Here is a 205,688-nt window from a genome sequence, read left to right on the forward strand (position 1 = left end):
CCATGTCAGTCTTTCTTTGCTGATTTTTTTTTTTTTGACAGAGTAATTCAACAGGTGTATTTTGAGTCTCTATGATGAGTTCCATACTGTACTAGGTCCTAGGGATACAACCACTCTGTGCTCAAAGAGCTCACAATCTTGTGGACTAGAGATGTGCAATACATATATTAAAAAATTACAAAATAATGAGTATCCTGTAGAAAGCATTGTCAGAGCAGGCAGGCCTATCTTGTGAGGAGGTGACATTTAAGCTGAGAGCTGAGGGAGGGAGAAGGAGCCAGGAAGGTACACCATAGACCCAGGGAATAGGAGGAGAACCCATGCTGGCAGCCAGACAACACAGGGTGAGTAGCCCAACATGAGGTGGAGAGGAAGGCTGGACACAGGTGGACTGTGTCCAGTTCCCTGCAGTATCCCCCTGCACCTGACAAACAGCCCAGGAGTGACCTGACAAATTTGTGAATGAGCGGGAGTGAAAGACTGGTTGGGAATCCCAGTTGCCTGGGAGGCTGCCGCCGTCAGCTTCCTGGAGCTGCACACCCTGCCCATACCTGGCTCCATTCCCTGAGCCAGTCCTGGTGTGGGGCTCTCAGCTCTCTCCATACTCTGCCCATCAGAAGGAGCCAATGTGCCATCAGGGTATTCGCTGCTTCTCTTCCTCTGCATGTCAGCAGCCATCCTTTGGGCTCTCCTGTGGGATAAACAAAGGCATCATCAAGGGTAAGGGGAAAGGTGCTGGTGGCAGGGGTCACCGGCATAATTAACAGTGGTAAGTACAGGAAAGCATCCTTCATCAGGACCCAACTAGCTCAAACTCCTTGGGGAATGGGTTCTGAGTAGTCCCCTCTAAAAAACGAAGTATGGGGGCGCCTGGGTGGCTCAGTTGGTTAAGTGTCTGCCTTTGGCTCGGATCATGATTCCAGGGTCCTGGGATCAAGCCCCACGTTGGGCTCCTTGCTCAGTGGGAGGTCTGCTTCTCTCTCCCTCTGCTGCTCCCCCTTGTGCACAAGCACTCTTTTTCTCTGTTGTTCTGTCAAATAAATGAATAAAATCTTAAAAAAAAAAAAAAGTTGCTCTTTTTCTAAATAGAAAAGGAAGAATTGGGACACCTGGGTGGCGCAGCGGTTTAGCGCCTGCCTTCCGCCCAGGGTGTGATCTTGGAGTCTCGGGATCGAGTCCCGCGTCGGGCTCCCTGGATGGAGCCTGCTTCTCCCTCTGCCTATGTCTTCTGCCTATGTCTTCTGCCTATGTCTCTGCCTCTCTCTCTCTGTCATGAATAAAAAAAAAAAAAAGAAAGAAAGAAAAGGAAGAATTCATCTACCTATTCATTACAGAAAACTTGGAAAATACAACAAAGTCTAAAGAAAGAAATGTCAATGGGGCACCTGAGAGGCTCAGCGGTTGAGCATCTGCCTTTGGCTCAGGGCATGATCCCAGAGTCCTGGGATCTAGTCCCACATCAGCCTTCCTGCATGGAGCCTGCTTCTCCCTCTGCTTATGTCTCTACCTCTCTCTCTCCGTGTTGTTCATCAATCAATAAATAAAATCTTAAAAAAAAAAAAAAAAAAGGAAAGAAATGTCGCCATTCTCCTGCCATTCAGGATCTTTCACTCTTTACATTTTGGTGTATTTCCTTCCATTTATTAAAAAACGTACATAGAAGATAAATAGTTTTATTTTTTTTACAAACTGTTAACAGCAGCTAACACTAATTGAGCACCAAGGAAGTGTGAGCTAAGAGGTTCAATGGACAGTATCAAAGCCTAATCACTCTACTCTGGCAGGTGTCCTGTCTCAGGTTAGCTTTATAGATAAAAGGACTGAGGCTGAGAGTTTTTTTTTTTAAATTTTCATTTATTTATGATAGTCACAGAGAGAGAGAGAGAGAGAGAGAGAGAGGCAGAGACACAGGCAGAGGGAGAAGCAGGCTCCATGCAACGGGAGCCCGACGTGGGATTTGATACCGGGTCTCCAGGATTGCGCCCTGGGCCAAAGGCAGGCGCTAAACCGCTGCGCCACCCAGGGATCCCGAGGCTGAGAGTTTTAAATGTCTTGCCCAATGTCACAACAGGGAGGGAGTACTGGAGCTGGGACTTGAAACAATTCTGTATCCTGGTGTCTTTCACTGCACAGCCTACCATGAACATTTCCCCATTAATTTTTTTTAAAGACTTAATTTATTCATTCATGAGAGACACAGAGAGAGAGAGAGAGAGAGAGAGGCAGAGACACAGGCAGAGGGAGAAGCAGGCTCCATGCACCGGGAGCCCGAAGTGGGATTTGATCCCGGGTCTCCAGGATCGCGCCCTGGGCCAAAGGCAGGCGCTAAACGACTGCGCCACCCAGGGATCCCTATTTATTTATTCATGAGAAACACACAGATAGAGGCAGAGACACAAGCAGAGAGAGATAAGCAGGCTCCATTCAGGGAGCCCAATGCAGGACTTGATCCTGGTCTCCAGGATCACGCCCTGAACTGAAGGCAGGTGACAAACTGCCAAGCCACCCAGGCGTCTTAGGCTTGCTTTTTTCTGAATACACTTTTGTACTTTCTGAATTTGGCACCAAGGCTTGCCTTACAAGTTACAAACAACTTTGGACATAACAGTTCTCAGGGCCCATCTGATGCCCAGGACAGACAGCTTGATCTCCCAGTTCTGTAGCCTCAGGGCCTGGTGAAGGTGGCTATGAGTGGGTGGCAGGGATAACGAAATATGGCTGTTGGCTTGTATGGCTTACTTGGAGTCACCCCTAGGGCCCCTGAATGGCAAGCTGAAGGATCCTCATTTGGTAGGCAATATACATTCCTAGGGAAGGAGTTCCATCTGATGCATTGACCCTTTCGTGAAGAGAAATCTGGATGGATAGGCTAGAAGGGCAGCAAAGACCAGTCAGACTCATGAAGAGGTCATGCAGCAGGCCAGGGGCCTGGGAGGGACTGGTGTCAGTGACCCTGCCCCTGTCTCCTCTAGGGCAGAGTCATAGGGAATAACTGAGGCCTTGTTTCCTACATACTGCAACCTTGAGCAAATGACTCCTCCCTGAGCCTGGCATGAAATAGGTACTCAAAAACATTCATGAAGAATGTGATCTCAAAGAGACAGTGACCGCAGGTTGTTGTCTCAGATTGTCTGTATCCACGAACACTCTCTCAGACCTCCCACTCCATCACACCAGAGTTCCCATCAGGGAGCTCCTGTATGTATCCAAAGACCTGACTTTCAAGCTCTTTTTTTCCCTTCTTCTTCTTTTTGTCATCTTTGTTGTAAGCTATGGAATCCTTTCTTCAAATGAGTCTTTTGCAGAAGCTCAATGTGCAAAACAGACAGGGAGGCCTGGTGGCCATTCCTGCACTGAACCTTGAGCATCACAGAACAAGTGAAGGCTGGGCACCACTGGCCGACAGCACCATCCTACACAGAGCAGGACCAAAGGAAGGTCATTTGGGAGAACAGCCACCTTTGGGGATTTTCTAGGCCACTTATCCCACCCATCAGGACAATCAAGAGTGATGGTTCCTGGCATGAGTTAGAGCCCAGAGGACCACCTTGGGCTACTTTGTCTGACAATGGGCCAGAGTAACTATGAGGCTACTTGCCCTCAACAGCAACCTGTTCAAGAAAGGTCTGCTCAGAGACAGAGATGGAGACCAAAGAGGCCAAAACAACCATTATAACACCACAGAGGCCAGGGCAGTGGGTGCCACAATAAGTATGGCATGCCTAGGTCTTCAGCAAGAAGATACAGGCCACATGAGAACCTTGTAGACCATTATTTCACAAGCTAACCTGAAAGCCAGATTGGGGCCTGCACTGCTATGGGAAGAGAGTGTGACTCCAGAGAGACCATGACCAGACAGAGGGCAAGCTGCTACTGACAGTCCAGTGTTGTTTGTGGCCAGGGCTTCTGGATCTGGCTCCCTTGATGGAAACCTGGATTGCAGGATGCCTGGGTGGCTCAGCGGTTGAGCCCCTGCCTTCGGACCAGGGCATGATCCTGGGGTTCCAGGATCGAGTCCCACATTAGGCTCTCTGCGTGGAACCTGCTTCTTTCTCTGCCTATGTCTCTGCCTCTCTCTCTTTGTCTCTCATGAATAAGTAAATAAAAGCTTTAACTAAAAAAAAAAAAAAAAAAAAAAAAAAAAAAAGGAAACCTGGATTGCTACGTGCTTACTTCCAGGAAGAAGGTCCAGAACCATTGCTTTAAATTACCACATTTCTGTGTCGACTCACTTTCCCACTTTCTAGTCAGTAAGTTCTCACCTTCTCTCTTCTCAAACTTCCTTCATCTGCTTCTCCCCCACTCACTCAGCACTATCCGTGATACCACTGAGGATACAGAAGTCAGCAAAAGAGAATTTCCAAGTTTCCTACCATGACCTCACCTCACCTGCCAGACTCTGCCTTCCTTCTCACTGAAGATGAGCTGTCGATGCTCCATTGGGGCAAACTCTTCCACTCCTGTCCCTCTTGCCCATGCAAGCACAAGTGCATGGCTTCCACAGCTGTCCCTTTTTCCCAGATCATTGTCCCCCCCCCCATCATATCACCAATATGCTGATGCTTCATCCATTTTCAAAACACCTTCCTTTAGGTGTGTTTGCTCCATTATAATTCACTGAGCTGTACTTATGATTTGTGAACACTATGTCTTATTTCTTTTTTTTTTAATTTTATTTATTCATTCATGAAAGACACACACAGAGAAAGGCAGAGACACAGGCAGAGGGAGAAGCAGGCTCCATGCAGGGAGCCCGGTGTGGGACTCGATCCCGAGTCCCCAGGATCATGCCCTGGGCTGAAGGCAGACGCTCAACCATTGAGCCACCCAGGCTGCCCAGTCTGTCTTATTTCAATTAAAAAGGTAAAACAAAGGGCACCTGGGTGGCTCAGTTGGTTGAGTGTCTGCCTTCGGCTTGGGTCATGATCCTAGGGTCCTGGGATCGAGCCCCGCATCAAACTCCCTGCTCCCCGGGGAGCCTGCTTCTCCTTCTCCCTCTGCCTGCTGCTCCCCCTGCTTGTGCTGGCTCTCCTCTGCCAAATAAACAAAAATCTTAAAAAAAAAAAAAAAGTTAAAACAAACCTCCCCTTAACTCTACATTCCCCTCTAGGTTCCACCTCATTTTTTGTTGTTGCCTTTTATAAAACCAACCAATCAACCTCGAAAGAGTAAATAATACTTGAAGTTTAATTATATAGGCTAAGTTATGCTGTATAAAAATGAATGCCAAAGTGGTAGAGGCTTTACACATGAAGGCTTATTTTTTGCTCACACAAAATCTAGCATGGGTCTGGTCATAATTTAGCTCCCTTCCAAGCTGTGGTTCAGGAATCCAAGTTACTTGCATCTCCTAGCTCTGCCACTGGAATACGTGGAAGACGGGGCTGGAAGGTCATGTATCAGCTGTTGAATACTTCAAAGCCCAAATTGGCCAGGACTAGTCCCATAGCTAGAGGAACTGAGAAACATGGGGAGCCATGGATATTTGGTAATCAAGAAGTACATCTGCCACAGCCTCTCCATGTCTCCTGCTCACTCTTGAAGCCATTCCAACTAGACTTATGTCTCCATTACTGTAGTAACACCACTCCCATCAAGGCTGTCAGTTAACCTCAGGATCCTCTCGCTTCACTCGGCGACAATGGATACAGTTGATTGTTTCCTCTCTTTTGAAATATTTTTTTCTTCTTGGCTCCTGGTACACCAACCACTCTCCTTCCATGATTCCCCTCCTACCTCATGGACCATTTCTTCTAAGTCCTTTTTGCAGTTATTCTCACAGTTAGGAGACCCAGGTTTCAGTCCTTAGATCCCTTTTCTGTGTTCATTCAATCACTGGTAGCCTTATTCAGTCTCATGATTTGAAATCCCATTGATACATTAATGATTCCAATTTTTATTTCCAATGCTGATCCCTCTTCTGACTTCTAGAGGCACACACATTTAACCATCTACTTGATGTATGCCCTTGAATGTCTTACAGTATTTCAAAGTTATATGTCCAAAACTGAGTTCCTGATCCTTTTCTTAGAAACTTATTCCTCCCAGAGTTTTCTTCATCTCAGTGAAAGACAATGTCATCCTTTCAGTTATTCAGCAAAAAAAATTTTGGAGTCATCTCTTTTCTTTATACCTCATATACCAAACCATTAGCAAATCCTGTCACCTGTACTTCAGAATACAGGTGCACCCAGTAAAATGTCTCTCTTGTTAATATTTTCCCCACAGAATTCCTTTTAGTATTTAATATCCAACTGTGGTAGCCAGCCTTCAAGATGGTCCCCAGTGATCCTCAACTCCTGGAATTCATGCCTTTGTGTACTCCCCTCCCACACTGAGCAGGGCTCATCTACGTAACTAACAGGATAATGTGAAAATGACAATGTGTGATTTCTGGGGCTAGGTAATCACAATATCACATAAAAGATATTGTGGCTGCTGCATTTCTCTCTTGGATCACTCTCTCCCTGTGGAACCATTAGCCATGTTGTGAGGACACTTGAGCAGCCCTACAAAGAGAACCTCATGACAAGAAACTGCGACCTGCAAAGAGCCAGTATCAAATGTGCCAGTCATGTGAATGAGCAATCCTGGAAGCAAATCATCTAGCCCCAGTCAAGCCTTCAGGTGACTGGAACGTCATGAGAGAACCTGAGCCTGAATCATCCAGCTAAGCTGCTCCCCAAATCTTCCCAAATTCTCCTAAGAATTGCATGAGATAATAAATATTTATTGTTGTGTTAAGCTGCTAAGTTTTGGGGTAATTTGTTACACAGCAATAGCTAATACAACAAACTTGTATTTGATTCAGCTTATGTTTAAGGAGAAAAAAATGCATATTTACAACATCAAACCATTTTAAACAAAGCAATGTGCATGTAAAGCCTCAAATTACATTCCAAATCAGATAGAACATCACTGAGTGGCAACAAAAGGGGCTTACTTGCATTGTGGCTGTTGCAGGTACTGAAAGAAGCCATGATACTGCAGCAAAGCAGCAAATACTATTTGGTGATTAGGAAGAAATTTTTTAAGCATTTTATATCCTAACCCTATACCTTACTAGGCATATATTAGGTATATATTTTTCCTGTGATTTAGTACTATTTTAGAAAATTTGAGATTTGGGTTACTGAGGGAAGCATTATACTTTTCCCCATTTAAAAGGGGAAACAGATACTAAGTTAGTGATGCTAGACATAATGCCCAACTTTTGTAGATGACTGATGTTAAATGGGAAATGCCCATGTCCAGAATCTGACCACTGCTCATCACGGCCACCACTACCACATTGGTCCAGGCTACCCGTTCTCTCTCTAGGAGTATCGTACCTGTCTTTTAACCAGTCTCCCCACTTCTGCCTTTGTCCCTGCACAGTCTATCCCTCGCATAGCACTCAAAGTGATCCTCTTGAAAAAGAAGTCAGGTCATGTAACTCCCCTGCTCACAACTTTATAATGGTTCCCACTCATTCAATGAGAAGCCAATTTCCTCACAGCAGTGTACAAGGCGCCACTCTATCTACCCCCCCATTACTTCGACCTCATCTCCTATCCCTTCCCCCACTAGCTTTACTTTAGCCCAGCCACACTGATCTCATGGCTTTCCTTTGAGATAATATAAATGTAAATCCTGAGCACTTCTTCACTTGCCCTTGCTGAGCTTTCTGCTTGGACCATGTCTTCCTGCCTTTCCCTCTGCCCCTCACCTTCCCTATTCCACTGCTTGGGCTAGATATTGACATGACCCACTCTCTCACCTCCTTCAGGTTGTTGCTCAAGTGTTACCTATCAGAGAGGCCTTCCTGCAATATCCCTGATTCTCATCCCTTTTGCCCTGCTGCATTTTTCTACATTGAAGGTCACCCTGTGATCTGCCACAAATTTCAATATGTCAACTCCACACACAGGAAGACTTTAATTAACACTTGCCCGATAAATAACTTTGTAAGGGAAAAGGTGAAAGATCCTCAAAGAACATCCAATTATAATGTAGCCTCTAGAGACACTGGTCTGTGGAGAAGACTTGTGTTTGGGAGTAGTCAAGTGCTCAAGAACAATGGCCCTGGAGTCAGAGGGACCTGGATGAACCTGGTTTGGTTTTATTAGTCTTTTTCTTTTTTTTAAGATTTTTATGTATTTATTTATTCATGAGAGACACACAGAGAGAGGCAGAAACATTGGCAAAGGGAGAAGCAGGCTCCCTGTGGGGAACCTGATGCGGAACTTGATTCCAGGACCCCAGGATCATGACCTGAGCCGAAGCCAGACACTCAACCACTGAGCCACCCAGGTGTCCCTGGTTTTATAAGTCTTTAGTTTTCTTATCTATAAATAGGGATAATGATAGTACTGATTCACTGGGTTGTGGGAGGATTAAATGAGATAACCTATAAGATAACCTGGCTCAGAGTAGGCACTTGTACATGCAGCGGCTGCCATTAGCACACCATGAGTATTTTTACTTAGCATTCAGACCATATGCAGCTGCACTTTCACACAGATCCAACGGTTTCTGCCACATAAATCAGTCCTTTGAGAGTTGGCTCACCCTGAGTGAAATGACCTGGGAAAACATGATTCTGACCTCATGAAGCCAGTAGGCTGTGATGTCCAATCAAAGAGATGTCTGTGGGCCTAGGACTGGGAGTTCCTCTAGGCTTACTGGCTCTTCATTTGGCCTGACGTTGCAGGAACAGACCATTGTTTTTCTGCTGCAGCTGCTGGGAGTCTCTCCCAACTCTTTGGTCTACCACATGCCCCTGCTCTATGCCTTGCACCTTTGGTTTAAAGACCCAAACAAGGGCAGCCCAGGTGGCTCAGCGGTTTAGCGCTGCCTTCAGCCCAGGGCCAGATCCTGGAGATTCGGGATCAAGTCCCACATCGGGCTCCCTGTGTGGAGCCTGCTTCTCCCTCAGCCTGTGTCTCTGCCTCTCTCCCTCCCTCTCTGTGTATCAGTCATGAATAAATAAATAAAACCTTTAAAAAAAATAAAAAATAAAGACCCAAACAAGGTCTACAGCAACTTACTCAATATACCGGGCCCCACTACCCACTGATCCATTGTGGGCTTTAGGTGACAGCCCAGTATGGCTAAGTGGTACCCAGCATGGTACATGCATGGAGTGAGGATAGGGTCAGCTGGCTGGGGCTAGTGATGGCTTCCTTTACATTTGTTCCCCTGCTATCTGAAATCATGTAGCACCTCAGCATCTCCAGGACTAATTTGGGGATCCAGCCAGAAGTCCTGATGAAGCAAACAGTTCTCTGGACACTTATCTGGAAACTAGGCAGAGAGGGTGAGTGACTCACAGCAAACCCTACCCCAATCCCTATTGGAGCTATAACCTGCATGACTGAAGCTCCTGGGAGGCGAGGCCTGAAGCAGTTAAGTAAGAGAGGTCTCTTGGACCCAGTCCCGTAAGTGCCCTTGGGGCCTCTTCTCAGGCAGCCTCTCTAGAAGCCCCCAGGGCTTGCTACTTTCCCTAGAAGTACCCCGCTGGGCCTACATGCAACCTCATCAAACAGACTGGCCTCAATCATCCTTGTGTGCCCCACTCTGGAGCAGGTAGAGCTTTCAAGAGCCCCTCCCTACTGGCTCCCTACCACTGTTGCTCCCTCTTCCTGCTGAGATAGTGTTCTTTCTCCTTGACCCTTTTGGGAGTGGTCTCCAAATGGGATGGTAGTGACAGGATGCATGTATTCGTGGCAGACAGGGCCCCAGTGAGGCTCTGCTGTAGCTGTTTCAGCAGGATGCCTACTCCGTGCTGAGAGCATGGCCTGGTACTTGTCACTGTTGGTGGCCACTCCCCTCTCTGACAAAGACTGCTCACCCTCCCCCAGCAAACTGGAACCCAGAAACGGTGGCTCACCCAGTACAAGGGTCAGATGCGTTATCTGAGCCAGGGCACCCTGAGAGCAAAGTCCAAAGCCCCAGGACACTTCCCGGAGCTCCCTGGTTTACCCCACAGTCACCTCTGTTGATCTTAGAGAGGACTTTACCGGGGGAAATGTGGGTGCCTTGGGGGCCGGTCCTATCTGGCTACTGATGCCTGCAGGGCTTTGCCCTCCCAGCCAAAGAAAGGGTTCCGGTCCTCGCCTTTTGTATTCTCTACTTGGGGGCCAACTGGCTAAGGCACCCCAAAGAGACTGAGACCTCCTACCGCAAATAGCAGCGTGGGCAGCAGGGGAGCCCTGTCTTCGAGCCCCTCGCCCAGAGATGACAGCTCTCCGTCTCTCGGTACCTCCAGGCCACGTGGATTGGCAATCGTACTCACCTGTTTCTCTGGGGGGCCCTGGACGCACAGAGATTGGCGGTCACTGCACTCTGCCGGACCCCCGGGAAAGCACCGGTGCCCGGCCGGACCTGGACGGAGAACGCAGGTTCGCGGGGCCACGGCCCCCTGCGGACTCAGACATGGCCACCGCCCCCTCCCACCGCCCCTCGCCGGGTCGGCCGGCCCAGGAAGACAGCCCTCGCCGGCCTCTCGTGGCGGAGGCCTGGCTCCAGCCTCTCGGCCCAGCCCTGCCCGCCCCGAGGTGCATTGTGGGAAATGTAGTCCGGCGCTCGCGGCGGCCTGCGGCACTCTGGGGCGGGGCGGGGCGGGGCGCGCGATCCTGGCAAAGTCGGGGGCGGGGCCTGACCAGGGTCAGGATTTGCCTCTGGCTGCACCGCCTTTACGTGGGGTCCTGCACCAAGGGCGTCCCGGGAACCGGGGCCAGGGTGGGCGGCAGGCCCAGACTTCCAAGCCCCTCCGGCCCCGCCAACTAAAGGTTTATTTCACGGGAGAGAAGGAGACGTTGGGGTTGTTTCCTCTATTGACCATGTAGGGCATTACAAGTTTAGAGGCTGGATAAATGTCCTTAGTGGATCCAGCTACACTGGATGTAAAGCAGGTAAACACATCAATTGTTGCTAAAATCATCCTTTTAGCCATGTTTTAATATATCAGGATGAGGTTCTAAAACAGTTCTCGGGAAGCCCGGGTGGCTCAGTGGTTCAGCGCCGCCCTCAGCCCAGGGCCTGATCCTGGAGACTTGGGATCGAGTCCCACGTCAGGCTCCCGGCATGGAGCCTGCTTCTCCCTCTGCTTCTCTCTCTCTCTCTGTATCTCTCATGGACAAATAAATAAAATATTAAAAAAATAAATAACATGAAACAGTTCTCAACTTTGCACGTGAAATGACCCGGGGAAATTTAAAAAATCACTATGCCTAGAGATTTTGATCATTTCTAGACATTTCGATTTAATTGAACGGGGATGGGACCCAGGCATCAGTATCTATTTAAAAGCTTCCCAGGACGGGCATCCCTGGGTGGCTCAGTGGTTTGGCGCTGCCTTGGGCCCAGGGTGTGGTCCTGGAGTCTCAGGATCAAGTCCCGGGATCGAGTTCCGCGTCGGGCTCCCTGCATGGAGCCTGCTTCTTCCTCTGCCTGTGTCTCTGCCTCTCTCATGAATAAATAAATAAAATCTTAAAAAAAAAAAAAAAGCTTCCCAGGTGACGTGCCAGGGCAAGGAACCATTGCTTTGGGCATTTGTAATTTCCTAGAAACAAAGCAATTCCAACAACAGGAAAACATAAGACTTTCCCAATTCTATTTTTGAAGAACAATTTAAAAAAGTAAAATTTGGGATGCCTGGATGGCTCAGCCGTTGACCATCTGCTGTGGGCTGGGGTCCTGATCCCAGTATCCCAGATCCACTCCCGCATGGAGCTCCTTGCGGGTAGCCTGCTTCTCCCTCTGCCTATGTCTCTACCTTTCTCTGTGTGTGTCTCTCATGAGTAAATAAATAAAATCTTAAAAAAAAAATAAGTAAAATTAGAGGGACGTCGGGGTGGCTCAGCGGTTGAGCATCTGACTTCAGCTCAGTGCATGATCCTGGAGTCCCAGGATTGAGTCCCACATTGGGCTCCCTGGATGGAGCCTGCTGTTCCCTCTGCCTATGTCTCTGCCTCTCTCTGTGTCTCTCAATCTTTAAAAAAAAAAAAAAAAAGTAAAATTAGAGGAAAATGAAAACTGCTCATGTTTTCTCTGAAGAAATGAAATCTTGGGCAGCCCCAGTGGCTCAGCGGTTTAGTACTGCCTTCGGCCCAGGGTGTGATCCTGGAGACTGGGAATTGAGTCCCACGTCAGGCTCCCTGCATGGAGCCTGCTTCTCCCTCTGCCTGTGTCTCTGCCTCTCTCTCTGTGTCTCTCATGAATAAATAAAATCTTAAGAAAGAAAGAAGAAGGAAAGAAAGAAAAAAGAAAGAAAGAAAGAAAGAAAGAAAGAAAGAAAGAAAGAAAGAAAGAAAGAAAGGGAAATGAAATCTCTGAAGACTCTATAGTCTTCTGGTTAATTCCCCCAAACAGTTCTAGGATGAAGGAAAAAGGCTGAAATCACTTCTTTGATTGTCCCTGCTGCTTCAAGCACCCATGTAGTGTCCTGTCTCCATCTCAGCCCTACACTAGAATTGGGAAAGTTCTGCCCCTGAGCTTCTCTCATGATCTCAGTTTGCCATTTGGAACCTATCTCCATACCACTGAAATGACTGAAATGGTGACAAAGCTGTGGCCTTTTACTGGAGATGACTTTGCATAGGGCTGAAAGCCTTGCACAAAATTTTTTTTATAAGATCTATTTTTTTAAAGATTTTATTTATTCATGAGAGACACAGAGAGAGGCAGAGACACAGGCAGAGGGAGAAGCAGGCAGAGGGAGAAGCAGGCTCCATGCAGGGAGCCCGACATGGGATTCCATCCCGGGTCTTCAGGACCACACCCTGGGCTGAAGGTGGTGCTAAACCTCTGAGCCACCCGGGCTGCCCAAGATCTATTTATTTGCAGAAGGTAGGGGCAGAGGGAGTGGGAGTCTTAGCTGGAACCTGATATGGGGCTCAATCTCACAAACCTAAGATCAGGACCTGAGTTGAAACCAAGAGTCAGATGCCCAACCGACCATGCCACCCAGGTGCTCCCCTTGCACATAATGTAAAGGAAGCTTTTTCCTCCCTTTTAGGTAAGAACCTGTGAGAAAAAGTTCAATTCCCTCACTATCTATTCCCCTGGAAAGGAGAGTGGGGGAGGAAAGAGGAATCTATCCAGGTTTTCACAGGTCACTGAGTATTTTATCTCCTTACTAGCTCAGGAGTCCAGGCTCCCTTGCTTATGGTAAATATCATTTATAATGTTTAGCATACATCCCATCGCATTGTAAGAGTTTAAACCAAGGGGTGCCTGGCTGGCTCAGTAAGTAGAGCATGGGACTCTTGATTTTGGAATTGTGAGTCTGAGACCCATGGTGGGTGAGGAGATTACTTAAAAATAAAATCTTTTAGGGATCCCTGGGTGGCGCAGCGGTTTGGCGCCTGCCTTTGGCCCAGGGCGCGATCCTGGAGACCCGGGATCGAATCCCACATCAGGCTCCCGGTGCATGGAGCCTGCTTCTCCCTCCGCCTGTGTCTCTGCCTCTCTCTCTCTCTCTCTGTGACTATCATAAATAAATAAAAAATAAAAATAAATAAAATCTTTTAAAAAATAAAGTTTGGGGCAGCCCCGGTGGCTCAGTGGTTTAGTGCCGCCCTCGGTCCAGGGTGGGATCCTGGAGACCCAGGATCAAGTCCCGCATCAGGCTCCCTGCATGGAGCCTGCTTCCCCCTCTGCCTATGTCTCTGCCTCTCTCTCTCTGTGTGTGTCTCTCATGAATAAATAAATAAAGTCTTTAAAAAAAAAAAGAAATATCCTGGCTATATTCAATTAACCAGAAGTTGCACCCCATAGAATTAATCTCCATAGAAAACAAATTTAAAGTTTCAAAAAAAAAAATAAAGTTTCTTAACATACCTAACTAGTCTCCTCAACAGTCTTTATGTTGACCTCAGGGTTTCTTCTAGAGTCTCACTCTTGCTTTCAAGCATATCTCCACCAGAGCACCACTGTCATTTGGAAGTACAGTTGACCCTTGGACAACAGGTGTTTTGTTATATGCAGATTCACTTATATGCACACTGTTTTCAATAAGTATATTGGAAAATGTTGAGGGAATTTGAGACAATTTATAATACATTTTTTAAAAGATTTTTTTTATTTATTCATGAGAGACACACGGAGAGAGAGAAGCAGAGACACAGGCAGAGGGAGAAGCAGGCTCCATGCAGGGAGCCTGATGTGGGACTTGATCCTGGGTCTCCAGGATCATGCCCTGGGCTTAAGGCGGCACCAAACCACTGCGCCACCAGGACTGCCCTGTAATACATTTTTAAAAAGATTTTTTTTTTTATTTTATTGGAGACAGAGAGACAGATAGAGAGAGAAAGCACGAGTAGGGGGGAGAGGCAGAAGGAGAAGAAGAAGCAGACTCCTGCTGAGGGTGGAGCTAGATGCTGGGTTCCATACTGGACTCAATCCTAGGACCCTGAGATCATGACCTGAGCTGAAGACAGATGCTTACCTGACTGAGCCACCCAGTCAGGCACTCTGGATTTGGGATAATTTGAAAAAATTTGCAGATGAACTACATAGCCTAGAAATATTTTAAAAAATAAGAAAAAGTTAGGTATGTCATGAATGAATAAAATATATATACATACCAGTCCATCTTATCATTTACTACCATAAAATATATACAAATCTATTACAAAAAGTCAAAATTTATTAACCACTCCCTACAAATACTTGTAGACTGTACATGGTGCCATTTATAGTTGAAATGTAAACAAATGTAAAGATGCAGTGTTAAATCATAACTGCATAAAATTAACTACAGAACATATTATACTACTGTAACAATTATTACTATTATTATTTAAAGGATATTTTATTTTATTATTATTTTTTAGAGATTTCTATTTATTTATTCGTGAGAGACAGAGAGAGAAGCAGAGACACAGACAGAGGAGAAGCATTACTACTTAAAGGATATTTTATTTTATTATTATTTTCTTAGAGATTTCTACTTAGAAATTCATGAGAAACACACAGAGAGAGAAGCAGAGACACAGACAGAGGAGAAGCAGGCTCCACGCAGGGAACCTGATGTGGGACTCGATCCTGGGACTCCAGGATCACATCCCGGGCTGAAGGTGGATGCTCAACCACTGAGCCACCCAGGCGTCCCCTACTGTAACAATTAAATACCCACCTACTGTTGCTTTTGTGGTGAGCTCAAGTTTGCTAGTATCCACTAATTATGTAATTATCTCCTTGTAAGCAGCTAATCTCTCTGGTAAATTGCTTATCAGAGTAAAAAGTGACCTTTCACGGTTCTCACTATTATTAAGTAGTTAAGTTTTAAGGGAGTCAAAGTTTTTTTTTTTTAATTTTTTTATTTATTTATGATAGTCACACACACAGAGAGAGAGAGAGAGAGAGAGAGAGAGAGGCAGAGACATAGGCAGAGGGAGAAGCAGGCTCCATGCACCGGGAGCCCGACATGGGATTCGATCCCTGGTCTCCAGGATCGCGCCCTGGGCCAAAGGCAGGCGCCAAACCGCTGAGCCACCCAGGGATCCCGGGAGTCAAAGTTTTAGGTGGATTTTCAACTCCACAGCGTGGGGCAGCTTGTGCCCCTAACCCCTAGGTTGTTCAGGGTTCAATGGTACTGTATCTACTTAGCCAAGCAAGTGGCTACATGCCCCATGTGCTTCTGGCTAAAACTTGTGCCTAGGGTACTCTCACAGGGCAAACCACTGTGGCTATTTAATAAAACATTTTTTTAAAGATTTTATTTATTTATTCATGAGAGACAGAGACAGAGAGAGAGAGAGAGGCAGAGACACAGGCAGAGGGAGAAGCAGGCTTCATGCAGGGAGGCACTAAATTGCTGAGCCACCCAGGTATCCCTATTGATCTACATTTGAATATTGGGACTGAGGATCCCTGGGTGGCTCAGCGGTTTAGTGCCTGCCTTAGGCCCAGGGTGCGATCCTGGAGTCCCCGTGTTGGGCTCCCAGCATGGAGCCTGCTTCTCCCTCTGCCTGCGTCTCTGCCTCTCTCTCTCTTTGTCTATCATGAATAAATAAATAAAAATATTTTTAAAAAATGAATATTGGGACAACCCTTTCCTGTATGTCACTTTTTAAAAAATTATTTTATTTGACAGAGAGAGAGAGAGAGCGAGAGAACACAAGCAGGGGGAGTAGCAGACAGAGGGAGAAGCAGACTCCCCACTGAGCAGGGAGCATGATGGGGGCTCGATCCTAGGGGCCTGAGATCATGACCTGAGCTGAAGGCAGATGCTTAACCAACTGAGCCATCCAGGCACTCCTCTATATGTCACTTTTTGCTGATAGAAATTACCAAGAAACAGGGGTGCCTGGGTGGCTTGGTCAGTTGGGCGACAAATGACTCTTGATATCAGCTCAGGTCTTGATCTCAGGCTTGCAAGTTCCAGCTCCACATTAGGCTCCAGGCTGGGTGTGGATCCTGCTTAGTAAATAAATAAGAAATTACCAAGAAATAAATCCTAGTCTTTTGGAATAATAATAAATGCCAGTCCCAATGGCTCTGCTGCCCTGCACTATGCTGCTTCAAATTTGGGGCATTGTCACAAATAATACATTACCTGCACTTTCTGTTACCCTCCAGGTCAGGGGCCCCTCTAAATCTCTGCTTTCTGTTTGTGTGGGCCCATGATTTTCATGGACCCAGCTGTCATCTCCACAACATAGTAGTGTGGACTAGTGGGGACTAGAACAATGATAAAATAAGACCTCTTGTTCTTCTCCAGATTTATTTTCTTTTTATAGCTTTAGTGGACATTTCAGAACCCAAGGGACCGTGAGGAAGTCATGGTGAACATGAAAATGCCTGATTGTGCCCTGAGGCTGGGATCTGTTCTCAGCCCTCTTGCTATGTTATGGGTGTGACTAGGGGGAAATCCTCTCATGTCCCTTTCAGCACCTTTAGCTGTTTCCCTTGCCTACAAATACAAGACATCTAGCACAAAGTATATTGAGCTAAAAATAGGAACACTCAGTCTTTCCCTGGAAAATCTCAAGTTTTCCTTTCTGCCTTTATTACTTCACAACTCCTGGGAAGGCAGCTGGGTTTTCAGCTTTGCTGAAAAATTTTATCCATGGTTTTGCATCCTCTGTATCTCTCCTGGTTCCTGTCTCTCTTTCTTTTTTTCCTGTCTCTTATTTTAACATTTGAGCAAATCCTACTTTTGATACTGGAGAGCCATACTTGGCCCCGAATGAGACCAAGGCAACAAGGAACAACAGACAGGACATGGTCTTTCTCTTTTCTGGGTCCTCCTCTGTGAGGATTTAGGGGCTGAAAGCAGACACATCTCACTGACTAGATCTTGTACACCCTGTTCCAGGTGAAGGTGCTGCTTGGATCAGCTCTTCTAAATAGCTCAGATTTCCTGCTCTCATGTAGTAAAAATGAACTTCAGGTACTATGAGCCCTTGTATGTTAAAAAAAAAAAAAATTCTGGAGTGCCTGACTGGCTCAGAGGTTGAGTGTCTGCCTTTGGCTCAGGTAGGATCCTGGGATGGAGTCCCACAAAGGGCTCCCTGCAGGGAGCCTTCTTCTCTCTCTGCCTATGTCTCTGTCTCTTTCTCTCATAAATAAATAAATAAAATCTTTTTTAAAAATGAAAAAAAGAAAATTCTGGATGCTTCCTCTGAAAACCCTCAATAATCACCTTAAGGAAAAGGGGAAAGTAGTCAAGAGGCATAAATCTTGGAGGACAGGACTGACCTGGGTTGGAATCTCCATGCCTACTTCCCACACCCAACCAGCTGTGGCAATTATTTAATTTTTCTGGTGTTTGGGTTCTTTAACTATAAAAGGGATTTCCTCATATGATTATTATGAAAATTTAAATGAAAGATAATGAAAAAACAAAAGAAAGATAATGAAGTGGCAGCACAATGCCAGCCATATAGTTTGATAGAGAGTAGCGATTATTACCCAAGGAGTTTGGTGTACGGTAAGAATAATTGGTGTCTTAATAAGGTTTACCTCTTTAGAGGACAAAGCACTATCTGATAAGGGAGAGAGATCCACCACCAACAATGAATTGTCCAGTTGGGGAAACAAAGTCAAAGTAGCCACAGTTCTGTGTAGCTGTTCCTCCTCTTCCCTGTAATTTCTTAGTGCTAGTGTGCTCAGGGCTGGAATTCTGCTCTCCTGCCTACACTCCCTCCCTCATTCCCTTGGTCATCTCATAAAAGCCTGTGGCTTCAGATACTGGCATCAGCAATACGCTGATACCTCCCAGATTTGCATCTCTAACGCTGACCTATTATCCTGAATTCCAGGCTGATTTATCCAATGACCAATTCCATGTCTCATTTTAATACTAGGCATCAAAAAATTCAATCTACCCCAAACAGCTCCTGCTCTTCCTACCAAAACTGCTTACCCATATTCTTCCCTTTCTGTCCTTATCCCAGTTCATGTCTTCTGTTGCTAGACAGGTACAGGTATCATCCTTCTGTGGTTGTATTATTACAACAGACTCCTAAATGGCTGCACTGCTTCTGCCCTTCCTACCTTTAGCCTATTTCCACACAGCAGCCAGAGGGATCCTATTAACATGGATATCAAGGTATGATATTATTCTATTTGGAGCCCTCCAATGACTTCCCATGTCCCTCCTTACAGAAACCAAACTCATTTCAGTAGAGATTGTATATCTTGTTTAGTTCTTTGTCCGTCTCCAGTAACTACCCCACCCCCATCTCCAGTAGAGCAGCAAATTTTATCAGCTTTGTTTGTTCCTAGATCCCCAGCACCTGATACAGTGCCTGGCACACACAGGCCCCTCACAGTTTCTGAATGAAGGAAAGGCTTCTGGACAAGATGCCTGAAAAGTAGGAATTTTAAAGACTACTTAACCCAACAACCTCTTCTCTATAGATAAGCATTGCTTTGTTTTAGAATGCTTTACAGGCTTTTCTTGCGGCAGATTCCTTTGATCCCATGATGTTGAATTTAGGCTACAAAATCAGGTTACCTTTTGTAAGGGTCCACCCATAACAGACACCAGGTGGCCGGAACCAGCAAGCATATCAACAGTGTAGATAACCCACCTGGAAGCTTGCAGCTTGCCATTTGAAGATTAGCTGTAAGGAGATTCTGGAAATGAGCTGCAAACTGAAAGCGTTTCTGCTAGATTGGGAGATTTGCAGATAACCTTCCAGTTCTGAGACCTCCCACAAGTCGCTCTTGGCCAGATTTATTTCCTGAGATCCAGCAAGGTCCTGTGGAAGCTGGGTGGATTTTCCCTCATTGGCAGGACTACTGAACCTTTAACATAGGTGGTATTTGCTTGATATTCTTGAGCAGGGGATTGCCTAACTTGGAAACCCATCAGAAGGAAAGGGGGAGGAGCCTCTGATTACTGCTTCTCTAATTCAAACGCTTCTCTTGCACCTATCCTCGGGTCTTGGGCCAAAGGGTTAAGCTGGACAGAGGGGGTCAGGATCAGGCGCTTGTGTGGGCCTTCCTTCCTTGGAAGACTTAGGCGGGAGAAGTCTCCCTTCCATTGCCTTTACAAAGACAGGAAAGAAGGTGGCCTCAAACTAGGCAGACCAAAGCCTGATCCGTGCTCCCGGTGGGGAGCAAACCTAGGGCAGGCCAATCCAAAGGCCGACCTCACTTCTCGCTCAACTCTAAAGAGAACACCGGAAGACAAGCCAGGGTCTAAACCACAACCCCCAGCAGGCCCCGCGAACGTGGAGAGGCACGTCCTCTCATTGGACGCCGGCGTGCAGCGTGCCTTCACGCCTGGCTCCCGTACACAGCCCCGCCCCCCCACGCGCGGGGCACGGCGGGAGTGGAGTCGGAGCGACCTGCCGCTGTACTCTATCTCCCGGCGGGCAGAGCGCTGAAGGCGGCGGCGCGGCGCCTTTGTGGAGGCAGCGGCCCGGCGCGGAGGAAGTTCCGGTCTCCGCGACGCTGGGTCGGTGGCGGCGGCTGAGGATTAGGAGGAGCGGGCCGTGGAGGCCGCGCTGCCTCGGTAAGGGCCTAGGGCAGTGGAGAGGGCGTGCCGGGGCCTGCGGGGAGGGAGGCGGCCTGCCAGGCCGCTACTGAAGTCGCGGGTCCGCGAGGCCTGGCAGCTGCGGCTTCGGTGTCGCGGGGCGGCCGCGGCCTCGCTCGGGAAGAAGAGAGCCAAGTGGCGGTGTGGTGAGGGAGGTGCCGCCCTCGGGAGGAACGCCCCGGAACGGTCGCGGGCCCGGGGCGGGGCCCGGCGCGGCGGTAGAATTACCGGTGCAGCCTCGGGGCTGTCGGCTGCGGGTAGGGGCCTGGCGCGTGGTTACGGTTTGGTGCTTCTGGTCTGTGGAGCCGCAGGCGGGCCCTTCTTCCTTTTTTCCTGCTTTTGCAGGAATCTGATCCAGTTCTGAGGCATTGCTTGAGAAAGAGGCCTTCCTGTGCCTGGCACGTAGTTTCGTCCTTAGATCTGGCTAGGCACGAGTGGGCTCGGCCGTGTCACCGGGTGTGCGAGCTCGGAGCCCGGCACGCGGGGCTGTAGAACCTGGAGGCAGGGGAGTGGTCTGGTGGGTTCTGCGCCCGTTGGGAGAATGTGGGAGGAGGGATTTTTTTTTTTTTTTTTTTTGTATTTTCTTTTCAGATTCCTTTTGGCATTGTAAATCTGTGTTTTCCTCCTAACTTTAGTAGTGATTCAACTCTAGGAGTGCCTTTTTTTTTTTTTAAAGGACCATGTTTTGTAAGGTACATACACTTTTAAGGGTAATGGTATTTTTTGCATATTCCAGCTTTGCAGGTGAAGGTCAGAGTTGCTGGATCTAAGTGAAGGAGTTCAGTAGACATTTATTTGTTTGTTTGTTTATTTATTTATATTTTATTCATGAAAGAGAGAGAGAGAGAGAGGCAGAGACACAGGCAGAGGGAGAAGCAGGCTCCATGCAGGGAGCCCGACATGGGACTCGATCCCGGGTCTCCAGGATCGTGCCCTGGGCTGAAGGCGGCCCTAAACCGCTGAGCCACCCGGGCTGCCCAGTTCAGTAGACTCTGATGAGCCTGGTCGCTTGGTTCATTTTCTGAACTCTGGATTGTGCCCTAGGTTTGTTTTCGACTTTCTGTTGAGTAATGCCACCAGTGTGAATAGTTTATAATGTCAACATCAGCAAACTTGTGAGGACTATAGGCAGAGGTATCAAGAACTGATGGGTGACAATGAAACTAGCAACGTGTAAAGCACATTGCTTAACTAATGGCCTGTTACTATTTTGGTGAAACACAGACAAGTTGGACCTGAACCTTGTCTCATTAATTAGCACCTAACTGGGTACTTAACCTATAGGATAGGTACTAGGTCTCTTTTCTGGGCATCTTCACTCTTCTTTCTTCTTTCTTTTCTTTTTCTTTTTCTTTTTCTTTTCTTTTCTTTTCTTTTCTTTTCTTTTCTTTTCTTTTCTTTCTTTCTTTCTTTCTTTCTTTCTTTCTTTCTTTCTTTCTTTCTTTCTTTCTTTCTTTCTTTCTTCTTTCTTCTTCTTTCTTCTTCTTCCTGACTTTTATTATTTATTCGTGAGAAACACAGAGAGAGAGGCAGAGACATAGAGGGAGAAGCAGGCTCCATGCAGGAAGCCTGATGTGGGACTCCATCCCAAGACTATGAGATCACTCCCTGAGCCAAAGGCAGATGCTCAACCACTGAGCCACTCAGGTGTTCCTGCAGCACCCTTCTTTATAGAATTCTGTTACCAGACTTGAGTTTTTGCTGCCTTTAGGATCCTAGGTTGTTGTAGCCTTTCAGAGGAGACTTGTCAAAGCCTGGGTTGGGGAGGTGAGTGCATGTTACTAAATGAGCTCTCTTATTGCAAATACTTGAGCAAGGTTATACTCTTCTGCCAAAGTTTAAATGTATAAACTACTGTTAAAAATCAGATTCAGGGTTGTAATAAAATTAAAACTATTAGAAATTTATGAAATTTTAAAGATCATAACTCATTCCTGGATGGTCTTTTTTTAGCCATATACCAAGTGCTTAGAATTAATTTTTCTGCCATACTTCCACAGTACCTTCTTCATCTCATTTACTTAGTTAATGGGGCATCTGTTGAATGCCTTTTATAACCCTCCTGTCAATGCTGTGGGACTCAGAATAGCAGAGTAGGTAACTGGTGGAGCTCTAGAATCTGATAGGTTTTGAATCCTTGACTCCTCCACTAATTCAGTTACATTGGATAAATTACCCTTAGTTTCCTTACATGTGAAATGAGGTTCTTGTGAGGTTTTATGTAATGCTTAGAACAGTGCTTGGAGGGGATCCCTGGGTGGCTCAGCGGTTTAGTGCCTGCCTTTGGCCCAGGGCGTGATCCTGGAGTCCCGGGATCGAGTCCCACATCAGGCTCCCCGCATGAGGCCTGCTTCTCCCTCTGCCTGTGTCTCTGCCTCTCTCTCTCTGTGTCTCTCATGAATAAATAAATCTTTTTTTTTTTTTTTTAAAAGAACAGTGCTTGGTGTGTAGAAAGTGTCCACTAAATGTTAACCACCTCTGTTGTCTTTTCGCTTTATTGAGATGTAGTTTGTAATTCATGTGCCATACAATTAACCATTTAGAGTGTGTAATTCAATACTTTTTATATATTACATTGCTAATTTCTTTCCAAAGGTGTGGTAAATATATTTTGTTACATAAATGTAACAAAATTTGCTATTTAAACCACTTCTTTTTATTTTTTTTTTTTATTTTTTATTTATTTATGATAGTCACAGAGAGAGAGAGGCAGAGACACAGGCAGAGGGAGAAGCGGGCTCCATGCACCGGGAGCCCGACGTGGGATTCGATCCCGGGTCTCCAGGATCGCGCCCTGGGCCAAAGGCAGGCGCCAAACCGCTGCGCCACCCAGGGATCCCTGATTTTTTTTTTAAAGTTTATTTATTTAAGGAATCTCTGTACCTAGCATGGGCTCCAACTTATTACCTGGAAATCAAGAGCCACACAATCTTCTGATTGAGCCAGCCAGACACCCCTAAGCCATTTTTAAGTGTAAAATTCAGTGCATTAATTACATACATAGTGTAGTGCAACCATCCCCACTATTTCCAAAACCTTTTTGTCATCCCAAACAAACTCTTATCCATTAGCAAATAACTTATTGTTCCCTTCCTTCAGCCCCTGGTGGCCCCTAATTTATAGTCTGTCAATGTGAATTTCTCTGTTTTAGGTATCCCATGCAAGTGAAATCATTCAATATTTATCCTTTCATGTCTGACATATTTCACTTACCATAATGTTTTCATGGTCTATTCACATCATAGCATGTATGCAAACTTCATTCCTTTTTTTAAAAGTTTATTTATTTATTTATCTCTACATCCAACATGGGGCCCAAACTTACAACCCCAAGAGTTGCTCACTCTTCTGACTAAGCCAGCCCGGCACCCCAAACTTCATTCCTTATTTATTTTTTAATTAAAAAAAATCTTTTAACAGAGAGAGGGGGAGAGAGCACAAGCAGGGGGAATAGCAAGGAGAGTGAGAAGCAGACTCCCTGCTAAGCAGGGAGCTGAAGTGGGGCTTGATCCCAGGACCCTCAGATCATGACCTGAGCTGAAAGGCCGATGCTTATCCAACTGAGCCATCCAGGTGCCTGTGTCTCTCATGAATAAATAAATAAAATCTTAAAAAAAAAATCATTCTGTTATGAACATAGACATATGCATTTTCTGGATATTAATCTTTTTTAAAATTTTTTAATTTATTTTTTATTTATGATAGGCACACAGTGAGAGAGAGAGGCAGAGACATAGGCAGAGGGAGAAGCAGGCTCCATGCACTGGGAGCCCGACATGGGATTCGAACCCGGGTCCCCAGGATCGCGCCCTGGGCCAAAGGCAGGCGCCAAACCACTGCGCCACCCAGGGATCCCTGGATATTAATCTTTTATTGGATATGTGATTTGCAGATATTTTCTCCCAATCTCTGTGGTGTCCTTTTACTCTATTGATAGTGTTCTTTGATGCAGAAGTTTTTCATTTTGATGAAGTCCAGTTTTGTCTGTTTTTCTTTTGTTGACTGTGCCTTTGGTGTCATAGCCAAGAGATCGTTGCCAAATCCAATGCATGAAGCTTTTCTCTTTTTTTTTTTTTATTTTTTTATTTTTATTTTTATTTTTTGCTTTTCTCTTTTTATTGTAAGGGTTTTATAGTTCTAGCTCTTACATTTAGGTCTTTGATCCATTTTGAGATAATTTTATATGTGGTGGTAGGAAAAGGTCCCACTTCATTCTTTTGCATTTGGATATCCAAGTTTTCCTGTGAGCATCTTATGAAAGAAGAAAAGACTGTCTTTTCTTCTTTTTTTTTTTTTTTTTTGATTTTTTTTTTTTTAATTTTTATTTATTTATGATAGTCACACAGAGAGAGAGAGAGAGAGAGGCAGAGACACAGGCAGAGGGAGAAGCAGGCTTCATGCACCGGGAGCCTGACGTGGGATTCGATCCCGGGTCTCCAGGATCGCGCCCTGGGCCAAAGGCAGGCGCCAAACCGCTGCGCCACCCAGGGATCCCGACTGTCTTTTCTTCTTGATAGTCTTGGCAGCCTTGTTGAAAATATCCTGACCCCCCCCCCAAAAAAAAAAATCCTGACCATATATGTAAGAATTTATTTCTGGGTTCTCTATTTCACTGATCTGTATGTTTGTCCTTATACCAATACCACATTGTTTTGATAACTGTAGCTTTGTAGTAAGTTTTGAAATCAGGAAGTGTAAGTCCTCTAATTCTTTTTTTTTTTTTTTAAGGTTTTATTTATTTATTCATGAGAGATGGGGGGCAGAGGGGCAGAAGCAGAGGCAGAGGGAGAAGCAGGCTCCATGCAGGGAGCCTGACGTGGGACTTGATCCCGGGTCTCCAGGATCACACCCTGGGCCGAAGGCTGCGCTAAACTGCTGAGCCACCTGGGCTGCTCTCTAATTCTTTTTCAAGACTGTTTTTGGCTCTTCAGAGTCCTTTGAAAAAAATTTTTTAAAAGATTTTATTTATTTATTGATGAGAGACACAGAGAGAGAGAGAGCACCAGAGAGAGGCAGAGACAGGCAGAGGGAGAAGCAGGCTCTATGCAGGGAGCCTGATGTGGGACTCGATCCCAGGTCTCTAGAATCACTCCCCAGTTTAGCGCTGAAGGTGGTGCTAAACCGCTGAGCCACCGGGGCTGCCCAGCTTTTGAAATTCTATATGAATTTCAGGATGGGTTTTTTTTTTTTTCTGAGCATTGGCTTTAGAACCAGATGGTCTTGAGTTTGCATATTAGCTTTTACTCATACTATTTTGGGGCAAGTCTTAACCTATTTGAGCTTCAGTTGCATGGTCTCTAAAGTGGGAATAGTAACTTGAGTTTATCCTACAGAGGACTTGTGATAATTAAATGAGAAAACCCATGTAAAGTCCTTAACTGGGGCAGACTCAGCACTCAGTTGTACTTGTCTTTATCACTTTTCATTTTGGAGAGTTGGATGAAACCTACTAAGGAAGATCCTTTCCAGCTTAATGTTATTATGATTCTAAAAACCTGAGCATGGTAGCAGTAGTAATAATATTTATTACCTTGTTTTAAAATTCTTCAAAACTTTTTTTTGAGGGATCCCTGGGTGGCGCAGCGGTTTGGCGCCTGCCTTTGGCCCAGGGCGCGATCCTGGAGACCCGGGATCGAATCCCACATCGGGCTCCCGGTGCATGGAGCCTGTTTCTCCCTCCGCCTGTGTCTCTGCCTCTCTCTCTCTCTGTGACTATCATAAATAAAAAAAATTAAAAAAAAAAAAAAAAAAAAAAAAAAAAAAAAAAACTTTTTTTTGAGACATAGTTTCCATATTGAAAAATTCCTCCATTGTAAGGGCTCAACTTGGTGTAATTATCACTACTCTTCAGATTTAGAATATTTCAAAAAAAAAAAAAAAAAAAAAAAAAAGAATATTTCCCACACCTCAGAACATTGCTTAGTTCCTGTTTGTTGTTTATTCCCACTTCTCCAACTGCAAGTCCTACTACTTGCAAATCTACTGATTTGCTTCCTGTCTTTGTAGTTTTATGTTTTCTAGAAATTTCATATAATTAGAACTATATAATTCTCAATCTTCTGTGTCTGGCTTCTTTCACTTGTAATGTTTTTTGAGGTTCATCCATCCATGTTGTTGAATTCTTTTTTATGGTGTCTCTCTTTGGTTCATCCATTCATCTATTGATAGACATTTGGACTGTTTCCAGTTTGGGACTATTATAAACAATGAGGCTATGAATATGATTGCTTCTTATGCATGATCTGGTTTACTCCTGATAGTAATCGTATGAGTTAGGTACCATTATTCCTATAGTATAGGTGAGCTTTGAGGCATATAGAAGTTAAATAATTTATCTAGGGTGCAATATAAAAAGGTAGGTTCTTCAGACTACGATTTTTAACCTAGGTATACACAAAAACATTCCAGAGAGAGTGTATGTATGTGTCTATGTGAATATATATATATATATATATATATATATATATATATATATATATAAAAGATTTATTTTTTAAAGATTTTATTTATTCATGAGAGAAGCAGAGACCTAGGCAGAGGGAGAAGCAGGCTCCCCGTGGAGAGCCCGATGAGACTCGATCCCAAGACCCTGGGATCAAGATATGAGCCAAAGGCAGACACTTAACCACTAGGCCACCCAGGTGCCCCAAGATTTATTTATTTTATAGAGAGAAAGAGAGAGAATACATGAGCAGGGAGAAGGGTAGAGGGAGGTGGAGGGAGAGAAGCAGACTCTGTGCTAAATGTGGAGCCTAATAGGGCTCAACCTCATGACCCTGATATCATGACCTGATCCAAAATCAGGAGTCTAGTTGCTCTACTGACTTGAGCCATCCAGGTACCCTTGCATATGTATAGTTTTAAATGAATCAGTGTGCAAAACTTCATCTTCCATAAATATTTTTCTAAGAATGAATCTTGTTTCTAAATGTAAGAACTAAAGCCATAAAACTCTTTTTTTTTTTTTTAAAGATTTATTTATTTATTTATTTTTGATAGAGAGGCAGAGACACAGGAGGAGGGAGAAGCAGGCTCCATACTGGGAGCCCGATGCGGGACTTGATCCCGACACTCCAGGATCACGCCCTGGGCCAAAGGCCAAACCTCTGAGCCACCCATAAAACTCTTAGAAGAAACCAGGGAAAGCATCATGCATTGGATTTGGAAATGATCTGGGCACGACACTAAAGGCATAGTCAACAAAAGAAAAAAATAGATAAATTGGACTTCATCAAAATGAAAAACTTTTCTTCACTAAAGAACACTGTCAACAGGGGATCCCTGGGTGGCTCAGCGGTTTGGTGCCTGCCTTTGGCCCAGGGCGCGATCCTGGAGTCCCGGGATCGAGGCCTGCGTCAGGCTCCCGGCATGGAGCCTGCTTCTCCCTCCTCCTGTCTGTCTGTCTGTCTATCTCTCTCTCTCTCTCTCATAAATAAAATAAATCTTTAAAAAAAGTAAAGTATTTAAAAAAAAAAAAAAGAACGCTGTCAACAGAGTAAAAATGGGCAAAGGACTTGAATAGACATTTCTCTAAAGAAGGTTATACAGATGGCCAATAAGCCCATGGAAAAATACTCAACATTGTGAATGATTATGGAAATGCAAATCAAAAAGACAGTGAGATGTCACTTCACACCCATTAGGATGATGACTATTAAAGCAATAACAACATGCTTCCAAAACAGAAAATAACAAGTGTTAGTGATGGTGTGGAGAAATTGGAACTTGTATTATCCTCTTATGGCTACTGTCACACACTACCACAGATGAGGTAGCTTAAATTTTTTTTTTTTAATTTTATTTATTTATGATAGTCATACAGAGAGAAAGAGAGAGAGGCAGAGACACAGGCAGAGGGAGAAGCAGGCTCCATGCGCCGGGAGCCTGATGTGGAATTCGATCCCGGGTCTCCAGGATCGCGCCCTGGGCCAAAGGCAGGCGCCAAACCGCTGCGCCACCCAGGGATCCCCTTTTTTTTTAATTTTTTTTTTTTTTTTTTTAATAGATGAGGTAGCTTAAATAACAAATGTATTTTCTCTCACTCTGGAGGCTAAAGTCCAAGATCAAGGTGTCAGCAGGGTTGGGTTTTTGTGAGGCCTTTCTCCTTGGCTTGTAGAAAGCTGCCCTCTTGCAATGCCCTCTCACAAACTTTCCTCTGTACATCATGCATTTGTAGTATGTAGTATCTCTTCCTCTAACACCAAACCTATTGGATTAGGGTGCCACTCTTTTTTTTATGATTTTATTTATTTATTCATTCGTCCATCCATCCATTCATTCATTCATAAGAGACATAGAGAGAGAGGCAAAGACACAGGCAGAGAGAGAAGCAGGCTCCATGCAGGGAGCCCGATGTGGGACTTGATCCTGTAACTCCAGGATCCTGGGCTGAAAGCAGGCACTCAACTGCTGAACCACCCAGGCGTCCCATGGGTACCACTTTTAAGACCTTAAAAAAAATTTTTTTTTAAAGATTTTGTTTCTTTATTCATGAGACAGAGAGAGAAGCAGAGACATAGGCAGGAGAAGCAGACTCCCTATAGGGAGCCTGATGTGGGACTTTTTTTTTTTTTTTTTTTTTAAGATTTTTATTTATTCATGAGAGACACACACAGAGAGAGGCACAGACACAGGCAGAGGGAGAAGCAGGCTCCATGCAGGGAGCCCGACATGGGACTCGATCCCGGGTGTCCAGGATCACACCCTGGGCGGAAGGCAGGCACTAAACCTCTGAGCCACCCAGGGATTCCCCCTGATGTGGGACTTAATCCCAGAACCCTGGGATTACGCCCTGAGCCAAAGCCAGACGCTCAACCACTGAGCCACTCAGGCGTCCCCGATTCATTCCATTTTTAAAGCTATTATGAATAAAGCTGTTGTGAACATTTTTGTACAAGTTTTCATTTATCTTGGGTAAAAACTTAGAAGCGAAATTGCTAAGTCGTAGGGTAGTGTTTGTCAGGCCAGTTTCTAAAGTGGTTGTACCATCTTGCATTCTTTCCAGCAGTGTATAAGAGTTCTGATTGCTGAAAATCCTTGTGTATTTGCTTTTGTAAGGCTTTTTAATTTTAGTAGTTCTAATGGGTGGGTATTAGGATCTCATTGTGGTTTTAATTTGTTTTCCTTATGACTAATAGTAAGCATTTGTCAGCTGTGTTACAAATATTTGCTTCTGTTCCATAGTTTGCCTATTCATTTTTAAATAGTGTCTTTTGAAGTACAAGTTTTAATTTTAATCTTTTTCTTTTATGGTTAATGCTTTCTGCATCCTTTATCAAATCTTTGCTAACACCAAGCTGAAAAGATTTTCTCCCATGTTTTTTAGAAGATTTATAGTTTTAGCTTCTACATTTATGTCTGATCCATTTTTAATCAGCTTTTAAGTGTGGTGTGATGGTAGGGAAGCAGGTGCCAAGAAAGGGGAATCAGGATATGGTTCTGGAGAGGGAGCCTGAGAAACAGATGCCACATCTAGGAATGGCATCAGGCATGTAAATTCCCCATTTCATATCTGAGGACTCTTGAGGGGCCCTGTAATTAGGATCAATACACTTAAAATCTTTTATTGGAAATTTTGCAAGGGACAAAGGTGCCACCAGCAGCCACAAACTCCAGTTCCCACAGTGCATATTAAAGTTGCTACTGTTTAAAAACTTCTAAGTGGATCTTATTTGGTAGGTGCTCAAACCAACCTTTGCCTGTTGATGCCCCCTTGATGTTTTTAGCTGAGTGTGCTATGGGGCCAAAGCATTTACTTTGGAAAAAATTAGAGTGTTTGGTGCAGAAGCAAGCTACTGCATACTGCAGATAAACTATAGAATCGGACCCCTGGTTCTGCTTTGTTGGCTCTTGGAACTGAAATCATGATTATGATTTTTTTTTTAAAAGATTTATTTATTTATGATAGAGAGAGAGAGAGAAAGAGAGAGTCAGGCAGAGACACAGGAGGAGGGAGAGGCAGGCTCCATGCCGGGAGCCCAACATGGGACTCGATCCCGGGACTCCAGGATCGCGCCCTAGGCCAAAGGCAGGCGCTAAACCGCTGAGCCACCCAGGGATCCCCCCATGATTATGATTAAAAAGGATGGCTCTGGGTATTAGAATTTTGCTGCTAGAAAAATTATAAAATTTTTGGACCTTTGCAAGATGGACCAGAGTGGAAACACTTGCCAAGAAGGTATTTATTTATTTATTTATTTATTTATTTATTTATTTATTTATAAAGGTTTTGTTTATTTATTCATGAGAGACATGCAGAGAGAGAGGCACAGACACAGGCAGAGGGAGAAGCAGGCTCCATGCAGGAAGCTTTATGTGGGATTCAGTGCCAGGACTCCAGGATCACACCCCGGGCCAAAGGTGGTGCTAAACTGCTGAGCCACCCAGGCTGCCCTATTTTTCTTTTTTTAAACAAGATTTATTTATTTTAGACAGAAAGAGAGTACACATGTGAATGGGAGGAGGGGCAGAGGAGAGAATCGCAAGCAGACTCTCCACTGAGCATGAAGCCCAACATAGAGCTCCATCTCACAATCCTGAGATCATGACCTGAACTGAATTCAAGAGTCAACTGAGCCACTCAGGCACCTCCCAAGAATGCTTTTATAGGCAGAGGAGGCTCGAAAACAATCAGTTGCCATCATTGTTCCAACCATAGAGTGCCGACCTACAATGGAGAGTGTTTTTTGCCAAACCCACTGGTCACCTTCCAGGAAACCAGTCTTTAGGTTCTAAAGGAGTGTGACTGCAAAGTTCAGTGGAAGGACGTGGCTAGGAGTGTAGCCTATAGTTTTTTATAATGCTCGCCACCTCCAGAACCACCTGATCCGTGTTCAACTGCTGTTCATTTGGAACCATTTTTCACTTCAATTTCCAAATTCTCATTTGACTATTTACTACTCATCCAGATCTGTACCTGTAATAGTTTCTTTTTTATAAAATATTTTATTTATCCGTTTGACAGAAAGAGCACGAGCACACAAACGGGAGCAACAGAGGGAAAGGGAGAAGCAGGCTCTCTGCTGATCAGGGAGCCCAATGCAGGGCTTGATCCCAGCACGCTGGGATCAGGACCTGAGCCAAAGGCAGATGCTCAACCAACTGAACACACCCCCCCACCCTCCACCGACCCCACAGTAGTTTCATATGCCAGTCTTTAGAACTCAGCAGGGGGTTCTTTTACTGATTGGTGGGTAGCATGTGTTGGTGGGATCTGGTTAGTTGTGGTGGCAGGCCCTTGTCAGTCCCACTTAATGGTTCATTGCCGGCCACAGTTGTGTATGGAATTGATGTTTTAGTACCATTTAATTTCAGAGTTCAGTGATATGGTAGATGACTTGTTCTATACTTCCTAATAGATTCCCACTTTCTTGGCTCCTGTCTTATGTGTATATCAACCAGTGTTTTTTGCTAGGATCTGATGAGCTTCAGTATTTATTTATTTGTTTATTTTAAAAGATTTTATTTATTTATTCATGAGACACAGAGAGAGGCAGAGACATAGGCAGAGGAAGAAGCAGGCTCCCTGCAGGGAGCCTGATGTAGGACTCGATCCCAGGATCATGCCCTGAGTCAAAGGCAGATGCTCAGTCACTGAGCTACCCAGGTCCCCATGAGCTTCAGCATTTAAATCTTTAACCTGACATTGAGGTCGTCCTCCGAAATGCCAGTTCTGCTTACCAAAAGTGGCCATGGCTTCATGCCAGCAATTCAGCAGTTTTTGCCCAAAGTTTGAGAATAGTTTTGAGATCATTACAGCCCAAGACCCATAATCATTTGCTTTGCTTGCTGAATTAAACTACATGTCTGTGAGAACTCTAGTCATCTCGAAGAAAACTTTTAAGTAAGCTCCACGCCCATTGTGGAGCTTGAACTCCCAACCTTGAGATCAGTAGTCACAAGCTCTACCAACTGAGCCAGGCACATCTCAGGATGTGCCCCCTGAGAAAAACTTGGGAGGGAACTATTAATAGATGGTTTGACAAATCTTTTGCTTACCAGCAGTGTATGAGCATTCTTACTTGTCCATATCCTCACCAACTTATCTTTTTTATCATAACCATTCCAGTAGATGTGAAGTGGTATCTTTGTGGTTTTGGTGTGCATTTCCCTTATGGGGAGCATTTTTCCTGTGCTCATTGACCATTTGTCATCTTTGGAGAAATGTCTACTCTTGCCTTTTGCCTGCTTGTAAATTGGGTTTTGTTGTTGTTGTTAAGTTATAAAATTATATAAAATTATGTGTTCTGGATACAAATCCCTTATCAAGTATATGATGTGTACACATTTTTTTTTCCATTTTGTGAGCTGCCTTTTCACTTTCTTGATGGTATCCTTTTAAGCACAACGGTTTTATTTTATTTATTTATTTATTATTTTAAAATATTTTTATTTGAGAGAGAGAAAAAGAGAGAGAGAGAGAGCACAAAGAAGGGGGAAAAACAGAGGGAGAAACAGGCTTCCTGCTAAGCAGGGAGCCGACATGGGCCTCGATCCCAGGACCTTGGGAGCATGACCCAAGCCAAAGGCAGATCGCTTAACCACTAGCCACCCAGGCACCCCTAAAGCACAAAAGTTTTAAATTTGGATGATATCCAGTTTATTTTTCATTTTGTTGCTTTTGGTATCTGTCTTGTCTTAGAAACCATTGCCTGATCCAAGGTCATGAAGATTTATGCCTCTTTTTTTTTTTTTTTTTTAAGAATTTTACAGTTTTACACTTAGGTCTTTGATCCATTTTGAGTTAATTTTTATAAACAGCATGAGCTGTAGAGATCCAACTTCATTCTTTTCCACAGGGACATGTTGTCTCAGTACCATACTGTCCTTTCTTCATTCGATTATCTTTGGCGTTCTTGTCTAAAACACTTGACCCTAAATGAGGGTTTAATTTTGAACTTTGACTCCTGTTCCATTGATCTTTATGTTCATTGTTATGCCACTGCCACACTGTCTTGATTACTTAAACTTTGTATTAAGTTTTAAAATCAGGAAGTGTGAGTCCTCTAACTTTGTTATATATACAGGCATACTTTGTTTTGTTACATTTTGCAGATAATTGCATTTTTAAAAAAGATTTTATTAAAAAATAAAAGATTTTATTTATTTATTCAGGAGAGGCAGAGACACAGGCAGAGGGAGAAGCAGGCTCCACGCAAGGAGCCCGATGTGGGACTCGATCCCAGGACTCCAGGATCACACCCTGAGCCACCCAGGCGTCTCGATAATTGCATTTTTTATAGACTAAAGAAGGTTTGTGGCTACCCTGAGTTGAGCAAGTTTATCAGCGCCATTTTCCACCAGCGTTTGCTTACTTTATATCTCTCTCTTTTTTTTTAATCTTTTTTTTTTAATTTTTTTGTTAACTTTTATTTATTTATGATAGTCACAGAGAGAGAGAGAGAGAGAGGCAGAGACATAGGCAGAGGGAGAAGCAGGCTTCATGCACTGGGAGCCCGACGTGGGATTCGATCCCGGGTCTCCAGGATCGCGCCCTGGGCCAAAGGCAGGCGCTAAACCGCTGCGCCACCCAGGGATCCCCTTACTTTATATCTCTGTATTACATTTTCACAATATTTCAAACTTTAAGTTATTATTATATTTGTTATAGTGATCTGTGATCAGTGATTACAATTTGCTAAAAGCTCAGATGATAGCATTTTTTGCCAGTAAAGTATTTTTTATTAAGGTATGTGCATTGTATTTTTAGACAGAATGCTATTGCATACTTAATAGACTACCATATAGTGTAAACATTTATATGTACTAGGAAACCAAAAAATTCATTTCACTTGCTTTACTGCAATACTCACTTTATTGCAGTAGTATGGAACCAAACCTGCAATATCTTCAAGGTATGCCTTTATTCTTTTCTCTTTTGCACAGATGGTATAGTATTACAAATAGTATTTTGTACGTTTTTTTGTACATATTTTTAAACTTAATATATAATTGCTGATCCTAGATCAGTTAACATAATTACCTCATTTTTTAGAGAATTGTGTGGCATTTCAGTACTGCAGTACACTCTATTGATGTACATTTAGATTTTGTAATCTTTTGCTGTTATAAACAGTGCTGTTTGTACTGTTTGTACAACAGTGCGCGTTTGTAACGCGCGTTTGTAAACATATCACCTGTGCGCGTTTGTAAACATATCACCTCACACTCTAAGTTCCTAGAGAATGAATTCCTAGAAGAGGAACTAGAAAGTCAGGGGTAATATGCACTTAAAATTTTGTGAATTTTAGTTTTCCTTATATTATTGACTTTCAGCTTCTTCATCTCTGTTGGTCAGAGAGGATACTTATGTGGTATCTATTTTTTTTTTTATATCTATTGAGACCTGTTTGTGGTTTAACAAATGGTCCATTCTGGAGACTATCCCAGGTTCACTTGAGAAGATGGGATTCTTTTTTTATTTTTTATTAATATTTTAAAAAATATTTTATTTATTTATTTGAGAGAAAGTGAGTGAGTGATAGAGAGCACACGAGCCGGGGCAGAGGGAGAAGCAGACCCCCCTGAGCAGTGACCCTGATGCCGGACTCGATCCTAGGACCCTGGAATTATGAAGGTGGTGCTAAACCGCTGAGCCACCCGGGCTGCCCCCCCCCCCCTTTTTTATAAAAGATTTATTTATTTATTTATTTATTTATTTATTTATTCATTCATTCATTCATTCATTCATTCATTCATGAGAGACACAGAGAGTCAGAGACATAGGCAGAGGGAGAAGCAGGCTCCCTGCAGGGAGCCTGATGCAGGACTCAATCCAGGACCCCAGGATCATGCCCTGAGCCAAAGGCAGATGCTCAAACACTGAGCCACCCAGGTGTCGCTGGAATATCTTTTCCTTCTTTTCTTTTCTTTTCTTTTTTCTTTTCTTTTCTCTTCTCTTCTCTTCTCTTCTCTTCTCTTCTCTTCTTTTCTTTCTTTTTTTCTTTTCTTAATTTTTATTTATTTATGATAGTCACAGAGAGAGAGAGAGAGGCAGAGACACAGGCAGAGGGAGAAGCAGGCTCCATGCACTGGGAGCCCGACGTGGGATTCGATCCCGGGACTCCAGGATCGTGCCCTGGGCCAAAGGCAGGCGCTAAACCGCTGCGCCACCCAGGGATCCCTTCTTTTCTTTTCTTTTCTAAGATTTTATTTGGGAGAGAGATAGCAGGAGAGCAGGGGCAGGAAAGAGGGAGAAGCAGGATCCTTGATGAGAAAGGGGACGACCAATGTGGGGCTTGATCCCAGGCCCTGAGATCATTACCTGAGCTGAAGGAAGATGCCCAAACAACTGAGCCACCCAGGTGCCTCTCTTTTCCATCTTTTCACTTTCAACCTGTTTGTGTCTTTGGATCTAAAGTGAGTCTCTTGAAGCATATTCAGCTTATACAGTCATATAATATAGCATATACAGTTGATCCTTGAACAACATTGTGGGTTGGGGTGCTGACTCCAGGCATTGTCAAAAGTCTGTGTATAATTTGACTCCCCTAAACTTAACTACTAATAGTTTACTGTTGACCAGATGATAAGATAGTCAGTATATATTTTGTATGTTATATGTATTACATGCTATATTGTTAAAATAGAGAAAAGAAAATATTAAAATTTTAAGGAAGAGAAAATACACTTACAGTACTGTAATTTTTTAAATCAATACCATACATCTACATTGTTCACAAAATGAATTGTTAGTACCTGTATCAATATTGGGCAGCCCTGGTGGCGCAGCGGTTTAGTGCTACCTGCAGCCCAGGGTGTGATCCTGGAGACCTGGGATCGAGTTCCGCGTTGGTCTCCCTGTGTGGAGCCTGCTTCTCCCTCTGCCTGTGTCTCTGCCTCTCTCTTTCTCTCTGTCTCTATGAATAAATAAATAAATAAAAATCTAAAAAAAATATTGTCTTATAAAAACACTATAGATATTTATACATATTACTGAAACTAGACATCAAAAGTAAAAAAGATTGGGGTGCCTGAGTGGCTCAGTCAGTCAGCATCTGACTCTTGATTTCAGCTCAGATGAAGCCTCTGCACCTGCCTCCTTAGCAGGGAGTCTTCTCTTTTCTCTCTCCCTCTCCCCCTCGCTCATGTGTGTATGTTCACTCTCACACTCTCTCACTCTCTCACTCTCTAAAATAAATCTTTTTAAAAATGAAAAGATTTCTATGCAAAAGAAATACATATTTATTTACAAGTATAATGATTTCATGCATTGGTACCAAAGAAACAGCAGTATGATTGCTTTGTGGTAGCCTAGCCTATACATTAATGAATTAATCATTGTAAAATGTTTATGGCATACAGTATTACAATTATGTTTATAATACAGTATTGGAAACACAGATTTTAAAAACACTTGTTTTTTTTTTTTTTTAAAGATTTTATTTTTTTATTTTTTATTTATTTTTTTTTTAATTTTTTTTTTTTTTTTTTTTTTAATGATAGTCATCAGAGAGAGAGAGAGAGAGAGGCAGAGACATAGGCAGAGGGAGAAGCAGGCTCCATGCCCGGGGAGCCCGATGTGGGATTCGATCCCGGGTCTCTAGGATCGCGCCCTGGGCCAAAGACAGGCGCCAAACCGCTGCTCCACCCAGGGATCCCCTATTTTTTTATTTTTCATTTGACAGAGAGGGAGAGGGAGCATGCACAAGCAAGCAGAGCAGCAGGCAGAGGGAGAGGAAGAAGCAGGCTCCCCACTGAACAGAGAGCCCAATGTGGGGCTCGATCCCAGAATCCTGGAACCATGACCCGAGCTGAAGGCAGACACTTAACTGACTGAGCCACCCAGGTGCCCCAAAACACTTGTAATGATAGATTGATATGCAGTTTCTCAATTATAGGAGAGAGAGGCATACTGTATGGTCATGTAACTCTTTGAATGCAATGTTATAAAATGGTAACAAAACTAGTACATTATTATTATTTTTTTTTTAAGATTATATTTATTTCATGAGAGACACAGAGAGAGGCAGAGACTTAGGAAGAGAGAGAAGCAGGCTCTATGCAGTGGGACTCGATCCTGAGACTCCAGGATCATGGCCTGTGTGGAAGGTAGGCACTCAACTGCTGAGCCACCCAGGCATCCCCACATTATTAATTTTCTATTAAATATCACTTATCTGTCTACTTCCATACAAGCCTTGCATGTTCTACATGAGGAGTAATTGTGTGATGATGACAACAGAACATCTCATATGGTTCTTGCCATACAGTTATATTTCCACCCAAAGACACACACATATACAACAGACGAATACATTAACTGTTCAACATGATGATTATTTACTGTTCCTGAAATGGAAGTGGACCATCATAAAGGTTTTCATCCTTGTTGTCTTCATGTTGAATGGGCTGAGGAGGAGAAGTGGAGGTTGGTCTTGCCCTCTCAAGTGGCAGAGGTAGAAAAGGTGGAGGAGATGGAAGTAGAAGCAGGAAAGGCCTGCCACACTCTAACTTTATGGAAATACATTCTAATTTCTGACTTCTTTTGGTTTCCAGTTTCTCTAAAATTGTTTCTATGATGGTACCAATCCTTCCACTGTTTGCTTTAGTTTAAGTGCTTGTACCTTAGAAGGGTCGTATCATAAAAGAAGTCAAAAGCATTTCAAATATTCAGAATGCTTCTGCCAGATGTCTGATGTCAATTTGTTTTCTGGGACTGCTTCTTCTCCATCTTTTTTTCTTTTTAAAAGATTTTATATATTTATTTGAGAGTGTGTGAATGAACAGGGGGAGAGTCAGAAGGAAAGGGGCAAGTAAACTCCCAGCTGAGCAGGGGCTGATTCCAGGACCCTGAGATCATGACCTGAGCTAAAAGTCTTAACTGATTGAGCCCCAGGTGCCTCATGCTTCTACATCTTCTTCCTCTTCATTGGGCATGGTTTGGAAATACTCATCTCCATCAAGTCATCTTCTTTTCATTACTCTGGTGTGGGGTGTGAATTTCTCCAAGATCTATATTTTGAAGCCCTTCACCCTCCATCTTTTTTTATCCACTCTTTCATAATTTCCTAGATTGGCTCTGTTGTAAATCCTGTGAAATCTTCACAACATATGGACACGGTTTTCTCCAGCAGGAACTTACTGTTTCGGGCATAATGGCTTTCATGGCTTTTCCTATAACACTGGCATCTTTTTTTTTTTTTTTTTTTTTTTAAGATTTATTTATTCATGAGATACACAGAGAGAGGGAGAGAGAGGCAGAGACACAGGCAGAGGGAGAAGCAGGCTCCATGCAGGAAGCCCGACGCAGGACTCGATCCCGGGTCTCCAGGATCAGGCCCTGTGCCAAAGGCAGGCACTAAACCGCTGAGCCACTCAGGGATTCTCCAACACTGGCATCTTTGATGGTGTAATCCTTCCAGACTTTTGGGGTGCCTGGGTGGCTCCTGAGCGTCCAACTTTTTTTTTTTTTTTTTAGGATTTTATTTATTCATGAGAGACACAGAGAGACAGAGGCAGTCTCCCTACGGGGAGCCTGATATGGGACTCAATCCCAGGATTCTGGGATCACGACCTGAGCCAGAGGCAGACTCTCAACCAGAGCCACCCTGGTGCCCCAAGCATCTGACTTGTGGTTTCAGCTCAGGTTGTGATCTCATAGTTGGTCATTGAGATTGAGCCCCATTTGGGGCTCTGCACTCAACACAGTCTGCTTCAGTTTCTTTCTCTCTCTCCCTCCCCCTTTGCTTCTTTCCTCACTCACATATTTTCTCTCTAAAATAAATTAGTATAGTCTTTAAAAGAAATCCTTCCAGGGTTTCATGATGTTCTATCAGAGTTCTGTTTCATGTCATTGACAGTCTTTTCCATAGAGTACTGTTGTATAATAAACCTTTAAAGGTCCTTATGATTCCCTGATCTAGAAGCTGGATTAGAGATGTGTTTGGGGCAAGTAGACCACTTTGACATTTTTGGTGTTGAAGGGCATTGTCCATTATGGAAAGAACTTTAAAAAGACAATGCTTACCAGCAAGGTACTTCCTGACTTCAGAGACATAGCTTCAGTGGAACCAGTCTGGAAAGAAGGTTCTTGTTCAGGCCTTCTTGTACTGCAAAAAGACTGGCAGCTGTTGCTTATCTTTTCCTTTCAAGACTTGGAGATTAGCAGCTTTATGGATGGATCATGAACCTGACTCAAAATAGTAGAGTTAACCTCTACCTTATTGCCTTATATCTTGTATTCTCTTCCTTACTAATAGATGTCCTTTTTCCCCCAGAGTAGGGCACATTCATCTATATTATAAACCAGATAAACTTTTTCCTCAGTGATTTTATTAGTGGCCCTGAGAACTCAGCTGCTGCTTCTTGTGGCAGAAGCTGCCTCTCCCGTTATCTGACATTGTTTTTTGAGCCAAACATCTTTCTAAAATTTTTTTTTAAGATTTTATTTATTTATTCATGAGAGACACAGAGAGAGGCAGAGACATAGGCAGAGGGAGAAGCAGGCTCCATGCAGGGAGCCCGATGTGGGACTTGATCCCGGGACTCCAGGATCATGCCCTGGGCCGAAGGCAGGCACTAAACCGCTGAGCCACCCAGGGATCCCTATAACTTTCTAAAATTATCAAACCATCCTTTGCTGACATTGAATAGTTTTAGATCCTTCACCTTTCTTTGCTTTAAGTTGTCATATAATGATTTTACTTTTTCTCAAATCATATTAGAATCTGTAAGTATACCTTTCTTATAGCAATCCTTCACCCATGTAAAAGCTGCATTTTCAATATGAGATAAAAAGATAGTTTGCAAAAATTAACGTTTTCATGCCTACTGGTATAGCTCCAGTGACAACATCATGAATTTTTCCTTCCTTCGTTCCTTCCTTCGTTCCTTCCTTCCTGTCTTTTATTTTTATTTTTTTTTAAGATTTTATCTATTCATGAGAGAGAGAGAGAGAGAGACAGAGGCAGAGGGAGAAGCAGGCCCCATGCAGGGAGCCCTATGTGGGACTCGATCCCGGGACCCCAGGATCACACCCTGAGCCGAAGGCAGACACTTTAACTGCTGAGCCACCCAGCGCGTCCCTTTTTGTTTGTTTAAGATTTTATTTATTCATGAGAGACACAGAGGCAGAGACACAGGCAGAGGGAGGAGAAGCAGGCTTCCATGAAGGAGCCTGATTCGGGACTTGATCCCGGAGTTCCAGAGGCAAAGGCAGACGCTCAACTGCTGAGCCACCCAGGCGTCCCTTTCCTAATGGTCCTAACACTGGATTCATTTGTCTTGAAACAAATGTGGTTGCAGCTGCAACCACAGACCTCTATTCAACTTTTTCTTGTAATGTTACGACTTTGCTTCTTGGGAAGACTTTGAGCATCACTAATGGCACTTCCTATGGGTCCCATGGTATTATTCAAGGTTTATGATCTTGCATTAAACATGATGAGAAATAAAGGAGAACCGGAAGAGATCACTTTTTACTGTGATACGCAATCTGCCAGAAAGGCCAGTTGCCTCTCTAGGGATGATTAGTGTCACATGATATTTTTTTTTTCCACATGATTTTTTTTTTTAAGAGGATACTTGCAACATTTGAGCTCACTGCAATAGCAGCAGGAAATGACTGAAATTATTACAGTAGTACAATATGTACTATAGTTAATTTTATGCAATTATAATTTATTTTTATTTTTATTTTTTAATTTTTATTTATTTATGATAGTCACAGAGAGAGAAAGAGAGGCAGAGACGCAGGCGGAGGAAGAAGCAGGCTCCATGCACCGGGAGCCCGATGTGGGATTCGATCCCGGGTCTCTAGGATCGCGCCCCGGGCCAAAGGCGGGCGCCAAACCGCTGCGCCACCCAGGGATCCCTGCAATTATAATTTAAACAGCATCTTTATATTTGTTTACAATTTACTCAGCCACAAATGATATCAGTTACGGTCTGTGAGTTTGTAAGTTTTGATAAATTTTAACTTTTTTTAAAAAGATTATTTACTTTAGAGAGAGAGAGCAGCATGAGCACAAGTGGAGCAGGGAGGCGCAGAGGGAGACAAGCACGCTCCCTGCTGAGTGGAGAGCCCGACACAGAGCTCAATTGCAGGATCCTGAGGTCATGACCGGAGCTGAAATCAAGAGCCGGACACTTAGCCAACTGAGCCACCCAGGCTCCCAAATTTTAACTTTTTATAATAGATTTGTGTGTATTTTATGGTAGTAAATGATCAAATAGGCTAATATCCACATATATTTTATGCCTTCATGATATACCTAATTTTTCTTATTTTATTTAGTATTTTTAGGTTACATGGTTTATCTTCAAGTTTTCAACTTTGTCATTTCCAAAAATTTTTCCAATATATTTATTGAAAAAAATCCATGAAAAGTGGACTCGCCACATTTCAAACTTGTGTGTTAGATCATGTTTTTACATTTATTCTGCCCATCTCCTCTTTTTTTTTTTTTTTTTAAAGATTTTATTTATTGATTTGATAGCACAAGCAGGGGAAATGGGAGAGGGAGAAACATACTTTCTGCTGAGCAGATCGCCTAACATAGGGCTTGATCCCAGGGTGGGATCATGACGTGAGCTGAAAGCAGATACTTAACTGATTGAGCCCCCCCATCTCCTTTTTTGATTAGAAAAGTTTAAGCTTTTTACATTGAAAGTAAATACTGAAAAGGAAGAACTTCTGCCATTTTGCTTTTTGTTTTCTGTGTGCCCTGTAGCTTTTTTGTGTGTGCTTCTTTCTTCCATTGTTGCCTTCTTTATGTTCAGTTTTTTGTTTTGGATTTTTTTGGCAGTAATATGTTTTGATTTTCTTATTTTCTTTTTTTTTTTTTTTTTAAAGATTTTATTTATTCATAGAGATACACACAGAGAGAGAGAGGCAGAGACACAGGCAGAGGGAGAAGCAGGCTCCATGCAGGGAGCCTGATGTGGGACTCGATCCAGGGTCTCCATGATCACGCCCTGGGCTGCAGGCGGCGCTAAACCGCTGCGCCACTGGGGCTGCCCCATGATTTTCTTATTTTCTTATGTGTGTATTCTATAGATATTTTCTTTGTGGTTATCATGGTTTTCTTTGTGGTTATACATTTAACACCCAACAGTTAGAACAACTTAATTTGAATTTATATCAACTGAAGTTCAGTAGTGTACAAAAACTGTACAGCTTCTTGTCTTTCTGTTATTTATGTCACAGATATCACAATATATAAATTGTGTCCCCCATAACCTAGATTAGAAATTTTTTTAATGGATCTATCTTTTATTATTTATTTTTGGTGTAAATTATTTATTTTTATTAAAGCACAGGAATAGGACCCATGGGCAGAGAGAGCTGCCTGTGCATCTATGTTTTAAATCATGTGGAAAAGGGATCCCTGGGTGGCGCAGCAGTTTGGCGCCTGCCTTTGGCCCAGGGCGCGATCCTGGAGACCCGGGATCGAATCCCACGTCGGGCTCCCGGTGCATGGAGCCTGCTCCTCCCTCTGCCTGTGTCTCTGCCTCTCTCTCTCTCTCTGTATGACTATCATAAAAAAAAAAAAAAAAAAAAAAATTATAAAAAAAAATAAATCATGTGGAAAATAAAAAGTGGAATTACAAACCAGTTACAATAATACTGGCTTTTATAATTGCCCCTGTGTTTATCTTTACCAGAGATCTTTATTTATTCATATGGTTTGGTTACTGTTTATCTTCTTTGTCATTTCAACTTGAAGAACTCCTTTAGCATTTCTTGCAGGGTTCATGTAGTGGTAATGAACTCCCTCAGCTTTTGTTTATCTGGAAATGTCTTAATTTCTTCCTCATTTTTTTAGAGGACAATTTTGTTGGATATAGAATTCTTTTTTTTTTTTAAATTTTTATTTATTTATGTATGATAGTCACACAGAGAGAGAGAGGCAGAGACACAGGCAGAGGGAGAAGCAGGCTCCCTGCAGGGAGCCCGATAACAGGACTCAGTCCCCTGGATCATTACCTGAGCTGAAGGCAGGTGTTCAACCATTGAACCACCCAGGTGCCCGATCATAATGTGTCTTGATGTGAGTTTATCCTATTTGTACCTCATTTATTTATTTTTTATAAAGATTTATTTAGGGGCACCTGGGTGGCTCAGTCAGTTAAACATCTGCCGTCAGCTCAGGTCTTGCTTCTGGGGTCCCGGGATTAAGCCCCACATCAGTCTTTCTTCTTAGTGGTGAGCCTGCTTCTCTTTTTCCCTCTGCCTGCTGCTCTCCCTGCTTGTGCTCTCTCTCCCTCTCTCTTTCTTTGTCAAATAAATAAATATCTCAAATATTTGAGAGAGAAAGCTTGAGCATTCTTATTGTGCATAGCAGTGGGGAGAGAGGAGAGGAAGAATCCTCAGACTCCCCCCTGAGCATGGAATGGGCCACAGGGCTCAGTCCCACCACTCAAGAGATCATGACCTGAGCTGAAACCAAGAGTTGGTTGCTCAACCAACTGAGCCACCAAAGCAGCCTTTTTGTATGTCATTTAGCTTCCTAGATTTATAGATTCATAGCTTTCATAAAATTGGAGGAATTTTTTTTTTTTTTTTTTTTTTTTTACCATTATTTGTTCAAGTAATTCTTCTGCCCTTTCTCTCTTTTCCTTCTGGGATTCCCTTCTCATTTCTTACATAATCATTTTCCGTTTGACAGCATCTCCAGGCCCTGTAGGTTTTGTTCTTCTTTGTTCATTTTTTTTAAAGATTTATTTATTTACTTATTTATATAGACATAGAGAAAGAGAGAGGCAGAGACACAGGAGGAGGGAGAAGCAGGCTCCATGTCGGGAGCCCGATGCAGGCCTCGATCCCGGGACTCCAGGATCGCGCCCTGGGCCAAAGGCAGGCGCTAAACCGCTGAGCCACCCAGGGATCCCCTTGTTCATTTTTTTATTCTGCTCTTCAGACTTTATAATTTCAACCATCTTCTCTTCAAGTTTGTAGATTCCTCTGCCTGCTCAAATCTGTTGAACTCCTCTAGTGAACTTTTCAATTATTGTACTGTTCAGCTCCAGGTTTTTTATTCCACTGTATAAATTTCTGTCTCTATAAATATTCTCATTTTGCTCATATGTTGTTTTCTTGATTTCTATTAGTTCTTTAAGGATAATTAAGATAGTTGTTATAAAGTCTTTTCTAGTAAATCTGATGTCTGAGTTTATTAAGACATTTATTATTTATTAAGTTTATTATTTATTAAGTTTATTATAGTTTATTATTTATTTATTAAGTTTATTATAGTTTTGTAGTGTGTTTCCTTGAATGAGCCACATTTTCTCATTTCTTTGTATGTCTTAAGATTTTTTTCTTGTTATTGAAAATTGGGTATTTGCTTATCATAATATGGTAATTCTGGAAATCACATTCTCCCCTTTTGTTGAGGTTTGCTTTTTTTTTTTTTTTTTTTTTGAGGAGGGGGATTGTTGAAGGCTATAGTAGTCTTTTTTGAGTTTTTTTGTAAACTATTTTGCAAAGACTATTCCTTGTCATTATTGTGTGATCACTGATGTCTATTCCTTTAGCTGATGTTCAGTATTCTGTGACCTCACCAATTAAAGAGAAAAGCCGAAAGATGAATAACCACCTCTGTCTGTTTTTGCATATTGGTTTTGTGCTGGGACATTCCTTCAACATTTAGCTAGGCTTGCTGTGGGTCTTGGGATCAACCTGAGGTGAAAGCTTAAAGGCTTTTCAGGTCTTGTCTCATCATGTGTCTTGCCCTGGTATGCATGTAGTTTTCTAAATTTTCCCCTATACTTGTTGCTTTGGAATGTCCTAATTTCCCAAAGTGTTTTCACCCCAGCTTTCCCATATGAGTCTGCTTTGCAGGTTTTATTAGCAGTGCTTGCCCCATCCACCACTAAAGTTCTGAGTTAGTGAAACAGAAACAGACACCAACACCTTGCACCCATCCTTCAGATTAGAAGAGATGTACACAGTAATTTGCAAATCAGGTTTCCCTCTGATTTGAAGGAGGGAACTGGGAAGTGGGCTGCCGCTTCAAGATCAAAACTGCTACTTACAGGGGCAAGTGGGACAGGGATGAGTGAAAATGCCATGAAACTTTACTATTATTTTGAAGATAGCCTTTTCTTGATTGAGTATTCTCTTGGTTGTTGTACACCTTTAGCTGTTTTCTAAGCTCCACAGAGCTGCCTCAGACATCTGTTTTTTGATGTTTTTGTGGTGGAACGAGACTTTGGAACTTCATCTGCCATTTTGCTGAAACTTGGTTTGTCTTTTCACTCTCTTGGTAGTGTACTTCACTCAAAAGTTTTTTATTTTGATGAAGCCCACTTAATTTTTTCCTTGTGCTCTTGGTGTTATATTTAAGAAACTGTTGCCAAATCCAAGGTGATGAAAGTTTGCACCTTTTTTAGTAGCTGCAGCAAAGGTCCTAGAGATGACTTTTCAGCTTGATTTGGGTTACATGCCCATTTTTAGTTTTTAAATTTAATTAAATTTTTTTTTAGCAGGAGAAAAGTAAATTTAGTGTCATATCTATGAGGAATCCACAGAGACATGAAATTCCTAAGGCAGTCTGGCAACATGAGGTTTTTGTGACATACTGAATAAGGAGAGGGATAGGGATCTGAGGGTATAAAGGAAAGGAAGAACCTTAGCAGAAAGGTGAGAAGAGATGTTTAGGAAACAAAGTTTGCCCTCGAATGCATATGTTTTTGGTAAAGAGGAATTTCTGTTAATAGCTCTCTTCCTGATACAATTGGATAAGAAAGCGATAAAGAGCTTTTCCTGCTAGGTTTTGATTTTAATTCCAAATAATGTTTATCTCATAATGGTGCCTCTTGGTACTTGCCCATTTTTAGAGCAATTACTGTGATGAGGGTGGGAGACTATTCTGATTGGTCAGGCTGGATTGTGTATGGACTGATGATGGTGTTAGTGTTAAAGATGCCGTTTCCAAAAAGGGAGGTGAATTGATGAATTAGTAAATATTTAGTAAATGTAAAACATTCTTAGTACATTTAGAAATTTTTGATGCTCCAGAGTACACAATTTTTTTTTATTTTTTTAAAGATTTTATTTATTTATTCATGAGAGACAGAGACAGAGAGAGAGAGAGAGAGACAGAGACACAGGCAGAGGGAGAAGCAGGCTTCACACAGGGAGCCCGACATGGGACTCGATCTCGGGTCTCCAGGATCAGGCCCTGGGCTGAAGGCAGCGCTAAACCGCTGAGCTACGTGGGCTGCCCCCAGAGTACACATTTAAAAAACAATATTTATTTGAGAGAGAGACACAACAAGAGAGCACAAGCAGGGGGGGCTGCAGAGGGAGAGGGAGAAGCAGGCTCCCTCTGCAGGGAGCCAAATGTGGGGCTTGTTCCGAGGACCCTGGGATCATGACCTGAGCCAAAGGCAGACACTTAACTGATTGAGCCATCCAGGGGCCCCCAGAGTACACATTTTTAATTAAAAATGTATTTCTCTTGGGGCCTCTGGGTGGCTCAGTTGAGCATTCAGCACAGGTTGTTATTTCAGGGTGGTGAGATTGAGCCCCACATTGGGCTCCACTGCTGGGCGTGGAGCCTGCTTGGGATTCTCTCTCTCCCTCTCCCACTGCCCCTTCACCCTTGCTTGCTGTCTCAAAAAAAAAAAAATGTGTTTCTCTTGTTATAAATTAATAAGTAAATATAAGTGACTTCCAGGGATGCCTGGGTGGCACAGTTGGTTAAGCATCCGACTCTTGGTTTCTCAGGTCATGATCTCAGGGTCATGAGACTAAGTCCCAGATTAGGCTCTGTGCTCAGTGTGGAGTCTGCTTGAGACACACTCTCCCTCTCCCCCGCCCCCTACTCCTGCATGCATGTTCCCTCCCTCTCTTTCTAAATAAATTAATGAATGAATTAAAAAAAAATAAAAAGTGACTTCCAGAAATATCCCTATTATTGCTCCTAAGAAGCCAAGGTGGGAGAAATTAGTCTAACCTTTTCTTCATGTTCTAATGTGTTCATATTTTATGGTTTGTTTTATATAGGTACTACTATAACCAGAGTTTGGTAGCAAAAAGATCTGCTTACTGTGCCCTCTTGACATAGAAAGAGATGTGGGGGGATTCTCGATCTGCTAACAGAACAGGACCTTTTCGGTAAGTCTTGAAATTTGAATATTGAAATTGTAACATTTTAATGATAAGGACATATAATATATTTTGGTCTCATAAAGAGGGATATTTTCTTTGTATAGAAATAGCTCTGGTTTTTTAAAAATAGGAACTATTTAAAAAATTTCTAGTCATTTCCAAAGTGCTTGTGAGATTGAGTACTGAGCATGCCAAGTATTTTGTGTTTCAGCACTTTTTTTTTTTTTTTCAGATTTTATTTATTTGAGACAGAGCACGTGTGCGTGCATACAAGTGGGGAGGAGGGTCAGAGGAAGAGGGAGAAGCAGACTCCCTGCTGAACTGGGAGCCCACTGTGAGGCTTGATCCCAGGACCTTGAGTCCATGACCTGAGCTGAAGACAGTCATTTATCCGACTGAGCCACCCAGGCACCCCTGTGTTTCAGCAGTTTTTAAACGTTAAAAAATAATTCCCCAGCTATTTTTTTAAAGTCTCTTTTAACAAAGTAATGCATACTTGGCAAATAAGGAGAGCTAACAGAAACATACATGAACATTTATATTGGTACATAAAAGTTGTGTTAAGTTCACTAATTTATGTCTGGAATCCAGAACTGTGTTTGGTCCATGGCATATTATGTTTCAGTTACTAAAAGTAGTTCTGAGAAAAAAAATTACTTAATGTAATTTTCTAAGGTATAATATTAAGGGTTACTGGGTAAAAAGATGAGTTGAGAAAGTAATACCATTCAGTTATTAGATATTTTAGATTTGTAGGGAGTTAGTTTTTTTATAGCCAGTATAATAAAGGATGATAGCTATATTTTTAAAGCTTTTGCATTACACTTACAATTTTAAAAATGCCAAAGGAATGTGGTTTTTCTGGTTTTACTTGTATGGCAAAAAAAATCTGACCTTTAAAGTTATTTCTGAAGCATCAACATTAAAAATGTTGATCCTCCAGTTGAAACTTCTGTTATTGGTGAATTTTCTTTTGGTTCGGCAGTCTGCAAGATTTTATCAAGAGGTATTCTCATTATTCTGAAGCTGGGGGTTCCAGGGAAAAATTAGGTAGTCAACTGAATTTTTAAAACCCACGTAATAATTTAGTAAAGCTAGTGTTTCATAAATACAAACAATAGGAGTCTTTACTTTTGGCTCAGCAATCTTTAAAGCAATGGTGATGATGCTGGATATGTTTTTCCTTTCAAAATTTAAGGTCTGCATCAGTGGTCAGCAAACCATAGCTGCAACTCACTTTTGTTCTATTGGAACACAGCCATGATCATTTGTTTACAAATTGTCTATGATTGCTTCCATGCCACAATGGCAGAGTTGAATAGTTTTGACAGACCGCAAAGCTTAATAATAGCAATATTGTGTGGCTTTTTGTGGACAGTTTGCTGATCCCTAGTCTAGATCAATGGGCTTATACTTCAACATTTTTAAATATTTAGATTGTAATCTGCCCCTTTTTACTTAATACTTATGGATAACTATTTTGTAAGTAAGGCTGTTTTTCATAAAATTAACCTTATTTAGATTGTTTGGTAAGCCTTCAGAAATATTGGGTAATCTTTGCTCTGTTTCATAACTGTAAAAAAATTTTCAAAACATTTTTTTCTTTGACCAATTTATTATTTAAAATGATATTCTCCCACCTTATTTTTAGTTTAAACATAAGTTGTTATATATTCTTTTTAAGATCTTTGACGAGAAGGGGAACATAGTTTATATAGCATAACTTTTTGGAAGACTAATTTGGATTTTTAAAAAGGCATCATGCGGGAAAATGATTTTGTATTTTATTTTAACAACTTCTTACATTTTATTTTATTTGATTAAAAATGATTTTCATAGTCACTGCTATTTTATGTTAATAGAACTGTTTTTTGAATTGTCTGCATAAAATATGGTTCGAAGAACCTTAGTACAGTAGGTTGCTCTATTTGATCTTCCCGGGATAAGAGGGCAGTATTCTTAGACAGTGTTAGAAGCATTCTTGTCAGAAAACATGTAGATTTAGATGCCTCGGTAACCATGAGCGTTGGCTGAAGCTTAAGTCTTCCTGCAAGCTAACTATTGAGATTTAATGATTTTAAATAGGGGAGACACTAGAGTTAGTGGTAATGTCTTAATTTTAGTGCAAAACTGTATTGTATTCTGAGGATCATTTAGACATACTTCTCTTATGATGAACCACATAGACATAACTTATGTTTAATGGCAGCTAATGGAAGTCATCATGGTCTGAAACTCCATTAAATATGCACCATTCTAATATTCAGGTTACTGTTGTTAAAGTCCTGTTACTTAAGAAAGGGTTTGGCCTTGTAACTCTCTTGAACTGAGTCACCTGGAATCAGTTGTCCTTTGAGTCTTTCTCTGGTGGTGTAGTCTGCACTCAGATGGGTCATATAATAGAACCTGTATATTCTGGGAGGAGAGAACTGAGTTGGACTTGATTTCCTAATACTTTTGTTTTACTGCTGACTAGCAGGTAACCCTTCAGATCATTTCATGTTTTCCTTTTTCTTGCCCTCCCCTCACTCTCAAGCTCAGAATCCTAGGTATCTAATTGCCTATTTAATTTCCCTTCTACCAAAGCCTGAGCATGTAAATGGTCTGAAGGTTAGGGAAGAATTGGGTAGAATGAAAGACTAGGTCAGTCCTCATTTATCTCTTGAGTTTTGTAAACCGAGAATGTGAATTTAATACTTTGCTTATTTTTAAATATATTTTACTATTACTATGAAAAACTAGCGTGAGGAATTAGAATCTTGAATATCAGCTGCTTCTTTTGGGACCTGGAGATAATATTGAAGGTCCTTTTCAGCATTAAGCTCCTAGATGCTGTTGGCTTGGTTAGGTTGATGTACATATGCTTTGTGACATAATTTATGCTGCCTTTTGTGTTACTCTTGGGTAGTTACAATAATAGGACCCAGGTGAGAGCGCTTCTTGGTGGAGCCACTGTAGAACTGGATTTTAGATGCAGCCAGGGCTGATGCTCAGCTGGTGTACACTTGTGTGCTCCTACTGGTGATTTACAGCCAGTGTTCCTTCATCTTGGGCGTGCATCCATTCTGATCTGGGTGGTGTCCATGCTGTAGTTTAATCAAAATATTTGGAATGTTACCACTGAATGCAGAAATGAGAATGACACCTCCTAAAATTTACTGTAATACATTTATAGTGCATTGATTTATTTGCTGTATAGGATTCATCATGTTGATCTTGGAATTCTAAGTTCCCTGGCTGTAGGAAATGGAAACTTTTGTAGTGTGTCACCATTGCTAGCTTATCTGGTGTTGCGGATTTTCCCTGTTGCAGGACTGGGTGAAAGCTTTTTCTGCAGCAGTCATGTTGAAAACCTTGTGTTGACTTTCCTCGTGTTCTGAAATGGGAACATAAAAGTTTACTCCGCCACTTCGTCTTAAAATAGCAAAACATTGCTGTTTTCTGCAGATCTAGGACCTTGTTACAGAACTCTGCCAAAAAAAAAAAAAATGTTTACAGAAGAATGTGCTGTGATTAGAGAAGAATATGCTGGTGTGTAGATTTCAAACTCTCTGGACAATATGAATAACACTGTCTTTGTTTCTACAGTGGGAGCCAAGAAGAAAGGTTTGCTCCCGGGTGGAACAGGGATTATCCTCCTCCTCCCCTTAAGAGTCATGCTCAAGAGAGACACTCTGGCAACTTTCCTGGCAGAGATTCACTTCCCTTTGATTTCCAGGGGCATTCGGGGCCTCCCTTTGCAAATGTAGAGGAGCATTCTTTCAGCTATGGAGCTAGAGATGGACCGCATGGCGACTATCGAGGAGGGGAGGGACCTGGACATGATTTCAGGGGGGGAGATTTTTCATCTTCTGATTTCCAGAGCAGAGATTCATCACAGTTGGACTTCAGGGGTAGGGACATACATTCTGGGGATTTTCGGGATAGAGAAGGACCACCAATGGACTACAGGAGTGGAGATGGTACTTCTATGGATTATAGAGGTAGAGAGACATCTCACATGAATTACAGAGACAGAGATGCTCACACTGTTGATTTCAGGGGTAGGGATACTCCTTCATCTGACTTCAGGGGCCGGGGCACTTATGATTTAGATTTTAGAGGCCGGGATGGATCCCATGCAGATTTTAGAGGAAGAGATTTATCAGATTTGGATTTCAGGGCCAGAGAACAGTCCCGTTCTGATTTTAGGAATAGAGATGTGTCTGATTTGGACTTCAGGGACAAAGACGGAACACAGATGGACTTTAGAGGCCGAGGTTCAGGTGCTAGTGATCTAGACTTTAGGGACAGGGATACACCACATTCAGATTTCAGAGGTAGACATCGGTCCAGGACTGATCAGGATTTTAGGAGCAGAGAGGTGGGACCTTGTATGGAGTTTAAAGATAGGGAGATGCCCTCTGTGGATCCAGATATTTTGGATTACATACAACCTTCTACACAAGATAGAGAACATTCTGGTATGAACATGAACAAGAGAGAAGAGTCCACACATGATCATACAACAGAAAGGCCTGGTTTTGGCATTCAGAAGGGAGAATTTGAACATTCAGAAACAAGAGAAGGAGAAAAACAAGATGTAGCCTTTGAACATGAGTCTGCATCGGACTTTCAGAACAGCCAAAGTCCACTTCAAGACCAAGACAAGTCACAGCTTTCTGGAGGTGAACAACAGAGTTCAGATGCTGGTGTATTTAAAGAAGAAGGTAGTCTGGACTTTCTTGGCCGCGAAGACACTGATTACAGAAACATGGAGTACCGTGATGTGGATCACAGGCTGCCGGGAAGCCAGATATTTGGCTATGGCCAGAGCAAGTCTTTCCCAGAGGGCAAAACTTCCCGAGATGCCCAGCGGGACCTTCAGGTATGTTAATGGAGTAGATTTTTTTTTTTTTTTCTGCTTGTTGTTGTATCATAAGGCTTTTCTGAAGGATGAAGTGTGTAGAGTCCAAGATCCTCGGGTCTCTCCTTGTATAACCATTAAAAAATAAAATGTGGGGGCACCTAGCTGGCTCAAGTAGGGCATGCGGCTCTTGATCTTGGGGTTATAAGTTTGAGCTCCATGTTGGGTTGAGATTACTTTTAAAAATAAAATCTTTTTTAAAAAACAAAAATAAAATGTATATTCAAGAGTAGAATGTACATCTCTAGAGTAGTGGCTCTCAGCTCAGATTGTACTTTTGGTGTCTATCTCTTCATTTTCTCCTTTAATGCTGATTTAAATACCTTGGGATAATTTAGTTAGAAAGTATGTCTTTGGGAGTTAGTTCTCTTAATTCTTTTTTTTTTTTTTAGTTCTCTTAATTCTTGCTAGTCAGGCCTTGTGGCTATTCAGGGTACATTTTTTTCTTTTTAAGTTTTTATTTATTTAAGTAATCTCTACAGCCACCATGGGGCTTGAACTCACGACCCTGAAATTAAGAGTTGCATGCTTTTCTGACTGAGCCAGCCAGTAAGGTACATTTTCTGAAACTAATTTAGGATATACAGAATACCTAGGAGTCTTTCCCTGACGATGAAGAGGTGATGTTAATGTTGCAAATATCTTCTTACAGGTAATTTAGTTTACTTAAATGTTGGATTTCTTTTTTTTTTTTTTTTTTAATTTTTATTTATTTATGATAGTCACAGAGAGAGAGAGAGAGACGCAGAGACACAGGCAGAGGGAGAAGCAGGCTCCATGTACCGGGAGCCTGATGTGGGATTCGATCCCGGGTCTCCAGGATCGCGCCCTGGGCCAAAGGCAGGCGCCAAACCGCTGCGCCACCCAGGGATCCCTAAATGTTGGATTTCAATATATATAATATATAATCTAATGTTCATAATCTAAGTGAGGAGAATTAAGTTTGCAGTTGGTTAATGCAAATATTATCTCCTGAAATAGATTTTTCTCATCTCTACTCAGGTTTCTATTACTTGGACAGTGATCTTAAGACATGCTAACCAAATAATGAATTTTGAGAATGTTAGAGCTGGTTGACTGTATAGTTTATCGTTCAGATCAGGATACCTTCAAGAGTAAAAGAGGATATTGGAGTTGAGGCTTTTGTGAAAAATATGAAAAATGCTAATTTCTCTGAATTGTACTGTTAAGTTGTATGGTCAGATGACACCTTTTGATTTTGTTCTGAAATTTATTTGTAGTTGACATCTTTGACAAATGGCACCTGATTTAATTTTTTTTCTATTTTCTCATTCAGGAAAAGAAAATTGTAATTTTGAGAATATGTTAGTTATTTGGTTTATTTTTTTTCATGATTATAAGTCCTATTCAATGTGGTTTCTCTTAATGTTCTGCTTTACTATTTCAAGATCCCTCAGTGAACCTTGGTTTTAGCACACTTACATACTAATGATTTGAAATCAAATTTGGAACTCTGAAAAATAAAAAATTATAATTTTTCATATCTTAACATGATGCAGGTCATTTTGATTTTTTTTTTTTATTTTGATTTTTGATCCTGAGAACCTGCATTTCACTTTGACTTTCATTTATACGCTAACATATTTTTATTTCTAAAATAATCTTTTATTCTGGATTTAAGGATCAAGATTATAGGACTGGCCCAAACGAGGAAAAAGCAAGCAAGGTTATTCGATTAAGTGGGGTGCCTGAAAATGCTACAAAAGAAGAGGTAAGGCTCTTTTTTTTTCTTTTTCCTTTTTTTTGTCAATTAAAAAAAATTTTTTTTACCTTTTATTTTGAAAAATTAATAGATTCATAAGAAGGTACAAAGAAATGAACAGAGATATTTTGGGTGTCTTTCCTGCAATGTTAACATTTTGTATTACTATAGTACAATAGCTAAACCAGCAAATTGGCTTTGGTACAATCCATAGAACTTATTTAAATTTCGGCAGTTACACATTCACTCACTGAGGTGAGGTTTGTTAAAAAAAAAAAAAAAAAAGATATATATGATGAATGATTGCTATCCTCAGGCCTGACAATTATCCTGTAGGGCATAATCCAAGAGGGAGGATTCAATTGCAAACATAAAGATTCATTTTATTTACAGTAGTAAAAACTGGGAGCTGTGTAACTCTTGAGTGTTAGAGGACTGGCTGACTAAATTATGGCTGAGCTTACAGGAAAATCTGGTCATACCATTATAATAAGAACAAACTGTATTTACTCTGTGCCAGGCATTATGTGATGTTTACAAGCATTAGTTCTTTAATTATCACAGTATCCTATGAATAGATGCTTTTAATTCATTCCCTCCAAATACAAATCACAGACCATATGCTAGGCACTGGGTGATATAGCAGTGAATATGGAATATTGTAAAGTCACTGCATCCATGGAAAATAAAAAAATAAACAAAAAAACAATTTCAATTAGTGATAAACTGAAGGAAACTAAAAGGTGTTAAGCACATAATTGGGGTAGGAGCTATTTTCAGTTGGGGGAAGGCATCACTAAGGAAATGACATTTGAACCCAAGCCTGAATGCCATGAGAGAACAGTCCCATCTGAAGATGGGGGAAGAGAGCTCCAGGCTGAGGGATTTAAGTGCCATGGCCCTGTACTGGCATGAGCCCAAGGCATCATCATTTTACAATTAACAGATGAGAAACTGGGCACTGAAAACTTACACAGCAAGAGAGTCTTGGAATGTAGGCAGTCTGATTTCAGAGCTCAGGTTCTTTTTTTAAAAATTTTTATTTAAAAATTTTTTTAAAAAATTTATTCATTCATGAGAGACACAGAGAGAGCCAGAGACACAAGTAGAGGGAGAAGCAGGCTCCCTGCAGAAAGCCTAATGTGGGACTCGATCCCAGGACCATGGGACCATGACCTGAGCCAAAGGCAGATGCTCAACCACTGAGCCACCCAGGCACTCCAGAGCTCAGGTTCTTGATGGTTATGTTCTTCTGCCTTTTTTATATTTAGGAATTTTTGAATAATTATCTTCTACTCATTAGTTGTTTTGAATGCCTAGAGTGTACATGGGTTAATTTTGCCTTGATAAAGTAGTGATAGCTTTAAATTATGTAGAATTAAAAACCAGTAGGGAAAATTAAATATTCAGTGTTTTATAATGATTTGTGTCATTAGTGTATACACCATGTTCTTGCAGATTCTTAATGCCTTTCGGACTCCTGATGGAATGCCTGTAAAGGACTTGGAGTTGAAGGAGTATAACACAGGTGGGTTTCTGGACATGCATGTGGCCTTGGGTTAGGAAGGGTCTTTGTCAGATCTCTGCATCATGTGCTACTCAAAGTTTTTTTTAAGAAACCACAGTTAAGGTTTCCAGAAGCCTCCTGTTGATGCCTTCAAATAAGAGCCAGCTTTAGTCTTAGCTGTGGTTCTTTGTGGCTGTTTGTCCACATGGGTGATGAGGATGCATGTTCCAGTCCTCTTGGGTGCCTGTGAGATATAAAGTGAGTGTTGTAGCATTTATCCCTGAATATATTTTATATAATCATTAAACTTGCTATATATGTTCTTCATGGTGGTAGAGTGATTATATGTAAGCCTAATAGGATTTGATAGTTTTATTATATTTAAAAATTGATATTTCATTGCTTTAGCTTGAAATTTACAACTTTCCAGAGAAATTGTGCAAATTAGGAGTTTCTTAAATTTTCAGTCTTGCCTTGAGATGAAGTCCTGCAACAGCTGTGTTGTTGAAATCCATGAATAGATCCAGACGAACTTTCTCTTTGACATCTGCTCTGTGGTCTGAACTGCAGATTAAACTTTTCATAATTTTGTCCTAGTGTTTTAGCGTAACACTTTCGGTCAGTTTCTTCAAATCTTATTACAAAGTGGAAGTCAAATGTTAGGCACTCAAGGTATTGACTGATATTTTAGTCTACATAATATGAAATGGTTTAAAAATGAAGGTAATCTTCAAGTGATCTCTTTTACATTTTAAATTGAAGAAAGTAGAGCATTAATCTATTTACAGAACTTAGAATTTTAGTAATCCAAATTAAAGAACTCTTCAAATGAGAGTATGCTGTATTTTTGAGGATATCGTTTACTTCTAAACAGTTCACTATGGAATAAATTTCGTTGTGTTAACTAGATAGCTGTTTCTTCACTTTGGTTCTGCAGAGGGAAACTATCCATAAAAATAAATTTTTGTGTTTGAAATAATTTGGTATTGGTGTCAAGTCCAGAAATACTTTTCTGTGTAATTTGAGAACAAACTCAGAAACATTTTTCAGAAAGCTAATTATTTCTTTGTTCTAAAAGCATCAATTCTGAATTTGTGGAAATACAAGAGTAGTCATGTTGTTCTTACACATTCATGACCTTTTTAAATTTTTGTTTATTTTTTTTTTTGGCACGTGTCTCATACACACTTTCTAGATTTACTGTTATCTTTAAGAACCAGAAGTAGAATTTATAGGCCACAGTTACATTTTAACTGACAGCAGTAACCTCAGCTTTAGTCTTGTTTCATGAATTGTGTTTTTATTAAATATTGGTATATTTAGGAAAATAGAGATATCTTGATGTTTAAATAGCAACATAAACTCTTCATTTCTTTAGTACTCGTTGACTTTCTATTTATATTGTCAGATTTATTAGCAGAGTATTACTTCTATGAATGTATAAGATCCATAGAAGTTCTTAAATTTGCTTGCTGTTGTAGCTATTAGAAATGTAATTGGAAGACCAAAGACACTGATCCTCCTGTAAAATCATTCAAGACAGTAGTTTAAAAAAATCACCTTTCAGGAAATACAATCTTTTCTTGGCATTTTATTATATGAAGTGACAGTGTGTTAAATATGTATATATGTTTCTTTTTTTAATGAGAGAATTGGATTACCAGTCAGTCCCATGTTATCTATATCTTTGTGGCAAGTAGAATGAAGTTTTGAAAATATCCATAAGATCATTTTACTGCCATGCCTAAAATCCTCTAATGGTCTTCCATCTCATTTGGAAGAAATCTGCAACTCTTTGTTCTGATGTACAGAATCCTGTATGAGTTGGCCCTTGGTGATTTGATCTCATCCCGTACTGCTCTCTAACTTTCTTACTATGCTTTCTAGCCACTCTGAGCCTTTCTTTAGGCTTGACCGATACAGACTTCCTTCTCTGTCAGGGCCTTTGCACTGTTCTTCCCTCTGACCCTCATTTGTCTTCTGGGGTTTAGTTCTTGGCTTCAGTTTCACTTCTCAGGGCTTTACCTCACCATCTAATCTGAAATCACTCCTTGGTTTTTCATCATATCCTGGTTTGTTGTCATAGGATCGATCATTTTATTTCCTTAGTGGTTTTGTGTGTCATGTGCCTCCAAGTAGAGAGTTAGTTCCATAACAGTGGGAGCCTTGTCTACCTTGTTCTCTCTTGTTACCTCCATGCTTGCCACTCTTCCTGGCACTGGTGAATTCCCGGTGTGCATAGAATGAGTGTCTGTGATGTATATGGAGAGCAACTGTGTTCTCCTCTCAGGTGAGGAACATTAAAGGGTCATTTAGGTTTCAGAGTAGAGCAGCCTAATATCTGCTAGAAGAGTATGCCTTGGAGCAATCAGATGTTTTAAGAACTTTAATATTTGCTTATTAAAAGACTATATATATGTATTTTACTTTAAAGATTTAATTTATTTATTTGACAGAGAGAGTGTGTGTACAAGCAGGGGGAGCAGCAGAGGGAAAGGGAGAAAGGAGAAGTAGGCTTCCAGCTTAGCAGGGAGCCTAGTGCTCCTGGGATCATGACCTGAGCCAAAGGCAGACACTTAACCAACTAAGCCACCGGTTACCCCTGTATGTGTATTTCAGTGGAAGAGAGGACTTTTATAAATGGCAGTCAGTTTTTTTAGGCTTGTGGTAATCTACAAAGACCACGCAGGATGGCCATTGCTCATAGGAAGGGGACTATCGGGCAGAGTTTGTCCTTTTAGTTGGTGTAGTAGGGAGTAAGTCTGTAATGGAGAGAAAAGGTTAATGCCTGTTCATTGACTCTAGTAATCATCAATTTAATTTTTGTTTCATTTAAAGCTGTGTAAGTACAGGGTTACAACTTTTATCCAAAATCTGTGGGGTGAATAAGTTTACAACTTTTTCTGAATACAGAAAGGTAATATGGTACATAGATCATATATGAATTTTGTCCCCCAGTGGGATGTATATCAGCCATAATAATACTTTGCAGCAAAATATATGACTATTTTCACTAAAAAGACTAAATAAAGACTGTAAAGAGACTCAGTGTCATATAGGTCAGGATTTATCTCCAAATGACTTAAAATTTACCAAAAAACTTTATATTTAAGGGGTTATGGAATTGCAGATAAGGAATTGTGAACCTACATATGTTGTATATATTTGAGTTTTTCTTTAGCCATTTGCAAATACATTATACCCCCATTAGTTATAAAGTACCTTGAGTAAAGTGATTCTATTCCTGGGAAAAGTACTTAGAGTGAACTGTCCTTTGGTGACCGGATGAACAAACTTTGGTATGTAAATACAGTGGACTACTACTTGGCAATAAAAATGAAGAAATTACACATGTATGTAAAAATATGGAGGTATATCAGGTATTATGCTGATAAAAGAAACCAGACTCAAAAGGCTACACACTGCCATAAAAAGGAACGAAATACTGATGTATGCTGTAACTTGGATGAATCTTTAAAACTTTGTGCTGAGTGAAAGAAGCCAGGCACAAAAGAGCACATATTGTATGGTCCCATTTATATAAAATACACAGACTAGGCATATCCATAGAAGAAGAAAGCATTTTGGGTAGCTTGGTGGTTGCCAGGGGCTTGAGAAGGGGAAAATGGGGAATGACTGCTTAATGGGTACAAGGTTTCCTTTTTGGGGTGGTAAGAATGTTCTAGAAACCAGATAGTGGGGGTGGTTGCATAACATTGTTGAGTGTATTTAATGCCACTGAATTGCACATTTTAAAATGATTAAATGTTGTATTTTATGTTATGTATTTGATAATTTTTAAAAAGATTATATACTATATGATTCCATTTCTGTGACATTCTGGAGAAAGCAAAATGATAGAAAATAGTTGTTGCCATGGTATTGGGGATGAGTTGACTATAAAGTGGAAGCATGAGGGAATTTGGGGGCACAATGAAACTGTTCTCTATATGGATTGTGGTAGTGGTGTATTAATGTTAAATTCACTGAAATTGGTAACTACTGTATTTATATGAGAACATCTTTATTAGGAAATACACCCTGAAGTTTTTAGGGGCAAAAGACATTATTTATGGTTTTTTCTCTCATTTTTAGGGAAAAATATTTGATGTATATAGAGAGGGGAGGAAGAGAGAAATGATAAAGTAGATACAACAAAGTATAATAGCTGAATCTGGGTAACAGGTCCATGCGTGTGTTCTTTGTGCTATTGTTCTTGCAACTTTTTTTTAAAGATTTTATTTATTTATTCATGAGAGACACACACAGAGAGAGAGAGAGAGAGGCAGAAACACAGGCAGAGGGAGAAGCAGGCTCCATGCAGAAGCCTGATGTGGGACTTGATCCCGGGACTCTAGGATCACGCTCTGGGCCGAAGGCAGGCGCTAAACCGCTGAGCCACCCAGGGATCCCCATCTTGCAACTTATTTGTAACTTGGAAGTGATTTTCAATAAAAAGTTGAAGAACTGACAATACAACTTATGTATTTTATTGTCAAGTGATCAGCAGAAGTCTTGCAAGATAAAGACTACAGTGAACAGCTTCTGTGAACAATGGAGGAGTGGTTTGCAGAGTGGGTTCTGGACCAGCAGTGTCAGCACTACTTCAGACCTTGTTAGAAATACAAATTCTCAGGCTTCACTTTAGACCTATCAGATCATAAACTCTGGGGACAAGGCCCAGTCATCTCTGCTCTCACAAGTCTTCCATGTGATTTTGATGTGCCCTGACTTGTGAGAACCACTGCATTAGATTGATTATATTCCTTATTCTATAACTTTTGGGCACAGTTTGTTTGTTTATTTTTAAATATTTTATTTATTTATTCATGAGAGACACACACAAAGAAAGGCAGAGACACAGGTAGAAGGAGAAGCAGGCTGCATGCAGGGAGCCCGATGTGGGACTCAGTCCCTGGACTCCAGGATCACCCCCTGAAGACAGAGGCAGATGTTCAATTGCTGAGCCACCCAGGCATCCCTGGGCACAGTTTAAAAGAGACTTAGTAAGCAGGTGGACCTTCTTTAAGTTAAAAAGGTTAATGCTTATGTGCTTTAGGAGCCCATGGCAAACCCTTGCCTTGTCTACCAATTCTGCTGTACTGAGCTGGGGCAGGAGCTAGAGTTGGGTTGCTACTATTTTATGCCCTTAGTTGTCTGTCTTCCTCTCTCCTTCCCTTCCTCCCTCCTTTTTTTTTTTTTTTTTTAAAGATTTTATTTATTTATTCATGAGAGACACAGATTGAGAGAGAGAGGCAGAGACATAGGCAGAGGAAGAAGAAGCCGGCTTCTCACAGGGACCCCGATGCAGGACTTGATCCCAGGACCCTGAGATCAGATGCCCTGAGCTGAAGGTAGATACTCAACCACTGAACCACCTAGTCGTTCCGAAGTTTTTGTTTTCAACCAGGAGTCTTGGTACCACATTTGGGGAGGATGTTTACAGAGGAGCCTTAAGCAAAAATGGCAAACCTTTAAAAATAAGAATGTCGGGATCCCTGGGTGGCGCAGCGGTTTGGCGCCTGCCTTTGGCCCAGGGCGCGATCCTGGAGACCCGGGATCGAATCCCACATCCGGCTCCCGGTGCATGGAGCCTGCTTCTCCCTCTGCCTATGTCTCTGCCTCTCTCTCTCTCTCTCTGTGACTATCATAAATAAATTAAAAAAAAAAATAAGAATGTCTTGGGGCACTTGGGTGGCTCAGTTGATTAAGCATCCATGACTCTTGGTGTTTTATTTTTGTTTTTTTTTTTTAAGTGTGGGTAGGTTTTTTTTTTTTTTTTCTTTTTTAAAGATTTATTCATGACAGAGAGAGAGAGAGAGAGGCAGAGACACAGGCAGAGGGAGAGAAGCAGGCTCCATGCAGGGAGCCTGATGCGGGACTCGATCCCGGGACTCCAGGATCACACTCTAGGCCGAAGGCGGCGCCAAACCACTAAGCCACCCAAGGATCCCCCGACTCTTGGTTTTGGCTCAGGTTATGATCCCTGGGTTGTGGGATAGAGCCCCATGTGAAGCTCCGTGCTCAGCTCAGAGTCTGCTTGTCCCTCTCCCTCCCTTTTCTGCCTTAATTAATTAATTAATCAATCTTAAAAAAAAAGATAGAATCCCAGTACTGTTTTTGAAATCAGTACTTTAGGATTACTGGTTTAACTTTCTACATTAACTTAACTAAAGCAACTTTTTTCTTTGGAGTATTTAGCTTTCCTGACACTAATATGAAACTCAGTTTCTTTTGTGGGCTGAGTCATTCTTCAATTTAAGCCCCTTTGTTGAAACCACTTAAGTTATGAAGGATGACTGTGGTAATTTGCAGCCCTGATAGGGAAGTTTTATTTTCTTATTATTTATTTATTTATGTATTTATGTATTTATTTTTTATGATAGTCACAGAGAGAGAGAGAGGCAGAGACACAGGCAGAGGGAGAAGCAGGCTCCATGCACCGGGAGCCCGATGTGGGACTCGATCCCGGGTCTCCAGGATCGCGCCCTGGGCCAAAGGCAGGCGCCAAACCACTGCGCCACCCAGGGATCCCTGATAGGGAAGTTTTAATATTATTGTTGGCTTTTATTGGGCTCCCGGCATTCTTCCTTTTCTTGTATGGAGTTTCATTCTCGATCTGGTAATAGAACATCTTCACAACCCAAGGCATCATGTTATTCAGAAACAAGGACCACCACCTTGGTGGTTTTTAATTGGTAGACTGTGTCATCTTGGAGATCTCTACCTAAACTACATGTAACATCTGGAGATAGAGAAAATAGCAGTTTTGGGAAGAAAGCATGACAGTGATGAGCAGATGCTTTAATTGGCAGGTTATATCCTCTTCCCCAGAACTATTTAACTGAGATGGAATTTGTCTCTCTGAGATGTGGAAGGTATTTGAACTCCCTGCTTTTCTGAGTTCCTCACTCTTCTCTAGGTAGAATTGCTCCTGGCTTCTGTAGTTCTTATTTGTCTCTTCGGCCAAATGCTCAGATGGCTTTGGCTGAGTCTTCTATGTTATATAAGTCTGCATGGGGCTTCCTGTGCCTTTGGGTGGTGAGTAAAATTCATAGAAGAATTTATTCTGCTGGAGTAGCGAAAATAAAAGGGTCACTAATCAGGCTGAATAGCACAGCAGCCGGTTGACTCCCAGCTTCAGTCCAGGGAGGGAAAGTCACTTAAACAGTTACCTTCAATGGGCAGAAGTTAGAGGCCATCCATACAAACTATTTACAGGTTATAAAAATACATTGACTTCTTCCTTTAACTTTCTCCTTGCACAGAACATCTGATTTGGTGCTCATCCTTTGTAGCTTAAATTCTCCACCTTCAAAATGTAAATTAAAGCAATTTTTACCTGCTTCCATATTTCTTATGTTATCACTTAAGTCTTCTATCTAATTTATATGTAAGCCTTCTTGGAATTACATAGTGGTCATGGTGGCACCACTTTGTATATATGCCCCTGAATTGTACACTTAATTTTTTTTTAAAGATTTTTTTTTTTTTTTAAGAGGGAGGAGAGTGGGGAGAGGCAGAGGGAAAGGGAGAGAGAGAATCTTAAGCAAGATGCACACCCAGTGCAAAGCCAGACCTAGGGTCCATCTCACAACCCTGAGATCATGACCTGAGCCAAAATCAAGAGTTGAACACTTAAGATTTTTTTTTTAAAAGATTTTTATTTGTGTGTGTGAGAGAGAGAGCGGAGTGGGGCAGGGGATCAGAGGAAGAGGGACAAGTAGACTCTGTGCTGAACAGGGAGCCCGACATGGGGCTTGATCTCATCATCCTGAGATCATGACCCAAGCTGAAACCAAGGGTTGGAGCCCAACCAACTGAGGCACCCAGGTGCCCCTTAAGATTTTATTTTCAAGGGGATCCCTGGGTGGCTCAGCGGTTTAGCCCCTGCCTTCCACCCAGGGCGTGATCCTGGGGTCCCAGGATCGAGTCCCGCGTCGGGCTCCCTGCATGGAGCCTGCTTCTCCCTCTGCCTGTGTCTCTGCTTCTCTCTACATATCTCTCTCATGAATAAATAAATAAAAATCTTTAAAAAAAAAAAGATTTTATTTTCAAGTAATTTCTACACCCACTGTGGGGCTTGAACCCATAGTCCTGAGGCCAAGAATCATACACTCCACCAACTGAGCCAGGCAGGTGCCCCTGAATTGTACACTTTAAAAGGATGTATATTGTGGTATAAATTAAACCTTAGTATTAGAAAATAAGCCTTAAAAATCAGTTGACAAGTCATATAAAGATTGATTTCTTAAAAGCATTTTCATGAGCATGTAGAATATTTACAGAGCTTCAGTGCAGATATTAATGGCCTACTGACTGCTACTTACACCTTACTGGTAGAGTTCATAACTGATTGTCCCTAATCTCAGTTCAATTCATTATGCTATGCTTAGAAAATGTTATATTTTCATTTTTCCCCCATCTTTTTTTTTTTTTTAAGATTTTATTTATTTATTCATGAGAAACACAGAGAGAGAGATAGGGGCAGAGACACAGGCAGAGGGAGAAGGAGGCTCCATGCAGGGAGCCTGACGTGGGACTCGATCCCGGGTCTCCAGGATCAGGCCCTGGGCTGAAGGTGGCACTAAACCACTGAGCCACCCAGGCTGCCCCTCCCCCCTATCTTTTAAAAATAAAATAGCGCCTTATATTCTTGAAAAGCTTATGATTTGGGGCGCCTGAATTAAGCATCTTCATCTCAGGTCATGATTCTGGAAGTCCTGGGATCGAGCCCCACATTGGGCTCCCTGCTCAGTGGTGAACCTGTTCCTCTATGTGCCCCTCACTCTACTCATATTCTCTTTCTCCCTCTCAAATAAATAGATAAAATCTTTTTTTCTTTTTAAAGATTTTATTTATTTATTCATGAGAGACACAGAGAGAGAGAGAGAGGCACAGACACAGGCAGAGGGAGAAGCAGGCTCCATTCCATGCAGGGAACCTGAGCGGGACTCGATTCCGGGTCCCCAGGACCACACCCTGGACTGAAGGCGGCGCTAAACCGCTGAGCCACCCGGGCTGCCCAATAGATAGAATCTTAAAAAAAAAATAATAAAAAGAAAAGCTTATAATTCATTCTTTGGTGTTACCTACCACATATTTGGTAGTGTATGATTAGAGTATGGCTCTAATTTTGAAACTATTAGAGAATGTTTGTTTATTGATTTATTCATCCAATAGCTGTAGCATGTTGAGATGCAGAGAATATTCTGGTGATCATGAGCAATGTAGTCTTTGACCTTACGGGCTTCAGTTTCTATGGAAAATGGGTATATGGTATGAGTGTTCTGTATTCAACTGATCTTATAAATCAATTTTTAAAAAGGAATCTGGGAGTCCCTATGCATTCTGAGTTCTTTTTGGCTGAAAGTTTGAAGTTTACTGCTCTGGATAACTTGATGAAAAATGGTCAGTTATTTCTAATAGTAAAGTCACTAGAGGTTGACAAACAGGACTTTTAGAGGCAACAGGCTTTTGAAAAAGAATAACACCTAAATGAATGCTTACAGATAATTCTTGGTCAGAGAGATCAGCAAGTAATTGTTAATGATGTCTGATTTTCAGACAGGTAAAATAAAACAGGACTTTTCATGGGTGTTATAGGAAATGATCAGACAAGAAGTAGAAAAAATTGCACACAGGTGCATATGGATGCTTTCACCAACCTGGAAGCTTTCCAAATCCCATCATTGAAGGGTTTTTATGGGAGGTTCCATTATGTAGTCATATTGATTAAATCATTGTGGCTGCTGGTGATTAGGTTAAATTCCAACTCCTTTCCCCTCCCTGCGCATTGGAGGAGTAAGGCTAAAAGTTGCAAGCTTCTGAGCAAGACTTGGGCATTCTGATCACCAGGCCCCATCCTGATGCTATCAAAGAGCCCACCAAGAGTCACCTCATTAGAACAAAAGACACTCATATCACCCCTGTCATTCAGGAAATTCCAAGAGTTTTAAGATCTCCATGCCAGGAACCTGGAACAGAGACCAAATATCTTTCTATTTTACCACAGATGGGGATCCCAAATGTGGATCTGGTTGGTAGCTAGTACATTTAGTTGGGCATCAGTTTTCTGTTATAATACATAGATGACCTAGGTTTATGGTCTCGTCAAAGTGTGAGAATGCCAGTTGTCTGACCCTTCTCTGGATGTTATTTTACTTCTGGAATAGGTAAGTGGCTGGGCTAGTGTGATCTGTTCTCATCTTGAGCAACCAGCTCAGAAGCCACTATCTTTGTGAACAGTGGAGACTTGTCCTTTTATTTGTACTAGGGCCAAGGCAATAGGAAACATGTTTATGGGCCATATTTTTTCCTCCACTCAAAATGAAAATAGCTTTGTGATCTGTGGGGGAAACATATTCTTTTTTTTTTTTTAATTTTTATTTATTTATGATAGTCACACAGAGAGAGAGAGAGAGAGAGAGAGAGGCAGAAACATAGGCAGAGGGAGAAGCAGGCTCCATGCACCAGGAGCCCGACGTGGGATTCGATCCTGGGTTTCCAGGATCGCGCCCTGGGCCAAAGGCAGGCGCCAAACCGCTGCGCCACCCAGGGATCCCCGGGAAACATATTCTTAACAACTAGAAATCAGTGAGGCAGTTCATCAGTACTAACATTTTATTTTATTTTTTTTAATTTTTTTTTTTAAAGATTTTATTTATTTATTCATGAGAATGCACAGGGAGGAGAGAGAGAGGCAGAGACAGGCAGAGGGAGAAGCAGGCTTCATGCAGGGAGCCTGACGTGGGAGTTGATCCAGGGTCTCCAGGATCACACCCTGGGCTGCAGGCGGCGCTAAACCGCTGAGCCACCGGGGCTGCCCAGTGCTAACATTTTAATACTGGGGCATATTTGAGGAGCAGCAAAACAGGTAGCATCTGATCTTTAGTCCCTGACAATGCTTTGTAAAAGAAACATGAAGGTGCTGAAATGCATTATCTCATGCACTCCTGAGACCACCCTGCAAAGGAGTTAACATCATTGCAACTTGGCATATGGATATCCCAGGCCCAGAAAGAAGTGGCTCGTACTGAAAGCACATGGTGAGTTAGCTTCTGCATAAGTACAAACCGGAGAAATTACTTTTCTTGTATTTTGCTCCAGTGAAGATACACATTGCAATTGCTGTTATGTTAACTGAGCACCATCATGTACCAGGTATTATGCTAATATTGGGGATATAGAAATGAAAAGAGCTTGGGGCACCTGGGTAGCTCAGTTGGTTCGGTATCTGACTCTTGATTTTGGCTTGGGTCATGATTTAGGGTTGTGAGATCAATCTCTGCGTTATTGGGCTCTACACCAGGTGGCGTGGAACCTGCTTCAGATCATCTCTCCCTTTATAGCCCCCTCCCCCCATGGTCTCTTTCTCTCAAAAAAGGAAGGAAGGAAAAAAAAATGAGAAGACTTTACCCTCTAATCTGGGACTTGTTCTGGGATCATCTTGCATGGCAGTTTGCTGCAGCATTCATTGGCACTGCTCTTCTCTTGGATGATCCTTTTGCCATATACTTATACCATCTTTCCTGCCAGGCCAGAGTGTTGGCTAGGGAAAAAAGTAGGTCAACAAAGGTTCCTCTTTTACTCCTGGTGTTTGCTCTGTAGATTTTTGTTTGTTTGTTTGTTTGTTTGTTTTCAAGTGAACAAAAATTGAAGTAGAACATTGGCTTTGTAAAGGTTAATTGTTCCCTGGGATTCCTGGCTGGCTCACTCGAAAGAGCGTGCGACTCTTGCTCTTATGGTTGTGAGTTTGAGCCCCACATTGGGTGTAGAGATTGCTTAAATAAATAAATAAACTTAAAAAAAAGAGAGAATTGTTCCCAGATAAAAAAAAGTCCTGAGGATATAATATACAGTGTGTTAATTGTATTTAATAGTACTGTATTGTATATTTTAAAGTTGCTAAAAGAATAGATCTTAAAATTTCTCATCCCAAGAAAAAAAATTTGTGTGTGTGGTGATGGATGTTAACTTTAAACTTACTGTACTAATCATTTTACAATATACACATATATCAAATTATTATGTTCACCTAAAACCAACACATGTTATATGTCAGTAATATCTCAATAAAGAAATAATAGTTGTTTTCTTTTCCGACTTACATAGCATCTTGAGATAGTCTATGCCTATCTGTTGTCATAACTCTTCCTTTACTCTAAGCTCTCTGAGAGCAGGGACACTCTTTTGTTGTGCTCACATAGCATTATTAATGTCATTGGAATTAAAATGAATTAAATAAGGGTGAGAATTTCCCATATAATAATATCCTGGGGCCAGAGAATCATCATTAGATGAAGTGACCCCTAATTAATTTTGGACTTTGTGGGGATCCCTGGGTGGCTCAGCAGTTTAGCCCCTGCCTTCGGCCCAGGGCGTGATCCTGGAGTCCTGGGATCAAGTCCCACATTGGGCTCCCTGCATGGAGCCTGCTTCTCCCTCTGCCTGTGTCTGTCTCTCTTTCTCACATCTGTGTTTCTCATGAATAAATAAATAAAATCTTAAAAAAAATTTTTTGGACTTTGAGAACTTCTTGAAAATACAACCTCAAGCAACCCCTCCCCCCCTTTTTTGGAATAACCAGTTGGCACAAATGGAGCACTAAGTAAAATGGAACCATATGCAGTTTTCAAAAATTTAGCAAGTAATCATGAGTGTGCATCTTCCTTGTTTCATCTTTTATTATAAACCAGCAAGCCTTATGTGAATAGTTGAGGGGGAGAGGATTGAAAGTGCTTGTAAGATTTGAAATGATGTATTTCATGAGGTCCAATTCTGTTCTTCCCAGTTAGTAGGTTGATACATAAATCAGATATTTTCCTACTTTTCATAATGCAAGCTGCAGGGACATATTCACTTGAGTTTTAACAGAGTGAAGTACCTGTTAGAAATCTTGCACATTGGCTTTCTTTGTTATATTACTTCCATTGGTAGGAATTCAGATATCTGGATTGATTCTGTTTGGTTTTTGCCAAAATCTCTAACTTGATAATATTTTACTTTTCTTTTAAAAGTAATGAAATGGAATTATGAAAATAGGATCTATAAAAACATCGCCCTCTTCAATCTCTATAAAGATTTTTCGTGGTGCTCTTTATATTCATAATGCTTTGTTCCCACAGAGATATAATCCTTGTGTAGAGAAAAAAAAAATCTGTTCTTTTCCCTCAAAGATACCCAATAAAGAAAACTTTTCCCTACCTCCTTTTTTTTTAATTCCTGTATTGTTCAGTTTTAGGTATACAGTATAATGATTCAGCAATTCTATACGTTACATCCTGATTCCCCTCTGCCTGTGTCCTTTAAAATCCTGATTCTTGGACAGCCCCGGTGGCTCAGCGGCTTGGCGCCGCCTTTGGCCCGGGGCCTGATCCTGGAAACCCAGGATCGAGTCCCGGGTTGGGTTCCCTGCATGGAGCCTGCTTCTCCCTCTGCCTGTGTTTCTTCCTCTCTCTCTCTCTCTCTCTCTCTCTGTCTCTCTGTCTCTCTGTCTCTCGTGAATAAATAAATACTTTTTTTTTTTTAAATCCTGATTCTTTTTTACATTTTATAGTTGGTATGTATATTCTTGGCTTTATCAAAGTCAAATCACTCCTAATGGGAAATTCAGCTAGACTCGTTTATGTTAGTTGGGTTTTTTTAGAATAGTTTGAACACAGGGCTGCTCATCTCATTTGCCTAAGTAAGTATTGCTGTGTAATTGTTATAAATGCCAGGCTTGGTATAAACATTGCAATTGACTTGAATAATTAAGGGCCATGTTTGTCAGCATCCCTGAGTCAACTCTTCTAGGAGCAGAGACTAAAAGATACTGGATATTATTCATTAGGGCTTTGTTTTCTGTACCATACTCCCCCTTAAGCACCTGGTTAGCTTTTATCACAGATACTTTTTTGGTTAATAGGCTATCACGTGATTAATGAACATGAAAAAGAATTGAAATTTTAGTGTTACTTTATATACTTCCTTTTCTTTCCTTGTTATCATCCTTCTCAACTCCCAAAAAACAAACAAAACTTATAAGGAGCATTCACATTTCTATGAGAAATCTGTACATTTAGTTAGGTTAGAAAATGGAATAAAATATGCTTTTTAATAGTCCTATAAATAAGCACAAAGACCCATCAGCCCATCAGACTTCTTCCCAGCATGTGGCGGTAGAAGAAAAAGGTAATAAAATAATTTTTTACTCTTTAGGTAAGAATCTGTCTATGGCACTGTTAACATTGAGTTTACCATCTTAATGATTCCAAATGGTTTCTAGCAATTGTGAATGCATGGTTGGTTGGTTATTTTCAGAATGTTTAGGTCTGTGGGTGGGATAGGTCTACTAAAACTTACTCTGTGATTTATAAAATTACATTTGAGGAATTAAAAAAAATCCCCAATTATCCTGCTGTAACAGTACAACCACTGTAATCATGTTCGTCTACAACCATGTTGCGTTACTCATTTTCAGATTTCCATATATTCACCTGTGCTTGCTCAACCCCTCTCCACGACCCCATCTTCTCTCTCATGGAGTGAGCATGAGAGGTGTGATGTGACTCAGTCATGGCTTCAGTTGGTCTCTGTCTCTCAAGTTTCTCTAAGTGTGAGCATTCGCTGTGCTAGCTGTGATTCTGTTATTTAAAGTGATATGTTTTTCATACATTATGGCCCTTAAATGCAAGCCAGCCTCTTCATCTGGTGTCAACCAAAAGAAAAGCGATCTGTTGCGACGCTGGAGGAAAAACTGGCAGTGTTGGACTTAACCTATATTGAGAGATGGTATGTTGTTCTTCACGTTGGGGTGTTTGAGTACGATTTTTGACAATGCATGGTTTTCATCTCATATGCAGACTTTTATCTCTAACCTCTGAGTTAGATGTGACTTCCTCATATTTAGTTCTGGTTCTTTTTCCTATACACATTTTATACAATTGTTCTCGGTTTTAAAGCTTTTAAAATATTCTATATTAAGTATCCTATATCAAGTGTCTTACTGTATTGTAATTTTTTTAATCCTTTTTTTTTTAAGATTTTATTTATTTATTCATGAGACAGAGAGAGAGAGAGACGCAGAGACAGGCAGAAGCAGGTTCCCTGCAGGGAGCCCGGTGTAGTACTCGATCCCAGGACCCCAGGATCGTGCCCTGAGCTGAGGGCAGACGCTCAACCATTGAGCCACCAGGCATCCCTATATTGTAACTTTTATAGCTATCATTACAACAAGCTTTTGGATTTTTGTCTTTGCAGAAGACTTTTGGTAGCCAGTATAGCAGCCCATGCTTTCTAATTTACATACTTGGACCTACTCACAAAGTTCTGCTATAGATATTTTAGAATAGGGGTAACTGGTGTGCTGCAGATTTCCGTATTTCTTAATTATAGACATGGCCTTATCTGTCTGTCCTTGGGAATGTGGGAACCTTTTCTGTGATTGGGCTCAATAAAGTTTAGAATTCAGATTACTTATATCAGTCTAGGATTTTATTAAAAGGTAAGAGGCTATTCAGTGTAGCAGTTAACAGCATCAATTTGAATCTGGACTGCTTGGTTCTGAGTCCATATTCCTACTTTCCATGAAGGTGATTTTTGAGCAAATTATATAATCTTTATTTGCCTGCTTCCCCATGGGTAAAATGAGGTTAATATTAATAGTATTTACCTCATAGGGTAGTCTTGTGAGGATTAAATTAGTGTATGTAAAGTGTTTAGAATGCAGCCTTGCACCAATAAGTGTTAAGTAAGTATTACTTAATATTGTCCATTTTGGCAATTCCTGAAAATCCTTGCACAACTGTGAGTCTCAGACACACAAAATGTCCAAGATTAAGATTGGGTACCTTTTTTTTTTTTTTTAAGTCTCAGTTATTATAATTAAGCCTTAAATTTCTGTTATTATTTAATATCTAAAGTTTCGGGCAGAAGAAACTGAATGTTGGGCTTGTGGATTTAATATTCAATCTGAAGTAACATTGTTAACATACATATTAGAGTTGATATATAGAGATGCTCATAGGTCTCTTGAAAACTGGATCTTTTCCTTCCCAGTGACTGTAGTATCAGAGTCTTGTTTGTCCGCTAGCAAAGTATGAATGTTGTCATAAATCATCTCTCTTTCTCTTTGTCCACAGATTCTGTGTGCTCCTCTGGGCCACAGTAGTTACTTCTTTAAGTACAGAAAGGAAACTCAGGGGTTTTCCAATTTGGTGTTAGTTCCCTGTGTTTTTCATTTTGGCAGCTGTAGAGAAGGTTGCTTTTCACACATCTGGACCTAGATATGTTCTGTAGAGGTAACCAACACACCTTGGAGTATATCTGCTTGTTCCGTGGCTTCCCCTTTTCTGATTGTGGACATGCAGTTGAGTGTTTGCAGTAGATATTTGCTGATAGAAGGCACCTTAGTTGCTTCTGCTATTCTATAGTGTTTCCCAAGAACATTCAGAGCCCTTTACAAAATGCAGAATGTTTTCTTTCTTTCTTTCTTTCTTTCTTTCTTTCTTTCTTTCTTTCTTTCTTTCTTTCTTTTTCTTTCTTTTCTTTCTTTCTTTCTTTCTTTCTTTCTTTCTTTCTTTCTTTCTTTCTTTCTTTCTTTTCTTTCTTTCCTTTCTTTTTTTTTTAATTTATTTTTTTAAATGGGCTCTACACCCAGCACGGAGCACAGTGTGGGACTTGAACTCATGACCTTGAGATCAAGACCTGATCTGAGATCGAGAGTCAGACGCTTAACTGACTAAGCCATCCAGGTGCCCAAAAATGCAGAATGTTTTCTTCTAAAAGTTCACGGAGTTTGATAAAGAACATCCACTTAAAAGGAATTCAGTAACAAAACAATTTCTATCATTAATAGGATGTATATAAATACATATACTGTTTCTTTAAAGTAGTTTCATTTCTTCAAATAGTTACTAATCAGAGGAGGCTGATTTTGTAGTAAATTTAAGTGCAGGTTGCAGGGGTTAGTTTTAATCTGTGTTGGTCAGAGTGTGAAATCAATTTGTTGTTTCACTTTCCCTGAGTTTTATTTCTCATCTGAACAAATTGCATCTTTTTCTTGCTGTTCATTTGCACAGCATCACTCCTAAAGATGCACTTCTTTATCCTGCGAGGCAGTGGAGGAAGCATGGAAGGCATTTGTGGAGCATTGCATTGCCAAGTGTGTTTTTGTAGGCATATGGTGCCAGTGTCTGGGAAATTACAGGATGGGTTAGTATTAGAGCTCAGCAGCCTGTAAATCCCATGAGTTCCTAATCTCATGGGTCATGAGAGTTGCAAATGACACTTTCTTAGGAGAAAGGTGAAGGGTGGTCTCTGACTAATGGCTTATACAATTCTTGGACATGTACTGATTGCTAACAACTGCTGTCTCTTCCCCCATCCTACCCTAGCGCCAGTCTCTGTGCACAAGCACAGTTTGGGACCCAGCTATTTGTACTTATTTATGCTTTTACACCTTCTTCCTTTCATAAGGATTTAAGCTGGTTTATGACTTGAGTTGAAACAAGGAAAAAAGAGGAGACCTGAAATGGTCTGTCCCCTGCCAACCAGAAGCTTCCTGTGGTTTCCAAACAGAATAGTTGCCTCAGTCTGTCAGCACTTCTGTCTTTGAAGGTGGTTTCTGCTTGAAAAGTGGTGACTATAAGCATAGCTTTGGGATAATTGCTTCTCCTTCCTCTTTTGGGATATGTTGTTGTTTTTTTCCAGATACTTTCCTGCTCTTGTTGACTTTGTTTTTCCAGAAGATTCAGCCTGTGATTAAAATGTTCTGGGTCCCCTCGTGAACTTTCTGTGGGATTACCTAATTCTGGGGCACCCTCACCAGACAGACCATCAGTGCTAAAGAGGGCAGATCTTCTTGGTTAATAGAAAAAGCCATTTTGGAATGACTCTCAAAGTCAGAAACATCCAGATTTTCCTTCAGTACTTTTTTCTGTTTGGGGTAGCAGCTTTGCGCAGTATAGGGGAGGGAGGTGCTAGTTGGGAGGGCTTGTGTTAAGGGGTTCAGAAACAGGGGATTTAAGTGTGTCTTTTGTGTTTGCAAGGCACTAACACCACTCCCGTCTGTATTTAAATGCTGTCCCCAGGTTACGACTATGGCTATGTCTGCGTGGAGTTTTCACTCTTGGAAGATGCCATCGGATGCATGGAGGCCAACCAGGTTGCTTTATACTTCGGTCAAATGATGCTGGAAGGATATATTTTTTATGTACGGGGAGGGAGGGTATCAAATGATTGAACTTTGGAAAGGTACCAGAAATCTGTATTTGGAGCATACCAAATTCCAACCAGAAAGCAGTTGTGAAGAGAAACTTTAGAAGAGGCTGGGAAGGTTTCTCTAGCAGAGTTAATGGGCACAAGTGTATTTTAAAAACTGGAGCCCAGTTGCAGTTGGACTAGATGACAAAGACAGTAGATGGGAAAAAATGACAGGTCTGGAGTGCTTCCCATTGGAATGTGATTGATTAGGAGATCTTAATGCAAAGAATGATCCTTGACTGTCTGTGATCTTAAGGATCTGCCTGGCACAGGAATTCTAGATCAGTACTTATGCCTAGACCTAGGGTCAGGGCCACTGATGGCAACACCTGTGGCACTTAGGTCCTACCTGCATGTGCTACTTTCTCAAGAGGGCCATCAGGAAGGAGAAAGAGGAGTGGATTGTTGTGTGTAGTGCATTTATCATGGTTCTTTAAAAATTGGAGTTTCGTACTCAAGTTCTTGGCTGCCTATAGTCAGAGCTGGTGAATCTGAATCTATACTTACCTTATGTTTGAAACATCTAGATGTATTCAGCTTGCCACCTAGAACTGTCATTTGGACTTCTAATTGAACCCTGCCTGTTGGTTTTGGAATTATGAAATGGATAGAATCCTTGTCATGGTGTTTCCTTGGGGGAAGTTATTTTCTTTGTGGTGTCTTAGTTTCTCCATCTGTAAAGTAGGAGAAAGAAGCTTAATAATACAGTTTGATATTTATGTACCCACTGCTGTTACTTAACGGTGAATGCAGTGTGCCCAAGATCTTAAGGCTCTGCTAGAGAAGAGTAGTATTGCATGAGAACTCTTCCTCTCTTGTAGCCCAATGCCCTTTCGTCAGCTTTGTTCCATTCAGCATGGCTCATTATACTTAACCTTCTCCCTTCTTTGGCCATGTTCTCCCCTTATGGGGAGATGGCATCTATAAATCCTTTGGGAGCAAGCGCTATTTAGAGGAAATTTGACGTATCCATACCTATTGTTAGTAGTATAAATATTGTTAGATCCTCAGAGAATGACTGGATTACAACCACAATCCTCTTGATGGAGTTCTTTTTTTTTTTTTGACGAAGTTCTTATTGACTGATTGGTTCATTGTCCATCATTAAGCCAGTCATTTAATGGATGTTATGTGCCAGCTACCAATATTTTGAGAGAAGAATGAAGGTCCCAATCTTTGTGCTTATGGTTGGTTCCATTCTGACTGCCTGTCCTACTTGAGAACACTTACTTAATTCATGAACATCTTGTTATCAGTGAATAGTCATTAAGTCCTTTGCCACTGTGCTAAATAATACTATGAGTGGTGGAAATATAAATGGGGGAGCCATGGCAGATGCTATTCTCTTTTGTAGCGTTCTCCCAACTGTGGGTTGCTCCTGGAGAGGTGTTACTTTTTATCAGAGCTGTTTGGTCTTTAATCTTAAAAAATAACAATATTGTGTTTTAACTGCCTCTTCCTTCTATCCCAACAAAAAAGTCCTGTCTGAAATTTCTAGCCCCTTTTAGAGAGAAGTGTTACATAGAACTAGGACAGCCTTTTTTTAAAAACAAAATTTATCCTAGGCAGGGTTTCTTTTCGAGCAATATGTGGAAAAATGTTCATTTACACAGCAGTATTGAGGGGGTGTGGTCTTTAGTCATCTATACTCCCACCCTCCCTACACTTTCTCTGAACATTCTTAGGGTTCCCAAATCCCTGATGATTGACTCTTGCCCCATGAATGAGATGCCAGAACAAAGCAAGAGCAGTGCCAAAATTTTTTCGGGGTGAAATAGGATGTTTTGACAGGTCCTTAGGCATATGTACCATAAGGTACTCTGTGCAGAAGTACAAATAAGAGACAGCTTGTATCTTACAGGAACTTAGACCAAGAGAGGTGACAGACATTAGGTGTAGTCATAGATCCCATAGGATGTTCTCTCAGATTCCAAATTTTTGTATGATCTCATTTTTTTTTTTTTTTAATTCATGAGAATTTAAAGAGAACACACATAGAGAGAGAGAGGCAGAGACACAGGCAGAGGGAGAAGCAGGCTCCATGCAGGGAGCCTGACATGGGACTCGATCCCGGGACTCCAGGATCATGCCCTGGGCTGAAGGCAGCACTAAACTGCTGAGCCACTCGGGCTGCCTTGTATGATCTCATTTTTAATATTCACTAGAATAATTATTTAATAAGGTAGCACCATATCCTTAGTCAGTCAACCTCCTTTCCTAGTTTTATATTCTTCCCCTAGTCATAGGACACAGCGTAGACTGCTAGCACTGCCATACAACAGAATCCTCTTGCTGAACTGTACAGATTTCATGATCCACTCACCATCCTTCTAGTAATCTTTACCACTCATCAGGGCAGAACTTAGCAGCTGTCTGTCTGTCTGGGGAATTCATTTCTAGCAGAGGTCTGTCAGCTTGTACCTTCATCTCTCTCTAGGAGAAATAGGAAGCCAGCAAACACTGTGAGGCAGGGTTTTTTATTCTACTCCTACTGGGAAGGGTATTTCTAACAGCGTCATGTACCCTGGGCTTTCTTTGTTGACCAAATCCCTGCGGTTTGAGGGTGAATATTATCTCCTTTTGCCGTGTGTGCCATTTCACAGGGGGACTTAGGGAGGGGAGTAAGAAGCATTGTATTAGAGTATTGATCCCTTCAGTGGTTGCCCAGTTGTACCAGCTCTTTCAAGCAGTTGTCAGTTGATCTAAAGAAATTAGCATTTTTTTCTTTTCTTTTTTTCTCTCTCTCTTTCTTCCTTTCTTTCTCTTTCTTTCTTCTTTCTTTCTTTCTTTCTTTCTTTCTTTCTTTCTTTCTTTCTTTCTTTCTTTCTTTCTTTCTTTCTCTTTATTTATTCATTAGAGAGAGAGAAAGAGAGGCAGAGACACAGGCAGAGGGAGAAGCAGGCTCCATGCAGGGAGCCCGATGTGGGACTTGAACTTGGGACTACGGGAACATGCCCTGAGCCAAAGGCAGATGCTCAACCACTGAGCCACCCAGGCATCCCAGCATTTTATTTTCTTCCATTTGCAGGTGTGATGTTTGTTGTCTGTTCTCAATCAAATGTTTACTGAAATGCTCTTATGAAGGGTAGCTCTGGAAGAAGAATTCATTTCTCTGGAATATTTACTCAACTTTCTTAGCATTGGTGGCCTTCTTTAGCCAAAGATGACTTGGCTATATGATACAATCATCCTGACTTTACAAAGTGGAAAAAAAAGATGCCATTATCACCTAACATGAAGATTCTTTCAGACACTGGCCTTTGCTGGTGCCGGGGGTGGGGGCTGGGGGGTGCATGAAGGCTGTAGAATTCATGAAGTTTTATGAAATAGTGTTTTTTATGTCAACAAAGTTAAGAGAGTTTAGGTTTTTGAAGATACCAGGATGTAAAGGGTGTTTCTGAAGATAATGTGAAGGAAACCAAATCTGAAATGGTATCTCTGAGTAAAATGAGATCACCAGGGAAAGCTTTGTTCTGGAGGATGGGAATACTGAGGCCATAGTGGAAAAAATGGGTGAAAACTTAATTTGTTGGAATCATTTTCAAGTTGTTAGCATTACTGTATGAAACACTTAAGTATTTAGATTGTGTACATTCCAGGTAACAAAAAAGTGGTAACCTTTTAATCCTGCAAGGTTGTGGTTTTGCCTAAACCCATACCCCAAAACTACTTCACTGAAGAGAATGTGGCACCCCATCCAGAGCTCAGCTGTATGACTTGTGGCTTAAATCATGGGATTTTTCCTCGAAATTTCAATTTTAGTACCTTTTCCTGATTGCCCTCTGTAAGGTTATTGGTGAGAAACAGAAAGAAAAATACATTCTAAAATGAATGTAAATGTAAATCAGTAGTTACTTAAGATTTTTGCTCTCAGGATATTTAAGAAAATTACAGTTCTGGGGATCCCTGGGTGGCACAGAGGTTTGGCACCTGCCTTTGGCCCGGGGCGCGATCCTGGAGACCCGGGATCAAATCCCACATCGGGCTCCCTGCGTGGAGCCTGCTTCTCCCTTGCCTGTGTCTCTGCCCCTCTCTCTCTCCCCACCCCCCCCCTCTCTCTGTCTCTCTATCGTGAATAAATAAAATCTTAAAAAAAAAAAAAAAGAAAATTTCAGTTCTATTTAGTAATTGAGTCTGGACTGGCATGAGGCAGTATATCCTAGTAATTAAATACATGGAGGCAGACTACCTGGGGTTGCATTCCTGTTCTATCACCTTCATCTGTGTGATTGGACAAGTGGCTTAACATCTGTGTGTCCTAGTGTCCTCTCATACTTCTTGGGATTAAATGAGTTAATGCATGTAGGGGGATTAGAACCAGGCCTGGCACACAGTGAACACTGAGTCAGTATTTGTTATTATCATAACAACTTTGCATCTGACTGGAACAAGAAAGTCTTAAGTTACAGCAGCTTCAGTCTTGGCTTCATGGGATATCTAGCTAAAAAGGGATTTGGTGGCAGTACTCAAGAGGATTATTTTTTGTGTCAACAGTATTTCCCATTTAAACTGTTGACTGGGACTGATTCTCAGGGGACTGCTTCTAGGTCTTTCTAGGAGCTTCTGCTACATTTGTTGTCAAATCTTAAATTCTCCCAATAGAAGGAGCCAGAGACACACCACATGGAGGACATGGAACATAGCTAGGCCACACTAGAAATCTGGCTTGTGGCCTTTTTTTTTTTTTTAAGATTTTATTTATTTATTTGAGTGAGAGAAAGAACATGAGCTGAGAGAGGGGCAGAGGCAGAAGTAGACTCTCCACTGAGCAGGGAGCCCAATACAGGGCTCAGTCCCAGGACACTGGGATCATTGACCTGAGCCAAAGGCAAGCACTTAACCAGCTGAGCCACCCAGGTGCCCCTAGCATGCGGCTTTAAAACTCTTAAGTTCTGATGACCAGCCCCTGGCTTTACCATATCTCAGAGTTTCTGCAATAATCACAAGAGGTGCTCTAAACTGGATTCAGTTTGACTTTCTTGAATCATTAGGCAGTTTTTTTGCTTTGTTTTTAGAAAGAGAGTGTATGCATACGTGAGTGATGGGGGTGGGCAGAGAGAGAGAGAGAGAGAGAGAGAGACTCTTAAGTAAGATCCATGCCCAGTGCAGAACCATGATTATGAGATCATGAGCTGAGCCAAAATCAAGAGTCAGACACTTAAATGACTGACAAAATCAAGAGTCAGACACTTAACTGACTGAGCCATGTAGGCGCCCCTCATTTTGTCAGTGTTAAGAGAGGACTTCCAGTGTGTCTCCTATGATGAGGTTTATAATTATTTTTGTCATACATGTATATCATGATTCATTTCTGTGGATTGAAGTAATTTAGTTCTTAATTTGTTCTTAGTTGGAAATATGCCTATGAATTTCAATCTTGTTCTTTGATGTTATACCTATTCTTTCAGCTGGTATTTGTAGTTAATGTTTATACTTTTTATAAAAATGGAGTTGTGTGAAGTGCTAATTTTCAGTCTTGTGGACTTTTGGAACTTGATTACAGATAGTTATTGGAAAAAAAGACAAGCAGAATATGTATAACTCTAATTAACTAGCTCAGGGGTTATACAAAGGCATAGTTCAGTTTGTGATCTGGATTATAACTTTGGTTTATGGTTCTGTATACCTCCAGACAGTATAGGGTTAGGACCACTGAAAAGTTTAGAATTCCAGCTTTATCACTTCTTAGTTCGTTTGTAATTTCTCAGTCTCAGTGTCTCACTTGTAAAATGGAAGGATAATCATAGTACCCACCTCAGAGCAGCTGTGAGATTAGAGTGATGTATGTGAAGCGCCTGGTACAGTGGCCAGCCTTTGGTGGCTGCTCACTACCAGAAGAGGTACTGAAGAGAATGATTCTATGACACTGGACCCTGCTTGGTTGGTTGTCTTCCTTTTTCTTGGCTGCTTATTCACCTCTTGGGAGCCTGAGAAGTGATAATGATGCTTTGGGTGGCAGCTAGATGTTTGGCAGCCAATTCTGATGGTGCTGTTGCCCATTGCCTCTACCATGAGACTAGGTTTCCTGGACTGAAAGTGAAAACAAGGCTGTGTAGCATCTGTCCCATTGGTGTCTGCAGGATGAGTGCACAGGCATCCCGGCATGTGAGGGAAGAAGAACATGGCCATGCCAGTACTCCTGGGGGTGGGGAGCCTTGTTTAGAGCCTAGCATTGATGGTAGTTCACCCATCACAGAATTCTCTTAGGCTTCCTCTGGCATTCAGTGTTATTAGGCATTTTCTCCACTTGAGCCGAGTATATTATAATGTGTCTTTGTGTCTCCTTCTCCCCAGGCCAAGTGTTCAGGTGCTGTTGTTTTACCTTCTAACTCATTTCGTATGAGTATATATTATATATTATATATAATATGTACTTCTTTCCTGTTAAGAGTATTGATGGTATGATTTTGATAATCATGGATAAGCTTATCTAGATTAATAATTTTTTTTAAGATTTTATTTATTAATGAGACACAGAGAGAGTGCGGCAGAGACACAGGCAGAGGGAGAAGCAGGCCCCATGCAGGGAGCCCGATGGCGGTACTCAATCCTGGGTCTCCAGGATCAGGCCCTGGGCTGAAGACGGTGCTAAACCGCCGAGCCACCCGGGCTGCCCAAGATTAATAATTTTTAATCTCACGTTGTGAGATTAGCCATGCTAATGTTATATACTAATGCCATATATTTTACCAAATTCTGTGACTAAGTGAAATTTGTGTTTAATTTGTATAAATCCTATTTCCAAAGGAATATAAATAGAGAAAGAAGTTTATCACAGAATGTAGATTACTGGGGGCTCAGTTGGTCAAGTGTCTGACTCTTGATTTCAGCTCGGGGCATGGTCTCAGGATTATGAGATCAAGTGCACATTGGGCTCTGTGCTCAGCATGGAGTCAGCTTGTCCCTCTCCCTCTGCTCCCCACCCCCCTACCCCCACACTCGCACTCTCTCTCTCTAAAATAAATAAATACAATCTTTTTTAAAAAAAGAAAGTAGGGGAACGCCTGGGTGGATCAGCAGTTGAGCATCTGCCTTCCGCTCAGGTCGTGATCCCAGTCCCAGGATCAAGTCCCACATCGGGCTCCCTGTGAGGAGCCTGCTTCTCTCTCTGCCTATGTCTCTGCCTCTCTCTCTGTGTCTCTCATGAATAAATAAATAAAATCTTAAAAAAAAAAAAAAAAAAAGAAAGTAGGTTATCGGTTACCAGCCACTTAGGGAGAAGTGCTCTCAAGAGGGAATAGTGAATGACTCCTAATGGGTAATAGAGTCTCTTTTGAGGATGATTAAATCTTCTAGAATAAGATAGTAGCGATCATTGACCAAACTTGTGAATATACTAAAACCCATTGCATTGTAGAAAGCACAATAAAAGAGTGAATTTTGTGATGTGCAAACTGTATCTCAATTTTAAAAAGTTTTTTAAAAAAAAAAGAAAAAAAAAATAAAAAGTTTTTAAACTTAACATGGAATTTGGTTTAGGGTGCCAGTTCAATGGGAATGAAAATAAAACATGGATTCATTTACTCCCTCAAAAAAAGTATCTGTCAATTTGTCGGGAAGCTAGAGATTTAGAACTTCAATCTTAAAATGTAAAAGAAGAATTTCTTTGCTAGTTGTATCTACTTACCACAGAAGAACACTTAAGCTGAAAATCTGAAAGATGATGATTAAATTGATAACCACATTTGAAGTGGTCACGTGGCTTGTGCACAGTAGTTGCTTTGTAGAGTTGAACAGGCTTTCTGCTTTAGTATCCATATAGTTAGAAGTTAATGAAAGAACTATTTGAAGTAGATTTGAAATAAAAATGCCTCTTAGGAAATCCTTGGGCTACTTTTTAGAGGTAACATTGCTGTAACCAGATGGTTAGTAGGTACCAATGTGGATCTTTCCTATTTTCCTGGAATTGTTAACCAAAGCTCAAAGTGGGGTGGGGAAGACCAGTTACTTCCCTGTGTATCTTTCTTAGAAGCTTCTTTCCAGCAGAATTGACATTGTGGCTTTCATGTTTGACCTGTAGTACATAGGGAATACAGGATCCACCCATTTTAATTATAAGTCGAAGTTTTTAGTTAATTTTCCAAGTTGTGCAGCTGTCATCATAACCTAGTTTTAGAACATCTTCATTATTCCAATAAGATCACTGTTTTTTTTTGTTTGTTTGTTTGTTTGTTTGTTTTTGAGAAAGAACAAGTATGCTTGCATGTGAGAAAGTGGGGAGGGGTCAGGGCAGAAGGAGAGAGAGAATCCCAAGCAGGCTCCACGGCCAACGAGGGGCTTGATCCCACAACCTTGAGATAACCCAAGCCAAATCAAGAATCAGACACTAAACAACTGAGCCACCCAGGGCGCCCCCAACGTTCATTTAAAAAAAAAAAAAATGATTTCAGACTTACTAAAAGTTGCAAAAACAATAGAAAGAATTTCTATATGCTTTGTACCCAGATTCAGCAAATGTTAACCTTTTTTGAATTTTGAATGCAGATATTTTTGATTAGCAGCATCCCCTTCTCTTGGAAAGAGGCAACATTGGACTTGTCCTCCCACCAGACCCTCCTTTGGTAGTTGAAGGTACTCTTTGGTAGGGGAAGATACATGAGTGTCTGGTGGGTGGAGTGGATGTTTTAGAAGATATTTGGGGCTTAAGCTATCTTCTTAGTGTTCCCCAGAGGATCCCCTGCTGGGCAAGAACTAAAGTTGGGGTTGATATTGAGGGATGGGAAGTAGGGCCAGATTCAAACTGCTCATTCATGGGCACTTGTGAAGTTTTTTTGGGGCTTTTCACTAAACTAGCAAATGTGTTCCCCCATGAGAGAGCAGACATTTGGATACCTGATACTCAAAAAGGGACTTCATGCTAGGTAGCATTAAACCAAGAAGCAATGCCAGCTAGGAGAGAGACTGGCCTGATAATGTTTCTGTAAGACAGTTTTTTTTTTTTGTTTTAAGATTTTATTTATTTATTCATAGAGACAGAGAGAGAGAGGGAGAGAGAGAGGCAGAGACACAGGCAGAGGGAGAAGCAGGCTCCATGCAGAGAGCCTGACCTGGGACTCGATCCAGGGTCTCCAGGATCACGCCCTGGGCTGCAGGCGGCGCTAAACCGCTGCACCACCGGGGCTGCCCAAGACAGTAGTTCTTAATAGCGTGGGGGATAGAGTGGGAAGAAAACACCTTCTTCTCCCTTCCCCAGCAATTGGACATTGGGCAATGTCTGGAGACATTTTCGTTGTTGCTACTGGCATCTACTGGGTGGAGGCCAGGGATGCTGCTAAACATCCTGCAGTGCACAGGACAGCCCCCATATAAAGAATTACCTGCTTTCAAATGTCAGTAGTACTGAGGTTGAGAACCTCTGGTACAAAAGGACTGATGATTCTGGTACTTGTGGTTAGAGAATGACCCATCTTGCCATTTGTTGTCTCTTAATGAATCATCTTTCTCCTTGCCTTCCTCCTGGGGGGTGGGATTAACAGTGTAGCAAGAATGCGGACACTGTTCCTGCTCCCACTCCAGAGTAGCAATCCCATACCCAGCTTGTGCCCTTGAGAAAGGAGCTTTAGAATGAGACCTGTTTGATAGATTGACCATCAAATAACCAAAGATGATGTTTAGACCCAGCCTTAGACGTGACTGAGATACATATGAAATACATATTTTTTATCTTAGTAAAATAGCACTTTGCTGTAAATGGGACCTACTCTGCTAGATGACACTGATTGATCTGTCTGGAATCACATTGGAAGTATCAAAAGCAACTCATTTTAACTTTTGTTAACATGATGAATATGGAGCACCTCTCACATGCAAGATGCTGAGCTAGGTAGTATACATTTACTAATCAAATGGACACATTTCCAGTGGGATGAGGCTGTTTAAATATTTTAATTGGGCAGCCAGGTGGCTCAGTGGTTTAGTGCTGCCTTCAGCCCACAGTGTGATCCTGGAGACCCGGGATCAAATCCCACATCAGGCTCCCTGTATGGAGCCTGCTTCTCCCTCTGCCTGTGTCTGTGCCTCTCTCTCTCTGTCTTTCATGAATAAATAAAATCTTTAAAAATAGAAAAAAGTTTTAAATGTTTTTAATTTGTTTTTTAATTTAAATTCAATTAATTAACATATAATGTATTATTGATTTCAGAGGTATAAGTCAGTGGTTCATCAATCTTACATAATACCCAGTGCGCATTATATCATATGCCCACCTTAATGTCCATCACCCAGTTAGCCCATCCCTCAAGCCCTTCCCCTCCAGCAATCCTCAGTTTGTTTCCTATGATTAAAAGTCTCTTTTGGTTTGTCTTCATCTCTGATTTCGTCTTGTTTTATTTTTTCCCCTCTTCCCCTATGATCCCCTGGTTTGTTTCTTAAATTCCACATATGAATGAGATCATATGATAATTGTCTTTCTCTGATTGACTTGTTTCACTTAGAAATAGAGCATAGAAATAGAGCATAATATCCTTTAGTTCCATCCATGTCATTGCAAATGGGAAGATTTCATTCTTTTTTGGTAGCTGAGTAGTATTCCATTGTATGTATATGTGTGTGTGTGTGTGTATCTCACATCTTTATCCATTCATCTAGGATCATCGATGGACATCTAGGCTCTTTCCATAGTTTGGCTATTGTGGACATTGCTGCTATAAACATTGGGGTGCAGGTGCCCCTTCAGATCACTACATTTGTATTTTTGAGGTAAATCCCTAGTAGTGTAATTTCTGGTCCATAGGGTAGGTAGCTCTATTTTCAACTTTTTGAGGAAGCTCAGTATTGTTTTCCAGAGTGGCTGCACCAGCTTGCATTCCCACCAACAGTGTAAGAGGGTTACCCTTTCTCCACATCCTTGCCAACATGTTATCTCCTGACTTGTTAATTTTAGCCAGTCTGATAGGTGTAAGGTGGTATCACATTATGATTTTGATTTGTATTTCTCTGATGCTGAGTGATGTTGAGCATTTTTTTTTTTAGATTTTATTTATTCATGAAAGAGAGAGAGAGAGAGAGAGAGAGAGGCAGAGACACAGGCAGAAAGAGAAGCAGGCCCCATGCAGGGAGCCCAGTGTGGGACTCGATCCCAGGTCTCCAGGATCAGGCCCCAGGCCGAAGGTGGCACTAAACTGCTGAGCCACCTCGGCTGCCCAGTATTGAGCATTTTTTAATGTGTCTGTTGACCATTTGTGTTTCTTCTTTGGAGAAATGTCTGTTCATGTCTTCTTTCCATTTCTTCTTTGGATTATTTGTTCTTTGGATGTTGAGTTTGACTAGTTCTGTATAGATTTTGAATACTAGCCCTTTACTTTTTTTTTTTTTTTTTTAATTTTATTTATTTATGATAGGCACACAGTGAGAGAGAGAAGCAGAGACACAGGCAGAGGGAGAAGCAGGCTCCATGCACCGGGAGCCCGACGTGGGATTCGATCCCGGGTCTCCAGGATCGCGCCCCGGGCCAAAGGCAGGCGCCAAACCGCTGCGCCACCCAGGGATCCCAACTAGCCCTTTACTTGATAAGACATTTGCAAATATCTTCTCCTGCAATGCACAGGACAGCCCCCATATGAAGGAGTTGTCTTCTGGTTTCTATAGATTGTCTTTTGGTTTTGTCAACTCTTTCCTTTGCTGTGCAAAAGCTTTTTATCTTGATAAGTCCCAATACTTCATTTTTACCTCTGTTTTCCTTGCCTTTGGAGATGTGTCTAAGAAGAAGTTGCTGTGCCCTAGGTCACAGAGGTTGCTGCCTGTGTTCTCCTCTAGGATTTTGATGGATTCCTATCTTACATTTAGGTCTTTCATCCATTTGAGCCTATGTTTGTGTATCGTATAACGAAATGGTCCAGTTTCATTCTTCTGCATGTAGCTGTCCAGTTGTCCCAACACCATTTGTTGAAGAGACTTTTTTCCATTGGATATTCTTTTCCTGCTTTGTTGAAGGTTAGTTGACCATGGAGTTGAGGGTCCATTTCCAGCTTCTCTATTCTGTTCCATTGATCTATGTGTCTGTGTTTGTGCGAATACCATATTGTCTTCATAATTATAGCTTTAGGGGCACTTGCATGGCTCAGTTGGTTGAGCATCTCCCTTTGGCTTGTGGCTTGTGGTCCCAGGGTTCTGGGATTGAGCCCCATATAGGGCTCCTTGTTCATTGAGGAGCTTGCTTCTCCCTCTCCCTCTGCCTGCAGCTCCCCCTGCTTCTGCTCTCTCTCTCTGTCAAGTAAATAAATAAAATCTTAAAAAAAAAAAAAGATAATTGCAGCCTTGTGATAGAACTTGAAGTCTGGGATTGTGATGCCATCAGTTTTGGGTTTCTTTCTTTCTTTTTTTTTTTTTTTTTTAAGATTTTATTTATTTATTTATTCATGAGCGACACACAGAGAGAGACAGAGACATGGGCAGAGAGAGAAGCAGGCTCCCTACAGGGAGCCCAATGTGGGACTCAATCTTGGGACTATGGGATCACACCCTGAGCTGAAAGCAGACCCTCAGACACTGAGCCACCCAGGTGTCCCTGGTTTTCTTTTTCAACATTCCTTTGGCTATTCAGGATCTTTTCTGGTTCCATATAAATTTTAGGGTTATTTGTTTTAGCTCTGTGAAAAAAAAGTTGATGGTATTTTTTTTAATTTTTTAATTTTTTAATTTATTTATGACAGTCACACACACACACACACACACACAGAGAGAGAGAGAGAGAGGCAGAGGGAGAAGCAGGCTCCATGCACTGGGAGCCCCATGTGGGATTCGATCCCGGGTCTCCAGGATTGCGCCCTGGGCCAAAGGCAGGCGCCAAACCGCTGCACCACCCAGGGATCCCAGTTGATGGTATTTTGATAGGGATTGCTTTGAATGTATAGATTGCTCTAGGTAGCATAGACATTTTAACAATATTTGTTCTTCCAGTCCAAGAGCATGGAATGTTTTTCCATTTCTTTGTGTCTTCCTCAATTTCTTTCATAAGTGTTCTGTAGTTTTTAGAGTACAAAGGTAAAGGTACCTCTTTGCTTTGATTTATTCATAGGTATCTTACGGTTTTGGGTGCAATTGTAAATGGGATTGATTCCTTAATTTCTCTTTCTTCAATCTCATTGTTAGTAGATAGAAATGCAACTGACTGCTGTGCATTGATTTTGTATCCTGCCACATTGGTGAATTCTATATGAGTTCTAGCAATTTTGGGATGGAGTCTTTTGGGTTTTTCACATACAGTATCATGTCATTTGTGAAGAGTGAAAGTTTGACTACTTCTTTGCCAATTTGAATGCCTTTATTTCTTTTGGTTGTCTGATTGCTGAAGCTAGGACTTCTTGTACTATGTTGAACAACTGTGATGAGAGTGGACACCTGCTGTGTTATGACCCTAGGGCAAAAGCTCTCATTTTTTCCCATTAAGAATGGTATTTGCTGTGGGTTTTTCGTATATGGCTTTTATGATTGAGACATTTTCCCTCATCCCTACACTGTGAAGAGTTTTAATCAAGAAAGGATGCTATACTTTGTCAGATGCTTTTTCTGCATCTGTTGAGAGGATCATATGGTTCTTGTCTTTTTATTTATTTATTTATTTATTTATTCATTCATGAGAGACACAGAGAGAGAGAGAGAGAGAGAGAGAGAGAGGCAGAGACCTAGGCAGAGGGAGAAGCAATCTTCATGCAAGGAACCCGATGTGGGACTCAATCCTGGATCCCGGAATTATGCCCTGAGCCAAAGGCAGACGCTCAACCACTGAGCCACCCAGGCATCCCATTGTCCTTTCTTTTATTAATGTAGTATATCACATTGATTTGTGATTGTTGAACCACTTTTGTAGCCCAACAATAAATCCCACTTGGTCATGATGAATAATCCTTTTAATGTACTGTTGGATGCTATTGACCAGTATTTTGGCATCTGTGGGCAGCTCCAGGTGGCTCAGTGGTTTAGCACCGCCTTCAGCCCAGGGCCTGATCCTGGAGATCCGGGATCGAGTCCCACGTCAGGCTCCCTGCATGGAGCCTGCTTCTCCCTCTGCCTTTGTCTCTGCCTCTCTTTCTCTCTGTGTCTCTCATGAATAAATAAAATCTTAAAAAAAAAAAAAAAAAAGAATTTTGGCATCCATGTTCATCAGGGATATTGGTCCGTAATTCTCCTTTTTGGCAGGGTCTTTGTTTGGGATCAAGGTAATGCCGGCCCCATAGAAAGAGTTTGGAAGTTTTCCTTCCATTTTATTTTTTGAAACAGCATCAGAAGAATAGTATTAATTCTTTAAATGTTTGGTGGAATTCCCCTGGGAAACCATCCAGCCCTGAACTCTTGTTTATTGGGAGATTTTTTATTTTTATTTTTTAAGGGATAGAGATTTATTAAACAAGAGTTCAGAAAAAGCTCTCAGGAGTGAGAGGGGTCCCGACAGAGTTGCCCTTTTGGGAGATTTTTTTATTACTGCTTCAATTTCCTTGGTCACGGTCTGTTCAGGTTTTCTGTTTCAGTTTTGGTAGTTTATACATCTCTAGGAATGCATCCATTTCTTTCAGATTGCCTAATTTGTTGGCATATAATTTCTCATAATATGTTGTTAGAATTGTTTGTATTTCTTCAGTGTTGGTTGTGTTCCATCCTCTTTTATTTATGATTTTATTTATTTGGGTCCTTTCTCTTTTCCTTTTGGTAAATCTGGTAAGGAGTTTATTAATCTTATTAATTCTTTCAAAGAACCAGCTCCTAGTTTCCTGGAGACCTTCTTGTTTCTTGAGAAACGAGTATTGCTCTATACTTCCCTTTTAGGACCACGTCTGCTGCATCCTAAAGGTTTTGAACAGTTGTGTTTTCATTCTCATTTGTTTCCATGATTTTTAGAAATTCTTTAGTTTCCTGGTTGACCCATTCATTCTTTAGTAGCATGCTCTTTAGCCTCTGTGTATTTGAGTACATGTCTTTGGTACTAGTTGAGACCTGATTTTATGACCCAGTATGTGATCTTTTCTGGAGAATTTTCCATGTGCACTAGAGAACAGTGTGTACTCTGTTGCTTTAGGATGGAATGCTCTCAGTATATCTGTGAATTCTATCTGGTTCAGTGTGTCATTCAAGCCCTTGTTTCCTTGTTGATCTGCTGCTTCAATGATCTGTCCACTGCAGTGAGTGGGTTGTTAAAGTTCCCTACTACTAGTGTATTATGACCAATGTGTTTCTTTAGTTTTGTTATTAATTGGTTTATATAATTGGCTGCTCCCATGTTAGGGGCATAAATATTTACAATTGTTAGATCTTCTTGTTGGATAGACCCTTTGTTTTTGATATAGTGTCCTTCCTCGTCTCTTATTACAGTCTTTGGTTTAAAATTTAATTTGTCTGATACAAGGATTGCTATCCCAGCTTTCTTTTGATATCCATTAGCATAATAAATAGTTCTACACCCCCTCACTTTCAATCTGAAGGTGTGTTTAGGTTTAAAATGAGTCTCTTGCAGGTAGCATAGTGATGGAGCTTGCTTTTTTTTTTTTTTTTTAAGATTTTTATTTATTTATTCGTGAGAGACAGAGACAGACAGAGGCAGAGACAGAGGCAGAGGGAGAAACAGGCTCCATGCAGGGAGCTCAATGTGGGACTCTAGGATCATGCCCTGAGCCAAAGGCAGACCCTAACCGCTAAGCCACCCAGGCGTCCTGGATCTTGCTTTTTAATCCAATCTAATACCCTTTGTCTTTTGATTGGGGCATTTAGCCCATTTACATTTAGGGTAATTATTGAAAGATGCAAATTTAGTGCCATTGTATTACTTGTAAAGTCACTGTTTCTGTATATTGTGTCTGTTCCTTGTCTATGTCACTTTTGGACTCTGTATTCACTTAAAGGATCCCTTTTAAAATTTCTTGCAGGGCTGATTGAGTGATCACAAATTCTTTTAGATGCTGTTTGTCTTGAAAGCTTTTTATCTCTCCTATTTTTTTTTTAAGATTTTATTTATTTATTCATGAGAGACACAGAGAGAAAGCAGAGACACAAGCAGAGGGAGAAGGAGGCTCCTCAGCTCCTCGCTGGGAACCCAGTGTGGAACTCGATCCCGGAACTCCGGGATCATGCCCTGAGCCGAAGGCAGACGCTCAACCATCCAGGCGCCCCTCTCTCCTCCTATTTTGAATGATACCCTAGTTGGATAGAGTATTCTTGGCTGCATATTTTTCTCTTTTAGCACCCAGAATGTATGTTGCCAGACCTTTCTGGCCTGCCAGGTCTCTGTGGATAGGTCTGCTGCCAGTCCAATGTTTCTACTCTTGTAGATTACAGACCTCTTGTCCCAAGCTGCTTTCAGGGTTTTCTCTTTGTCTCTGAGATTTGCAGGTTTCACTATTGTATGTCAGGGTGTTGACCTATTTTTACTGATTTTGAGGAGGGTTTTCTGTGCCTCCTGGACTTAGATGCCTGTTTCCTTCCCAAGAACAGGGAAGTTTTCCACTATAATTTGCTCCAATATGCCTTCTGCCCCTCTCTCTCTTTCATTGTCTTCTGGGGTCCAAATTATTCTAATATTGTTTCACTTTATAGTATAACTTATCTCTCGAATTCTCCCCTAGTGATCCAGTAGTTGTCTGTCTCTCTTTTTCTCAGCTTTAATCTCCGTCCTTTTGTCTTCTATATCACTAATTGTCTCCTCTGTCTCATTTTTTAAGAAAAGATTTTATTTATTTATTCACTCATTCATTCATGAGACAGTGCCTGGCTAGCTCAGTCGGTATAGCATGAGACTCTTATTTATTTACTCATGAGAGACACACTAGAGAGAGGCAAAGACATAGACAGAGGGAGAAGTAGGCTTCCTGCTGGGAGCTTGATGTACCACTTGATCCCAGATTCCGGATCATGCCCTGAGCCGAAGGGCTAAACCACTGAGCCATCCAGGTGTCCCAATAAATAAATATTTTTAAAAAGAGAATATACTCAGACAGGTGGACAGAATAGAGCAATATTCTACTCTATTATTACTCTAATAGAGTAATCCAGGATTACTGGATCCTGTATTTTGGTCCATTTGTTAGAAAACTAGATCCCAAAATTATAAAGAAAAACTTACACATGTACAAAAGTAAATTAATTATAAAGAAAAACTTACACATGTATAAAAGTAAATTAAATATAATGAAAAGATAGAATGTGACTGTAAAAATGAAAATTAGAAGACAAAAAAGGAGAAAAATAATGGAATATAAATAGACAAGTGAACAGAACAGAGCAATACACTGTATCCTGAGTGTATTTTGGTTGGTTTGTTAGAAGAAAGAAAAACATATATACAAAACTAAAATTAGGGGATCCCTGGGTGGCGCAGCGGTTTGGCGCCTGCCTTTGGCCCAGGGCGTGATCCTGGAGACCCGGGATCGAATCCCACGTCGGGCTCCCGGTGCATGGAGCCTGCTTCTCCCTCTGCCTGTGTCTCTGCCTCTCTCTCTCACTGTGTGCCTATCATAAATAAATAAAAAATTAAAAAAAAAAAAACTAAAATTAAATACGTTGAAAGGATAGAATGTAACTGTAAATGTGAAAATTTAACAAAACAAGAAGAAGAAGAAAAAAAGAGAGATTATGATCACACAGGTAAAGAGAACAGAGCCATACACTAGATTCTAGGTGTATGGTCTGTTAAAAGAATCTGCATCCCTACTAGGCTGGTCACTGTGTAGTAGTCCCAGTTTCTATAACCACAGTAAACCAGTTTTTTAGGCATGTGGTACCAGAAGGAGATTATTAGATCTCCGATTTCTAGTGAACAATTTGATAAATGGGGAAACATGCAAATTGGGAAACTTTGGGCCTTAGGTAGATAGATGCAGGAAGTGCAAGTGTGTTCAACTCTTCTGAAAATAAAAACTATATATAATGCATAATCTTCTGTATTTTTCAACATTTTAACCTTAAAAAATGTATTTTAAAATATATTTCTTAAAAAAATAAAATAAAATAAAATATTTCTTAAGCCCTTCTTATGAAAAAAAATCTGCATCCCAAAATCACAATGAAAAAATAAACATGTATATGTTTGTTTATATATATGTTTACTTATAAACATATATATATACACATAAAAATAAAAAAAAATTTAAAGACTATTTATTTATTTATTTATGAAAGACAGAGAGAGAGGCAGAGACACAGGCAGAGGGAGAAGCAGGCTCCATGCAGGGAGCCCGACGCGGGACTTGATCCCGGGACCCGGGGTCACGCCCTGAGCCGAAGGCCACGCTAAACCACTGAGCCACCCAGGGATGCCCTAAAAATAAAATTAAGTACAATGAGAGGACAGAATGTTACTGTAAAAGTGAAAATTAAATAAGAAATTGGTTGAAAAAGAAAAGAGAAGAAAATTAAAATTGAAAGACTGAGGAATTGGGGGAAAAACATGAATTCTGTATACTATTTCCCTTACTGCTGGAATTTTGCAGTTCTCAGTAATCAGTAAGCTTGGTCTTGGCTGGATGTTCTTGCTGATCTTCTAGGGGAAGGGCCTATTGGGTTTTCTCAAGTGTCTTTGCCTCCCAGAGGCATTACAACACCCTTGCCATGGGGCCAGACTAAGTAAGTGGCTCTAGATTGCTCTCTGTGGCTTTTGTTCCCTGAAGGCTTTCCACACCACATTAGAGGATGAAGATTAAAAATGCAAACTGGGGGATCCCTGGGTGGCGCAGCGGTTTGGCGCCTGCCTTTGGCCCAGGGCGCGATCCTGGAGACCCGGGATCGAATCCCACGTCGGGCTCCCAGTGCATGGAGCCTGCTTCTCCCTCTGCCTGTGTCTCTGCCTCTCTCTATCTCTCTGTGACTATCATAAAGAAATAAAAATTAAAAAAAAAAAAAATGCAAACTGGTACAGCCACTCTGGAAAACAGTGTGGAGGTTCCTCAAAGGGTTAAAAATAGAGCTACCTTACGATCTAGCAATTGCACTACTGGGTATTTACCCCAAACATATAGTAGCAGTGAAAAGCCAAGACACCTGCACCCCAGTGTTTATAGCAGCAATATCCACAATAGCCAAACTATGGAAGGAGCCTCGGTGTCCTTTGACAGATGAATGGATAAAAAACATGGTGGTATATATATACAATAGAATATTACTCAGCCATCAGAAAGGGCGAATACCCACCATTTGCTTCAACGTAGTTGGAACTGGAGGGCATTATGCTGAGTGAAGTAAGTCAATCGGAGAAGAGCAATCATCATATGATTTCACTCATACAGGAGATATAAGAAATAGTGAAAGGGATTATAAGGAAAAGTAGGGAAAATAAGTGGGAAAAATTAGAGAGGGTGACAAAACATGAGACTCCTAACTCTGGGAAATGAACAAAGGGTAGTGGAAGGGGAAGTGGGCAGGGGGATGGGGTAACTGGGTGACGGGCACTGAGGAGGGCACTTGATGGGATGAGCACTGGGTTGTTTTATGTTGGCAAATCAAACTTCAATTAAAAAAAAAAAAAGAAAAAAATGGCAGCCTCCAAATCTCAAGCTCTGGAGTAGAGAGCTGGGGTGGGGGTGGGGGGCACTCTTCAGTGCACCCTCAGGAGAAAGCATCAATCATTTCTATCTCCCTAATCTCTGTCCACACTCTATGTACTCACCCAGCCTGTGACTAAACATTTCTATCTCAGGCACGAGACCCTGTTTAGAGTCTTCAAATCCTGCAGACGCCTGTGGCTTGCACCTGCACTGCTCCTCTTTGGGGAAGAAGTGGTTCTCACCAGTCCTGCCAGTTGTTGGGCCCCTCCTCCGAGAGCAGTTGCCCAGGCACACTGGGGTTTGCTGTTAATGGGTTAATGGCAACCCCAAGCTGAGATCCCACTCATGGGCTCGCTGAGTGCAGCCAGCTTCCCCACTCTGATGCCTAGGAGCTCTGCAGCATTTGGGCAGCCCCAGTCTTCCAGTAACCCCAGGGATCCTGAAACCACACTGTCCCGCTTGGGATTCCTGTCCACTTTATCACCTGAGAGCCTTTCTGGCAGGTACATCCCTTATAGGAGCAGACTTCTAGAAGTTCTGATTTTGTGCCCCATTGCTCTGTCATTTTCCAGTAGCCAGCTGATGGAGGCTCCCTCCCACTGTGGTTTATCTGCCCATATACCACCTGGAATTCCCTTTTCTGCATCTCCTACCTTACAGAAAGTGGATGCTTTTCTAAGACTAAGGTCTCCTGCTCCTTTGCCATCTTGTACTTTCTCACAGGTTTTAATATATTTTTTTTAAGATTTTATTTATTTATTTATTTATTTATGAGAGACACAGAGAGGCAGATACACAGGCAGAGAGAGAAGCAGGCTCCATGCAGGGAGCCAGATGTGGGACTCAATCCCAGGACTCTAGGATCATGCCCTGGGCCAAAGGCAGGGGCTCAACCACTGAGCCATCCAGGCATCCCTCACAGTTTTTAATTTTTAAAAAGTTTTGAGACGCCTGGGTGGCTCAGTGGTTGAACGTCTACCTTTGGCTCAGGGCATGATCCTGGAATCCTGGGATAGAGTTCTGCATCAGGCTCCCACAGGTAGCCTGCTTCTCCCTCTGCCTGTGCCTGTGCCTCTCTCTGTGTGTCTCTTATGTATTAAATAAATAAAATATTTAAAAAGAAATTTTTTTTAAAGTTTTCATTTGGGGATGCCTAGCTGAGTCTGTCAATAGAGTATGTGACCCTTGATCTTGGGATTATGAGTTCAAGCCCCATGATGGGTATAGAGATTACATACAAAGAAAAAGAAAGGAAGGAAGGAAGTCTTTTTTTTTTTTTTTTTTAAGATTTTATTTATTCATGAGAGACACAGGCAGAGGGAGAAGCAGGCTCCATGCAGGGAGGCTGACGTGGGACTCAATCCCAGGTCTCCAGGATCAGGCCCTGAGCTGGAGGCGGCACTAAACCACTGAGCAACCTGGGGTAGTAGAGAAGCAGACTTCCCTGAACATGGAGTCTGATGTGAGGCTCTGTCTTACAACCTGAAACCACAACCTGAGACGAAATCAAGAACCGGGTGCTGGGCAGCCCTCTCAGGTCCCCTCCCTCTTTGGGAACTTTGTACTATCATTCTTACTATCACTCAATAAAATTTGCTTTGCTATCCGCCCCCCCCCCAAAAGAGGCGAATGCTTAGCTGACTGAGCCACCCAGGTGCCCCCCACTTGTACATTTCATAGTACAGTTATGAAAATCAGGAAGTTAACATAGATACAATATTATTTACAGGGCTTTATCACATTTTGCCAGTTGTTCTGGTTTAGGATACAGTCCAGAATTACATGTTAGTACTCAGTTGTCCTCTCCTTTTTTTTTTTTTTTCCCTCTGTGACAATTCCTCAGTCTTTGTCTTTCATGACCGTGACACTTCTGAAGAGTACTGGCAGTTGTATTATAGGACATCTTCAGTTTGGATTTGTCTGTTTTCTTGTGATTAAATTCAAGTTACGCATTTTTAGCAAGAATAGCACAGGCGTGAGGTGGGATCCTTCCATTACTGCTGATGTTAACTTAGTTCACTTGGGTGAGGTGGTATTTCTCCACTGTGAAGTTACTATTTTAGGTATAATTAACTTATTAATTAGTGTCTTATGACAGCATACTTTGAGATTATATAAATGTCCTGTTTCTCAGCACACTTTTTTCACTTAATTTTAGCATCCACTAATGATTTTTTTTAAGTTTTTTTTTTTTTTTTAAGATTTTACTTACTTATTCATAGAGACCCAGAGAGAAAGACAGAGAGAGGCAGAGACACAGGCAGAGGGAGAAGCAGGCTCCATTCAGGGAGCCCGATGTGGGACTGGATCCGGGTCTCCAGGATCACACCCTGGGCTGAAGGTGATGCTAAACCACTGAGCCACCCAGGCTGCCCTTTTTTTAAGATTTTTATTTATTTGGGATGCCTGGGTGGCTCAGTGGTTGGGTGTCTGCCTTTGACTCCAGGCATGATCCCAGGGTCCCCGGATAGAGTCCCCCATCAGGCTCCTTGCATGGAGTCGCTTCTCCTTCCTCTGCCTTTGTCTCTGCCTCTCTCTCTGTGTCTCTCATGAATAAATAAATAAAATCTTTAAAAAAAAAAAAAGATTTTTGTTTATTTTAGAGAGAGCGAGCACGAGCAGGAGGAAGAGCAGAGGGAGAGCAAGAAATCCCAAGCAGACTCTGCTAAGCACAGAGCCCAACACTGGGCTCAATCCCACAACCCTGAGATTATAACCTGAGCCAAAATCAAGAGTCAGACACTTAACTGATTGAGCTACCCAGTCACCCCATCCACTGATTACTCTTCTGTGTAACAGTTATTACTGTGGGTTTTGTGTAATGGCAATTTGCTATTTCCATCATTTCCTTACACGTGTGTTAGAATTCTACTATAAGGAAGAGCCATCCCTTCTCTCTTACTATTTCTTGAGCAGAACTAAAAATTATGTCACATATATTAAAAACCATGATTTAATGATGGTAATTCCAATCCAGTATCACTGAGTTCATCCATCTTTACCCCAATCTTAATATATAATTATCTTTCCTAACAGTGAAAACCCTGGATTTCATTATCTACAATGTATTTACTTATTTCCTATGTCCTAGAGTGTAAAAAAAAAAAAAAAAAAAAAATCATTTCAGAATTGTTCATTCATACCCCTGTGAAAAACTAGAGTACAGTTCTTTTTGTCTTCAGCCTGTGAGTATATAATCAAAATTCTGTTTTCCAAAGTTACTTATGTTAGTTCTTCACCACAACACCTGCTCTTTAGTGTGGTTGTTATTCACTCTGTAGGAAAAGTGTTAACATCTCCAGTAAACTCTATACTGCTGTTCTTTGTTTTTTTCAGTGTTTTTTTTTTTTTTTATCTATCAAGTTGAGGTTCCCGTCTATTCCTGCTTTGTTGAGAGTTTTATCATAAATGGATGTTGAATTTTGTCAAATGCATTTTCTGTATCTAATGATATGATGGTGTGATTTTTTCCTTTTTTTAAAAAGATTTTATTTATTTATTCATGAGAGACAGAGAGAGAGAGAGAGATAGGGGCAGAGATACAGGCAGAGGGAGAAGCAGGCTTCTCTCCTCGTAGGGAGCCCGTGGGACTTGATCCCTGGTCTCCAGGATCAGGCCCTGGGCTGAAGGTGGAGCTAAACTGCTGACCCACCCCGGCTGCCCGATTTTTTTTTTTTTTTCCTTCTTTAGCTTTTTGGTGTCATGGATTATATTAATTGTTTTTGAATGTTGAACATGTCCTGCATACCTGGAATAAATCCCAGTGTATTGTGGTATATAATTCTTTTTATACATCGTTAGTTTTGATTTGCTATTATTCTTTTTAAAGATTTTGTTTTTATTTATTCATGAGAGACATAGAGAAAGAGAGAGAGAAGCAGAGACACAGGCAGTGGGAAAAGCCGACTCCATGAAGGAAGCCCTATGCAGGACTCGATCCCAGAACTCCGGGATCACTCCCCCAGCCAAAGGCAGACGCTCAACCGCTGAGCCACCCAATTTGCTATTATTCTGTTGAAGATTTTGCATTACATTCTTGGGAGATAATTGGTTTATAGTTCTTTTCTTCTAGTGTCTTTGTCTGATTGTGGCATTAGGGTGATGCCTGCTACAGGGAATGGATTAGGAAGTATTCTTTCTACTTCTATCTTCTAGAAAAGATTACAGAAAATTAGTGTAATTTCTTAATTGGTAGGCTTCCTCATCGAACTCCTCTGGGCTTGGTGCTTTCAGTTTTGGAAGATTATTAATTGTTGATCCAATTTCTTGGATAATAGCAGTAGTCTAGTTGATATTTAGGCCTATTGAGATTGTCTTCTCCTTTTTGTGTGAGTTTTGGCAGATTGTGTTTTTTAAAGAATTGGTCCTTTTTATCTAGGTTGCCAAACTTTGTGGCTGTATAATTATTCATAACATTCCTTTATTATTATTATTTTAATGTCTTTCTTTTATTTTTTAAAAAATTTTATTTATTTATTCATGAGAGATACCGAGAGAGTGAGAGACACAGGTAGAGGGAGAAGCCGGCTCCCCATAGAAAGCCCATTGTGAGACTCGATCCCCAAACTGGGATCATGCCCAGAGCCAAAGGCAGAGGCTCAACTGCTGAGCTACCCAGGTGTCCCTATTTTAATATCTTTAATGTGAAGTTGGTAGTGATGCCCCTGTTTCATTTTTTATATTAGTAACATGTTTTCTTTCTTTTTTTTCTTAGCCTGGTTGGCTGTTTATAAATGTTATTGATCTTTTCAAGGAACTAGCTTTTGGTTTTATTGATTTTCCCTATTGAAAAATAGAGGCTTGAACGTACAATGCTGAGATCAAGAGTTGTATACTCTTCCAGCTGAGCCAGCCAGGTGCCCCTCTCCTCTATTTTTTTATCATTTCTTTTATTCTACTTACTTTGGATTTATTTATTTGTTTAAGATTTTATTTATTTATTCATGAGACACACAGAGGGGCAGAGACATAGGCAGAGGGAGAGGATGAAACCGGCTCCATATAGGGAGCCCAATGTGGGACTTGATCCTGGTACTCCAGGATCATGCCCTGAGCTAAAGGCAGACGTGCTCAACCACTGAGCCACCCAGGTGTCCCTTTACTTTGGATTTAATTTGCTTTTCTTTTACTAGTTTCCTAAAGTGGAAGCTTAGATTATTGATTTTAGATTGATAAATTTCTTTCTTCTATTATGTGTATGCAGGGCTATAAATTTCCCTCTAAGCGCTGCATTCATTGCATCCCACAGATTTGGTTAAGTCATGTTTACAGCCTCATTTAGTTCCAAGTTAAAAAAAAAAGTTTGAGAGATTTCTTTGTCCCACGAGTTACTTAGAAATGTGTTGTGTAATCTCCCAAGTATTTGGGGATTTATAGCTTTCTTTCTGTTACTGATTTTTAGTTTAGTTCTGTTGTGGTCTGAGAACATACATTGTTATGATTTTCTATTCTTTTAAGTTTGTTAAGGTTTTTTATGGCCCAGAGCATTGTCCATATTAGTGAATATTCCATGTGAGCTTGAGAGGGATGTGCATTCTTGTTAGATATATTCTATAAATATCAACTAGACTACTGCTGTTATTTTGATGTGTGCCTTTTCAGATTTTTCAGTACACTATAATTTAGTGATTATAGATGATATAGATTATCCTATACAAAGTGGGTAATCTCATACTTATTATTTTATAACCTTTTTATTTCAAGTATTGTGGACATATTTCCTTATCATTAAATACATTTTTATCACATCATTTTTGATGGCTGTATAATGTTCCATAGTGTAAACCACCATGAGTTAACTAGTTCTTTATTTGACATTTTGAGGTCTGTATTTTATTAAATAATGCTGTGATGAATGCCCTTTAAAAAAAAAGATTTTATTTATTCATGAGAGACACAAAGAGAGAGAGAGAGAGAGAGGCAGAGACACAGGCAGAGGGAGGGGAGAAGCAGGCTCCATGTGGAGAGCCTGATGTGGGACTTGATTCCGGGACCCCAGGATCACACCCTGGGCTGAAGGCAGGCTCCAAACCACTGAGCCATCCAGGGATCCCCCTGATGAATGCCCTTGTAGCTAAATAGTCACACGTCCTTAATTACTTCTTTAAGTGAATTTCCTCCAAGTAGACTTGCCAGAATAAAAAGTAAGCATATTTTATAACTTGTTAAATGTAGTCAGATTGCCATCTGGAAGTTTCTCAATTTGTTCTTTGTTACCAGTAGTGTTTGAGTGTACCTATTTTCCTTGCATCCCAAACAGGGCCAAGTTTTTTTTTTTTTTTTTTTTAAGATTTTATTTATTCATTCATGAGAGACACAGGGGGTGGGGGCAGAGACACAGGCAGAGGGAGAAGCAGGTTCCATGCAGGGAGCCCAATGTGGGACTTGATCCCAGGACCAGGCCCTGGGCTGAAGGCAGCGCTAAACCGCTGAGCCACCTGGGCTGCCCAGGGCCAAGTATTAATAACAAATAGTTATACTGGGTAGTGTATGTGGATATTTGTTATTCTCTAATTTTTTGTATGTTTGAAATATTTGATATTTTTTAAAGAATGTTGCCAGTGTATCAAAGAAGGGAATTATTTGATTTTCCTATCTTAGGTTATTAATGAGCCAGAACATTTTTATATTTAATTACTAGTTATTTGTATTTCTTTTATAAGTTGTTGGTTCTTGATATATATTCAACTAAAAGTGAAAAGGTAGAACATCTTAGTTACTCTCTCTAGTCTTAAGGTAAATACATATCGGACATGTTGGACTTTTTTGAAATACTGGAAATTAGTATATTATCTGAATATGAAATGGGGTTTCCTAAGAATTTATCTTTCAGAAAAGTCTTTAAAATAAAAAAAAAAAAAAAAGACGGGGCACCTGAGTGGTTCAGTGGTTGAGTGTCTGCCTTTGCCTCAGGTTGTGATCCTGGAGTCCTGGAATCAGGTTCCACATCAGGCTCCCTGCGGGGGGCCTGCTTTTTTCTCTGCCTGTGTCTCTGCCTCTCTGTGTGTGTCTCTTGTGAATAAACAAATAAATAGAATATTTTTTAAAATTAAAAAAAAAAAACAGTCTTTGCTGTTCTGGAGTATTTTCTCTATTCTTTTGAGTCACAAAGTATTTGAGGAAGATATATTATGAACCGACTTTAGCCCATGCCAATTTTGGATGCGTACAGAAGTCAGCTACTTAGAATCTGGGGTGGATGGGTGAGGTTTGTTTTGTTTTGTTTTTTAAGATTTTATTTATTTATTCATGAGAGACAGAGAGAGAGGCAGAGAGACACAGGCAAGAGGGAGAAGTAGGCTCTATGCAAGGAGCCCAACGTGGGACTTGATCCTGGGACTCCAGGATCACGCCCTGGGCCGAAAGAGGGTGCCAAACTGCTGAGCCATCCAGGGATCCCTGTGAGTTGGTTTTTTAAAGGAGTAAAGAAAAAGAAAATGTTAAGGTTTTACTTTTAGGATGCCTGGGCGGCTCAGTCATTTAAATGCCCAACTCTTGGTTTCAGCTTGTGTCATGATCTCGGGGTCGTGAGGTCAAGCCCTGTGTCTGCTCTGTGCTCAGTGTGGAATTTGCTTGGGATTCTCTCTGTTCTCTCTTACTGTCTTTCTCTCTGTAAAATAAACAAATCTTTAAAAAGAATAAAGATCTCAGTTTTTAAGTAATCTCTACACCCAGCGTGGAGGTGGAACACACAACCCAAGATCAAAGTCCTAACGTTTTACTGACTGAGCCAGCCAGGCACCTCTGAAGAAGTAAAGAAATCTAACAAAATTTCAGTGATAATTCTGAAGTTATAATCATACAGCTTGTTAGATAACATTTTTAATAAAACAAGTACTCAAATTCACTTATAGTATCAATGAAATAATTGACTATTGTAATTTTATTTCAAAAGGTACTTGTGGCTTAGGATAAACTTTTCCTATAATAACATTACAATAACTACAATAACACAGATTTGAAGTGATATATCTTAAGCAAGTATGATGGCAATTAAAATATCATGCTCTAAAAAATTGCTAGATGACCTAAAATAGCCCTATCAATGAGGGAACTGCAGCATATAAAGAACTTGAATAAAATAGAATGGAAAGGGTGATGTCTTGAAATCATTACTTCTTTTCCTCATTCATTCATTTTGTATTGCATACATATGGAAAAGAGCATATTGTGAGCATTACTGTTTGGTAAATTATCACAAATTGTATATACTTATTGTCTTAATCAGTTTGGGTGGCTGTAACAAAATACCATAGACTTGGTGGTTTAAATGTAGAAATTTGTTTCTCAAAGTTCTGGAGGCCAGAAAGTCCAAGATCAAGGTACCAGCGAGTTCATTTCCCTGTGAGGGTCTTCTTTCTGGTTTGTAGATGGCTGCCTTCTTGGTATATCCACAAATGGTGGAGAGAAAGATGCTCTCTCTGTTATCTCTTAGAGTAATAATTCCATTCATGAAGGTTCCACCTTCATGACCTAATTACCTCCCAAGGGTGCCACTTCCAGATACCATTAGATTGGGAATTAGGACTTCAAAAAAAAAATGGAGGAAGACAGGCACCTGAGTGGCTCAATTGGTTGAGCATCTGCCTGTAGCTCAGGTCATGATCCCAGGGTGCTGGGATCTAGCCCTACATTGGGCTCCCTGCTAGGCGGGGAGCCTGCTTTTCCTTCTCCCTCTGCATGCTGCTCCCCCTCCTTGGGCTCCCTCTCTGTGTCAAATAAATAAAATCTTTTAAAAAATAAATTGGAAAGGGGTGGGGGCACAGACATTCTGTCTATAGCACCTATGGAACCACCACCCATGTTAATAAATAAAATTTCACTTTATATGCAGAAATCCCTCCTGCCTCTCCTGGTTGTTTTCCTTTCTGCCACTCGCAGAGATAGTCACTGTTTTAAGTTCTGATACTAAAGAGTCCTTTAGGGGCAGCCTGGGTGGCTCAGCGGTTTAGCGCCGCCTTCAGCCCAGGGCCTGATCCTGGAGATGCAGGATCGAGTCCCATGTCGGGCTCCCTGCATGGAGCCTGCTTTTCCCTCTGTATGTGTCTCGGCCAATCTCTCTGTGTCTCTCACGAATAAATATATACATCTTTAAAAAAATAATAAAATAAAGAGTCCTTTGACTTGCTTTTGAGCCTTATGTATATTGAATCACACAGGATGTATTTTTCTACTTGACTTTTTTGCTTAGTATTGTTTTTTAAATTCATCTTATGTATAACTGGAATGTATTCATTTTCATTGTTATACAGTCTTTCAGCATAAAAGTATTATCACAATTTATTCATTAGTTCCTCTGTTAAAGGACATGTAGGTTGGGTGGAGAGCACTATTTCAAAGTTATGTCTCTTGGTGAATAGCTATACTCATTTCTCTTAATATAAATCCATGAGTGGACTTGCTGGATTTTGTGTGTTATCTCCAATCTGTCACCCAGTAGTTTAAACTTTCATTGATTGCTGCCTACCTATAATCATTCAGTAGAAATCCCCCACTATGTTTTTATGTCTGCCATTGTATAGGTATTGGGGGTATAGTTGTAGTTAAGAAAATAGTATATTATCATTTAACTGTATCAGACTAAGTTAATAAATTAAATATAAGTAGATATTTGACTATACACAGCCCTAGAAATTTATTCATTCAAGTTCAGTCAGATTGCTTTTCAGCCATCTTTTTGTTGGGGAAAATAGATGCTCCTTTCCTTTTTTTTTTTTTTTTTTTAAATTTAATTTTATTTATTTATGATAGGCACACAGTGAGAGAGAGAGAGAGGCAGAGACATAGGCAGAGGGAGAAGCAGGCTCCATGCACCGGGAGCCCGACGTGGGATTCGATCCCGAGTCTCCAGGATCGCACCCTGGGCCAAAGGCAGGCGCCAAACCGCTGCGCCACCCAGGGATCCCTAGATGCTTCTTTCTAGTTAGAGTTATCTAATTTTCCTTTTCTTTCTTTAATTACAAAAAAGATTTATTTTATTTACTTATTTATTTGAGAGAGAGCTCACACTTGAGTGGGGAAAGGGACAGAGGTAGAGAATCTTCAGGCAGACTCCCTGCTGAACCTGGAGCCTGCCTTGGCACTTGGGGCTCGATTTCATGACCCATGAGATAATGGCATGACCTGAAACCAAAAGCCTGATGCTCAACCAACTGAGCCACCCACGCACCCCAGAATTCTCTAATTTTCAATTATATATGGTTGTTGGGAACCAGAGCTTTGGACGAGAATGGGAATGCGATAAGAAGAATGAGTGTGGCAGTGGTGGGCGTAATTAGAGGCTGAAGGCAGGATGCTCCCTGAAAGGCTGTGGGGTGTGAGCAGGTTTAAGTGGACCAGTGTATGGCAGTGAGGGAGGAATGAAATAATTGAATGTCTTCCTCCTGGCAATAGCCTTGCGGCTCTGAAACCATGTTTGTTTTGTTTTAATTGAGGTGTAATCCACGTACCATAAAACTCACCCTTTTAAAGTATACTACTTTAAAAAGTCATGATCAGGAGTTTTTAGTATATTCACAAGATTATGCAACCATTACCAATATACAATTCCTGAACAACTTTTGTTATTTCAAAAAGAAACTCTGTACTCATTAGCAGTCACTTCCGTTTCCTCCACTTTCCCCTTCCCATGCTCTAAATGTCCACTAGTCTACTTTCTCTGTAGATGTGCCCATTCAGGATATTTCATGTAGATGGGCTCATAACACTTTTTTGACAGGATTCTTTCACTTAGCATTATTTTAACTTGTTTTCAAAGTTCATCCATGTTGTGTATGAAGTAGTACTTCATCTCTTTTTATGGCTGAGTATTCCATCATATGAATGTAACACATTTTCTTTTATCTGTTTATTAATTGACGGACATTTGGGTTGTTTCCACTGTTGGCTGTTATGAATAATGCTGCTACGAATGCTCATGTACACATTTTTCTGTGGGTATATATTTTCATTCCTCTTGGGTGTATATCTAGGAGTGGAAATGCTGAAGATTTGGTTTGTTTCAGGAGCTTTCTCCAAGTGGATAGCTAATTAGGTTCCATATTAGAGTAGTATAGTGGCCTACATGGACTACTCACAGTTCCAGTGTTCAGGTTTCAGTTCTGTTTTGGACACTCATATTGCCATTTTGAATTCTTCTTTAGGCTGTGGGGTGTTTGTTTGTTTGGAGGGTTTTTAACTGAGTATCTCCAGGTAGTTGCTACCCTGGATGTAAATCTGTCTTTGTTTTTTGGGTTTTGGGCATAATCAGGATTTGCAGTTGACACTTGAATTGCTAGCTAATTTTCTTCTTTCCATTCCTTATACATTCTCCTGCAACTATTAAATAGCACATTTAGTATTTCTGCCCATGCATCTGATAATGCTCATGTTGTCTAGTTCTGAGGTATTTATTTTAAAGGAATAGGTTAAAGGTCTTTTTTTTTTCTTTGACCTGATTCTTGTATAATGTTAATCCACAACAATACAGGATATGTTGGGTTCCCTACAAACTGGAGGAGTTGCCAGCTCAGACATGTTTGTGTTTATTCCTATCAAGTTCCCAAGCTGAGTGGACCTCTTTAAGATCACAGAACTGGATTGGGCACCTTGCCTAGGAAAATGCTCTTTGTGTCTCTTCTGAGTGCTTGAGATGAGTGCTTGCTAGGCATTTGTTTAGATATTTTCAAGATAGTACTAGAGCCGTGAGAAATATGGAATAAAGGAGTAAATCGCTAAACCAGACAAAGTACCTCAGTAATGACTGGCAAAGATCTATGTACAATAACGGAAATGCCACCAGATATAATTAGACATCTCTAGATTGAAAGATTCATGAGGTCAGAGCTGTTTATTTTCTTTTCTTCCCTTTTTTTCCCCTTCAGTCTCCAAATGGTTTAGAGCTATAGATGGCAACACATGATGTGCTGAATAAATACTTGTTAATTGGATTAAGAAATGTTAAATAGGGGATCCCTGGGTGGCGCAGCGGTTTGGCGCCTGCCTTTGGCCCAGGGCGCGATCCTGGAGACCCGGGATCGAATCCCACATCGGGCTCCCAGTGCATGGAGCCTGCTTCTCCCTCCTCCTGTGTCTCTGCCTCTCTCTCTCTCTCTCTCTCTCTCTATCATAAATAAATAAATAAATCTAGAAAAAAAAATCTTAAAAATTTTTTTTGAATATAGGATTAATAGATGCAGAAGCTAGAGAAGTTTCAGTATGATAAAGACCATGTTTTATTTATCTGGGCAGCTTTGGATGTAATTTTTCTACATGAGATGTTCTACATCTTATTACATATAAACATACAGAAATTACAGAGGACAGAAGTAGAATGCAGCATTTCTGCTAGGCCTTTCTTAGCAAGAAGAATAGTATATGTTGATCTTACTTATTTCTGGGCTTTTTCACTTTTCTTAACTGTGGTTTTTAATTTTCTCCTCTCTGGGTCACATCCAGCTTTGTCCATTGTATGCATTCCTCACAGTGCACTTTATACCTGGTAAATCGCTTATACGCTTGACCCCTCTAAGCATAAACTTTCTCACTCTCCTTTTGTCTTTCTTTACTTCCAGCAGTGTTAAATAACTCTTCCCATTTCATACTTTCCCTATAAGAATTTCAGATCTAGATACATGTTTCATATTTGTTTAAAAATATGCTTGCTTATTGTCCTCATGCTTTAAAAGAAGCTCCACAAGAGCATCATCAGGATTTGTTCACCCCCCATGCCCCATCACCTCTGAGAAAATATTTTTGTTTTTGTTAAGAATACATATTCTAGGGGCACCTGGGTGGTTCAGTCAATTGAGCATCCAACTCTTGATTTCAGCTCAGGTCATAATCTCAGAGTCTTGAGATTGCGTGCTGTGTCAGGTTCCACTCTCAGTGGGGGTCTACTTGAGGTTCTCTCTCTGCCTCTCCCCCCATGTGCATGCTTGCACTCTCTCTCTCTCTCTCTCAAATAAATCTTAAAAAAAATTAAAATGTCGGGTGCCTAGGTGGCTCAATGGTTGAGCATTTGCCTTCTGCTCAGGTCATGATCCCAAGGTCCTGGAATCAAGTCCCACATTGGGCCCCCCAGAAGGAGCCCGCTTCTCCCTCTGCCTGTGTCTCTGCCTGTCTCTGTGTCTCTCATGAATAAATGAATAAAATCTTTAAAAAATAAAATAAAAAATGAATTCATATCCTATTCTGGCTAATGGTTTTGGGGGATGAGGATGTGGTAGAGAAGAGGTAAAGGTGTTTTTTAATATATAAAACTCTAGAAATCTTCCTACAAGAAGAAATAATTTCAGTAAGTCTTTTGGAGAGGAGCCAGTTATGTGATGTAATGTTAATCATCTTCTTGAACCTCTGATCAGTTTGCATTGCTTAACACATAGCCTTTCAACAGTCCAGAACACGAAGTTGAAACTACCTTAGAAAATCTAGGGGCAGCCTGGGTGGCTCAGCAGTTTAGCGCCTGCTTTTGGCCCGGGGCCTGATCTTGGAGACCTGGGATCGAGTCCCACATCGGGCTCCCTGCATGGAGCCTGCTTCTCCTTCTGCCTGTGTCTCTGCCTCTCTCTCTCTCTCTCTCTCATGAGTAAATAAATTAAAAAATAATAATAAAAATTAAAAAAGAAAATCTAGAAGTGCAGGCTATTGTGTATAAGGGAAACCCAAAGAGGCACCTGGGTAGCTCAGTTGGTTGAGTGTCTTGTCTTTGGCTCAGGTCATGGTCCCAGGGTCCTGGGATTGAGCCCTGCGTTGGGCTCCCTGCTCCGAGGGGAGTCTGCTTCTCCCTCTCCCTATGCCCCTCACCTTACTCATGCCACCACCACCCCCTGCCACTCAATAAATTAATAAATAAATAAAATCTTTTAAAAAGAGAGAAACCTCAAGATGCTTCCTAACACTGCTTTGAGACTGGCCCTTTTTAGAGATATTTCTTAACCCAATTTTTCTTATAAAGAAGAGAAATTTTCAATTATGTGATCACTTGGTTATTTTGGTAGTAGCCTTTAAATAGATATAAAGAATGCCTTTTAATACACTGGATGATGTGCCTTAGGTCTGAGGGTGTTTAAAGGTATCCAAGGGTTAAGTCTGGGTTAGATTTTCAGGGCATACACGTCTGATCAGGGAGAGTTTCTTGATGTCTGTGGGCTGTGCCTTTGTAGCACTTAGCAGCAACTCTAGCTGGGACATTGTTAGAGATCTCTTGGCTTTCTCTTCTCAAATTCCTGGATTACCTGAGATTTCTGTTGTGTGCAGAGATCATTCCCTCATTCTCTATCCATACCTTCTGCAATGGCAGTCATGATACAGCTCAACAAATGTTGCTTCCTCAATATGGACTAATTTGACTTGAACATGTCTTTTTTTTTTTTTTTTTGAACATGTCTTAAATGTGAAAAGCCACCTCTTGTTTTTATTAGGACTGAAGTTTGAGGGACACCTGGTGGCTCAGTGTTTGAGGGTCTGCCTCCAACTCAGGGCATGGTCTTGGAGTCCCTGGATTGAGTCTCACATCGGGCTCCCCTCGGGGAGCCTACTTCTCCCTCTGCCTATGTCTCTGCCTCTCTCTGTGTCTCTCATGAATAAATAAAATCTTTTTAAAAAAGGACTGAAGTTTGATAGTTCTGTTGTTTCAGTGTGAGAATGAGGAGACCCAAAAGGATTAGGACCTTACCTTTTGTCCCAATGGACCTTTTCTGACTCAAAGCTTCTATTAGTCCTGTAGGTACTGTCAGAATGTCATTGGGTCTGTAGCTTTTTTAAAAATTGTTTATAACCCAACATCATGATCCCCAGGACAAGATTCCCATGCTCTTCCAACTGAGCCAGCCAGGTGCCCTGAGTCTGTAGCTTTTTGCCTAAGAAAAAAAGAATGGGGAGCACCTGGGTGGGTCAGATGGTTAAGCATCTGCCTTCTGCTCAGGTCATAATCTCAGGGTTCTGGGTCCCCACATGGGGCTCCCAGCTTAGTGAGGAGTCTGCTTCTCCCTCTCCTCCTGCTTGTGCTGTCTCTCTCAAATGTATAAATAAATCTTTAAAATAAAAGAAAGGAAAAAAAAAAGAATGGTGGGTAGTTACCTCCCTGAAATGGCAGTTGAACAGTGTGTGTTCAGAAGGCTGGTGGCACTGTGTTATATTTGTCATTCCAGGGCATTGTTTCTGCAGAAAGTATGTCCACAGGTTGTTTTGTTTTGTTTTGTTTTGTTTTGTTTTGTTGAAATGTCTGAGCAAGGACATTGAGTCCAGAGAGGCTAATAGAGACAACTTTCAGGAGAGCTAGGGTTCTTGGGTAGGAGATAGCTAATAAAGAGTCAGTAGAGGGATCCCTGGGTAGCGCAGCAGTTTGGTGCCTGCCTTTGGCTCGGGGCACGATCCTGGAGACCCGGGATCGAATCCCACGTCGGGCTCCCAGTGCATGGAGCCTGCTTCTCCCTCTGCCTGTGTGTGTCTCTGCCTCTCTCTCTCTGTGTGTGACTATCATAAATAAATAAAAAATTTTTTTAAAAAAGCCGGGGGATCCCTGGGTGGCGCAGCAGTTAAGCGCCTGTCTTTGGCCCAGGGCGCGATCCTGGAGACCCGGGATCGAATCCCACGTCGGGCTCCCGGTGCATGGAGCCTGCTTCTCCCTCTGCCTGTGTCTCTGCCTCTCTCTCTCTCTGTGTGTGACTATCATAAATAAATAAAATTTAAAAAAAAATAAAATAAAATAAAATAATAAAAAATAAAAAAAAAGCCGGTAGAAATAATCTCTGCGATGGTGAGACTGCAAGAATAGCTGCTGGTTCTTTGGGATACCTGGGGAACACTGCCGCCTTTGTGGTGGGCTCAGCAGTGTGATCTGTGCAGTGGCTTAGGACTTGTAGGCCTCATAATTTCTGATGGCTGTTCTTCCCACATCCCAGCATTAGCTCTGTAAGAAAAACAAATGAGAGAGAAATGGTTTGATTACGTTACTCAAAAAACAAAGTAAAGTAAGAAAGCTTTACATTTGGGCAGCCCAGGTGGCTCAGCGGTTTAGCGCCACCTTTAGCCCAGGCTGTGATCCTGGAGACCCGGGATCGAGTCCCACGTCAGGCTCCTTGCATGGAGCCTGCTTCTTCCTCTGTGTCTGTTCCTTCCTCTCTCTCTCTCTCTCTCTCTCTCTCTGTCTTTCATGAATAAGTAAAATCTTTAAAAATTTTTTTTAAAAACAAAGCATTATATTTGCCACATTGATTTTAGAAACTCCCCTTTTCCTGTACAGTGACTTAATTTAGAGACCTAGACAATTAGAGATCTCACATGCATATGTGATGAATTTAGGGTTCACTTTTTCCAGAGAAATGAGTCGGGGGAGCTAGAACAATAGTCACTCAAGGGGCATCTTGGGATGCTCAGTCAGTTGAGCATCCACTTCTTGGTTTTGACTCAGGTCGTGGTTTCCGGGTCGTGGGATCAAGGCTCTGCGCTCAGTGGAGAGTCTGCTTGTTTCTGTCCCTGAGGTACCCCCCCCCCATTTTCTCTCTCTTTTCTCAAGTAAGTAAATACATTCTTTTTTTAAAAAGCCATTTCAGAATTTGAAAGAGTGTTAAATAGTGTTCTAGTATTCAGTGGGGTGGGAAGAAAATGGCACTAAAGGCTGCAGTAGGTGGAGAGCCCTTCTTTTATCTGGCACTAAAACCTCTGCCCTGCATACTTCACAATTATTTTAGGGCTTACTGAGAAAATTGTTAGTGAGGAACAAGCTGTATCTTGTTTCTATATCTGATATACTTTATGAGTACTTTGATTTCATTACTATGTGATTGAAATCAGCTGAGAAAAAATGAAATGGAGGTTATAGAAACCTGAATTCTAAAGGGAATTCTGAGGATTACCAGTAAAATGTGTTCAAATATTATCTACTTCCACTAAGAACTGTTTGGAAATAATGATTAACCAGAGAAATCTTGACTGAGGTCCTTATCAACATTGGATGAAATACTGCTTTAAAACGTACAAAATTGGGGTGCCCGGGTGGCGCAGTCAGTTAAGTGACTGACTCTTGATTTCAGCTCAGGTTTGATGTCATGAAATCGACCCCCATATTGGGCTCTACACTTAGCACTGAATCTGCTTCAGGTTCTCTATCTCTCTCTCTCTCTCTCTCTGCCCCTCCTGCTCATGCTGACTCTCTCTCAAACAAGTAAATCTTAAAAAAAAAAAAAAAAAAAGTATTACAAAATTAAAGCAAACTGAAAGCTTTCAAAAATATTTGCATTTTAGTGGTTCACATTTATTCATTTTAAGTATTAATAGCTGGATTTTGTAATTCTTTTTTAACTCTTATTTTTTAAAGATTATTTATGAATGAATGAATGAAAGAGAAAGAAAGAAGAAAGAGAGAGAGAGAGAGAAAGAAAGAAAGAAAGAAAGAAAGAAAGAAAGGCACAGAAAGAAAAAAAAGACACAGAGAGGCAGAGACATAGGGGAAGGGAGAAGCAGGCTCCATCAGGACTTGATCTCAGGACCCTGGGATCAAACCCCAGCCAAAGACAGACACTCAACCACTGAGCCACCCAGGTGCCCTTAATTCTTTAAATTCAGTTTAGTTAATATATACTGTATCATTTGTTTCAGAGGAATCCTGTTACAGTAAGATGTTTGTAGTGAAGGAATTTACTGAGTGCTCCATTTACCTCTGATAGAACCTCACCTTCTCACAGGGAAAGAAAAGACTTTTGGCAGTTTTAATTATTTACTTCTTTCCTTACTCATTTGTTTGTTTATATTTTGCCTCTTTGGTTTTGACTCCAATGACTCAGAATGGGAGAGTCATTATGGATCCCCTGGTAGACAAGTCTTCTTGGGGCTAAATTGATGAAATTAACCTCCAAGACTATAGGTTTTTTTATTTTTTGGGGTTTTTTCCCTCATAATAAGAGGCATTTTGTGGAAGAACTGAGATGTTATTTTAAAATACACCAAAGACTGGCAGGAAGTGGTGGTGGAGGGGGTGGAATATATTCTCAGCACCAGCTACCTTTGAAATAATCAAATTGCTTATGTTAGAGCCTGGTCTAGAGTGTATTGTGTTCCTGGAGCAGAGTTCATCTTGAGACCCTGACTCTGGCCAGCTCCAAGTCTCGTGGCTTGGGCTGAGTAAAACACAAACCAGCCATATTGCTTCAGAGAGCACAAATAAGGTTTTAGCAAGAAGCTGGTTATGTCCTCTTAGGAAACGACAGATAAACTGGTCAGGTAGTGAAAAATATTATTTTTTAAATATTTTACTTATTTATTAGAGAGAATGAGCACAAGCAGTGGGAGGAGCAGAGGGAGAGGGAAAAGCAGGCTCCTCACTGAGCTGGGAGCCCAACATGGGGCTCAATCCCAGGAGCCTGGGATCATGATCTGAGTCAAAGGCAGATGTTGAACTAACTGAGACACCCAGGCTCCCTGTGAAAAATATTAAGGAACATTTTAGAAAAAAATGTTTGTGCTTTTATCTAGACCAGAAAAGATATCAAGATGAAGTATCAGCTGAGAATGCAGTGTCCCCTTGCCCCTCAACTTTATTTTATTTTATTTTTTTTAATTTTTATTTATTTATGATAGTCACAGAGAGAGAGAGAGAGGCAGAGACATAGGCAGAGGAAGAAGCAGGCTCCATGCACCGGGAGCCTGATGTGGGATTCGATCCCGGGTCTCCAGGATCGCGCCCTGGGCCAAAGGCAAGCGCCAAACCACTGCGCCACCCAGGGATCCCGCCCCTCAACTTTAAATTGGACCCTGAAGTGGGATTCTATTTCCAAGTGGAGATCCCATCAGGACCTCTAAAAAACAAAGAGAAGAAAAGCCAATCTAACAGAGGGTATAGAGATCACTGGACAGAGTTACTACAGAGTTGTCACAGAAGATTCCGTGTGCTTCCTTAGGATTTCTTCCTCTACTCTTCTCCTTCCTTTCTCTACTCTTTTCCTCTCATTTTAGTTTGGGCCTTTGGAAATACTGATTTTTATAAAATGTTTGAACTATAGCATATCCTTGCACCAGAAAGAATGAGCCTGGCTGCTTTTGCAAAAGATTTCTGTAAACACTACCCTTTTATACTAAGAGGAATGATATACATCCATTTTAAACCTCTTACTTGATTCCTCTCGCTTTATTCTTTCTGCAGATACATTTGATTGTTGGGTTGTTGAAACTGCTGGTAGCGGCTACTTACCAGCTCTCTTTGTGTGAGGCACTGTGCCTTAAAGTAATTGTGCTTTGAGAACACAAAGACCACTTGGCGGGGGGGGGGGGGGGGGGGGGGGGGGGGGGGGGGGATTGGCAGCTCTATCGGTAAGCAGGGCTTCTATGTCAGTCTCTCTAAAAAATCCCACAGGACCATTGCCTGCAAATTTCTTTAGATTTCACATTATGCATCTTTTATCAGAAGCCACTTCTTTGGTGTGGCAGCTATTAGAGTTGGCTGGCTCCCTGGATGTGTAAAACAAAAGCAGTATGGTGAAAAGAAAGCGTGACTCTTGGTCCTGTATGTAATGCTAAGTAGCTCTGTAATCTTGGGCAGGCTGTACCATGTATCCCACCACACTTTCCCATGTGGAAATGAGGTTTTAATATGCCCTACTTATGAGGATTGAGCAACGTGACATTTGTGAAGAATGTCTTTGTAAACTATAATTGCCTTATGAATAAAGATTACTATCTCTGATAAACAGTACCACTTCTCAGCCACCAGTAACCTGATTCTCCCATCCTGTGTTTGGAAGAAGCACAAATCTACGAGGAGGGATTGCTGATGTTTCACTGTGAGTTGTATTCACAAGGCTCACATACTTTCTCCCTGCTTTTTGATCCTTTCTCTCTCCATGCTTCAGTGGTATGACCTGTTCTGTCACACAGCAACCGTGCTCTCAGTACAAAATGTGACTATGACCATGCCTGTTTTGGGAGATTGTCAATGAACATGCCTAGCTGCTGGCCATAATTGTTCTTCCCTTCCCATCTGGTCTTGTACCTCCCCAGAACCTTAAGAAAGGATTCTTGAAGTTTGGTTTTGAGCCAGCTGGACCAAGTGGTAGAGTTGTAATTCTCTGACCCAAGTCCTTTTCACAGGTTGACAGTCACAAAATGAAGTTATGAAATCTCCAGGAGCAGCAGCTGAAAAGGGAAATGAAAATGTGGATGTTGAGTTCAGCAGCCCTCAGACCCAGAGTGTGCTCCTCTCTAGTGTCCCTGAGGTGGAGAATTAGGTCTTGACTTGCTTTACTGTTCAAGAATGCAGTGATCTCTAGCTTTTTGCAGCTTTACATTAAGACTCCTTGGGATATACTCAGGAGCACCTATGTGTGACTTTGTCAGTGAGGGCTTTAGGCTTGGGAGATAAATTTTAGCAGGTTTTGATCTAACTTAAGCCCAGTCTAACACTCCTGAGAAAGGAGGTGTCTTTGGTTTTACCTTCAAATGCATGTTGCCTCTTTAGGAGGCAGACCTGGTTAATCAGACTTGTGATCTTCATGGTACCTTTGCTTTAGTAGCTTAATAACCCAATAATTCAAATGATGAGTAAAAATCCCAATGAGCAGAAGTGGTAGATAATAGACATTTAAAAGTGGACAACCACGAATGATGAAATCATTTATTAATGACCTATACTTATTAATTTCTTACTTATTAATATCTACTTATCCAACTCCCTGCAATTTGCTTCTCCTGGGAGACACTGGCAGATCTTTACCCTATGAAATCTGAAGAAAGGGCCTGGCCAGCATAGGGAAGGACATAGTGTATGTCACCCCTGTGCTTGGGATATCTGGGCAGCCTATATGTGATAGCAGCTGGGGAATCAAATCATAGATAAACCTGAGGGTTCTCATTCAAGTGATTTCTCTTTCTGTTTATTCTTAATAAAACAACTGACTGTTCTTCAATGATATTAAAACTATTTCATATTCTTCAGCAATGGTCTCCTTTGGCAGCCTTATGTCTAGCCATGTGCAGGTTGAAAAGAAAGAGTCATCATAGCTGTAGGGGACTCTGAGGAATTGGAAATAATGCCTTTGTAATACATAAAGGGAAGGCATCATCTCAAAGTTGATATGCTAATGAGCACTCCTGGCAGGAGTTTCCTACCCTGGATGAAAATCATCCATGGTTCCTGGGGTAGCATATTTGTTACCCGAGAAGTATAAAGACTCCTTGCCTTAGAAATTCCTGAGTCTACTGACACCTCCAAGTGGTGAAATCAAAATTTGCAAATAACTATATTTGCAGTAGTGCCTTATTCCTTTGGCACTGTTTACTCTTCAAATAGCAACCCACACGTTTTGTGGACAGGGTGTACAGATGCACACTATGACAGCAGTACCTCCCTCCAGAGCCACTGTGTGCTAAGCACTCCAGTCTCCCAGGGATAGTTGGATCCATTTAGTCTTTCGTTCCTTCCATAAAACGCTTATTAAGTTTATTTTCTGTACCAAATATTGCACTTGATACTGATAATAAAAGGCCAGCAAGATTTAGCCGAGACACTAAGATCTGACCCAGGAATTGCCAACTAACACTAAGTGCTTTTGTAAAGATACAGGTTCTAATGTGTGGTGACCATTTCCTATGAAAACTTAGTCTTTTAGTAGATCGAAATGGGCTGTGAAATATTACCTGACAAGTGAATGAGGTGAAGTGAGTGGCTTTTTGACTGGTCTAGTCTCACCTGCTGATGCTGGTCCTTTTTTAGCACTTAGGAGTCAAAATACACTTATCAAGCCCTCACTATATTCCATGGTTAGCTCTTTACATGTATTAATTTACTGAATCTTCAAAACCATCTTATGAAATACGTACTGTTATCCTTACTTTACAAACGAGGAAACTGAAGCACATGGAAGTTAATAAGGTCCTTGTTGAAGGTCATGAGGTGGAGGCAAGATTCAAATTTATGGAATCTGACCCAGAGTTCATGTTCTTAAATAATGTGATAAACTGCCTCTAGGCAGAAGGATACCATCCTGACTAATGTCCTGTATGGTAGAGCTTGGCAGAGTGATAGTCCCCTGACCTCCCTGCCTGCAGAGTTCTTCTCTTTCCTGGATTGGTTTCTGAGAGCAGATTACTTGTCCTTAATACAGAGCAGGAGTTGATGAATTCGGTAGGAGGTCCCTTATTTACAGCCTCACATGTGAATCTGGCTCTGCCTTTCACCATCTGAGTGACCTTGACTCTGAGCATGTTTCCTCATCTGTAAAGTGGAGATAATGTGTTTTATGGGATCATTCAAGGGATTCAACAAGATCGCATTAACAGTTTCTGGCTCTGAGTAAGCACTTAATAAATGTTAGCAAGTTTTTATTATCATCGTCTTCTGGCCTTGAGAACAAACCAAGAAACAATTTCTCAGAGACCAGATTCTAAGACTTAGGTAGGTGGGCAGATTTCCTTTGGTTTTGACAAGACAATAATTTTATTCTGTATATTTCTCTTGACTCTTTTGGTGTGAAAAGCAGAGAGGTAAAGCATTATTTGACAGATGTATGGATTCAAGCAAGAAACTGAGGTCCATTTGCAAAGAAATGCCTTGTAGAACTCAGAGCCCTGTCTGAGGAGACACAGAGGACCCTAGAGGGCGGAGAATGAACACAGCGCAGGGGCTAGTTCCAGAGTCGCATCCTCGGTTAGTTCACTTACCAGTGTGGGTGAGGGTCTCTTGTCAGTAGGCAGAGATTTTTTTCTCCTCTGCTCTAACACGTATCTGCTGGCTAGTGTTTATTAAACAAACCTTACTTTTTCTTGGTGTGAAATAGAATTTGTGACTTTTCCAAAAGGCAAAGGAGCTCTGTAACTGCAAGCTTATTGAGCCCCTTCCCCCACCTGTTCCTGTGCCAGACTTCCCCATGGTGCTTATTTGCCAAAGGTTGCTCCTCAGATCTCATGGCTAGCTCACTCTGTAGGCTCCAAGCCAGAGTGATACTGCCGCCAGCACCTCTGCTGCCACCATCAGCCATTCAGGCTCCTGCCATAAGGATGTGACCTGCCGTGAAGCTTTCACCTTTCTCCTTTCTACCTGTCGTTGGGGTTGTACTTCTTTTTCCTGGCGCTTTTGCCATGCAGCCAGTGTTCCAAAGAAAGTTTTCAGACACCACAGTTAAAAGCCCTACCTACCTCTCCAAGGAGATTTGAGTTAGCCATGGAAAAGAAGATAACTGAGAGGGCTCCTGTGCCTCTGCAGAAGGAATACTTTGCTTCTTGATAGTGTGCTAGCTCCGAGTCAGGTTGGGGGACTTGCTGGGACTCTCAAAAGTGCACTGCATGATCCCTGGAGAAGTAGACTCGGCCTAACCTGCCCAAGGACAGCACCCTGACCCACAAGAGCCAAGGCTGAAGACTGATTCTACCTTCTCCCATGCCCTTTCCCTAAGCTTAAGCTTGCTCTGCCACACTGCCCCAAGTCTGTGGCTTAAAATAGCCATTTCCTTTTGTCGATAAATAGGTTCACTCTGTAAAATATTTCAGCTTGGGGACTGGAAAGGCTCTCTGTGCCTTCCTGTCTCTCTCTTCCTCTGGGGGTTGATGTTGATGGCTTCTGTCTTTGTCTTCACAGGGAACTCTAATGATCCATGACAAAGAGGTCACCCTTGAGTATATACCAGGGCCGGATTTTTGGTACTGCAAACGGGTAAGTGCCAAGAATTCCATTCCTTAGAAGTCAGGATCCAGCTGCACAGCTCCCCCATGTCTCCAGTGTTCCCTGGTAGTATGCATTGCCAAGGGCAGAGCTCTTCTACCTTAATTCACTTCAGATAAAGTCAGGGCAAAGTAAGCTACCATTCATATTTCCCAGCTGCTGCGTGTGGCCATAGAGGATTCTGGGCCTGTTGGAGGCACTATCTCAAGGGACATACGCCATGCTTTTCAATTGATTATGAACTGAAAGAATAACAATACGTTGACTTCTAATTTCTCCCTAGTTAACCCTTCCTGGGGGTGGTTACAGGGGATTAGTATTCGGGGAGGTTGGTTCTGTGAGAGATACACATTTTTTGGATATTAAAGTGTTTCCAAGGATATAGAACTTCAGGTACCATGACATTTTACCTGTGTTATGCTCCAATAGTTTTCTAGAATGGCATATTTAAAGATTTTAGGCTATACTCTTTTTAAGATTTTATTTATGAGCGAGAAAGCATAGGCAAGAGGGCGGAGCAAAGGGAGAAGCAGACTCCTTGCAGAGTAGGGAGCCAATATGGTGCTCAGTACCAGGACCCTGGGATCATGACTTGAGCTGAAGGCAATCGCTTAACTGATTGGGCCACCCAGGCGCCCATAGGTTATACTCTTATTGTTAAGTCCAGCCAGCTTGCAAATGAGCATGAAAATAAAATTTGTCATTTTTCATTGCTGCTACTTTGTTTCAAAAATAATTATGAAAAATTTATAAAGTTTCTGAACCATGATTCATTAAAAGTTCATCATAGAACTTGATAAAATTCAGTAAAAACTTTAGCTTGACATTTTAATAATCTCAATGAAATATAATTTGTATAGCTGTGGTTGTCATTAACCAAAGCACTCATATTTCATGGATATACTACCTTGACTGTATCATTTTAAGAAAACATTTAACTTTTTAAAAAATTGTGATAAAATACAAATAACAGTAAATGTATTGTTTTAACCATTTTAAAATATATAATTTGGTGGCATTAGGTACATTCACAGTGTTGTACAGCTATCACTACCATCTAGTTCTAGAACTTTCCATCATCTCAAAAGGAAACACTGTATTTACTGAGCAGTTACTCCTTATTCTCCTTTCCCTCATTTCCTAATAAACCACTAATCTGCTTTCTATATCTGTGGATTTGCCTATTCTAGACATTTCATGTAAGTGGAATCACAGAACATGTGACCTTTTGTGTCTCCCCTTCAGTCATTCGCATGTTGTCTGTCAAAGGTTATCCATGTTGTAGTGTATCCATATTCATTTTTATGGCTGAATAATATATGGCTCTACCACATTTTATTTATCCATTCATCAGTTTATGGACATTTGGGTTGTTGGCACCTCTTGAAAAAGTAAGACTGCTAGGACTATTCATTCATGTACAAATTTTTGCTTGAACATACATTTTCAGTTCCATCGAGTATATACCAAAGGAATTGTCAGGTCATATGGTACTTTTATGTTTTAACTCTTTGAGGAATCACCAGATTGTTTTCCATAGACAGCAGCTACACCATTTTACATTCCCACCAGCAATGTATGAGTGTTCTAATTTCTGCACATCTTTGGCAACGTTTGTAATTTTAACCCTTTAAAAAATGTTTTTGTTTTTAAGTTATCTCTACACCCATCGTGGGGTTCAAATTCACAACCTCAAGATCAAGAGTTGCACACTTATCAACTGAGCCAGCTAGGCACTCCAACCCTTTTTTGTAATAGCCATTCTAATGGGTATAAAATAGTACCTTGTGATTTTTAAATTTTTTTTTTTTAATTTTATTTATTTATGATAGGCACACAGTGAGAGAGAGAGAGAAGCAGAGACATAGGCAGAGGGAGAAGCAGGCTCCATGCACCGGGAGCCCGACGTGGGATTCGATCCTGGGTCTCCAGGATCGCGCCCCGGGCCAAAGGCAGGCGCCAAACCGCTGCGCCACCCAGGGATCCCGTACCTTGTGATTTTAATTTGCATCTCCCTAAGTGATAAATGATGTTGAGCATCTTTTTTTTTTTTTTTTTTTTTGATCATTCTTTTATGTGCTTGTTTCCACTTTTGTATCTTTCTGGAGAAATGTTTATTCAAGTCCTTTGCCCATTTTTATTTGGGTTGTTTGTTAATAAGTTCTTTATACATTCTGAGCCTTTATCAGATAGGTGATTTGCAATTATTTTCTTCCATTCTGTAGGTTGTCTTTTACTTTCTGAGTTTTTTGCACAAAAATTAATTTTAATAAAGTCCAGTTCAACTATTTTTTTCTTTTGATGCTGGTCTTTTGGTGTCAGGAAACCATTACCAAATCCAAGGTGTTGAAGATTTACCCCGTGTGTTCTTTTTTTTTTTTTTAAGATTTTATTTATTTATTCATGAGAAACACGCACAGAGAGGCAGAGACACAGGCAGAGGGAGAAGCAGGCTCCATGCAGGGAGCCTGACGCGGGACTCGATCCCGGGTCTCCAGGGTCAGGCCCTGGACTGAGGGTGGCGCTTAACCGCTGAGCCACCCGCACCGCCCCTTACCCCAGTGTTTTCTTCTTAGAATTTTAAGTTTGGGCTTTTATATTTAGACATTTGATCTGTTTTGAGTTAATTTTTTTTTTTTTGAGTTAATTTTTGATTGTGCTGAGAGGTAAGGGTACAGCTTCATTCTTTGGCAAGTGGGTATCCACTTGTCCAAGGACCATTTGTTGAATTAACTATTCTTTTCCCATTGAATGATCTGTACCCTTGTTGGAAAGCAGTTGACCAAAAAAAAAAAAAAAAAAAAAAGGAAAGCAGTTGACCAGAGGTCTGTAGGTTTATTTCTATAGACTTTCAGTTTTATTCTGTTGATCTATATATTTTTTTTAAAGATTTTATTTATTCATTAGACACACACACATGCACACATGGGGGGGCGAGGCGGTGCATGTGCAGAGATGTAGAGGGAGAAGCAGGCTTCTCACAGGAAGCCAGATGTAGGACTCCATCCCCAGACCCGGGATCATGCCCTGAGCCAAAGGCAGACACTCAACTGCTGAGCCACCCAGGCATCCCTATTGATCTATATTTTTATCCTTATGTCAGTGCATGCTGTTTGATTATTGTAGCTTTGTATTAAGTTTAGAAATTAGTTCGGGACACCTGGGTGGCTCAGCAGTTGAGCATCTGCCTTTGACTTGGGATGTGATCCCCAGGTCCAGGGATTAATAAGTCCCACATCAGGCTTCCTGCATGGAGCCTGCTTCTCCCTTGGCCTGTATCTCTGCCTCTCTCTCTCTCTCTCTCTCTCATGAATAAATAAAATCTTTAAAAAAAAAAAAAAAGGCTTTGAAATTAGTATGTCTTTCAAATTTGTTCTTTTTAAAAGTTGTTTTGGCTATTGAATGTCTTTTGCAATTCCATATAAGTTTGAGAATCAGCTTTGCCTTTCTACAAAAAGACCGTTAGGATTTTGATAACATTTAACATTTTAATAGTGATTGCCTCTACGTTTTGTGATTATGGGTAATTTTGCCCCTCTCTTATAATTTCCCTATCAGCTATAATGCACATGTATTGTTTATTTTATAATCAGGGATGGAGGGAGCTAACATTAAAGGAACAATTTGGAATACAGTTTTTTTATTTTTTATTTATTTTTTTTTTAATTTTTATTTATTTATGATAGTCACACAGACAGAGAGAGAGAGAGAGGCAGAGGGAGAAGCAGGCTCCATGCACCAGGAGCCCGACGTGGGATTCGATCCCGGGTCTCCAGGATCGCGCCCTGGGCCAAAGGCAGGCGCCAAACCACTGCGCCACCCAGGGATCCCTGGATCAATTTTTTTAAAAGATTATTTGCTTTTGAGAACGAGAGTGAGCACGTGAGCAGGGGGAGGGGCAGAGGTAGAAGGACATCTCAGATCATGACCTGAACTGAAACCAAGAGTTAAACACTCTACTGACTGAGTCACCCAGGCGCCCCAAACTGTTTTCTGTTAACTGGCAGAAAGCAAATGTTGATATCTGATGTCAAAATTATATGGCTATTGCCAAAGCTGTTGTCTAAAAGAACAGAATGGGAATGCCTTGGTGGCTCAGTGGTTGAGCATCTGCCTTTGGCTCTGGTAATGATCCTGAAGTTCTAAGATTGAGTCCCAGCTTGGGCTTCCTGCATGGAGCCTGCTTCTCCCTCTGCCTATGTCTCTGCCTCTCTCTTTCTGTGTCTCTCATGAATAAATAAAATCTTCATAAAAAATAAAAAGTAAAAAAAAAAAAAAAGCAGAATGACTTGATTATATTGTCCCCTAAGATGACAAGCCACTTGCTTAGCTGACTCAGGGATACTTGTAGTAATTTCTCCCCTTTTTTGGAAAGGTTTGAGGTACCAGCCCTGCATATGTGACCTTTGGCCTGATGTGGAATGCACCACCTTAAAAAATATATGTAGCAGTATTATTTGTAATGGCTCAGAAGTGGAAACAGCAAAATATCCATCAACTGATGAATGGATAGACAACATGTGGTACAGCCATACAGTAGAATGCTGTTTGGCAATTAAAAGGAATGAAGTGGGGCAGCCTGGTTGGCTCAGCGGTTTAGTGCTGCCTTCAGCCCAGGGCCTGATCCTGGAGGCCTGGGATCAAGTCCCATATCGGGCTCCCTGCATGGAGCCTGCTTCTCCCTCTGCCTGTGTCTCTGCCTCTCTCTGTGTGTGTCTCTCATGAATAAATAAATGAAATCTTAAAAAAAAAAAAAAAAAAAAAGGAATGAAGTGAGGCGCCCTGGTGGTGCAGTTAAGTCTCCAACTCTTGGCTCAGGTCATGATCTTGAAGTCTCATGAGATTGAGCCCTGCATCGAGCTCTGTGCTCAGCGCAGAGTTTGCTTGAGGTTCCCTCTCTCCCTCTGCCCCTCCTGCTTATACTCTCTCACAAATAAAGTAGATAGATAGATAGATAGATAGATAGATAGATAGATAGATAGATAGATAGATAGATAGATAGATAGATAGATAGATAGATAGGAAAGAGTACTGCAACATGCTAAGACAGGGATAAACTTTGAAAACATTATGCCAGACACAAAATACCTTCTATTGCACTATTCCATAGAGCTGATGGTAGGAATGGGAAATGACTCCATCAGGTTTCTTTTGGGCTGATGAAAATGTTCTAAAGTTAGATTATGGTGTTGAGGGGCAGCCTGGGGGCTCCGAGGTTTAGCGCCACCTTCAGCCCAGGGCATGATCCTGGAGACCCTGGGTTGAGTCCCACGTCGGGCTCCCTGCATGAAGCCTGCTTCTCCCTCTGCCTGTGTCTCTGCTTCTTTCTCTCTCTGTCTCTGTGTGTGTGTCTCTTGTGAATAAATAAATAAAATCTTAAAAAAAAATAGATTATGGTGTTGATTGCACTCCTACATATACTGGAAATCATTAGGGGCACCTGGGTGGCTTATTAGTTGGTTAAGCATCCGACTCTTGATTTCGGCTCAGGTGTTGATCTCAGGGTTATGAGATCAAGCCTCACCTCAGGCTCCACGCTCAGTGTGGAACTCTGCTTGAGTTTCTCTCCCTCTCGATCTGTCCCTCTGCCCTTCCTCCCTCAAATAAATACATCTTTTAAAAAATTTCAACATTTGAAATAGGTGAACATTATGGTACTTAAACCAAGGTTAGGATGCTGACTCCACCACTTAAAACTCTTCTGTAGTAACAAGCAGCCTCCAAATCCCAGTGACTTAAATTGAAAGACATATTCTTTATTTAAGTTACATGTTTGGAAGTACATGTTACATGTTTGAGTCATTGCTTCAGTTCTGCTCCATGGCCTCTCATTCAGAGACCCAGCTAGAACGAGTAGTCCCAGTGTGGCACTGCTATCCCCCCTGAATAAGGGAGAGAATAAGAGGCTTGTTCTTCCAAGCAATGGCTCTTAGATCTTCTACCAGGCCCCTACAAGTCATGTTCACTCACACTCTCTGTTGGTGAAAGCAAGACACGTGACCAAAGCTGACACTAGAGACAGAAGTGCACTCACCCTGCAGGGAGACATCACAGTCACTTGACAACAGGCAGGTCTGTGTGTAAGATCCACTCACAGAGAAGGGAACAAGGAATAATCAACTGTAATGATCTTACTTGAGTTATGCTCTCTAGGCCTCAGTTTCATCTTCTACAAAATGAGAAGATACTAGTTGTCTGAATCACTTAAGCGACAGTTTGTGGAACAGGCCTGGTACCTGATGTGTACTGTTTACTCATTAGCCTCTATGGTGGTTATTGTTCTCCTGTGTCTGTCATACCCTCCTTATTCACCCTACAAAGCCCTAATCAAATAGCAGCCTTTTCTTCACAGTTCCTGTTCTTTGGTTTCCTGCCAGTCAGCTCTCATACTACTTATAAACTCATGGGCAAGAGTTCAGCATCTTTAGAGTTGGGCAATATGCTTGCCTTTTTATTCATAGGTTCAAACAAGAACTACATTCACATAGCAGTATCTCTTCTCTTGTTTGGGCTAATGAATGTTCCTTTTCCTTTTAAGGTCCTCAGAAGAGCTGCCAAAGGCACTACTTATATATCTTCCTCCTCTTTCCTTGTCCCTTTTTGAAATAAATGTTTGAGAAAGGGGAGTTAATAATGAATTGTCAGTTCCAACCCAGCCTGAATAGGGCTGTCATAAGCAGTGCAGAACCAAATGTTGGATGCAGACTGTGAGTAGCAATGGCTGTGGAACAATAGTACCCTATAAACCATTAAACAGTCCAGTTTTCATAGTTTAGTTTATTTCCTGTAGATATCCTTGTCTTGGAGAAAGGCATTTGGGGCTGCTCCCATGTGCAGGTACCCTGTTAGAAGGCTACTCTCAAAGAGTAGTTCACCACATTCTGTCTGCCAGCTCCGATGAGTGGCAGGACGTCAGATTTGTTAGGCTTTACAGTGATCTGGGATATGGCTTATTTCCTTCATGTTTGGCAGGTGCTATTGTGTTGCATATACATAAGATTTTTAAAAATGTTTTTGGTCAAATTGAAGTCTCTCCCTTTCCCATGCAGTGTAAGGCCAGCGTAGCTGGACACCGATCTTCATGTTCAGTCTGCAAGTGCCCAAGGGAAGGTAAGTGGTGGTAGAGGTGATGTTGGTAGTTTTTATGTGCTGAGCAAAACAAATTTGATGCTCTCTTTGGTTTTTAAGAGTGGTCACTCCTAAATACAAGTTAAACTGTAAAGTTCTTAAAAGTACAATGTGATCTCTAAATTCATACGACCTCTTAATGACTGATACTGAATCCCAGAGCTCCACCAGGGGAAGGAGATGGGTTGCTGGATCCTCACACTGAGGGAACTATGTGGGCAGCTGACCAGAGGTCAATAGTACTGTTATTTAGAATATATTTAAGGATGTTAAGTTGAGAAAGAGTCTCCTTGGCATTAGTCCATGTGACCCTTATCTTCTACTGCTTCAGAGTTATTGGGAATCATCTATTATTGGAATTATTTTCTTACTTACACTCTATATAAATATTTCAGGATCTTCAACAGAAAAATATTTGTTAAAATAACAGTAAAAAGGGCAGCCCCAGTGGCGCAGCAGTTTGGCACTGCCTGCAGCCCGGGGTGTGATCCTGGAGACCAGGGATCGAGTCCCACGTTGGGCTCCCTGCATGGAGCCTGCTTCTCCCTCTGCCTGTGTCTCTGCCTCTCAGTTCTCTCTCTCTCTCTCTCTTTCTCTCTCTCTGAATGAATGAATGAATGAATGAATATTTAAAAAAATAACAGTAAGAATATGAACAAGAGAAAAATAATCAGGATTGAGGGAATATGTTGTTTTTATAAAGAAAAAACCTACCAGCTTCTTAGTCACTTAATTTTAAGTAAATTCTCCAGATACCCTTTAGGTGTAGTCAACTTTGAAGATTCTGTCAAAGGCATCTATAACAACAGTCCTATAGCAATGATTGTTATATGCCTGTTTCTGATATTACCCCTCAGGAGAGTTAGGGCATAACTATAAAATACAGTTCAGTGTAGGGATCTAGGTAGCCTTCTGAAGGACTTGTTTGTTCCAAGTTTAGGACTTAGTATGTCTATGAAGAGTTTCTTAGCTGGGGTTTGGACTGTAGTGGAGACTCTACTCTCTAGTGAGGACTGGGGAGCAGGTGTTCTGAAAATCTTTAAGGAAGGCTCTAGATGCTATAGAGACCAAACCAACCTGTGAGAAGGTAAGTAAATAACTTAGATTTTTAGCTTGTATTACTTCAGATTAGGAAACATTATGGGGGTTTTTCCCCTGAAGAAAGACTTCTTGGGCAGCCTGGGTGGCTCAGCGGTTTAGCGCCGCCTTCGGCCCAGAGTGTGATCCTGGAGACCCGGGATCGAGTTCCACATCAGGCTCCCTGCATGGAGCCTGCTTCTCCCTCTGCCTGTGTCTCTGCCTCTCTTTCTCTCTCTCTCTCTCTCTCTCTCTGTCTCTCATGAGTAAATAAATAAAATCTTTAAAAAAAAAAGAAAAGAAAAGAAAAGAAAGACTTCTTTCTCAATATATTCTAACAAATGAATGGCTGGTTTATAAAAATCCTTGAGCACCATACCACTATACCACTAAGAGGGCTGAAAAGCTTTAACCTGAAAATAGGTAAAACAAATGTTCACTAATTACCTATTGCTGCTGTTGAGTAATCTCTACATTGCTTCTATAGAAAGTCTTTTTTTGAGCTACAGGGCTTCTTGTGAACCCTCCAAGAATGAATTAATTGCAAAAATATGTTCGTAATTAATTGGACAAATTGTCCTGCTGTGGAAACAGATTTGAAATGAATCCTTTATTTTTTGAAGGACATTTGCTCATTATAATTATTTACATATGAATGAGCTATATGCAGGTAGGCCTGTTAGCGTTAGCTTCCCCAGAGAAGAGGGGACCCATGGCCTTACAAAATATGAGACAGCTATCTTAGTACCACAATACTGGAAGAAGCAACACCCCTAGACATGTACATTTGGGATGTATGTTTCTACCAAACTTACAGCAAAGATCATATACTTGGGTAATTTTGTCCCCAAATATGTTCTTATCATTGGTTTTAATAAGCCTAGCATCTCATGAAGGATTTCTTACATTTATATGTTTGGGAAGTCATAGAAAGCTCATAAGATGAAATATTTTAAATACTTGAGTGGTTTCTTTGAACTATTTCATGTGCTATCTCATTGGCCTGGCTTAAAATCTGTTGGAGGACTTTTTTGTAGTTATTTCTGAGACTATTAAAAGCATTCTGGTATGAGTATTTGGTAGCAGGTAAGGAGGAATCAACAGCAGTAGTATCTTTTGAATGAAACCTGCTGGAGATTCTCTTTCTGTTTCTGTTCCTCTAGTGACAGAGGCCAAGCAAGAATTAATAACCTATCCTCAGCCTCAGAAAACATCCATACCAGCACCATCAGAAAAACAACCCAACCAGTCCCCGAGGTCAGCTGATAAGGAACCTGAACCCAAGAAGCGGGAAGAAGGACAAGAACCACGCTTGGGACATCAAAAGAGAGAAGGAGAAAGGTATCTGCCTCCTCGAAGGGAAGGACTCACCTTCCGAAGAGACCGAGAGAAGGAGTCATGGTCTGGGGAGACACGCCAGGATGGGGAGAGCAAAAGTAAGTGGTTTGTCAAGGCACGAACCAAACTGACCACTGCAGTTGAAATATAGATGGCCTGTTTTGCAGCTAGGGACCAGGTATTTTCCACCCTAATAAAACTGCTCAGCCTGCTTATAGAGGCTGTTGCTTTCTACTCGCCTTGCTGTACAAGTCAAAGGAATTTACATCCTTCGAAATAGCAAGTTGCTATTCAAATACATCAAGGCATCATTTTAGATTTCTGAGTACTGGTGAAGAAATGTTTTAATTATGTCACCCAACATTATTTTATAGAATCAGTCTTGCTAGAGCAGAATAACATCTGCAATTAAAAAAAAAAAAAGTCAAGCTCTGAGGGCTTTGAAAATGAATCTTTTGTCTCTTTCCTTGCTCCCCCCATTTATGTATGGTTTGTGCAGCCATCATGCTAAAGCGTATCTACCGTTCCACTCCTCCTGAGGTCATAGTGGAAGTGTTGGAGCCCTACGTCCGCCTTACTACTGCCAATGTCCGTATCATCAAGAACAGAACTGGCCCCATGGGCCATACTTATGGCTTTATTGACCTCGACTCCCATGCAGTAAGTTTCCTCTCTCTTGGAATGGCCAAGGACAGCTGGCTGTAAAAATCTCAAGAAGGTTTGAAGGACTTCCTTATCATTGGAATTCTCATGTGCTACCTGGTATCAAAAACCCTTTTGTTTTTTCCCTTTGGGTTTAATGCTCATTCAGAGGAAGGGACTGCCCTTGAAAGTTAGAACTCTGTTTTCCCAATTTGGTTTTGTCTTGTGGCTTTTGCAACGTCCAGTCAAAATAACATGAGAACTTACTTACTTGTGAAGAATCTGTGTACTAAATGAACCTTCCAAGATTTAGTAAATTTTCTAGTTTCTTACATTTGTTTTGCTCAGCCATAGATGGTTTTATATTTGATGGTAACAGGACATTTCCTCTTTTTCCTTAAAAAGTTGTTTAAGAGATACTTGTGGCTTGAATTTTTAGTTGTGGGGCCCCTTTCTATTGAAGTAACATGAAGTTAGTAAGGAAATCATTGGTATGTATTTCTTTCTTTCTTTCTTTCTTTCTTTCTTCTTCTTTCTTCTTTCTTCTTTCTTCTTCTTCTTTTTTAAGATTTTACTGGTTTATTTGAGAGAGAGAGTGAGAGTGAGAGAGCAGGAGCCAGAGGAGGGGCAGAGGTAGAGGAGAAGCAGACTCCCTGCTGAGCAGGGAATTTGACGAGGGGCTTGATCCCAGAACCCCAAGATCATAAGCTGAGCTGAAGTCAGATGCTCAACTGGCTGAGCTACTCAGGCGCCCCTCATTGGTATTTTTTAGATTTCATGCTCAGAAATCACAAGGGACTTTGTAAACTGGATCTGATGCGATGACAGTTGCAGCCTAAAAGAAGAGGATTTGAGTTTCTGATATCAATACCAGAAACTGATGACTACTATGACCACTATTCTGATCAACCCTTCATCAAGAGTTACCTTTTTTTTTTTGCCAGTGTGCTCTTACTATTACAGTTACAACCAGAATATAATGTTCAGTAAGTTTTTCTTTTGAGAAGGAAAATCCATGTTCAGTTCTCTTTCAAAGGACGTGGCCTTGGGTGCCTGGGTGGCTCAGTGTTTGAGTATCTGCCTTTGGCTCAGGTCATGATCCCAGGATCCTGGGATCGAGTCCTGTATCAGGCTCCCTGCAGAGAGTCTGCTTCTCCCTCTGCCTATGTCTCTGCCTCTCTGTCTCTCTCATGAATAAATACATAAAATCTTTAAAAAAAAAAAAAAAAAAAAAAAAACAGGACATGGCCTTTTCTCTCTTTATGCTGAACCATGTCTTTGGTTTCCCAGGAAGCTCTTCGTGTAGTGAAGATCTTACAGAACCTTGATCCACCATTTAGTATTGATGGCAAGATGGTAGCTGTAAACTTGGCCACTGGAAAACGAAGGTAAGGCAGAGGAGTGGGGCTTCTTTATGATTCCCCTACTCAGGTTTTAGGGAGTCAACTCCTAAAAGGTGGAGATAGTAAGACATGATACCTTCCAGTGTGGGTTTCTTCAGATACCCGTGTGTGTTTTCTTTTTCTGAAACTTGCCTTATTTTGACTCTAGTTGTCTTTTTTTATTGTTTTTGTTTGTTTCCTTAAATAGCAGTACTAGGTACTTTAGTCCCTTCCCTCTTCACTCCCTGGTGTCTTTGGGTCCCAAATGATGATATAGTCTTGGATGTGCAGAAAAATCTCAATACATTCTGCCTCTTGGAATCCTAAGAAAATACTGTCCTTACTCCCTACTCCCCTGACCCTGTTCATACCTCCTTGGCCCTGGGAAATCTAATTTCTCTTTACTCTTATACTTATCTTGACCCAGGAGTGGTAACTAGGAAATGGCCGCATCAGAGAGGCAGGCTTGCAGGGATGGGGCAGATCTTGCTCTAGCACCCTCAACTTGTTTGCTGTTTTGCTTCAGTAGCGGCTTTGTAGGACTCTCTGTACTTACTTCCAAAACTGCTTGCTCTGGGTCAGTTTCTTTCCCTGTAAAATGGGAGAAAGAAAGTTTCTTGGCAAATCTGTGTGATTAGGCAATCCTCAAGTGGCTTTTTGTAGCAGACTCAAGATGTATTGTATTATTTATTGCAGAAATGATTCTGGGGACCATTCTGACCACATGCACTACTATCAGGTAGGCTTCAGCAGTTGGGAAGTGCTCTGTCAAGTAAGTGCCTGAAAGAGTGATCTTGAATTCCCTCCAGTAGGAGACTATTAAAGTTAAGAGCTATCAGAAGTTCCATAATTTTAACTAGCCTTTCTGTGATAGGGTAAAAAATATTTCCGAGATAGGAGAGGAGGAGGCAGAAATTCAGACTGGTCTTCAGATACAAATCGACAAGGACAACAGTGTAAGTCACTTGTTTTATTTCTATTGCTCTTTTTCGCTTGACTACTCATTAATTGAAATCTTTGTGATCACCATGTTAGCAAGAGATACTGTTGACTGGGGGGGTGCTCATTCAGAGAGAGCACCATCTACAGGTTCTGCAGCTGTTTGGGCTGGCCAGCCCCATTGTTGGGTTGTTCTCAGTGAGTCCCCAGCCAGGACTTTACCGGACAGGGACTAATATCGGCTTTGGTTTTATTCCCACTAGCATCATCTGACTGCTACATATATGATTCTGCTACTGGCTACTATTACGACCCTTTGGCAGGAACTTATTATGACCCCAACACCCAGGTGAGTTTTTGGTTTGTTGACCTTGTCAATGATTCTTCTGAGAAAAGTACCTATAATTTGTTACTTTGAAGATTTTATTCCCTGGATTTTCTGATTGCTCATTACATAAAAAGTGGAAAAGTTTAAATCTTATGGAACTCTAAATACTTCTCCATTCCTGGTAGCTGCTCTGTTATATTATCTGTATCTCATGTCTAGTCTGGTGTTTTTTTAAAGTCTGCATCTTATATTGAGTTGTGTTCATTCAGGATTTAAAGATGATGACCTTGGGATGCCTGGGTGGCTCAGCAGTTGAGCGTCTGCCTTTGGCTCAGGGTGTGATCCCGGTCCAGGGATCGAGTCCCATATCAGGCTCCCTGCGAGGAGCCTACTTCTCCCTCTGCCTATGTCTCTGTCTTTCTGTGTCTCTCATGAATAAATAAGTAAATAAATATTTTTTAAAAAACAATAAAATTTAAAAAATAAAGATGATGACTTTTCTGTTAACTATTGCCTATATGGAAAATCAGTGCTTCATAGCATTATAGGTAAGAACAGTGCTGCTTTGGAAAAATGAACAGTGAGTAGTCTGGATGTGTCCTGGCCTCTGGAGTGGGTTTCAAAATTGTTTGATTTGGTCTCTTTGGTCTCTTCTTAGGCTTGCGAGGGAGAGAGCTGTTGTTTCTCCTAGTAGGAAACTTGTTTCTTAGGCCTCAAATTAACTGGGAAAGTGAGACATCCTGTAGACTTAACAGTTTCTAACTATATTGCAGCAAGAAGTCTATGTGCCCCAGGACCCTGGATCACCTGAAGAAGAAGAGATCAAGGAAAAGAAGTCCTCTAGTCAAGGAAAGTCAAGTAGCAAGAAGGAAGCATCTAAAAGAGATGGCAAGGAGAAAAAAGACCGAGGAGTGACAAGGGTAAGAAGACTTGTGAATCTGCTCTTTACTAGATAATGACAGATTCAAATAAAGGAGTCATAGATCTAGGGTTGAGGTGTCAAGTTATAAAAAAATAAAAACAGGCAATCCCATTGCCTCTTACAGCTGGTAGTAAATTTTTCACAAATGCAAAACCTGTGGATGGTAGAACAAAGTGACTCAGCTCAAACCGAACACGTGGGCTCCACACAGTTTCACTTTCCTGTGCTCCCTCTTCAGTGCTTGACTCTATACACATATCTGTAGGTGTAATTGTAGCAGGGGTTACCATTCTGTATTCTCTGCTCAGTTTATATTTGATCATAAATAGCTTTTCCATGGCTCAATAATGCTCTTTATTATTTTAATGCTTGTATGGTAAAAACACAAAACTGTACCCTTATTTTCTTCATCATTCTTGCGTTGTTTTTCTTTTCTTTCTGGTCTTCTTCTGTTATAATATGCATCATTTAGCATTTTATTTCTCCTTCTAAATTACTTCCTTAGGATAAACTTTCAAAATGGAAGATTTTGAATATTTTGCTGTCTTCTGACATAAATCCAAATTAGTTTTCAAAGAATTATATTGTTTTTCCCCTTCTAATATTGCTGGTTGTTTATCTAGAGATTCAGAGAGAGAGAGAGAAAATATGTTTGTATTTCTGAGAACTTAGACTTCAGAGTTTTGTTGGCTTAATATGTGGATTCTGCTTTTGTCACTTATTTCTGACTGTATTCCCAGTCATTTGTAAAATGAGGATAGTAATGTGTATCTGGGAGGGTTGTAGTTAAAGACTGAGGACAGTAATGCATATAAATATCTCATCTGGTGCCTGACATATAGTGATCATTCAGTATATACTGAGTGTTATGTTTTCAAAAGATTTTTATTTTGAAATCATAACATTTTGGATATTTCATAAATTAGGAGGTTTGGAAAACCAAATTAATTTCAACAGAGTTCTTAACCTAGCTTTTATGAGTATCACATAAGAATTATGGGCTTAATCAGTTTCAGGAAAATGCCAGTGAGGGGACAGCGCCCCCAGAGGATGTCTTTAAGAAGCCCCTGCCACCCACTGTGAAGAAGGAAGAGAGTCCTCCACCAGTAAGGCTAAGCCAAGGCCTGGGCCTGGGTCTGGTTCTGGTTCTGATTCTGAATGGGAAGGGAAGTTCAAAGGCTGATGCTTCACTTTGGTGTGGGTCCTTTTGTTCTATCTCACAAACAAGGACTTTTCTTGAGTATGAGCATGAGATAAACGTTCCTGTCTGGTAATAGGAATATAAATGGAGAATCAAGGCTACTTTCTCTTTTCTTTCATTGTATCTTCCACCATTCCCATCGACAAGGGAATGCCTAGCCCTTTTTAAGTTTTAATCTTGGTCTTATTAATCTTTCTCTTCTAAACTCATTTTCATGGCCCTGATTTTTCCTGCCTTTTGTTGCTGCATAAGAAGTTGAGATATGGAATGTGTGCATGGTCGTGTTTATAGTTTGCCTGCTTGGCCAAAGTGAAAAATGCTAAAATTGGTACCCATTTTTTTAGGTGTATTAAAGTGATGGTCTCCTCCAATCACAGGTGATTCTGATTAAATATAAATATATAGTAATAGTGACCATGTTTTATTTTTTATTTCAGTTGATCACAGGCCAAGGGCCATGCATCATTATTTCATGGTTCCTATAAACTATTGAGAAATACTCTGCCTATGCCGTGTTAACTAGCTCAATTCACTGTAGCATCAGGCTTAACCATGCCTTTGCCTCACTCAGGAGCTGAATGTCTACCTGAGAGCTTATTCTTCATTTGCTTTTAATCCACCTGCTAAATCTCTTTTACTATAGAGGTTACCGTAGTCTTAATAAAGTTTATTTTTCCTATTCTCCATGGGTTATGGTCACTTGGGGGGTTGCTGCTGTCTCTTCCTTTTAAAACTTGTAACTTAATTCTCCCTGTCTCTGTTTCAGTTCCCATTTCCCTTCTTCCTCTCCACTATTCTTTTGCTAGAGTCACTTTAAGGGAATCTTTCTGATTTATCTCAGCAATTAATGAGAAAAGCCAAGCTTGAACCATGTCGCTTCCATGTGAGAAATGAGCAGTATGGTCAGTGGGCCTATTTTGAGCCCAGTTCATTATTCAAACTAAAAGAGAAGAAATGAGATACCCATATTAGAATATCCAGAAAACAGGCCTCTCAGTATAGGTTGAGGTTGGTTAATCTCTGACCTTCTCCTTCCAGCCTAAGGTGGTAAATCCGCTCATCGGCCTCTTGGGTGAATACGGAGGGGACAGTGACTATGAGGAGGAGGAAGAGGAAGAGCAGACCCCTCCTCCACAGCCCCGCACAACACAGCCCCCACAGCGGGAGGAGCTGACCAAGAAGGAAAACGAAGAAGATAAACTCACTGACTGGAATAAACTGGCTTGTCTGCTCTGCAGAAGGCAGTTTCCCAACAGAGAAGTTCTGATCAAACACCAGCAGCTCTCAGACCTGCACAAGGTATGGGGAAGGGGCCTTGACCTTTAATTTATTTATTTTTTAAGATTTTATTTATTCATGAGAGACACACAGAGAGAGAGAATGGTAGAGACACAGACAGAGGGAGAAGCAGGCTCCATGCAAGGAGCCCAATGTGGGACTTGATCCCGGGTCTCCAGGATCACACCTTGGGCCGAAGGTGGCACTAAACCGCTGAGCCACCAAAATGAATTGTTCCTCCATCTTTTGTCATGAGTTGCTCTGAATTAGGCTGTGCCCACATTCAAAAACTGCAGTGTGTAGACCCAAGGCAAGCATCATGGCGGGGGCTGGGGCACTAGATACAGAGGCTGTGCTGGAGACACAGCCTGGAACTCCAGGATCACGCCCTGGGCCAAAGGCAGGTGCTAAACTGCTGAGCCACCCAGAGATTCCCCCATAGCTCTTCCATTAACCTAACGATTGGATCTCAGATAAGCCTCTTCTCTTCTGTGGTATTTGGTGGCTTCCTCTTGTTCTGGCTGGTTCTGATACTGTGTAGTTTTCCCTGAAGGTGGGTCATGTGCCATCTCTTCACATGGGGAGTCACTGCTGTGAGCCATGGCACAACATCTATTATTGGGGTGGTAAACTGACATACACTCATCCTCCCCTGCAGTCTTCCTATTTAGATGTACTGACCAAGCAGCCAAATTCTGGACAAATAAAGCCCCTAGATAGACTCATGTTCTCAGTATAGGGTGATTTATTTCACACTCCTTCTCTAGCAGATGTTGCTAGAGCCAGTGAGGAGATTGGATTTAAACTTTCTTTCAATATAAAATCCAAAGTCTTATATAGCTAAAAGCTGAGAAGCTCTGCTTTTGGTAATAGGCATACCTCTTCTCCCAGCTGCCTCTGTGGAGGCTTTGCAAAGTTCCTAGGGATCTAAGAAGTTTCTGACAATCCTACAACAGATCACCTCTCAAGTCCCTTTGATCTGGAATTCTGAGTCACGAGACTGACACATTGAAATTTCAGCTTTTGGGGGCTCCTGGCTGGCCCAGTCGGTAGAGTGTGTGACTCTTGATCTTGGGGTTGTGAGTTCAAGCCCCAGCCCTACATTGGGTATAGAGCTTACTTTTTTAAAAAATTAAATTAAAAAAATATAAAAGGATATATAAAGTTAAAAAAAATAGTAATAGATTTCAACTGTCTGATGGTTAACGCCAGGAAAGAGGAGCCAGAAGTCTGGTGAATCCACAAAATGAAGTGACCCCAGAATAGTGGAAAGTGTACTATAGTATTTTTTCCTTTCCTCGCAGTGATCCAATACAGAGAATCCCATTCATACAAAAGCTGTTCTGGACATCTTAAGTTTCTTATATATGCCTGAGGGTATTGTGTAATAGAGCCATTGCTTGAGAAGTTTGGACCCTTGAGGAATATAGGACTCTCAGAGCATCCTTTTTGTTCTCTCTCTCTCTCTCTTTTCTTTTTTTTTTTTTTTTTAAGATTTTATTTATTTATTCATGAGAGACACAGAAAGAGAGAGGCAGAGACATAGGCAGAGGGAGAAGCAGGCTCCATGCAGGGAGCCCGATGTGGGACTTGGTCCTGGGTCTCCAGGATCACACCCTGGGCTGAAGGCGGCACTAAACCACTATTTATTTATTCATGAGAGACACAGAGAGAAAGACAGAGACATAGACAGAGGGAGAAGCAGGCTCCCCTTGGAGAGCCCAATGTGAGACTTGATCCCAGGACCCTGGGATCACTACCTGAGCCAAAGGCAGATGCTTAACCACTGAGCCACCCAGGCACCACCCCCACCTCCCGCCTTTTTTTAAGATTTTTATTCTTTTAGGACTTTCTCCTTTTCATATTTCTCTGGGGGCTTGAAAGAGTGAATAGTGTCTGAGGATGGGGGTGGAGGGTAGTGATGGCGGTAGTGGTAGGAAAAGCATGTAGGCATTAAGTTTTCTTCGCTAGGGATGCCTGGGTGACTCAGTCGGTTAAGCGTCTGCCTTTGGCTCAGGTCATAATCTCAGGGTCCAATCTCAGGGTCCTGGGATAGAGCCCCAAACATTGGGCTGTCTCCTCAGTGGGGAGTCTGCTTCTCCCTCTCACTCTCCCTCTGCGTGTATGCTTGCTCTCTCTCTTGCTCTGTGTCTCTCTAAATAAAAATAAAATCTTAAAAAAATAAAGTTTTCTTCACTGATGTGCTCAGATTCCCCTCTCATAATTTTTACTTTAGATAAAGACCTATAAAACAATTTCGTGTTTTCTACACTTTAAAGATTTATTTATTTATTTGAGAGACAGAGCGTGGGGTTGGTGGGGACAGGCTGGGGAAAGGGAAAGAGAATCTCAAGCAGACTCCCCACTGAGCACAGAGCCCGACTCAGGGCTTCATCTCACAACCCTGAGAATACCTGAGCTGAAATCAAGAATCAGACACTTGGGGCGCCTGGGTGGCTAAGTCAGTTAAGTGTTTGCCTTCAGCTCAGGTCATGATCCCAGGGCCCTAAAATTGAACCCTGCATTGGGCTCCCTGCTCAGTGGGGAAGTCTGCTTCTCCCTCTCCCTCTGCCCTTCCCCCCATTGCTCATGTTCTCACTCACACTCTTTCTCTCAAATAAATAAATAAATTCTTAAAAAAAAAAAAATCAGGGATCCCTGGGTGGCACAGCGGTTTGGCACCTGCCTTTGGCCCAGGGCACGATCCTGAAGACCCAGGATCGAATCCCACGTCAGGCTCCCAGTGCATGGAGCCTGCTTCTCCCTCTGCCTGTGTCTCTGCCTCTCTCTCTCTCTCCCTGTGACTATTATAAATAAATAAAAATTTATTTAAAAAAAAAAATCAGACACTTAATTGACTGAGCCACCCAGGCACCCCTGTTTTCTACATTTGGAAAAAAGTAGAATGAAGATCTCTCTTGTGCCACACCACATAACTAATCTGTGTGACAAGCCAGCATTACAAGTTGGATTCCCATTGGTGATTCTAAAGCCAATCTAGTTAGGAATTGTTGTTTGCATGGTACAGTGATCACTCAGGAGAGTTGGTCAGTCCAAGGAGCCACAATCCTAAAGCAGCTATTGGGAAAGGCTTAAAGGCATTTTCTAGGACCATTTTTTCTAGACCTGTACTCATAGAACTTTATCTCTTCTCAGCAAAATCTGGAAATCCATCGGAAGATAAAACAGTCTGAGCAGGAGCTAGCCTATCTGGAAAGGAGAGAACAGGAGGTAAGTTTTGATGACCTGCTATTCCCTTGACCCCAACCCTTTTTACTGGTATGAAATTTATAGGCTGTGCTGAAGACAGAGAATGAAGAGGCCCTTAAAAATGGTGTATACATTTATCAAAACTCATCAGACTACCATTAAAATGGGTGTACTTCATTGTGTATAAATTATACCTTAATAAAATTGATACATCTATTTTAAAGGTGGTGGTAGTTTAAGGTCTCCAGATAGGTCAAATAAATAACATTTCTCTTTCCCGCCTAGCTTTTAAAATCAGTGGAGGAGTATTAGATAGGTCTACTGAAATAACATCTTTGGGCAGCCCAGGTGGCTCAGCATTTTAGCACTGCCTTCAGCCCAGGGCCTGATCCTGGAGACCTGGGATTGAGTCCCACGTCAGGCTCCCTGCATGGAGCCTACTTCTCCCTCTGCCTGTGTCTCTGCCTCTCTCTCTCTCTCTCTCTCTCTCTTTCTCTTTTTCTCTCTGTCTCTCATTAATAAATAAATAAAATCTTTTTAAAAAAATGAAGTAACATCTTTTACTATGAGAGGTTAAGTGGGAGGAAGTAGTTTAGTGTAGAGCCGAATGGACTTGCTGCCTAGATCATGTAATTAGGCAGACTCAGCCTATACAGCCACAGGCTTTGCTATCCGAGCCAGGTCTTCTGTGATGGTCACGAATCCTGTGGAGACCTATGGACAGCACCTCCTTAGAAGAGGTAAACAAAACTATTGAGTCAAGCACACCACCTCATCTTTTCAAATTTATCAGAGAAGCCACTGCTTTCTCAAGAAGAATAATATGAAGGAGCAAGAGATTCAGGAGTTAACAGTTGAACTCCCTTCACGTTAGAAGGAATAAAAGGAATAAAGCGAAGCTTCCCCACTACCCAACCCCCTTAAATGGAAATTTCATATTTGTTATTCTGCTTACCAACAGGGAAGGTTTAAAGAAAGAGGAAATGATCGCAGAGAAAAGCTCCAATCTTTTGACTCTCCAGAAAGGAAACGGATTAAATACTCCAGGGAAACTGATAGGTAAGTCAGAAACTTTTCATTCAGCCTAGGCCTTAGGGCCTAATGATGAAACGGTCTCCTTCTCCAGCTGTGCTGCTTTTTTCTGTCTTGGGGATGCTGAAGTCAGCAGAAGCAGGTTCTTTCTGAACTCCTTGAGCATGAGGTTTATTCCAACCTCTGACCACCTAGCATTACTCAGGGAATATGTGTGTTTGCATGGAAGTTTGGCTGGCTGCTTAGTTTCTCAAAGCCACAACTGGAGTGGCCATGATTGGGAACTCTTTCTCTCCTAATAAGTAATGCTGTACCTCCTATGGACCTGATAAGAATGTCACTGTCTTGGGCTTTTTCTCCAGGGAACCTCCATCCTCATACATAGGCACTGAATGAATGGTGGGCTGCTGAGACATAAATGATCTCTAGATTCCTGTGTTTATTTCTAATCGAGATTAGACTCTTGAGCCTAGCAGGGTTATGTAGAATTTGTTGATAACCCATTGTGTATAGGTAGAAGACATATATTATCCTTGACTGTCTGAATACTGAATAAGAAAGGTTTAGGTGATGCAGTGTCTCATAGGGCAGACATAGAATTCCAGTCGAGAAGGGGAGGGCATTTCAATTCGATGAAACTGCATACACTATTGATAAAAGATAAGTCATGATGCATTTGAAGAAGTTATAAGTAACTTGATGGAGGCCAGTTCAAGAAATTCATACCCCCCCCTTTTTTTTTTAAGATTTTATTTTTTTATTCATGAGAGACAGAGAGAGAGAGAGAGAGAGAGAGAGAGAGAGAGAGTGAGTCAGAGACAAAGACAGGGAGAAGCAGGCTCCATGCAGGGAGCCTGATGTGGGACTTGATCCCAGGTCTCCAGGATCGGGCCCTGGACTGAAGGCGGCGCTAAACCACTGAGCCACCCGCGCTGCCCAAGAAGTTCATACTCCTTGAACACCATGCTAATAAGGCTTTGTCTTGGGGCAGAGAGGGGGGTTTTGAAATTATTTTAAGCAGGGTGTTGTTCTGATGAGACTTGAACAGGTCTATATGTTGATAAGCAAAAGAGCAGCTAGTAGCCAGGGTAGGTTATGTGTACCCATGGGAATGGGGGAAGATCATTGATAGAGAAAGGCCTAGAGGAGGGTTGATGGAGTCTGGGGCTCTGGCATTCCAGCTTATTTGCTCAGTGACCACAGTACCTAAAAAAGAAATCTTTATGAAAAATACTTCCTGGGATGCATGGGTGGCTCAGGCGGTTGGGCGTCTGCCTTTGGCTCAGGGCGTGATCCCAGAGTTCCAGGATCAGGTCCCACATCGGGCTCCCTGAGGGGAGCCTGCTTCTCCCTCTGCCTGTGTCTCTGCCTCTCATGAATAAATAAAATAAATCTTTTTAAAAAAATAAAAATATTTCCTTACTGTGTGAATAAACTCTGGTGTTTTTATTCTAGCCTTTTTTTGCATTTTTTTTCTTAAAGATGAGCAATTTTTTTTTCTTAAGGATGAGCAATTTTTTTAAAAGATTTATTTATTTATTTTGAGAGAGAGTACATGCATGCACAGGAACCAGGGGGAGGGGCAGAGGAAGAGAGAGAATCTCAAGCAGACTCCCTACTGAACGTGGAGCCTGATATAAGGCTCAGTCCCACGACCCTGAGATCATGACTTGAGCCAAACAAGAGCCACTCACCCGACTGAGCCAGGTGCCCCTGTTTGTATTCTTAAGAAGTGCTAAGGGGGATCCCTGGATGGCTCGGTGGTTTGGTGCCTGCCTTTGGCCGGGGGCATGGTCCTGGGGTCCCAGGATCGAGTCCCGTGTCGGGCTCCCTGCATGGAGCCTGCTTCAAGAAAAATGCTAAGGAAGGACCACTTAATCAATTTAACATCCCATTAGGTCATTCTTGCAATTTGAAATATACTGGGCTAAACCAAAAAGTGAGTCAATTAAGAGGAAGAAGGACAGGGGCACCTGGGTGGTCAGTGGTCTGCCTTTGGTTCAAGTCATGATCCCGGGGCCCTGGGATCAAGTCCTGCATCAGTCTCCTTGCAGGGAACCTGCTTCTCCCTCTGCCTATGTTTCTGCCTCTCTCTGTGTGTCTCTCATGAATAAATAAAATCTTTTTTTAAGATTTTTTTTTAATTTATTTATTCATAGAGACACACACAGAGAGAGAGAGAGAGAGAGAGAGAGAGAGAGGCAGAGACACAGGCAGAGGGAGAAGCAGGCTCCATGCAGGGAGCCCGACGTGGGACTTGATCCTGGGTCTCCAGGATCACACCCCAGGCTGCAGGTGGCGCTAAACTGCTGCGCCACCGGGGCTGCCCTAAATAAAATCTTTTAAAGGGGCGGGGCAGGGATCCCTGGGTGGCTCATCGGTTTAGCACCTGCCAGGGTGTGATTCTGGAGTCCTGGAATCGAGTCCCTTGTCAGGCTCCCTGCATGGAGCCTGCTTCTCCCTCTGCCTGTGTCTCTACCTCTCTCTCTCTCTCTCTGTGTCTCTCATGAATAAATTAATAAACTCTTTATAAAAGGGGGGGGAGAAGGTCACCTTAGCCCTTAGTGAGTTGGCTGGATGCAGAAAAACACCCTTCTATATTCTTGGCTCCCATCACATCACACTGGTTCTCTTACTTCTTAGTCTTCTCCCCTGCTTCTCTTGGTTTTCTGGGCAATTCCAGATACTCTCCAGGACTCTGCCCTTAGTGCTCCTTAATTCTTCCTGTTCCACCCTCTGTCCTAGACTGTCTAAGGTACCCAAGACCTCAACCATCACTAACAAGCTAACAGGTCCCCACAACTCCATCCCAAGGAAGTTAGGTTTTCTCAGTGCAGAATCACTATTTCCATTTATCTCTCCTGGGCATGTCCTTTTGGAGACCTGTTAAGCTCCTCATCCAAAACAATTAACTCAGTATTATATCCCATACTATATTCGAGTCCAGTCCTGCTAAACCTGCTATGTGTTCATTTTTCAGAGTAGTGACATCGCTACATCATGGTCCACCTGGTCTGACTCGATCTTCTTCCTTTATCCCCTGTATCATTACTGGCCACATCCCTAATTAAGCTTTGTCCCTCTTTCTAGCTCACCTCCAAACAGGAATCCTTACTCCCAATCTCTGTTCTTCAGCCTCTAGTGTACTCTCTACCCTGGTACCAAAACTGTCTTTGTCAACAGAAATCTCCTAAAACTCACTGTTTTGTGAAGGCATATCTGGCTTAGAGGAGGCTTGAAGTCGGGGGTGAGTGGTGTGGGGGGGACATTTGACTGAAGGTTGAAGTCCAGAGTCATGATTTAGCATGATGTTCAAGGCTCTTCCGTCTGGCCCAAGAAGCCTTTGTCAGTTCCTACTATTCCTTTCCTGGACAAATTGTATTCTTTCACTTCTTTGTGGCCCCTTTCCTCTTCTGCTTTTTCAGTTCAGATGTGCCATCTTGTTGGATTTTGTCGTTTTTGGTGATGCCCCTGCAGGGTTTGTGTTTTCTCTGATGTAATTCCATAGGAGATGTCTTGTGGTGCCACATCCATAGCTGAGCTCTTTACTGTCTTATAAGCATCCGTTGACATACTATCCTTCTCATGTCCTTCCCCATTAACAGGGTTGGATCTGGGGCATCTCTGTTATCCCCATGACAAAAGCCTGTTGCATTGTTAGCAGGCATTCAGAAATATTGTTTAATATACTTAGGAGGAAGCAAATGTAAATCAAGAGGACAGAGGTTCCTATTAGGTTCACAAATGGGTCACTTTGAAAGTAATGGTATAGAAGTACGTCTGCTCCTTTTGCAGTGATCGCAAACCTGTTGGTAAAGAAGGAATCGACAGTAGCAACAAAGGAGGCTGTGTCCAACAGACTGCTGGCTGGAGGAAGGGGGCAGGCCTCGGGTATGGCCATCCCGGATTGGCTTCAGCAGAGGAGGTGAAATGGTTTCCATCTTTTGGGGGTGGCATGAACTTGGAATATACTGAACTTTCTCTCACTCTGTGGCTCGGAGTTGTGTCTTTGCCTTTTAGCTGGGCTTCCTCCACTGCTGATGAAGGACACAGGAGCTGAAGGAGCCCATCAGTCTTGATTACTAGATGATAGCTAGGCATTCTGGGCTCTTTGTAATTATGGTTGGCAGTGGGAATGGGGCTCATCTTACTCTTACATGGAGTGAGATGTGGGGCAGTATGGGAATCAGGCAGTTTGAGCTGATGAATTGTTTGGTAACAAGAACCAGGGAGCCCACAATAAAAGATACAAAAGCATCTCTGAGAGGCATTATCATCAGGGGAGCTAAAATGGCTAAAATTTGAGGAGCATGAAGTTAGTCCTGGTTCTCATGAAGGTCTTTGCCTCTACTATTCGGGTAGAGAATAGAGCAAAGGTTGTAAGAGGGAACACTGCCCATTTTGTGTTGGCTTGGTCCACCTTTGAAAAAGGAGACTGACTTTTCATAGTCTGCTATGGAATCCTCTATCATGAAGTTGTGGCATCACCACCCTCCTTAATCATCTTGGGTTTGTTTATTAATTAAACATTCTAAAAAATTCCCCCAAATCCTGATCCTTACTGGTCAAAAAATGCTTAATCAAAGGCCAGCCCCGAGGCTAATGGGCTAATGAATTCATAGAGCCCACTTCATTGTTTGTCTTTGTGTTACAGACTGAAGGCCGGATGAGGGGGCCCAGTGTGGGGGCTCCAGGAAGAACCAGCAAGAGACAGTCCAACGAGACTTACCGAGATGCTGTGCGAAGAGTCATGTTTGCTCGGTATAAAGAACTAGATTAAAGAATGGAGACAAGTCCCATAGGACACAACCTCCTTCTTGTTTTGTTTGTCCGTCTCTCCTTTTGTTTTGTTACTGTTCTTGCTGCTAGAACTTTTTTAAATAAACTTTTTTTCAATGTGATTTTTTTTTTTTTTTTTTTTTTTTGGTGGTTATATTTTTCTCCCATAGATGGGTTGGGGTGGGGCTTATGGTAGGAGGGACACAGCACCTTGGTGCAGCCCATTTGAGGTGGCGGTGAAATAGCAGAAGTGCTTCCTTGAGCCCTGAAACATCACCTGCCTTCAGTGTGAGTGGATGTGTTACAGTGATCTTTGCACTCTAGCTTTGTGTGAGTACTGTCAGATTTTTAAAATTATTTTCCTAATCTAATTAATGAAAACTGCATCTCATTGTTTGCTACTTCTTTGATAACTGCTGAGGCTGAACATATTTCTATATGTTGGTTTACTACTATTAGACCTTTGAAAGTCCTCTTCTGATTTCCCCATTGCTGGAAGGGGTAGTGTGACAGCTCTTTTTCTGGGTGCTTGCTGGGCACTCAATGCATCATGTTATGATCACCACAATGAATGCATAGTAAGAATTGTCACTCCCCTCCAGCCAGCCACTACCCCAGGTTTTCCTTCCCTCCTTGGCTAAAATTCTCTAAAGAGGTGTCTTTAGACACCTTTCAAATCTTTCTTAATTTTCTACCATATCAATCATACCATTTCACAGGGTTTGCTTCAAAAGTGAGAGTTGTTTTTAATTCTTTGCAGTTAAAAGGACTATATCTTATGAACCTATTAAAACTTTTAAAAATGGGGTGCCTGGGTGGCTCAGTCAGTTAAGTAGCCAACTCTTGGCTTCAGCTCAGGTCATGATCTCAGGGTCCTGGGATCGAGCCCTGCGTCTGGCTCTGCATTCAGTGAAGAGTGTGCTTGTGGATTCTCTTTCTCCTCTCCCCCAGCCCGCACTTGCTCACTCATTCTTTCTCTCAAAGAAATAAACCTTTAAAACTTCAAAAAATAATTTCTCCAGGTAACATATTATAGTACTAGGAATTGCACTTTTCAGATGTCTCTGGAGGAATATTTGTTAGGAAGAAAGAGAACTGTAGGTTTAAAAGAGCATGTTGATGGTATAAAGTAGGAGTTTGTAAACTGACCCATCAAGGGCCAGAGTCAATATTTTAGACTTTACATGTCAGATGATCTCTGTTGAAACTATTCAGCCCTGTGACTGTAGTGAGAGAGCAGCCATAGGCAACATATAGACAAGTGATGGTGGCTGAGTTCCAATAAAAGTTTCTTTACAAAAACAAGTTGCAGGAACATCTGGGTGCTCAGCAATTGAGTGTCTGCCTTTGGCTCAGGGCGTGATCCCAGGGTCCCCAGATCCCTGGATCAAATCCCGCATCGGGCTCCCTGTGTGGAGCCTACTTCTCTCTCTGCCTCTCTCTGTGTATCTCTCATGAATAAATGAATAAAAATCTAAAAAAAGAAAAAAAAACAGGTTGCAGGCCAGAATTGGCCCACTAGCAGAACCAAGAACAGCTCTGTACAATAGCATAGAGGTATTAGCATTTTGGAGGGAATGGGCAGTGAGGGGTGGGAGATATAAAGGGAGAAAACATTTCTAGCAACAGGAATGATAAATGTGAAGTTAAATGGTTTGCCATGCTGTGTCCAGATATAATCCCTTCTTCTTAATCTTTAATAACTCTTTTTACCCCTCCCAAAGAGAAAACAAAATCAGTAGCAGTCCAGCTTACAGAGGATGGGCCATTGGACTCTCTGGTGCATCTTTTTTTTTTTTTTTTTTTTTTTTTTTTTTTTTGAGTGCATCAGAATACTTTTTTTTTGGACAGCTGGTCCAGGTTTGTCCTAAACTGCCCAGACCAGGTTTTCCTTCTAAATTTGCATTATCCATTTGGACCTAGAGTAACTGTGGAACACATCAAATACTATTAAAGACTCCATTATGGGCTACTTAGTTAACACCAGTTATTGGCTGCCCAGCAGAAGCATCATTGAGTTATTAAGTAGTCATTCTATGAATATTTTGAGAACTTACTCTACTTTCACCAGGGCTATAGCAAGATCAGTGTTGACCTCTGTGCCCATGGGACTTAGTCGACTGAGGAAGATGGGTGTTGGGACACCTGTTGGTTTAGCGGTTGAGTGCCTGCCTTCAGCCCAGGGCATGATCCTGGGATCCCGGGATCGAGTCCCACGTCAGGCTTCCTGCATGGAGCCTGCTTCTCCTCTGCCTCTCTCTCTCTCTCTCTCTCTCTCTCTCTCTCAATAAATAAATAAATAAATAAACAAATAAATAAATCTTTAAAAAAAAAGATGAGTGTTGAGCAATTACTGATGTGATGAGAAACAGTACAGCAAGTATTGTCAGCACCTTTCCTAAGAAAGTGTTTAAACTCAAACCTCAGGCTAGTTTACCTAGTTTTGTTTCCTAGCTTTATTTTGCCACTTATATGGAAATTTTGCTGTTGGAAATAAGGTCTAATTTATTCCATACATTTTTAAGACGGTATTTTGGGTATTGATGAAAGTAGGAGGGGCACCTGGGTAGTTCAATCAGTTAAGCATCTGCCTTTGTTTGTTTGTTTTTTTTAATATTATTTATTCATGCGAGAGAGAGAGGCAGAGACACAGGCAGAGGGAGAAGCAGGCTCCACGTAGGGAGCCTGACGTGGGACTCGATCCCAGGACTCCAGGATCACACCCTGGGCTGAAGGCAGGTGCCAAACCACTGAGCCACCCAGGGATCCCCCAGCATCTGCCTTTGGCTCAGGTCATGATCCCAGGATCCTGGGATTGAGCCTCACATCAGGCTCTCTGCTCAGCAAAGAGCCTACTTCTCTCTCTCCTGCCTGCTGCTATACTGGCTTGTGCTTTCTCTCTCTCTGTCTCAAATAAATGTTTTAAAAAAGGGAAGGGGGATGGATATGAAAAGTGTGCTACCCTGCAATGTCCCTGGGCAGTTCCCTGAGGCTTTGATCAGAATGCCAGCTACATAAGGGCAGAGATCTTGGATAATTTTCCTTACTATATCCCTAGGGCCTAACACAGTAGGCACCCAATAAATGAGTGAATAATACCTTGTTCATAGGTCTATAGAAAATACTTGCTGAATTAAATTTTGATTGCATATATGTCAGTTCATCAAAGTCTATCTTGACAAAAATTAGTTTCTTTGTATAGGTAAGAGTTCTCACATAGGGATCCCTGGGTGGCGCAGCGGTTTAGCGCCTGCCTTTGGCCCAGGGCGCGATCCTGGAGACCGAGGATCGAATCCCACGTCGGGCTCCCGGAGCATGGAGCCTGCTTCTCCCTCTGCCTGTGTCTCTGCCTCTCTTTCTGTGTGTGACTATCATAAATTAAAAAAAAAAAAAATTAAAAAAAAAAATAGTTCTCACATAAGTCTTTACTTATTCTGGAGCAATAGTTCCCAGCCTGAGATCAAAACAAGTGAACTAGTTTTTTTATTTTGCCAAGTGGTGGAAAATTAAGGAAAAAAAGGTAAAATCATCATTTCTTTAACAACTTTTTTTTTTAACCTCAGAAGATTAGGAAAAGCAGTCTTTTTTTTTAAATTTTATTTATTAAAGAGAGACACAAAAGCAGAGACAGGCAGAGGGAGAAGCAGGCTCCCTGTGGAGAGCCCGATGCAGGACTCAATCCCAGGACCCCAGGATCATGACCTGAGCCAAAGGCAGATAGATGCCCAACCACTGAGCCACCCACGCGCCCCCAGGAAAAGCAATCTTAAAAAACTTTTCTCTGGGGATCCCTGGGTGGCTCAGCGGTTTGGCGCCTGCCTTTGGCCCAGGGCGCGATCCTGGAGACCCGGGATCAAATCCCACGTCGGGCTCCCAGTGCATGAAGCCTGCTTCTCCCTCTGCCTGTGTCTCTGCCTCTCTCTCTCTCTCTCTCTCTCTCTCTCTCTCTCTCTCTCTGTGACTATCATAAATAAAAAAAATTTAAAAAAAAAAAAACTTTTCTCTGTAGTGAACATACATGGCTTTATTTAAAATAAAAAACAGGTGCGCCTGACTGGCTCAGTTGGTGGAGCATGCGACTTTTGAATCTGTGTTGTAAGGTTTGAGCCCCATGTTGGGTGTGGAGATTACTTAAGAATAAAACTTTAAAGAAACAAAAAACAAACAAAAACAAAAAACAACTGTTTGTTGTCTTTGTTTTCTTTATTAGCTATGGAACTTGTTAAACTTTTCCAGACCCACATCAGCTGCCTGACAAAGCAATCAACTTCTAGTGGCCATTAAATCTAGCAGGTTCAGGAAAAAAAAAAAGTCTAGCAGATTCTGGATTCTAGGCATCTACGACATCCATCACAGGGTTTACAATGACCCTATCTATGTTTAACTTTTAAATTTCATTAAACATATTTGGGTACCTTCTGTGGGTTGCATACTTTTACTTTTTCTAATGATGGAGGTTTTACATATATCTCCTCCCCGTAAATTGGACACTATATATAAATACATATATGCACACATGAAAAAGTAGAACTATGTGTATGTATAGATAGTGCAATGATCTGAATGTGTCCCCTCCCCACCACATTCATACATTGTAATCCTTTCTTATTTTTAAGATTTTAATTATTTATTCATGAGAGGCAGAGGGATAAGCAGGTTCCCTGTAGGGAGCCTGATGCAGTACTTGATTCCAGGACCCCAGAATCACGACCTGAGCCAAAGGCAGAGACACTCAACCACAGCCACCCAGGTGCCCCTGTAAATCCTAATCCTTTTTTTTTTTTTGGTAATCCTAATTCTTTTTTTTTTTTAATTTTTATTTATTTATGATAGTCACAGAGAGATAGAGAGAGAGGCAGAGACACAGGCAGAGGGAGAAGCAGGCTCCATGCACCAGGAGCCCGACGTGGGATTTGATCCCGGGTCTCCAGGATCACGCCCTGGGCCAAAGGCAGGCGCCAAACCGCTGCGCCACCCAGGGATCCCTGGTAATCCTAATTCTTAAAGGTAATGAATGGTATTAGTAGATGAGGCTTTGGGAAATAATTAAGCTCATGAATATGGAGTCATCATAAATGGGATTAGTGCTCTTGTAAAAGAGATCCTACAGAGCTTCCTAGATTCTTCTACCTCATGAGGATACAATAAGAAGTCTGCAACCTGGAAGAGGGCCTTCACCTGACCATGCCAGTACCTTGATCTTGGACTTCTCAGCCTCAAGAACTGTGAGAAAATTTTTTTTGTTTATAAGCTACCCAGCCTGTGGTATTTCTTTATAGCAGCCTGAACGGACATAAATACATGCATACAGAGGAGGAGAGAGGAAGAGAGAAAGGAAGTTATCCATTGTTCCAAAATCAGAAATTTCTACCTTTCCATTGTGAAGGATTGTTTTTTGATTACCCAAAGAGTTTCCAGTGTTTAGAATATGCTTAAAGAACATTTTTCCTGGTTGCTTTTCCAAGAAAAAAATTTTCCAATATATTTGAAGCTTCTGGTTTAGAATCTACTCACTGACATCCTTCCACTTTTTTTAAAATTATATTTATTTATTCATGAGAGATACAGAAGGAGAGAGGCAGAGACACAGGCAGAGGAAGAAGCAGGCTCCATGCAGGGAGCCTGATGTGGGACTCGATCCTGGGTCTCCAGGATAAACCGCTTAGCCACCGGGACTGCCCCAGCACTTTTTTTTTTTTTTTTAAGATTTTATTTATTTATTCATGAGAGACACACAGAGAGAGGCAGAGACATAGGCAGAAGTAGAAGCAGGCTCCCTGAGGGGAGCCCAACGAAGGACTCGATCCCAGTATTACGACCCGAGCCTAAGGCAGATGCTTAACCACTAAGGCACCCAGGCATCCCCTTTCCACTTATTCTTGAAAGATCTCTCTTTGAGAAAGAATATGGTGCAGTTTTCTATAACTGGTATCTTCCTCTACCTTGTCATGGTCTCATTCTTCTTGTCTGTATATGTGACCTGAAAGACCAGTTCACTAAAAATATCTCTGTAAATAATGCCAAAGGGCAAATTATGCTAACTAGAGGCACTGGAATACTACCATGTCACTGACCAGTCCCAGTCTGAAATACCTCTTAATTACCCAAGAATCCTTGCCATTTTCCACCCCAAATGTTACACGTTTAGCTTTCTTTGTTGGTGGATTAATTTGTTTACTCAGCAGATATCTATTGAGTATATACCATGTGCCACGCACCAGTAGAGCCACTGGGGATACATAGTGAACTAAAGAGATACTTCCCTCCCCTTCTGGAGTTTACATTCTAGTAATTGAGAGCGTGGACTCTGAAATCACGTTTATTAGCTCAAATCCCAGTTCCATTACTGTTAACTCTGCCTGAACTACTATCTCTCGAACAAGGACAGCAATGATGGATTTGATTAGGTGAGCAGCAACTGAGGCAGCTATAAGTGGTCAGATCCTAGATATATTTTGAAGATAGAGTCAACAAATTTACTGACAGATTGGATGCAAGGAAAAAATCATGGATGACTACAGGGTTTTTGTCCTCAGTAACTGGAAGTAGGAAGTTGCCATTTATGAGCTGAGGAAGGCTGTGGAGGAGATACGGTTGAGTTTTGGCTGCAACTTTGAGATGCTATTAGACATCCAAATACTGTTAACCCTGAAAAAAAACAACTTTCCTGAGCCTTTGCCTTAGGCTAGAGAATATCAATTGAGTGACACTCTTAAGACTTGCCTTCAAGAATTCTCTTAATTTGGAGGCGCCTGGCTGGCTCAGTAGAGCATACCACTCTTGATCTCGGGGTTGTGAGTTCTAGCCCCATGTTGGGTACAGAGGTGTTTGTTTTTGTTTTAAGAATTCTCATTTCCATAAACCTCATTTTCCTCGCCTGCAAAATGGGTTTAATAACCATCTCATAGGTTATGAAAATAAAAAATAGATATTTATAAGGCATCTAGCCCAACAATCTAGAGTTCAATAATACAATACTCGGTCAACTAAAGTGACTTCTCTTAAAACCAGATTAAACGAGATATTCTACATTGTGTCTGGGAAAAAAACTGTACTCTTGTAGCAAAGGCAAAGAATTACCGATAAAGGTAAGAGCTCTAATCAGAGTCTGCAAATGGCAGACTGGCAACTTCACTCTTGGTTTTGAAAAAAAAAAAAAAAGAAAGAAAGAAAGAAAGAAACAAATACGCAGGAAATTAACACAGGGCGTAGTGAGTGACAGGACGCCTTAGCGACCACACTTCCCAGCAGTCCTCGCGTAGCCAGACACCGTCGCGGATTGGATGCCTCCTCGGGAGGCGGGTGGTGTGGGGGAGGTGGCAGGCGCGAGGTACTGTGGGTAGGAGACGGCCGTCGACCGAGGCGCCATTTTGTGAGGCGGCCGTACCCAGTTGGAGGTTCTGGGGCACAAAACCGCTACTTCTGCCACTTTGGTCTTTCCTGGGGGTAAGTGCAGCATCCGCCCGTAGCGCCCCGCGGTTCTTGCTTTTGAGGCAGGACTTGTGCAGCCTTCCTGACAGCCTCGGGCAGCAGCCGATCAGCCCCAGTCGCATCTCTCAAGTAGCTAGCTACCCGAGGCATTGGAGGGCCGCGCCCCTCCTCGCAGCCTGCGCTGTCAGCTTTCGGAGGGCGTCCTCGTGCCCCACCCGAGACCCGCTTCTTTCGTGCTCTTGACTGTGCGTCTGCCGGGACGCGTCTCCGACTCCCTAGCCCAACTGAATGTGGAGCCGTCGACTGTCCCTCGGGTACTCCTCAGGGGCGCCCGGCAGTTTCTAGCCGCCATCGCCCCTCAGCTGTACTTGAATCCGCCCTTTCCGGGAGATTGTTGGGCGAAGGCCGATCTGCAGGCTGGGAGCCTCTTGGGGGTCAGGAGGGGCGTGTGCAGGCATAAAGGGAAAGCCGGACGCCTGAGTCCGTCGCGCAGGCTGTGGCGCCGCCATCTCGGCCTCAACACCCCGCGAAGGTGGGTCCCGGCACTGCCGGGGCGACAAGGGGCGGCGTTAGAGATTCTGCCGAGGGCCTTATTTCTCCCAGGTGGTTCTCTTTCATTTATAATTCAGCAAATGTTCGTTGAGCGCCTACTCTGTAACAGGCGCCAGGGTCGGCTGAAAGTAGTTTCTCAGAGCTTGCACGCATTGAACGCGGTCTAGCTGTGTGTTGTTTTATCACCGCCAGGGCGCTGCGGGGCCCAGCTGGCAGCCTCAAGGGTTAGTGGTGGTTATTGTTAGTGAGGAATTAAGTCGTGTCGAGGTTTGCTCTTGTCTCATTGAAATAGCTTTGGACCAGCCGTTGCGTTATAAGTGGAGTAGATTTCAATCAGCGCAGCATCCTGGCTTCTGAAAGATTTAAACTTTTCATCAGAAAATTGTGAATTTTATATTGCTCCTTGTATTAATAAAGACGCTTTGATTAAAGTTTTAACCACCAACTACCCCCTTGGAGTTGATTTGATTAGAACACAATCTGCTGATTGCATCGCTGCCCTTTTTTTTTTTTTTTTTGCTTTGTAATCCTAAAGTAGAAGGGAAGGATTCTTATTGAATAGGGACTGTAATATTTAAAGTGTGGTTCATCTTCCTGCTGTGTTCGTTTCAACAAAATCTTACTATGATTTTTCATGACAGTTAATCCTTCTGCCCCCACCTTGGATAATCACTGTTATTAGTTTGATGAAATTCCAACCTCGGTAGTGTCCTAGCTTATAGAAAGATTGACTTAAATAATCTCAAATTTTCAGCAACCAATCTCTTTTGTTTCCTAGAAAAAAACAAAATTTGGACCTTTTGGAATAGTGTGGTACATCTTCAGTAGGATAATGGGTTCAGACAAACGGTAAGTTACTACTGTATGTGTTTTTAATCTCAACATTTAATCAGGGACTAAACTATTTTTTTTAATTGTTTATCAATACTTGAGTATCTATTTTGTGCCAAGTATTGTTATTGCCTTCATGAGCCTTGCTTTTAAAAGCGCGCAGTTTATTTTTATTTTTATTTTTTTTAAAGCATGCAGTTTAATGAGAGAAGTGAAGTACTTGTGAACTGTGCTATATAAAAGAAGTCAAGGGTGCTGTTAGAACACATAGGAAGCATGTACTTTCCTGGAAATATCTAGGAAAGCTTCCTGGAGAAAGTATCCTCTAAGGTGAATCCTGGGGGTAGGTAAGAATTAGGCAAAGGAGGGCAGAGTGGAGTGGGTCACTGAGGGTTCCCAGTGTGGAAAGCAGCCTATGTAGAAGCCAGGAGATCATACAAGTCTGTCACTTTACATAATAGCAAGCAATCAGTGAACACAAGTTCTTGTTATTGTCCCCTCTGTAGCAAGATGATCCTGATTTGTAGAAGCTTTGAACCATGGATTACATGAAAAATAAATGAATTGAAAAATTACTAGAGAATTAAGATGAGAACATTTGGCTGCTATGTCATCTGTGGATTCTCCCACTCAAACTGTTTGATTTACATACAAGACCTTATTCGGCCACCTTCTTAGTATTGAGTCTGGTGCTAGTGATAAATCAAATTGATGGCCCAAAGAGTTTCTGGAGGTGTTCTTGCCATGTAATGTCATTGTTTTAATGCTGTGTTAGCAGTCTGTGGTTCCAAATGACTTAGTAAATTAACATTTACCCTTTTAGGGTTTCTCATCCTCATACTTCCCATTATGAAATAGTCCTAACTACTAATTTCATTCGTTTCTTTTTATTAAATTTGTATACTCTGAATTGTTTATTTATTTGGTGAGGATGTAACATTAACATTACAAGTTAAAATTGTTAACTAGGCCCTTCTAAGCCTTTCCTTTGTCTTGTCCTTACACAGTTGTTTTATGAACCTGGTAAACAATTTTTGAAAGAACTATATCTGTAGTCAAATGGGTTTAAGCCTCTTGTTATTAGATTTGTTGTCCAGTAACCAAAAGTAAACCAGATGTTATAGGAAATAATGTTTTCTGTTGGTACTGGTTATGTCTGACAAATGAACTTGGTTAACTGCCCGATAAGGGAAAAAAACTAATTTAATTCATCCAGGTTGTTAGTCCATTTCCCAGTAGTGTGATACCCTTGAGAGTAGATGAGTGAGAACACATTCTCTCTGAGATGGGGTGAAATGCTAAAAATTACTTTCTTCCTATTTTTGATCAGCAAGATCTGAATCAGGGATAAGAGGGATGATATGTGTAGACTACAGGTTTGGTAATACACAGGATGAACTTGGCCAACCTCACTTTAAAAAAAAAAAAAATGTGTGGTGGCCATGTTTTCTTTTTTTTTTTTTTTTTTTTTTTTTTTCATGTTTTCATATTTAGCATGATTTCCTGAAAGTTATCTTTGCCTTTAGGGGTGTAGATGTTTTCCTAGTGGTTGTCTTTGTAAACTAGAATCTGGTGATAAATTTTAGGGATATATAAAACTACTTGGATATCTTATACACCGAGCTCTGGGGCGGGGGGTGATATTTTCAACCATGTTTTCTAAAGGTATAAATGGTGACTTACTTTAGATTAAATGAAAATTATTTTCCCTGGCAGAGTGAGTAGAACAGAGCGTAGTGGAAGGTACGGTTCCATCATAGACAGGGATGACCGAGATGAGCGTGAATCCAGAAGCAGGCGGAGGGACTCAGACTACAAAAGATCTAGTGATGATCGGAGAGGTGACAGATATGACGACTACCGAGACTATGACAGCCCAGAGGTGAGTGGTCTAGTACCCAGTATGGAGTAGTTAGAATTATATATTGCATGCAGAAAGCTTCTAAGATCCTAGAAATGAAGTAAGGATGTCAAGTTTGGAACTCTTCTCTTGAGTATTACAATTCAGACCCTCTATTATTCTGAAATCTGCTGAGGTGACTCTAATCCTCAAAGATAAACTGAACCCGTGGTAATAGAAACTCTAGCCAGGATTTACATAGGGCTCCCCAGGCATTCTTTTGAGCACTTGACTTAAATGAACTCATGTAGCTCTCACTACAATCCCTTACCGGTGGGTGTCTTTCCATTTTAAAGATGAGGCAATCAGAGCATAATAATATACCAAACCTGTGCCTCAGGCTGCTTCTGAAAGTTGTAGTTTGGTCAGCATAGTTTCTTGCCCCGTTCCTATCTATATGTAAACAACAACTTTGTTTAGAAATAATTGTGTTGCCCGTGTAATTATGCAGGGTTTTTTTCTTTTTCCATGCATATAACCTTCATATTGTAACAGTTAGTGGTATTTCAGTGTGATAGTGTACTGTACAGTCAGTTGTTAAACCATTCTTTCTGAAATAAATGGTTATGGCCCTTCTAACCCCACCCCCCTCCACCCCCAATTTAGAAACATTACAGTGAACATTATCATGGAGTTCCCATACCCTTTCTGTTGTTCCTAAAGATAAATTGCTAGGAGTGGAGGGACTGGATCAAAGGGTATAAACTCAGCATGATTTTAATTGTAATTTTATTATAAATCAGAGAGAACGTGAAAGAAGGAACAGTGACCGATCCGAAGATGGCTACCATTCAGATGGTGACTATGGCGAGCATGACTACAGACATGACATCAGTGATGAGAGGGAGAGTAAGACCATCATGCTGCGCGGCCTTCCCATCACCATCACAGAGAGCGATGTAAGAGAAAACAGCAGTTGTAACAAGCAGTCTAGTAGGCACAACAGATTTAGGGCTTCGATCATTTTCTCACACTATTGTTTACCTCAAATTAACATCTCAGCCAGTGAAGTATATTTCCATCTTTCGGGTGGGGTTTTTTCATCTTGGTTCAGAGGTAAATTACCATTTATAATTAGGCTTTGAAGCTCAGTGTAGAATTGAGTTTTCTGGGACGCCCGGGTGGCTCAGCGGTTGAGCGTCTGCATCTCAGCTCAGGGCATGATCCCGTGGTCCCAGAATCAAGTCCCACATTGGGCTCCCTGCATGGAGCCTGCTTCTCCCTCTGCCTCTCTCTTTGTGTCTCTTATGAATAAATGGAATTGAGTTTTCAGAACTCCTTAACTACAGGGAGCAGGTCTTATTCTTTCAGTAGCCATTAGATGGTAATCAGTTCCTTTTTATTGAATTGTTTATTTATTTGGTGAGGATGTATCAGTAAAAACACTTCCTTCATGATCTGGCTACCCTTTGATTTGATGAAATTTGAAACCTGAGAAACCTGTCAAGAAAACTATTCCTGACTCCCCACTCCTCAGACTGGCCAGCTAGGAGCCTGGTATACTGGGCACTACCTGCTTTCCGGTGGCAATCTCTTCTCTAGCCCTTATTTATTCCAGCCACATCCACCACCTGCTTTCCCCGTAGGCCACTTTGGACATGTTCATCATTCTACCAATGTGCCTTTTTATGTTTGGAGGCTCCATTAAAAAAAAAAAAAAAAAAGATTTTATTTATTTATTCATGAGAGACACAGAGAGAGGCAGAGACACAGGCAGAGGGAGAAGCAGGTTCCATGCAGGGAGCCTGACGTGGGACTCGATCCCAGGACCCCGAGATCACACCCTAGGCTGAAGGTGACGCTAAACTGCTGAGCCACCCGGGCTGCCCTTGAAGACTCCATTATTAGAGGTCTTGTTGAAAGAGGTTCTGCAGAATGTCTCTGGGAAAAGGTAGGGGAGTGCCTTACTGGTTCAGTTGGTAGAGCACGTGAGTCTTAATCTTAGAGTTGTAAGTTCAAACCCCACATTGGGAACAGAGATTACTTTAAAAAAAAAAAAAAGTATGTGGAAGGAAGCTTCTTTAAGAGAGGTTTTTAGGTGGAGGATAAAGAAGGGTTCCAGGGAGATCTTAGTTGAGCTGATTCTTGAGGGATAGAATGTTTGGGTCCAGGGTGCCTGGGTGGCTCAGTCAGTTGGACATCTGCCTTCAGTTCGGGTCGTGGTCCCAGGGTCCTGGAATCCAGCTGGCATTGGGCTCCTTGCAGGGAGCCTGCTTCTCCCTCTCCCTCTGCCCCTCCCCCCTGCTTGTGCTCTGTCAATCTCTTCCAAATAAATAAAATCTTTTTTAAAAAAAGAAGAAGAAGAAATGTTTGGGTCTGGTAGAAAACTGGGGGAAAGGTGTGGTAGACTAGCCCTCCAGGCTGTGCGATCACACGAGCAAACATGGAAATAGATTCTGAATGCTGAATGTAGACAAGGCCTTGTCACCAGGTTCATTTGGTTGAATTGAAAGGCTTTTGGCAGGAGAGAGGTGGGTGAGAAAGTGCTCTTGAGGCCAGGTGCCAGAATCTTTGAAAACTCAGATAAGTATAAAATAAGTTACTTAGGGCTTTGCCTGGTAGCAAGAACTGCACAGGTTAGAATGTTGGAGGGAAAGAATGGTAATGGGAGGACGGAAGACCGAGCTGAGCTCAGGTAGGGGCAGCAGTGGGCAGGTGGAGTAGAAGATACAGGAAATACTACAGGAGTTGTCAGTTTAGGAAAGTTTGCCTGTTTAGCAGGTTATTCCTTTGAGTACTCTGCTGGCCTGTGGCCCTGGGCGCCTGCAGAGGAAGTGAGCAGCATGGAGCAGCATAGAGCAGTGCTCTAGCTGACTTTTAGGGGCCTCCACGCTGGCAATGAAACAAGAATGAACGACCGTGAAACTGCTTTTGTATTTCAGGCTTTTTTTCTTTTTTTTTTTTTTTTTTTTTTTTTAAGATTTTATTTATTTATTCATGAGAGACACAGGTAGGGGGAGAAGCAGACTCCGTGCAGGGCGCCCAATGTGGGACTTGATCCCAGGACTCCAGGATCATGCCCTGGGCTGAAGGCAGGCACTAAACCGCTGAACCACCCAGGTGTCCCTGTATTTCTGGCTTCTCTAGGAAAATAGAAGTGCCTACCATAAGAAGGCTGGTTTTCAAAGTAGAATGTCTGAGGTTCCCAAATTGTGCAGTATTCTTAGCAGATCCCCTTGTTGAGGTCTTTAAAATATTTTAAAATTAACGTTTTTTAATCAGAACTTGAGCTTATCATCCTGTTTGAATTTTTTTAGTTTAGCCCTCCCACTGATATGTGAACTCTTAGAGTAACTGTCTTTAGTTACTATGGTACTATATCTGTTACTGTTAACAGTACTTTTATAGTAACTGTCTTTAGTTACTCTGATGACTAACTTTTCAGTTACTATGTTACTAAGCATGGACCTGAGTCACATGATGGGGTCTGGCTCAGTGTAGAACTTCTCCTACTCTGTAGAAAAAATAGTCCATCCTTTTTATTGGTGGTTGTTATGGTCTATAAAGTCACTGCAGATAGAATACTGCATACTAAACCATCATTCCTAGAAAAATAAAAGTTAGGTTCCTGTGAGCCTCTGGTTACAAAGGGTCAGTACGTAATCTGTCTTAGGTGGTATTTTGGTTTAGAGATGGCTTATTTAATATATATTGTTGATTCATTAACCTGTGAACTCACATCCAACAATACTGTAAGTCGTGTCTGAATGAAGTTTCTCTAACATACGTATTTTCTCTGTGAGGAATATCAGTCTCCTTGTGTTTATTTTTTTTTTAATTTATTTTTTTTAATTTATGATAGTCACAGAGAGAGAGAGAGAGAGAGAGAGAGGCAGAGACACAGGCAGAGGGAGAAGCAGGCTCCATGCACCGGAAGCCTGATGTGGGATTCGATCCTGGGTCTCCAGGATCGCGCCCTGGGCCAAAGGCAGGCGCCAAACCACTGCACCACCCAGGGATCCCTCCTTGTGTTTAGAAATACTAGATAGAACTTTAGCACCACACTTGGAGGGCCATTTTAAATACATAAATCACTGGGGTGCCTGGCTGGCTTCATCAGTAGAGCATGCAACTCTTGATTTCAGGCCCATGAATTGAAGCCCCATATTGGGCATAGAGCTTAATTTTTATTAAAAAAAAAAAATAGGGGATCCCTGGGTGGCTCAGAGGTTTAGAGCCTGCCTTTGGCCCAGGGCGTGATCCTGGAGTCCCAGGATCGAGTCCCACGTTGGGCTCCCTGCATGGAGCCTGCTTCTCCCTCTGCCTGTGTCTCTGCATCTCTCTCTCTGTGTCTCTTGTGAATAAATAAATAAAATAAAAAAAATAAAAATATATAATAGTGAAATCACTAACCAAAAAATAGAAAACGGTGGAAAACTTGACACTAAAGAGACTGCGAAAAGGGACCCTTGTTTACATTATGGAAGCTGAAACAAAGCAGAGTATCAGCCTGGGACATGGGCATCAAGCAACTCAAATCTGTACATGTCCATGGATGACTTGGAAGTGCCACAAGTATTGATTGGGAGTTAGAATAGTGGGTGGCCAAATTTGCAAATACGGAATCCATTATAATGAGGATCAGCAATATATAATTCTGTAGCCTTTGCGCAATAACGAAAAGTTAGGGACCAGTAAGAAATTATTTCACAAATTTGCCGTTTTTTTCTTCTTTCCTTGGAATATTTCTGCCTGGCATGAGTAAGAAATAGTGTATTTCTTTGCCTTTTGCAGAAACAGCTTGGTCTAACATCAATAACAAACCTACCAGGCCAAATTCATTCTTCTAGGTTCAATTGATGTTTATTTTGACTTACTAGGAGCCTAGGAATGTTATGAGCTTTGTTAATTTTCAGCACGAAAATCATTTTTTTTTAAGATTTTTATTTATTTATTCATGATAGACAGAGACAGAGAGAGGCAGGGACACAGGCAGAGGGAGAAGCAGGCTCCATGCCGGGAGCCTGACACGGGACTTGATCCCGGGACTCCAGGATCACACCCTGGGCCAAAGGCAGGTGCCAAACCTCTGAGCTACCCAGGGATCTCCCAGCACGAAAATCATTTAAGATAATTATGCAAAAAATGTTTGAGAGTTCCTTATTTTTTAGCTATTGATTGTTTTTTTAAGATTTATTTGAGGGGGATCCCTGGGTGGCACAGCGGTTTAGCGCCTGCCTTTGGCCCGGGGCGCGATCCTGGAGACCCAGGATCGAATCCCACGTCGGGCTCCCGGTGCATGGAGCCTGCTTCTCCCTTTGCCTATGTCTCTACCTCTCTCTCTCTCTCTCACTGTGTGCCTATCATAAATAAATAAAATTTAAAAATTTTAAAAAAAGATTTATTTGAGAGAGGGAATCTCTGGGTGGCTCAGTGGTTTAGCGCCTGCCTCTGGCTCGGCGCAATCCTGGAGTCCCGGAATCGAGTCCCGCATCGGGCTCCTGGCATGGAGCCTGCTTCTCCCTTTACCTGTGTCTCTACCTCTCTCTCTATGAATAAATAAATAAAATCTTAAAAAAAAAAAAAAAAGTTTTGTTTGAGAGAGAATGAGCAGTGGGGAGGGGCAGAGAGAGAAGTAGACTCCCTGCTGAGCAGTAGCCTGGTTTGGGGCTCAATCCCAGGACCCAGAGATCATGATCTGAGTTGAAGGCAGACACTTAACTGACTGAGCCACCCTGGCCCCCTTGCTATGGATTCTGGATCACATACTTCAGAGGACAATGGCACATCCTCTGCTTCTTCTAAATCTCATTTTCTTTCTGGTACTTTAGAACTAAGGACAGCAAGGTAAGGGATCCCTGGGTGGCGCAGTGGTTTGGCGCCTGCCTTTGGCCCAGGGCGCGATCCTGGAGACCCGGGATCGAATCCCACATCAGGCTCCCGGTGCATGGAGCCTGCTTCTCCCTCCGCCTGTGTCTCTGCCTCTCTCTCTCTCTCTGTGACTATCATAAATAAATAAAAAAAAAAAAAAAAAAAAATTAAAAAAAAAAAAAAAAAAAAAAAAAAAGGACAGCAAGGTAAGACTAAGAGAGGCTTTCAGGACAGTGTGCCATGGGCAAGATTTTTTTTTTTTTTAAAGATTTACTTATTTAAAAGATTTTATTTGAGAGAGTGCCCCCGTGCACATACACACAGACATGAGCTGGGGTGAGTGCAGAGGGAAAGGGAGAAGCAGACTCCCCACTGAGGAGAGAGCCTCATGCAGGACTCAATCCCAGGACCCCGAGATCATGACCTGAGCCAAATGCAGACAGACTGAGACAGATTGATTGATTTTAAAGATTTTATTTATTCATGAGAGACATATGCAGAGAGAGGCAGAGATCCAGGCAGAGGAGGAGCAGGCTCCATGCAGGGAGCCGCGGGACTTGATCCCAGGACTCCGGGATCACGCTCTGGGCCAAAGACAGGCACCAAACTTCTGAGCCACCCAGGGATCCCCTGAGATTTATTTATTTTAGAGAGAGAGTACACGCAGCAGGAAAGGACCGGGGGGGGGGGGGGGGGGGGGGGAGGCAGGAACCAAGCAGACTCCCTGCCAAGAGCAGAGCCTGACACAGTTCAATCTTGACCCTGAGATCATGACCTGAGCCAAAATCAAGAGTCAGATGTTCAACCAACTGAGCCATCCAAGCACCCAAGCAAGACTGTTTATCATAACATAAATACTTGTATCTAAGGGAAGTTCCCAGGCAGCATATAAAGAATGCTTTTAAGGCTGTTAAAGTACATTCATTTCTATGAGAAATGTTCTTTTTTTCTTTTATTCCACTTTTTAGAATGATTATATTTTGGTGATAGAAGTTTAAAATTTGGCTGATTAAGCAGTTGATGCAGTTCCTGGTCCTTGAACTTTCTTTGGTGTGGAATAGTTTATGGTGAAGCTTTAACTATAAATGTGTAAAACTCTACAGATTCGAGAAATGATGGAGTCCTTTGAAGGCCCTCAGCCAGCAGACGTGAGGTTGATGAAGAGGAAAACAGGTGAGAGCTTGCTTAGTTCCGGCTGTTCTGGCTCTCTTCCCCATTCCCACCTCAGCCCGTAAAGACCATCCTGATTCCCCCAATCTTCAAGCACATGAATTCAGAATGAAAGGTTTGCCATGGCTAAGGAATGTGACTCTTTGAAAACGATATTAGAGAGCACCTGAGGACCTTTTTAAAAACTTTGGTTTTAGGGGCTTTTTTCCTTCGGTAAGTAGCGATTTATAAACTCCTTGTTTGACTGTTTGTAGTCGGTTGCATGGTTACTTTTTAAGCGTGGAATCAAATCGAGTGGCACTTAGTTCAGGCGGCTTGGTTCCTTGCCATGGCAAAGTATCAAGAAGATCCCCAAGTCAAGTCACATTTGTAAAGCTGCTTCCCAATTGGCTTTGTCACGCAGTGTTGAAGCAGTGGGAGAGAGATTCACCTGTTATAAAGGAACTGACTAACACGAGTATCCCGTCTATATCTGAATGCTGTCTCTAGGTGTAAGCCGTGGTTTCGCCTTCGTGGAGTTTTATCACTTGCAAGATGCTACCAGCTGGATGGAAGCCAATCAGGTTGCTTCACTCACCAAGTCTAGATATTCATGAAAATGGAACAAGTCTGTACAATTTAAAAACAAAAAAACAAAAAAGGTTGAAGGAGTGGTTTGTTCCAAAGGAGTGATTTTTTTAAAAGAAAAGCTTTGTATATATTAAAATTGATATTATTAGAATAATACAGCAGCAAGGACTGCATTGTAGAATTTGCTCTGCTTTTAAACGTGGCTGCCTGGCAGAGTTTGTTAATAATCACTGAATACCTGTCTGGTGATAACCAAAACACCTTCTCTTTTCCCCTACTGATGATCCTTTTCATTGTGTCCGTTGAGAGTAATCTTAAAATATCCAACTCTCGATTTAATAGCGAAAAGAATGCAGTAGAAGTCTGCTACAGGCATTTTGAAGTAATTCCATTTTTCTGCTTGGAGACCACAAGCCTCTAAGAGGCATAACTGCTCATATGGGTCTTCAAGGACTATAAGGACCTCATGGAATTTATGAACAATAAGTCTGATGAGATTAGCCTGGAAGCTGGTGTCCTGCTGCTGTCTAATCTAGTTAAAGTGGCATTAACATTCTAATCTCCCTGAGAATGCCTTTTGTATTCCATTCAAGCAAATCATTGATGGTTCTTTGATGTAGCATTAACTGAAGTGTTCCACAGTTTGTCGAGATAACATTCTGTACTTGGCACTTAAATAACATTTTTTGACAGAACTCCACAAAGTGCAGTATTAAATGCCTTAACCCAGTGCATTCTGGGAAGTTTGTTTAACTCATTATGTTGCTTTTCTGCAACATTTTATGATTTGTCACCCATGAATAAGTTACACTCCAGTATGTATTGCTGTTTATAACAAAGACTCACTAATGAGCATATCATTTTGATTGAATGATTTGTTAGATTTTTAAACCTCTCATTTTCTTAACTCAGAGGTGATAGCCTGATCTTACAGAAATAGAGCTTCATTCATTTCCTACCACGGACACCATGTTAGTAAATTGGGAACCTATACACAAGCTTCATGTGAGTCTGCCCTCTTGACACAGCAGCATCTTTTGATGCATTGGAGGTATCAGAATGGCTTGCCTGGGAGTTTAAAACTCCAAAGAAATTAAAACTCACAAGACATTTAAAAATCTCCACAATTTTAATGTATACAAAGCTAAGTTCACATGTAATATTTCATTACAGCTCAAATTCACTCCAGAAATAAGACCAATAGGATTAGGGACTCAGTGATAGTTTGGAGTCTCCCCCAGCACACACCCCTCCTACTGGGATGATCTGTTGACATATCTCCCAGCTTCATTTTTGTTTCTGTACAATAAAGTGAGTGGATGGCCCTTCAGCTTTTTCCCTCTTGGCCAGACATGCAGTCTTGCCTTTAGATATTGCAGAGACAACATTCACAGCATGTCTTAACTCTTCCAGGATTTGCAAGAACCAAATTACTCAACAGTATGTATATTTAGAGGGGTTAGACTCCTTTTAAAAATCTGGATATCTAACCTCTTACTTAAATCTGTTCTGATAGTATCAGAACACCCTGCTCCCTCCCCCATTGATCCCCCCCCCCCCCCATGAAAAGCGAAAGAAAAGGTGCTCCTGTTAAATGAAGGCTCTTTGGGGGCAGGTGCTGGGTATACTCTTGGCTAGACTGATTGAGCTTGGAGTTTTGATCTTTTAAAGTTGTATCTCTTTTAGTCACATGGTTGACTTGAAGGGTAAGGTGGTGTATGCATTTACGAACTCTTCTGACCCCCCAGAAGAAACTTCATTGGCCGCCTGGTTACTCATCTTGAAGAGAGTACCATGTATTTCAGGGAAAAACACATCTGTCACCTAGGACATAACATGGTTTCAATTGGCAGGAAGAAATCTCATTTAGCTGCTTTAGAGTCGATGGCATTCAGAATAGGCCCTCCAAAGAAAAGAGTTGTAACCAGATTCCCTTTAAACCTGAGCTCCCCCAAAAAAAACCTGAGCTCCCCTCCCTTTGTCCCCCAGAGGACACATCCTGAAGCAAGAGTTTGGGGAAGGGGAACTAGAAAGGCTTTTACTTTGCATAAGGACGGGGACTGGGGGAAAAGTGAAGCGAAGCCCAAGGACACCATGCTGAGGCTAAAGTAGGAGGCAATCTCAGAACTGGGAGAATTGTTTCTTCTGCTTTTTGAAATAGACTGTCACTCTCAGGCAGCCTGGCAATGCTGAATGTTAGGACTTCTGTCTCTGCTGGAGACACGGCCTGGTGCATGTCAGCGGTTAGAGTTTGGCAGCTTTCTCAGCACTCCCTGACTCCGTTTACCTTTACTCCGCATCCCATTCTCTTACTGCCTATCTGAAGGATTGGATGGGCAGAGTATAGGTGGCGGTGGTTGGTCCTCCCCGTATGTTGTCCATTTAATTCCAGAGCACTGATTTTTCCGAAGTGTGCTCTGCCCTGGGAAAATGGACACATGTTCCTCACAATGGGAATAACTAATTACTTCTTTTTTTTACAGAAAAAGTTGGTGATTCAAGGAAAGCACATTGCGATGCATTATAGCAATCCCAGACCTAAGTTTGAAGATTGGCTTTGTAACAAGGTAAGCATATGTTCTTTGCAAACAGACAAAAACCCTTTGGGTTTTATTGGGTTTTTTTTGAACAAGGAAACTAGAAAATACACAGTCACCAGCTTTTATCATAGAGTGATTTTTGTGACTTTCTTTGGGTCCTCCTGTATAGGTACTAGAATCCCTAGAACACTAGCAATTTTATTTATTTATATATTAAGGTCTATGGGACACCTGGGTGGCTCAGCAGTTGAGCATATCTGCCTTTGGCCCAGGGTGTGATCCCAGAGACCTGGGATCGAGTCCCACGTCGGGCTCCCTACATGGAGTCTACTTCTCCCTCTGCCTGTGTCTCTGCCTCTTTCTGTCTCTGTGTCATGAATGAATGAATGAACGAACAAATAAAATTAAAACATTATAGTGCTGTCACCAGTGCACTATTTTTGTGGTTTTTGTTTTTAAAGATTTTATTTATTTATTCATGAGAGACAAAAAGGCAGAGGGAGAAGCAGGCTTCATGCATGGAGCCTGATATGGGACTCGATCCCGGAACCGCGGGATCATGCCCTGAGCCAAATGCAGACGCCCAACTGCTGAGCCATCCAGGCGTCCCTTGTTTGTTTGTTTTTGTTTTGTTTTGTTCTGTTTTAAGGATCAATTGAGGGCAGCCTGGGTGGCTCAGCAGTTTAGTGCTGCCTTCGGCCCAGGGTATGATCTTGGGGACCCGGGATCGAGTCCTGCGTTGGGTTCCTTGTGTGGAGCCTGCTTCTCCCTCTGCCTGTGTCTCTGCTTCTCTCTCTCTCTCTCTCTCTCATGAATAAATAAGATATTAAAAAATAAAGGACTGATTGATTTGTTTTTTGTTTTTTTTTTAAATAATTTTTTTAAATTTTTATTTATTTATGATAGTCACACAGAGAGAGAGAGAGAGAGAGAGGCAGAGACACAGGCAGAGGGAGAAGCAGGCTCCATGCAGGGAGCCCGACGTGGGATTCGATCCCGGGTCTCCAGGATCGCGCCCTGGGCCAAAGGCAGGCGCCAAACCGCTGCGCCACCCAGGGATCCCAGGACTGATTGATTTGAAAGAGTGAACACATGCAAGTGGTCAGTGGGAAGAATCTTGAGCAGACTCCCCCACCAAGTATGGAATCTGACACAGGGCTTAATCCCCCAACCCTGAGATCATGACCTGAGCTGAAACCATGAGTCAGATGCTTAACCAACTGAGCCACCCAGGTGCCCCACCAATGCATCATTTTGAGCATTGGGTGTTGCCATTGACATTCTGAGAGTACTTGGATTCTTTGTTCTGCATGTCAACCATGTCCAGTAGGGGCTAGACAGTATTCTGTTACATTGTTTGTGTATCTAGAGTGGTCCATATAGTAAGTGTTCTTCCTCTTTTTTTTTTTTAAATGTGGTTTTTTTGTTTTGTTTTGTTTAAGATTCTATTTATTTATTCATGAGAGAGAGAGGTAGAGACATTATCTCCCTCAGGCAGAGGGAGAAGCAGGCTCCATGCAGGGAGCCCAATGTGGGACTCAATCCTGGGACTCCAGGATCACACCCTGGCCCGAAGGCAGTCGCTAAACTGCTGAGCCACACAGGGATCCCAGTAAGTGTTCTTCTGATGCAAGAAACAAATTCACCACTGGAGGGTTTGCTATAAAGTTTTGGGGTGAAATGAAGCTTTCCTCGAACTTGATAAAAATGGAATTCTACTTCAAAATTTATCAAGATTTGTTTTTCCTGTGGGGGACACCCGGGTGGCTTTAGCAGTTGAACTTCTGCCTTTGGTTCAGTGTGATCCCAGGTCTGGGGATTGAGTTCCATATCAGGCTCCCTGCAAGGAACCTGCTCCCTCAGCCATGTCTCTGCCTCTCTCTTGTTCTCTCGGTCTCTCATGAATAAACAAATTTTAAAAGAAAAAAAAAGTATTTGTTTTTCTTGGAAGAATTCACATAGTAAGACATATAAAATTTTAAATTTTTAGGTGACTTCCCATTTGTCTTGGTTGCGTGATACCACTCTTTTTTTATTTGCTACCTCGGACTTGTCCATGGCCATATTGCTCTAACCCACTTCATTACTAGTAAGCCTGGCCTACTGTGAGAAATAATTACAGAGAAAACTTTTTTTCTTCCAGTGCTGCCTTAACAATTTCAGGAAAAGACTAAAATGCTTCCGATGTGGAGCGGACAAGTTTGGTAAGCCCAAACTCAGCTATTTGGAATATGCATTAAAAACCTGACTAATTGGATTGTCTGCAAGCCTGAGGAAAAGTATAGATTGTAGGACATTTCAACAAATAATTCTTAAACTTTCTTACCTTATCTTAGGTAGATGCTTCTGATGATTGTGGGTGCAGAGAGTTATTTTCCAAAATTAAGCCTGTTCACAGTTTGTATTCTACTCCTGCTTTTCTTTAGTACTGAAGTAATGTCAGTCCTCCACTGGCCCAATTTTTGCATTCCACATTTATCACGTCGAAATTAATCATGTATTATTATAGCCACAGATGGTTTAAAAAGAAAAATAAATGCTTACATTTACTTAAAGCTTTGAGGTTTGAATGTATTCCTTTACTAAAAATACGCTGGTTTATTGTTTGTTTTTCTTCAAGTTACTGAGTCTCCTTGTCTCTTTCCCTTGTAGACTCTGAACAGGAAGTGCCCCCTGGAACTACAGAGTCTGTTCAGTCTGTGGATTACTACTGTGATAGTAAGTTCCACTATGCTCTTTTGGCCTTTGTGGTAGAAGTTAAACTCAGAAGTTTTTGTTTTCTTATCCTTTTTTAATGAACAGGGTTTTTAGAATGGCTGTGGCTTCAGTTTTGGTTTTTAGCATCTTTTCCATGTCAAAGTGCAAGGTATACTAGGACTCTCCCAAAATGGATTTAAGTATTTGTCCTTGAGCCTGCCTTAAAAAGTATTGGTGGTGGGAATGCACATATATGTCATTTGTCTCTTTCACCTCCAGCAATCATACTTCGAAACATAGCCCCGCACACTGTGGTGGATTCCATCATGACAGCACTGTCTCCCTACGCATCCTTAGCTGTCAATAATATTCGCCTCATAAAAGACAAACAGACCCAGCAGAACAGGGGCTTCGCATTTGTGCAGCTGTCTTCTGCAATGGTGAGGTGCTCACTCAATCTTTCCTTTTACAAGAAACTAGGCTTTAAGAGGCAAATGCGGTTCATCTAATTGTAATGCTGTGTGCAAGGCTCCTGGAGCCCAGAGGTCAAGGCTACATGTGATAAGTGGTAAAAAATAATGTGTATACCTGTAGATAATTAGCATAACTAAAGTTTGAGCCACAGTTTAATTTTTCCTTCTTGCTTTGTTTAGATTGATTTAGCATTTACTTCTTCAATAATATGAAATACCGGGCAGCGCCGGTGGCGCAGCAGTTTAGCGCCGCCTGCAGCTCAGGGCGTGATCCTGGAGACCCGGGATCAAGTCCCACGTCGGGCTCCCTGCATGGAGCCTGCTCCTCCCTCTGCCTGTGTCTCTGCCTCTCTCTCTAGCTGTGTCTCTATGAATAAATAAATAAAATCTTAAAAAATAATAATAATAATAATATGAAATAGCTTCATGTACTGGAAGAAAGAGGGCTGGTTTTTTTCCTCAAGGATTCATATGCACAAACAATAATGGATTACTGTTGTTTTTTGTTTTGTTTTGTTTTACTGTTTGTTTTTTTAATAGAAAGCTAAACTACAAATGGAGTTGGTGGTAGGGAGAGATTTTTTTTTTTTTTTTTTTTTGAGAGATTTTTAATTACATGACAAAGTTGTCTTTCTTGACATTCTCCTTCAGGATGCCTCTCAGCTCCTTCAGATATTGCAGAGTCTCCACCCTCCTTTGAAAATTGACGGCAAAACTATAGGGGTTGATTTTGCAAAAAGTGCCAGAAAGTGAGTAGCTTTATTTATTTATTTATTTATTTATTTGGAGTAGCTTTATTTTTATTTCAAACCGCTGTACTTATACACTTGCCCAGGGGTGCTTTGCTAACTGTACCCTAAGCCCATGTTCTCAACACTGAGATACAATCCTCCCTGGTTTCCAAGGTTGGGAGGGAGACAGTTGTCTTCTTTTACAGTATATTTCTCCTGTCCTGAAAAAACAGTTGCCAGAAAACTTCAGAGCAGGACAGAGGCACACATGACAGATGGGTGGAGAATATGTGCTATGCAAACAGCTTCAGGATAGTGCAAACCCATCTGGAAATAATTCTTTCCAGAATAGCATGCTGATAGCTTCATTTAGAGTGAGCCTCAGTCCAGACATGTAAATTTCTCATTTGTAGTATCATTGCTCACCCAGGAAACACCTTACTAGAAGGTAGGATACAGAGTAAAACAGTGATACTGCAGAGACATTTGCCCACTAAGGAACTCACCCATGGAGAAATGAGGCCTTGCTAGCATTTGAGAGCTCTCAACAAAAGCTAGAGTGAATTGCTATTTCCTTGGCAGATTGGGAGCATGCTGAGATAGAGCCACATGATGGAATTTTTGTGTTTTCAGAGACTTGGTCCTCCCAGATGGTAACCGGGTCAGCGCCTTCTCTGTGGCCAGTACAGCCATTGCTGCTGCTCAGTGGTCATCTACCCAGGTAAGAAGGAGTTGTTAAATTTTTTTTCAAAATAGCGTGGTGATGGTGGTGGTGCCCAAATTCACAGAAGTGATCTCTGGTGCCTTAGGAGCTCTCCAAGGTCAGTTTTAGGAAGTACTTCCTGGCTTCTTTCTTGATGTCCACTAACCTCACCTGTGTGTATCCTTTTCTTTTGACACTTTATAGTCTCAGAGTGGTGAAGGAGGCAGTGTTGACTACAGTTACCTGCAGCCAGGCCAAGATGGCTATGCTCAGTATGCTCAGGTAGGTAGATTTGACCAGCATCCAACTTCTGCTCTCCAGAGCAGGTCTGAGAATAGCAGCTTTAACAGTGGACTTTTCTTCAGTACTCACAGGATTACCAACAGTTTTATCAGCAACAAGCTGGAGGATTGGAATCTGATGCATCATCTGCATCAGGTAGTAAACTTCATCTCTGTTTTACCTTTTGTTTAAGCAGCTATCATTAAGGAGATAGTACTAGATGTTCTAACTAGACCCAAAGCCACATATCTGTTTCCCTGCAAGGTGAGGGTAAGGGATACATGTTCAGGGTTGTCACCATGTATGTGCCTAAGGTTCTAGGGAAGATCAGGAGAGGATAACAGCCTTTTAGAGACCGTATTGTGATGAATGTTCATTCTTAGAATTCAACTTTGTATCTCCTTTGGCTTTGTTTGGAATCATGGGTTCCTACATAGGTTCATGTGAGCAGAGAGAGTGTGGCCATAAAGTCTCATGTTCAAACATCAATGAGAAGGGTCATTGTAAGAAACTTCTGCTTTAGTTTTTGTTTTAGAATTATAAAAGCTTTATAGTTAAATATTTTCTCAACCCCAGACCAGTTAGAGATTCTTCTCTTCCTTTTTCTTGACGATCATGCAGAATATTTAACTTTGTATGTGACATTCTAAAAGGATCATAAAAATGAAAATGTTAGAGGTTCCAGGATGTTTAGTGGGAATTAAGTTATTCAGAACTGACATCTACACGGGCACCTGGTGGCACAATTGATTAAGTGACTGACTCTTGGTTTCAGCTGAGGGTTATAATCTCAGTCTCATGAGACCAAGCCCTGCTTCAGTCTCAGGGCAGAGTCTGCTTGAGTCTCCCTCTCCCTCTACCCATTCCCTCTGCTCTCTCCCTCTAAAAATAAATAAACCTAAAAAAAAAAAAAAAAAAAAAAAACTGACGTATACAAAGACAGAAGGTTAGTTTGGGCATTACAGATAAAGATGTTTGGCTTGGAGTTAGTGCCTCGGCCCTTCCTAACCTCTGTGTTTATCATTAGGCACAGCAGTGACCACCACCTCAGCAGCTGTAGTGTCCCAGAGTCCCCAGCTGTATAATCAGACCTCCAATCCACCCAGCTCTCCGGTAATCCTGTTGTCCTAAATACAGAACTGGTGATGGGGGGAGGTGGGGGGGCTGGCTTGCTTTTGCTATAAAATATGATTCTTCCCTGCTGCATGAGCCAGGATTGAATAATATACAGATATTCCGACCTTACTTCTCTGGTAGTATTAGATGATTAAAATAATTTGGAAAAAAAAAATAAAATAAAATAAAATAATTTGGGGTATGTATTTAGAACTTAAGATTCCAAACAGGGTGTATTGATACTTCCTGCATGCTTCAACTTGATTTTTAGGAAGAAAGTTGTCAGCATGTGTTTTTTGTTCAAGGATTGCCCTAGATCATTACTACAGTATGTCTGTCAGGGGAGCCCTTCCTCCTGGATGATTGCAGTGATTTAGTTCTCTTAAGAGGCTTTACAGTTGAAATTATATTGAAGCTGCTGTTCTTTCCAGACTGAGGAAGCACAGCCTAGCACTAGCACAAGTACACAGGCCCCAGCCGCTTCCCCCACTGGTGTAGTTCCTGGTACCAAATATGGTAAGCCAAACCTCATGGGGCTGTTGACAGTTGGAAGGTCCTAGTTGTTGTCTGTGTCTAGTAAGCGTTTTCTCCCTTTGTGGGTGTCAGAGGGACACTTGGGGATATGAGAGACCATTAAGGCCTGCCACATCTCGGTGGCTTAGAGTTTCAAGTAAAGCTTGTTTCTTACCTGGAATGACTGTGTGCTGGTTTTTGTTTTTGCAGCAGTGCCTGACACATCCACTTACCAGTATGACGAATCTTCAGGATATTATTATGATCCAACAACAGGGCTGTACTATGACCCCAACTCACAGGTAAGTGCACTGTTTTCCTCCCCAATTTCACTAAAAATATCTTCATTTCACTTAGTCCATTTATGAAGCATGACATGAAATAACTCCTGCAAAGGAGTAAGTGGCCCAGATTGGTTTTAAATTCTTCAGAACCACCAAGATATAATTTCTATTTTAGGAATTTTATAATTTAAATGTTAAAAATGTTTTGAGGTATAGTGTACATATAGGAAAAGGGTACAAAGCTGAAGTGTACATTTCTTTGAATGTTTACATGTGTAGTACTCCTATATCAGTGCTGAGATGAGAGAGTATTCCTAGTGTGCTGAAAGCTCCTTCATGCCCCCTGCTGGCCAGTACCCCCCCCCCTTCAGTATCCACAAGTCTGACTTCTAGGACCATGGATTATTTTGTCAATAAAAAATTTGTTTTTAAAGATTTTATTTATTCATAAGAGAGAGAGAGAGAGAGAGAGAGGCAGAGACACCTGCAGAGGGAGAAGCAGACTCCATGCAGGGAGCCCGACATGGGACTCGATCCCAGGTCTCCAGGATCATGCCCTGGACTGAAAGTGGCGCCAAACTGCTGAGCCACCAGGGCTGCCCTGTCAATAAAATTTATAGATGGCTGTTAGTGTTTACATAAAGACCTAGATAGAAGTTTGAAAATGTGGTTTCTCTTCCTGTGTACTTTTTTAATTGAGCTAAACTTCACTGTTTGTTCGCTTGTTTGTTTTTAGGTATGTGAGGTTTTGTTTTTTTAAGTAGGCTCCTGACACAGGGCTTGACACAGTAGGAGCCTGACACAGGGCTTGAATTCACAACTCTGAAATCAAGACCTGAGCTGAAATCAAGAGTCAGGCAGCTAACTGAACCACCCAGGCAGCACCTTAAAAAAATTTTTTTAAGATTTGCTTATTTCATAGAGTGAGCATGAACACACACATGTACATGAGCATATGCAGGGGGAGGGGCAAAGGGAGAGGGAGAGAGAAACCCAGGCAGATTCCCCACTGAGTGCAGGGCTCAATCCCACAACCGCAAAATCAGACCTGAGCCAAAACCAAGAGTTGGATGTTTAAGTGACTTTGCCACCCAGGCACCCCAGATATTTTTTTATTTTTTATTCTTTTTCCCAGATTCTATTTTTAAGTAATTTCTACACCCAACCTGGGGCTTGAACTTACAACCCTGAGATCAAGATCTGCTCTACCAACTGAGCCAGCCAGACACCCCTTGCTCTCTATTTATTTGTAATCCAAAATGTTTTTATTAACCCCAAAAGAAACCTGTCCCCTTAGCAGTCCCTCCTGAGTCCCTCCATCAACCACTATTTGTTTTCTGGTCTCTGCAGATTTGCCTCTTAGCATTTCATGTAAGTGGAGGCGGACAGCATGTGACTTATTGTGTCCAGCCTCTTTTACTTAGTGTCCTGATCTGTGGGTAGAAATTAGCAGATCTCTGGGGTGATGTTTTATTTTTGGTAGTGGTATGTTATTTTAAAGAGGAAAGGCAGCTTTAACACTCTATAAATAAACAATTACTTATGACCGGGAGCTATATATATAGGATAGTAAAATAAGTGCTTTTAACAGGAACTTGGCATTGAGAGCTTGTGGTTTCTGAGAGTGAGGTGTGGAATGGTGAGCAAGCCAAGTCTTGTATGGTTCTAGTTCTCTTGCCTGTGAAGTCTGACCATTACCCAGGCAGTTTTTAGTGGCCATAGCAGCTGTGACTCTTATGTCTGACCCATGCCATCTTCCCCAGAAAAGATATAGCATATCATGTCCCCTGGGTTCCTGCTAAGCAGGTAGAGTGAATGAATAGGCAATAAAAAAGAGGAGAAGGGGCATTCCGGGTGGCTCAGCAGTTTAGCACCATCTTCAGCCCAAGGTGTGATCCTGGAGACCTGGGATCGAGTCCCACGTCAGGCTCCCTACATGGAGCCTGCTTCTTTCTCCCTCTGCCTGTGTCTCTGCCTCTCTCTCTCTCTGTGTGTCTCTCATGAATAAATAAATAAAATCATTAAAAAAAAAAGAAAAGAGGAGGAGAGATAGGTGCTACTTATCTGCCATTGCAGTTCTTCCTACATATGTCAGATCCAGTTGCTTCACTTACCACCTTTCAACTCCCAAGCTGGCATTTTACAACCCTGTGTTTGGTTACCTGGGTGTCCAAAGGGTTCCAGATGTTTGAACCTGATGATGAACTGGCTGTTAACTGGTTCTCATGGAAGATGTGTCATTAAAAGCTCCTCCTCTAAGGCGTGCCTAGCTGGCCCAGTTGGTGGAACACGGACTCTTGATTTCAGGGTTTTGAGTTCGAGCCCCATACTGGATGTAGAGATTACTAAAAATAATAAATAATAAATCTTTTATTTTTTATTTTTTTTATTTTATTTTAATAATTTATTTTTTATTGGTGTTCAGTTTGCCAACATACAGAATAACACCCAGTGCTCATCCCGTCAAGTGCCCCACTCAGTGCCCGTCACCCATTCACCCCCAACCCCCGCCCTCCTCCCAATAAATCTTTAAAAAAAGAAAACAACTCTCTGTACCACCTGTTCTGGCCACCTGGTTTGTATAAATGGTCTATGAAAAGGAGTCAGATACATGGCTCTTTGGGTGTACTCCAAGCCCAGGGATTAGATTAATGGAACTACACTCTTTAGAAACCATATTTTACTTTTGTCCCAGAAGTTTCATACTTCTTCACTGGCTAGTTCTGTATCCTTACCACACCAGCATGTACAAGCAGCTTTCTGGGCAGGAAATGACTACTTTTCCACAGCATGTTTTATGTTTGTGTTTCCTTTTTTTGACAAAAGAATTTTGATACGTCTTTTTAACAAAATATTCCTTTAAGGGTTTGACAAAGCAGAAAGCCTGCATTAATTGTGTTTTGTTTCTAGTACTACTACAATTCCCTGACCCAGCAGTACCTTTACTGGGATGGGGAGAAGGAGACCTACGTGCCAGCTGCAGAGTCCAGCTCCCACCAGCAGACGGGCCTACCTCCTGCAAAGGAGGGGAAGGAAAAGAAGGAGAAACCCAAGAGCAAAACAGCCCAGCAGGTGAGACCATGACCCAGGAAGGGAACTCAGTTCTCTAGAGGATTGGGCTTTCTTTTTTTCTTTCTCTGTTTTCAGGTGTGGCATCTGTATCAGCTTTATTTGGATCTTTTTAAAAACTGGGTCACGTCCCAGTGGTTTAGCGCCTGCCTTCGGCCCAGGGTGTGATCCTGAAGTCCCAGGATCAAGTCCCACATCGGGCTCCCTGCATGGAGCCTGCTTCTCCCTCTGCCTATGTTGCTGCATCTCCCTCCCTCCCTCCCTCCCTCCCTCCCTCTCTCTCTCTCTCTCTCTCTCTCTCTCTCTCTCTCTCTCATAAAGAAAATCTTTAAAACCAAAACAAGGGGATCCCTGGGTGGCTCAGCGGTTTAGTGCCTGCCTTTGGCCCAGGGCACGATCCTGGAGTCCTGGGATCATCCCACATCAGGCTCCCTGCATGGAGCCTGCTTCTCCCTCTGCCTCTCTCTCTCTCTCTCTCTCTCTCTGTCTATCATGAATGAATGAATGAATGAATGAATGAATGAATGAATGAATGATAAAAACCAAAACAAAAGAAAACTGGGTCACGTATCTTATTTACAAGTTAACAGAGCATTTTGTAAATTATTTTTATGTTACCATACATTGTCAGTTGCCTGTATACATACTTAGAAGGAAAAATATCCTCGAAGCTTCACAGGCTTTTTCAATCAGTATTTGTTAATGACTTTGGGTGTGTGCATTGCATTTCGTGAAGATATTTGTAGGTAGAAGTAAGGGCAAAAGGGGTTTTGTTCCAGAGCACGTGATTGAGGTGAGACCTTTAATGGCTGCTTATTTGTGGCACAGGAGACCGTTTTCTAAAGTCCTGTATTTCTAAATGGTTTTTCGTGGTTGTTGTCTGGCACTAGATCGCCAAAGATATGGAACGCTGGGCTAAGAGTTTAAACAAGCAGAAAGAAAATTTTAAAAATAGCTTTCAACCTGTTAACTCCTTGAGAGAAGAAGAAAGGAGAGAGTCCGCTGCGGCAGATGCTGGCTTTGCTCTCTTTGAGAAAAAGGTAACAGCAGGAATGGCCACACTTCATAATGGGAACTTAAGTAAAATGTGAGGCTTATGACTTGTTCTGTGTTTCCCAGGGAGCCTTAGCTGAAAGGCAGCAGCTCATCCCAGAACTGGTGCGAAATGGAGATGAGGAGAATCCTCTCAAGGTAAGTAGAAGACCACCAGTGTTTTGTTTTGTTTTTAAGATTTTATTTATTTATTCATGAGAGACATAGAGAGGCAGAGACACAGGCGAGGGAGAAGCAGGCTCCATGCAGGGAGCCCGACATGGGACTCGATCCCAGGACTCCAGGATCACGCCCTGGGCTGAAGGCAGCGCTAAAACCGCTGAGCCACCTGGGCTGCCCACCACCAGTGTTTTTAAGGCCATGTTTGTGCTTCCTATCTCACTGGGAATCTCCCCTTCGTCTTGGCTGTGATTCCTACTTAAAACTGGATGTGCTCACTATCGGTGGGTATTTAGAGCAGGTCCTGCACATAGAATCCATGTCCAAGGCTTTGTTTTCTGGGTGAGAGCTAGTGAGCTGGAACAGTGAATGAAACCTGAATTCCTAAGCTCAGTTGAGTTTTATTGCATTTGTAAGTAGAATTTTAATGGTCTGGGAAGAGAAAATCAAGATAATAAAACATGTTTTACTTGGTAAATACTGGTCTAGGTGGGCCACTACTCTGTTATATTTGGGTATTCATACGTGGTGAGTAGTTTGAAAACAGCCATCCAGGAACTTTTCCTGGGCCTCAGGAGGGTTGATACCAGGAGGCTGGCAGGCCCAGCATTTGAGGACCTGACTGTTCCACACTGTTGAAATATGGCTTCTGGCAGTGGGAGTTCTCACACATCTTGAATTACGTGTTTTATCATACATAGTCATGGCTCCTTCCTATTGTATGTTTCCAATGACACACTCTCTTGTTCCCAGAGGGGTCTGGTTGCTGCTTACAGTGGTGACAGCGACAATGAAGAGGAGCTAGTGGAGAGACTGGAGAGTGAGGAGGAGAAGCTGGCCGACTGGAAAAAGATGGCCTGCCTGCTCTGCCGGCGCCAGTTCCCCAACAGAGATGCCCTGGTCAGGCACCAGCAGCTCTCAGACCTTCACAAGGTGACCATGCTTCTCTGAGCTGATCCAAGACAGGGAGGGGAGGCAGCAAGGTGTCACAAGTGGCCTGACTGTGGTGAAGGTTCGGCAGATCCCTGCATGGAGTGTTCGATCACCTTTCAAAAGGCTATTCTTATTGTGGTCTGTTCCAGATTGTAGAGTGGCAAAGAGCATGGGGGCTCCATATACATCAGGCTCTGGTTTTCATGCTATGGTATATTGAACTGGGCTTTGACTCTTAAAACAGATAGATATTGTTAGAAATAGACATTTCAAATTAGTTTGGTCTAAATTCTTACCATGTCTGTCAAATTTCTTACAGCAAAACATGGATATCTACCGACGATCCAGGCTGAGTGAGCAGGAGCTGGAAGCCTTGGAGCTGAGGGAGAGAGAGGTGAATAAGGATCACTTTGCCACTAGGAGAAGTATCTTGTATCTGCCTTTAGCTTTTATTTGTAGCACTTAGTTCCAGGTCCCAGGGGCAAGGCAGGATTTGTCACATATTTGTCACCTGGCCATTGTGGTTCATGTAGCCTGGACCTGGGATCTGTGTGCATTGTGAGGTCTGCACTATGTCTACGAGGATGCACGGAAGCACATCCTGAAGACAGCTCACAAGTCCTAAATACCAGGTTATTTTGCTGGTGAGGTACACTGGATTTTAGTAAAGAGAATGTGATCTTGTTTGGCTTACAATGAGGGAGGCTTCACATTAGGCCCAAGGGAAATCAAGGCATAAGACAATTACATACATAAGACAATTACAAATGATAAGGAAGAAAGCGGTAGGCAGGGCAGGGTTTGGAGTGAAGGCAGCAAAAGCAAGTGAGGCCAATAATGGATAGGCATTTAATAGTTCATGAGGCAGATTGAGAGCCATCCAGTTTTAAAATCCAAATAGAGGTCCGTGGGTTAGAGATGAAGTGGACAAGTTACTTGAAATTTCTCACTCCACGTTAATTTTATAGTTCAGGCTATCTGTAGCTAGGGTTTCTGCTCTCCTGTTCTTTTCCACTGTTTACAGTACCAGCTCCCTGATGAATGGGTCTCTGGAAGCCTCCTTGGTGCCATCTGTCCCTGGAGGTGGACCTGTCCCAGGTGGTAAGAGGAATGGCAGCTCTGCCCTCCTCTTCCTCTAGATACTGGTAGGCTGCACCAGTGGCTCAGCAGGCCTGTCAAAGAGCTTAACAAGCAATGGCTAATGAAATAAAATTCCTTGTTGCAGGTGTAGCTCTGCCCCAGATTCCACACAGTCCCTACACACCCACCATTTTTGATTCGACTAACTGCAGTGAGGGAAACAAGGGGCATTTGGTTTTTCAGACCACTCTTAAGAGGCCACGCTCCAGATTAGGATAGTCCTTGAGGGTGGTAATCGTGAAGTCTCAGTGTGTCAGGCAGGCTGTTGGAAGATTTAGGTCTGAACGTCTAGCATCCTTTGTTCTCCCACATAGATGAAATACCGAGATCGAGCTGCAGAGAGGCGAGAGAAGTACGGCATTCCAGAACCTCCAGAGCCCAAGCGCAAGAAGCAGTTTGATGCTGGCACTGTGTATGTGTTGTTGTGTACCTTTTCCATTTCATTAGCAGGGGCTCTGGCTGTTTTAAGTAACTGTGTGTTTGCCACTGGCAGGAATTACGAGCAGCCCACCAAAGATGGCATTGACCACAGTAACATTGGCAACAAGATGCTGCAGGCCATGGGTTGGCGGGAAGGCTCAGGTTTAGGAAGAAAATGTCAAGGCATCACAGCCCCCATCGAGGTAAGCAGTAAGATTGGGCTTCGGTGGTTTGTAGGCTTGTTCTACTGAGGAGATGAAATGGAAGCACCCAGACAGCCTGGGGTCCAGGGGCAGCTTTACCTTACCACAAAGGGCAGTCTCTTCTGGGCAGTGCCACCACTTTGTTTCACCCCCCTTTTAAAATGGCAGTTGGGAGGAATGGGTGTGGTGCCTTACTTGACTTTTCTAGTCTTTTGGTACCTTTGGATAAAAGCCATCTTGTGAGAACTGTATATGTCTATGTCCTTTGTTAAGAACAGTCTCTTACTTCACACCTACTCAGATCCATGTACTTAGATTGGGTTTTTTTAAGGTGTACTATGCTTTAATTTCTTTCTAAATAATCTTGGTTATGTATAAAACAAATTCTGATTAAGTAGGAGTTTTATCCATGATAAGAAATCCTTTAGTTGGGATGCCTGGGTGGCTCAGCGGTTGGGCACCTGCCTTTGGCTCAGGTCGTGATCCCAGGATCTGGGATCGAGTCCCGCATCCAGCTCCCGCAAGGAACCTGCTTCTCCCTCTGCCTGTCTCTCTGCCTTTCTCTCTCAGTCTGTGTCTCTCATGAATAAATAAATCTTAAAAAAAAAGAATAAGAAGAAAAATCTTTTAGTTGGTCAGAGCTCAGATTGAGGTATAATCTCAGGATCAGCAGTCCCTGCCCTCCAGCCTTCTAGACAAGAGCACCACCAGGGATTGCTGTCTCTGACCAGGCAACACGGCTTAGGTCAGACTGTTACAGACCATGTTTGTCTTGTGCAAGCAAGTTCTGCTGACATCAGGCTGTCCTGCTATGATCTGTGCCCATAATTACCAGGCCTTCCTAGGCTTCAGTGGAGTGCTTTGGGGCCATTACTAGACACAGAAGCTTGCTGAGCAGGGTTGTGGAATGTGTCTCCCTCTGCCTGTCTTCCTTAGACCATTTTATTCCTTCAGTCCTTAAACCTACGTCAGATCTCAAAAACTTTGTCTTTTCTGTCCCCGGTGGTGGGTGGTTCTATTTGGTTGGGAATTGCCTGGACGCGGAGTTGGAGCGGTCCACACCCTACTTGCCATTTGCTGACAGAAATTTTGTTCCCTTAGGCTCAAGTCCGGCTAAAAGGAGCTGGCCTAGGAGCCAAAGGCAGTGCATACGGACTGTCGGGTGCAGATTCCTACAAAGATGCTGTCCGGAAGGCCATGTTTGCTCGGTTCACTGAGATGGAGTGAGATGCAGAGAAGGAGGGAGGGAAAGATGACAAGGAGCTCCTCAGAGCACAAGGAATGGACCATCTCCTGAATTCACTCTTAGCACCTACCTGTCTCTTTAAGGGCATGCCTTGTGCTGTTAATAGTTTTTAGGGTGAACCACTCCATTCTACAAGGTTCTCCCACTTAAAGGAGTTCCCCTTATATGGGCTATCTGGTGAATGGCCTTCCTTCCTGCCAGAGGGCTTGTGAGCTGGCCAAGGGGACAGTGGGTCTTTTATACTTCAGTGTACATAGTGTAATGTAGTGTGTTTTACATGTGTAGCCATGTCGTGGTCTGTCAGCCCCTCGCATTCCTATGGGGTGTTGAGATACCCTAGGTGGTATGTGACACCAAAGCCGCCTCTGTCATTTGTTGTGCTGTCTTTTCTTGGCAAAAGCCTTGTGTATATTTGTATATTACACATTTGTACAGAATTTTGGAAGATTTTCAGTCTAGTTGCCAAATCTGGCTCCTTTACAAAAGAAATACCTTGAAAAATGAGTGTCTGTGTCTCTTTATTCTTGGGTGACCAGGTGTGCAGAGCATGTCAGAGCTAGTCAAGCCTGGTGGTGAGATAAGTGTGTTAAAAGTTATTTATAAGTAGTATTTTGTTATTTTCCTTATTCTAATCATGTTTAGATTCTTAAGTTAAAGAGTTTGTTAATATGTCTTAAAATTCTTCATGAAAATTCAGTCATAAATGAGTCAGCTTTTCCACTTCAATTTTCTAAAGACCAAAGTGAGTGTGAGTGCCTCTGTTTCTCCCATTTCTGCAGACTACTCCAGCATGCTGTGTTGGGCTGTTCCTGCTCTGCTGAGGTGCTGGGGAATGGGGACTGAGGCCCCATTCCTCCCCCATCCTCCTCCATGCACCCCCCTCATTGTTCACCTCAGCTGCTGAGGAGCAGCTCGGGGTTTGTAGGGTTTACCATTCTAAAGGAGGTCATCACATCCTTGTCATCATCTTGACCAGTAACCCCATACTTGACGAGGGCAGGAAGTATGTCTGAGGCTACCTGGCACTCGATGTGATGGGGGATCCATCCTGCATAATCTGCGTGAATTCCGTGTATGGGCTCCATGTTTGGCATATAGTTAGGGAGGGGGGGCTTATTCTCCAAGCTGGAATGCCACAGCTTTAGTGGCTGGTCACGTTTTCTTATTTTCAGGCAGGCCTGGCCCTTATAAAGGGATAAAAAGCGCTCAGGAAATACTTTGAAGGTGAGTGCTTATGGGCCCTCACCCCAGCCTCCCAGGGGTTCCTTGGAAGATGAAGCAAATGCAGAAGCCCCACACCTGGGCTTCCATGGGGTAAGTCAGAAACCTCACAAATAGGGTCCAACAGATGCCTGCCTTCCAGAATCAGCCTTGGGGAGGAGCTCAGCCCCACCTCCAGAGCCTTGTGCATCATGGACATGCTGCTGGTCTTTGTGCCTGGGTAACAGTCATAAGCAACCTAGTTTAATGGATCTGACAGCCAGTATGGGAGATTCTTACAGATGAAGACCTACATCCTGAGATCTGGGAAGCTCCTAATTACATGCATCCAGCTCATTAAAGGCTTAGTGGAAGCCTCTTGAGGGGGTGGAGGGGGCCAAAGCTGAGCACTGGTTGGGGAGCCAGGCCCCCTTCAGCCATCTTGAGCCCCATATGGACTGCCCCACACCGGGAAGGCACTTGAATCTGTCCCATACCATTTGGTGCAGACACCATTTTCTGCTGCTCAGAGGTCCCACAAAGCTTGCTCTGGACCATAACATCTTTCAGCCTGGCATAGGCTTCCCTACAAACATGTCTGTGTCTATCCCTAGTGGTTTGAGCCAGCCCCTCAAGCTGGAAGCTCCCATTTCCATTTACAACCTGCTGCCCAGCCACACCCATCACTGGCATGCCAAACCAGTTAACTACAGCCTTCACCTTGCATCTGAGCCCATTTCTTGAAGTTTGACAGGCTGTACCTCTGGTTCTGGCCTCATGCCAGGCCACATTTGGGGGTTTCTGGGTATTGAATGGCTCTCATCCCTGAGGACCAGAGCTGAAGCCCCAAGAACCCAGGCATGCCCACTCCCCACCAGTCCTACATGGTCTTCTCCAACTCCAAGGCCAGGGAGGAGTGTGCTATGTCCTGCCCAACCCCCAGAGCTGTTAATCCTCCCCCTCCATGCCTGATGGGGTGCTGTGAGGGCAGTGCAAACGTCCTAATCAGGGAAACCCAAATGCCAAATTTGGAAGGGTCTCTTACTGAACTGGAAGGATTCTCTAGATATCCTAAGTCCAGCCTGCTCTTGGCTGAGACAACTGCTGCAATATTCAGGCTTTGAGGGCTATCCAGGAGCAGCTGTCATGGCCATGCATCAAACAAGTTTCAAAGCCCAGATGAGCAGCCAGGCCTGAGCTAAGCTCCCCAGGCATGCAATCTGGCTGGGTGTGGGGTGGTCTCAAGGGCACCCAGATTCCAGCCACTAGTCAACCTGATTCCCAAGGGATGAATGTCCTCAGGGACAGGTGGGGCAGGAAGGGGAGATGGCCCTGGAGGAGGACACTGTGCTGCTGGTGGCCACCAGGTGGCAGCACTCCATCGTCTATGGGGCCTGGCTGGTTTAGGTTATGGGGGGTGGGGGTAGGGGTTCTCAACAAGTTCTGAGGTACAGGAGGGTCCCAGGGCCTCTTACAGGTCTCTGAGAGTCAGGAGGACCTGACCTAGCCTCACTATGTGTGGAGCCAGACAAGCAACAAGTTGTCAGACTCTGCAGGTCCCCTGCCCCCACCCCCACCCTGGAATTCCCTCCGGCTGGAAGGGGCATTGTTGCCCAGCTGTGGGGCAGGGGCCAGGCAGGCCCCCTGCACAGTGAGTGCTTCAGTCTCTTAGCATTTCTTTCCAATGCAGGTAAATAATTTCTGTGGTCAATAAAATGCATTTCTGCCTCTCACACTCCCTTCACCCACCAGCCTGATTATTGACTTGTAGAAATACTTTTGGCAGAGCCCACTACGAACCCACAGCCTGTTTGTACAGTTGAGGAGTTGGGGCAAGCTTGCCCAGGGCTTTCAGCAGAAGGCAGGGGATACCCACCTACTCTCACCCAGCTTCCCAAAAATGGAAGGGGGGGGGTTCGCTTTCCAGCTGGAGGCACAAACCAGAGGGAGGGCCCTCCTGTCCCACTTAGTCCCTGCACTGCTTTCATCTGGTTTAAAGAGGAAACTGAGGCTCAAAGCAGAACAGTTGCTGGAGGTTACCAAGCTAGCAAGTGCTGAGTGTGCATTCCAACCTAGGGGCTCCTGCCTAGCTGGCCCCCCAGGCAGAAGGAACTCCATGGAGAAGGGAGACCTTAACTGCAGGCACAGGGTCAGGCTCAAGTTTGGGCCGGACTAGCTCTAGCTCCAACTGAGGAGCTGAGGGTGGAGCGAGCAGCGCCTTGGGACGCCTCCCCCCACCCCAATGCCCTGGGGAGAGAGAGAAGCTGGGAGAGGCAAAGAAAAAAAGACAACTGCAGACAAAGCAAGGCCTAGAGGATGCTGGGAAGAGGAGCAGGAAAGGTCTGTGGTGCTGCAAGCTGCAGGAGGCTGTGGGGGCAAGATAACGTGGAGTAGGGGTGGCTAGGTCTGGGGGAGTCAGCTCGGCTCCAACTCCAACCCCACCTCCGCCCCCCAACCCCCCCCACCCCCGCCTTAGCGCCCCAGATAAGACAGCTGAGCAGCAGTGGTGAATTCTGCATGCTGATGGGGGAGGTGAGGCCACAGCAGGCAGGGACAGAGGAGGGACCAGGAGGCCTGGCCCAGACCCCCAGTGCCTGCCAGACAGAAAGGCCCACAAGAGCCCAGCACACCCAGGCCGGCTCCGGCTCCCAGCCCCAAGTAGGCACCACCACCCCTGAGGCCGGCTGGACAGGAGCTATTTGAGAATGATTCATGGATGTAATTAAGTGTCCCCCCACTATCCTCTTGCTCAGCCCTGATGGGGGTGGTGCAGATGTGGGAGCCCAGCCGGCTCTGTAAGGGTTAGGCTCAGTGCAGAGTGCCCCAGGATGCATCTGCAGGGCCTGGAGCAAGGCAGGGCTGGACCCAAATCCCAGGGCTGCCTGGCTGGGGGCTTCCTCCCCTTTTGCTTTTTGCCCAACTCCTTGGGCTGAGGGTCAGTCGTTTTTACTCACAATTATTCAGCAAGAGTACGAATGCACATGCACACACAGGCCCAGATAGTCACCCGGCAGCAGCAGCAGGTATACTTCTCTATCACCCACCCTCTCGATGATGTGTGTGGGGTAGGACACGCAGATGCCTGCAGACCCCAACACCCCCACACACGTGTGTGAAGCATACAAGCTCACACATACCTCTCCCTGACCACCTGGACGTGGGCAGGCCAGGTCCAATCAAGAAAGCTCGCCTCTGTGCACACTTGCAGCCTGCTCTGGCCCAAGGGCACGAAAATCATACTCTTGCTCCCCCCAAAAGAAGGAAGCCTGATCTGGCCCCCAGGTGGGAGCTGGGAGGCCATACCGCAGCCATGGTGCTGCAAGGCTAAGGCTGGAAGAGCCCAGGCACACCCTTGTGCACTCCCTTACTCACCCTGTGGCTCCCTCTTCCCCAGGTAGGAGGATTTGGGGGAGTAGGTTCCACCCTGACTAGGCTCTTTTTATAAAAGATTTTATTTATTCATGAGACACAGGCAGAGGGAGAAGCAGGCTTCCCCAGGGGGGAGCTTGATGCAGGACTAGATCCCAGGACCCTGGGATCATGCCCTGAGCCAAAGGCAGATGCTCAACCACTGAGGCGCCCAGGTGCCCCCCAACCGGGCTCTAGAGCTCACTTCACAGAGTCCACCGCTCAGCTCTAGGCTTGAGACAGAGCTGAGGTAGAAGGGGAAGCTAGGAGGGTGGCTCAGTGCTCCTGAAATAGATTGGCTCCAAGCTCAGAACCTTCCCTTCTAAGACTTGCAGTCACATATAGTGGGGAGAGGAGGAGGCAGCCTTCTCCAACAAACTGGTAAACTGAGGCTCAGAGATGGATAGCAGCAAACCCTGGCTAACAGAGTTTGTTAACAGCTCATGGAAACCCAGGGCTGCTGCCCTTGCCCCTAGTCATTCCCGTGGGTTGGTGTTCTATCTCCCACCCAACACTGGGCTCTGCCTGGATGGCAGACTGGGAGACCCTAGGACCAGGTTGGCTCTGCTACTCACTCCCCGCCAAGCCTTGGGGTCCTCAGAATCTGCAGGGCTCTGCAGACTCCCCTTGGACTAGGTACCCCAGCACTAGCTTGGCAGGGCCTCTCTAAAACTAGGAGCCCCAGCCTGAGCCCCTCAGGCTCTACCAGATTCAGATGCAAAAACGTGAGCAGCTACCACACGCCCCGCTGTTGCCCCCCCACCCCCCCAGATTTTTCTGGTTCTTATTAATGTAAATGAAATCTGCTCCGAGCAAGCGTCCTTAATGGAAAGCGTTCCTGGAATTTGTGCACACGTGGTGGTGGTGGGGGGGCACCCTGAGATTAACTCTTGTGCAGCCGGACCCAGACTCCTCAGGCTGCAGTGACCCTGCGGCCTCAGGCTGGGGTGGGGCTTGGGGGGAAGGGATAGTCCCTCAGCTCCTCCCAGAACTGTGTCCCCACAACAGCAGGGGTGGCCTGAGGACCTTACAGATTCTGCCCTCCTCCCTGGGACCGGCGGGGCGAGTCCGGAGGTTTCTCAGAGCCTGAGCAGGGTAGTCCTGACAGGAAATGGGGAGCCCTAGACCTCCTTTGATCAGGGAGGCACCCAGCCAGAGAGACTGGAGGCGCCGGGAGGTGGCGAGGTGGGCAGCTGACCTTTCCGCTGTCCATCCTGCCCTCCCAACTCAGGAGAGAGTTGGGAGGGTGGACCTAGGCACCAGACACCTACTCTGAGCCTCCCCAGCCCGCAGGGAGAGGACTCCATCTCTGTGATGTCCCCCATCCCTTCTTTGCCTCTTACTCCTGAGACCGATGGGCCCAAACAATCGTCTTCCCAACTGGGGGTGGGGGGCACAAAGGAACTGGGGACCTGAGAGTGGGCACCAGGGGACGGTTGTCTGCGAGGTTGGGGGCGCAGAGGAGCCCTGGCCTGGAGCCCACACGGCGCCCCGCCTGACTCGCCCCCCGAATCTGGACGTTTGTTCTGGCGCAGCCCTCAGCGGCCCCGGGGGGCTGTGTTTTACTGCCTTTCACGGCCAGGACAGGGATGTCTGCCTCGCTGGCGGGGGCAGGGGAAGAGGCTAAGATTTCAATTTCTCCCAGGTGTGGCTCGGTCTGGAGTATGCTGGGGGGAGGCCGGCTGCGGGGCCAGCACCTGGGGGAAGGGGCGGGGTGCCGGGAGGGGAGGGGCCCACCAAGGGGGTCTCAGAGAGGGAAGGGGGAGTCCCGGGGGAGCGGTTGGGCAGGGCGGGGCTCCGGGGAGGGGTGGCTTCAGAGTGGGGCCGATTCTAATGGGGGACAATAGGCTGGCAGTCCTCCCTCCCACCCACACCTGTCAGGCAGGCTGGGGGAGGGAGACTGACCCACTTAGCTGCCTCCCCTTCCGGGCTTCCACTAATGAGCGCTCTGGGCTTTGGGAGCCAGCCTTCTCCCCCCACCCCAGGCTGCGCCTGAGGCTGTCCCTTCCCCCATAGCCCCTCATTATCTACTGGGGGTCTCACTGGTTCAGGCTGCCCCCCTTATCTGCAGCTGTGCCTGCCCCTGGCAGTAAGGAGAAGGCTCTGGGCCCCCAAACGTGCCCTCTCTGCCCTGGGCTCCCTACACCCCCAGGGCTGGGGAGACAAAGGCTCCCGGCTCCCTGCTGTGCAGCTCAGCTCCAGCTCCAGCTCCAGCTCCAGCTCCAGCTCCAGCTCCAGCTACGAGCTGGGGCTTTGATTCCACCTGTGGGTCCCACTAGCATGCCAATGAGGGGGGCGGGGGGCGGCGGCTCCACACACAGGCTAGCCTAGCCGGGACTGCGTGCCAGCCTGACCCTTGGGATGGGGAGTCGGCCCCGCTGCCCAGAGCCTCTGTGGTCGGAGTCCCACTGGGTGGGAAGAGGGGCTCCTGAATTTGTGAGAGCATAGCTCTGGAGGATGGAGAGTGGGGAACAACCCCTTTTGGGGTTTGGGGAAGACTCAGTGCCAGGAGGCAGGTATGGAGTCAGGAGAGATGGTGGGGCGAGGTTTATGTGGGGCTCAGCTCCTTGTAGATGGACAGTACTCAGGGAGCACAGCTCTGCAGGTACAAGAATATGTAGGAACACAAATCTGGGAGGATGCTGTTGGTGGGCTCAGAGCTTCAAAGGATGTGATGAGGAAAGCACAGCTCTGGGAGGGTGGGGGGGACAATTATGAGAGCAAGAGCACAGTCTGGGGGCTGATGTGTGGGGAGCACACTTCCCAAGAACACGACAGTTCAGGGAGGAGCCTGCCATGTCTCCCCTAGCCTTGGCCTCTTCTGAATCCTCCTCCCCCACATTCCTGGGGTGCAAAGGGAGGTCTGGTTGCTGGAGCATGCCCAAGCTCCCCCTGACAGTCCCGCTGTCCATCTGTCCTCCCCCTCCCCAAGGATTCCAAGGCCCAGGTGGCACACTCTCCTCATGGCACCCTCATTAGGAAAGAGCTTTGAGATCCTGAATCATCTGCCCCCCTCGGCCCCCCCCCCCCCCCATCCCAAGCCAGCTGCAGGCTCTGGCCCCTAGAGCCTGATAAATATTTATGACAAGATAAGCAGGATCTGCCAGGTCCCAGCCCACACCATTGTCCTGGGAACCAGAGTGGGAGGCAGGGTCAAAACTTGAGTTTTTTTTTTTTTTTAAACTTGAGTTTCTAAGGGCAGAGCTGGATCTCCAGGTTCTGGGTAGAGGCCAGCCTGAAGGGTAGGCCTCCTAGGCCAGTGAGGGGGCTGGGAGGGGACCTCGCTCAGGATTCAGAAGTGAGCGAGGTATATAGGTACATACTGTGCTGGAGACACATTGAATCCCTGCTCTAGTGTGGACAGGATGATACCCTGTCTACCACTATATCCACGGTTGGGTTGAAGCCACATTTAGGGGTCAATCCTTAGTTTAGGTGTTCAAAGTCACCCTGAAATTAAAAATGACATCAATAATGGTGAGTCCATTGAGACCCTGAGCATTCCTGGCCCAAAGGGTGGGGTCCAAGTGATCCATGGGGTTACCATGGATTCTAAACCTGCCCACAGAGTGCAATCCCACAAGGCAACCCACTCAGTTCTGCCAAGCAGGGTAACCCCTGGTGATGAAGGGGGGACAGCCTAAGGAGGCTTGGGGGAGGAGTCCCCACCTCTCTGTTTCTGGGTCCTGCCTAATGGGCCTCAGATCTTTGTCCCTCTGGCTTACTGGTGTTGGGAGCCTGGGTTTCACCTGCCAAGCCCTCTGGGAGAAAGGCCCGGTTTCTTCTGCTGTGAGGCAGTGGCTGAGGTGGACTAGCCCAGGCCAGGGTGCTCAGCTCCTGCCTGGGCCTCTTACAGGTAGCCCCAGGTGTTCCAAGCATCACATACCAGCCCAGGGCAGTGGCAACTATGTATGACCTTCTTGACATGGCCCAGGGTGAGGGGGGGGAGGGGACAGAGACTGATGTTGGCTCAGCCTGGGGACAGCTTGACGGTCCCTGTGTCCCTGCTCTGAAGAGGGCCCAGCCACTTTGGGGCCAGTGTCAGGAGGCTGGAGTTCCTGAGTCCTCGCAGGCCAGCTCTGCTGTGCCATGGGCCCCTGTGTGTTCCCAGGTGTGTGAGTGAGAGACATGACCCACCCTGCCAGGGTCAGTGCCCCCATCCTGCCAGCCACAACTTCAGCCAAGCTTCAGAGCTACCTTTCAGACCTACCAGAGCTGGCCAAGTAGGGGTGCATCAGGCCTTCACCAGCATGTTTTTCCTGTTTAGCAGAATTGCTATTGCCAAACAATTGTCATTTGTTAACCTAGAGCCACTTGGGCTGGTGGGGAGGCAGGACCCTGAGGGAGCCACCTTGGGCTGGATCTCCCCTCCCAGAGCTTCGTGGAAGACCTTGGGCAGACCAAGGCCCGTCTGGATTCAGCTTTTGTGCCTGTGAGGGGCCAGCTGGGCTGGGACTCCCTGTGTGAGGCACTGACTTGCCCTGGTGCTGTCAGAGCTGGGGACAAATGCAGCCCTTTTACCAATCAATGCTAACCAACCTTCAGGAAGAGCAGGCCAAGGCAGCCTCGAGGGAGCCAGGAGGCTCTTTCCTGCTTCTCCAGAGTCAGGGGGCATCTCTTACCTGCCTGAGGGCTGCTTTCTCCTCTACTCTCCACCCACCCCAGGTACACCTGGGGGTTGCACAGCGTCCCTGATGCTCCAGCGTCTTCTCAGAACTCTTGTTCCTATGCCACACTCTCCACAGAAGGGTCTGGAAATCTACATTGTAACAAGCCTGTTTGAGGCTAACAGACCAGGAAGGTAGGACCCCCTCCCCCGTCGCCAACCTCCTGCACTGACCATCCAGCATGCACACAGCTAGTCTGGTGAACAGAGCCACGTCTCCAAGGCCACAGGCAGCCCACATCATCTTTGAAACTTGCCTACACTAATGCACTAATGGAAAAGGCCGAGACTCTGGGAGCTGAGACGCTCCCAGGTGTGTCTACCAGGCATCTTATGGAAGCACTGGGATCCCCAGAGACTGACTCTGACGGTAGGCTGTCAGGCCACCGTCAGAGCCTGAATGTCCAGCCCCTTGCACGGAGCCTGCAGGTGGGAGAGGGTCAGCCCGGGGACCCAGTGGCTGCCCAAGTCAGTCCTAGATCTTCACCAGGACCTGTTGAATGTGACCTGTGCTCCTGCCTGGCTGGCTGTCCTGGGCTTCCAGAAAGTATCCTCAGTAGTGACAGAACAGGAACCTTCCTGTCCCTCCCTGGACCTTCATACTCAACCAGGGTCCCAGCGATAGGGCCAGAGTTGCAAAGGCTGTGGCTCTTGGAGGACAGGACTGCCACTTTGAGGAGCTGTCCTCCAGGTGTGAGTATGTGGCAACAACCATCCATGTATGCATAACTATCCTCAGGTGCATTATAGTAATCCTCGCTGAGCGGATTCCGGGCCATGTGCTTCTCTTTCTCGGGACCAGTGACTATAACACTATAACGGTGACTCCCAGACTGCCACTCCCTGTGGTTAGGAGCGACTTGGATGGTCTCTAAACTTCAGGATCTGCCCAGTTTGGAGCACAGTTAAGTAGGCTCTGGGTTCCACTCGGGGCTCCTATGGTGGGTGGAGACATGTAAGATAGAGGTGGGTGACGGGGGCCAGGGGATTTCTCCCAACAATCCATTCTCCTCTGACCCCATGCCTGGACATTTGGCCCCTGGAATGGTGGGGCTGGGTGATCCCAGGTTGTGTAGCGCCCCTATCTGCTCTCACTCAGGCCCAGCTTCCTCCGCCCACCCCCTCCGGCCACATCCCAAATCCCCAATCCCAGCAGCAGATCTCGGTGTTTGCCTGTTACCATGGCAATGGGATGCACCTTTCTGTTACCATGGCAACCAGCCAGGGGTTTTTAAAATTCAGTTGAGGTAATTTCCACCCCTCAATCCTCATCCTCAGACACCTCATTCTTCTTTTTTTCTTCTCTGAATCTTAGAAGGTCGGGTTGAGGGGGGGGTGGGGGGTGCTACAGCCACCAGCCAGAGGCGGAGGGTCAGAGGGGCTGGTGGGAAGACTCAGGCCTCTTTCCTCCCCAACTACTCCACCCAGACTAGACCTTAGAGAATAGGACAGCCTCTTCCCCCATTCCCTCTCCAGACCCAGATCTGCAGTGAGAAGAAGGCTTTGCCTGGCTGGGCAGGCAAAGGGCAGCAGACCTGGGAGGCCTGGGTGAGGGTGCAGCCTGTGTGGCCACTTGTCTATGTAGGAGCAGTTGAGGGTCAGCAGAGACCCTCCCGGACCTATGTCACTAAGGATCTCAAGGCTCCAGGGCCCAGACCCCAGGACAATAGGGGACGGATGTTGTTTATGCCCTATGCTGGTGCTAAGGAGCTTAGCAGAGGGCATCAAAGAAAGATAGAGAGAAGGGGATGCAGATACTGTCCACTACCTGTCCCTCCCCCTCCCTACTAAGGAACTCTCTCCCTAAGCACCTGCTTCATTAGTCTGGTCATTGTAAATTCATGAAGCCCAACATCCCCTCCATGCCCCCCTCCTGCCTCCTGGCTAGGAGAGGAGAAACTGACAATCCAGGATGAACAGGTGAATGCCCCCTGAGCTGAGTAGACTGGATCTAGGAGATAAGGGGGTTCCCAGCCCCATGCACTGCCTGACTTCACCTCATCTGCTGGTAACTCTTTCATACCTTGACCTGTGTCTCTAGCAGACTTGTGCTCCCACAGGTGAGAGGGTACCCCAGAAGAAGAGTTGTATATTTTTCTTTTTTTTTTAAGATTTATTTATTTATTCATGAGAGACACAGAGAGAGAGAGAGAGAGGCAGAGACACAGGCAGAGGGAGAATGGGCTCCCTGCAGGGAGCCTGATGTAGGACTGGATCCCAGGACCCCGAGATTACGCCCTGAGCCAAAGGCAGATGCTCAACCACTGAGCCACCCAGGGGCCCCTAAAAGAAGAGTTTTCTTTTTTTTTTTTTTTTTAAATTTTTATTTATTTATGATAGTCACAGAGAGAGAGAGAGAGAGGCAGAGACACAGGCAGAGGGAGAAGCAGGCTCCATGCACCGGGAGCCCGACGTGGGATTCGATCCCGGGTCTCCAGGATCGCGCCCTGGGCCAAAGGCAGGCGCCAAACCGCTGCGCCACCCAGGGATCCCAAAAGAAGAGTTTTCAAGGAGAAAGCAGTTGGAGAGAGCCCTGTAGCAGGTGTACCCCCATCTCCCCTCTTCTGTCCCTAGGCCTGTTCTTACACCCTCAGTCATTTTGGGGGGCCGCTCCCCCAGGATGGATGCGAAGTGTCATGATAACTCCAGCAGCTGCAGGCCTGGTTCTAAAAGCCTGCGGGACCATGGGGGAGCGGAGGTGCCAAGGTAGAAGGGAAATCACTTCCAGCTTCCCTGTCCCTTGGGCTCAAGGGCCAAGACCCCATAGCAGCAACACTTCTGGAGGCACAAATGGGCAATCTGACCTTGGGGGGCTACAGAGAACCCCAAGATTGAGGTCCAGGCTGTCTGAGGCCCTGCCCACTCCCGCTCTTCCCTCACCCAAGACAGGAAACTCCCAGGGACAAGAAGGTTCCTTTGGGTAAGCATTGCCCTCCCCAATCTCCTTTATGATTATTTTAAAAATATTTATTTATTATTTATTTTAGAGAGAAAGAGAGAGTACCAGAGGGCAGGCAAAGAGAGAAGGAGAGTCTGAAGCAGACTCTGCACTGAGCACAGAGTCCAGAGCCTGGAGCCCGATGCAGGACATGATCTCACAACCCTGAGATTATGACCTGAGCTGACACCAACAGTCAGAGTCTTAATGGGCTGTACCACCCAGACACTCCCCACTCCCCAATCTCCTTTATTAAACAGCAGTCCCAGAGGCACCTGGCAAGCTCAGTCTCTCAGTCTGTGTAGAGCGTGTGACTCTTGATTTTGGGGCTGAGTTTGAGCCCCATGTTGGGTATAGAGACCACTTCAGAATAAAATTTTAGGGATGCCTGGGTGGCTCAATGGTTGAGCATCTGCCTTCAGCTCAGGGCGTGATTCTGGAATCCCAGGATTGAGTCTGGCTTCGGGCTCCTTGCAGGAAGCCTGCTTCTACCTCTGCCTATATCTCTGCCTCTCTCTCTCTCTCTCTCTCTCTCTGTCTGTCTCTCATAAATAATTTTTTAAAAAATGAATAAAATTTTAAAGTCTTAAAAAAAAGTCCCCCCCCCCAAAAAATAAAAGATATAAAAATATAAAAAAAAGTCCCAGCCCAAGGCCACTCCACCTGAGGGAGGGGCTCCTGCTGCCCTTCCCACCAAGGACTCACAAGACCCTCACAAAGTCCACGAGTGCCTGAACACCTGGGGATGTGGCCCCCCACGTGCAGGATAATAAAATCTGTATTTGCTGCTTTTCAGGAGTTCTTATTCCCACCAACCCCATAGTTTCCATTGGCCCAGACAAAGCCACAGGGTTCTCCACGGCAGGCATGGTTACCTCTTTTCTGTTCTCCTGCCAGCTGGTGGGAGGGCTGGGGGAGGAGAAGTTACACCTGAGACCTCTGGGAAAGAGGTGATGGGGCCCAGGGTTGGGGAGGACAGGACAAAGGAGTGTGGTGGCCACCAGCCCACCCCACCCCTGCACCTGCCCAAAGAGTAGGGGCTCTTTAACCCCTGCCCCTCCAAGGCTAGGTGAGAGTGGGGATGTCCTAGGCAGGAACACCCTGTCCCTGAGCCTTTCTCCATGCTGGTAGGCACCTGTTACCTATTCTCTGCAGCCCCCACCCTTCCCAGGGTTATGGAACACAGGGAAGAACAGGCCCCTTCTCTCCCCCCAGCAATTTGTGGCTCTGAACCATACTACAGTCTCCACACTTGAGACCTCAAGGCTGAAGTACTAGGGAGCAGGGCTCCAGCAGGTAGCTGGCTGGTGGGCCTCACTGATGGGGGCTTGGCATCAGTTAGAGCGCTGCCAGCTGGGCAGACCTTGCAGGGAGGTCTGCTGGCCCTGGCAGGACCCTGCAACCCTGGACTCCCACCTGGAGTCAGAGAAGGGTACGGGAGAGAAGAAGAGGATCAGCAGGCTAAGACAGGGCCGAGGCAAGCCTTCTGCTGGGGCAGGACAAATGTCAGCAGGATGGGAATAGAGACCACCTCATCCTGGGACACCTAAGGCCTAGATTCTGGGCACCGTGGAGACTCTTGGCACCTTCTCTCCTCTGGGGTCAGAGCCAGCACCCTGCCTCCCACACCCTGTGTGCACACATCATGTAAGGAGCAGCCTCCTATGGCACTGCCGGTATCCCGGGACTAGTCTGATCCCTGAACATCAGGAAACCCCAAATTGCTCTGCCTCAGTCAAGAGGGGTCCCTAGGGCTCCAGGACCAGGAATCAGGGCTCAGAAACCGGCCTCCCCAGAGGGCATTTAAAAGAGAAGCTGGGGAAATGCCAGCAACTGTTTATAGCCCATGGGAGATGCCAGCCTAAACCCAGAAAGCATGTCCTCATTCTCCTGCCAGCCACGGGGTAGGCATCCTGCTCTAGAGCTGGGAGACCCCAAAGGCCCAGAGAGAGCAGGAGACTCATCTAAAATGCCACAGCTCCTGAGCCGCACAGCCCTGAGAGCCAAATAACGGGGGAAGAGACGATGCCTCCTAACACAGGGCACAGCGTGGGGGGGCGGGGGCCCTGGAATGGAGACACTCATTCAGATGACCAGAACAGGCCCTCAGCCCAGGACAGGAGGGGTGGGCCTGGTTAATGGGACAGTGGGGCTGAATAGGCCTCCTGGTGGGGCAGTGAAGCATCCAGTTGGTCTACGTGGAGCTGAGGCTGTCTGACAGTCTGTAGGTCTGTAGGGTGGTTGCTAAGGAATGGAGGAAGTGAATTGTCTTGTCAGCTGTTTAGGTGACCCAGCCATGGGGCAGGAAGCAGATCAAAGCTGAGAGTAGAGGGGGCGCTAGGTATCATCGAGGCTCATCCTCACAGCTGGCTAAGCAGACTGGAGGTTGGAAGCTGAAGAAGCCCTTCCAACTCCCCTCCCCCAATGACAGTGCTATGAAGTCTCTAGAGGAAGCACCCTTGACTCCTGACCCCAACAACCCAGCCTCTCCTGATTTTCTGACAGCCCTTCCTTGGCTTCTCTGGGGTCCAAGGGCATGGTATTTACTTCCTTTATCCCAGTCCTGTCCTCCTGGAAGATTCTGAGCTCTGGGCAGATAGAAAACATGTCTGGCTAATGTCCATACCCCTCCCCACCTGCCAGCCAACCCCAGGGGCTGAGAAAGACAGGGGCACACAGGCTGTTCCATATTCGAGGCAATGAATGATTTTGCCATAAAGTCTTAGAAATGTACTGGGCCTTGTAGTCAGTCAGTTGACTGAGGGGTTACCCAGTGCAGCTGGGAACCGAGGACCACGTGTGTGAGTGAGACAGATGTGGTGTCCATCCTCCCAGAGCTCCGAATCCCATGGGCAAGGGAGACAAAGCAGATAAGAGCGATTCGGCCTGTGATTAAGGCCACAGGGGCCATGGGATGCCAAGGCAGGGGGACTAGGGTATCTTTTTTTTTTTTTTTTTTTTTTTTAAGATTTTATTTATTCATGAGAGACACAGAGAGAGAAAGAGGCAGAGACACAGGCAGAGGGAGAAGCAGGCTCCATGCAGGGAGACTGATGCGGATCCCAGGATCACGACCTGAGCTGAAGGCAGGTGCCCAACTGCTGAGCCACCCAGGAGTGCCCTAGGGTATCTTTGAGGAGAAGGCGCTGAGCTGAGCTGGCCTGGATGAGGGTCTCCAGTCTGCAGCCTGGTGGGAGGTGGGTGGGGTCAGAACCCAGGCAGCACCCCTCAGGGCTAGAGCTGCCTTGATAGGCCTACTCTAAGATAGGTCTCGGGGAGGGGAGGTCAGAGAGGAACAGGATGGGCACTGCTTGTCCACAACAGGATAGCCAGGTAGCTTGGGGGCATGGAGCCAGCACAAGGCAGTGGCAGGACCTTGGGTCATGCCTGTCAACTACCTGAAGGATGGGCCAACTCAGATCTCACTGGCAGCTGGCTTCACTGCTCTGACTGGAGACTGAGAACCCAGCCAGGGAACGACCAGGGAACGTTCAGGCCCAGAACACTGGGGAGCGGACTGTGGCGGGCCCTTGCCATCCTGGCGTCATCTGGACTCAGCCATGTTCCTTCCCCGCAGGCGCAGCATAGCTCCTGTTGCAGCCAGCACAGGCCGGCCAGGATGAGCCCTGATGCACTCGCTGGGCATACACCTGCCCCCTCCCAAGGGCACAGGGCTCAATTTTACCACATCTGGACAGGTAAAGCCTATTCTCACTAGCCACCCCAACAGAGCCAGCCTCCTTCCTGGGAAACTCTCTGTCCAGCTCCGGTGGCCTGAAATGAGTACCAACATCTGAACAAACAGCCGTGGAAGCAGGCGTAGGGGTGGTAGGAGGGACGCAGCCCACCCAGCCCCGCTCCGGAGCTCCAATGACTTCCTACAACTGCCCGCGGCCTCGGGCCTGGCTGATGACCACAGGGACCTCCAGCCCTCGGTGCCACGGCTGACCGCTGCCTGCCCACGTTCGGCCCAGCCGGTCAGAGCTCAGAGCTGGGCTGGGCCCGGGGGGCAGGAGCTGCCTATGTGAGGTCCACACTCTGCCCACCTGGGAAAAGGAGGGACTCGCAGGACCCCTCCCCCGTTCGCCTGGCATCCGGCACTGGCCTGTGGGCAGCCCTGTAACCTGGGGAAGAGGAGCAGCCTCTTGGGGCCTCAGAGTTCCGCAGTGATAACCCCCGCATCTCTGGGGTGTGGGGCCTGCTGTGGATATAGGGCGAACAGTGCTGGACACACCTCAGAAGGCTTCAGCTTCTGCTTTGCCTGCTGCCTGGGGCTGGGGGCGGGGGTATATCGACCTTTAATGCATCTTTGCCCAGGAGGGACTGTCCTGCTCTCTGTCTCCTGATGGGGTCTTCCAGATAGTGCAGGGGTGGGGGCTGTGGATCCCAGCGGGCATGGACCCAAGGGCACACAGGGATTCCCGACCACCTGACTGCACCCTTGCTGCCAGACCTTGGGCCAGTGGGGGTTGTGAGGCTGCCAGCCCCTTCCTCTGGGGACTCCAGAAAAGCAGTGAGCGCATCCCCCAAAGTTCATTTTCCATTTCCTGTAGGTCGGCTCTCAACCTGACAGGCGTCCCCTCTCACCTCCCAATCACTGTTCCTCCCGCCCCTCCCCCCCACTTTCTATTCCCCGCCCCTCCCGCCTACCTAATCGGACGCCCCCACCCCCACAGGGCGGCTTCCTCTCCCGGCGTCTCACTCCCACCGTGGGAGAGGGGGAGGCGGGCCCTCCTGCCCCTGCCTCCCCACAGACCCAATCCTCTCCCCTGCACACCTCTGGGACACCCCGCTCCATCCTGAAACACCCCACCCTTCTGGATCCCTCCTCCCCAACCTGGGATTCGGCGTCCCGGCCCCCACCCTCGGCAAACTTGGCTCCTTTCAGCTCCCCTCCCTTGCGGGCAGAGGCAGGGCGTTCAAGTCCATTTAATCTTGGCAGAATGCAATTTCCTGCTTCAGGGAGCTGGCGGGTTTAGGAGGCTTAATGAGGGGGGAGGGGGGAGACGGGGAAGAAGGAGGCTGCCCTGGGCTACGAGATGGAGACGGAGTCCCGGAGAGGGGTGGTCCAGGAAGCTCGGGACGTGTGCCTGGGGCTTGCCTGGGGGCGGGGGCGGTGTTTGGGATCACACAGGGGTCAGCCCTTGTCTTTGAGCTCCCACTGGTGGTAGGTCAGGGGCTGGGCTCCCACTGGTAGGTGGGGGGCCTCTCTACAAACCTCCCCACCCCCAGCTAGGTGGGGTGGAAACGGGGGGCGGGGGGGGGGAGTGGAGGGGCCTCAAAATGGCCCACTGTCAACAAAATGGGGAGGGGAAGGATGTGTGTGTGTGTGTGTGTGTGTGTGTTCGCGTTCGTGAAGCACGTGTCCTCTTGGCCAACAGGGCAGTAGGGGTGCAGGTCCAAGTGTACAGACGGGAGAGGGAAATCCCGGAGAAAATGTGCAGCTGGGGGGACTTTAAATGGATTGTGCGCTCTGGGTGGGTCCTGGGGAAAGTGCAGCTGGCAGGTCCCAGACCCCTAGGTGGGGGACCCGGCAGCCAGGCTGGAATTTCAGTCTCAAATAGGATGCTTATCTGGATACAGCCACCAAGGCAGAGAAGATAAGGGACAAAGGGACCTCTCAGCTGCCGGAAGCCCCACACCTGGTGAGGGCAGGGTGGCCCAGAGCCCTGCCCAACACCCAGAACACAGACAGCCCCTGGGGAGACTGAAGCTGAGCATCTTCTGAGGGCCCCTGCACTGCCACCCCATCTCATCCCCTCTCCTCACCCCTCCCCATCTCTCCCTGATTCTGTTCAGCAGATCTGTTCCCGGGAGAAGCCCTTGGAGCAGCCACAACCCATGAAACTGGGAGTCCCTAGGCGGAGCTGGTGGAGAGGGATGGTCAGGGACTGGTGTAGGACCCATCCCCAGCCCACAGGGAGCAAGCCAGGGGTGGGCTTCTTGGAGGGGTGGAAGGTCTTCACAGAGAGAAGCAGGCAGCCTGGCATCCTCCAGGAGCAGCACCCAGAAAGCCTGGGGGCCTTTGGGGAGAAGATGGGGCAAGGAGGATGGAGCAGGTTTAGGGGCTCTGGAAGGCAGGGCTGGGACTGCCAGAGGTACTTTAAAGCCACTGTGCAGTCTGCGCCCACTCTTTGTTCTGGGATTTCTCATTTCCAGAGGCCTGAGAAGAAGGCCCATGGAGACACTGGAAGGCTGAAACTGGGCCAGGCCCTCTTCTGGGCCTCGGTTGTACCATTTGTGAACAGGATGCTAGGAGAGGGTCTCTGAGGAATAGCCCATGGTTCCTTGGAAGCTGGCGGGCCAAGGGTCGTTGTGGGTATGCATGAGTGGCAGCCAGGTGTGTAGAAGAGGACACGAGGAAGCTGGGGAGGCTGAAGGTATGTGAGGGACACATCCTAGGCCTTGTGCCCTCCTAGATGCCTCAAGGCCCTCCCAACCCCCCACCCTCCTGAAAGCAGCATGTTCTCCAGAGGAGGCCACCTATCCCTTTGGGGAAGATAACTCACCATCTGCCAGTAGATCGAGCTCAGAGGCAGCAAAGGCCCTGCAGGCTGGGGGTCTCTAAGAGCCCCCTGCCCCAACCCCTTGCAAGAGGATTGTCTTGGCTCCTTGCCCCTCTGCTTCCCCCTCCGCCTAGTTTACCAGTTCCCTGGGGTCACTGTCTTCTCACTTGGCCTCTTCATCTGGCTGGGGCCTCCCCAAGGACTGCTCCAGGGCCCACATCTCCCTTCCCTCTGCATCTTTGCTGAACTCAGCCCCAGCCCCTCTGGCTCTTGTAAACGTTGGTAGAAATGGAGCTCGTGGGCCACTACTGCTCCCCATGCCCCCCACCCCTGCCCCATGCCCACCTCTAGTCAATTCTGACCTGCGAGTCCCCTTCCAGACAGCTCCACATCTGACCTCTAGGACAGACCTTGGCAGGTCAAGCTCCAGGCTCCTGCCCAGGTTTTCCCTTCAGCCTTCAAGCTGTAAGATTTCTAATTGGTTCTCTGAAGGTCAAGTGGCAGGGACTCCTGGGTGGCTCAGCAGTTGAGTGTCTGCCTTCGGCTCAGGTCCTGATCCTGGGGTCCTGGGATCGAGTCCCACATTGGGTTCCCTGTGAGGAGTCTGCTTCTCCCTCTGCCTATGTCTCTGCCTCTCTCTCTCCCAGTCTGCCTCTTGTGAATAAATAATAAATAAATAATCTTAAAAAGAAAAAAGATTGAAGGTCAGTGGCAGTGTCATCTCCTCTAGGTGGCCTTCCCTGAGTCACCCTCCCAGCCATCTGGTTACCTACCTTCCCCACACCCACCAGGACACCCCCTGCTGACCCAGAGCCTCAACACCTTGCTGACTCCCACAGCATCTAGTTCATAAATATTTGGAGGAATTGTGGGCTGGACCCTGGGGTCATGGCAAAGCTGGAACAGGCAGGCCTGTCTGAGGAGGTGTGATCCAGCAGTTCCAGGTGGCTGCTCTCCTAGCACTGCATTCCCATGACAACCTTCATGCAGGTCCTCTCCCAGGGAGGATATTGAGGTCACCTTTGTGGTGAAGGCTCCAGTGAGGGTTAAGTGTGGGTGCCACTATGCAGGTACTGGATTCCTGCCAAGCAGGGGCAGGGGCAGGATATGGGGTCAAGGTGGCTCATCCTGAGCAGACCCTTATCCTGGATGAAAAGGCAAACACTGGGATCCCTGGGTGGCTTGGTGGTTGAGCATCTGCCTTTGGTTCAGGTCGTGATCCCAGGTCCAGGGATCTAGTTCCACCCTGGGCTCCCTGCAAGGAGCCTGCTTCTCTCTCTGTCTGTATCTCTGCTTCTCTCTGTGTGTCTCTCGTGAATAAATAAATAAAATCTTAAAAAAAAAAAAAAAAAAAAAGAAAAGAAAAGTCCAACACCGACCTACTCTCCCATGCAGAGCAATCCAGGTAAGCCTTCATGCCCCTGGAGATGGCACCCAGCTCTCCCTGTCATCCACTGGGGAGACACAGTGAGTCAACAAAGAGGATACAAGCAGAGTGTGTCCTACATATTAGATGCTGCTCCCAGCAATCTGCTCTTGGTAGCTGGTTTCACCCTCCCAGCACCTGGGTGGGGTTGAGGGGGGAGAGGGAGCAACTCGATCTTGTGTCCCAGACAGGAAACATAGTCCCAGAGGGTGGGTGAGTAAATGCATGGGGGCAAGTGAGAGCCGCTTGCATGCAGCCAGGCTTGGAGTTGAGGGGTCCTTGAGGGAGCCAGTGGCCTTCTTCCCATGCATGCATGTGTGTGCACACATCTGGCACTCCAGACTTGCTGGCCCTGACACTTGAGTAAGTAGAAGGAGGCACAGTGAAATCAGAGCCCAGTGGCCCTGACTTCATCTGCCCATGGTCCCACATCCACGGAAGCTCTGGGGGTTGTGCAGACCACAATGCCAGAGCCGCCCAGCTTCTGCCTTAGCCCAGGCAGCTCACTGACCTCCACGCTTCTGCAGGACCCATGCTTCTCTAGATGCCAGGCCCTTTCCCACCTGGAATCCATCTCCCAGCCCTCATGGAGCTTTTCCAAGATGTAGGGATCTGGGTGGGGCCTGCCTCTCAGGAGCTTGAATCTCCAACACTGACTGTGCCATCAGGTCCCTGAGGCAGCCCCTACCCCTCAGCCCCAAGCCTAGAAGCCTAGCCTCCCAATCCTTGGAGTCAATTTTGTTGAAATTTCAGGCCAAACTGGAGTAGAGAATCAGCAGTAGGGGAGGGGATGAGAAGTTGGTGCCTTCCTCACTGGTGCTTTTCCTCACCCAGTAAGCAGGAGTTCAATGGTAGTCTGGCCCATTTTCCCCAGAACCAGCTCTGCACCCTTAGCCCAGGGAAGACTCCATAGACCCTCTGGAGAGTTCATGGCCCAAAACGCAGATGAGATGTGCAGGATGTCAGCACCTGTGGCCTAGTACTTGGCACGAAGCTTGGGCACACATAATGTCTGCAGAATGAATGAATGAATGAATGAATGAATGACATTTGACCAAGACACAGGCAGAGGGAGAGGCTCTCCCCTGGAAGCTCAGAAAACAGACTAGCTGGACAAACAGGGGAGGCTTTTTGGGGGAGACAGCGCTTGAACCAGGCCAGAAGGATCACGACAACCTCTCCAGGGAGATCAAAAAGACATTCCTGGGCAGCCCGGGTGGCTCAACGGTTTAGCGCCGCCTTCAGCCCGGGAGTGTGATCCTGGAGACTCGGGATCCAGTCCCACATGAGCCTGCCTCTCCCTCTGCCTGTGTCTCTGCCTCTCTCTGTCTCTGTCTCTGTGTCTCTCGTGAATAAAAAAAAAAAAAAAAAAAAGACATTCCTGGTGGAACAGTAGCCTGGGCAAGGGCTTGAGAGCAACATGGTCCTGGGTGTGATAAGGAGATGGCCCTCCAGGAATCCCGTAGGGACCCAAGGAGCTGCCTGGTCCTGCCATGGGACGTGGCTTCCAGGCGCTAAGAGGATGGCCCTCTGGCTGACTGCCTGGGCCCCATGGCAGGCAAAGCAGGCTCTGTTGCTTCTGCCTCAGACTTTCCCTGGGACACCTTCAGGGTCCTTGTTCTCTGCATTTGCCAAGTGCTGCCTTTGCCTCAGGTCTGGCCTGATAGAGGGGTGAGGGGTCCCTGGCATGGGAAGATACGAAAACAGCATCCTGGAGTCCTGTGGGGAGAACACGGGGTACAGGTGAGTCTTCTAGAGTCCAGGACCTAGAACCTAGGGTTCGTGGTCCCATCTGCCAGAGTGGGGAGTAGTGCCCTTGATCAACAAATGACAGAGGGAGTGGGCTCCCAGCTCTCCTGGGAGCCCCTATTAATCCCCCACAATGAGCCCCATTGTGAGAAGACACTGGGTCCAGGGGAGCAAATGAGGAGCAGTGGTGCTCAGGGGAATTCAGCATCAGAATTTCTTATTTATCTTAAAATAAACTGTACCTCCAACATGGGGCTTGAACTCACTACTTCAAGTGGTGAGCTATACTGACTGGGCCAGCTGGGCACCACAGCAATCAGAACTTCTTCTAACTCTGGCTGGAGGGGCTCTCATGCCTTGTGCCCCCACCAGTCCGGGCCTTATCTCCTCCTCCAGAGTCCCTTCCCCATCAGAAAGCACCAGGACAATGGGGGCCCAGCCTGGTCCCCTTGTGTCCATAAGGCTGCAGAGCCTAAGACCTGAGCAAGCCAACAGTCCAGGACTGGGTCCCCTCTCTGGGTGACTAAAATTACAGCAAGAAATGCCAGTGTTGGGATCTCTGGGTGGCTCAGCGGTTTAGCTCCTGCCTTCAGCCCAGGGCGTGATCCTGGGTTCCCAGGATCAAGTCCCACATCGGGCTCCCTGCATGGAGCCTGCTTCTCCTTCTGCCTGTGTCTCTGCCTCTCTCTCTCTGTGTGTCTCTCATGAATAAATAAATAAAATCTTAAAAAAAAAAAAAAAAGAAAGAAAGAAAGAAAAAAAATGCCAGTGTTATCCAGAGAATGGGCCCCAGCCAGCCCTGCTTGACCCCACCCAGCCCAGGGAATAGGAGCCCTCCATAGCCTAGCCTGAGCCCAACCGGACCCCTGGTTGGGAAATGAGGGCTTTTCTGAGGCTCTGCATTGACCCAGGGCTTTGGGTTGTTGCCTGAGATCCCTTCTTTGGGCCACCCCAAGCAGCAGGACTCCTCTCAGGCTGGGGTACAGCTGTCCTTGGCTGGGAGGCACTGATTTTGGGGGCACTCAGAGGCAGCTGCAGAGAGGGCAGGGGGATACTTGAGATAGCCCAGGCTCAGGGAGGGAAGTGGAGATGGGTGGTCTGTGGGCCCTGGCCCTCAGGGGAATAGGTCAGGGAGCCATAGCCCAGCCCTCCCCACAAGCCTGGCTCTGCCCCCAGAATGGGTGCCTGAGGCAGGGGGAGTGAGGAAAGAAGACTTGGGGTTTCCTCCTGGTTCCAACCACCCACGTCTCCAGGTACCTCCTCTCCCCTAGGCAGGAGTTGGGTGCACAGAGGGAAGACTGGAGAAAAGGCAGCCTATGGTAAGGGTGGTGTGGGAAGACCACAGTGAGGCATGGGGGGAAGAAACTGGGATATGCAGCACTAGAAGACAAGAATGGAGGTTCTTTGGGAGAGGACAACGCATGGGCATGCCTCAGTTTCCCCTCAGGGATTGTGCAGAGCCCAGTGGTGCGTGGGTAGGGGGAGGGCACTTGCCTGCTTCTGAGGAGGCAGCACCACTCTGTGCCCCTGACCAGCATCCTCAGGAATCAGAACCTGTTGGGGCCTAGGCCAGGTTAAGTGCCTGGGACTCTCCTGTGGCCATGACTGAGGTAAAGGTGGCACATAGGAGGTGTCGGGTGTGCTGTGGGCACAGGAATGCATCCTTCCGGGTGGCAAGGACGAGGTCCCTGGAATTAATCTGGAGACACCAGAGACCGGCGGGGTGTGGGGGTGGGGTGGGCGGGGTGTGGGTTTCGGCTCTCTGCCTCCACAGGCCCTGCCCCCTCCCTTCCATGTCCCACCCTCTTTATCCCTCCATCTCGGCTGGTGCCTGCTCCTTCCGGCAGCAAACATGAGCTTTGCAGAAACTTGTCTTTGGATTAAAGCTTCAACCACTGTCTCAGGAGGAGGGGCAGGGAGGCCAGACAGACAGACCCCATGTGGAGAGTATATGGGACAGGGAAGGAGGCCTCTCTTCCCACCTCAAAACCCCAGGTCATACCTGTGGATGAGCCCCAAGGGAAAGATGAGGGGCTGGGACGCCTGGGTGGCTCAGCGGTTGAGCACCTGCCTTCTGCCCAGGGTGCAGTCCTGGAGTCCCGAGCTAGAGTCCTGTGTCGGGCTCCCTGCATGGAGCCTGCTTCTCCCTCTGCCTGTGTCTCTGCCTCGCTCTCTCTCTCTCTCTGTGTCTCTCATGAATGAATAAATAAAATCTTAAAAAAAAAAAAAGATGAGGGGAGTTTGGCTGAGTCTGAGGGCAGCCAGCAGCACCCCTATGATCCAGCTGGGTCCCTTCCTCCCTCTCCTGGATGCTCACAGCTTGCTTTCTGGCCCTCCAGGAGCCAAAGGAATCCTTTTAAAATTTAAATCAGACTATGCCATGCCTCATCACCCTCAGGCCAGTCCCCCTCTCCTCTCAATCTAAGGCTGCACCTCAACATTCAAGGGGGCTCTAGTCTGGAATCCCAGACAAGGCTGTCCAGGTCCCTGCCCCTCCAGGTCTCGGTATTCCCTTCTATTAAGCGGGTATGCAAAGGTGTTCTGGCCACTGTAGGGCAGGGGCCCGAACCTTTCTAGGACTCCATAGGTAGTGCAGATAGAGTCCCAAGTTTCTTTTCCTTTTCCTTTTCCTTTTCCTTTTCCTTTTCCTTTTCCTTTTCCTTTTCCTTTCCTTTCTCTTTCTTTCTTTCTTTCTTTCTTTCTTTCTTTTTTTTCTTTCTTCTTTCTTTTTTTTTTTTAATTTATTTTGACAGCTCAGTGGCTTTACTAAGAAGAGCCAGGATTACACTGGACTTAAGAGTTGGCATTGGGAAAAAAAAAAGAGTTGGCATTGGGGCCCTAGTTCTTGGTTCTTGCCAAAGGTGGGTGCAACACTGACAAAGTGTGGGTTGTCCAGCATCCCCCCTTGGCTTGGCCTGTCTTCTCTTTCTCCTGTTTGACCACCTGGGGAGTCTGCCCTCATACTTTCCTTTCCCACCCCTGGCCAGGGAACCACAGGCTTCACCTCTCAAAGCATGCAGCTGGCTACTTCCAGGGCGGGCAGAGCCTCCACGCCACACTGACCCAGGGTATCCTCAGCCCCTAGGGGCAAGCCTGCCAGAAGCATGGCTGGATCTCCGGGGACCATGGCCTCTCGATCTGGACGCAGCTCCTGCTGGTCACCTGGAGGGCACTGACAAGGAGCTATGTGACTAAACCACAGACCACCGAGAGGATGCAGTAGCAAACAAGTGGAGCCCCCAGTTCCCAAGAGCAGGTCCAGAGGCCAGGGATGGCCACAGTCTCCACGCTGTCCTGTTACGTTTGGAAATCAGCCCCGGGACACCTGGGTGGCTCAGCAATTGAGCGTCTGCCTTGGGCTTAGGGTGTGATCCTGGAGTTCTGGGCTCTAGTCCGCATCAGGCTCCCTGCATGGAGCCTGCTTCTCCCTCTGCCTGAGTCTCTGTCCTTCTCCCTCTGTGTCTCTCATGAATAAATAAATAAAAATCTCTAAAAAAATAAAAAGGATATCAGCCCCTCACAGGACAGGAAGCCCTATCCAGGGGTGGGGAACCTGGGCTCCACTTTGCCCCCCTGCCAAGCACACACAGAAGCCAGGAAGCTCATCACTGTGGATGGAGTGCTAACAAGTGCCCAGTTGGCCAGGGAAGACCTAGCTCGCCCCCACCTACATTAGCTCTGCTGCCCAACTCTCGGAGACCGTGTGCTATGAAGGGAGATGGTCCACAAGGACTGTTTCTTCTTGGCCGGTCCTAATGCTACTATGCCACAGAGGCCCTGCGGTGCAGCACAGGCAGCAGTGCTGGGCAAGGTCCTCCATTTCCTGGCTCACAAGGGAGGGAGACCAAGATGGGGTATTCTTGCCTTAGACCTCTGGTCTGAAGGTACGGACAGTGACCTCATATTGCAACACTTCCTCAGGGAAAACCTGGAGCCCGGCTGAGGGAAGAGGGCCAGGATGGCAGGGTGCCCAGGGTCTGCCCACCAACCCCTCCTCTGTTCAGGGGGCTGCCTTCATCTGGGCCCCACTTCCCTGCAGGGAGTGAGGGACCAGGGAAGGCCACACTGCAACTGTCACGGAAGGGACATTCCCCAGTCATTTGGAACTAAGTAAGTCCAGATCCCAGCTTACAGGCCTGGCTGCAGGACTCTCCTTGGGCCCCCCTCCCCCAGGACTGGGCCACACAGACACATGGACTGGGTGTGTGCAGCAGATGTGAGCCTGAGAGGCAGCCAGAAACCCCACGAATCAGAGCCCATCACCATCAGCTTTGTTGGGGGCTGCCCAGGTCTCCTGCCAGCTCTGAGGCTCTGCCTAAGGGACTAGACCCCTCCCTGGGGGCGGGGTGGGGGTGGGGGCCACTCACAGCTGGAGCTTCACTGACTTTTAAGTCAAGGCACAGTCTACCCTGAGACCCTGCTGCTGCAGCTTGAGACACTCTCTTCTCAGCTTAGCTTTTAGGTAGAGGAGGAAACAGCAAATGGGCACCCATCTCTGCCTCATCCTCAGCTCCAGGTGAATGTGAGGAAAGGATCCAAGATGAGGGTAGAAAGCTGCTCCCCATCTCTGATCAGAAGGCCCTGGGCCCGGGACACCTGGGTGGCTTAGCAGTTGAGCATCTGCCTTTGGCCCAGGGTGTGATCCTGGAGTCCCATGATCGGGTCCTACGTCGGGCTCCCTGCAGGGAGCCTGCTTCTCCCTCTGCCTGTGTCTCTGCCTCTCTCTGTGTGTCTCTCATGAATAAATAAATAAAATCTTTAAAAAATAAAGGGGGGGGGAATAAAAAAAAGGGGGCCCTGGGCTCAGCCCCTCCCATTCAGGGGTGGTGATGATCAGATATTATCTGAGCAGAGGCCTGAAGGAGGTAAGCCATGGAAGTGTCTATTGGAAAAGCACCTAGACAAAGGGAATAGACATTGCTGGAGCCCTGAGGCAGGAGAGGTGTGGGAGGAGGAGTGAAGAGGCTGTGACCAAGAACAGGGAAACACGAGTCAGAGGCGGGGAAGGGGGCTGGCAGGTCAGCCACTTTTAAGGACATGGCTTTTAGCCTCAACAAAGTTGGAGACTTTTGAGAGCTTTGGGCAAGAGAGAGACCCGACCTGGCTTCCATATTAACGGGGTCTCTGTGCATCCTGGTTGACTAGATTGTAGGAGACAAGAGCAGAAGCTGGGAGCCCAGTAAGGAGACTGGTGTGCTTGTCAGGAAAGAGACAAGGTTGGCCATCTGAGTGGTGGCTGCATAGGCAATGGCTGCAGAGCCAAGGACCAGAGAGAAGGTGGGAAATGGTTACCTAATATTTTGCACACTTTAAGTTGCAAGTATTTGCTGATGGTTTGAATGTGGATGTGAGAGAGAGAGTCCAGTCTGGTTCTATGGCTTTTTGGCCTGAGCAGTTGGAAAGATAGAGCTGCTCCAACTGAGTTGGGCAAAGGCAAGAAGTAGCTGGTGGGTGCTTCCAGGTGGGCTTCAGATCCAAGGTCTTTTCCACACAGCCCCTCTCTTAAGGCAGGCTCTGCCCCCCCCTCCCCCCCTGCAGTGGCTGGTGCTGCCCAATCATTATTGCTCCAGCACCTGGAGCAAAGGCCTCTGCAGTGACAGCAGAGGAAACAGAATTCCCATCCCAATTCTTAGTGAGGAGGCCTCTCTAGGGCCAGATAAAGATTGAGCTCTAGACCCAAGACTTCGGCTCTCCAGCAGGGGCTGGGCAGGCCCAAGTGGGTGAGGGATGGCTGTCTGGCTTCTGTCTAAACAGGATATGCTCAGGCTGGCCGACGGTCATGGGTCACTTGGCAGCCAGCCAAGCCTGGGCCCACCCAACCCCCACCTCCCTCACACATTACACATACACACACACACCCCTCAGATGAGGGGCGTGGGGTAACATGTGAGGATCTCAGAGCCCTGTGTTCTCCCTTTCTTGTTCACTATGAACTCAGAAGGACCTGGGTCCCAGGCAACATCTCTTAGGATCTAGCTGGGGGTGCAGGACCAGCAGCAGCCCAGGTAAACTCCACTGGGATTGACTTCCTGGGAGGTAATATCTTCCCAAAGGCTTAAAGGATCTAGAAGTAAATAGGGAAGGAATTCGAGGTACAGGGGAGCAGTACGTGCAAAGACCAGAAGATGAGACAGTGGAGAGCTCCTGCCTGCAGGAAAGGAATGAGGCAGCCTCCAGAAGGGAGGTTTTCCCCTTGTGCGGATGGGAC

The 205,688-nt window shown here is 43.8% G+C and overlaps 3 protein-coding genes across 8 annotated transcripts in view; 2 read left to right on the plus strand and 1 right to left on the minus strand.

The window, feature by feature from the left end:
- Positions 1-10,538, minus strand: part of MON1A (MON1 homolog A, secretory trafficking associated) — a 14,335-nt gene extending 3,797 nt beyond the window's left edge. The window contains exons 1-2 of the mRNA XM_041764487.1: positions 10,277-10,538; positions 552-691 (exon numbers count right to left, since the gene is read on the minus strand). Of these exons, the coding sequence (XP_041620421.1) occupies positions 552-678 (127 nt within the window). The 5' untranslated portion in view covers positions 679-691; positions 10,277-10,538. The remainder of the gene's footprint in view (positions 1-551; positions 692-10,276) is intronic.
- A 9,234-nt stretch (positions 10,539-19,772) lies between these two features.
- RBM6 (RNA binding motif protein 6) lies at positions 19,773-141,876 on the plus strand. 5 transcript variants are annotated; one of them, XM_041761443.1, is made up of 21 exons: positions 19,773-19,954; positions 46,929-47,039; positions 50,622-51,900; positions 53,582-53,671; positions 55,121-55,190; positions 73,244-73,317; positions 116,421-116,495; positions 123,554-123,614; positions 125,873-126,145; positions 126,547-126,707; positions 127,980-128,077; positions 128,768-128,810; positions 128,946-129,027; positions 129,274-129,359; positions 130,112-130,258; positions 131,271-131,366; positions 132,500-132,760; positions 135,896-135,970; positions 136,911-137,008; positions 140,777-140,906; positions 141,636-141,876. In XM_041761443.1, exons 2-21 carry the CDS (start codon positions 46,996-46,998, stop codon positions 141,759-141,761), a joined length of 3,369 nt encoding a protein of 1,122 aa, XP_041617377.1. In that variant the 5' UTR covers positions 19,773-19,954; positions 46,929-46,995; the 3' UTR covers positions 141,762-141,876. The 5 variants fall into 5 exon arrangements, with proteins under 5 accessions (XP_041617377.1, XP_041617380.1, XP_041617379.1 ...); XM_041761445.1 differs by lacking the exons at positions 19,773-19,954; positions 46,929-47,039; positions 50,622-51,900; positions 73,244-73,317 and having other exon boundaries at positions 53,608-53,671; XM_041761446.1 differs by lacking the exons at positions 19,773-19,954; positions 50,622-51,900; positions 53,582-53,671; positions 55,121-55,190; positions 73,244-73,317 and having other exon boundaries at positions 46,932-47,039.
- Positions 141,877-149,082: 7,206 nt separating this feature from the next.
- On the plus strand, positions 149,083-178,088 carry RBM5 (RNA binding motif protein 5). Of its 2 annotated transcripts, none has more exons than XM_041762189.1 (25): positions 149,083-149,206; positions 150,522-150,592; positions 152,291-152,456; positions 153,218-153,373; positions 159,389-159,458; positions 159,945-160,018; positions 162,509-162,592; positions 164,709-164,769; positions 165,218-165,283; positions 165,542-165,702; positions 166,387-166,484; positions 167,100-167,187; positions 167,374-167,451; positions 167,535-167,607; positions 168,479-168,564; positions 168,999-169,083; positions 169,291-169,382; positions 172,275-172,436; positions 173,324-173,473; positions 173,553-173,624; positions 174,399-174,578; positions 174,898-174,972; positions 176,033-176,130; positions 176,212-176,341; positions 177,443-178,088. In XM_041762189.1, exons 2-25 carry the CDS (start codon positions 150,576-150,578, stop codon positions 177,566-177,568), a joined length of 2,448 nt encoding a protein of 815 aa, XP_041618123.1. In that variant the 5' UTR covers positions 149,083-149,206; positions 150,522-150,575; the 3' UTR covers positions 177,569-178,088. The 2 variants fall into 2 exon arrangements, with proteins under 2 accessions (XP_041618123.1, XP_041618124.1); XM_041762190.1 differs by having other exon boundaries at positions 149,087-149,210.
- Positions 178,089-205,688: the final 27,600 nt, after the last annotated feature.

Source organism: Vulpes lagopus, chromosome 7 (genome assembly GCF_018345385.1).
Source record: "Vulpes lagopus strain Blue_001 chromosome 7, ASM1834538v1, whole genome shotgun sequence".
Taxonomy (NCBI): domain Eukaryota; kingdom Metazoa; phylum Chordata; class Mammalia; order Carnivora; family Canidae; genus Vulpes; species Vulpes lagopus.

Coding starts and splice junctions, on each gene's coding strand:
- RBM6 (XM_041761443.1), top strand. CDS start 46,996: ATGTGGGGGGATTCTCGATCTGCTAACAGAACAGGACCTTTTCG. Junction 53,672..55,120: donor AAAATGCTACAAAAGAAGAG/GTAAGGCTCTTT, acceptor ATGTTCTTGCAG/ATTCTTAATGCCTTTCGGAC. Junction 123,615..125,872: donor CTGCAAGTGCCCAAGGGAAG/GTAAGTGGTGGT, acceptor CTGTTCCTCTAG/TGACAGAGGCCAAGCAAGAA.
- RBM5 (XM_041762189.1), top strand. Junction 152,457..153,217: donor GAGACTATGACAGCCCAGAG/GTGAGTGGTCTA, acceptor ATTATAAATCAG/AGAGAACGTGAAAGAAGGAA. Junction 165,703..166,386: donor TGCAGCTGTCTTCTGCAATG/GTGAGGTGCTCA, acceptor ATTCTCCTTCAG/GATGCCTCTCAGCTCCTTCA.